General features: G+C 44.9%; 4 protein-coding genes across 6 annotated transcripts in view; 2 read left to right on the top strand and 2 right to left on the bottom strand.

Annotated features, from left to right (window-relative positions):
• The window catches only part of AMH (anti-Mullerian hormone), a 64,334-nt gene extending 35,592 nt beyond the window's left edge, over positions 1 to 28,742 (top strand). The window contains exons 3-5 of the mRNA XM_029610973.1: positions 10,961 to 11,081; positions 24,128 to 24,320; positions 27,658 to 28,742. Coding sequence (XP_029466833.1) covers positions 10,961 to 11,081; positions 24,128 to 24,320; positions 27,658 to 28,606 — 1,263 coding nt within the window. The 3' untranslated portion in view covers positions 28,607 to 28,742. The remainder of the gene's footprint in view (positions 1 to 10,960; positions 11,082 to 24,127; positions 24,321 to 27,657) is intronic.
• Positions 28,743 to 54,938: 26,196 nt separating this feature from the next.
• On the bottom strand, positions 54,939 to 179,751 carry LOC115096411 (junctional sarcoplasmic reticulum protein 1-like). Of its 3 annotated transcripts, XM_029610974.1 has the most exons (8): positions 179,520 to 179,749; positions 141,011 to 141,181; positions 121,652 to 121,753; positions 112,897 to 112,943; positions 96,831 to 96,978; positions 73,270 to 73,422; positions 64,554 to 64,648; positions 54,939 to 57,138 (listed from the first exon to the last, which is right to left on the bottom strand). In XM_029610974.1, exons 3-8 carry the CDS (start codon positions 121,731 to 121,733, stop codon positions 56,479 to 56,481), a joined length of 1,185 nt encoding a protein of 394 aa, XP_029466834.1. In that variant the 5' UTR covers positions 121,734 to 121,753; positions 141,011 to 141,181; positions 179,520 to 179,749; the 3' UTR covers positions 54,939 to 56,478. The 3 variants fall into 3 exon arrangements, with proteins under 3 accessions (XP_029466834.1, XP_029466836.1, XP_029466835.1); XM_029610976.1 differs by lacking the exon at positions 121,652 to 121,753 and having other exon boundaries at positions 179,520 to 179,751; XM_029610975.1 differs by lacking the exon at positions 141,011 to 141,181 and having other exon boundaries at positions 179,520 to 179,750.
• A 245-nt stretch (positions 179,752 to 179,996) lies between these two features.
• On the top strand, positions 179,997 to 211,091 carry OAZ1 (ornithine decarboxylase antizyme 1). Its single transcript, XM_029610977.1, is given in 6 exon segments — positions 179,997 to 180,176; positions 192,376 to 192,433; positions 192,435 to 192,521; positions 200,701 to 200,873; positions 204,264 to 204,349; positions 210,691 to 211,091. Coding segments are annotated over 6 exon segments (648 nt in total). The 5' UTR covers positions 179,997 to 180,063; the 3' UTR covers positions 210,822 to 211,091.
• Positions 211,092 to 239,925: 28,834 nt separating this feature from the next.
• LINGO3 (leucine rich repeat and Ig domain containing 3) overlaps positions 239,926 to 265,000 on the bottom strand; it is a 77,285-nt gene continuing 52,210 nt past the window's right edge. Inside the window, exon 3 of the mRNA XM_029610972.1 lies at positions 239,926 to 244,167. Coding sequence (XP_029466832.1) covers positions 242,313 to 244,163 — 1,851 coding nt within the window. The 5' untranslated portion in view covers positions 244,164 to 244,167 and the 3' untranslated portion in view covers positions 239,926 to 242,312. The remainder of the gene's footprint in view (positions 244,168 to 265,000) is intronic.

The following is a 265,000-nucleotide window of genomic DNA, read 5'->3' as shown; positions in this document are numbered from 1 at the left end:
TAGATACAGAGGCAAGCACCCTTTCCACACACACAAACAAATATACAGAGGCAAGCACCCTTTCACACACAAACACACACATACACACACACATATACAGAGGCAGGCACACTTTCACACACACACACACATATATATATATATATATGAGGCAAGCACCCTTTCTCACACACACACACACACACACATAGAGGCAGGCACCCTTTCACACACACACACACACACACACACACATATATATATATATAAGAGGCAAGCACTCTTTCTCACACACACACACATATACAGAGGCAGGCACCCTTTCACACACACAAACACACACATATATACAGAGGCAGGCACCCTTTCACACACAGACACACATACACATGCACACATAAACAAAAGCAGACACACTGTTACACACACACACACACACACAGTCACACACACATATAAACAAAAGCAGACACCCTTTCACACAAACACACACATATATATATAGAGGCAGGCAACCTTTCAGGCACACATAAACACGCACACATGTACAAAAGCAGACACCCTTTTACACACACACATGCACACATGTACAAAAGCAGATACCCTTTTACACACGCACACGTACAGAAGCAGACACCCTTTCACACACGCACACACATATATATACAGAAGCAAGCACCCTTTCACACACACATACATATATACAGAGGCAAGCACCCTTTCACACACACACACAAACACATACACATATCTACAAAGGCGAGCACCCTTTCACACACACACACATATATACAGATGCAGACACCCTTTCACACACACATACACATGCACACGTATCCAAAAGCAGATACCCTTTCACACACAGTTACACATGCACACAAATACATATATACAGAGGCAGGCACACTATAACACACGCACACATATATAAAAGTAGACACTCTTTTACACACATACAGAGGCAAGCACCCTTTCTCTCTCACACACCCACACACACACACACATTTATACAGAGGCAGGCACCCTTTCTCTCTCTCTCTCTCTCTCACACACACACACACACATATACAGAGGCAGGCACCCATTCACACACACACACACACACATACACATATGTACAGAGGCAGGCACCCTTCCTCACACACACACACACACACACACATATATACAGAGGCAGGCACCCTTTCTCACACACACACACACACACACAAGCACACATATAGAGAGGCAGGCACCCTTTCACACACACACACATATACAGAGGCAGGCACTCTTTCACACACACACACACACACACACACAGGCACCCTTTCTCACACACGCACACACACACATATACAGAGGCAGGCACACTTTCACACACACACACACACACACACACACACATATATATATACAGAGGAAGGCACCCTTTCACACACACACACACATATATATATATATATATGAGGCAAGCACCCTTTCTCACACACACAGACACTCACACACACACGTATATACAGAGGGAAGCACCCTTTCTCTCTCAAACACAAACACACACACTCACACTCACACACACATATATACAGAGGCAAGCACCCTTTCACACACACATACACACACACACATATATACACAGAGGAAAGCACCCTTTCACACACACACACACACACACATATATATACAGAGTCAAGCACTCTTTCTCACACACACATATATATAGAGAGGCAAGTACCCTTTCACACACACATACATATAGATACAGAGGCAAGCACCCTTTCACACACACACACACACACACACATATATACACAGAGGAAAGCACCCTTTCACACACACACACATATATATACAGAGTCAAGTACTCTTTCTCACACACACACATATATAGAGAGGCAAGCACCCTTTCACACACACATACATATAGATACAGAGGCAAGCACCCTTTCACACACACACACACACACACACACATATATACAGAGGCAAGCACCCTTACACACACACACATATATCTACAGAGGCAAGCAACTTTTTACACACACATATATATACAGAGGGAAGCACCCTTTCTCACACACACACACACACACACACATATATATACAGAGGCAAGCACTCTTTCACACACACACACACACACACACACACACACACACACTCTGAGGCAAGCACCCTTTCACAAACACAGATATATATAGAGAGGCAAACACCCTTTCACACACACATACATATAGATACAGAGGCACGCACCCTTTCACACACACATACATATACAGAGGCAAGCACCCTTTCACACACACACACACACACACATATATATATATACAGAGGCAAGCACCCTTACACACACACACACACACACACACATATATATATATATATATATATATATATATATATACACAGAGGCAAGCACCCTTTCACACACACACACACACTCACACACACACACACACACACACACACATATATACAGAGGCAAGCACCCTTACACACACACACACACACACATATATACATATACAGAGGCAAGCACCCTTTCACACACACACACATATATATACAGAGTCAAGCACCCTTTCTCACACACAGATATATATAGAGAGGCAATCACCCTTTCACACACACACACACACACACATATATACACAGAGGCAAGCACCCTTTCACACACGCACACATATACAAAAGCAGACACCCTTTCACACAAGCACACACATATATATACAGAGGCAAGCAAACTTTCACACACACACACACATATATATACAGAGGCAGGCACCCCTTCATACACACTCACACACACACACACACACACATACATATATATACAGAGGCAAGCACTCTTTCACACACACACACACACACACACACACACACACACACTGAGGCAAGCACCCTTTCACACAAACACACACACACACACACACACACATATACAGAATCAAGCACCCTTTCACAAACACACACACACACACACACACATATACAGAGGCAGGCACCCTTTCACACACACACACACACACACTGAAGCAAGCACCCTTTCACACACACACACATACACACACATATATATACAGAGGCAAGCAACCTTTCACACACACACACACATATTTATACAGAGGCAAGCACCCTTTCACACACACACACACACACACACACATATATATACAGAGGCAAGCACCCTTTCACACACACACACACACATATATACAGAGACAAGCACCCTTTCACACACACACACACACACACACACACATATATATATACAGAGGCAAGCACCCTTTCACACACACATACATAATCATCTACATATTTGATTACCTCACTTGTCGTATTCCTTTCCAGATCATTTATAAATATATTGAAAAGCACCGGTCCAAGTACAGATCCCTCAGGCACTCCACTGTTTACCCTTTTCTGTACCAGAATACTGACCTCCAACAGTCTAGACCAAACTTAATAGAGATTCTCTCCAGGACATAATACTGTAATTCAGGGGTGTCACTAGCTAGGGGCACATGAAGCCCAATGCCCTAAGTCTCTTCTTCAGTGCTCAGAGTCTCCGCTTCTTTGGCTGCTGGTACGTCTGTTCCCACCCATGGCCAAAGAAGAGTCCCAGTGGGGCCGCTGGACATCCACCCATGGCAGATGAAAAGGCCCAGAATGAGAGAACCTGTGTAAGAGAGTGAGTGAGATAGTAAACCTGTGTGTGTGTGTTTGTGTGTGTGAGAGAGAGAAAGCCTGTGTCTGGGAGGCGGGGGGGAGGGGGAAGAGCCAGTGTGTATATGAGAGCTTGTGTGTGTCTGAGAGACAGAATGTACGTGTGTGTTGGAGGGGGAGCCAGTGAGCATTAGAGAACCTGTGAATGAAGGAGAGCCTGCATATATTTATGTGTGACCATATGTGTTTGCAAGAAAGAGGAAGTGTGCATGAGAATGAACATGTGTGTATGTGTGTGAGAAAAAAATAAGAACATTTGTGTATATACAAGAAAGAAAGATAAGATAAAATGTATGCCCCCTCCCCTCCCCCACTAATCCAAGACAATCTCAGGGTGACTGAAAATCAAACATTTCCAGGTATGGATGGCAAAGGATTTTTTAATCCCTAATAATTTGAATTATTGGATGTAATTTGATGTATCTGCTGTTTTGAAATTTTTTGTTGGTGGTAAATGTAAAAAATTGTAATGACTTTTTAATTTTTGGATGTTATTCTGTCAATTGCTTTTAAATATTTATGCTTTTTGTTAGTATGTTTGAATTTTTTATATTCTTAATTTTATTATGTGATGTTTTATGAGGGATAGTGAAGTTTCTGTTTTCCCATTGTTGCACTCCATACAGAGTCTGGTTTCTTTCAGTTTCCATTTCAGTTTTTGTCTGCACATTTCCATTGATACTTTATGATCTCTTTATTCTGTATTTGGCGAGAGCGTATCTGTGTTCTCCGTGTGTGACCAAGGTGAAGTAAACTGTTAGCAGGTAGTTTCTGTGTAGGGATTTACTGCAGCCTGGCTGGTTCCATTTTTCTAATATAGCCCGGTGTTTTATTTCCAGTATTGCCTTGTTATACATAGGGTTGTTACTGTTTGACTCTGGCAGTTTAAGTTGAATTTTAAAAGCCGGGCACGTGCTAGAACACAGAGTGCATTTTAAAAGCTGCCCGTGTATGCATATATCTCCTGCTAAGCGCACAAAGGAAAGATTCTGAAAAAGAGGTGGGGGGCATGGGCATGGTCTGGGTGGGGAATGGCCATTCCTGGTTTTCATCTTGAAATGTGCGTGTAAATATTTACGCACAGAAACCTTTTTTTTTTAAATATCTTTAATTAATGGAACTTTGAGGATCTGTACGAATTGCAATTCATAATTCTCCTCTGTTGCTGCTGCTGCTGCTTATTTTCTCAGCCTCCTGCACAGTGACTTGTTTTTGCTGAGAGGACAGGGTCTCTTGCAAGACACTAGTTTGTGTACTACTCTCTCTTATCTTGATAAGTTTGTCTTTCTAGTGTGAGTAACCTGAAGAGGTGAGTGACTTAACAGAATCAGATTACCGTTGTGAACTGCTTGCTCAGGAGGAGAAGTGCATTTTGCTGGATATTGTAATGTCCATCGATATTTCATTTCCCTGCCTAAAATATCTTTGGTGGGATGTAGTCACTTCTCTCCCCTTATTCCCCCACAAAATAAGCCCTCGGTTAGAATCTGGCTACCATAAAGCAGAGTTGCTTACCTGTAACAGGTGTTCTCACAGGACAGCAGGATGTTAGTCCTCACATATGGGTGACATCATCAGGATAGAGCCCAATCACGGAAAACGTCTGTCAAAGTTTCCAGAACTTTGACTGGCCCCTACTGGGCATGCCCGGCATAGCACCAACCCTGCATCCAGCAGGGGTCTCCCTTCAGTCTCGTTTGTAGCAAAAGTACGAGCGAAAAATAAAATAATAAAACGTAAGCGAACCCAACTCCTTGGGGTGGTGGGCGGGTTTCGTGAGGACTAACATCCTGCTGTCCTGGGAGAACACCTGTTACAGGTAAGCAACTCTGCTTTCTCCCAGGACAAGCAGGATGGTAGTCCTCACATATGGGTGATTAGCAAGCTACAGGCTGAGTCATACATATGAGGCCAAGCAGCACACAACATGTGCAACATGCACAACAACTGGGGTGCTGTTGGCAAATATGAGGCAGCCTGAAATTCACAGCAGGTCGAGGTAGGGCGAGTTGGGTTCCTACACGGGGAACAAATTTCTTAGGACAGACTGGCCAAAGAAGGAATCCTGTCGTCCAGCCAGTAGTGAGCTGCGAAGGTGTGGAGAGAGCTCCATGTAGCCTTGCAGATGTCAACAATCGGTACTGAATGGCAGTGTGCTACTGATGTTGCCATTGCTCTGACTGAGTGGGTGGATAGGTCACAAGGGCCTGCAAGCAGATGTGATGGCTACTAGGAAAAGAACTTTCTATGTAAGGTATCTGAGTTCACAGGAGTGTAAGGGCTCAAAAGGAGTGTGCATGAGCCGTGCAAGGTACCACATTGAGGTCCCATGTAATAAGCCTCTCATGAAGAGACTCACCAGGGGTTGAGCCATTATCGGGGCATCCCCTGTTCCTTGATGGTAAGCAGAGATGGTACTAAGGTGCACTCGGATAGATGATATCTGGAGACCAGATTCTGAGAGGTGCCAGAGATAATCTAACAGACTTGATGTGGGCAAAGAAAAGGGATCCAAGCCCTTCTGTGTGCAGCACAAGGTAAATCTCTTCCATTTAGAGCGGTAGGATTTCCGCGTGGAAGGCTTCCTTGAAGCTACTAGGACTTGAGATACGTCACTTGAAAGGTTGAGTGGTTGTAGTATCATTCAACATCCAGGCCATCAAAGAGAGGGCCTGGATGTTCGGGTGGTGTAACTTGCCATGATTCTGTGTTATGAGGTTGGGCGAAGTGCCCAGGCGAATGGGGTCCTGGACAGAAAGGTCGAGAAGTATGGGAAACCAAATTTGGCGCGGCCAATACGGGCCTATGAAAATCATTAAGCCACGGTCCTGTTGTAGCTTCACGAGAGTCTTGCTTATTAGCGGAATTGGAGGATACGCATAAAGCAGGCCTTTGTTCCAGGGACGGGCGAAGGCATCCCTAGCTGGTGCTTGCCGGTCCCTGTGCAGAGAGCAGAAGCGTTCCACTTTGTGGTTCTGAATGGATGCAAAGAAGTCAATGGTCGGATGACCCCACCGGTGGAAGATTCTGCTCACAACCAAGGGATCCAGAGACCATTCGTGAGGCTGGAAACGTCGGCTGAGGCGGTCTGCCAGTGCATTCTGAGTGCCTGCTATATAAGTGGCTCACAGAAGAATGGATTGCGACAGAGCCCAGGCCCAAATCTGAGCCGCCTCCTGGCAGAGCAGATAAGAGCTCGTACCCCCCTGTTTGTTCAATTACCACATTGCAACTTGGTTGTCTGTTTGAATCAGGACAACTTTGTTGGAGAGGCAGTCCTGAAATGCAGAAAGGGTGTACCGTATTGCTCGAAGCTCCAGAAAGTTGATTTGATGGGTCGCTTCGGCTGTTGTCCAAGTCACTTGAGTTTGAAGGCCTTGTATGTGGGCTCCCCAACCTAGGTTGGAGGCGCCTGTAGTTAAGGTCACCTGAGGAGCCGGTTGCTGGAAAGGAAGACCCACTTGTAAGTTGGCTTTGTATATCCACCAGGCAAGGGACAGACAAAGCTGGCTGGTTATGTGTACCAGGGACAACAGCGATTGAGTAGCTTGTCGCCACTGGGATTTTAGAGTCTATTGGGTCACTCTCATGGCAAGGCGTGCCATAGGGATGACAAGGACTGTTGATGCCATGTGTCCGAGCAACCTGAGTAGCTGGCCAGCTGAGGCTCTTTTCCGATGGCTGATAAAGCTGGCAAGGTTGGACAGTGTAATCGCATGGTTGTTGGGTAAGAATGCTCTGGACAGTGTTGTGTGTAGGTCTGCTCCTATAAAGGAGAGAAGATGAGATGGTGTCAACTGGGATTTGGTGTAATTGATTAGAAGTCCCAATGAGTTTGGAAGCCTTATGGTGAGACCGAGAAAGTCAAGGGCTCCTTGTTTTGACTGGCTTTTCATGAGCCAGTCATCCACGCCTCTACTGTGTAACTGCGCAGCCATGACTGCCAGGCACTTCATAAAGACTCGAGTCGTCGAGGCTAGGCCGAAAGGTAGTACCTTGTATTGACAGTGACTGTGACCCACCACGAATCGCAGATATTTGTGATGAGGAGGGGAGATCGCAATATGGGCGTATGCGTCTTGAAGGTCCAGAGAGCAGAGCCAATCCTCTTTTGAAGAAGAGGAAGCAAGGTGCTCAGGAATACCATTTTGAACCGTTCCTTGCGAAGAAATGTATTCAAGGCACAGAGGTCCAGAATAGGCTGGAGGCTGCCGGTCTTTTTTGGAATAAGGAAATATCTGGTGTAGAACCCTTTACCCTGCTGATTTGGTAGAACCGGTTCCACGGCTCTGACCAACAGAAGGGTTGAGAGCTCTGACTCGAGTTTTCCTGTGTGGTCGTCCCAACTCCAGGATGGATTGGGTGGGAAGTCCAGGGGTATTTTTGAAAAATGTAGACAGTAACCGTGGGTTACGATAGACAATACCCACTGGTCTGTGGTGATTGGATGACAATTTGTTGCAAAGTGGCACAGGTGGCCCCCCACTGGAATATGGCTGCTGCTCTCTGGAAAAGAGTCAAAATCCAGATACAGGGCCAGTTTGTGGAGCTGGCTGTGGTCTAGATGTTCTCGCTTGGTGCGCATGTCCCCTCTGAGGTGCCCATGTCCCCTCTGAGGTGCCCGAGCCGGTCGCGCACGAGATGCAGGAGGGTAATATCTGCATGGCCTGTAGAATTGTTTCTTGGGTACTCTACGCATGACCCTGCAGGCTACGGAGGGAACAACTGGGAAGACAGTTGACAACTGCCGCAGGGTCTCATTTTGATCCTTTAACTGGGCCACTGCGTCCTGGATCTTATCCCTGAACAGGTTATCTCCAGTACAGGGAAGATCTGCCAGTTTGTCCTGCACTTCCGGGCGTAGGTCTGAGGCCTTAAGCCAGGCCCAGCGTCTAGCACTGATGCCCACTGCCGAGACTCTGGATGCTGTTTCAAAAGAATCGTAGGCAGCTCTGACTTCATGTTTCCCTGTTTCAATTCCTTTTTGTAGGATGGAGGACAAAGTTTCCTGTTGTTGTTGAGGTAATGTCTCCGCAAATTCCTGGACTTGTTTCCAGAGATTTCTGGTATAATGGGTCATGTATAATTAATATGTTGCAATTTGCGATATCAACACGGACCCTTGGAAAACTCTTTGTCCCAACGTATCCAATGTCTAGGAGGAGCAGAGGAATGTGGATTTATTTATTTTATTTATTTGTAGGGTTTTATATACCGTTATTCGGTAGAGCCATCATAACGGTTTACAAATCTGCAATTATCATCCAACATATGCAATTATCTTACAATCAAATGGAGTTAACATAGTAGTTGGGAACATGCGATCGTTTAGCCTTTTTCTGAGCTGAATCCACAACTACAGAATGGTGGGGCAGCTGACTTTTTTGAAAACCTGGGGCTTGGATAGGGGATGAGTCAAGGTCTCCAGTTTGAATCTGCCTGTTGCCACTGCTGCTGCCTCCCCTCCCCCCCCCTCCCCCAGATGTGTCGCTTCATGCAAATGTACAGTATGCACACCCAGTTACTCCAGACCTGGAAGGGAAGCTACCAATCATGGTTGAGTTGTTTAATTATCAACATCTTGGTGGGCAGGGGAGGGGAAAAGGAGGGTTTATGGGCCTGTTCCCCAGATCTTTAAAGTGGGCCCATCCGGGAAAACCCAGACCTCCAAGGTGTAAAGGGGAGGTACTCTTACGCGTGCCGTCTGCATCATGGCACAGCCCCCTCACCTCTCTGCCGTAATAGTCCTCATCTCACTCATTGACAGTAAGCAGCTACTCATGGAGAAAGGGGAGTCAAGGCTACCAATGTTACTTGACCTCTTAAATGCGTCTAATATAGTAGGTTATCATCAAAATTTGCATGGTCAATCTAATCTTTGGAGGCAACATACAAAAACTGGTTTAAATCCTTCCGGTCTGGCAAATCTCAGACAATTACATGGAACAAAGCATCCTCCAATTCCTGGCTCCTATAATTGGCTGTTCCCCAAAGCTCTCTGCTTTCTCCCATTCTCTTCAATGTCTACCTCCAACCTCTTGCTGCCATCATAAGAAGTTTTAGTTTCTAAGTATACATCTATGCTGATAATATACAGATCATCCTCCCCCTCTCAGGCACCTTGGACAATATGACAGTGCTCCTCAACTTCTGCCTCAAAACAATAACAATCTGGATGAATGACAATCAACTTTAGTTAAACAAAAATAAAACAGAGGTCTTTGTGGTTCAATCACTCTCCACGAGTAGACAATCCCTCCCTCCACTCAATATGAGGTCAAAACCTAGGAGTCATAGTTGACCCTGCCTGACCCTGGAGAGCCAAATAACAGCAGTAAGAAAGGAAAGCCTTTGGGTGCCTCTGTGTGGTGAAGCAATTGCGCCCCTTTCTATGAACAGCCAACTTCAAAACAGTTATGCAATCAGTAATACTTGCTCATCTGGACTATTGCAACATCATCTACTTTGGACTACCTCAAAATAGAATCATCAAATTGCAGATACTCCAAAACACTCAGCAGCCACAGAAAGTGGGAATGGTCCTCCCCATTCCTAAACTCACTATACTGGCTCCCAATCTTTCTGCATATCCAATTTAAAATCCTATCCATTACATTAAAGGGGACAAAGTGAGGGTTTACCATCCAACCCCAAAGCTTCAAAGTCAAAAGCAATTTCTCTCAACGTCTTCTCTCAAGAACCTCTGATTGAAAAAAACGTATCCAGGACCTGCAGTGGAGCTGCGCCTGTGGAACTCTCCCCGTCTCACTTTGCAGGCCACTAATGCCTCCATGGCATTTTGTCACCCACTCTCAAGGTCACGCACCTTCCAGATCTTCCCTATTGGCCAACCAAGCAGATAAACAGCCTTGGCCATCATCCCATGTGATATACCTCAAAGACATATATCGATTCCCCAACATACTTAGATTTTCAGTTATTAATATCTATGCATTCAACCTCTTTGTAATCTGCCTTTAACTGAATCTCTATTATCATCTGCTGCCAGCAGCTCTCCTAACCTTATTGTAATCTGTTTTTAAGTGGCTGTTCAGTCACAAAAGGCAAAATAGAAACTGAAAATTACATTAGTTTGTTATTTTAAAAGATCTTGCCTTTTAACCTGTTGGGATGAATGCCAGGGCCTTTTTTCCTCTCCCAAAACAGCCCCACATAATTAATTTTTGCCTGTTTTTGGTTTCAGGACATTGTGTTGAGGAGATAAAGTTGTTTGATAGTTTCCTGCCTGCCTCCTTTCCTGTCTCTCTGCCTGCAGGTGGTCTGCCTTTCTCCAGGCACTCGTTATCTGGTTATCAGTACAGAGGGGATGACTGATCAGCACTTTCACCAACAGCTTGGCTTTACAGTTTCTTTTCAGATCCGCCACTACCATGATGGTAAGAACCTTTAAAACCCATCATCTGCTTAGTCCAAACTCCACCTTCCCCCACCCCATCCAAGAACTGCACAGTCCACAGTGCAACCAAGCATGGGAGGAGAGCAGTGAAAAAATTCATAATAAAATTGAGAAAGGGAAAAAAAAAACTTGGAATTTTTGCCCTTTGTAAAATGTAAAAAGAAAAAAAAATTGCTTTTCACCCCAAATGCATGTCTTGATTTTTTTTTTTTTTTTTTTGCAAAATGCCACCAGAATTCAGCACTGATTTCCTTTGCTTTCCCCTCCCCCTAACCCAGCCCTGTAGTAACTGGAAATGGAGCCCACATTGGTGGGGGGTGGGGGAGAGAGATACTGGACCTGGTGCTTACCAACGGGGACAGGATCTCTGAGGTAGTGGAGGATCATCTGGGATTCCAGTGATCACCGGATGGGGTGCAGGGTCCTAGACTTTCTTTAAATGGGGCGAGTACCTTAAGGAGTCGTTAGATGGATGGGAAAATCTAGGGGAAGAGGAAGAGCAGTGGGCAAAACTAGAAGGAGATATTGTAAGGGCAGCTAATCATTTCAGGCTAGGAAAAGAGGCCGCTGTGGTTTTGTAAAGAAGCGATCGCAGAAAGAGGAAGACAGGCAGCAATATCTGGAAAATGGAAGAGAAGCTGGGAAATTAGTTAGGAATGCAAATGGAAGAAAAAAGATATGGTAAAATGGGGGTGAGGGCACAAGACTTTTTATTTTTATGTTTTAGTGACAGAAGGAAGTACAAAAGTGGTACTGTGAGACTCAGAGGGGACTGATGAGGAAAAAGCAAATCTGTTCAGTATTCCCTGCAGAAAGGCCTGGATCAGGAGCACATAAACAAACAGAAAAAAGATTGGATGTGAGGTAAAGCGTAAGTGAGTTTGGGAGCAGTGTGCTGCTCGTGAGGAGCTCACTAAACTTAAAGTAAAGCGATGGGGCCGGATGGGACACATCGGAGGGTACTAAGGAAACTTAGAGGTGTCCTGGCAGCTCCGCTGGTGACCTGGTTTACAATGCTTCTTTAGAGTCGGGAGCAGTTCTGGAGAACTGGATGCAGTTCCTAGTCATAAAAAGGGCAAAGAAAGAGGAGGCTGGGAACTACAGGCCGGTCAGTCTGACCTCTGTGGCAAGCAAACTAATGGAATCGCTGCTAGGACAGAGGAGAGGGCAGTTTTTAGAATCCCATGGATTGCAAGATCCGAGGCAGAGGTAGATCTTGTCAGACAAATCTGATCAGTTTCTTGGACTGGATGACCAGAGAGTTGGATCAAGGGAGAGCCCTTGGATTTCGGTAAGGCCTTTGACATGGTTACAAATAGGTGACTTATAAATAAACTGAACACTCTTGGCATGGGACCTAGAGTGACTGACTGGGTTAGAAACTGGCTGAGGAGGACGCTCCAAAGGGTAGTGGTAAATGGAGTTTTCTCTAAGAGAGGGGGGCGTTACTAGCAGTGAGCCACAGGGATCAGTCCATGGACCAGTTCTTTTCAACATTTTTGTGAGTGACATAGTGAAGGATTGTTGGGAAAGGTCTGTCTTTTTGCTGATGATACCAAAATCTGTAACACTGTGGACAGACAGGAAGGCGTGGAAAACATGAGGAGGGATCTAGCAAAGCTCAAGGCATGGTCTAGGGACTGGCAGTTAAGATTTAATGCTAAAAAATGCAGAGTAATGCATTTAGGATGCACAAACCTAAGGGAGAGGTAAATATTCCAATGCACAAAAGAAGAGCGGGTCTGGGTGTGATTGTATCGGATGATCTTAAGGTGATCTCTGGACAAGGTGACTACTAAAACTGTCAGTGGTCTTTGTTCTACAACATATGGGGATAGACTTAAATATCTAAACACGTATACCCTAGAGGATAGGGGAGATAGGATAGAGATATTTAAATATCTCAAAGATTTCCATGCACAGGAGGCTAGCCTTTTTCAGTGGAAATGTTGAGATTACTTACCTGATAATCTCCTTTTCCTTAGTGTAGACAGATGGACTCAGAACGAATGGGTATAGTATGCTCGTGCTAGCAGTTGGAGACGGATCTGACGTCAGCACGGGTGTATATATACCCCCACAGGAAGCGTAGCAACTTAGTAATCTTCCTTGCAAAAGCTGTTATGGACGTGTGTACTGACGCTCAGTGAAAAGTGAAACAGGATTCCCCTGACCGAGTGATAGGAGCTGGAGACCGCCAGCATTCCCAACCGGAAGGCGTTGACACCTGGTAGAGTGTACGCTCTTATGGAAACAGATGACATGGTGTACCTTGCATCGGTGAAACCCATGTACACAGGCAACTGGGCGGGATGCTGAGTCCATCTGTCTACACTAAGGAAAAGGAGATTATCAGGTAAGTAATCTCAACATTTCCTGGCGTGTAGCCAGATGGACTCGGAACGAATGGGATGTACAAAAGCTTTACTCCCAGCCTGGGTGGGAGGCTGCCTGAGGACCATGTAGGACCGTCCTCGCAAATGCTGAGTCCTCCCTGGCCTGAACATCCAGACGGTAGAACCTGGAGAAGGTATGGAGGGAGGACCACGTCGCCGCTTTACATATTTCCGCAGGCGACAGCATCCTAGATTCCGCCCAGGATGCTGCTTGTGCTCTGGTAGAATGAGCCTTGACTTGTAGAGGCGGAGACTTCCCGGCCTCCACGTAAGCTGCTCTGATAACTTCTTTAATCCAGCGGGCGATGGTGGGCCGAGAGGCCGCTTCCCCTTGTCGTTTCCCGCTGTGCAGGATGAACAAATGGTCTGTCTTTCGGACGTCTTCTGTCATTTCCAGATATCTAGGCAGCAGTCTGCCTATGTCGAGATGGCGTAGCAAACGCCCTTCCTCAGATTTCTTCAAACCTGCCGTGGTAGGCAAGGATATAGTCTGATTAAGGTGAAACTGTGAGACCACTTTAGGTAGAAAGGAGGGAACCGTGCGAAGATGGATAGCCTCTGGAGTGATTCTCAGAAAGGGATCACGGCAGGACAGTGCTTGTAGCTCTGAGACGCAGCATGCGGAACACACCGCCAATAAGAACACCATCTTCAAGGTTAGAGAACGGAGAGACAGGCCCCGAAGGTTGAGGTTCCACAAAGGCACTGGCCACTTCAGTGGCGGACGAATGTGCTTAACTCCTTTCAGGAAGCGAGACACATCTGGATGTGTGGCAATGGTCTTGCCATCCCTCCTGGGACCATAGCAAGACAGTGCAGCCACCTGAACTTTGATGGAGCTGAGGGAGAGACCCTTCTGAAGCCCATCCTGCAGGAAATCCAGAATAGGGATTGTGGTCGCATGTGGATTGGTGCCATGAGCGTCGCACCATGCTTCAAATACTCCCCAGATCCTTACGTAGGTGAGGGATGTGGAAAACTTGCGTGCTCGGAGGAGTGTATCTATCACGGGCTCCGAGTAACCTCTTTTCTTCAGTCTAGCCCTCTCAATGGCCAGACCGTAAGAGAGAATTGAGCTGGATCCTCGTGGAGGATGGGACCTTGACGTAGAAGGTCCCGGAGAGGAGGCAGGGGAAGGGGCTCCCCTGCCAGTAGTCTTCTTATGTCCGCATACCAGGGTCTTCTTGGCCAGTCTGGTGCCACTAGAAGAACTAGGCCCTGGTGTTTCTGAATCTTGTGGATAATGGCGCCCAGCAGAGGCCACGGAGGAAAGGTGTATAGCAGAGTCCCTGGAGGCCATGGCTGAACCAGGGCATCGATTCCGTGTGAGAACGGATCGCGCTTGCGGCTGAAGTATCTGGGTACTTGAGCATTGGACTTGTCCGCCAGTAAATCCATGTCCGGAATCCCCCAGTGATCCACAATCAGCCAGAAGGCTGTGGGTGACAGCTGCCACTCTCCCGGATTTAGGCGTTCTCTGCTGAGGAAGTCTGCCGTGGTGTTGTCCTTCCCGGCAATGTGGATGGCGGAGATGTCCTGAAGATTCGCCTCTGCCCAAGCCATCAGTGGGGCGATCTCCAGAGATACTTGTCGGCTTCTGGTTCTGCCCTGACGGTTGATGTATGCCACCGTGGTGGCGTTGTCGGACATTACTCTGACTGCTCTGTTCTTCAGTCTGTGAGCAAATCGAAGGCATGCCAATCGGACTGCCCGAGCCTCTAGACGGTTGATGTTCCACGCGGACTCTTCTCTGTTCCACCGCCCTTGTGCGGTAAGTCCTTCGCAGTGTGCTCCCCAGCCACTCAGGCTGGCATCCGTGGTGAGCAGAGTCCACGTGGGGGAGGACATCTTCGACCCTCTGCTCATGTGGTTGGACTGCAACCACCACCGTAACTGGGTCCTTACTCTGGCAGGCAGAGGTAGGTGCGTGGAATAGTTCCGTAGACAGGGGGGCTCCAGCGAGAGAGCAGGGAGTGTTGTAGAGGTCTCATATGGGCCCTTGTCCAAGGTACCACTTCCAGGGTGGATGCCATGAGACCGAGAACCTGCAGATAATCCCAAGCTATGGGCCGACTGGTTCCCATCAAGTACCGGATACACGTCTGGAGTTTTAACCTTCTCTTGGTAGTGAGACTGTGTCTGCCTGGGTGTCGAACTGTACTCCCAGGTATTCCAGTGACTGGGAAGGCTGTAGGCAACTTTTGCTGAGGTTGATTACCCAGCCCAAGCTTTCCAGAAGGGCGATCACTCTGTCGGTTGTCCGATGGCTCTCCTCTTGTGATTTCGCCCTGATCAGCCAATCGTCTAGGTAGGGATGGACCAGAATTCCTTCCCGCCTGAGTGCCGCTGCTACCACGACGACCACCTTGGTGAAGGTCCGCGGTGACGTGGCCAACCCGAAGGGCAGAGCCCGGAATTGGAAGTGGCATCCTAGAACCTTGAAGTGTAGGTAGCGCTGATGATCCGGATGGATCGGGATATGCAGGTAGGCTTCCGACAAGTCTAATGCCTTGAGGAATTCTCCTGGCTGTACTGCGGTCTTGACGGAGCGCAGAGTTTCCATGCGAAACCTCGGGACCCTTAAGTATCGATTGACTGACTTGAGGTCCAGTACGGGCCGAAAGGTGCCCCCTTTCTTGGGTACCATGAAATAAATGGAATAATGTCCAGAATTCACTTCCCAGGCAGGTACTGGGATGATGGCTTTCAAGGACAGGAGCCTCGCCAGGGTAGCTTCCAATGCTGCCTTCTTGTGTGTGGGACATGAAGATTCCACAAACTTGTCCGGAGGGAGATGATGAAAGTCCAGATAATACCCCTCTCGGATGATGGTGAGGACCCACTGGTCCGACGTAATCTCGACCCATCTGGGGTAGAAGAGGGTTAACCTGCCCCCTATGGCTCCGTCCCCCAAATGAATCGGCGGATTCTCATTGTGAGGCGCGGCCGGGACCTGAGCCCGGGCCTGCTCCCCTCTTGCGCTGCTTGGTCCGAAAGGACTGGTTCCTGGCCTGAGGACGTGGTGCCTGGTAGCGACTCCTGTAGGGAGTGAAGCGCTGGGAGCTTCTACCCCTGGAGGGCCTTGGAAAGGCGCGCTGGTTCCTTCTGAACCGATCTTCCGGCAGGCGAGGTACTGGAGAGGCACTCCATGTGCTGGCCAATTTATCCAGGTCGCTGCCAAACAGGAAAGAGCCCTTAAAGGGCAATCTGGTGAGGCGTGTCTTCGAAGGAGCATCGGCTGACCATTTCCAGATCCAGAGCTGCCTCCTGGCCGCTACGGAGGATGAGATCCCCTTGGCTGTTGTCCGGACTAGGTCTGATGCGGCATCCGTGAGAAACGAGAGAGCTGACTCCATGTCTGCTGCTGGAGCGTTGTTCCTGACCTGTGACAAACAGGACCGCGTCACCACTGTGCAGCAGGTTGCGATCCACAAAGATAGCGCTGCCACCTCAAAAGTCTGCTTCAGAATGGCGTCCAGTCACCGGTCATGAGGTTCCTTGAGGGCTGCCCCCCCCTCAACTGGAATAGTAGTGCACTTGACCACAGCGCTAATCAAGGCGTCCACCTAAGGGCACGCCAGCAGCTCCTGGATAGCAGGTGCCAGGGGGTACATGCCTGTCAGGGCCCGACCCCCTTTGAATGCGGCCGCTGGTGCAGCCCATTCCAAATCTATCAGTTGCTGTGCTGCTTGCAAAAAGGGAAAATGGCGGGCTGTGGGACGAAGACCTTCCAGCAGGGGGTTCTGCGCGGAGGGTACCGAAGCACTGGGACCTGTAATATCCAACTCCGCCAGGCACTGAGACACCAGGTCCGAGAGATCCTCTTTAGGGAAGAACCGCTTCATGGTTCTATATGGCTCAATCCCTGAGGGAAGTTCCCCTTCGTCCGGAAGTTCGGACTCATACCGGTGAGACCTCCTGGTCCGACTGATCCGGACTGTCCAGCGGCGGGAGGACCCGCTCACGATAGGGGCGTGAGGGCCCAGGAACAGGATCCACTGGAGCTGCAACCGCAGCAGCCGCCGCAGTCGCAGTCATGGCAGGAACAGCAGATACCGCAGGGCCTGGATGGGAAGCCGTTTGCATCTGTACAAAGGCATGAATCCCCTTAAAGAGATCCACCCAGGAAATGGAGGCGGTTTCTAATCGCCGGGGTACAAGATCCCCCGGGATTCCAGATTGGTCGAGACTGCCCGCTAAATCCGGGGTAGCCCCTGGGGAACTGTCAGCAAATCGTGGCTGAGACTGGTCCTGGCCCGAGGGTCCCATGGCCTCCTCACATTGGGCACATAGGGAATCTGGCTCTTCACTGTGCATGGCTCTAAGCTGGCATGCGGAGCAGAGGCCGAGGGCTTTAATGCCGGAGGCCGGAGGCATCCCCGCTGAAGACGCTGAGGTGTTCTGTTCCATTGCAAAGTATGCGCTCAATGCTATGCGGCAGCAATATGCGCTTAATACAACGGGCGCACAATAATAAGCGGCAGCAATATACGCTTAATACAATAGGCGCTCAATACAACAGGCGCCCAATAATAAGCGGCAGCAATATACGCTTTAATACAACAGGCGCTCAATAATAAGCGGCAGCAATATACGCTTTAATACAATAGGCGCACGATAATATGCGGCAGCAATATACGGTTAGGAGAACAGACGCTTAATAATATGCGGGCAGCAATATACGCTCAATAGTATACATAGAAACATAGAAACATAGAAATGACGGCAGAAGAAGACCAAACGGCCCATCCAGTCTGCCCAGCAAGCCACGCAGTTCATCCATTTATTTATTTTTTTCCCACCCTTTTTCTCCCTTCCACCCCTCCACCATGCAGAGAGCAGCGCCGTATCCGCATCCCAGTGAACATCCAGCTCAATCAGGAGTAGCAACCGCCGCAACAAGCAGGCCACACCCCTGCCCTATACTCATACCCACCCCTGCTTTGTTTGTTTGTTTCTTGTTTTGGGTTTTTTTTTGGAGATGGCAGCCCTCTGTGAAGGCGGAACACCAACTACTGGCCACTGGCATCCCGCTCCATGAATGCCTCTGTGGCTACTGCCGCTCCGTGCAGTGTTTTGCTGCCTGAAGGTGGAACCCCAACTATTGGCCACTGGCATCCCGCTCCGTGAATGCCTCTGTGGCTACTGCTGCTCTGTGCAGTGTTTTGCTGCCTGAAGGTGGAACACCAACTACTGGCCACTGGCATCCCGCTCCGTGAATGCCTCTGTGGCTACTGCCGCTCCGTGCAGTGTTTTGCTGCCTGAAGGTGGAACCCCAACTACTGGCCACTGGCATCCCGCTCCGTGAATGCCTCTGTGGCTACTGCCGCTCTGTGCAGTGTTTTGCTGCCTGAAGGTGGAACACCGACTACTGGCCACTGGCATCCCGCTCCGTGAATGCCTCTGTGGCTACTGCCGCTCCGTGCAGCTGCCTCCTCTTTATTTACACCCACTAGACTTGATGGATCCACAGTGTTTATCCCACGCCCCTTTGAAGTCCTTCACAGTTTTAGACTTCACCACTTCCTCCGGAAGGGCATTCTAGGCATCCACCACCCTTTCCGTGAAGAAATACTTCCTGACATTGGTTCTTAGTCTTCCTCCCTGGAGCTTCAGCTCGTGACCTCTGGTTCTGCTGATTTTTTTTCGACGGAAAAGGTTTGTCGTTGTCTTTGGATCATTAAAGTTTTTTAAGAATCTGAAAGTCTGAATCATATCGCCCCTGCTCCTCCTTTCCTCCAGGGTGTACATATTTAGATTCTTCAATCTCTCCTCGTATGTCATCCGATGAAGATCCTACACCTTCCTGGTCGCCCTTCTCTGTACCGCTTCCATCTTGTCTTTGTCTCTTTGTAGATACGGTCTCCAGAACTGAACACAGTACTCCAGGTGAGGCCTCACCAAGGACCTGTACAAGGGAATAATCACTTCCCTTTTCTTACTCGATATTCCTCTCTCTATGCAGCCCAGCATTCTTCTGGCTTTTGCTATCGCCATGTCGCATTGTTTCGCAGACTTCATATCATTAGACACTATCACCCCAAGGTCCCTCTCCTGCTCCGTGCACATCAACCTTTCCCCCCTCCCCTCCCCCCTCCCCCCCATCGAATACAGTTCATTCGGATTTCCACTCCCCATATGCATGACTTTGCACTTCTTGGCATTGAATCTCAGCTGCCATATCTTCGACCACTCTTCCAGTTTCCTTAGATCCCGTCTCATTCTCTCCACTCCTTCCAGTGTGTCCACTCTGTTGCAGATCTTAGTGTCATCTGCAAAAAGACAAACCTTACCTTCTATCCCGTCCGCAATGTTGCTCACAAAGATATTGAACAGGACCGGTCCCAACACCGATTCTTGCGGTACACCACTTAAAACCGCTCTCTCTTCAGAGAAAGTTCCATTTACCATCACACATTGTCTTCTGTCCGTCAACCAATTTGCAATCCAGGTCACCACCTCGGCACTCACTCCTAAGCTTCTCGTTTTATTCACCAGTCTCAGCAATAAGCAGTCAGCAATACACGCTCAATAGTATACAATATGCGCTCAGCAATAAGCGGTCAGCAATACACGCTCAATAGTATACAATATGCTCTCAGCAATAAGCGGTCAGGAATATACGCACAATGATGTATATAATATGCGCTTAGTCATAGACATGCGCCTATCACGGGCGCTCAATACCTGAACCAGGTCCACAAAATGGCACCCTCCACGGCGTGCCACGCCGCCGATCCTCAGTTCCTCGGAGATCAAAGTAAGAGATGTACGCCTTACCTGATCCTCGGCGCTTCCCGGCTGGAACCCGGGCGGTCTCCGGCTGCGGGGGGAGAGGGCAAGTACCTTCACCGCCGCGTTTGAGGAAATGCACCCGCTGCCTCGTCCACGCCGGGACCGAGGCGCCTCGTATGCCTCACCTGAACCTCGCCCGGGGGCTCCGTCCCTGCCGCGATTCGGCCACTGGACCGAGGACTTAAAACCTCCGGAGGACCATGGAAATCACCCCGGGAAACTCTACTGGGGGAGGGACCCCAAGGGTATCACCGCAGGAGTGCGGGGCTCAATGTTGCAGTAGAAATTTAGTAAGTAGAAAGTAGAAAGTAGATTGGAAACAGGCTCAGCGAGCGTGCAGGCTCTCCAAACTGCTTTGGAGACGGAAATTACTCAGTTGCTACGCTTCCTGTTGGGGTATATATACACCCGTGCTGACATCAGATCTGTCTCCAACTGCTAGCACGAGCATACTATACCCATTCGTTCTGAGTCCATCTGGCTATACGCCAGGAAAGGAGGTTTTAAAATGAGGGGTCATGGGATGAGGGTGAAAGGAGGTAGATTCAGGAGTAATCTTAGGAAATATTTCTCTACAGAGAGGGTGAAGGATGCATGGAACATCCTCCCAGTGGAGATGGTAGAACTCCACAGAAGCCACACTGTAGATAACTAAAGATGACTTTTTAGCATGGGCCACAATAGGAGGGAGCTGAGTTGGACATGCTTATCTTCTCTTTTCCAAGCTGAACATCCCTAACCTCTTCAGCCTTTCCTCATAGAGGAGCTGTTCCATTCCCTTTATCATTTTGGTAGCCCTTCTCTGTACCTTCTCCATCGCAATTATATCTTTTTTGCGATGCGGCGACCAGAATTGTACACAGTATTCAAGGTGTGGTCTCACCATGGAGCGATACAGAGGCATTATGACCCTTTCTGTTTTATTCACCATTCCCTTACTAATAATTCCTAGCATTCTGTTTGCTTTTTTGATTGCAGCACACTGAGCCGATGATTTCAATGTATTATCTACTATTTTCCAAGGTGGTAACTCCTAATATGGAACCTAACATCGTGTAACTACAACAAGGGTTATTTTTCCTTACATGCATCACCTTGCACTTGTCCAATTTAAATTTCATCTGCCATTTGAATGTCCAATCTTCCAGTCTCACAAGTTACACCTGCAATTTATCACAATCCACTTGTGATTTACCTACTCTGCAATTTAGTGTCATCTGCAAATTTGATCACGTAACTCGTTGTATCCCTTTCTAGATCATTTATAAATATATTAAAAAGCACCAATCCAAGTACAGATCCCTGAGGCACTCCACTGTTTACCATTTTCCACTGAGAAAAAGTCACCATTCAATCCTATTCTCTGTTTCCTGTCTTAACCAGTTTGTAATCCACAAAAGGATATTGCCTTTTATCCCATGATTTTTTAGTTTTCTTAGAAGCCTCTCATAAAGGACTTTATCAAACGCCTTCTGAAAATCCAAATACACTACATCTACTGGTTCACCCTTATCCATAAGTTTAGTAACCCTTTCAAAAAAATGTAGATTTGTGAGCAAGACTTCCTTTGGTAAATCTATGCTGGCTGTGTCCCATTAAACCATGTCTGTCTATATGTTCTGTGATTTTATTATTTATAATAATTTCCACAATTTTTCCCAGCACTGAAGTCAGGCTCATCGGTCTATAGTTTCCCAGATCATCTCTGGAGCCCTGTTTAAATATCGGGGTTACAGTGGCCATCTTCCAGTCTTTAGGTACAATGGATGATTTAAATGATAGGTTACAAATTATTACGAGTAGTTCTGAAATTTTATTTTTGAATTCTTTCAGAATCCTGGGATGTATAGGATCTGGTCCAGGTGATTTACTACTTTTCAGTTTATCAACCTGGCCTACTGCATCTTCCAGGTTCACCGTGATTTGGTTTAATTCATCTGAGTCATCATCCTTGAAAATCATCTCCAGAATGGGTCTCCCCAACATCCTCTTCAGTAAACACCGAAGCAAAGAATTCCTTTAGTCTTTCTGCAATGTCCTTATCTTTCCTCAATGCCCCTTTAATCCCTTGATCATCTAATGGTCCAACTGACTCTCTCTCAGGCTTTCTGCTTTGGATATATTTTAAAACGTTTTAATTATGAGATTTTGCCTCTACAGTAAACTTCTTTTCAAATTCTCTCTTAGCCTGTCTTATCAATGTTTTACATTTAACTTGCCAATGCTTATGCTTTTTTACATTTTCTTCAGATGGATCTGTCCAATTTTTGAAGGAAGATTTCTTGGTATAATAGCCTCTTTCACCTCACCTTTTAACCATACCAGCAATTGTTTGGCTCCCACCTTTCTTAATGTATGGAATACATCGGGACTACACTTCTAAGATGGAATTTTTAAACAATGTCCATGCCTGTTGTACACGCTTAACCTTTGCAGCTGCATCTTTCAGTTTTTTTCTAGTTTCTTCATTTTATCAAAGTTTCCCTTTTAAACGTTTAGTGCTAAAGCTATAGATGTACATATTGTCCCCCTTCCAGTTATTAGTTCAAATTTGATCAAGTTATGATCACTATTGCCAAGTGTTCCCCACCACCGTTACCTCTCTCACTATATCCTGTGATCCACTAAGAATTAAATCTAAAATAGCTCCCTCTCTCATCGGTTCCTGAACCAATTGCTCCATGAAGCAATCATTTATTCCATCCAGGAACTTTATATCTCTAGCAAGTCCTGATGTTACATTTACCCAGTCAATATTGGGATAATTGAAATCTCCCATTATTATTACACTGCCAAATTGGTTTGCTTCCCTGATTTCTCTCAGCATTTCATCGTCTGTCTTATCATTTTGGCCAGGAGGACAGTAGTATACTCCTATCTCTATATTTCTTACTTGAACACACATGGGATTTCTACCCATAAAGATTCTACTGAGCATTTAGTCTCTTGTATGATCTTTATCCTGTTGGACTCTATACCCTCCCGGACATAAAGTGCCACAGCCCCACCAAGTTGATCCTCCCTATCATTGCGATATATTTTGTATCCTGATATAGCACTGTCTCATTGGTTATCCTCCTTCCACCAGGTCTCTGAGATGCCAATTATATCTATCTCATCATTCACTGCTAAATACTCTAACTCTCTCATATTATTTCTTAAACTTTTGGCATTAATATACAAACATGTCAAAATGTGTTTTTTGTTTATATTAACATTCTGCTATTCAATTAACAGGGATAATCAAGTGATTCTTTATTTATAGGCACATGAACTAGTACGTTTGCTTTTACTGGAACCTCTCTGTTGAGATGCCCTAACTCTCCTGTTCTATTAATAGAGTTTGGAGCAATCTACCTCCGAACCATGCCTGCTGACTATCTGCTTTTCCCCGTGTTCTAGTTTAAAAGCTGCTCTATCTCCTCTTGAAAGGTTAGCACCAGCAATCTGGTTCCGCCCTGGTTAAGGTGGAACCTGTCCTTTGTCCTGTCCTACACCAACTGTCCCTCAAATTAGGCAAGCCATTGGGTCCCCTCGTGGTCCTGGCCCCCAGGAAAGTACGGTGGCAGCAAGTTGTCAGTGACCTCATGGCCTATGAAAAGCCTGGGCACTTCATTACCATGCCAAGCCCCACACCAGCCTAGAAGTGGCCTGATCCCATGGGCTTGATTCAAACATGGATGGTACTGATATGTGCATTGTGGTAAGGTAACATTCTAAGGTAGCCAAGTCATTATAATTGTACGTTTTGGTATATCAGATAATCCAACATCCAGGAAAAATGGGTCAGGGCCACTTTGATGCAAGTAACTGTTTAATGTATTCTCCTCCACAGGCAAGTTGCTGGAAGGTGCAGAGGTCCAGCAGCTGCTGTTTGGTAGGAATGAGAAGTGTTCTGGGTGGAAAATGCCAGTCCTATTTCTTTTTGTGAAGAGAAGTGAGAAGGAGTTGGGGGAGGTTCTGCCACTTTCCTCTCCCCCGCTGGAAAGAGATGCAGAGTCTGATACCGCCTTTGATCCCCAGCCTGGGTAAGTTTATTGGGGCCGATCCATGCTATTTTTCAATAATGCGACTAGTAGATGGCATGAATGTGTTTTGTAGTGAATGTGTACGGTAGTCCTTATATACCACATCTCTACCCTTCTCATAAATGTTTGGGATGGGGGGGGGGAGTTTTGAGAGTCCCACAGGGGCCATGGCTCCCCCCCCCAAAAAAAAACAACATTCTGACTCTTCCCCCTCCCATTCGCCAAATTGCCATGAGAGAAAGACATTCTGAAAAAACTGCATTTGTGGTAGGATGGCACTTGCTGCATTGCCCCTCTCCCACACGCCTGCCTGCTTGCCTTAGATCCCCTCCCTCACCATTAAATTAAACAGGAGGAGGAGGAGGAGGAGATGGTAGCGCCTCCCTGCCAGGCTCCAGCACACATCATTCAAACCAGGTTGCAAGGGCCTGGTGGGTGTGGGGGCGGAGGAGGAAATGCCCAAGGTGCTGCAAAGCTGCCATCTCCTCATCCTCCTGCTTAACTTAATCAGATTTGGGGGGCACAGAGGGAGGGAACTGCTGGTGATCAAGGAGGAGGGAGGGATGGCATGAACTGGGGTTGGGGGTAGGGAAGGGAGGGAGTGAGCAAACCGGGGATCACAGGGGGGGGGGGGGGGGAGGCAAGGGGAGAGGGACAGAGTGAACCGGGAAAGAGGAGGGAGGGATGGCATGAACTGGGGTTGGGGGTAGGGAAGGGAGGGAGTGAGCAAACCGGGGATCACAGGGGGGGGGGGATAGAGGGAGGGACATAGTGAACCGGGGGGAGGGGGGAGGCAAGGGGAGAGGGACAGAGTGAACCGGGAAAGAGGAGGGAGGGATGGAGTGAACTGGGGATTGAGACTAAGGAAGGGAGTGAACTAATCATGGGAAGGGAGAGAGCAAGTGAACTGGGAATGAGGGCAAAGGAGGGAGAGGGTAAACCTGATTGTGAAGGAGAAAGGAATGAAGTGGGGATTGCTGCAGGGGGGGGGGGGGGGGATGGGAGCAGGAATGAACCGGGGGGGACAGACGAAGTGAACCAGGATGAGTGAAGGAATGGGAGTAGTAAGAGGGACAGATCAAAGGGACTTTGGAAGGGGGGATAAGGGAAAGAGGGGATGGAGGTGTGATGGGGCTGTAGCTCCCTTCCCTCCCCCTCCTTCATCATCACCTCATCTCGTCCTCTCTCCCCTTTCTCTTCCTGACCCTATTCTCCCCTCCCTCCCATTCCCTTTCCTTATCCTCGCTGAATCCCCCGTCCTCTCCCTCTGTCTTCCTCCATTCCTTATTTGTTTACATCTCCTGCCTTCTTCATTTCCTCCTCTATGATCTCCTCTCTTTCTATTCTCAGATCTTTTACCCCCCTTCCTCCACAGACCCAGTGAATGTAAGAGTAACACCTGGGGGCAATTTGCATGTCCTCTGCCCCAATAAAAAAAATCATTATGCTGCCCCTGACCCTATTTCTAGGAATGTGACAAGGATGGCCCACGTTCCACGCAGCTGATAATCCTATTTCTTCATGACAGCATCACCCAATGATAGTAATTATCTGCTGATGTCACTGAAGAAAATATTGTTCTTTGAATCATATAGAATGATGTCATTCTCCCCTCTGAAGAAAGCTCTCTCATATTGTACTTTTCCAGCTTATCTTTCCAAATGATGCTCAAAGTGGTTTACAGCATGTCCCTGCTTACAAGCTAACTGGCTACTGATGGCAAAAGGAGATATTGTGACTTACCCAAGGTCACAGGGTGTGTCAGTAGGGCAGTGGGATTTGAACCATGGTTTTCAGCTCATTACTGTAAGCACTAGAGATGTGTATCGTGTGATCGATCGTCTTAACGATCGATTTCGGCTGGGGGGGGGGAGGGAATCGAATCGTCGCGATTTTGTTTTTGTAAATATCGTGTAAATCGGGGAGGGCGGGAAAACCGGCACACTAAAACATCCCTAAAACCCACCCCGACCCTTTAAAATAAATCCCCCACCCTCCCGAACTCCCCCCAAATGTCTTAAATTACCTGGGGTCCAGTGGGGGGGGGGGGGGGTCCTGTTGTGATCTTCCACTCTCGGGCTACGGGTGCGTTGATAGAAAATGGCGCCGGCCTTTCCCTGTCATATGCCATTTTGCAAAATGGCGCCGGCCGTATGGCAACACGATTCGAGTGCAGGAGGTCGTTCCCGGACCCCCGCTGGACTTTTGGCAAGTCTTGTGGGGGTCAGGAGGCCCCCCCAAGCTGGCCAAAAGTCCCTGGGGGTCCAGCAGGTGTCCGGGAGCGATCTCCTACGCTCGTGACATCGGGGGACAGGAAGCAAAATGGCGCCGGCGCTACCTTTGCCCTGTCATATGACCTTTGCCCTGTCATATGACAGGGCAAAGGTAGCGCCGGCGCAATTTCTATCAACACACCCGTGGCCCGAGAGTGGAAGATCACAATGGGACCCCCCCACTGGACCCCAGGTAATTTAAGACATTTTGGGGGGGTTCGGGAGGGTGGGGGATTTATTTTAAAGGGTCGGGGTGGGTTTTAGGGATGTTTTAGTGTGCCGGTTTTCCCGCCCTCCCCCTTCCCCCAATTTACGATTTTTGACGATAAATCGGGGAAATTCCTATTAAATATCACCTCTAACGATTTTTGACAATTTAAAATATATCGGACGATATTTTAAATCATCAAAAAACAATTCACATCCCTAGTAAGCACTGAGTTCAGTTGATTGCCTATGATTGTACCTTAATATGTTTAGGGCTTCAGTAAAGGTGATGAGGGTGTGGGCTAGTGAACTATGATTTATCTGAAGCCCTAGAACCAAAGTTTAAATTCCCACTCTCATGTACTCTGTGAGCTTGGGAAAATCATCTTAGCTCTCTGTCTCAGTTTACCTAACTCCATTTACTGTATTATAATTGTTCCACTCTTCTCCAGTCACCCTCAGAAGGCTTACATACCAGACCATCCAACACAGATATGGCTGCTTGTATGAAAACTGTCTTGGGATCCCATTTGAATGACACTGCATGAATCCAAATGCTATACCCACCATATCCTTAATGTCTCCCTATCTCACCCTTATTCTAACCAAAGTGGTGAATGCATGGAACAGCTTCCCACTAAAGCTGGCTGGGATCAGAATGGTATTGTAATTCAAGAAAGCAGGGGGCAAATGCAGAGGATCCTTAATAGTAGGGAAACAAAGGTAACGTCAGAGACCAAGCAGAGCCTGAATGTATTGCAGTATGAAGAATAGTGTATTTCAGCAGCTAAACATTGCAAGGCCTTCTATGTTTCTACAACTGAAATAAATAGGGTTTTTTTCTGTCCTGCCCACAGAATACAAGAAGACATCCAAACTGAGGGTGTGAGAATTACCAGTGCAGTTAATGAGTCCTCTCCCAAAAGCACTGCCGAGTTTCTTGAGAGCCTGTCCAGGTTTCTGAATCTGGTGCTGAGCAGTTGTGAGGACAAACCAAGCACTGCGCTGCCTCCCCTGGACCTCGACAGCGAGACCTTGGAGAAGCTCCCATCTCACCTGCTGAATATCTCAGAGAAGACGGCCCTGGAATGGCTGGTGGAGTCAGAGGAACCCTTAGTATTGTTGTTCCCTAGCGGGAGTAAGTCCGTGCTGAGGAGACAGCTTGTGCAGCAGAGGCTAAAAGGGAAGCTTCTAGAGAAAATGACAGACAAGCTCCAGGCTTTGATTGATGAGCTGAGGGAGATCCCTGCCTTTCAAGACAATGCCCAGCTGCTCATGGACCTTCTGGACTTCTGCTACGGTTCCTTCAACGTTGGTTTTGGCCCCAGTGTCATCATACCAAGCCTAAGAGAGTCACACCCACAAAAAAGGAATTCTGGCCATGGGAAACTACACACATTGCTTCTTCTAAAAGCCCTGCAGAGCCTAAAAGAACAGTGGCAAGAGAAAAGGAAAGTGTCCAGACAAAACCGGAGTGCAGATGGCCCAGTCCACTGCAAGCTACAAGAGCTCACCCTCAACTTCACGTCCATTAGCATCACCAAGAACTTGGTTGTGCTCCCTATAGCATACACCCTCAACAACTGCGAGGGGCCTTGCAGGTTCCCCCAGAGCACCAGGAGCCACAGCACCACCCATACCATCCTCCTCATCCATATGCAAGAGAGCGGGCTCATGATTGGTCGGAACCCCTGCTGCGTGCCAGTCCGATATTCTGAGCTACAGATGTTGGTATACACAGAAGATGGTGGTTTACGCATCCGCTTCTATCCTAATATGATTGCAACTGAGTGTGGCTGCAGGTAAAGGAGACAGGAGAAGAAGGGATGATAAAAATAAATAAATAATCATAGACACTCTGTTCTAAACAGTGTCCACCCCCCACCTTCATATATGTGCAAACCCATTCTATGCACACAGTATATAAAAGTAGTGCACACATGAATGGTGAATTCTGGGCAATGTATTAAACACCAAGAGGAAGCCCAAATTGAACTATAAAAGTAGAATGCTGAGCAGGCCCTAATCTTATCTCAAGTCCAAAGGAAAGCTACGTTTCCATACCAAGACTGCAGAATTAATAGGGTCCCAGCTTTCTACCTAGGAAGCATTAGAATGCTGGCTGAAACATTTCAGGATTACTTCTCTGGAAACTGTACATTGCTTAAAGCTATTTTTTTTTGTTATAGTTTTGACAGATATTGTGCCCCTCTTCTCTCCCCCAGCACCAAAGACAAGTTATATTACAGGCACGCAAACTGTTAAAGGACCCCCATCGGGCAGGATTTTGGGGCAAAAGAAGTGCTAGGGTGCCACCTGAAAGTCTACCAAACCACCTTTATTATCACTCCGAATCCTTAAGTTAGACATTTTGCAATGGCAAAATTAAAGACCATTATGGATTTTACAAAAGCCAGTGTATTTGTGTGTGGTAAGTGGCAGGCGTGGATGGGTGGAGATCTGGAGTTCTGATGAGAAATGGCCCCAGCAGGATGTTTTGCCGGCTTTCTCCCCTGTATCACTTCTGCTGATAGGCTATAAACAGAGCCACTGCTGGGAGAAGAGCAAGGAGTGGAAATAAATGTGATTCTTACAGGGGGGGCCTGGAGGCTACCTTAATATACAGCTGCCCTATTGATCCTTGAGGTCCTGTAGGCTGCTACTTGCCTCCTGTTTTCTGCCAGGTACACCAGGACCCCAGCTCACAGTGTAGCACAGAAAGCCTCTTCTGGTGCTGACTCCTTACCATTTCTGCAGAAGCTGGAGACACTCTACCTGTGACAATGTTGAAATTGAGTTTTACCTGACAATTTCCTTTCCTTGTGTCCTGTCAGACTACTCCAGACAAGTGGGTTATACTCTCCTACAGCACATGAAGGCAGAGGAAAAACTGATTTCCTAATGTCACCCTAGGGTCCCATGCTTACCTCAGCTTGCCTGTATTTCTCTAACATGCTCATAACGTCTCCCCACACCCCTGATAACCAGGGGGCTCTTCAGCAATCTTACCAAAGTTTTAGGACACCAGCCAACAAGGAGCCTGATAGGGATCCTAAACTGTAAGGTATAAACTAGAAACTGTATACTGAAAGCTTTAGCAAACAAATCTGAAGAAGAACGAGAGCAGCTGAAAAGAATCAACAGTCTGGGAAGGTGGCAGGAGTTAAGGAAAGGAAATTAGCAGGTAAGACTACATTTCATCTTCCTTATTCCACCAAACCAATCTAGAAAAGTGGGATGTACCAAAGCCATCTCCTCAGACTGGCTGGGCTACTGCTAGACCTGCTCTCAAGATGCCCAAGTCAAACGTGGCATCTTCTCTGGCTCAAACTTCCAGATGGTAATGTTTTGTGAATGAATGCACGGAAGCCCAAGTAGCTGTCCTGAGTTATCTCCAAAGGAGAAACTAGGTGTAGCTCTGCCCATGAAGAGGCTTGAGCCCTTGTAGAATGAACCCTCGGGGGTGTGGCAAACCTTTAAAAATAGATGTGGAGTCCTCCTTGACCTATTGAGTCTCCTTGACCTACTGAGAAGGGTTAGGAGAGCTGTCAGAGTTGGTGATTTGATCATTAGGAAGGTAGATAGCGGAGTGGCTGGTAGACGTGAGGATTGCTGCCTGGTGTGAAGGTGGCATAGCATATGCTCTGTTATTTGTAACTGCACCTCGGCCTTCATGTTATTTGGTTATGGTTTTTTAGTTAATCCCTTAGTTCTATGTAAACCAGTCTGATATGAAGCTTGTCATGAAGTTCGGTATAGAAAATGTTAAATAAATTAAAAAAAAATATGCATTATGTAGGTAAATCTTAGGCAGAGTTGGGGAGAAGCCGGTTGTTACAGTACATGTGAGAACCAATGCCATAGGAAGGTGTGAGAGGTAGGCTCTGGAATCTAAGCTTTTATATAGAAAATTGAAATCCAGAACCTCCAGGGTAGCATTCTCTGAAACGCTCCCTGTTCCACACTCAGGATCCCAGAGAAAAGTCTCAATGCATGGATGAGACAATGGTGCAGGGAAGAGAGTTTGTTTTGTTAGGAACTGGGGGAAGAGGAGCCTATTTTGAAAGGACAGGTTCCATCTTAACCAGGGTGGACCCAGGCTACTGTCACTAACATTTAAAAAGGAGACAGAGCAGCTTTTAAACTAGAACATGGGGGAAGCCGACAGTCGCTCAGCAGAGCATGGCTTGGAGGGGGTATCATCAAAGGATACTAACAAAACAGGGGAATCAGAACATTCTAATAGAGAGGATCCAAGAAAGGGAAACGTAGCCCAGATGCCTTTAAGAACAAATTGAGTTAAAAGATTCCAACTTATCCCTGTCAACTGCTAAGAAAGCTGTATATACAAATAACACTCCCTTGAAATGTTTATATGCAAATGCTAGAAGTGTAAAAAGTAATATGTGTGAGTTAGAATAGCACTGAATGAAGAGGTAGACATAATTGGCATTATAAAGACATTGTGGAAGGAGGATACCCAATGGGACAGTGCTATACCAGGGTACAAATTATATCACAATGATAGGGAGGATCAACTGGGTGGGTGGTGATGCTATGTATTAGGGATGGCATAGAATCAAACAGAATAAAGATCCTGCAGGAGAATAAGTGCACGGTGGAAGGGAGATACTAGAGGCTAAGTTTAGGTTATTAGGTAGGAAACTGAATTGCGGAACCTCAGGTTGCATTCTCAGAAGTGCTTCCCATTCCACGTGATGAGCATTAAAGTATCAATCAGTGGATGAGACAATGGGGCAGGTAAAAGGGTTTTAGATTCTAGGGAAGGAGAGCTTCACCTTAACCAGAGTGGAACCAGGCCGCTGGCACTAATCTTTAAAAAGGAGACAGAGCAGCTTTTAAACTAGATGATAGGGAAAGCTGACAGTTGCTCAGAAGCTTATGGTTTGAATTAAGAATATAAGAAGTTGCCAAACTAAGGGAGATCAAGTGCCCATCAAGCCCAATATCCTGTTTCCAACAGTGGCCAATCCAGGTTATAAGTACCTGGCAAGTACCCAAACATTAAACAGATTCCATGCTACTAAAGCCTGTAATAAGCAGTGGCTATTCCCTAAGTTAACTTGATTAGTAGCAGTTTATGGACGTCTCCTCCAGGAACTTATCCAAAACTTTTTTAAACCAAGCTACACTAAATACATCCTCTGGCAATGAATTCCAGAGCTTAATTGTGCGTTGAGAGAAAAAGAATTTTCTTCAGTTTGTTATACATTTACCCCTTCTAGACCTCTCATGATTTTAAACACCTCTATCATATCCCCCCTCAGCCGTCTCTTCTCCAAGCTGAAAAGTCCTAACCTCTTCAGCCTTTCCTCATAGGGGAGTTGTTCCATTCCCCTTTATCATTTTGGTAGCCCTTCTCTGTACCTTCTCCATCGCAATTATATCTTTTTTGAGATGCGGCGACCAGAATTGTACACAGTATTCAAGGTGCGGTCTCACCATGGAGCGATATAGAGGCATTATGACATTTTCCGTTTTATTCACCATTCCCTTTCTAATAATTCCCAACATTCTGTTTGCTTTTTTGACTGCTGCCTCACACTGAACCGACAATTTCAATGTATTGTCCACTATGAAGTGTACATCTCTTTCCTGGGTAGTAGCTCCTAATATGGAACCTAACATTGTGTAACTACAGCAAGGGTTATTTTTCCCTATATGCATCACCTTGCACTTGTCCACATTAAATTTCATCTTCCATTTAGATGCCCAATCTTCCAGTCTCGCAAGGTCCTCCTGCAATTTATTACAATCCGCTTGTGATTTAACTATTCTGCATAATTTTGTGTCATCTGCAAATTTGAATTCCTCACTCGTCGTATCATTTATAAATATATTAAAAGGACCTGTCCAAGTACAGATCCCTGAGGCACTCCACTGTTTACCTTTTTCCACTGAGAAAACTGACCTGCTCTGTTTTCTGTCTTAACCAATTTGCAATCCACAAAAGGACATCGCCTCCTATCCCATGACTTTTTAGTTTTCTTAGAAGCCTCTCATGAGGAACTTTGTCAAATGCTTTCTGAAAATCCAAATACATTACATCCACCTTTATCCACTTTATTAACCCCTTCAAAAAATGTAGCAGATTTGTAAGGCAATATTTCCCTTTGGTAAATCTATGCTGTGTTCCATTAAACCATGTCTTTCTATATGTTCTGTGATTTTGTTCTTTATAATAGTTTTCATGATTTTTGCTGGCACTAAAGTCAGGCTTACTGGTCTATGGTTTCCCAGATCACCCCCTAGAGCCCTTTTTAAATATCATGGTTACATTGGCCACCCTTCAGTCTTCAAGTACAGTGGACGATTTTAATGAAAGTTACAAATCACTAGTAATAGGTTTGAAATTTCATTTTTTAATTCCTTCAGAACCCTGGGTTATATACCATCCAGTCCAGGTGATTTGCTACTCTTCAGTTTGTCAATCTGGCCTACTTCATCTTCCAGGTTCACTGTGATTTGGTTCGGTTCATCTGAATCATCATCTTTGAAAACCTTTTCCAGAATGGGTATCTCCCCAGCATCCTCTTTAGTAAACATTAAAGCTAAGAATTCATTTTCAGGTCAATTTTAAAAGCTTTGCTTGCATAAAAATGACCATATATGTGCATATGTGGGCTGCGTGTGAGCAATGCAGATTTTAAAAAGCTGAAAAATATCCCTGTATGTACCTGTGTGCATGTGAGGAATAGGGGTGGAAAAAAGGCGGGGCATGGGCGTTCTGAGGTAGGGACAATGACTTAAATGCGTACATCCGTATTTTAAAACTCCAAACCACAGCGCGTTTATGCTAGATATCCATGTAACTACTACTGCTCTTGATGAGGAGCAAGTCTGTGGAGCTCAAGTTTTTGGGCTTATAGAATCAGGCAAGTGGTCTGGGTCAAATGGGCGGCATGCAGGATGATGCACCAGAGGGATCTGAAAAACCTCAATATTAACTGGACTAATTGGAAAGCTGGGAATGTGCCTCGTGAAAGCATGTTTTAAAATCCCTCTCAGATGCACATAATCAACAAAGTCCTATGGAAGGCACACACATGCTAGCTGTGCTCAAGTAACCTCTTAAACTTAGGAGCATACTTACATGCGATTGGTGTATTTTATAACATATGCATGCACAATTAAAAATTCCAGCTTATCTTCATCTAGCACACCAATACGCATGTTTATGGGCACATGCACACTCATTTTAAAATTACCTTCTTATCTCCTTACAGATGTCTGGAAATACTTGGTCTCTTTGCCCACAAAAGAGCAAATCCTTATATTTAAAATATTGTTTAAAGAAATCTTTTCTATCTCTAGTCAAGGCAAACAATATCACAAAAGTTGATCTGGTGGTTATTTCCATATAAGTGCATTGTTACTTTTCAGAAAAATAAGTTTGTGTTTGTAGGTCTTATGCACTTAGAAACTTTCCTTTTGGATAAGTCCTTGTGAAGCTACTGGATTCTAAAATAGGTTAGGGTGTTGACTTACATTTAACAGCTGCAGTATTAATGAGGACTTTGCTCAGATGATGTGGTTTATTCATGTATCAGAATTATGATACTTTGATTTTCTTGTTTCCTTTTTCTGATTTATATCATGTTCTTTGAAATATGATTCAAAATCAATAAAGAAATAATTGAAAAAAAAGGTTTTATCTTGAGTTTTTGCCTTTATGGCCAATTTCTTTTCAAATTCTCTCTTCGCCTGTCTTATCAATGTTTTACACTTAACTTGTTACTGCTTATGTGTTTTTCTATTTTCTTCAGATGGATCCTTCTTCCAATTTTTGAAGGATGTTCTTTTGGCTAGAATAGCCTCTTTCTCCTTATCTTTAACCATGCTGGTAATCATTTGGCCTTCTTTCCACCTTTCTTAATGCATGGAATACATCTGCACTGCACTTCTAAGATGGAATTTTTAAATAATGTCCATGCCTTTTGTACACTCTTAACCTTTGCAGCTGCACCTTTCAGTTTTTTGTAACTATTTTTCTAATTTTATCAAAGTTTCCATTTTGAAAGACATTAATCATTAGTTCAAATTTGATCATGTATGATCACTATTGCCAAGTGTCCTTACCACCATTACCTCTCGCACCAAATCCTGTGTTCCACTAAGAATTAAATCTAAAATAGCTCCCTCTCAAATTAGTTCCTGAATCAATTGTTCCATGAAGCAGTCGTTTATTCCATCCAGGAACTTTTATCACTCTAGCATGTCCTGATGTTACATTTACCCAGTCAATATAGGGGAAATGGAAGTCTCCCATTATAATTGCACTACCAAATTGGTTAGCTTCCCTCTTAGCATTTCATCATCTGTCTGACCATTTTGTCCAGGTGAATGGTAGTATACTCCTATCACTCTACTCTTACCCAACGCACATGGGATTTCTACCCATATAGATTCTACTGAGCATTTGGTCTCCTGTATGATCTTTATCCTGTTGGACTCTATACCCTCCCGGATATAAAGTGCCTCCCCCCCCCCCCATCCCCAACTAAGTTGATCCTCCCCTGTCTTTGTGATTTAATTTGTACCCTGGTCTAGCACTGTCTCATGGGTTATCCTCCTTCCACCAGATCTCTGAGATGCCAAATGTCAATCTCATCATTTACTGATATACACTCTAACTCTCCCATCTTACTTCTTAGACTTCTGGCATTGGCATCAGACATTTCAAAGTGTGTTTTTTGTTTGTATTAACAACCTTTTTATTTGGAATCTTTTATGTCAGGTGATTCTTTACTTATAGGCACATGGACTACGTTTGCCTTTATTGGAACCTCTCTGTTGGGATGCCCTAACTCTCCTGTTTTATTAGTATCCTTCGGAGCTATCTCTTTCCAAACCATGCACTGCCAAACAACTGTTGTATTTCTTCCTTGTTCTAATTTAAAAGCTGCTCTATCTCCTTTTAAAAGTTAGTGTCTTCAGCTTCGATCCACCCTTATTAAGGTGGAGCCCATCTTTTCGGAAAAGTCTCCCCTTTCCCCCAAAGGTTTCCCAGTTGCTTACAAAACTGAATCCCTCTTCCTTGCACCATCGTCTCATTGAGACTCTGGAGCTCTGCCTGCCTCTGGAGTCCTGCGCGTGGAACAGGGAGCATTTCAGAGAATGCTACCCTGGAGGTTCTGGATTTAAGCTTTCTACCTAAGAACCTAAATTTGGCTTCCAGAACCTCCATCTCAAATTTTCCTGTTGTTGGTGCCCACATGTACCACGACAGCCGGCTCCTCCCCAGCACTGTTTAATATTCCACCTAGGTGACATGCATCTTTGAAGGATACTAACAAAACAAGGATGTTAGGAGGTTGCTATAAATGCTAAAATAGACCAGGTGTATTTAAGTAAAGAGCCAAAAGATTCTAAATTACCCCTGTCAACTGATAAGCAGGTTGTTAATACAAACAAAATTCACATAATGTGGGCAAGTGCAAAGTGATGCATGTAGGGAAGAGCAACCCAAATTATAGCTACATGATGCAAGGTTCCACATTGGGACGTCATCATCTAGGAAAAGGATCTAGGCATCATTGTAGATAATATACTGAAATCCTCTGCTCAGTGAGTGCAGCGGCGGCCAAGAAAGCAAATAAAATGCTAGGAATTTTTATGAAAGGAATGGAGAATAAAACAGAATATCATAATGCCTCTGTATCACTCCATGATATGAGTATACCTTGAGTATTGTGTGAAGTTCTGGTCACCACATCTCAAAAAAGATACAGCGGAGTTACAAAAGGTACAGAGAATGGGGACCAAAATGATAAAAGGGATGAAACAATTTCCTTATAAGGAAAAGCGAAAAAGGTTAGGGATCTTCTGCCTGGAGAAGAGACAGCTGAGGGGAGATATGAGAGAGGTCTATAAAATAATGAGTGGAGTTGAACAGATAAACACAAATCAGTTATTTACTCTTTCAAAATGTACAAAGACTAGTGTACATTCAATGAAGTTACTAGGTGATTCATTTAAGACAAAAAGGTAAAATATATTTTTTACTCAACGCATAATTAAAGTCGGGAATTTGTTGTCTGAAGATATGGTGAAAGCTGTTAGCATAGTTGAATTTTAAAAAGGTTTGGACAAGTTCTTGGAAGAAAAATCCATAGTTCATTATTAAGGTGGACTTGGGGAAATCCACTGCTTATTCCTGGATAAGCAACATGGAATCTATCAACATTTTGGCATCCTGGGACCTGGCCACTGTTGGAAACAGGATACTGGGCTTGATGGACCTTTTAATCTGACCCAGTATGACAAATCTTAGGAGTAGATTTAAAAACGTGCGTGTGTGAGTCTATGTGTGCTTGCTACCCGGTGCGCACACATGGACGCCTGATTTTATAACATGTGCGCACTGGTGCGTATGTTATAAAAACAGGGGTCGGCGCGTGCAAGGGGGTGCACAATTGTGTAACTTGCACCCACTGACGCCTGCGGCCTTCCCCCGTTCCCTACCAGGCTGCTCCAATTTAGGAACGGCCTGGGAGGGAACTTCCCTACCCCCCTAATCTATCCTTCCTACCCCTTCCCCTAACCTTTCTGCCCTGTGCCTGCTGCTTGCAGGTGCAGGTTGCGTGTGCCGGCAGGCTGCCGGCACACGATCCTCTGGCACAGCAGCAAATGGCCGCTGTACCGGGGGCCTCGAGCCCCACCCCTAGAACTCCACACCCCTTTTCTTCGGCCCTGGGACTTGCGCGCGTGGCCGGGTCTTTAAAATCCGGGCCTTAGGTTTTTATGTTTATGGATAGAAATTCTATATGTGATGGGGAAGAATATAGTTGTGGGGTATATTTACACCCACTTAACCAGAATGACAGACAGACAGACAATGAAATGCTAATGGAAATTAGGGAAGTTAACATATTTGGCAGCACAGTAATAACGAGGGATTTCATTGACTTGGGTAGATGTCACATCAGGATATACTGGGGAGGTGAAGTTTCTAGATGAAATACATTGTTTCATGGACACTCCAGGAATCAATGTGAGAAGCTTTTCCACATCTAATTCTTCATGGAGCACAGGATTTGGTGCGACAGGTATGGTATGGTATTGGAGCCGCTTGACAACAATGATCACAATGTGATCAAATTTGACTTAATAACTAAGAGAAGACATTAAGAAAAATTATTGCTCTAGCTTTTAACTTTCAATAGAGAGACTTTGATAAAAGAGGAAAATATTTAGAAAAAACTAAAAGGTGTAGCTGCAAAGCATAATTGGCGGATTTTAAAAGTGCTACGCGTGCAAAAGCCAGGCTATACGCATGTGACAGCCTGGCACGCACCATGCGGATTTTAAAAACCGTGCGAGTTTGCGCATATCTTCTGGTATGCTCACAAATCAAAAAGTTCAAAAATGAAGCAGGGTGTGGGCAAGCCAAGTCTGTAACATGAAATCTGCACATAAATATTTACATGCACAAGCATGTGCTAAAATAAAAATAACTGGGCTAATCAGTAGGGTTTTAAGGATTAGGGCTAATAGGGAAAAAGGGAGACAATTTAACTAGGGGGTTCAGGAAGTCCTCTCCTTTACTGGGGCAAACTGGGAACGAACTGGGGAAATGAGAAATTACTACTTACTTGATAATTTCCTTTTTTTTAGGAAAGTCAGATGAATCCAGAACAAGTGGATTATGCACCTCTACCAGCAGATGGAGACAAAACAAACTGATGTCACAGTACATATACCCCTGCAGTGACATCAGCCTGCCAGTATTTTCTTTAAAAGCAACTGTGGACAGGCTAGCAAAAAGCTTGATTAAAAACAGATATCCATTTCAATACTCGGCCAACAAGCAACACTGAGCTCAGACAAGAATGTAATAACACTAGGCTAGGGCCTGGGGTAACACTTACCAGTAATCTCTGTAACACGCAGGCACACAGGAGGCTCATTATCAATCATTCTGCAGCCAAGGGAGGAAAATTGGATTCATATGACTGTCCTAAAGAAAAAGAAATTATCAAATAAGAAGTAATTTCTCATTTCTTAGCGTCCAGTCAGATGAATCCAGAACAAGAGGGATGTACCAAAGCTACTCCCGAATAGGGCGGGAGGCTGCCCATGGTTGTCAAAACCACATGTGCCAAAGCTGTGTCCTCCCGGGCCTGTATGTAGGACCACGTCACAGCTCAGCAAATGTCGACAGGAGACAACAATGTACTTCCCTCTACCTTGTTAACCTATTCTGTGTAAACCGATATGATGTGAAAACGAATTTCGGTATAGAAAAAAATACTAAATAAATAAATAAATAAACAATCTAACTTCTATCCATGACACTGCCTGAACCCTAGTGGAATGAGCCCTAACCTGACTAGGTAATGGCTGCCCAGAATCCACGTATGCAGCTGTGACTACCTCATTATTCCAGTGAGCTGTTGTAACCCACGAGGCTAGCTCTCCCTGTCTAGTACCGCCGTGAAGGACAAACAGATGATCCGACTTCCACAAAGGCTCACTAACCTCTAGATACCTGACAATATATTCAAAGGTTGCAGCAGATGATACTCCTCTACATCTCTCTCTCTGACCAGAGACAGCAGGGAGATGGACTGATTCAAGTGAAACTCAGTGACTATCTTTGGTAAAAAGGAAGGAACAGTATGCAGCTGTACAGCCCCTGGAGTCACCTGGAGTAATGGTTTCCAGCAAGACAGGGCTTGCAGTTTGGAAACCCTATATGCAGAACAAATTGCCACTAGGAACACCATTTTGAAGGTTAGCAACTGCAAGGACAGAGTACTTAGCAGTATAAATATAGGGCCTGCCAAAAAATCCAAAACCAAATTAAGACTCCATAGGAGCACTGGAAACCGTAGAGGAGGATGAATATTTATCACTCCTTTCAGAAAACGAGCCACATCAGGATGAGCAGACAAGGATCCACCATTTACCTGACCCCTGAAACAGGCGAGAGCCACTATTTGCATCTTTAAGGAATTTGAGAGCCAAGCCTTTAATTCAAGCCAACCTGCAAAAACTCCAAAATGAGCGGAATCTTGACCAAGGAAGAGTACCTTGATCTGCACACTAGGTCTCAAACACTCTCCAAATCTGGACATAGGCCAAGGAAGTGGAGAACTTTCTAGGTCTTAGCAAGGTGGAAATCACTGCTATGGAGTATCCACGTTTCAAACAACGAGCCCTTTCAAGGGCCAATCCGAAAGAAAAATCAAGTTGGATCTTCATGTTGGACAGGTCCCTGCTGCAACAGGTTCCTGTGCACGCTGGAAGTCGAAGAGGTGAATCCACCAAGAGCCTACGCATATCTGCATACCAGAGTCTCTTGGGCCACTCTGGAGCGATGAAAATCACCATCTCTATGTGGTGTTCGGTCCTTCAAATCAATCTGCTCAACATGGGCCATGGAGGAAAGGCATACAGCAATCTGTCTTCTGGCCACTCCTGCACTAGGGCACTGATCCCCAATGTCTTTGGATCTCTCCTGCGGCTGAAGAATCACGGAACTTCCACATTGCTTAAAGTTGCCAACAGGTCTAGGAACGGGAGACCCCAGCGATCCCGAATGAGCTGAAACGCCTTGTCTAACAATACCCACTCGTCTGGGTCCAGACTCTCCCTGCTGAGAAAGTCTGCTTTTACGTTGTCTTTGCTTGCAATATGCGAGGCTGAGCTCATCTGGAGATGTACTTCTGCCCATTCCATAAGCTAATCTCTTTCCTGCGACATTTGTTGGTTCTTGGTACCTCCCTGCTGTTTGATGTAAGCCACAGTTGTTGCATTGTCCAACATTATTTGGACCAATCGATCCTGAAGCCTGTCACCGAACTGCAAACATGCCAACCGGACCGCCCTGGCTTCCAGCCGATTGATGTTCCAAAGAGACTCTTCTGCACTCCAGCACCCTTGTGCTGTCAGCTCCTGACAGTGAGCTCCCCAACCAAGGAGACTCGCATCTGTCGTAAATACTAGCCAGTCCAGTGGGCTTAGGAAAACTCGCTTCTGAAAATGATCCACCTGCAGCTACCACTACAATTGGAAGAAGATCTCCATCGGCAGGTGGAGCCAAATCAAATAGTCCTGAGACTGCTGGTTCCACCAAGACAGCAGGGAGTGCTGAAGAGGATGAATATGCATATGCGCCCTCGCCCACGGTACCACTTCCAGTGTCGCCGCTATTAAGCCAAGTACCTGCAGGTAAGACCATATGGTTGGGCACAGAGTGTTCAACAACAGACGAAGTTGAGCTAGCAACTTCTGAATTCGAGCTTCAGGCAGGAACACCTTGCCCTGCTTTGTATCAAACTGAACCATGAGTTATTCCAGAGACTGGGTAGGCTAAAGACTGCTCTTGGCTAGGGTCAACACCCAGCCAAGCTCCTGCAACAGGGAAATCACCTTGTGAGTTACCAGGCAGCTCTCTTCCGGCGACTTGGCTTGAATCAGCCAGTCATCCAAATATGGGTGTACTAGGATTCCATCCTTTCTCAATTCTGCCGCAACTACTACCATTACCTTAGAAAAGGTTCTGGGAGTGGTGGCCAGACCAAAAGGCAGTGCCCAAAATTGAAAGTGGTGCCGCAGAACTGCAAACCGCAAAAAGCATCGATGTTCTAATTGGATGGAAATGTGAAGATATGCGTTAGACAGATTCTGGGAAGTCAGAAATTCTCCCGACTGCACGGCCATCACCAAGTGCAAGGTTTCCATGCAAAAATGTTTCACCCGCAGATGATGTTTGACACCTTTGAGGTCCAGGATAGGATGTGAGCACTGGGACCATAGCCCTCAGACTGAGGAGCCTTGCAAACTTACTCTCCACTGCTTGCTTCTTCTGCAGGGAGACTCCATGAACATGTCCTGAGGAACACTGCAAATCTCCATTGAATATCCTTCTCGTATCATTTCCAGGACCCACTGATCCGAGTGATTTTGACCCACCTCTGATAAAAAGAGAGAGAGGTGTCTCCCTATCTCCTGTTCCCAGGGTTGGGTCAGGAAACCTTCACTGAGAGGCTCGGGAGGTTCCACTATCTGAGCCTGCGCCCCTTCTGGATTTCCTAGGGCGAAAGGACTGAGCTCTATCAAAAGTCTGAGTCCTCTAAAAAGTCACTCCTCTATAGGGATGAACATGCCTTGATCCTCTAGTATGACCTCTCATATTAAAGGAGCACTGCGCCTGGTTTTATCTTCTGGCAATTGAGGAACCAGGGATTCGCCCCACTTACTGGCCAATTTCTCCAACTCACTCCCAAATAAGAGAGAGCCGTTAAAGGGCAATTTATTTATTTCATGATTTTTTATATACCGCGGCACGTTAATAACATCACTTCGGTTTACAATAAACAATAAATCAGCAACAAGCTTTACAGTCAATAAGAATTCAGGTGTACATAAAAAATATCAATTAAGAATAAATTAAGAACCAATTAAGAACAATTAACAAATAAACTAATGATAAACATATTCCATAGTTAAAGGCGAGTCTAATAACTGGGAGGAAAGAGCCCGATCAAGTAAAATTTAGCAGCGGGGAATAAATAAATTGGCGTGTGGCATTGGATCAGAGAAACATAAGCAATAACTGGCATTTCAGGAAAAGAGATGGTCATTGAGTGTAAGCTTGTTCGAACAGCCAGGTTTTGAGGTTCTGCTTGAATTTCTTATGGCAGGGTTCTAGACGCAGGTCTGTGGGCATTTTGTTCCAGAGGTTTGTTCCCGCAATCGTGAAGGAGCGGTCTCTTGTAGTAATGTGTCTGATGTGTTTAAGGGAAGAAGAAATGAGTTTGGCTTGGTGCATTTTTCTTATTGGTCTCTTTGATGTGCGGAAGATAAAATGATCGGAGAACCACTGCATATCTTGGTTATAAATCGACTTATGAATGAGGGAGAGAACTTTGAATAAAATCCTAGATGCTACAGGCAGCCAGTGAAGGAACATGAGCACTGGTGTAATGTGTTCATGGTGGTGAGTATTAGTAAGTAAGCGTGCTGCAGCATTTTGTAGCATCTGTAATGGTTGTATGGTGTTTTTAGGGAGACCTAGTAGTATGGCATTGCAGTAATCCAATTTTGACAATATTGTAGCTTGTAGCACTGTCCGGAAGTCATGTGGATGTAGAAGCGGTTTGATTCTTTTTAGCGTATGTAGCTTGAAGAATCCGTTTTTGATTGTAGCCGTGATGAATTTCTTTAATGAGAAATGATTGTCGATGATAACGCCAAGGTTGCGGACTTGCTGTAAGTTGAGAGAGTCCGAAGGTGAATGTAGATTAGGGTTAGAGGAGATGTTATTGTGTGATGTGATTATGAGGAGCTCTGTCTTGGTTGTGTTTATTGCTAGGAAGTTTTCAGTAAGTAGTTTTTTTTATTTCCATCAGAGCAGAATCCCAGATTTTTAGAGCATTAGATAGGGAATCGTTGATGGGGATGAGGATCTGAACATCATCTGCGTATATGAAATGTGGGAGATCCAGTTTCACCAGAAGTTGACAGAGGGGAGATAAGTATATGTTGAACAGTGTAGATGAAAGAGAGGATCCTTGTGGAACACCTTGTGCTAGTTTTCTGGGTTTCGAAACATGGCAGTCTATTTTAACACTGTATGTCCTGTCCATCAGAAAAAATTGGAGCCAGCATAGGGCAGTGCCTGTAATGCCAATTTGTGATAGGCGGGAAAGGAGGGTATTGTGGTCGACAGTGTCAAATGCAGAAGAAATATCAAGAAGAGCCAGTAAGTAAGAATGACCAGTATCGAGGGTTTTTAGTATTGACTCTGAGAGAGATACTAGGAGGGTTTCTGTACTATGGTTCTTACGGAAGCCATATTGTGATGGGAAGAGTAATAGATTTTCGTCTAGAAAGTCTGTGAGTTGCTTGTTGATGACTTTCTCCATGATTTTGGGCAAGAAAGGGAGATTTGATACTGGACGATAGTTGGCAGGTTCTGAGGGATCCAGGTCAGATTTTTTGAGTGTGGGCTTTATAATTGCATGCTTGAGTTGCGTTGGAAAAATACCAGACAATATAGATTTGTTGATAATGTTAGTAATGGGAGAGGCAATCCTTGTAGGAATGGAGAGTAGTGTTTTTGTTGGCATGATATCAATCGGGTGAATGGCTGGTTTGATTTTCTTGAGGATCACTTTAATTTCTGATGCTGTTGTTGTTTCGAAGTTTGAGAGTGTGGCTGAGGTGATTATGGTGTTAGTGGTCGTAAGAGAAACTGATGGAGAGGGATTAGTAAAGCGAGCCATGATATTAGCAACCTTGTCGTGGAAGTAGGTAGCTAGCTTCTCACATTTGTTGTCATCCTCGTTGTCTGGGTTGATGTTAATAGGTGGGGTAATTATGCTAGCGACATATTGGAAGAGGGCACGCGGGTTGAACTGGTATTGATGTTATTGATATTGATGCAATTTGGTGATGTTAGCCTTGGAAGTCGCATCGGCTACCAATTTCTCAAACATAACTGACACCTGGCTGCTACTATAGAAGCCACCCCTCTGGCTGAAGTATGGACCAAATCACAGCCCGTATCTTCCAGGAAGGCAGCAGCTGGTTCAACATCCACCCTGGAGCTTATCCCAGATTCATCACCTCCCAGTAGAGAAGCAAACAAGAGCGAGCCATCAACGAACAAGAAGCAATCTACAAGTTCATTGCGACTGCTTCAAATGCTTGCTTAAGGATAGACTCAATCTTTTTATCATGAGCACCTTTCAAGGCCACTCCTCCTTCCACAGAAATAATGGTCCACTTGGAGACTGCACACACAAGTGCATCTACCTTCAGAAAATGTAAACGCTCTTTTACCACTGGATCCCAAGGGTACAGGCCTTCCAAAACCGGACCCCTTTTGAAATTAGCCTCTAGGGTGCCCCACTCAAGATCAATCAATTCTTGAATGGCCTCCATCATGGGAAAAAACAAAAGGCTTTACGCAAGGAAACCCAAATGGGATTTCTCTTCAGCTCAGACCCAGAATCTGCCTGAAGAACCCCGTAGTATTTCCTAGGTCTAGGAGATCAGAGCTGGCAGTTCATCTTTATGAAAGAACCGTAGCATAGTTCTATATAGTTCTAATTCTGGAGGAATTTCACCATCCTCAAGAGAGTTAGGATCATCATCATCATCCGTGCCATCCGGAATTCTATCAGGAGGTCTGGCCGCTGCTCTAGGAGTACTCCGGCGCTTAACAGAAGGTCCAGGCAAGGTTCCTACCTGCTCTTCTGCTCTGGCATCATTGGACAGGGTTAAAGACTGCACCTGAAGAAAAGATTGCAACCCCTGGAAAAATTCTATCCATGAAAAAGTATAAGTATCCAAACCAGGAGGCACCTGAGCCATACCCACAGACCTACCTTCCCCCGCTGAGGAACCAGTTAGGGGAGTTCCAAATTCAGGCACTCCATCTGAATCATCTTTACCCAGACCTACAGCCAGCTGGGAAGAATCAGGTTTAGTGAAATCAGAGGAAGATAATTCTCCCTGAGCCTCCAAACAGCGCTGGCACAAATTAGCAGGCACTCCTGGCTGAGATGCCCTAATATGACAGCAGTGCAAAGAGAAAGGCGCTTAGGCTTCTTAGGAATAGGTGCCATTATGGTCAACAGTGTGCTGAGCAGTATCTGGAGGTGTGCGTCTAGCTGTTTTTTTTGTTTTTTTTTAATATATATATATGCGTCCAACTTAGGCATCCAACACTTAGATGACCCACACCTAGGCGCCTAACTAGGCATCCAAGACTTAGGAGTTCCAAAGAAAAGCGCCCAAAAAAAGCACACAGTATAACTTGTGTGCACAGGAAAGCATTGGCGCACAACCTGGACACACAGCTAGACACACAGGCCGAAACTACAATCCTGTAGAGAGCACCTTAGAAAGTGCTCAAAATGCCTTTGCGGCCTATCATGCAGCATGCAGTGTAAAAGCCTTGGAGCGGGACCTGGCCTAAGGAGGCTGCTCAACCCGCCAGGCTGCCCATATCCCTCGGCCTCCCACGGAGCGGGATGAACTTTGGAACGTGAGCTGAACACTGGGACTAGGGGAAGGAGGAAGCTCCATGCAACAAAAGTCTCCTAAATCTCTGAATATTACAGTTTTTTGTTTTTTTTAACTTACCGGATCTCAGCCTTACCTGGCTGAGTACAGAGACAGTACCTGGCAACGGGGGGAGAAGGCATGTACAGTCACTGCAACGTTCAGCTTCCTGCACCCGCTGCCTTTTAGCTGCTTAAACAGCTAAGTCCATGCTGGCTGACAACCAGCCAGACCAAGGCACTCATCTGAAGGATCATGGAAATCACCTCGGGAATTCTTAACTATGGGAGGGACCATTTGGTATCACCGCAGGAGAGCGGGTGAATTTATTTCATTAATTCTCATTTCTCAAAATGAAGCAATCCCCAGTAGGGAGCTACATGTCCATCATCTGCTGCAGATGGAGAAGACTGGCAGGCTGATGTCACTGCAGGGGTATGTGTACTATGATGTCAGTTTGCTCTTTCTCCATTTGCTGGTAGAGATGCATAACCCATTTGTTCAAGATTCATCTGACTGGACACTAAGAAACAGGTAATTGCTTCGGTGCGCATATCTATTAAAATCCCCCCCCCCCAATTATGTGATAGAGGCAGCATTTGCATACACGTCAATATAAATATAAAGTCGTGAGTTCATGTTTGTGCTTATAGCCGATTTTATAACAGGTGCAGATATATGGTTATAAAATCACCATGTCCATGTACGAGTCGGCAAACACGTGTACATGTGCGAGGGTCTTAAAATTCACCTTTAAGAGTTTAGTTCAGCTGTAGACATTGTTTAATAATACCATTTTGGAAGCTAAGGCCAGATGTATTTGTAACCCACCCCAAACATGAAGGGTGCAGATACCAAGTTCTTTTAAATAAATAAATATAAACAAAATGTATTCCATCCCTTAAAAAAGGCAGCAGGAAGGCCAATGATTACCAGCATAGTTAAAAGGTGAAGTGAAAGAAGTTATTTTGGCCAAAAGATCTTTCAAAAAATGGAAAGAGGATCCAACCGAAGAAAATAACAAAAAGCATAAGCACTGGCAAGTTAGATGCAAAACATTGATAAGGTGGCAAAAAGAGAATCTGAAAAGTGGCACTTAGGGACAATAAGATCACAGCAGAAAAACTAAATTAATTCTTTGCTTCAGAGTTTACTGAGGAGGATGTTGGAGAGGTAGCTGTGCCAGAAACAGGAGAGACTGAATATGCTTCCCCCCTTTCAGGAAATGCTAAAACTCTGGATGCACCACATGTGACAAACTTTGCAATTTACCTCTGTAGCCACCTGTACCTTGAGAGAATTGAGCACCAGCCTTCTTTACAAACCTTCCTGTAACGTGGTTAAGACCAGCCACTGATGTCTTCCATGGCAAAATAGCCCACTTTATGAAGAATCAAAAATTCTCCATACCCTCACATAAGCTAGTGAGCTGAGTAGATTGTGGGCCTATAAAAGTGTGGAAACCACCGTCAGGATAACTTTTCATTTCTAGAAGCTACTTTTTAGTGACCAGGCCGTAAAACAAAATTGTGCTGGATCCTCACATATTACCGTGTCCTGTACCAGAAAACCCTTGTTCTGAGGAAATATGAGAGGTTCTTCCTCCTTGATTCTCATGAGGTCCACATACTAAGGCTAATACAGTACCACCAGAATCACCAGATTCCAAATTGCAGCTATTTTCTTCAGCACTCACCCCCACCAGAGACTATGACGTAAAAACATATATTAGGCCGTGAGGCAGCCAAGACTGTATTAATGCATCCAGACACTCAGAACCTTCCTATATTCTGTGATTGAAAAATTTGGTCATTTTAGTATTTCACCTCATTGTCATCAGGTCCATAATGGGTCTTCTCCACCTGGACAGATTTAAGGCAAAGGCCTCTATCAAATTTCCCACTCCTGGCTCTAGTATGTGATGATTCAAGAAGTCCACTTGGACATTCTCCACCCCTTGCTATGTGGGCTGCTGTCAGCACCTCTAATTGCTGCTCTTCCCAGAGAATGAGATGACTCACTTCTTCAGCCACCTGACAATTCTTGGTTCCACCCTGGTGATTCACATATACCACCCCTATTGTGCTGTCTGAAAGAAGGCCTGTCTTTGCACAAGATGAACAAATTCCTGATAATATTTTCTTATAGCCTTTGTTGCCAAATGATTGATGGTCCAAAGTACTCCATGACTCTTGTGCCACCTGATCCCAACAGTAAGCTCCTCAACAAAAAAGACTGGCATTGGTCTCTCTCCAGCTTCTAAGTTCTTCATATCCAGTCACTAGCACAGACTGCCCCTTTTCTGTACTTACAGTGGGAGTCTTGTGGAATATATCTGGAACTGAGGCAATCACTAAGATAGAAGAGACTTCTGCAAGGACCACATATGCATCCTTGCTCAGGTCACCAAATCCAGTGCCACTGCCATGGAGCCCAACACCTGCAGGTAATCCCATAACCTGGGGCTTGGGTCAGCCATAAGGTCATGCACTTGCCCCTGGACCTTGAAAATACTTTCCACTGTCATACAGAATATGACCATTCATTGTGTTGAAGTGGGTCCCCAGATGCTCCAAAGTCTGAGTGGGTTTCAGCTTGCTCTTTGTGAACACCCCTCAGCCCAGTTGTATTACTCTGTTCATGGAGGACGAACTCTCCTACCACCTCTTTGCCTAGATTAGCCAATTGTCCAGGAAAGGATAAACTAGCAAGGCTGACCATTACTTCTGAGAAAGTTCTAGGAGCTGTGGCTAGCCCAAACAGCAGTGCTCTGAACTGGAAGTGACCTCCAGGAACCGTAAAGTGCAGGAATCTCTTATCATTCTTGCTGATGGAGATGTGCAGATAAGTTTCCCATAAATCCAGTGAAGTTAAAAACTCTCTGTCTCAACATCAGCATGACCGACCTTTGAATTTCCATCAGAATCTAAGCATTCTCAGCATGCGGTTGATTTGCTTCAAATCCAGAAAATCAGAAGTTACTTTCCCTCTTGGGAACCACAAACTAAATTGATTACCTCTTCTGTCCCTGTTCCAACTTCAGAACTAGAACCATTGCTCCCAGCCAATAAAGATGATCCAGATTCGCCTGAATAACCTCTCTTTAGAGGAGGAAAGAAAATAATGTGTCTGAAATAGGGTGGGAAAATTCCAAGTCGTAACGGTCTCTGACAATATCCAGGACCCAGTGGTTGAGTGCCTACCACAGCTCCTTCTTCTCTGCTTCGCTTGTCCCCATGAAAGAACTGCGACCTATAAAATGGCTGGTTGTGCTGTGACAATGAAGCTCTCCCAGGATGATATCACTTCAACTACTTGAAGTGAGTCCTAGCTGGAGAAGCATGGAAGGAACCTATAGCAGGCAACTTGGACTCTCCCAAGTCCTTGAACAACTTTTCCAAGTCCTTTCTAAAAAGGAGCTTGCCCCTAAATTGAAATTTAGCAAGACATGTCTTTGAGGCTGAGCATTCACCATTGTAGCCATTTTGCTTTGCAAAACTTGGACCAGATTATAAATAGCATTTGCCAAGAATGCTGTGCACACTAAACGATGCGTGACTTCCTCTAGGATTGTACCACTAGTTGATATAACCTGTGTTGGCACTGAATTGAATCCCAAAATTTGAAGTTGTAAGATGAAATTAAAATATTCTTTTTATTATCATATGAGTAAAATTACTATTGTATTTTAAATAGTTTGTGGTGACTAAATCTTTTCTTTTGAAAAAATCTTTTTATGTTGGAAGATAAGACCTCAGCACCGGCATAGAATCTGGTAATGAACAGAAACTAGTTAACCGGTCGGTACAATCACTGGTCTATTGTCTTCCTTTTGGTTTTTTCCCTTTTTTTTTATAAAACTAAAGTACTGAAACGTGCATTAAAACTGTTTGTTGAATGCACTACAACTTCAAAATATTAGACTTGAACTTCAAACCACGAAGATTCTGAGTTATCAAATTTGAAGTTAAACTGTAGCAGTTTTATACTGTGCCGCCCGACTGAGTGCTCGCAAAGTTCCTTTTAATTTTCTTATACTCCCACATAGAGAGTTACTATCCCGACATGAGTGTACTTATCTTAGCAAAGGAAAATTAGTTTCTTATCTGATAATTTTCGTTCCTGTAGTACCACGTATAAGTCCAAACACCTGGGTTGTGACTCCGCACCAGCAGATGGAGACAGAGCAAGACCCGTCGGGCTCCCCTACATATAGTAAGGCGCCACCCACAGCCCCTCAGTCTTACGTAATGTCAAAGCCAAATTGAACAACCAGACTATCTAACTAAACCGCCCTAAACAGGGCCGATTCAACAAACCCCCAGCTGGAACAGAACTCCCAGAACCAGAGGAAAACAATGACAACCAATTTGAACAATTGAATCCACCGAGCGGACTCTCCGTTACTTCAGAACAAACAGTACAGACAACATAGACTACTTGGGTGGGCTCCTGGACTGATCCGTGGTACTACAGGAACGAAAATTATCAGGTAAGAAACTAATTTTCCTTTCCCTGTACGAACCTGGATCAGTCCAGACACCTGGGATGTACCAGAGCCAAATTACCGAGGGTGGGAACCAGAGAGTCCCGCTCGGAGTACTCTCTCTCCAAAACCTCCCGATTCTGCGGCCTGCACATCCAGCCTATAATGTCTAGTAAAAGTGTGCAACGACTTCCAAGTCGCTGCCCTGCAAATTTCCTGAGGCGACACTTGAGAGGATTCCGCCCACGAGGCGGCGTGTGATCGCGTCGAGTGAGCCCGAAGACCCACGGGAACAGGTTTCCCTTTCAGATTATACACCGAAGCAATGGCCTCCTTGAGCCAATGCGCAATCGTGGTCCGGGAAGCTGCACCACCCCTCTTTGGGCCAGAACATAAAACAAAGAGGTGGTCTGAAACCCGGAAAGGGTTCGTAACCTCCAGGTAACGGAGGAGAACCCTGTGGAGATCGAGTTTCCGTATATCTTTCGCCCCAGTGTCCGATCGCTCCCCTTCCAGAAAAGCGGGAAGCTCAACCGACTGGTTCAAATGAAACGCCGACACCACCTTCGGTAGAAAGGAAGGAACCGTCCTTAAAGATACACCTGAATCCGAGATCCGTAAGAACAGCTCCCTACATGACAGAGCCTGCAACTCCGAAACTCGTCTCGCCGACGCGATTGCAAAGAGAAAGACCGCCTTCAGAGTAAGATCCTTTAGCGTCACCCGCTTTATCGGCTCAAACGGCGACGAGCACAAAGCGGAAAGTACCCAATTGAGATTCCAGGACGGACAAGGATGACGCAACGGAGGACGTAAATGCTTAACCCCCCAAAGAAAACGCGCTACATCCGGGTGAAGTGCCAGGTACACCCCTTACACCTTTCCCCTGAGACAACCGAGTGCCGCTACCTGGACCCGAAGGGTACTACAAGAGAGACCTTTCGAGAGACCCGCCTGAAGAAAAGCGAGGACATCGGATATGGACGCTGACATAGGATCCCCCTTACGATCCCTACACCAGTCCTCAAACAGTGCCCAGACCCGAACGTAGGCTAAGGACGTAGACTTGGATCAAACACGGCAATACTTATTGATCTGAAAGAGGGGACAACAACTTAGGTGATCAAATTTGCAGATGACACAAAATTATTCTGAACTGTTAAATCACACGCGTATTGTGAGAAATTGCAGGAGGACCTTACAAGACTGGGAAACTAGGCATCCCTGCCCCTTCTTGGAACAAACGCATCAATAGTTACTGATGTGCATTAACCTGATGCAGGCTGCAGGCTCCACACATCCTGGTGCTGACATTGCTCTCCTTCCCCCTCTTTATGAAATGAGGACTTGTGGACTCTTGGACCAAGGTGGGAAAGGCACCCCCCAGGAAATCAGGGCCCAGTTCCCACCGTCGGCAGGCGGACACAGACAAGAGACAGTCAGAATCAGAAAACAGTTTGAAGGGAGGTCCAGTGGAGCAAAGGTTGAGGTCTGGAGATGTTCTGAAGTGTGGTCAGGCAGGTAAAAGTCAGGCTTGGAGAAGGCAATGTAGTCAGGCAGGTGGAGGTCAGGCTACTGAAACAGCGAAGAAGCTGGGAAGTTACCAAGACAGATCCTGCCGGTCGGAGTTCACTTTAAATAGGACCTAGAAGGAATGACGTCGAGAAGGGGGGCTGGCAGCTGTCTTGTTGTGGGCCCTTTAAAAAAAAAAAGAGGTGCATGCGCGCGCGCACCTGGGAAGCTGGGCTTCGGAAGATGGATGTGGTGGCTTCTCCTGCCGCATCCCACAGCACGCCAGTGGCGGGCTAGGCCGCGAAGAGGAAGGCAGCGCCAAAGCTGTCTCCCCAGCCCTGCAGCAAGTCTGACAATCATCTCGGACAGGTCAGAGAGTAGGTGAGGTAGGCCGGTTGCGACCTCTGCGGCCAGCCGCCGAAACACTCTTCACCTATACTCACCACCCTCAAAGGGACTCCAGATCAGCCAGATCCAGGCTCTAAACCTGCTACAGCTACCACTACTTCAGTTATTCACTTTTTTTTTTTTTAACTTTATTCCAAAGCTGCACTTACAAGGCACTCAGCAGCCAGAGGAGGAAGGAGTAAAAAAGAGTAGCAGAAGAGAGAAGGGGAGAAATAAAGGCAAATCAAACGTATGGTCCAGTGGATACTGCCTCTAGCTTCTTCTCTTGCCTGGAATGTTGTGTCGGAGGTGGACCCTTAGGCTGAGGTGGGGTTGACGCAACACATAGGTAGGGACTTATGGGTCCCACCGTCGGCAGGTGGAGTGGGCAGAAGATAGAGGTCGCTGTAGCTTCACCTATTACAACCCTCATTCCCCGCGGGTTGAGCCTTTGGGTGCCGGGGCCCGCAGGACTTAGGTGGGCCTTGAGGTTGGTTTGAGAAGAAAGGTGGTTCAGCCCAGAAATAGCAGTCGATAGGTGGCGTAGTCCTACCCTGGACTGGGTTCGGTACAGGAACTCAGGCGCCAATGGAACAGAGAGTAACTGGAGGCGCTCAAGCAAAGAAAGATCGGAGCATGGTAAGTCCACATCCAGGGAATAGGCTAGAGGAGGCATCACTGACAGGCTTGGATCAGAGCCAGTGGCAAGCAATGAAGAATTCTGGACACAGAGAAGTCTATAGCGTAGTCAATCAAGGCAATGGTCAGGGCACGAAGAAGGCAGGCGTAGTCAATCAAGGCAATGCAGGGCACGAAGAAGGCAGGCGTAGTCAATCAAGGCAATGGTCAGAGCACGGAGAAGGCAGGCGTAGTCAATCAAGGCAATGGTCAGGGCACAGAGAAGGCAGGCGTAGTCAATCAAGGCAATGGTCAGGGCACGGAGAAGGCAGGCGTAGTCAAGCGTAGCAGAGGTCCAGGACTGAAGATACGCTAAAGAGTAGTCAGGCGTAGCAGAGGTCTGGGGCTGGAGATAGGCTGAAGTGTAGTCGGGCGTAGCAGAGTCGAAATCCAGAAAGTCAGTCCAACACATAGATAGGGCAGAAACGAAGAGGACAGGAACCGGGAACCACGGGAGTTGGGAACACGAAGTAGAGAGGATTCTCTATCAGCGAGGAGTACAAGGAGACCTGTTGCAAAGGCAACACTATGGAGCAAGGCCTGAGCTTATATACACGGAGGAGTCTGACGTCAACATCTGGAGCCGCAGCCAGATTCCTGCCGAGGGCCCTTTAAAAGGATTAGCGATGCGCGCGCGCCTAGGGAGGGGCACGTCGCTGATGGGTGGCGTCTCTCTGCGGGCCATGAGGAGAGGTCCGACGAGCAAGGGCTTCTTGGCTAGCAACACTGGGGACCATGGCAGAGCCGGAGGCACCGGAGGTGACCCGAGGTCGGAGCTGGCGGCCCATGGTTGCCAGTGAAGAGGAACCAGGAGCTGGAGTCTGTGAAAGAAGGTGAGAGGGCCGCGGGTCTGTTGCGGGCGGCACACGTAACATGGAAGCCCTAATGTGAGCCAGCTCTATTATGGGAAGTCCACACCCAGATCTGTTGCTTAGAAGTTTTCTTCACCAGGCCAAATCCAGACTCCAGAAGGTAAAGTTGGATTACTTACCTGTTAATTTTCTTTTCTTAAATCCTGTCAGACCAGGCCAGACACACGGGTTTTCCTCTACCAGCAGATAGAGAATGAAAGCTTTGCTGGAAGCAGCCTACTTAAGTAATTGTGCCATCTGCAACCTTTCAGAATTTCCTTCCCAAAGCAACTTCCCCCTGCGAGTAGCGGAAAGCCCGAATAGTATAACAAACTATGGTGAAACTTTAAACAGTTGAACACCTTGACCAGCTAGGGTCTCAAAATCATAATCTCTCCAACAAAACCAATATGCTCTGCAATCCTTTTGACACAAATACGCAGGCCACATGATCAAAAACAGGTGGGATACTGGATTGGTCTGGTAGGACTCAAGGGAAAAAAAATTAGTAGGTAAGTAACCTAAATGTTACCTTCCTTATTGTCCTTTCTAGACCTGTCCAAATGTATGGGATGTACCCAAGTCACCTCTAAACTGGGAGGGATCCTGAAAGTTCTGCTCTCAAGACACTTGCCCCAAAGGAAGCCATGTCTGAACCTACAAATCCAGACTATCACACCCAGAAACCAAAGGCAATGAATATCAAGACGTGGCTTACAAAATTCCTGAGACAAAAAAAACGGGCAATTCCTCTACGATACAGTATATGCTTTCTGGGAAAAATACTGGCTTTGTAAATGAGCCCCAACGTTTGTACCTGAGGCAACAGAGGGTGAAGTGATTTGCGCAAGGTCATAAGAAGAATCAGTGGGAGAAGCAGGCTTTCCTGGTTCTCAGCCTGCTGTCTCAACTGTTTTATATAATCTCAGCTCTTTCTGTGCCTTCATCCACCTGAGAAGTGAGAAGAGTTCTTCCTGCTGCCCTGATCTGAATTCCTGACCGCTAGTTACATTCTCCCTATAGTCTTGCCGTGTGTAGGGTCTTTAGGTCTGGCTTGTGCCTTGCCACTCAGTAATACCGGAGGCAGTTAGCTCATTTTTCTCTTTCATATCCACTACCTGCATGCACACAGCTCAGTAGTAAGCAGGAAGGTCCTTGTCGCAAGAGCAGCTGCAGGTGGCTCTTTTTTTTTTTTTTTTTTTTTTTTAATAACAGAGCAATGAAGCAGAGTTGTATTGAACTGTATGGCACTGGAGTGCCCCTGATTCTTTGCCTGAGCCCCATGCAACACCACAAGAAGCCCCCTTGCACTGAGCTGCACTGGCTTTCTGGATTTTGTTAACAGAATTGGTAGAAAAGACAAAAAATAACTATAATAAAGTATGGTGCTATATAAATTATCTTATCTCCAAATGTCACCCTTCACTGTATTAATATTTTATTATATTTCCTCTGCACCAAATCATTTATAAATAAATAAAAGTGTCAGGGTAGATGATTACATGCACCTACAGCGAGAATATCATATGCTAGTGATATAATGCCCCATTTATAACTAATATTTTTAACGTGTTTTTTTTTTAATATCACCCTTTTTTTGAAACTATATGATTTATAGCACCTGTTTTGGATCTATATGAAATTTGGGTGTTTTTTTCCTGCTTTTCTGCATTTTAATTTAATATTTTTTTATTTTTAGCCTGCTTTTTTAAAATGATGTTCATGGTGGCTTTCAGCATTATTAAAATTGAGGATCAATCTGAGTGGTATAGCTAGGGAAAAGGAAATAAAGTGACTTACCCAAGGTCACAAGGAGTGTCAGTGGGGGATGTGGGATTTGAACGCTGGTTTTTCTGGTTCTCAGCTCACTGATCCAATCACTAGGCCACTCCTCCTCCTACATGTATGTGAGCCAGAAACTCCAGAGAGTCCCTTTTTCCTTCTAAGCTCCATTGCTTCCTATCCCACATATAGGAGGCTATGCCACTTACTGCCTTTTCTTTATAACATTCTGCTGGTTATCCATTCAATTGTTATTAAAATGCAAACAAGGCAAGTTAAAACCTCCATTTTAATGTGGTACTGTGGCTGCAGCTGCAGTGGGAAGGGCATCTTCCAGTGTGCTAGGACATACTGGTTGAGCTCAGTAGATCTGTAAGGAAGGGGACAGACTAGCTCCTGTGCTGACTTAGTCTTGATCTTATCACTGAAGTCCTGCTCTCCACCTTATGTAAAACAGGCAAGCCAGGACTGGATCAGCCTGTCCTGAAAGAGAAAGCATGGAGCAGGCTGCTAACAGTTTGTGCCCACAGCATTGAGCTCCATTCTCTTGTCTAAACAGAATGTGCTGAGATGAGACTTTAAAAACGACATGGAGAAGAAGGACTAGGAGGCAGTATGGTTTACACATAGAGAAACATTAAAATATTGCACTTGTTATCACTTCTAGAAATACAATGGCTGTTTCACTGACTGCTGTAGTGCTATTAAAACCAAGGGAGGAAGACATTCGCTGAACTAGTGGTTTCCAAACTCTGCCCTTGGGAGCCTCAAGCAGGTTCAATTCTCATAATGAACTAACTTATTTCTTTAGGCAAAATGTGTACAAATGTATCTCCTGGATATTCATGTCCTCCGTGTTCATTGTGGCTATCCTGCATATCAGATTTGGCTGAGGATCAAGGCGAGTAAGCTTGGGATCCACTTTGCTGTCCACCTGCTCTTTAGTCGTGCCTTTTGCTCTCCCTGTGCTTGTGTTTGGCATAGAAGCCTTCCTTCTTGTCCTTGCGGGGGAAGAACTTGTCTTGTATGAATGGCTTGCCATCCTGCTCTCGCTGCCTGGCGTCCCTGTGCTCTTTCTGGGCCCTGTAGTCATGGCTGCTGTTCTCCCGGGCCTTGTGCAGTCTTCCATGCTCATATCGGAAATCACTCTCATGTTTGCCCGGGGGGGGTTTCGGATAAGAGGGTTTACCCTCTCCTCTGGCCTTGAAGAATGGCTGCCCTTTCACTTCTCTGGAGTAGTGCTTGGCCTTCTCTTCCCCGTGCATTTTTGGGGAATGCTTGTCCTCTTCTTTTAGAATTTTCTCCTTGGACGACTTCCAGATTTTACTGCTTTTCACTTCTTCATATTTGTCCTGGGAATGCAAGTCCCTCTTCGAAGCTCTTTCCAGCTCTGGTTTCTCTAGCTTGTGGATTTGCTTTAGCATGGCAGGAGTCTGTTTCTCCTCCTCCGTTCTCTTTACAGAGGATGTGAGCTCTTCCCCTGTCTCTTTCAAGACTGTGCTCGCCGCTGTAGTCTCTGGAATTTCTTCAGCTTCAGTGTCGGCTTCATCTGGTTCCTCTTCTGACGGCCTGAACCAGCTCTCAAAAAACCAAGGCTCTGGCTGTAATGGAAGGGAATAAGAGAGCCTGAGAATGGCCTAACCATGCAATAATTCATCTATTACAATCACACTCCTTCCCAGTGGTTTCTTGCAGCAGCTCAGGGCTACATTCTGTGGCCAGAGTTAGAAAATGTGGTGGCATATTTGTATATTATTCATATAAAGTCAAATTAGCATTAAGTCATTTTCCAAACTGTCTTATGTCTGAGTAATTTAATGGGTTCTTTTTTTAGTTTTAGGTGATGAGGGAAAAGGGATCTTAGTGATCAGTGCAGGGAAGAGAAAGGGATGGATGAAGAAAGGGAGAAGAGGATCTGGAAAGGAAAGTCAGAGAGGGCAGATAGGATTGGAAATGGGGACAGGATAGGGAGGATCCAGAACTGAGCAGAGGAGGAAGAAGGGATCAAGAATAAGGGGGAAGAAGAGAAACAGGACTCCCGCTCTCACTCTCCTGCCCCAAATGATGCTGATGACCTCTCTCTCACACTCAACTCTAGTACTATTCCCCTCTTAATTGCCTCCATCTCTTTTCCCAGTAATACCCCACTTGTTCCCTATCTTCTCTCCTCTTCCTACTCCCACTTGCCTGTTCTCTCCTCTCTTTTCCTGCCCATCTTCTCCCTCTCCCTGCTGATCTTCTGACCCTCCCAATTTTCACCATCTTCTTTCATCCTTCTCTACCCTGTCAGTTCCCTATCTCCCTAGGCTGATCAATAGGAGGAAGAGAACAGCAGTTGCCGCGGCCCCATTCTTCTCCTCTGCCTCCCACAACAAACTAGGAGTTTGATCAATGTGGAATATTGTAGTGCTGTGTGGTTCAACTCAGCTGGCACTGCTGCTCCCCTCTTCCTAGAGCCACTTGCCTCCTTCCTCTCTGCCAACCCTGGATCCACTGCTGCAATTCCACAAGGAATCTCAATTCCATGTAAGGGTCAAACTTTGCAGCCCTTGCCATGATATCATGAGAGACTGGGGGCCCTGATTACAATAATAACATGAACATTAATGGTAACTTTGTGCTGAGTATGTGAAGAACATGCAGGACCAGTCGGATGAGGCCCTCCCTTGGGTGATTTTAATTTTAATGTGCTTTTTTTCTTTTTGTCTGCCTACATCTCACAGGTATGCACTTGTCTTTGAAAAGCATTTCTTTGTATCACTCCCTCTCTGAGGCTGGGCCTCCCTACCTCTGATAGGGATAGCATCTTCCCTTTCCTCTCCCTGTTGCAAGCTGTCCTGCAGTGAACAAGCCCTGGACTAGTTCCTGTATAAAGCACTTAGGTATCCTGTCTTGACCATGCACTTCACTATTAGACTGCCCACAGCCACACTCCTGCATGATAAATAGAGGTAGTGCTCATCCTTTATGCTGCTGCCCCCCAGTGGAGAGAATGGGCATGAATCTGAATACAAGGCAGAAAGGAGCAGGCCCTGCCACAGACTGCAACACCAAAAAGCCAGAAAAAAAACTACAAACTGTTTTTTTTTGTTCTAATACAGCTCTGCTTCCCAAAGAGAAATAAGACCTTTCTACTGAACACCCTCCCAACCTAATAAATCTAGAGTAAATGGTGACTTGGCTGAACCCAAGCAAGGATCACGAAAATACATGTGAAGAATGAATACAACATGGATAACTGAAGAACAGAATTGTCATAGTCCCATGAAGCTGTCAAACTGTTACATGTGAAGCATGACTACAGCACGGACACCTGAAAATCAGATCTTCATCAGCACCCCACACAGGTGGAACACAGACGTAAAGCATGAATACAGCACAGACAGCTGGAGAGTGAATCTTCATTAGAACCCCATGCAGGAAGTATGCTGAATACACTCCTAACCCTCAAGGCCCGCAAACAGGTCAGGTTTTCAGGATATCCCTAATGAATATGCATGAAACAAGTCTACATGCACATTTGCATCGTATGCAAATTTATCTGATGTATATTCATTCATTAGGGACATCCTGAAAAACTGACCTGTTTGTACCCTTTGAAGGCTGGCAGTAAATACTTTTGGAATACAGCATAGGCAGCTGAAGAGCAGGCTTGGGAAGGAGCATTTTTTAAATGACAGGGAAAGGGAGGGAACAAAAAAGTCACACCTTTCATTCCAAAAACAAAAGAAAGCAGAGTTGCTTACCTGTAACAGGTGTTCTCACAGGATAGCAGGATGTTAGTCCTCACATATGGGTGACATCACAGGATGGAGCCCAATCATGGAATACTTAAAGTTTCTAGAACTTTGACTGGCACTACTGGGCATGACTAGCTATGCACTGACCCTGCAACCAGCAGGGGTCTCCCTTCAGTCTCGTCTTATAGTAAAAGTATGTGCGAAAAATAAAATAAGAAAACATAATGAACCCAACTCCGCGGGGTGATGGGCGGGTTTCATGAGGACTAACATCCTGCTGTCCTGTGAGAACACCTGTTACAGGTAAGCAACTCTGCTTTCCTATGGGTGAGTACCGAGCTAAGGATGCCTGAGCAAAAGCACCAAATGCACCCAAAGATGTGCAACAGGCACAACAACAGGGGTGGAAATTTGGTTGAAGGGCATCCTGAAACCATGAACGGTTCCGGTGGAAAGATGTTGGGAAGTTAAACTGAAAACAAGTGCGTAGAACAGACTGGCCAACAATGGAATCCTGTGTGCCAGCCTTATCCAAGCAATAATGGGCTGCGAAGGTATGGAGAGAACTCCAGGTAGCAGCCTTACAAATATCAGCAAGCAGCAAAGAACGGAGGTGCACTACTGATGTCGCCATGGCCCTGATAGAGTGTGCTTTCACACGGTCTTGTAGCGGAATGCTGTTTGCTAGTAGCAAAAAGAAATGCATTCCGCCAACCAAGAGGAGAGGGTCTGCTTTCCAACAGGTTTTCCCAATTTGTTGGTATCAAAAGAAACAAACAATTGAGTGGATTTCCTGTGGGCCAACGTGCAGTCCAGATAGAAAGCTAGAGCACGTTTGCAGTCCAAGGAATGCAAAGCCTGTTCTCCTGGCGTGGCCAGTGAGGGGCTATCAGAATCATGACACCCTTGTCCTTCCATGACTTCATGAGAGTCTTCGATAATAGTGGAAGTGGAGGGTATGCATAGAGGAGACCGCTGGCCCACGAGAGGAGAAAACATTTCTCGGTTGCGAATGGTGGCTGCGAGTCAGAGAGCAGAAGTTTGTTCTTTGCGATTGTGGACTAATGCAAATAAGTCTATGTGAGGATAGCCCCAACGTTGGAATATTGTGTCCACTACCGTGCGGTTGAGAGACCACTTGTGCGGAAGAAACGTGCGACTCAACTTGTCCGCCAACACATTGTCCACGCCCGGCAAGTAGGTGGCTGTGAGGCACATTGAGTGGGAAAGGACCCACGCCCATATCTGTGCAGCTTCCTGACACAGGAGGTAGGAGCCTGTTCCCCCTTGCTTGTTGATGTACCACATTGCCACCTGATTGTCGGTTTGAATCAGGAAGGCCTTGTTTGAAAGGCAATCCTGAAAAGTCCTGAGGGCATATCTAATTGCCTGAAGCTCCAGGAAATTTAACTGGTGTTTGGCTTCCTCTGGAGACCAGGTTCCCTGAGTCTGTAGGTCACCTATATGAGCACTCCACCCTAGGTTGGAGGCGTCTGTTGTCAAGGTAATTTGAGGTTCCATAGCCTGAAATGGAAGGCCTTGAAGTAAATTGGAGTGTTGCATCCACCAGGCCAGCGATAGTCGGAGCTGTGTGGTAGCTTGAACAATGCTGGACATTAGTTGACAAGCTTGAATCCACTGGTATTTTAAGGTCCATTGCATAACTCTCATTGCTAGGTAGGCCATCGGAGTGACATGCACCATGGAAGCCATGTGGCCCAACAGTATGAGGAAGTGACGAGCAGTTGAGGATACTTGAGTCTGTAAATGATGTGCCAGAGGGACTAGGGTGAAAGCCCGATCCTGAGGGAGGAAGGCTTTCGCCTGTATTGAGTTTAGGTCGGCCCCTGTAAAGGAAAGGGTTTGGGATGTAACTATCTTAGATTTGGGATAGTTGATTAGAAACCCTAGGGAGATCAGGGTATGGAGAGTGAGACGCAAGGATGCCACTGCGGCTAGTTGAGTCGGAGCCTTTATCAACCAATTGTCGAGATAAGGGTACACATGGACCCCCTGACTCCTGAGAAAGGCGGCGACTACTACGAGGCACTTGGTGAATACTCGTGGAGCAGACGCTAGGCCGAATGGTAGGACACGGTACTGAAAGTGATGAGGGCCAACCAAGAATCGCAGGAATTTGCGATGGGATGGAATAATCAAGATGTGTGTGTATGCATCCTGGAGATCTAGAGAGCACAGCCAATCTCCTTTTTGCAGAGGAGGAAGTAGCGAACCCAAGGTTACCATCTTGAACTCTCTTTGTAGATACTTGTTTAGGGCGTGAAGGTCCAGAATTGGACAAAAGCCACCTGACATTTTTGGGATTAGGAAATACCAGGAATAGAACCCCTGCCCCTGTTGGGAGGGGGCATGGGTTCTATTGCCCGTGACTGGAGGAGGGTTGAAACCTCCTGTTTCAGAAGGAGAGAGTGGTCAGACGATCCCCACATCAGTTGAGGTGGGGAGTCCGCCGGTACAGTCAGGAAATTGAGGTGGTAACCATGAGTGACTACTGCAAGTACCCACTGATCGGTGGTGACTGTGTGCCAAATGTTGGTGAAGTGGCACAATCGACCTCCGATCGGTACAGATGGTAGCGGAGGTTGGCTTATGCTCTCCAGGAAGGAGTCAAAACCCTGACACTGGTCCTGGCTGAGGAGCAGGTTGGGCCTTCTGAGGTCTGGATTGCCTGGACTGACCTTTTTGATAAGGCTTGAAAGGGTGACCTCGGGAAGCCGGAGGATAGTACCTTCTTGGTTTATAAGCCAGCCTCTTAGAATCTCATCTGAATATCCTCCTAGAGGTAGATGAGAAATCAGCAGGCACTGAGGAAAGTTGACGCAGCGTTTCATGGTGGTCCTTTAGCTGCGCCACAGTCTCCTGGATCTTGTCTCCAAAGAGATTATCACCAGTACAGGGCAGGTCAGCCAACTTGTCCTATACCTCTGATCTTAGGTTTGAAGATTTTAACCAGGCCCATCTTCTTGCACTAATCCCCGCTGCGGACATCTAGAGGCAGTGTCAAATATGTCGTATGCAGCACGGACCTCATGCTTGCCCGCATCTAGGCCTTTTTGAGTCAGAGCATTCAGGTCATTCTGGAACTAGTCAGGTAAAGATTCAGAGAAATCCTGGATCTTCTTAAAAAGGTTTCTGTTATACTGGATCATGTATAACTGGTAAGAAGCAATGTGAGATATAAATTTGAACCATGAAAAACCCGTCTGCCAAAAGCATCCAGGGATTTTTGCTCCTTCCCTGGAGGTATGGAAGAATGAGGTTTGGAACGCCGTGCCTTTTTCTGAGCTGATTCCACAACCACTGAGTGATGATCCAGTTGTGATCTCTGAAACCCAGGAGCTGACTGCACTAGATAGGTGGCATCTGTTTTACGGTTGACAGGCGGAATCGACCCTGGGTGTTCCCAGTTCCTCTTCAGAAGATCAATTAGGATTTCATGAATGGGACTAGACATGATTTCCTTAGGGGCAATCAAGAAACTGGAGCACTTCTAGCATCTTGTGCCTTGAATCCTCTTCAGTCTGAAGCTGAAAAGGAATTATTTCAGACATTTCTTTAATGAAGTTAATAAAAAAGAGATCCTCTGGAGGAGAATGCCTTCTCTCCTCAGGGAGAGAGGGTTGTGAAGGCAGACCATCTGTATCTTGGGAAGAATCATCAGTCCAAGGATCATATGGTTGATCACCAGCTCCCTGAGGATCTTCAGAGGGAAGAAATGGCATTATTCCCGAAGGGCCAGGCCTGGGCATCGACGGCATCGGGAGAGGTATTGACGGTATCGATGGAGGCACCAAAGGCATCAGTGGAGGCACCAAAGGCATCAGTGGATGAGACGGTGGCAGAATTCCAGACAGCGGTATGGGTATCTGTGTTTCTTCACCATCCGACGACAAAGGCGTCGAAGGAAGAGGGCATACCGGTGCCATTGGTTCCAGCGGTGGAAGGGCACTGATCAACCCATCCAGTTTACCCAGTCGGTGCAAGCACCATGGGAATCGGATCGGTGACCGGCTCGGGCACCGGTATCGATAGAGGCTGGAATCCCTGCAGAGCTTTTCCGATGGCCTCTTGGATCAACCGATCCAATTCCTCACGGAGGCCTGGGGCGAGCAACCCCGGCTCCAGAGTAGGAGGCAATAGAGGCATAGCCGGAGGGTCCACCGGTAAAAGTGGAGTCATGGCTCCCTGCACCGATGAAGTTGGGGAACGCCTCGGTGACCCGGTAACAGAGGAGGATAGGGTCTTCTCTGGACGGGTTTTCTTTGTCGGTGGCTCTGTCGACGGTGATGTCGAGGGATTGCCTGGATCAGCGGATTGAGCTTTTTGATGACTGTGTTGACGCTTTTCACGATGTTTCCCTTGATCCTTCTCCTGAGGTGATGAGGAAGATGTCGACACCTTCGGAGTAGTCTATGCCAGTCGGGCAGCACCAGTGTCCCGTTGCTGGCAAGAGGTCGATGGCACCGGCTCAGACGAAGTCGAAGCGGTCGATGGAGTCGGGAGTTTTGAATGAAAAAGAAACTCCATCTTTTCTAAGCGGGCTTTACGGCCCTTCAGCGTCATTTGGACACATTTGGTGCAAATTAGTGTATCACGGCCGGACCCCAGGCACAATACACAATACTCTATGCGGGTCTGTGACGGACATTGTCCGAGGACAATCGGGGGGAACGACGAAAACCCAACGCCAAGGATTCGACAAAAATTTAGCCACAGTGCGGTCAATGGCTGATAGGCCCCAAATGGAAAACTCAACGAGAAGCAACAGTAACAGAGGTAAAACCTTACCTTTCGACCGCGGAGCACCAATATCGATAGGAAGATCCCTATCAGGTAGAATGTTTTGAAAAATTTTTAAAGAAGTTCCGGGAGGAAAATTCCTGTCAGGAATTTCTAGAGAGCTCCTTAACCCGCGTGGCTACTGCTGCGTGGAAAAAGAGAGACTGAAGGGGGATCCCTGCTGGATGCAGGGTCAGTGCACTGCTGGGCATGCCCAATAGGTGCCAGTCAAAGCTCTAGAAACTTTGACAAAAGTGTTCCGTGATTGGGCTCCATCCTATGATGTCACCCATATGTGAGGACTACCATCCTGCTTGTCCTGTGAGAAAGAAATCTATCTCTTCAGGTACAATAAGAAAACAAACTGGTTTCAGATCTGTATTGGAGATTGCTGTTTCCTTCTCTTCACACCTAGCTGCTCCTTTCAACTCTGGAGTATTCCTAGGACAGTACATTCTGCTCTTGAGGCTCCTTACCAGTTCCTCAGTGATATCTTCTGCTGGACTGCTCTCTGGCTGAGTCCACACGATGGTGTCTACTTCCAGCACCTCATCCTCCATGTCTACAGCATCTAAAAAAGAGGAGACATTAGTCTCGAGTCCAGAAATATGCTTTCTCTCCTTCATGCCCTTGTCTATTTAAAAACTGCAAGTTTCTTTCATTCTATTCTAGTACTTGTCTTAGCACCATACATACACTCTGCCAAAGAACCTCACTCCTGCTCTGCAGTAACCCTGCTATTTCAGTACTGAGATCAACACACAAAGTTCTGCCAATGCACCTCACTCCTGCTCTGCAGCATAGCAATCTGGAGAATTATTATGATTATTTTTATTTATTTAAAGTACTTAAACTCTGCAAACTCCATAAATTATGTACAATGCAGATTACATTATCATTAGTGGCATATATTTAGTGCCCTTGTCCAAGGACTTTACTGAGTATAAGCAGTTCAAGAACTAGACTGAGAGCAGAGGAAAGGGTGAGTGACCAGGATTTGAGGTTGATATGGGGCAGCAGAGGTTATATATAAAGGTACCATAAGTGAGGAGAAAAGAGATGTAATCATTTTTTGAAAATGTGATGATTGGGGATCTGGAGGAAACTGGTCCCAGAGAAGGGATGGGTGGTTGAAAAGAAAGGGCAGGAGAGATGTGGAGTCTGAGAAACCTGAAGGATTTATTGGCCCACAGTACACATGAGAGCTGAGCTCTCGTATTGTGTTAATAAGGCAAACTGTCACATGACTGATGGCCAGAGAAATGACTGCGTCAGCATATGCAGTACTTCCTGTAATGGGCCCTGGGTTTTCTGGTGCAGGCTTAGGTTTGCAAAACTGAAATACCATTTAGCAAGCACACACCCACAATAGGGAAGTTTATAGAAGTCATAGAATTACAGAAAGACAGAGTTAGAAGGGAGCTCCAGTGTTATGATTCCTCCCGTAGTTGGAGCTACGGGAGGCCTCTCACCTTTCTCTGGAGGCCACTCCGAAGCCAGGGTCTTGCCTGATCTGGTTGCCCAGCTTTTGCTCCATGGCCTGGGAGGCCTTCGACGTCCTCGGGGCCTGCCTGAGGTCTGCTTCAGTCTTCGCCTGGACTTCCTGGTTTGGGCCACGCCCTTCTCCCTAGGGGTCGGCCTGCAGCTCTTCTCTCCAGTTATATGGCCAGCCAGGTATGGCCCATCTGAACTCCTCCTAGGGAGTGGCTTGTTCCTGTCCTATAAAAGCACGTCCTCTGCACTCAGTCCTTGTTTCGGCAATGGCGCTGGTCTACCTAGTCTGTGTCTCCCTTGGACTTCCTGATGTTCCTGCTTGCTCCTGATGTTCCAGTCCTGATGTTCCAGGATGTGGGACCCATGCCTCCGAGAGTTCCTGCTTCTGTTCAGAGTCCCTAGACTCTTGCTTCTGATTCCTAGTTCCAACTCTGAAGGACCTGAGGGTTTTCCACTACCTTGTGCTGTGTGACTTCCCGAGCCTCTCCCGCTCTTCACATGGTCCGCGACCAGCCTCTTGGCTGTGTAGGGCGTGAAGGAGACAGTGTGGTCTGCGACCGTCCATTGAGGCCGCCCGTTGGCAATGGAATGGTAGGGCACCTGAGGGTCCTGCTCATCCTTCTTGTTCCTGTCTTCGTCCTGACCTCCTCTGTGCTTTGCTCCAAGTTCCAAGGCCTTGCTTTCTCCGCTTCAGTCCTGTGCCAACCTGGCCTCCGTCCGGCCTGCCGCCTCTGCTGCTCCCTGCGGCAGGTCCGAAAGGGCTGGGAACGGTTGGAGGACTGTTCAGAGACCACCATAATAGTGTGGTCTCCCGGGGCATGAAGGTCGGCGGAGTGGCCGGGACCTGGACAGTCTTCACCACTGCAAGGGCACACCTCACTTCTCTTCCACCTAGAGAGCCTTGGTATGCCAAGCCTCGAGTGCTTGCTAGAGACTGACGCTAGCCATAACATCCAGAGGTCATCAAGTCTGTCTCCCTGACCCTAAGCAAGATCCAATGTAGCTGAACGATCCCAGATAGGTTTATGCATAACTTGCTCTTCAAAACTGCCACTAAAAGAGTTTCTATCCCCTCCTCCCCAAGGTAGTTTGGTCTAGTGTTTAACCCATTATGACCCAAATTCTTTAAGAAGCTATCTTTTAAGTAGGACACTGAGTCATAATGGGTTAACTACCTTTACTGTTAGAAAGTTCTTCCTTTTGTCTATCCTAAACCTCCCTTTAGGAAAAAAAGCAAGTTTGCTTACCGAAAACAGTGTTCTCCATAGACAGCAGGATGAATTAGTTGTGAACCGTGGGTGACATCATCTGATGGCACCAAATAGACCCTTTGCTCTTAGCTCATAGATATTTTGCTCTGTTGAGCATGTACAGGAGTTCCCATGCAGGCACTACACCTTGTGAGCCCCTCAGTTGATTTTAGAGCTAAATCTATCTAATCAACTCTCCAGGACGGCGGGTATTTAGCATGGTTAATTCATCCTGCTGTCTATAGAGAACACTACTTACCATAAGCAAGCTTGATTTCTCTGTTAACAAGCAGGGCTGAATTAGCCATGACTCCTGGAGAGTCACAAGCTCAGGGCTGCAGTGGAACATTTAGTGAATAAACAACCCGGACCCCACCATAGAGCATATCCTTTCAGGTGAGCAGGCTGTGTAAAACGTCTTGTCCAAATTTTCTGTTGCTTATTGAGAGATTGTTCAGACAGAAATGGGACATGAAGTGATGACCAAGTGGCAGCTTTGAAAATGTCTTCAACAGGCATGGCTTGCAGATGAGCCACTGATGCAGCCATGGCCCTCACTTGAAGAGCCTTAACTGAGTTTGTAATCTGGAGGCCAGCAAGTGCACAACAATGTGTGATACAGTCTTCTAGCCAATTGGACAATGTATGTTTGGCTACTGCTATGTCCAGTCAGTTATGGCCATAAGACACAAACAATTATGAGGCTTGATGATGTAGTTGTGTTCTCTTCCTGTAATAAGCCAAGGCTCTTTTACAGTCCAAAAAATGAAAGGCTTTTTCACCTTCATGTGCACATAGCCTTGGAAAAAATATGTGAAACATGATGGCTTGTGTCATAAGAAAAGCTGACATCATCTTTGGCAGAAACTTTGGATGGGTGCAGAGTACCACTCTATTGTGGAAAAACTGCATATAAGGAGAGTAATGTATAAATACCTGAAGCTCACTGACTCTTCTAGCTGACATGATCACAACAAGGAATAATGCTTTTCATGTGAGAAACTTCAGAGAAGCCAAATCCAATGGTTCAAAAGGTGGCTTAATAAGTTGTTCTAGAACCACATTAAGGTCCCACTGAACAGGTGGCTTGGTCACTGGCAGTTTAGTATATCATAAGCCTTTCATAAACTTCGAAACCAAAAGATGTGTGGAGATCAGTTTACCCCTGTTTTTTGCTTCTGACTGTAGCCACTTCCATCCAACATCCTTTAGCTGATGAAAAAGACTCCATGGACTTCCCCAGGCTGTAGTGTTCCACGTCGGAATTGTTTCTGCTATGTCTCCATAGTGTAACCCACCTTTTCCCGGATGGTAGTTTTGACTTCCAAATCGCTAGTTTGTCCCTCTGATTGGGCAGCCTGTGAGCAGATTTGCCAGGTAGGTGGTCCAGGTGACTTCTGGCCAGCCAGTCATGCAGGTGTTTCTTTCAAAATTCCTTAAGAAAATATCTAGGTCTTTTCCTATCTTAACTTTAAAACTGGAGTCAATGGTGTGTTGTGGTGGCTTGCATTGCCTGGGTTATCTGTGCCTTCACCCCCTGTTGCTGGTTAAAGTGTTCATGTAAGGCTTGAACCATTTTCTGGAGTTGCTGCTGCCCTTCAGTAAGGGCCTGAACTAATCACTCCATGTCAGTTAATAAACCTTAGCACCTCCAAGGCTTTTCCTGCTGCGGTTCCTTACTTTTTATTCAGGAGCTCATGATACACAGAATGACTATCCAGGAGGCGCTACCCCCTTGGCCTGCTGTACTTAATACTGCTGCAGCAGTTAGGTCCCAGAGAAAATAAATGTCCTCTCTTTTCTGCTGCTGGTTTGGGTCTCTGTCTGTACAACTGCTTAGAACAGGAACATCCCACTGTTAATATCATATGTAATACAGCATAAGGGGACCTTGGCTTGCCAAAGGACAGAATAGGGTGCACGCCAGCTATTCTTCTACAGAATTTTATTATTTACAGGTAAAATTAAATCATCAAAGCCTGCTTACCTCAGCAGTGCTGGAAACAAAATGCAGAAATCTTCAGATAAGTAACTTTTTAGCATAGCACCTGCTTCCTTCTCCTCGCATGTGGGCCCGCTGTCATCCTGTTAGGGTTTTGAGATGTTTGAGTGGATTCTTGGGTACTGCAGTGATGGCCACTCCCACGGGGAGGAGCTCCGTGAGGAACCACAGTCCTAGGCTAGACTCGAGACACACAAACACAGAGGCTTTGTCTTTTATTGTACAGCTTGAAGATACCACCAGAGGTGGCAGTAGTGAGGTGATTCAGTAGAGACAGACTAGGGGCCCTCGGCAGAGGAGACCCGTCCTACAATGGTAGTATAGGGAGTTCCAATGCAGGTTCCCAGTATTGAGTTATGGGTGAGACAGACTGACAATAGTTAGATTACTCACTAAGTTGTAGCTGTATAGGTGTAGATCCCAGCAGGCACAAGTAGTTGGATTACAGACACCAAGGCAGGGACTGCAGGCCCTCGAGGAGCGAGTACCTGATGTCCCGGATAGGCACCTGAAAGAGAGCATAGGGCCCCCAAGGAGTGGGTACCCAGGTTAGGTAGAAAGAGAGCTTCCAGCAGCAGCAGCAAGGAAGCGGCAGAGCAGCTTAGACCGGAGGCATTCCAATCCTTGCTAACCCAATCTATTAGCAAACGAAGGGCAGGCTAAATACCCGGATGGCATGACATCAGTCGAGGGGGACGCCCCCGAGGTTCCCGCCATGACGTGGATAAAGACATGGGTGGCGTGCGCACGCGCATCCTAGGAAGCCCTCAGGAGAAACATGGCAGATAGCCTTGCCATAGCTGTTCCGGGGACGCAGGGGAGAGCGGCTTGCAGACGCAGTGGTAGCCATCTTCCCAAGGCTAGTGGAGAAAGCATGAAGAAAGGTGAGGCACAGAGGTCGAGGCCGTCTGAGACCAACGGACGCAACAGTAGCCCCCTTCAAAGGGCCTCCTCCAGACCCTCTACCTGGTCTTGGTTTCCGAGGATGCGATTGGTGGAATTGACGAAGCATCTCTTTGTCCATGATATTAGCCATAGGTTCCCAAGAGTTTTCTTCAGGTCTGTATCCCTCTCATGACAGGAGGTATTCCCATACTCTGCCTCTCTTTCTTACGTCAAGAATGGCATCAACCTTGTACTCGATGTCTTCTTCTGCATCAATAGTAGGTTCAGGTGGTTTCAGTAGCAAGGCATGAACACAAGTAGCTGTATAGGTGTAGATCCCAGCAGGCAGAAGTAGTTGGATTACAGGCACCAAGGCAGGGACTGCAGGCCCTCGAGGAATGAGTATCTGATGTCCCGGATAGGCACCTGAAAGAGAGCATAGAGCCCCCAAGGAGTGGGTTACCAGGTTAGGTAGAGAGAGAGCTTCCAGCAGCAGCAAGGAAGCGGCAGAGCAGCTTAGACCGGAGGCATTCCAATCCTTGCTAACCCAATCTGTTAGCAAATGAAGGGCAGGCTAAATACCCGGATGGCATGACGTCAGTCGAGGGGGACGCCCCCGAGGTTCCCGCCATGACATGGATAAAGACGTGGGTGGCATGTGCATGCGCACCCTAGGAGGCCTTCAGGAGAAACATGGCGGATAGCCTTGCCATAGCCGTTCCAGGGAGAGCGGCTTGCAGAAGCAGCGGTAGCCATCATCCCAAGGCTAGTGGAGAAAGCATGAAGAAGGTGAGGCACAGAGGTCGAAGCCATCTGAGACTGACGGACACAACACATCCCTGGAGCCTGCCTCCTTATCCCTCTCCCCAGGAGAAGTGCCCTGCAACTAGGATTCCCTTGTGGGCTGTCTAAAGATGGACCAGACTAAATGCCTGGTCCTGGACATTTAAGGAGAGTCTAAAAGACATTCCCGCACTTCAAACAACTGCGGGTGGTGACACATACACGTATATATGGATAATGGACAACATAGTTGGATTTAACGGGATATAAGACATTTTTAATAAATAAAATATTTAGCCATTTGTGATTTTACCACAATATTTTATAACATGAATGTATCACATATGCACATATTATAAAATATGTGTATGTTCACTCCATAACATATGCACATATATAAGCCAAAATATGAAGACATACAATACATTGAAACCACATACTTCAATGTTCTGAATTCGCATGCTTTATCCACCTATTTTAAAAATATACATGTGGGAAAGTAAACTAGGACTTACATATGTCCTGATTTACATGCGCAAGTCGGCCAATTTTAAAACATATGCGTGTCTAGAAAATTAACAAATTTACCATTTATTCCACCAGTTCACCCAGAATTTCTCCAAATAAGGAAACCATCCTGGTTCTTCAGCTTGAACTCGCCCCAGTCCACCCAGACCTCCCCACAAGTCAGTACTATACAATAAATATATTTAATATCACTTATGTCAGATAATTAGTAGGTGCACAAATAAGCAAGTAGGTTGGAAAATGTATGGGCATGTCTTTTAAAATAGCAACTTATCAGGTGCGTTTTAAAAGCTGGACATGCTCTGAAATCAGGAAATGGGCGCACATCTAGCACTAGTGCGTGTGTCCCACCCTATTTTATAAAGCCGGCGATGCACATATATCTCTCACTGGAAGATAAAGGAGCATGGTGTAGACAGGGCATGGGGCATTCTGGAGTGCGGCCAAGAGATGTGCATACAAGTACCTATGTGCCTGGGCATGCGGCTTGGTCCAGTGCTGTGTAACTTTACTTCTGCGATGGAAGAAAAATACAGGCCTCTGTGAGGGGTTTGAAGGGCCTGGGGTAACTGGGGGGAATGCAGGGGTTAGGGAGGACCTAGGAAAGCGCTGGGCGAACTGCTGGATGAACTGGTTCATCTGGTCCTCAGCTGGCCACGTCTGTTTTAAAATACAGGCAGCTGCGCGCCTGGAAGTCAACTTATGCTGCTGAGCGTGCACAAGCTTAAAATTTAGTGCACCATTACGCATGCCTAGGCTATTTTATAATATGCATGCATGCTATAAAATGGTTATGTTACTGGGCGTGCACTGGCGCACTTGTGTATGTGCGCACACTCACCTGTTTGAAAGTTAACCATCCCTGCACGTGTTGGCCCTGCCCTGGACCAACTCCTTTTTCCATGAAAGTGAAAACGCATTCATATTTTCAGCATTTATAAAATATGGAGTATGCGAGTAGAGGCTACTTACAGGCTAATTTTTACACCATGTTATAAAATCCGGGGTCGGCGCACGCAATTGTGCACCTTGCGTGTGCCGAGCCTGCTCCGAGCCGATCTGCTGGCCTCGGAGGGAACTTTTTTTTTGTCCCCCCCCCCTGCCACCTTTCCCTCCCTTCCCCTATCTAACCCACCCCCCAGCCCTAACTAAATCCCCCTCCCCTACCTTATTTCGTTGAGTTACGCCTGCCTCTGGCAGCGTAACTTGTGGGTGTCACCGGCTCCCTGCCCCAGCACAGGCCGCTGTGCCGGAGCACTTGGCCCCGCCCCCGGACAGTGTCACGCCCCCGAACGCCGTGCTGCCCTCGAATCGCCCCCCCAAGCAAAGCCCCGGGACTTACGTGCGTCCCGGGGCTTTGCGCGTGCCGGCAGCCTATGCAGAATAGGCGCACCGGCGCGCAGGGCTTTTAAAATCTACCCCTAAGGGTATGGAAGGAACTGATAATTTTAGGAAAAGCTTCATCAGTAATGCCAATGCTGAGCGTGTCAATGGTGCCAACCCCGAGGCTCATGGTGTCCAGGCTTAATGTGTCAATAGCACTTGAGTATGATGCATCAACGGTGCCAAGGTCTGATGCATCCATGGCACCAGGGTTTGATGTGTTGATAGTGCGAGAGACTACATGTGTCAATGGCACCAGGGCTCAATACACTGGTAAATGGTGCATTGAGGGCACCAGCGTGGACGGTGTTGATGCTCGGTGCTTCTTTGACACTGGTTCACCAGTGGCTCAGAGGAATAGCACTTCCTAATAATAAAAGAATTTAGAAAACTTTCAAGAAACTAGGAATATCACTAAAAGAAAAATGAGAGAGAGGGTACACATCCATGCTGAAGCTTGGAAGAAAAAAGACTGAGGGGCTCACAAAGCAACACCTGCACCGTAACTCCCACACTGACTCAGAAGAGCAAAAACTATGAACTGAGAAAGAAGGTCTGTTTGGCACCATTGGATGATGTCACCCACATGTAATGTCCCTGCTTGTCAACGGAGAAAGACCCGACACGCCCCCCCCAGGAAAGCCCCGGGACTTATGCGCATCCCAGGGCTTGCACGCGCCGCCGAGTCTATGCAACATAGGCTCGGCGCGCACAGGGGCAGCTTTTTAGGGGTTACGTATCCTACGCGCATACCCCTTTGAAAATCTGCCCCTTAATACTTAATAATGGTATAGAAAAATTCTTAAATAAATAAATAGATAGTACTTCTCTCTTGGCAGTGAAAACACACCTCTCTAGGACTCTTACCCTGCAAGACCTGGAACCCCATGCTTAAAAGGGCCACAAACGATGCCACGATGAGGCATTTATTGAGCGTGACTCCTTCCCAGGGGATGTCTGCCTTCCCAGGCCCTGCGCCGCTGGGCTCAGTCTTCTTCCTGGCTGACACAGGCTTAGAATCTTAGGGTAAAATGGTAAAGAAAATTACATTACAGAGTAAAAATACATTACAAGATTACAAATGAAGAAAGTGGAGGCAAGGCAAAAACTTCTGAGGAACATGTGGGAGGAATCTCTAATGTACTTTTTTGGTCAGTGATGTGAATGGAGACATTTATACTTAACTGTTGATTCTATTTCCTTTATTTCTGCTACACCAGTCCAGAGTGATTGGGTTTAGTTCCTCATCCAGCTGATGGAGGCAGAGAACAATCTTTTTTTTTTTAATCTGCGACATCACTACTACATCCATTGAGTATAGACCTTTTGAACCAGTATTTTTTGGTCAAAGCATACTGAAAACTATGGAAAAAATCAGGGTTGGTGTAAGCATATTTGGCGCTCTAGATGACACATCTATTACAGGAATTACTATTGGCCCAGACACGTTTAAATTATCTGCAAATGCTGATGTTCTTCTATTTCTTTCGAATCCTGAACCCTCCCTCCCCAATCTTTTCACACTGATCTCATCTTATTCCTCCCTTTCTGGCTACAAAATTAACTGGCACAAAACGGAACGTCTTCCTGTAAACTATAGAGGATCCATGTTAGATACTTCTCATTTTCAGATACAAAAGGTTTCCAAAGGTCTCAAATATTTAGGTGTATTTTTTTATACCTGTCCAATGGATACCATAACACACAGTGAAACAACGATCTTGCAACAACTCAAAGAAGCGGCACTCAAATGGTCCCTGCTCCACCTCACCTGGTGGGGTAGACTGGAAACTATTAAAATGGTCCTAGCCCCTAAGATTACGTATATTCTTTCTATGATCCTCATTTTTTTTCAGCAGATTTTTATACTCATGTGGATAGACTTTTTTTTTTTGATTTATAACTTTATTGATTTTTGTTAAACAAACAAGAAATTTCAATGTTTCACATATTATCCAGGTTACACAGGAAAATAATACACTTTCTTTCACCTATGTGAATACATACAAGAAACAAATTTTAAATGTTACCTGGATTGTGTGCATTGAATTAGTATAATAAAAAGGAAATACCGGGAGATCAAGGGTGATTGTAGCAGTGCAATTAAGGAAAATATAATTTTAACAAGAAAATAGCCGATTTAACAGTGGGTACGCCAGCTAAATACACTTATTTCCAACTACTTTGGGATTTACTAGGTTTGCACAGAGATATCTAAATGTTTCCGTAATTGTTCAGGGTCTACAAATATAAACTTTGCATCACCACGAGAAATTAAACAACGACAAGGAAAACGCAGTACAAAACGTTCCCCTCTTTCTACCACTTCTTTCCTCATTTCCAAGAATTATTTTCGCTTAATCTGGGTTATCCTAGCTATGTCTGGAAATACACGTAATGGCTGGCCAAAGAATTTCACATTTTGGAATTTAAAGTACAATTTTAATACATTATCTCTTTCTATCCTAGAGGAGAATTGCACAATTAGCGTCGCTCTTAGTGAAATGTCCATTTCAAATGATTTTTCTAGAAAATTTGTAATATCCAAAGTTTCTTCCTCTGGTACCTCATGATTTTCTTCAGGTTTCAATTTCCCTTTCTCACGACTTCGTTGTTCTTGATAATATGTAGTTGCTATTACTGAAATATTTTCTGATGAAAATTTTAAAACATTGACAAAATAACTTCTTAGCAAGTCCAAAGGTGACTGTAGTTTCGTTTTCGGGAAATTTAAGAAACGCAGGTTTGCTCTCTTTGATATATTTTCTTGAGCTTCCAGCTTATTTTGAAACATTTTCTCCGATCTTATGAGATTCCCTTGTATTTTTTCTATCCCTTCTATTTTTTGTTCCAATGTTATACCACTCTTGTCTCGACCATTTTTATTTTTTCTTCTACTAGTATAGTTTTATTCATAGCTTCTTTCACAGTCAGCGTTAGCGTATTTATCGATTTCTGCATCACATTCAAGATGTTTTTTATTTCCTCCAATGAAGGGACTAAGGTAGAAGTGGTATTGAGGAAAGAAATGTTACTCACTGCAACTCCTACATCCGAAAGTCCTCCACCGCTAGACTTGAGTTCTCCACCTGGGCCTTGCTGTTGTTGGGCCTCTTTCCCACGCTCCCTGGAGCCTGGTTCCTCCAGGCTCACCGAGGGGAAGTCTCCATCTCCTCTCTGGGTAGCGTTCTCTAAGTCAGATGTTCTCTTAGGCGGGTCTGGAGTCGTTGGATGTCCCGGGCTTAGAGATATTTCAAAAGTCTGGGGGCTGTGCTGCTGCTCCAACGCAGCCCCAGCGACCATAACATCCGGGTCTGAAGATGGCGTTTGGGCGAAGGCAGCTTCAATCCTCATCTGTCTCGAATGATCAGGAGTAGAGGTATTTTCTCGAACCCGCGCCTTCCTCTTAGTGTGCGGCATTTTCTTTGCAAAAAACGCCAAAGATTACCGTCAATAGGAAAAAATTTCTTAGGATTTAGCCGGGAGGAAAAATGACGAGGTAGGAGCTGCGATCCGCACACCCTCACTGTTCGGCAGCCATCTTGATCTCGTGGATAGACTTTTAACAGAGTTTCTCTGGAATGGTAAAGTTCCTAAAATTGCGTTAAAAAAAATTGAAAGCTAGTAAACACGATGGGGGTGTTAACTTTCCTGACTTCTATGCATACCATCAAGCTTTTATTTTGCAGCAGGGTTGCCACTATTTTGTCTCTCATGTGGCTAAACCGGACCAACCAAGATGGCTATGCATAGAACGCAATCTACTCTCCCCATCCCCTTTAGAAGTTTTTCCAGGCCTATCACTAATGCCTGAACACACCTCTAGTCCGATTTTATGATCTCTTCACAAGGCTTTTTTAGAACTGGAAGCTTTACACCCACTACTCACCAGCTCATGGCGGTCCTCAAAGTTAGCTCCTGTGTGGCACAATTCCTTAATTCGCATTGGTAAACAACCCTTTAATTGGCCAATTTGGCAATACAAGGATATTTGGACCTTGTCCTCTGTTCTACATGATAAAACCTTACTTCCCTTCTCATTGCTGCAGGACTGGTTTGATTTACCTCAAACTCAATTTTATGCTTGGTTGCAACTTCGCAGCGTTATACACTCCTCTGTGGAGTGTGACCGCTTCCTTAATAAATCTCCTTACTTACTAGATATATATTTGGAATATGGTCCTAACGGACATGTAGCCTCCTCTCTCAGCGAATCCCTTGTAATCACTACACCGCATTTGGTCTTCTGATAGGGGAAATGCCTTCTGCAGAGGATTGGAATCATGTATGGAATGTCTCGATATGCATATCCCTACCTTCCAGTTTAACACAGACATCTTTCTTCATCTTACATAGGGTGGTATGGACCCCATGGAAGCTTCACAGAGCAGAACTCACTGAATCCCATGCTTGATGGTCTTGTTCAGCATCTAATGCCACTTTACATCACAGGCTATATTCGTGCTCTTACACTCATACCTTTTGGCTACAGGTATGGGCGACTATTTCAACATCCTAAATCTCAAATGGCCACTGTCCTACAGTATAATAATCCTTAAAGGAGCGTATGCACCTCTTCCACTCTCCAATCCTCATCATAAACTATTGGACTTCTTACTTACTATTGCACAACACAACATTCTATCTAACTGGAAGCACAGAGATATGCTCTCAGAGCACTTATGGTGGAACTCTGTAAATCTATATTGTAAATATGAGAAGCCATGGCGATAAAATTTAACAGATTAGCCACCTGGTCACAAGTGTGGAAGCCATTTGATACTGACTTAGCTTCTAAATAATTATTCGCAAAGTGTAAAGGATCTCTCTCAATATGGATTGATGTGTACCCTCTCCCTCCTTCTCACTCTTCTTTTTTTCTTACCTCCTTGCTTTCTCTTCTATATCTCTCTCTTGCTTTTCTAACTTTCCGCTTGGTCTAATTTTTCTCTCTCTCTTACACTTCTCTCTTTATCTCTAGCTCTTTGCTTTGGATATCTTTTACAATACCGTTTATATTAAAGCATTTATGTACTTGATATTGGTTCTATGTATAGTTGACACTTGCTACTACATGTCTGTATATTTTTCATTCGTTGGTATTATACGGTTGTTCTTCTTAATTGTATTATTCAAATAATCAATAAAAAGATTTAAACAAAAAAAAAAAAGAAAGAAATGCTAATAAGCACTCTGTCCATTCACCAGACAGATCCAGATGATTAATTCTGAGTCAGTAGCAGAATCTTCAGGGAACCAAAAAAAGCCAATGTATTAAGTAATAATAAGTCCCATAGAGAGATGCTGGCCAAGAAGCAGGGCCCTGCATTAGGAAAGATCCTCCAGAGTGAAGCGGCAGCCATTTCCCTCCATTCTGCCCCCTCTGCCATCTTGCGGGGTCTTTTCCCGGTGTTGCTGCCATATGTCGCAATCTGGTAGCCGTGCCAGCTAGCAGCCCTGCTGCCTGCATGATCTGCTGGCCTTCTTCCACTATAAGGACTCTCGACGTCACTCCATTTATCGTAAATTGCAGTCCAAATGGAAATAGCCACGTGTAGCTGTGACCACCTGCTCAAAGAACCTGGACTACTTCTTTAAAGTCTCTCCTTTTCTTTATTGTCAGCGGGAAGAGGTCTTGAAAAACTTCTATTTTGTGATCATGCCATTGGACATTTTTCACCATCACTTGTTCTTTGATTGTGAACTCATGAAAGCAAACTACTATATCTCAAGGGCGATTATTCTGAGCCTTAGCCAAAGCCCTGTGTGCACGTGTCAGTTTAATATTCACCAGTTCAGCCTCACTCTCCATGGGTTTTAATATGGAGATACATATGTTCATGATCACTTTTTGGCAATCCAAATAAGCTGAATTCCTCTAAATCTGAGGTTGCTCCTCCTGGAGCGATTCTCCATATCTTCGACCAATTCTCTCAATTTGTCATTTTCTTCTCGTAGCTCCTGTAGAGTTTGCTGAACCACCGCTGCAGTTTCCTGCTTTTCCTAATTCTGTTCCATTGCTTCTAAATGGGTCCCATCTCAGAGCAGTCATTTCTCAGTTCAGCTACTATTGAGTACATTTCTTGCTTCAGCAGCCCCATGTCAGCTCTTAACTCCCCAAACCAAAGTTTAAAATTTTCTCGGGTAGCAGATTGCTCTGGCTGTTGAGATCTTCCGACTTCCTCCTCCTCCCTCACTGTAGTATCTGCCGGGATGGAGGGAGGGAGCTCTCCTCGGGACTGCTGAGAATTTTCAGCGCGGCATTCCTAAAAGAAAAGTGCTCTAAATCGGGCACTTTCTTACGGACTGACATCCTGGAGTTTTCTGCCAGCTATAGGTAGGCTTTAAACCGGCTGCGCTGTTGCGAATCAGGAGGAATTCTTTCCTCCCTGATGTTTCTGAGGCCATTGGTCCCTCGGGTAACCTCTGATCTGATTTTGTGGCCCCTGCGGTCTGGGCGGCTGGTAAGTTTGGTAGGGTTGTGACCTGAACAAAGAATACTGTCGGTAGGGGCACCTTGTTTAATAGGGCTTCCTATATTACCCATAATAGCACCTTTAGGAGCCCTGTTGCTCTGGTGTAGAAGTGAGGGAGAGAACTGCCATAGTTTGATTCTTAATTTGGGAGACAATTTTCCTAAGTTTGTCTCCAAACAGGTTGTCTGCTTTGCATGGTAAGTCCGCCAGTTTACCATGGACTTCTTCCCTAATGGCACTGGCATGGAGCCAAGCTATTTTTCTAGCTGCTATCAAAGCTGTGGACGTGCAACAGATGTTTCAAAGGTCTCGTAAATGGTTCTTAATAAGTGCCGCTGACCTTCTTCCAGGTCTGCCAAGGGTTGTGGTGGAGGCGAGGTTTGATCACCTGCATCTCCTGAGATAGATGGCTTTAAGGCTTGCAAGCATTCATATAAATACTGCGTGATATCAAATTGATGCTGTTGAATCCTAGCATTCAACATCACCTCTTGGAAAACCTTTCTGCTGAACTTGTCAAGGATCTTATTGTCCTTTCTCGGAAGTGTACTGGAATGGAGACAAGATTTCTTGGCCTTATGCATGGCGGATTACACCACTACTGAAGTATGGGGGAGTTGCACTATTCCATATTGATTAGACTTGTGCATCCAGAACTTTATATCCATCTTCCAGGAATCTACCAACCAGTTTCGAACCTTCCTTTCCTTTCCAAAATAATGGAGAAAATCATAAACAAAAAACTCACAGAATTTCTAAATGAACATCAGCTACTACTTCCATCCCAGTATGGATTCCGCAAGAACCATAGTACCGAAACTCTGCTCCTGTCACTTTCAGATTTAGTATTAAAAACGCTAGACACAGGTCACTCTTACATCCTTGCCCTGCTTGACATATCAGCAGCATTCGACACTGTCAATCACTATACCCTGATCACCCGCCTATCTCAAATCGGAATCTCTGGCACTGCGCTCTGCTGGCTCCAGTCCTATCTTAATGAGAGAAAATACAGTGTTAAAATTGGCATCCACCAATCCAAACCCAGAAAACTACAACAAGGAGTACCTCAAGGATCCTCTCTCTCATCAACACTGTTTAATATTTACCTTATCCCTCTATGTCGACTCTTGATGAAACTTGGATTCCCGCACTTCATATATGCAGACGATGTGCAAATCCTCATCCCCATTAAGGACTCTCTACCCAATGCTCTGAAAATCTGGGACTCTGCACTTGAAGAAATAAAGAATCTACTCACCGAAAACTTTCTGGCAATCAATACTAGCAAAACAGAACTTATCATCTCTCCACAAAGCAACATCCCCCTCAATCCTACCAATTACTCACAAGCTGGCCCCCTCGCTTTACAGCAAGTCCGTAGTCTTGGTGTTATCATAGACAACTATTTCTCACTAAAAAAATTCATTGCAGCCACTGTAAAAAACGGATTCTTTAAACTCCACACTCTAAAAAGAATCAAATCTCTCCTACACCCGCACGATTTCCGAACTGTTTTACAAGCTACAATATTGTCAAAGCTGGACTACTGTAATTCCATTCTACTTGGATTGCCTAAAAACTCATTACAACCGTTACAAATGTTACAAAACACAGCCGCCTGAATACTCACTAATGCGCATCGCCATGACAACATTACACCGGTACTCCAATACCTCCACTGGCTACCAGTAGCATTGAGGATTACATACAAAGTCCTTACCCTCATACACAAATCAATCTACAACCAAGAAATGCAATGGTTCTCTGACCACTTTACATTCCACAAATCCAATAGACCTACAAGAACAATTCACCAAGCCAAACTCAAGACTCCCATGCTCAAACAAATTAAACATGTTTCCACAAGAGAACGATCATTTACCATAGCAGGAACAAACATCTGGAATAAAATGCCCACAGACCTGCGCCTGGAGCCTTGTCTCAAGAAATTCAAACAAAACTTAAAAACTTGGCTCTTCAGAGAAGCTTATACATAATGCCCTCATACTCCTCAAACAGCCTCCCTCTCCTACCATTCTATCACCATTCTATCCGCCAGCCTCTCTCCCCCCCCCCCCCTTCTCTCTCACTACTATCTGCCTTCCTCTGCCTGAATGTACCTAATTATACATAGATTGTATATTTTATTTGTACATAATACACCGAAGTTTATACCGTTGGTAATTATACATAGTTTCTCCCATAAGATTAGATGGGATTCAATTGTACCATATGTTGACTCATTGCCTTGTTTATTGATATATGCTTGTTCTTTCTGAATTGATTGTAAAGCCTGTTGCTAAATTACTGTTCATTGTAAACCGAGGTGATGTTTGAAACGTTCCGCGGTATATAAAAAAAACCTTTAAATAAATAAATAAATAAATCTGTTTACCCTGTGAACGGGGACTCCCAGGCCTTATCCATGACTGCATCTAATACGGGATGAGATGGCAGTGCCATTGGCTCCGCCGGGAAATCAAAGATTTTAAGAATTCCCAGTGTTTCTGACCTCGGATCAGGAAACTTCTTGGTTTCTATTTTCAAGGCTGATCTCACCTTCTCTATAAATTTGGACTAGGTCAAATCTTTTTGTGGTGATGACAGCTCCAGAGGACCCTCAGGGGGGGGGTCAGATGGAATATCAGTAGAGCTTCCTGGAGAAGTCAGTTGAGAAACAATATCAACATCTGGTTCTGGGGAAGGACTTGGTTCTCAGCCTGCTTTCTCATCCAGAGAGCTATTGGGTTCTTGCTCCAGGAATGAATGAGGATTCGGGGTGAGAGTCCTCCTCCGCTGGTAGACTTGGGTGGCTGAGGATGGCTCAGCTGAATGTCAAGTGAGGAGAAGAATGCTTTAAGTATGTGCGATATTTGGAACATGGCCTGTGAGGCCACCCCTCCCCACATGTCTGGGTACTTTTCCCTCTAGAGTGGAAACTGGCTCAGCATGTGACTGTGTCTTAGAGGCAGATCTCATGTTCCACACGAGGGATAGTCAGCAGCACCGCCTGTAGTATGAAGGAGTCTGGTCCTCTAAGGTGTTCAGCCAGTGGTAAGCTCCAGGGGGCTACTTTGTGTCTCTTAGCAATTGGTTCCTGCAACTGAGGAGATTGTCTCTTCCAATAAGACAGTGATGACAGATCAGAATAAATTCTGAGGGAAGATGCTGATGATCTCTCTAAAAGAAGATCCGACTTCCTCGTCATCCAAGTGGTGAACTCCCATGAGCTCCTTAGGTATAAACACTGAGGATCTGTGTAAGGTTTGGAGGAATGTGTTTCCCTCAAAAGTAATGGTGGAGACTTGTCTGTCCTTTTCCTCGTGCTATAAGTCATCTGTGTCGATAAGTGCAACGACTGGCTGGAGGGTTGAGTCAGCTTCAACAACTACTTCTGTCTTGACTCGAGCGTCGACTTCAAGTTATGCGTCAATTTCGACTCATGCATCGGCCTCGGCACGTGCGTCAGCCTTGGCATGTGTGTCAGCTTCTCTGCTTGATTCGGCGTTAATGTTTGCTTCGTTTCCTTCAATGCTTTCTTCGTGGGTCATTCAGATGGAGGCACAGCATGAGTCCTGTGTGACGCTGCTGACTCTCTTTTATGCTCAGTGTATGTTGAGGGCTGCGGGCTGCACTTAGATGGTGCTTCAGGCTGCATGTGTGGTGCTGCTTGGCCTCTTCCCCCCCCCCCCCCCCCCTTTTCACTGGCTCTGGCTTTCAGGGAATTATTACCAACTGGCCGTGCCTGATCAAGTTGTCAATGGGTCCCACTGACGTGACTCTTTTGCCGTGGGGGGCCAGGCAATGATTGGGCCGACTCCAAGCCTCTGGGAATGGGGTATAAGAACCCAATGATGCCTCACCTTGCCGGAGTCTCTCAATTTTGACTGCCCTCTGTCTCCTGGCTCTCGGGGACATCTGCCCACAGCCCCAGCAAGATTCCTGCTGGTGATCCAGGCCAAGGCAGAGGTGGCAGTAGTTATGTCCATCCGTTAAGGACATAATCTTACCACATTGGCAGTACTTGAACCCAGTGTTTTTGGTGCCATTTTAGCATTTAAATGTACTGTTTTGGTGGTCACTGTAAGTGACAAGAAGTGAAGAGAAGAAAGTCGACTTCGCTACTATCCAGCTGCACGTAAAGAAAAAACTGAAGAGAAGATGGATTTGCACGGGGAAACCACCATGCATGAGCACAGAGCAAAGCCATTATACATACCATTGTCGCAAAGAAATCTCTCCACTTTACCTTATGGTTATGTGTGAATCTTCTCTTTAAGGAATGACTCATTTTAGGAGATAAAAGTAGGAGAGGATATTTTAATCTGTTAGGGACTCAATTGTTAGAATGTAAGATATCCTACATTTACTTACCTTAGTCTATGTGCCTATTTGTAAACCGTTGCGATGGTATATAACTTAGCGACGGTATAGAAAAGTTTTTAAATAAATAAATAAAATAAATAATTTATCTCCAAATAGGTTTTCTGAGAAGCAAGAAGTTTCAGCGTTTTTCTTTTTTTTTTCTTTTGTAAATGAACTCTTTGAGCTCCGATTGTTTAATCTAAACCATTCTTTGATCAAGATTGCTAGAGATGATGTTTTGGAATTAATATAGATGAAAGTAGTGCTATGCTATGCACAGAGAGGTAGATTTTAAAAGGTTGCGCGCGGATTTATGCGCGTAACCCTTTAAAAATCTGGCCCAGAATTTCTTCCCTGATATAAGATTATTAACGAGGTCATATCCATGATATAGGAGTTGTTAACTGGAGATTTATGTTTTCTGTTTTGATCAAAATTCTGGTATCTTTCTCTTGTGGAGTCGATGTGTATTTAATTTGAATTATATATATATATATATATATATATATATATATTTATTTTTTTTTTTTTTTACTATTGTCGTTACAGAAACATGATGTTAAGTACAATTTAATGCATACATCCAAAAACAGCATGTGCATTGACACTACCAAGACCTGCTTTGGAAGATTTATTGAAATGATAAACTCCTTCTTAATCCTTGCATTAAAGAGCACTCTCTTGCAGGCAACCATTTATGTATTTTTTTTTTTTTTAAATCCAGGTAATTTGCACTCTCCTGTATTAATATTGTACCTAGAGATGGTTCTGCCCATCAGACACAGTGGGTAACCCAGAATTCTGGAGACCAACACCTTTTCTGTTACTAAAACCATGAACCAATAACCTTTCATTTACACTTGGGGGCCCATTTAAAATGAGTGACCTGGAAAATTATTTCCAAATAGAAGCTACCTTGGCAGGAAAAGATCTAAGGTGATGAGGAGGACTGTAGTCCATGCAGCAACCTCTAGAGGAAGCAAAGATGCAGGGAACAACATACAGTAGAAGTTTAGTATAAGTCACAGTACCTCTTTAATAAGCACAGCATTGTATCCGTGGCGCTGCTAGCCTTATTCAGGAAGCAGATTCATCCTCCGTGTTTTCTTTCTTATGGAGCATTGACTGCCATTGTGGAGGAGAATTTGTATTTCTGCAGCATTTTCAGAGGTCACTTTTCTGCGCTGCTGCTCAGCATTAATATGTCTGTACTGTGCATTTTGTGCTACGACACCTTGCCCTTGGTACCAATGAAGCTACTGTGCCATGCCTCCGGCACCAATATAGCTGCTGCAATGTTCTTCTGGCGCCTATAATCAATTATGCATTGGCCTGTGATACAGCACTGTGCTTCAGTGCCTTCACTGTGTCGTGCTTCAGACCTTGATTGAATCTGCACCGAGCTCTTCAATGCTAATTAAATGCGGCTCAAAGAGGCTCTGATATCATATGCCATACTTTGGTTTTGATGGTATCTTTGCACTATCACTTCCCCTTCTTACTGATAGCATCCAGGCGTTCGTGCTCCTTAGAACTGTACACTTCCTTCACTGATGGTACTTCGACGTCACATATCCTGCATGCATATTAAACTCCGTTGCCACTAACTTTTCGAACCATACAACTTATGGCACCTTTTTCTTTTTTTATATAGTTTATAATATGATCTTGGTTATCTGCAGATCAAGTTGGGTGCAAAATATGTTCTGTTTTGGTACGGTTTTTACAAAATAAAACTGCTTTACTTTATATAGATTAATTCTCTTTCTGAGATAATTTTTTTTTTTTTTTTTACTGAATCTGAACTAAATCGTTTACTAAGCTGAAATACTTAAATCAAATCTAAAAAAGTTTAAAAGTAAAGTATTTCACAGTAATGTAATGGAGAGAGACTGCAAAGCAGATAAAAACAAATTGCAGTTAGGGTTATCTTCTAATTTATATTCTGCCAATTTTAGGGAAGAATTATTCTGTGACAATAATGCTGTAATCACTTCTCTATGAAACACGTGAATTACAGGAAATATTTTTACTCTCATGATAAATTTCCCTTTTCTATCAAAGAATTAAAATTGCTCTCCCCAAATTCTACCTCCATCCCTGTAACAGAAAGATCTATTGCTTAAGGTTTGTTTGTTTTTTTTTGTTTTGTAAAAACTCTTAAGAGTTTTACATAGATACAATGCTAAATACTCCTGAAGAATCTATATTGCTGGAGATAAAGCATCTAAACTTCATCCTGCTTGCAAAGCACAGAATGTTCATTAAGGAATATGAAAACATTGTGTCTGACAGGAGTAATCCCATTTTGACATAAGGTTCAGCTAGCAGGTTGGGATTTTTGCTTACATGTGGCTGTGCAGTGCTTTGCTTGAGTATACAAAATGGCCACCCTTCAAAAATTATCAGATTAAATTGTTGATTTAAATGATTAAAAAACAGTCAGGCCTATGATTCTTAATAATTTTTCAATATTATTTGCTGGGCTATGTCTTTCGTCTTGCAACAGTTTTATTGTTGCATAATAATATTTTGCTTTCTATCTGCACGTACTTTTGATTGGATTCTATGTATGTTTTTATTGTAAATCACTTGGTTAAGCTGCTTTATAGACAGTTTATTATATTCAATAAATTATAATTTACAGATGACACAAAATTGTTCAGAGTAGTTAAATCACAAGCAGATTGTGATAAATTGCAGGAGGACCTTGTGAGACTGGAAAATTGGGCATCCAAATGGCAGATGAAATTTAATGTGGATAAGTGCAAGGTGATGCATATAGGGAAAAATAACCCATGCTATAGTTACACAATGTTAGGTTCCATATTAGGTGCTACAACCCAAGAAAGAGATCTAGGTGTCATAGTGGATAACACATTGAAATCGTCGGCACAGTGTGCTGCGGCAGTCAAAAAAGCAAACAGCATGTTAGGAATTATTAGAAAGGGAATGGTGAATAAAACGGAAAATGTCAATGCCTCTGTATCGCTCCATGGTGAGACCCCCACCTTGAATACTGTGTACAATTCTGGTTGCCGCATCTCAAAAAAGATATAGTTGCGATAGAGAAGGTACAGAGAAGGGCGACCAAAATGATAAGGGGAATGGAACAACTCCCCTATGAGGAAAGACTAAAGAGGTTAGGACTTTTCAGCTTGGAGAAGAGACGACTGAGGGGGGATATGATAGAGGTGTTTAAAATCATGAGAGGTCTAGAACGGGTAGATGTGAATCGGTTATTTACTCTTTCAGATAGTAGGAAGACTAGGGGGCACTCCATGAAGTTAGCATGGGGCACATTTAAAACTAATCGGAGAAAGTTCTTTTTTACTCAACGCACAATTAAACTCTGGAATTTGTTGCCAGAGGATGTGGTTAGTGCAGTTAGTATAGCTGTGTTTAAAAAAGGATTGGATAAGTTCTTGGAGGAGAAGTCCATTACCTGCTATTAAGTTCACTTAGAGAATAGCCACTGCCATTAGCAATGGTTACATGGAATAGACTTAGTTTTTGGGTACTTGCCAGGTTCTTATGGCCTGGATTGGCCACTGTTGGAGACAGGATGCTGGGCTTGATGGACCCTTGGTCTGACCCAGTATGGCATTTTCTTATGTTCTTATAATAATCTTAATTTTAGTACTTGTCCAAGGCCCTAGATGATTCTCTTTTTAATACATCCTTTGTGTTTTATTTGTCATGATTTCATACAGTGCAGACTGTGCTGTCTGTCACAATTGTTCTGTTGCTGTCGCAGGAAGCTCAACAGCAATAACGATCTGACATAAACAGAGCTTAAAACAGCCTTATAATCTCTGAGATGAAAGCTAACATCGTTTTTAAAGGATTAGAAACTTGATGGTTGAATGCCCTTAAGCCTTATCTTTTGACATTCAAGGGTCCTTTCTTTCTCTTTTTTTTACCAACAAGTAAATTGTCTCAAACAAGAACCTTCTAATGGGAATGGGACTATAACAAAATGCATAGCCCAAACATTTCTTCCTTTTTTTTTTTTTTTTTAATTAAATTCAAATCACATACCAGATTAGTAAACAGAGTTGCTTACCTGTAACAGGTGTTCTCCCGGGAGATAGGCGCTCAGGGACCGACTGCAACAATGCAAAAAAGCACCTACCAAATGCTGGAGGAACCAACTCGCAAGGGGGACCCCGAGCAGGAAAAAAACCGATGAACAACGGTGAATTTCTTCCATGAAGAGTAAAATAATGAAGAGCTCCACAAACCACGAGGCAACAGCACCGTGGAAAAAAAAGACTGAAGGGGGACCCTGCGTAGCTGCGGGGTTAATGGCATGCTGGGCATGCTCAGTGTGCCAGCAAAAGTATTCTGTGCCGGGCTCCATCTGATGATGTCACCCATCTGTGAGGACTAACATCCTGCGGTCCTGGGAGAATGATAAATACTGCTGCTCAATCAGTAACTGAAGGCAGAGAATATGGCTCAAAGCGGTCTGTGCTTAACAGATATACTAGTGATGTCACAGATTAAAAAAAAGAATGTTCTCTGCCTCCATCAGCTGGATAAGGAACTAAACCCAATTGATCTGGACTTGTGTAGTAGAAAGAAAGGGAAACTGCTATATTAACATCCTGGTAATGTTTTTGCTTTATCTCTATTTTTGGCCTAGATACTTTTTCATGCTATCTCTGGGCTTTAGCTCAGTAGGAACTGACCTCTAAAAGGGTCTATGGCACCAAATGCCTTCACTCACAACTGCTCCAGCTATTCCCTCCACCATGTTTAATTCCACTCCCGTCTAGCACAGACATTGCAGAGACCATCCCCAGCCAGGGCCATAGACTGCAGCTCCCTCAAGAATCTGGGCCATATATACCCTGGCCCCTAGAAGCCACTGATGCATGATGGCTGGGACATCCACTCTGTCCCCCACAACTAAGGGAGATATGAACTCTGCTTCTACAGAAGCCGGGCTCAGCTACAGGGCTGGCTTTCCCATTAAATAGACTTAGGCAGTTACCTAAAATGCAGCAATTTAGAGGGGAGGGGCAGCACAAGGGGCTTCACTATGCATGAAGACACATGGCTCTGCTCCATGACTCTATTGGTTAGTGCCCCTAACCTCAGATAGCAGAGAACAGCCCTCTAACTTCTTTCTCCAGCCCCTCCCCTCCCATGCAGCATTGAAAGAACAAGCTGGGTGGGATGAGTCTGGAGCAGAGAAGAGTCACCCTGCTCCCTAAGCCATACTCTCTCCTCCTGTTATCTTCCCTTCATTTAGTGCATGGATCAGAATGAAAGGAGCAAGGACGGAGAGGAGAAAGCCCTTCTCCTCCTATCATTCAGCGACAGGAAGGGTAGGGATGAGCCTGGAGCAGAGAAGAGTCACCCTGCTCCCTAAGCCATACTCTCTCCTCCTGTTATCTTCCCTTCATTTAGTGCATGGATCAGAATGAAAGGAGCAAGGACGGAGAGGAGAAAGCCCTTCTCCTCCTATCATTCAGCGACAGGAAGGGTAGGGATGAGACTGGAGTAGGCACAGCAGAGCAAATAGTAACCACTGATCCCAAATCTATTCCCTTCCCTCCTGTTGTTTTCCCCATCCTTTCTTTTCCTGCAGGGAACAAGAGGGGAAGGGAGTGAGGCTGGAGTAGACCAGAGTTCAGTTTGTATCTGTGTCTTTCTATTTATAATTTATGGTCACTTATTCTGTATTTGGTGAGGGTTTTTCTGTGCGTGTAACCCACATGAGGAATTCTGCTAATGTGCAGTTTCTATGCACGTCAGCTTGTTCTTTTTTCCCAATAAGAAGTGCATTGCTAATAATACATTTGGATTTTCAATCTGCCTTTCTAAATAATGCTCAAGGCGGCTTTTAGTATTTTCATAATTCAGGTATAAAAAGTCCCTTCTCAAAAGCGTTTACAATCTGAGTGGGTGCCGGAGGCAGCAGGAGGTAAAGTGACTTGCTCAAGGTCTCCAGGAGTGTCAATGTGGAAAATGGTTTCCCTGGAAGAATAGGAATACTGTTCTAGGGCTTGGTGTAATATTTGCACAGCTCCTTCTCGTAGGTAGGACTGCTGCTATTTGAGTTCTGGGAGTTAATGCTGTTTTGGTATGGGAAGTTTGCTATACAGGTTAAGTGACATTTTTGCAGGCTTTTATGTTAGTTCATAACCCTGCCTGGTAATGACGTTTGTGTCACTGTTACTGAGCTGAAAAAAGAATCTGAACATTTCTTGTATGTTAGGTAGTAAGAGGAAACATCCTGGTTCAGCCCAGCCAACCAAACAATCAATCATTTCACAGACTATCTTCGTCCAATGTGGTATGAATTTCTTTTCATTTATACATTTTATGTATTTCTTGATTTTTCTTTTGCATTCTATCCCTAAAATCACAGATGACAAATTCATCAAAGTGGCATGAGTTCTGGAACATATTTGTAACATGTATAATATATATAAACAAAGTTTAACTTTTAAAAGTATGGGGGCAATTTTGAAAACTATGAGGTGCATATTCACCCACTGTCCAGCTGAGCAAGTTATCTGGCTAACTTGGCCAGCATACTGAGTGGCATGGCTGCACCACTGAATATACCCAGCTATCTAATACATATATAGCCAGCTAACTTTACACCTGCTATTTCTAACTTATCTGGCTAACTTGGCCAGCATACTGAGTGGCATGGCTGCACCACTGAATATACCCAGCTATCTAATACATATATAGCCAGCTAACTTTACACCTGCTATTTCTAACTTATCGGGCTAATTTAGCTGGATAAGGTTGAATATCAGCACTAAGTTAGCTGGTTAAGTAGCTCCGCCCTGGAACATCTCATCCCACCCCTTCACTTAGCCGATTAACTATATAGCCAGATAAACAGTTATCCAGCTAAGTGGCAGCTGCTGAATACGGCCAAATATTGAAATAGTGCCACTTAATTGGACAAGTCTGAACTTATCCAGGTAAGTGGTAGAAGGTGGCATATGGGCCTGAAAGTTAATGGGGGGATAGGGTTTGTATTGCTGAAAGCTCATCTAGAATGCCTAATATTCTTGTTCCAGCTCTGTTAATGTATAAAATGGGGATCTCTCACATGCCACTGCCCAGGGGGGTGGCCCACAAACAGCCCAAGTTTTCAGTATATGCACAATGAATATGCATGAGATAGATCTGCATACACTGCCTCCATTGCATGCAAACCTCTCTCATGCATATTCATTATGGATTCTCTTGTTTGTGGCTCTTGAGGATATAGGAACTGCTGTAACACCTCTGATTGCTCAGTGGTACTGAAAGCATTTTTCTTCACTCCTCTCCTCTACCCCCTCCCGCCCACCAATATCTCTCTACTTACTCTGTCCCAGATATCTTCAACTAATAGGCCAATATGCATCATTTTCGGGTTTATGGCTATTTTCTCCTGTCTCCCTTCTCACACTGGTCAAGAGCAGACCAAGGGGCTCTTCAGACTCTTTGGCTGTTCATCAAAGGGGAACACTAAGCTGCCTAGCAGCAAGATATGTGGATACTTTGCATCAATTTACTTTAAGTGACATTTCAGATATCTTGCTTCTGCTCTATCTGCAGCTGGAGTTAGGAACTGGAAAGAGGCGCACATATTTGAAACTTTAACCTATGCGTTTATTTCTCCTCATCTCCCCTCCCTGACCTAACCACGTCTCCCGCAATGCCTACATTGTGAGAGGCTATATTTAGCAGCAGGGGACAAGTTTCAAACTCTTTCATCTAGGACCCAGAAAACAAATTGGAAGCCAATCCAGTTGGCTGTGTAGCTGTGAAGAAACTGAGATCGGTGTATATGAATGCCTTTTATTTGAAATTTCCCCGACTCTGGCCGAGTTTCACTCTTTAGTCGAGAGCTGCCTCAGGGGCAACTAAAAACAAATATATTACAATTAAAAGCACATACAGGGACATATAAAATTACCATAAATCAACAAAAAACATAAAGACGTGTCCAATCTGAAAGGAGTAAACCCTGTCATGTGTGACAAACATAATGGTGTACAAACAATAACATGATTATAGAGGAGAACAGCAAAGAGCTATCACAGAGTGCATATGTGAAGTGTCATACATTGACCCATATTTAAAATGTACTGTGCAAACCAGGGAAGAACACTAGTTGTTAGTATGGAACACATAACAATTAAAAATTATGTAATGAATTACTTTAAAAATAGCTTTTAAGGGAGTGCAATCCAACCATATAAAAAGATGAATCAAATAAGATAAAAAAGCTTACTAAATGTCAGCAGAGCTTATCACACGCCCATAGGTCAATCAGATTGCAAAATAAATAAAATATAAATCAATGTAAATCAATGGATCAAAAGGTGATTAGATACGAAATAAATTAAAAATAAAAAAATAATAAAAATAGAAAAGATAAAAATGGAAATAAAAATAAGCTACTGAATATCCAATGGAGTTGACATGATAACTACTTGTTACAAACAAGGCTTGCATGCTCAAAAGAAATGTCTAGTGCAGGTTAGGAGGTGAAAAAAAGAGCTTGCTTCAAAGCAAATATATGTACCTGGTATTGTACACTTCGGTGTGCTGCAGCATGTAATTATGCAGTGCGGCATAGGGTGAGACTGCCACCTAATTTAATTGATCCTTTAAACAAAAGAATATAGTAATATTTAAAATAGCATAATGCAATAGTGCTATCAAGGAGATACATAGTAGCTCCATGCCCACACTTGTCAGAGATCTACCTCGATATTAAATTAGGTAATTTGTATCCTGCACATATGTTTGGAATTACTATGTATCTCCTTGATAGCACTATTGCATTATGCTATTTTAAATATTACTATATTCTTTTGTTTAAAGGATCAATTAAATTAGGTGGCAGTCTCACCCTATGCCGCACTGCATAATTACATGCTGCAGCACACCGAAGTGTGCAATACCAGGTACATATATTTGCTTTGAAGCAAGCTCTTTTTTTCACCTCCTAACCTGCACTAGACATTTCTTTTGAGCATGCAAGCCTTGTTTGTAACAAGTAGTTATCATGTCAACTCCATTGGATATTCAGTAGCTTATTTTTATTTCCATTTTTATCTTTTCTATTTTTATTATTTTTTTATTTTTTATTATTAATTTATTTCGTATCTAATCACCTTTTGATCTATTGATTTACATTTATTTATATTTTATTTATTTTGCAATCTGATTGACCTATGGGCGTGTGATAAGCTCTGCTGACATTTAGTAAGCTTTTTTATCTTATTTGATTCATCTTTTTATATGGTTGGATTGCACTCCCTTAAAAGCTACTTATATGCAGACGATGTTCAGATACTGATTCCAATTACTGAATCTCTCCAAAAAACTCTGAACTTCTGGAACTCTTGCCAACAAGCCATCAACAACTTACTCACTAGCCTCAACTTGATCCTTAATCAAAACAAAACAGAATATCTCCTCATTTCCCAAAACGGAACCTACACACTTCCAAGTACCATCTTGTCAACTCAATTAACAATAACCCCACAAGTCAGAAATCTAGGAGTTATACTTGATAACCAAATGAATTACAGATCACTCATAAATAACATCGTAAAGGATGGATTCTTCAAATTACAAGTCTTAAAAAGACTGAGACCACTCCTACATTTCAAAGACTTCCGATTAGTTCTACAAGCAATCATTCTCACGAAAATAGATTACTGCAACTCACTTCTACTGGGTCTCCCTGCCAACGCCATAAAACCGCTACAGATGCTGCAGCGAGGATCTTAACCAAGTCCAACAAAAGAGACCACATCTCACCCATCTTAAAAAGCCTACACTGGCTTCCCTTCAAATTCAGAATACTATTCAAAGTGCTCTCAGTAACCCACAAGGCAATACACAACCTGGCACCACTCGAGCTCACATTCCCTCTCCAACTCCACACATCTTCCAGACCAGTGAGACAAGCCTACAAAAACAACCTTCAAATTCTACCGATGAAGTCAGCATTAAGTAAAAGAGCTTTCTCCACAGCTGGGCCTAAACTCTGGAACACTCTCCCATCAGAGCTCAGATCAGTGCAATGCTCCACTACATTTAAAAAAAGACTCAAGACTTGGTTATTCAACCAAGCCTTCCCATAACATCAACCTGCGAAATATCCCTGCCAATATCCCCTCAGTGGTAACACGCTAGAGAACTATATAGATCTTCTCTAGAAATCACATGATCTTTGGCAGTCTATTATCAAAACCCAACCTCTAGCCTATATTAGGCTCCGTACATGTTAATTATGTTATTACCCCCATATATCTTAATCCAAGTTAATTCGACCTGTTCATTGTAAGACATTTACTTGTCATTGTTGTTATTGTTTAAAATGTAAACCGAATTGATCAGTAATTCTGTTATTGGAAAGTCGGTATAGAAAAATGCTAAATAAAATAAATAAAGTAATTCATTACATAATTTTTAATTGTTATGTGTTCCATACTAACAACTAGTGTTCTTCCCTGGTTTGCACAGTACATTTTAAATATGGGTCAATGTATGACACTTCACATATGCACTCTGTGATAGCTCTTTGCTGTTCTCCTCTATAATCATGTTATTGTTTGTACACCATTATGTTTGTCACACATGACAGGGTTTACTCCTTTCAGATTGTACACGTCTATGTTTTTTGTTGATTTATGGTAATTTTATATGTCCCTGTATGTGCTTTTAATTGTAATATATTTGTTTTTAGTTGCCCCTGAGGCAGCTCTCGACTAAAGGGCGAAACTTGGCCAGAGTCGGGCAAATTTCAAATAAAGGGCATTCATATACACCAAACTCTTTCATCTAGCCAGCTTACTCCATAGTGAGCTGGCTAGATTGTTTTCAAAATTGTTCTCTGAAAGTCATCACAGGGATAATAAATGGCTCTGCTCCTGCTCTAGTAGGTGCTGGCAAACTCAAAAGGCTTTTAAGCCAGTATCGGGCCCATACAGTACGGAGCGCAGTTAGCCCAGGTTTAGACGTGCGTTTTCGACGCGCTACCTTTACCTCATACAGTAAGACGCGCGTTCAACCCCCCCCCCCCAAAACTAATAGCGCCTGCAACAGGCAAATGCATGCTGATGGCCCTATTAGGTATTCCCGGGCGATTCCGTAAGTAAAATGTGCAGCCAAGCCGCACATTTTACTTTCAGAAATTAGCGCTTACCCAAAGGTAGGCGTTAATTTCTGCCGGCACCAGGAAAGTGCACAGAAAAGCAGTAAAAACTGCTTTTCTGTGCACCCTCCGACTTAATATCATATCAATATTAAGTCGGAGGCCCCAAAATAAAAAAAAAATAAATTTAAATCAGCCAGCGGCCCGCGGTCGGAAGACGGACGCTCAATTATGCTGGCGTCTGTTTCCGAACCCGTAGCTGTCAGCGGGCTGGGGAACCGACGCCGGCAAAATTGAGCGTCGGCTGTCAAACCCGCTGACAGCCGCCGCTCCTGTCAAAAACGAGGCGCTAGGGACGCGCTAGTGTCCCTAGCGCCTCTTTTTACCGTGGGCCCTCATTTGCATGCGGGCCGATACTAAATCACACGCAGAGGAGACTGGCCTGTGCGCGCCGGGAGAGCGGGCGCTCGCTGGCTCTCCCGCACTTTTTTCTGTATCGGCCCGATATGTTTTCCTGGGACACATGAAATGTCCCTGTTATGTGCTCCTGATGGATCACTGCTCAGCAGGAGCTTCCCAGTATTCACTGCTAGCCCATGCGTGCAGCCTGACAGAACTATTCTACCAATGGTAGGTTAAGCAACCTGCCCAAGGTCACACAGTGAATGGTGGAAGTGGTACAGGGATCCAGTCATTAGCATATAGCTGTCCTTGAAAAGGGACTGGAAGACCACATGCACTGACCCAGCTCATCCAATAGAACAGCAAGTACCACTTGTTTACTGTTCTGGGTAATCACATTTTCCATAAGGCTCATGAGATAAGCATCCTACCTAAGGATTAACATTTCTCTCAAAATCAAATTGAAACTAAGAGCTTTAAGAATAAATCCGATAATCCAATGGAAAAAAGATGCATTTGACAATGCTCAGTGCCGGTAACTTTGTATTTTTTAAGTACAGTCTGAAAATTCAGACCAAAACAGCTTATAAATATCCAAGCATACATCCTGCATAGTGCTTTAAAAGTATCTGGGATCCTTTCTCATTCTAAAACACATATAAAGAAGTCAAGTGCATTTAAAACACATCCACAGGCTGGGCCTGTGCTCTACACTTTGGTGCAAGACATTTAGTTTTGAGTGCCTGACTTGTTGAGGCCGAAAGGTCATGTTGGGGGTCATGCTGAATTTAAGCTCCTCTCAGCCCCAGGCTTAAGTGCCTCACCTTCATCATGTGCTTTGGGTGCAATCAATTCCTTATGTCTAAATTCCTGCAGTCGGTTCTCTCCAAGGAAGCCATGAACGGTTAACTTCTCAACGAGCATTTATTGTGAGTACAAACCATGACAGTAAGTGAAACCCCCCCCTCAGTTACTAACATAGGGGCTGATGCAGGGTGGGCTAAAACTGTGCAAAGACATTCAGCACTTTTTTTTTTTTAACATATAGTTACTTTTTTTTTTTAACTTCCAATGTAGTAAGCAAATGATATGCCAATGCATCAGGATTTTTAAAAGTGCACTGAATGGAAAATGAGCACACAAACCCGAGTTTGTGAACATAAAATATGATTTATAAGCACAAAAAAGCTTACAGTGCAGAAAGCATTTTTTGCATATATAAAGCATGTTTATATGCAGAATACATGCTTACTGTGTGCAAAGCATGTTTTCTGTGTATGAATCCTAACTACAGGTCCCAGTTTTGGAATTTCAGCTTCTGCCCATAAACTGACACATGCACTGGAAACTTTACTCCATCTCTGAGCAGGAGTAACATCTCCAGCACTAAGAAAACCTGAGTTAAACCAGCACCTCTCTCTGCATTGGGATGAAATAGTTAATGCCTTCATTTACATGGGATTTCCATGTGAGAGTGCTAAGCAGGATGCATTTTTTACACACGCACTTTTGTGTGTGCAAAACTCCTTGCTATATCAGGAGCAACATTTGCATACAAAAAAAGGTGCATACAGCCCCATACTAGAATTGCCAGGGAAAGAGGGATGCGGAAACAGGGGGATCAGTGAGGAGGAGTTTGCTCTCTACAGAAGAGCTGTGCACTGTGCACTGAGGCTGGGCCTTGAAGCTGTCAGTAGTTTTGACTCCTTTTCCCTCGATCTCTATCTCTGGGTTACAGAAGGCAGCTGATTTAATATGGCAGCAGTGCTATCAAAGAAGAGAGGATGGGGTAAGGTGGTTCATATAATTTAGTCACCAGCTAGAGCAACCTCGGTTCCCTTTATCTCATGTTTTCAGTTCTCTCTTTTTTTGCTAGTAGGACCCTCAGTTTCCTTGCTGTCCTGAACTTCCTCCTTCCACCGCCTGTCCCCTAACACACAGTCCAGCTTCACTCCACGGTCCTTACTGGGAATTAGGAAGGTGCAGACCTGAGAAATGAGGCCACTGGATTGATTAAAAGAGAGAGCACCTTATCATGTACATACCAGCTTTCGCTACTGAGCTCCTTTTGGCTGCCTTCTCTGGTTTCACAATGGGTTCTTGGGCTGCCTTTGGTATCTCACTCACGCTTTCCACAAACTCATCCAGATCCTCAGTTATCTGAAGCTCATAAATCTTCTTCGGTTCTTTCTCCTAAAGTGGAAAAAATGAGGTATCAGAGGAACAATGCCCCCTGCAAGCTACAGTTTGCACTGGGCTCACAAAATCCTCTCTGAAACAAGCCAGCAGCACTCCCTGCTAGTCCAGTATTCAAACACATTCTGCCCAAGCATCGCTCTCTCTCTGCAGATCCCCCAGCCCGCTATTCCAGTACTGAGACCAACACAAGGAGCTCTGCCAATGCACCTCACTTTGGCCCTGCAGCAAAGTAATCATCACTAATGGCATCTACAGTATTAAGGGCCCTTATCCAAGGACTTTACTGAGTTCAAAAACCAGGCCAAGAGAAGAGGAAAGGGTGAGTGACCAGGAGCGGATCTGAGATCAATAGGCACAGTGGGGGTGATGTACCATTGTACCATACGTGAGGAGAAAAGAGGAGATTGAATCACTTTTTGAACATGTGACAACTGGCGGAGCTGATGACTTACAGGCAGGGCTGGTACTAGCTTTTTTGCTGCCCTGTGCGAACAATTAATATGGTACCCCGGCCCCATCCCGATTCATTCAGTCTCTGTCCTGAGCCCAACAAAAAAATCCCCAGCTCCCTCCAGCAATCTATATTTTTAATAACCTATACCTGTTGCCCCCTCCGCCAAGGAACCCATGGTCAGTGGAAGGGTACCTTACAGCCTTGTATCACACCCACCCCATCCCCGCACACCCTTTACAAACACACACAACTCAATTATGCATTTATAACAGATTTTACATGAAAAAGAACATTCAAAAGTAGTCTTCTGAGGCAAAATATCACTTACAATGTGCATATTATATTTACATGCACTGCTGTATATGAAACTCTGCAAAAAAGACACTTGGAACTCATATGGAATAAAATATAAACTCATATGGAAAAAAATATAAACCCCTCTCAAAAAAATGAGCAGCCTTGGTTCTCAAAGGAGCTCCGCGCACAAAAGCAAGGCTTGAGACGGAAAGAAAAGGAATGGAGGAAGAACCCCAACCCTTCACTCTTTAACCTTATACAAAGCCGCTCTCCACCAATACAGAACTGCAACTCTGCGAACAAAAAGAGATTTCTACGCCCACCGTATCCACGATATGATCTTTGATGCGAAGGCTCTTTTCTCGTATGTATCTGAACTCACCAAAACTGCTCCCCCTACAATCCCCGACGACCTAGCTCAATCGAAAGCCAATGAGCTGGCCGTATTCTTCCAGAATAAAATCTCCAATACCCTGGCTAAATTACCTATATGCCCTAATATGCCGTCCCCGGATCCCCTCCAACCCCCGAACCTAGTTGTAGGTTTGGAATCCTTCGATCCCACGTACGCATTAGAAGTGGAAAACCTGATAAAAAGAATGAAACCCTCCACTCACCCCCTAGACCAAATCCCATCCAAACTGCTGATCCTCATACCAGAATCTTTCTCTAGACATCTAGCAGATATTATCAACTGCTCCCATTCACAAGGAATCTTCCCGGATGCTCTCAAATTGGCCAGCCTGAAACCCATACTCAAAAAACCGAACCTGGACCCGGATGATCCCAACAACTACCGCCCTATATCAAACCTGCCGTTTGTAGCCAAGATTATGGAGAAAATTGTAAATAATCAACTTTCAAATTACCTGGAGGAACATAATATTCTACACCCATCACAATATGGATTCCGAAAAGAACAAACACAGAAACTCTCCTCATCTCGATCCTAGATCAGGTATACATTGGCATTGACAAAGGACAATCCTTATTCCTAGCACTTCTCGATATCTCGGCGGCTTTCAACACCGTAAATCATACTACCCTTATAAACCGATTATCAGACATAGGAATTGCAGGACCCGCCCTCAGATGGTTCAACTCTTTTCTTAATAACAGAGCCTACAAGGTTAAAATCAATAACAAAGAATCCCTTCGCACTAACTCCCCATTTGGAGTACCCCAGGGCTCTTTATTATCGCCCACCCTGTTCAACATTTACCTTCTCCCTCTCTGCCATTTACTCTCTAAATTAAAACTGAAGTTTTACATATATGCAGACGACGTTCAAATCTTAATCCCCATATCTAATTCACTGGATTCTGCTCTCAAACTGTGGGATTCCCACTTGCAAACAATCAACCTCCACCTCGCAAGCCTTAACCTGGTGCTTAACACTACCAAGACAGAACTCCTCCTCATTACCCCAGAAGGCAGTCCCTTTCATCAACAGCTGCACACTAACACACAAATCTCCCATGCAAGAGACCTTGGAGTCATAATAGATAGCCACCTGAGTCTAAAGAAATTTATAAACCACACTACAAAGGAATGCTTCTACAAGCTGCAAGTACTCAAAAAACTCAAGCCACTCCTTTTCCATAATGATTTCAGATCGGTCCTCCAAGCCATCCTGTTCTCCAAGGTCGATTACTGCAACTCCATCTTGCAAGGTCTTCCTGCTACTACAATAAAACCCCTCCAGCTGCTTCAAAACGCGGCGGCGAGAATCCTGACGAATACCAATCGGAGAGAGCACATCTCTCCTATACTAAAAGATCTTCATTGGTTCCCAGTAAACTTTAGGATTCTCTATAAATTACTTACAATTATTCACAAAAGCATACACCATCAGACCCCTCTTGACCTGCTACACCCTCTCAAACTTCACTCTACGACCAGACTCTTAAGGGAAGCTTACAAAGGATCCTTACACGTTCCTCCAATCAAAGTGGTGCACCAATCAAACATCAGAGACCGGGCATTCTCAACAATAGGTCCCTCCATCTGGAACACCATGCCACCGGACCTCAGAACTACGAAAACTCAAACAATTACTTCGGCAAAAAGAAAGAAAATGGCGCAAAGCCCCTTCACCAGCCTCACTCTCTGATTACAAACGATCACTCCATCTTTACAAAAGTACCACGTTGAAAATCAAGAGAGACTACTATGCCCGAAAGGTTCATCATCTCAGCTTTGACTCAAAAGCTCTATTCGCCTTCGTTTCCAGCCTCACTAAACCTATCACTCCAGATATACCACCCGAACAAGCCCAGACTAAAGCAGACGAATTGGCTCTTCATTTTAACAAAAAAATATCGGATCTCCTTAATCAGCTGATTCCAAACACTACGTCTCCAGATAACACATATCTTCCCCAAAATAAAGACATCCAGCTTAATGCCTTTGAACCCATCACAATCACAGAGATACAAAATGTATTAAAAAGAATGAAACCGTCATCACACCCATTTGATCAAATCCCTACCAAAATGCTTCTTCTTATCCCGGACACAATAGCAAAAACCCTAGCAGATATTATAAACTGCTCCTTATCACATGGCATCTACCCAGATGACCTAAAAACTGCCTCAATCAAGCCACTGCTAAAAAAACCAAATCTAAATGCATGTGATCCCAACAACTTCCGCCCTATTTCCAACCTACCATTTATAGCTAAAATCATGGAAAAACTGGTAAACACCCAACTATCCAACTACCTAGAGGACCACAGTATTCTGTCCCCAAACCAATATGGTTTTTGCAAAGCCGCAAGCACCGAAACGCTACTAATTTCACTCATGGACTATCTACTCTCTGGTATTGATAAAGGCCAAGCATATTTACTAATCCTCCTTGACTTCTCGGCGGCCTTTGACACCGTCAACCACGCCCTTCTTCTAAAACAGCTGGCAAACATTGGTTTAACAGGTGCCACACTAAACTGGTTCAAAACATTTCTAGAAAACAGAGGATACAGAGTCAAAATTCATAATAAAGAATCCCAATACCACCCTTCTAATAGAGGAGTGCCGCAAGGATCATCACTTTCACCCACCCTTTCAATGTCTACCTGCTACCACTCTGCCAACTACTTACAAAATTAAGCCTGAAACATTTCCTTTTTGCAGACGACGTACAGATCGTAATCCCTATAAAAGAATCAATCTCAAAAACAATGGAATACTGGGACAGTTGCCTATTAGAAATTAAACTTCTCCTCAACAGTCTAAACCTTGTACTCAATGCTTCGAAAACAGAATTCCTGCTCATATCACCGGAAAACAATAACACACTTCCTAAACCACCCACACTCCTTCAAACAACCCACGTAAGAGACTTAGGAGCCATCCTAGACAATTGTCTCAACCTCAAAACATTCATTAACCAAACCACCAAAGATTGCTTCTACAAATTACATATCCTGAAAAGAATAAAACCGCTGTTTCACACTCAGGACTTCAGAACAATCTTGCAAGCAATAATCTTTTCCAAACTAGATTATTGCAACTCATTACTATTAGGCCTCCCAGCTTCTTACACCAAACCTTTACAAATGGTTCAGAACTCTGCAGCCAGAGTCCTTACAAATTCCAGGAAAATTGACCACATTTCACCTATTCTCAAAAACCTCCATTGGCTTCCGATCCACTATAGAATCATGTACAAAACCATTAACATCATTTACAAAACTATCAACCAACACACGCAACTCGACCTACAAATACCACTTAAAAAATTCACCTCCGCCAGGCCTATCAGGGAACACTACAAAGAGTCACTCCAAATTCCAAAGGCCAAAACCTACCAACATAAATCCTTGAGTCTCAGAGCCTTCTCATCAGCAGGTCCAGCTCTCTGGAACTCGATCCCACCTGATTTGAGACAAGAGCCATGCTCTTTAACATTTAGGAAAGACTAAAAACTTGGCTTTTCAAAAAAGCATTTCCAAGCCTTGAATAAAACCTCCTCTCACTAGCACTAACTCGTATGCAATAATGGAATGTAAACACGAATCAACCAACCTCAAACCCTCTCTCACTAATTCCTGCTGAATATTTATCATACTATTACCATTCACAACTGTGTCATATTTATTCATTTGATTACCTATGTACCGTTTCATAGTCTTATTTTTTCACTTGCTATTCTAATGTATCAATAGGCTGAAATGTAAATATTGTGCTGTTCAATTTCTCCCCTTCCATCCCAAGTTTATTTTCCTTGTTTTTTGAACTTTCCCTCTCCCTTTTTCTGATTCACTGTATTTAAAGTTCAAGGTTCTTATTGAAAATATTGTTTTTTACGTTACGTTATGCTTTACACTCCTTGTTATTTGTAAACCGGGTTGATGTGATGCCTATCATGAAAGTCGGTATAACAAAAACAATAAATAAATAAATAAATAAAACTAAATGAAATACATAAAACAGGGGAGGGGGTAGGGAGCAGAGGGAAAAAGATATGCAAGAGAGGAGAAGCATGAAATAAAAGAGATAGTAAATTAACAAATGAGGCGAAAAGTAAACTGCATTATTACAAAATAACCAGGTAAAAAATTTAAAAGGGGGGAAAAAGGGTAAAAGAGTGACTGAAAAATTAATTAACAATTAAGGTGAACAGAAAATACTTTATTCAATATAACAAGACAAATAACTTAGTGGGGGATAAAGGGTAAAGGGTGTCTAAAAAGTAAGTTATGAATGAAATGGGGGAAGCCTAGAGAGGAAGCTCTGAAAGAAAGGAAAGAAGTGAAGGTTACGGAGGTGTGAAGAGGATAGAAGAATAAGAAAATGAAGGAATAAGAAAGGACAGAAACAAAGGGGAGGATAATGTTAATTGAGATAGAAGATACAAGGTAGAGAAGGCATAAAGTGGGAGGAAGGGTGCAGGGTGGAGTCAAAAAGGGGAAGATTACAGGTAAAAGACTGGGGTATCTAATATCAGGTGATGAGGGTGAATGGGGTGATACACTTTAACTATGATAAACTCTTAAAACCTAATCTGGATATGCCTGTTTAAAAAGCAAGGTCTTTAGCTTTTTCTTAAATTTCAATGTGCAAGGCTTGAGGCGGAGTTCAGGGGCTATGGTATTCCAGAGGGCAGGGCCTGCAACAGAAAGTGCTCGCTCCCTCATGGAAGTGAGGTGTGCGTTCTTAAGGGAGGGAACGTGAAGGATACCTTTGTGGGCAGTTCTGGTGGGGCGGTTGGAGGGGAGGAAGCGGAGCGGCTCTTCAAGCCAATGAGAGTTGTGATTGTAAAGGGTTTGTGGGTAATGGTGAGAGTTTTGAAAAGGATGCGAAAGGATATGGGGAGCCAATGAAGTTCTTTGAGGACAGGGGTTATGTGGTCGGATTTGCCGGTATTGTTAGAATTCTAGCCATTGCATTTTGCAACATTTGGAGCAGTTTGATGGTGGCGTATGGTAGGCCTAGGAGTAAAGAGTTGCAGTAATCCATTTTTGAGCAGATGGTCATTTGTATGATTGTACAGAAGTCGTGTGCATCTAGTAGGGGTTTGAGTTTTTAAGAACATGGAGCTTAAAGAAACATTTTATGATAGTATTGATATTTTTTTTAAGTTTAATTGCTGGTCAAGAAGGACACCAAGATCATGCACGAAGGGCGGGATAGAGATCATGTGGAGGGCTGGGTCGCTGGGAAGGGGTGGCATTGGGTTATGGTAATTAGAGAGGAAGAGTAGTTCAGTTTTAGTTGTGTTAAGGGCTAGGTGGAGGTTTGTGAGAAGGGAGTTTATGGAGGAGAGGCAGTTTTCCCAAAATTTTAGAGATTTGGGGAGGGATTCTTGTAGTGGTAGGAGGATTTGGACATCGTCTGCATATATGAAAAATTTGAGTCCAAGATCGGAGAGATGTTGGCAAAGGGGCAGAAGGTATATGTTAAAAAGGGTGGAGGATAGGGAGGAGCCCTGAGGGTCACTGTTGCGTTCGTGCCTATTCTCGCCCTCGCTCCACCCTCTCTACCTTTGTGGCGACTCCCTTCGGCTCTGACGGACAGATGTGGCCACGGTTTCTCTTCGCCATTTTCTTCCAGGAATCCCGGCTGGCATGATGCTGCGGATCCTCCATGTTCCTGATGACATCGGGGCACGCGTGCTCCAGACTTTGTACCAGCAAGGGCGCGAATCTCGGGGGCGTCCCCCCGTAGTGATGTCATCCGCTTCCAATATAAAAGGTCTATGATTGCTAACTCAATTTGAGTTAGCAAGGACAAGGGTAGGAACCCCTTCCTCGCAACTCTCAGGGAATCCTTTCTCCGCTGCTCTGCCTCTACAGACTCACCTAAGGGTACCCGCTCCTCAGGGGCCCCACGCTCTCTCTTCTTGATTTCAGGTTGTTGGACGGGATCCGGTACTTGCCCCTCGAGGGCCTACGTTCCCGAATACTCAGAAGACTCCTCTTGCCTGAAGGCGATCGCAGACGTGAACACAGCGAGTCCTATTACAGACAAGAACGGTACTCGCTCCACGAGGGCCCATGTTCCTAATCTCTAAGACTCCCTTCAGTCTAAGATGTTATCACAGGTACGGAGATCGAGAGTTACCATTGCAGATAGAAACCGGTACTCGCGCCACAAGGGCCTATGTTCCTAATATCTTTCTCAGACTCTCTTCTTCCTCAGAAGATATCGCATATCTATATCTTATGGATTACTATTACAGATTGGAACCGGCACTTGCTCCACGAGGGCCTATGTTCCTAAATCTCTCCTGGCCTCTCTTCTATTCCAGAAGCCATCCCATACACAGTTATTGTGAGTTCTATTTCAGACTGCCTACAGGAACCAGTATTCGCCTGCGGCTCCTGTTCCTGAATACTGAAGACTCTCTGCTGCTTAAAAAGACATTACAGATATCTACAAGTGTGAGTGTATCATCTACCACTAGTTATATGTCCAGCATACCCTGTCTACTCACTACCTATAGTCTCTCCTTACAGCTCAGCAACTCAGAGATCATGATTCCAGTATCTGAGGGACTTCAGCTCTGCCAGGCACATCAGCTCACTACTGCCACCTCTGGTGGTTCTACTTCCAGTCTAATAAAGAACTATCTGTGTTTGTCTCAATACTCCAGCCAAACCGGTGGTCCCTCTCAGGATCTCCACTTGAGGGCGCTGTCATCTTAATAGAGCGGTATCATCATCTGCCACTCTGTGGGAGCCAACTCACACCAGACTATATCAGATAGCCTACTCCCCGTGAGGATCATACAGGTTGCTGGCTCCTCTTTCTACAGGAATAAAGCATAACACTTTGCCAACTACTCCCTTCTGGGGGAGCAGAGCACTAACAATTTGCTAACCTCTCCTCCTACAGGAGCCAAGCCTATCAGATGGCTCACTCCGCCCTCCTGGCGAGGTGAGCGCTATCAAATTGCTCACTCCGCCTCCTGGAGGGGTGAGCACTAACAGACACCTTTGGTGAGATGGATATGTGAGGATTCAGAATTTCCAATTTTAACGGAGTAGTCTCTGTTGGCCAGGTAGGATTTAAACCAGAGATGGGCGATGCCTGAAATGCCTATTTCCGATAGACGAGAGAGGAGGATATTATTTAATTATTTATTTTTAATTTTTATATACCGGAATTCCTGTATACAATACAAATCAGTCCGGTTTACATGAAACGAAAAGATTGCCCTGGTCTGGGAGGTCAGACCGGGGTTTTTTTTACAAAGAACAATAAGCATTGAACATTGAACAATAACATATAATACATTGAACAATAACATATAATACAATCCTTGAACATTGAGCAATAACGATAAATACTTAAATATTTTCATAATTAAATTAAAAATTAAGCCAATTAGCATGTTAAACTTAAATTGAACGTAAAATTAAATTGAAATTTAATTTTGGATAAAATTGTATATTATTAACTGTAGTACAGAATATTCCCAAGTTCAGTCAGGATAAGGCGCTTAGTTAAATTCTGGAGTTTGGAACGCTTGCCTGAAGAGCCAGGTTTTTAACTTTTTTTTGAACTCTGGTAGACTGGGTTCGAGGCGTAGGTCTGGGGGGAGAGCGTTCCAATGGTGTGGTCCTGCAGTTGAGAGTGCTCTTTTTCTTAGTAATGATGTTGCTGGAGGGGCGAACAATGTGCCTCTGTAGGCGCTTCTGATGGGTCTGGAGGCTAGGTGTGGACGAAGTTGAGTTTGGAGTGATATAGGTGCGATGTTGTGTATTGATTTATGAATAATGGTGAGGGTTTTAAAAAGGATTCTCTGTTTGATGGGTAGCCAGTGGAGGTTGCTCAGAATGGGGGAAATGTGTTCTCTTTTATTGGTGTTAGTTAGGATTCTGGCAGCGGCGTTTTGTACCATCTGTAGAGGCTTAATACTGTTGGCAGTTTATAGTGTCAAATGCTGAAGAGATATCGAGGAGGGCAAGGAGATAGCATTGCCCGTGGTCTAGGCCTTTGTGGAGGGTGTTGGTGAGAGAAAGTAAGAGGGTTTCCGTATTGAAGTGCTTACGGAAACCGAATTGGGTTGGGTGGAGTATATTGTGATCGTCAAGGAAATCAGAGAGTTGGAAGTTGACCACCTTTTCCATAATTTTAGCTAGAAAGGGAAGGTTGGAAATAGGACGGTAGTTGGATGGGTCAGTGGGGTCGAGAGTGGGTTTTTTGAGGAGGGGTTTGAAAATGGCATGCTTTAGTGTGTCAGGGACTTTACCATGGAGAGTGAGCAATTAATTATGTCAGCTAGGGGTTTAGCGATAACGTTAGGAATCGATAGCCGGGCTTTTGTGGGGATAGTGTCAGAGGGGTGGGTAACAGGTTTGCTTTTCTTCAGTATAGATTCGATTTCCTTAGATGAGGTAAGGTCGAATGAATCTAGGATGGCATTAGTGTTTGTTGGGGTTGGGTTCGCAGGTGAGGGGGTGGTGGGGAAACGGAGCCGGATATTTGCTATTTTATTGTGAAGTGAGCCAGTTCTTCACATTTACTTTTGGCTTCTTCGTCGGTGATGGGGGGGGGGGGGGGGGGGGTGTGCTGATTTAGTGAGGTCTGCGACATATGAGATAGGGCTTGGGGGTCCTGTCTGCTTTCTTTCAGGAACCCTCAACTCTCCTAGGTACTCGCTCCTCGAGGGCCTAATCTGCTCAGGGTATCCTGCACCTCGGACTTTGGGTCCCTTCCTCTTCAACTACCAAAGGAAGTTATCAGCACTGCTACTCTGTATCACTATGCTCCAGATCTCCTCATTCCACTCTTCAGATTCACGGCTTATCCCGCACTGAGGAACACTACCGGACCTTTGCTACATCTGGGTGAGACCATCTTCTACAGAGACTGTCTGAGCTTACTGTGTTATCGCTGGACTACAGTACTGTTCGTTCCTTGGGCAAGATTCAACTCTTCAACAGCAGTATAATAAAGCTTTCTTTCCTCAGTGTCTGCTTACTAGAGTCTAGCCAATCATTGTGGTTCCCCACGGGGCCCCTCCCCATGGCAGGAGTCATCGCCACTTCGACCAAGAGTCCACAATATGCCACAAACCCAACAGAATCTTCGAAGCGCCGTAAGACCTGTTGGCTGAGGCCAATCCTGAATATTCTTAGTCTTTCGTGGATTCATCTGGAACCCTTGGCTTGAGACCACATAGCCCAGAAAAGGGCTATGTGGTCTCAAGCCAAAGTGAAATGAGCATTTCTCCAGTTTGGAATATAACTGGTTATCTCTTAAGCATTGTAGAACGTTGGCGACGTCCCAGTGATGGCTCTGGAGGTCTTGTGAAAATACCAGGATATCGTCCAGATAAACCACGACACAACTGTAGAGCATATCTCTGAAGATTTTGTTCATCATATTCTGAAATACTGCCTGGGCATTGCAGGGGGCAAACGGCATTACCAAATGTTCAAAATGGCCGTCGCGGGTGTTAAATGCAGTTTTCCATTCATCGCCCCAGCGTTTCCTGACCTTTGGTAAATATCTTGGCTCATTGGAGCCTGTCAAAAGTTCAGAGATTAATGGCAAAGGATAGTGATCCTTCTGGGTAATCTCATTTAAGCTGCGGTAATCTATGCCGACCTTTTTTCCCAAAAAAAAGAACCCGGCTCCAGCGGGAGACTTTGAAGGCCGAATGAAGCCTTTTGCCAAATTCTCTTGAATATATTCAGACCTGGCCTTTGCTCAGTCAGAGAAAGTGGGTAGACCCTTCCTCGTGGATGCTCAGTGTTAGGCAACAAGTTAATAGCACAATCCAATGAACGGTGAGGCGGCAAAGTGTCCGCGGCTTTCTTGGAGAACACGTCTTTGAAGGAAAGACTGCAGCGGAAGACCTGGAATAGATGTAGCAGTGGCTAGGCAAGGCATCGGGGACACCACCTCCAAGCACCGTCCATGGCAGGAGTTACCCCAGTGGGACAACTGTAGAGTGCTCCAATCGAATTGAGGTGTTTGTAGTTGTAACCATGTCAGTCCAAGGACCACAGAATGTCTAAAAGGCATTATCCCCTCTTTAGTGCACAATGATCAAGTGGGATTTATCCCTTCTCGAATGGCTAGTGATAATATTAGGAAAGTCGTTGACCTGATTGATTGGGTTCACCAGCATAAGACTCCGGCTGCACTCTTAGCTATAGATGCTGAAAAGGCTTTTGACTTTGTACATTGGCCTTTTTTGTTCCAAGTTCTAAACAAAATGAATTTTGGTGAACCCTTCCAAAAATGGATTAAAAAATTATATGAACTACCTCAAGCCAGAGTAAAAGTAAATGGCGGATATGGCCCACTATTGAACATTCAATGGGGTACCAGACAAGGTTACCCACTGTCACCTATGCTTTTTGCCCTCTTTTTAGAACCCTTTGCTGAGACAATCAGACAGAAGGAGAATATTTCTGGGGTCCAGCTCAATAATTTACATTTTAAGTTATCCCTATTTGCAGATGACATCCTTTTCACGCTCACAGACCCAGAGGTATCCCTTCAAGGAATTATGGCTGCCTTGGAACAATTTCATACGGTGTCAGGTTTTACAGTGAATTTGGAAAAGTCGGAGCTTTTGAACCTTAACCTGCCCAGTCAGGTGGTAACGAACATCACTAAAACATTCCCATTTCGTTGGGCTCGTACATCTATTAAATATTTAGGAGTGCAAATTGGAGCACATAATTCTCAACTGTATTCACTTAATTATAACCCATTATGGAAAAAAATAGATGCGGACTTGTTAAAATGGTATAGGGAATATCACTCCTGGTTGGGGAGACTGGCGATTATTAAAATGGTAATTTTACCCCAATTATTATATTTCTTTTCTACTTTTCTACTATTCCCATTTTCATTTCAACCGCTCTCTTGAAGAAATGGCAGACTAAAATTTATGGCTTCATCTGGAGAAAGCAGCCACCCAGGGTAGCCAGAATGACCTTGTTTTTAACCAAAACAGGCAGGGGGTTTAGGGGCGCGAAATATCATTTGGTACTATGTAGCCGCCCAATTACGGTATCTAGTGGATTTATACAATAGAGCCGACCCTAAACAATGGGTTCAATTGGAGCACGCCCAGGTGGGGAGCTATGCCTTTACAGGCTTTACCGTGGCAACCTAAATCTACATGGAGACCATTGTCCCATGTGCCACTTGCTCTGAGTACCACTCTTCGTATCTGGAAGACATGGAAGGCTAAATTGGTGGGGTCCTCTGATTACCATCAGCTATCTCATTTGTTTCATAACACTCTTTTTAAGGAGGGTTGGGAAAATTTCCATTTTCGGGCCTGGGAAAAAACAGGGATAGAATCTTTTGGACATCTTACCGGTACCAACATTCGGCCTTATGACACCTTGCCAATGCTGGATCCGCCTGGCCTCTCCTCGGTGATTGAATTTACACAGATCCGGCACTTCTTAATGTCTCTAACACAAGCCAATTAGGTGCACCCGACCAAAACCCTTTTTGAAACCTATTGCGAGCACTCAGGCCGAATAAGGGGTATTCTCTCCAAAACCTATAAGCTGCTGAATAATCACTCACCACATTCTGCGGCTCACATCCAGGCCTGGCACAGGGACTTGGCGGAGGATATTGACCAGGAAATCTGGGATATAGTGTTTTTTCAGCTATCTAAAATATCGGTTTCTGCCACAGTGCAAGAGCAATGTTATAAAGTTCTTTATCGATGGCACTTGACCCAGGAGAAGTTACATAGAATGATACCTGCAATTTCTAATGTTTGCTGGAGAGGGTGTGGCCAAGTGGCTAATTATATTCACGGAAAGGGTGGTGGATGCCTGGAATGCCCTTCCAGAGGAAGTGGTAAAGTCTAAAACTGTGAACGACTTCAAAGGGGCGTGGGATAAACACTGTGGATCCATCAAGTCTAGAGGGCGTGAATAAAGAGGAGGCAGCAAAACACTGCACGGAGCGGCAGTTGCCACAGAGGCATTCAAACACTGCATGGAGCGGCAGTAGCCACAGAGGCATTCACGGAGCGGGATGCCAGTGGCCAGTAGTTGGTGTTCCACCTTCACGGAGCGGAAGGATGGAGGGCTGCTATCTCCAAAAAAAAAAACAAAAAACAAAAAAATAAAAACAGGGGTGGGTAAGAGTATGGGGTAAGGGTGTGGCCTACTTGTTACAGCAGTTGCTACCCCTAATTGAGCTGGACGTTCACTTGGATGCAGATATGGCGCTGCTCTCTAAATTGGTGGTGGGGTGGAGGGGAATTAGGGCTGGAGGGTACTGGAAGCCAATAGTAACAGGTGGGAGAGAAAAAAAGGGGAAAAAAATGGATAAAGTGCGTAGCTTGCTGGGCAGACTAGATGGGCCATTTGGTCTTCTTCTGCCGTCATTTCTATGTTTCTATATATTCATGTATGGTGGCAATGTCCAAAAAGGATGCTATCCTGGACAAAGGTCCATGAGTGGCTAGTTGGTGTAATTCCAGGCATCGTGGATTTAAATCCTAAATGTACTTTACTTAATATCCCTCTGGAAGACCTCCTGCCCCACACCAATAAATTTTGTAACCAAGTCTTTATCGCAGCTAGAGCTGAATTGGCTAAAGCCTGGAAATCGCTAGATACTCCTTCAATGGCAGTAGAACTGCATAGATTGCATGAACACCACCATATGTCCCATCTCACTGCTTTGAAAAATGATTCTATGAAGTCCTTTAAAGCCATCTGGCACCCTATGATCACATGGCTACAAACCCAGGGATCACCCACCTTGGAGGTCGGTAGTTAGACAATGAAGGCACAATAAAGGCATAGTAAGTGCTGCATATCATAATGACTTACTATTACTCCATTATTCAAAGACAAAGAATACAGAGCCGGACAAAAGTAATTTTTAGCTTTTATTTTCATAATACTTTATTCATCTTTACTCTGGCATCTCCATTACATACCGTATTTTTCACTCCATAAGACGCACTTTTTTTCCCCCAAAGGTGGGGGGAAAATGTATGTGCGTCTTATGGAGCGAATATAAAAAAAAAACCAAACAAAAATCTAACAAACACCCCCCCCCCGACTCCCCCAAGACCTGCCGACTTAATTTCCTACAACCCCCCCCCCCAAGACCTGACAAATTAATTTCCTGCAACCCCCCACCCTCCTGACCCCCCCAAGACCTGCCAAACGTCCCTGGTGGTCCAGCGGGGGTCCGGGAATGATCTCCTGGGCGTGGGCCGTCGGCTGCCAGTAAACAAAATGGCGCCGACGGCCCTATGCCCTCACTATGTCACTGAGACTGACCGCTGCTATTGGTCGGTCTCAGTGACATAGTGAGGGCATAGGGCCGTCGGCGCCATTTTGTTTACTGGCAGCCGACGGCCCTATGCCCTCACTATGTCACTGAGACCGATCGCTGCTATTGGTCGGTCTCAGTGACATAGTGAGGGCATAGGGCCGTCGGCTGCCAGTAAACAAAATGGCGCCGACGGCCCTATGCCCTCACTATGTCACTGAGACCGACCAATAGCAGCGGTCGGTCTCAGTGACATAGTGAGGGCATAGGGCCGTCGGCGCCATTTTGTTTACTGGCAGCCGACGGCTCACGCCCAGGAGATCGTTCCCAGACCGCTCCTGGACCCCCGCTGGACCACCAGGGACGTTTGGCAGGTCTTGGGGGGGTCAGGAGGGTGGGGGGTTGCAGGAAATTAATTCGGCAGGTCTTGGGGGGGTCAGGGGGGTGGAGGTTGTTAATTTAAAGGGTTGGGATGGGGGGGGGGGGGTTTTGGGGGTTCCCACAGAAAGAAAAATTTTCTGATCTGGGGAGTGGACCGAAATGGCCCTCCCCAGACCCGAAAACAAAATGGGGAGAAAAAAAAAAACTATGCACTCCCCTAATTTGCTCCATAAGACGCCCAGACGCAGAGCCGGTTTAGCACAAATTTTTTTTTTTTAAATTTTCCCCCTCTGAATCCTAGGTGCGTCTTATGGTCAGGTGCGTCTTATGGAGCGAAAAATACGGTATGTTATGTAACTTAAACGTCCAACTGGAAAGGAAGGGAGGGGGGGTTGGGGAGTTATGTACTATATGGAAAATACAAGCTTATGATGGTTTCGAACCCATTTTTGACATAGCATTATACATTAGCAATGCAGCATTTTGTTTACTGAGGAGCACTGCTGTATTAGCTTTGTTTTTTTATTTATTTGTTCTTATCGCCTTGTCAGTACTCTGATGGTAGATACCTTATTTGGCATTGTTCTTTCTGTTTTATCTTATTTGAAATGTATGCTATGTTCAATAAAGTTTATGTATTACAAATAAAAAAAAATAAAATACAATAGTTAGGCCCATACATACAATGAACCTCACTCCAGACCTAGTGCACCCCCACTATTCAAGTACTGACATCCCACACCGGCTCTACTAATGCATCTTAATTCTGTCCTGCACCACCTTCTGTTATTCCAGAATTAAGACCCACATACAGTTCTGCAAATGCACCTTACTCCTGGTCCTCCAGCACCCCCTGCTAATCCAGTACTGAGACCCTCCCATAAAGTTCTGCGAATATACCTCAGTCCTGATCTGCAGTACATCATCACACACAGCTCCACTAGTGCCCCGAATTGCAATCTGAAGCATCCCTAATTTCAAACTGTTGCCTAATACCACAGTCTGGTGTAGAGATCCTTTTTATTCACAAGTTTCCATGAAGTTGCTTACCTCCAATCTTCCACTAAGCTTCTCTTTGCTTTTTGACATTTTAGCACCTATTAAAAGAAAGAGATGCATAAAAAAACACCCAAGAGATACACTTGAAGGCTTCTAGAAAATGTGAAATATTAACTTACTGAAATATAAACCGGTGGGTTAGAAGGGGTAGAAGATGGTGCTGCACACAACACGAAGGGGTTGATTTTAAGACCCGCGCGCACGCACATGGATGTGACGATTTTATAATATGCTCGCGTTGCAGCGCGCATGTTTTAAAATCCGATGGCCATGCACGCATGTGCAGACAGCCCACAACTCGTGCGTGCAGGGGGAGGATTTTAGCAAAATACGCCCGGCGATGCATTCGGGCCTCCCCCAGTTCCCTCCCAGTCCGTTTCATTTAAGGAGAGGACTGGGAGAGAACTTTCCTATCCCTAACCTTCCTACCTCTTCCCCTCTCCTCCCCAACCCAACCCTACCTATCTCTAACTTTTATTTTCATACTTCCTGCTCCCTGGGTGCAGAGTAATCTCCGCGCGCCGGCTGGCATGCGCTTCCCCAGGACGGCGGCTAAAGGCGCTATCCCGGCACAGCCCAGATCACACCCTGGCCCGCTCCTTTTACAGGGCCTGATCTTTGGTGCATAACGGGGGTTACACACATGGCCAGGCCCGTTCTAAAATGTGCACGGCGTGCACAGGACCCAGCCACACGCATAATCCCCCTTATTTATTTAAAAATGTTTTTATACCGCTTTTACAATGTTTAATCAAAACGGTGTACAAAAGTATCAATCTAAAAAAAATAAAAATTAGCAGAACATAAAAAAAGAATATCATAATATTACAAAAAGCATGCTTATATAAATAATAAAAAAATTAAGAGCATAACTATTAAAAATACAATGACAATTAATGTAATACTATGAAATTGTAATATGGTGCCAAGCGGCTGGGCTGAAAATGATAAGTTTGAATTGTTTTTATAGGTATAGTTTTTGCAGAATTGAGTTATTTAGTGGGTGTTATTTTAAATGTGATTTTAAAGAAATGTGTTAAGGATTTTTTGAAATGATTCGGGTTGGGTATGGATCTTAGTGACTCTGGTAATGCGTTCCAAAGGATCGGGCCAGCAACCGAGAACGCTCTTTTCCTAGTAATTTCTGGACGAGCCTGATGGGGTGATGGTACGTCTAGCAAATTTTTATTCATTGATCTTAGGTGTCTGGAAGGTTTATATATACGCAGAAGACAACATAAAGTGGTAGAATTAGAATTATGAATAAGAGAATGTATGATGATTAGGATTTTGAACTGTATTCTGTATTTGACCGGTAACCACTGTAGTGACTGGAGTGATGTGAGTTTTTATTGAAGAACCTGGTAGAATGCGCGCGGACGCATTTTGGATTACTTGAAGTGGTTGGAGTGCATTATCAGAAAGACCTATATATAGAGAATTACAGTAATCAAGCCCCGAGAAAATAAATGATTGAAGAATAGTCCGGAAATCATGAAAAAATAGTAAAGGATGAAGGCACTTAAGGAGTTGTAATTTGTAAAATGAATTTCTAGTAACCAAAGATATGTGTTGCTTTAGTGACAGATCCGAATTAATAGTTAAGCCTATTAATTCTTACGGCCCTTTTAAAACTGGGCCATAAGCACATTAAGATCCAAATAATAAGCAAAAAGTCACTAAAACCAATGTCCACAGCACTTCATCAACTTTGTAATGGCCTATTTAAACCATTTTCTGGGCCTCAGAATCTCAGCGAAAAGGAGCAACACCACCAAGGCAGGCACCTACAGATTCCTTACACAACTGGAACTGCACAATCAGGACTGGCTCGGCACACCCTTTATTACATGATGCTATCCAGACACCTGATTCTTTTTATCAAGTTTTATGTCATTGTCTTTTTTTCAATCTCAAATGCTATCACAAGCATCAGTAAATCATTACCCCAAACAACTCTCATTTTAAAGTGATAACAGATTGCCACTGTTTATTAGGATGTTGGCACCATTTGGAAGAGCGTAAGACTAACCCAATCAGCTTTACCCACAATGTGTGACTATTTGGGCAAACTGATTGCATTTCTAAAGTACTTCTTATAAAAAATTAAAAAATGAGACGCATTCTCAGTTCTTGGCCAATTATTTTCCATACCACTGTATAATCTGATGACATTATCTGTGAGCCCCTACTACAAACTAATGTGCTCAGCAGGGACAAAGCACTTACTGCAAGATCCATACACCAGGAACTATCGGGTTTCCTGAGTTAGCAAAATACTGGAATTAGTGCAAAAGAGCATTATTTGAAGGTTTTTTTTCCTCATCAATGCACTGCAGTCTGCACTACAAAGTATAGCTAGCAGAGCAGGCTAAAAAAAATTAAGAGGTACATTTTAAAAAAGAGCGCGTGCACGAACAAAAGTACGCTGGATTTTATAAGATACGCGCGTAGCCGCGCGTATCTTATAAAATCCAGGGTTGGCGCGCGCAAGGGGGTGCACATTTGTGCAACTGGCGCGCGCCGAGCCCTCCAAGGCCGCTCCAAAAATGGAGCGGCCTCGGAGGGAACTTTCCTTCTGCCTCCCCCCACCTAACCCACCCCCCCCCCACCTTTGTCGCAGAAGTTACGCCTGCTCGAAGCAGACATAACTTTGCGCGCGCCGGGCCAGCTGCCGCGCGCCATGTTCCGGTCCGGGGGCTGGTCTGGAGGCTGCGGTCATGCCCCCGGGCCAAAACCACGCCCATGGCACCGCCCCCGTATGACGCGCCGACCGCGTCACGTCCCCGACACGCCCACCCCAAGAAAGCCCCGGGACTTATGCGCGTCCCGGGGCTTTGCGCGCACCGGAAGCCTATGCAATATAGGCTCGGCGCACAGGGCCGTTTTAGAAGGATTACGCGCGTACCTTATTTTATTTATTTTTATTTATTTAGAGATTTTTTATATACCGCGGCACGTTACAAACATCACCTCGGTTTACAATGAACCATAATTCAGCAACAAGCTTTACAATCAATTGAGAATCAAACAAGCCTATATCTAATAAATTAAGTAACAAAAACAATAGCATAAGCATATAGTACAAAAGAGTCTAGCCTTTCAGGGGGATGTCATCTCTTGAGAGAAACTATATATAGTTAAGAACTTTCAAACAATTGCAGCAAGAGGAGTGATGGGTTGAAATCTACTTGGTATAGGGTAATAAATTGTATGGGGATACATTAATGTATACAATTGATTTTTTACCAGTAAGAAATAACCATTGAGATATCGTGTCTGATGGAGAGGGGACTGTGGGGACGGTAGTTCTGAGGATGAGGTGACCATGCGCGTAACCCTTTTAAAGCGTGACCCACTTCTCTAAAAATTATTTTGTCTAATGATATATTGTAACTGAACCTTTGACGGCACCTGTTAGATTGTACTATAGTACACTTTTACTTACATTAAATATGTGCCTACATGTAAACCGTTGCGATGGTATTTAACTTAGCATCGGTATAGAAAAGATTTCAAATAAATAAATAAAATAACCCTTTTAAAATGCGCGTAACCCTTTTAAAATCCGGCCCTAAGTGTTAGTTTTACCTGGTGATCAGGCCAGAAAGTTACTGGCCCCATTAGAAAAAGTGGTAGCCCTTATATATTGTTATACTATTAACAGGGATTTTCATTTAAACTTTTCTGGGATCATAAAATTTTTAACCTGAAAACAGCATGTGAAAAAAATTTATACTACATTTCTGAGTTAATTCTTTCCCTCTCTAGCCCATTCTTTCCTCTCTCCTGAGTCTACTCTTTCCTTCTCTTCTTCCATCTTGTGTTTTTTCCCTCCTTCCCTTTCTCCATCCTGTATATCAGTCCCTTTTCCATTATGTGTTTCTTCCCTTCACACTTTCCTCCATTCTCTTTTCCCATCTTCCCTTTCTTCTTCCTCCATTCTATTTCTACCCCCTTGCCATCTTGTCTCTCTTCTTCTTCTTCCATTTTATCTCCTCACTTTCTCTACTGAGATCCAAGCAACTTGCAGATGGGGGAGCATGGGCACAACATGGGCAGAAGCCGAGGCCCACAGGAGGGTAATGGAGGAGGGGAGGATAGGGCACTGACAAATTCTAGGAAATAAAGAGAAAGGGAAGACTGTGGGAGAGATAGGTTAGTGAGGAGGGGAGAGAAAAGGCTGAATGTCATTGGGGGCAAAGTGGGGGGGCCATGATGGGGACCTGCCCGTTACCTTTACAGGGCTAGATCCTGGTGTGCAGACCCCCTTTTTGCTCCTAGCCCATCAGCTTTGAGCACCTGCCTGCCCTGAGAGGATTCGGATAGGGGGGTGAAGATGATGGACCTCTCTCTGCATAGTGCTGGGGTGACCAGCTTGTACAATTACGGGTACATTTCAAAACGCCAGCACGCATAAAAACCGGAGAGATACACGCGTGGCCAGGGCGCAGGGGCACCATGGGGATTTTTAAAGGCCTGCGGCCACACCCATATCTCCTGGTATGCGTCGAAAAGCCGGCGCTGCTCCGGAGAGCAGGTAAGTATTAAAAAAAAAAAAATAGGGGTCAGGGAGAACAGGGGAAAAGGCAGGCAGGATAGGTAGGGGTTTCAGGAAGTTCCCTCCCAGTCCACTCCCTTATTGGAGCGGACTGGGAGGGAACTGGGGAAAGGCCCAGTCCATCGCTGTGCGCTTGTCCTAAATCTCCCCCCCCCCCCCCCCCGAGCGTGGGGAGTCGGCACTCGCGAGCATATGCGCACGGGTAGCCAATTTTATAACGTGCGTGTCGGCGCACGCATTTTATAAAATCGGTGCATCCATGTGCGCGTGCCGGGAACCGCTCACACATGGACGCCCACACGCGGGTAAGAAAATCCACCTGATAATGCCACAAAGTCATGGCTGGTGTCACAGCATAGAGCAGTACATTATGAGACATTTTTGGGTGTTCAGCCCAAGTAACCTTGATACTTTCAACGCAACTGCAACATTGCTCTCCACTTTGAAGGGCTGGGCCCTGGGGATCAGGGCACTGATCTGCATACATTTGGGCAAAAAACATTATGTAGCTCAGGACTGCTTCTACAGCCAAGTCTGAAAGCAGCATTATTTGAATTACCAAGAAGATTGGTTACCCCATATAAGTTTTCTAGCAGTAATTTGGTTATTGTTGACAGTTTTATTTGGTTTCAACTGTATTTAGTTTCTAATGTTGTGTTTGCTTCAGATGTATTTATGCTGTGACTATATTACTTCCTTATAACGAACGTTCTTCTTACAGATATGCACCTGAGTCTTTTATTCACAAAATTATTTTAAGTGCAAGCAAGACACAGAAGCAGTCATCCTACTGCACATGTTGTGTGTTCTCCCTTATCTTCCTCTATCTTGTGTCTTCCCTCCTTCTTAAGAGTTTACATCAGGCATGGACATTATTTAAAAATACCAGAAGCCCAGACCAGATGTATTCCACTCATTATAAAACGCTGAAGGAAGACCAAATGACTGCCGGCATGGTTAAAAGGTAAGGTGAAAGCGAAGTTGCTTACCTGTAACAGGTATTCTCCTAGGACAGCAGGATGTTAGTCCTCACATGTGGGGGTGACATCACCAGATGGAGCCCGGCACAGAAAACTTATGTCAAAGTTTCTAGAAACTTTGGCTGGCATACTGAGCATGCCCAGCATGCTACTATCCCTGTGTCCACTCGGGGTCTCTCTTCAGTCATGTATGCAGATATGAGAAATAAAATAAACCACCAACCAGGAGAACCCAACTCCGCAGGGTAGCAGGCAGGTTTTGTGAGGACTAACATCCCTCTGTCCTAGGAGAATACCTCTTACAGGTAAGCAACTTCGCTTTCACCTTACCTTTTAACCAGACTTGCCTCAGCTAAAGTGGGGCAACAAGGACAATGGACCTGGCGAAGCTTCAGGAGAATCTTTGTCACTAATGAAAGAGGCAGATAGGCATACAGGAGGCCTATCCCCCAGTGGATGGCAAAGACGTCCATGGGTGGCACGCCGTCTGACCTGGACAGAGAGCAGTACCGGGGAACTTTTGCTTTGCTGGGGGGAGGTGAACAGGTCCACGTCCAGGGTCCCCCAGAGACACAAGATCTGGTCCGCCACTTCCTCTGCCAGGGAGTTTTCCATGCCCACCACGTACACGGCCCGGAGAAACATCCCCTGCGCCAGTGCCCAGCTCCAGATTTGCACTGCCTCCTGGCAAAGGAGGAAGAATCTGGTACCCCCCCTGCTTGTTGACATACCACATGGCCAACTGGTTGTCTGTCTGAACGAGGATGACATTGTTGGCCAAGCGATCCCGGAAGGCCTCAATTCCAAGAGGTTTATCAGGAACTGAACTTCCTGCGTGGTCCAGAGGCCTTTGGTGTGGAGGACATCGACGTAGACCTCCCTTCCACGTGGGATGCATCCGTGGTAAGCACAAACTGAGGCAAGGGAGTTCCTGAGTTGGGGGGGGGGGGCACCTGAAGGCCTTGGGTGGCCTGTCGCGACTGGGAGCATAGTGTCCACTGGGCTCGGCGCATGTGCAGGTGGTCAAAGGGAGTGACATGTACGGTTGCGGCCATGTGTTCTAGAAGCTGCAACATACGCCATGCTGATACCAGCCAGCACTGTCTAATCTCCCCTGCCAGGGAAACCAGGGCACGCAGCTTGTCATGCGGCAAGAAGGCCTTTGCCTGCGTCGCAGCAAGCATGGCCCCGATGGAAGCCAGCCATGACAATGGATGGAGATTTGACTTCAGGTAGTTGATTAAAAACCCCAGGTGCTCCATACCTGAATGGTGCTGAGAAGCGCCCGCAGTCTTCGGCCTGTATTTCGCTCTTGACCAGCCAGTCGTCCAGATATGGAAACACCTGGACCCCTAGCTGGGGCAGGTAGGCAGTCCATTATGGCTAGGCATTTCGTGAAGACCCACGGTGCAGAAGTGAGGCTGAATGGAAGCACACGGTACTGAAAATGCTGGAGCTCAACAACAAAGTGAAGAAAAAACTCCTATGACTTGTGAGGATCGCGATGAGGGCATACACGTCCTTTAGGTCAAGGGAGTAAAACCAGTCCCCCCTTTGCAACAGGAGAATAATGGTGCCCAAGGATAATATCTTGAATTTTTCCCTTTTTAGGAATTTGTTCAAGGCTCACAAATCCAGAATTGGATGGAGGCCTCCTGTTTTCTTTGGAATCAGGACCTGGTGTTCGCATGTTATAAAATCGTCATATTCATGTGTGCGCTGGGAACCACGAGCACATGGACGGCCGCGTGCTGCTTTTAAAATTGACCCCAAGTGCAGTTCTGGTCACCGCATCTCAAAAAAGGAAAAGGTATAGAGAAGGGCAACCAAAATGATAAAAGGGATAGAACGGTTTCCCTGAGGAAAGGCTAAAGAGGTTAGGACTGTTCAGCGTGGAGAAGAGACGGCTGAGGAGAGATAGGATAGAAGTCTATAAAATCATGAGTGGAATAGAATGGATAAATGTGAATCGGTTATTTACTCTTTCAAAAAAAATAAAATACTCGGGGACATTCCATGAAGTTAGTAAGTGGAATTCATTACCGGAGAGTGTGGTAAAGGCATTTAGTGTAGTTGGGTTTAAAAAAGGTTTGGACAAATTCCTGGAAGAGAAGTCTATAAACTGTTATTAACCAGATCGACTTGGGAAAGCCACTGCTTAAGCAGCATGGAATCTACAGTATCAACCTTTTGAAATAAATAAATATTTGTGACTGGGATTGACCACTGTTGGAAATAGGAGACTGAGCTTGATGGACCCTCTATCTAACCCAGTATGGCAATTCTTATGTTTCATTATGTACCTCCTCTCTCTTTCTCCTTCCTCCATTGTGTACCTCTTCCTCCCAGCATTAAGTATCCCATCCCTCTCTCCTTCCGCCATTCTGTGGAATTGGGAAAATTATTACCCCAAAGCATCTAAAAACACCAAAGGTTTTGCTGTTTTTAGGTGCATTTTGCTAATGCAAGAGTGCCTATTATCGAAGATAAGTTTGTCCATCCATTCACATGTTGGAACTTGGAATCTGCTGAACTTATCTGGCTGAATTCAGCATGGGGAATATAATTAAAAATTGTCAAGTAACTGATTTTGGTTCAAATTGCTGTAAAATTATAATTGCTGGACACCTGGCAATTTTAGTCTTGATCTCTCATGCCAATTTTCATGTGTACAGAGGAAGGGAAATGCACCTGCTAGCATGCACTTTCCAACTTGTTCTAAATTACATATCAAACTCTGATACACTTTGCTTGCTTAAAAATCATTTGCAAGGTAACAAAAGTCATCTAATGGGCATCTGTTGTTTTGTTAGCTCCAATACCTGCCATGCCACAAAATAGGAAAGTGTACCAGGTACAGCAATAGGATGTCCAAGGAAGAGACATGATAGAATAAGAAGAGACAAACAGGCTAAAAGCAGGAGTTGGACATGAGTTGATGACAAAGAAAGCACTTTAAAAGCCAGGTGTACTATAACAAGTGTATGGGCATTAAGAGAAAAAGAACTCATCTCTTCTCAATCTCATCCATTAATAAACACTGCATCCTTTCATAAAGCTGATTGCTCTCCAACTTGGGAATTCTCTGAAAATGTACAGTACCCCGAGCATATAATCTGCTCCAAGGCTGCCAGGGAGTCTGTTCCTCCTGTTAACCCTCACGGGTCAGAGGTTTGTAGCTGTGTTGGAGTTTAGAACCTGCTACCTTTGCTTTCCTCCTCCTTTGATGGTTCCTGCACCAGCTCTTCTGGATCCTTCTTGACTTCCTCGCCTCTGCCACCTTCCATAGTCCTTTGCAGGATTCTCTCTAAACAGAGAAGAAAAATATTGCAAAGATCCTTTTCATATTGTTTAGCAAAAGGCTGTTTGCTTTTTTTAAATGACATTTATAGTGAATATTGTGCTCTTAAAAAGTACAAGATGACAAGGAACTAAAATTTGCCATGAACTTTTAATTCTGTTGACGTAAACGTTTTAAGATTAAGTCCTGGCAGGACCACTGGTGAATGCAGAGGAGTCCTGTGGTAGCTGGAACAGTCCTTCCCAAATGAAAGGACCAATGGCCTGTCCTGTCCCTTCTACAGAGTGCAGAGCAGCAGGATAATGCTGACCCATGAGTTAATCTTCAAAGGAGTCATGCACATAAAATTAGCATATAAGCACATAAGTAGCTTGTACTCATCTACATGCTATTTTATAAACATCAAGAGGCCCAGATTCAAAGGCATTTAGCTGAATAACTCAGAAGGTATCCAGCTAAATTAATATTTGGGCACTTATTTGGCTACATTTTAGCCAGATAACTTAGAGGCATTCTAGGGGCATTTCAGGGAGAAGTTACATGAGCCAGATACGTTATCTGGCTAACTCTGATATTCAGAATTAGGGGGATAACTTTATCCAGCTAAGTCTGGTCATGCCAAAGAACTGTCCGAAAGTTAGCAGGATAAAGTTAAGGGCAGTCTAAGAGCATTCTGGGGCAGGGCTAAGAGGTATGCATGCAAGTTATTTTATAAGAGATTTACATGAATATATTAGATAACTTATTTGTGAAATTTTACACCTGCTAATTATGTAGCACAACTGATATCAGACTTGTCTTTTGTCTGCTATTGTTGAGTGGAAAGTCTGGGTGAACTGGGTGAAATTCCAGGTGAAATACTTGGAGGGTCTCAATGAACTGGTGATTTCCCATATGTGCACTTATTTCGACTTTAAGAACATAAGAAAATGCCATACTGGGTCAGACCAAGGGTCCATCAAGCCCAGCATCCTGTTTCCAACAGTGGCCAAGCCAGGCCATAAGAACCTGGCAAGTACCCAAAAACTAAGTCTATTCCGTGTAACCATTGCTAATGGCAGTGGCTATTCTCTAAGTGAACTTAATAGCAGGTAATGGACTTCTCCTCCAAGAACTTATCCAATCCTTTTTTAAACACAGCTATACTAACTGCACTAACCACATTCTCTGGCAACAAATTCCAGAGTTTAATTGTGCGTTGAGTGAAAAAGAATTTTCTCTGATTAGTTTTAAATGTGCCCCATGCTAACTTCATGGAGTGCCCCCTAGTCCTATTATCTAAAAGAGTAAATAACAGATTCACATCTACCCGTTCTAGACCTCTCATGATTTTAAACACCTCTATCATATCCCCCCCTCAGCCGTATCTTCTCCAAGCTGAAAAGTCCTAACCTCTTCAGCCTTTCCTCATAGGGGAGCTGTTCCATCCCCTTTATCATTTTGGTCGCCCTTCTCTGTACCTTCTCCATTGCAATTATATCTTTTTTGAGATGCGGCGACCAGAATCGTACACAGTATTCAAGGTGCGGTCTCACCATGGAGTGATACAGAGGCATTATGACATTTTCCGTTTTATTCATCATTCCTTTTCTAATAATTCCCAACATTCTGTTTGCTTTTTTGACTGCCGCAGCACACTGAACTGACGATTTCAATGTGTTATCCACTATGACACCTAGATCTCTTTCTTGGGTTGTAGCACCTAATATGGAACCTAACATTGTGTAACTATAGCATGGGTTTTTTCCTATATGCATCACCTTGCACTTATCCACATTAAATTTCATCTGCCATTTTGATGCCCAATTTTCCAGTCTCACAAGTTCTTCCTGCAATTTATCACAATCTGCTTGTGATTTGACTACTCTAAACAATTTTGTGTCATCTGCAAATTTGATTATCTCACTCGTCGTATTTCTTTCCAGATCATTTATAAATATATTGAAAAGTAAGGGTCCCAATACAGATCCCTGAGGCACTCCACTGTCCACTCCCTTCCACTGAGAAAATTGTCCATTTAATCCTACTCTCTGTTTCCTGTCTTTTAGCCAGTTTGCAATCCACGAAAGGACATCGCCACCTATCCCATGACTTTTTACTTTTCCTAGAAGCCTCTCATGAGGAACTTTGTCAAACGCCTTCTGAAAATCCAAGTACACTACATCTACCGGTTCACCTTTATCCACATGTTTATTAACTCCTTCAAAAAAGTGAAGCAGATTTGTGAGGCAAGATTTGCCTTGAGTGAAGCCATGCTGACTTTGTTCCATTAAACCATGTCTTTCTATATGTTCTGTGATTTTGATGTTTAGAACACTTTCCACTATTTTTCCTGGCACTGAAGTCAGGCTAACCGGTCTGTAGTTTCCCGGATCACCCCTGGAGCCCTTTTTAAATATTGGGGTTACATTAGCCACCCTCCAGTCTTCAAGTACAATGGATGATTTTAATGATAGGTTACAAATTTTTACTAATAGGTCTGAAATTTCATTTTTTAGTTCCTTCAGAACTCTGGGTTGTATACCATCCGGTCAAGGTGATTTACTACTCTTCAGTTTGTCAATCAGGTCTACCACATCTTCTAGGTTCACCGTGATTTGGTTCAGTCCATCTGAATCATTACCCATGAAAACCTTCTCCATTATGGGTACCTCCCCAACATCCTCTTCAGTAAACACCGAAGCAAAGAAATCATTTAATCTTTCCGCGATGGCCTTATCTTCTCTAAGTGCCCCTTTAACCCCTCAATCATCTAATGGTCCAAATGACTCCCTCACAGGCTTTCTGCTTTGGATATATTTAAAAAAGGTTTTACTGTGAGTTTTTGCCTCTACAGCCAACTTCTTTTCCAGTTCTCTCTTAGCCTGTCTTATCAATCTCTTACATTTAACTTGCCAACGTTTATGCATTATCCTATTTTCTTCTGTTGGATCATTCTTTCAATTTTTGAATGAAGATCTTTTGGATAAAATAGCTTCTTTCACCTCCCCTTTTAACCATGCCGGTAATCATTTTGCCTTCTTTCTACCTTTCTTAATGTGTGGAATACATCTGGACTGTGCATCTAGGATGGTATTTTTTAACAATGACCATGCCTCTTGCACACTTTTTACTTTAGTAGCTGCTCCTTTCAGTTTTTTTTCTAACAATTTTTCTCATTTTATCAAAGTTTCCCCTTTGAAAGTTTAGCATGAGAGCCGTGGATTTGTTTACTGTCCCCCTTCCAGTCAATTCAAATTTGATCATATTATGATCACTATTCCACCACCATTACCTCTCTCACCAAATCCTGTGCTCCATTGAGAATTAGATCTAAAATTGCTCCCTCTCTCGTCGGTTCCTGAACCAATTGCTCCATAAAGCTATCATTTATTCCATCCAGGAACTTTATCTCTCTAGTGTGTCCCAATGATACATTTACCCAGTCAATATTGGTGTAATTGAAGTCTCCCATTATTACCGCACTACCAATTTGGTTAGCTTCCCTAATTTCTCTTAGCATTTCACTGACAGTCTCACCATCTTGACCAGGTGGACACTAGTCTACTCCTATCACTATAGTCTTCCCTGACACACAAGGGATTTCTACCCATAAAGATTCAATTGTGCATTTAGTCTCATTCAGGATGTTTATCCTGTTGGACTCTATGCCATCCCGGACATAAAGCGCCACACCTCCTCCCGGGTGCTCCTCTCTGTCATTGCGATATAATTTGTACCCCGGTATAGCACTGTCCCATTGGTTATCCTCCTTCCACCATGTCTCTGAGATGCCAATTAAGTCTATGTCATCATTCACTGCTATACATTCTAATTCTCCCATCTTACTTCTTAGACTTCTGGCATTAGCATACAAACATTTCAAAGTTTGTTTTTTGTTTGTATTTTCATTCTGTTTTTTAATTGATAGGGATAAGTTAGAATTTTTTAGCTCAGGTGAGTTTTTAGTTACAGGACTAAAAGCTCACCTGAGCTAAAAAATTCTAACTTATCCCTATCAATTAAAAAACAGAATGAAAATACAAACAAAAAACAAACTTTGAAATGTTTGTATGCTAATGCCAGAAGTCTAAGAAGTAAGATGGGAGAATTAGAATGTATAGCAGTGAATGTTTTACGAAAACAAGTTTGTTTTTTGTGTGTGTGTGTGTGTATAAAACCTATGCACATATATTTATAAAATAGAAAAAATACATGCTTTCAATGCATTGCTGATATTCACGCTTACTGAACATATGCATCTTTGTTGGAGGGTGGACATACACGTACTGTAGTAGATCTCCACGCACCCATATACATGCATACTTTTTAGATTAAAATACAGAGGGTAAATAGAAATTATTTTTGGTTTATCTGATATGTTTTAATAAGAGCCGAATACTCACTGTAAAAAGAACTCAATTCTTATACCTGAAACTTGCAATCATAGACACCTTCAGGCATGAACATATGCTTTGCAACTCAGAAGAACTAGGTAGAAACAAAATTGTGCCCTGACTGTAGTGTGCGGCATTTCCAATGTAAAAATGACAAGAAGTAATGTTCATCATTTTAATTAGAAAGAAAAGAAATTATACATTTTTTGTTTGCCCTAGAAGCAGTTACATTAGTGAGACTCTTATATACATTTGGTCTGTATGAGTTATAAATGACATCACACATTGCATGATTCAATCAGATACAACTGGAGTGTGATATCTTTTCTTCAATTTCCCAATATGGCTGATCTTGTTGGTGCTGAGGAACAGTAGAAAAACTTAAAGAAACAGACAATAATTTAGAAATGGAAAAGTCAATTTTCAGAAGACATTTATAGGTAAAGCAAGCTGGCTTACTGTAAATGGTGTTTTTCATAGAAAGCAGGATGAATTAGCTATTAGATATGGGTGATCCAGTGGCACCAAACAGACTTCTCTCTCTATTGAGCATGTGCAGGAATTCTCAGTCGATTTTAGAGCTAAATCTAGCTAGGCAGTCTCGACCCTGGATATTTAGTATGGCTAATTCATCCTGCTATCTACCGAAAACACTGTTTACAGTAAGCAAACTTGCTTTATCCATTGATAAGCATGGCCGAATTAGCCATGACATGTGGAGAGTCCCAAGCTTAGTTGCAGTGGAGGGTTTACTGAATAAACAATCTGGTCCCCACAATGGAGAGCAGACTACTAAGTGAACACACTACACAAAACTGCTTGTCCAAATTTAGTGACAGTCTTAGAGAGATTGTCTAGACAGTAATGGAACATAAAGGTGTGAACTGACAACTATGTTGCAGCTTTGCAAAAGTCTTCACAACTCACTGATGCAGCCATGGCTCTAACTTGATGAGCCTCGATGGAGTCTAATTTGAATGCCTGCTAACTTGGAGCAGTGTACAATGCAGTCTGCTAACTAGCTGGACAATGTATGTTTGGTTACTGCTATGCCCAAGCTGCTGGGATCATAACAGACAAATAGTTGAGAAACTTGACGATGAGGCTGTGTTCTTTTGTAGTAGGCCAACGCACTTTTACAGTCCATGGTATGAAGGGTTTCCTCACCTTCATGTGCATGTGGCCTTGGGAAGAATGTGGTTAGCAAGATGGCTTAATTAATATGGAAAGCTGACACAACTTTTGGTAGAAACTTTAGATGGGTGCAGTACACCACTCTATTGTGGAAAAATTGCATATAAGGAGGATAATGAACTTATATACATAGATACATAGAAATGACAGCAGAAAAAGACCAAACGGCCCATCTAGTCTGCCCAGCAAGCTCGCACACTTATTTTCCCATACCTAACTGTTTCACCAACCACCAAATTCAGGGCCCTTGTTGGTAATTGTTTGATTCGAATTTCCTGCCACCCCTGCCGTTGATGCAGAGAGTAATGTTGGAATTGCATCAAAGGTGAATCGTAACACTTAATGGTTAAGGGTAGTAACCGCCACATCAAGCAAGTTACCCCGATGCTTGTTTACCCAGACTGCACAGATCAATGCCTTGTTGGATGTTGTCTGAATGTAAATCCTCTTTTCCACATTTCCCCCTGCCGTTGAAGCAGAGAGCAACGCTGTATATGCATTCAAAGTGAAGTATCAGGCTTAATTGGTTTAGGGTAGTAACCACTGCAATAAGCACGCTACTCCCATGCTTGTTTACTCAGACTGTGTAGTTCAGTCCTTGTTGGTTGTTGTCTGAATGCAAATCCTCTTTTCCACATTTCTTCTTGCCGTTGAAGCAGAGAGCAATGTTGGAGTTGCATTAACCGTGTAAAGGCTTATTGAGTAAGGGTACTAATCACCAGGTAGTAGCCACCATTCCAGCAAGCCACCCCCCATGGATCTTCTCTTCATTCCCATCCTCTAGCCTTTATGGATCCACAGTGTTTATCCCATGCCCCTTTGAAAACCTTCACAATTTTAATCTTCTCCACTTCCTCTGGAAGGGCATTCCAGACATCCACCACCCTCTCCGTGAAGAAATACTTCCTGACATTGGTTCTGAGTCTTCCTCCCTGGAGTTTCAAATCGTGACCCCTAGTTCTACTGATTTTTTTCCAACGGAAAAATTAACTGACACTTCTGCTGAGGTTACTGCTACACAGAATATTACTTTCCATGTTAAAAAAATTGAGAGAAGCTGTCTCCAACAGTTCAAAGGCTTCATCAGTTGTGTCAGGACCACATTTAGATTCCATGGAACGGGAGATTTTAGAACTGGCAGTTTAGTATGCCACAAGCCTTTCATGAACTTGGATACTAGTGAAAGAATGCAGATAGGCTTACCCTCGGTTTGTACACAGTAAACTGCTACGGCACTGAGATGCATTCTTACTGATAAGGTGTCAAGGCCTGAATCAGAAAGAGAGAGCAGTTAAATCAGTAGCTCTTTTGGTTCTTAGGCAAATGAATCCAGGCAGCTGCACTGACACTATGTGGCAAACCTTTTCCACTTAAATCTATAAGCTCTTCTAGTTGACATTTTTTTCTGGCAGACATTATTATGACTTCAACTTCTCTGGGAAGGACAATTATTTTATCATTGAGAGTTCAATATCCAAGCCGACAGGTTGAGGGAAGGAAGGTTTGGATGAAACAGTTGGCCCTCTTCTTGAGTTAGTTAGTATGGATCTGACCCAAGAAGAATCGGAGGATGGATGGAGAGCTGAACTAGATTTGCAAACTGAACCTGTCTGGGCCATGCTGAAGCTATAAGGATTAGACAGGCCTGGTCCTTTAGTACTTTTTGTACAGTTCTGGGTATTAGCAGAATTGGTGGAAAAGTGAACATGAGATCTGCATTCCAGTTGAGCAGATTTGAAGTTGCTGGGAAGAATAGAGCAAAACTTTTCTATTTTTCTGTTTTGTTCTGATACAAATAGATCAATTGCTGGAAATCCCCAGAGACTGAACAGAGCATCAGCTGTTAGTGTTGATTACTAAAGGGACCTATTCATGTGGACAAAAGATCCTGCTGAGGCAATCTGCCAACATGTTGGAGATTCTGGGAAGGTAGGTCACTTGTAGTACAGCTTGATGTTTGCACACCCACTCCCATTTTTTTAAATTGCTTCTTGGCACAGAGTTCAAGATGCTGTGCCTCCTTGTTTGTTCAATAGAACATGGAAATTTGATTATCTATTTGAACGAGAATGTTCTTCCCTTCAAGGAGGCGAGTGAAAGCATACCTTATGGCTCTCAGCTTGAGGAAATTGATCTAAAATTGTTTCTCCTGGAAAGACCATGCCCCATGAGTTCAAAATGGGCTTCTGTATGCCCATCCCCCCCCCCCAACTATTTTTGAAGGCATCTGTTGCTAAGGTTACTTGATAAGGAACTAGTCACAGTGGTGCTCCTTTCTGTAGAATGAAGGGGTCTAGTCACTAATTCAATTCCTGTTTCACTGCTGATGAAATATCCACTTTGGTTATTAGCAGCTGAGTTAGCTGGACACACTGAAAATGGAGGTCCCACTCTAGGAGACATATATGCAGACGAGACAGCGATTCTAGGTTGATTGTTGCCACATGTGACCAACAACCACCAGCACCTTTTGGCAGTTAACCAATCTGTGTTCACAAGTCTGTGGGCCAATGCCAGAGAGTTTGTACTCAATCTGAAGGAAGGAAAGCCTATCCTGCAGAAAATCTACCCACGCCCAATTCAATTGATTTTCTGGGAGGAAATCAGAGTTGATTTCTTGAAATTCATGAGGAAGCCAAGCGACTATAGGATACGTACTGAGTTCTCAGGGAATTTAGAATGCCTTCTTGGGAATTCGGTATCACAAGTTCACTCATTCAGATAAGGGAAGACCTGGATGCCCTGGTGGCATAGATGCACTTGCAACTACAGTGTTGCGTCCGTCGCTGCTCGACGCCCTCACTCCGCCCTCTTTACCTCTGTGGCGACTCCCTCCAGGTCTGATGGATGGCTGGCTACCGCGGCGTCTCCATGCCGTCTCCCTCCGGCGTCCCCGGACTGGCTCAACGTTGCAGATCCGCCATGTTGCCTGATGACCTAGGGCGCGCGCATTCTGATTGAAGTACTAGCAAGGGCGCAAACCTCAGGGGCGTCCCCCCTGAGATGACGTCATCCGCCTCCAATATTTAAAGGTCTCTAATTCACTATCTGAGTTAGCAAGGAGAGGATTCGGTTACGGATTCGGCTACGTTTCCTCCAAGCTATTCTGCCTCCTCGGACTTACCAGAGGTACCCGCTCCTCGGGGGCCTCGCTCTTTTCTTTACTTTCAGATTACAGATAGGAACCGGTACTCGCTCCTCGAGGGCCCATGTTCCTGGACACTCTGAAGATTCTCTACTGCCTGGAAGCTATCGCTGCTACAAACAATTGTGAGTTACCATCGCTCTCTCAGAGCTTTCCCTGGAACCAGGTACTCGCTCCTCGAGGGCCTAAACCTTTCCAGCTCCTGAGCTTCCTTGAGACCTTATGTGAGTTTTGTCATCTAGTTCTGTTCATGAACCTTGTCCACTCTACCTACTCACTTTCTACAGTTTCTCAACAGCTCAGCCATCCTGGATCGCGGTTCCAGTGCCTAAGGGACGACAGCCCTGCTGGGCATATCAGCTCACTACTGCCACCTCTGATGGTTTCCAAAACCTGTTTAATAAAAGAACTAATGTGTGTCTGTCTCCATACTCAAGCCTAGCCAGTGGTCCCTCTCGGGATATCCTCCCGGGGGCGTGGGCATCTGCCACCGGCCCAGGGATTCACCACTACTATCTCAGATTCATAACAGATTGCTAACTCCCAGCATAGCGGAATATAACAGAATCTGAGACACTACAAGATAGCTGACTCCTCCTTCTTCGGAGCCATTCCTTCAGATTGCTCCTCCCATCTAACGCCCAGCTTTCTTAACATATATAACAGATTGCTAACTCCCTAGCAGATTTACTACATACAGCTAGGCATTAGATGAAGACCCTCAGTGCAACTGAGAATCCATACTGATAGTGAGAAGAATCTACCATAAACCACAATATTGCCAGTGGGAGAAGGCATAAGCATTTTTTAGATTCAGAGAATACATCCACTCCCCCTTCTGGATGAAGGGGAGGATTTTATCAACGGAATTCATTCTGAATTTCTTATGGTGTATATGCTTATTTATTTATTTATTTAAAGAGTCTTCTATACCGATATTAGTAAAAAAAAAAACATCATATCGGTTTACATTGAACTAAAAGAGCGGAAAATTACAAAACACCGGGGAAAGGGGAGGGGATACAAATTAAACCGATAGGAAAGAATAGAAGGCGGAGGGGCAAAACAACAGGCAAATTTGAAACCTTGAAAACAAGTGCAATGGCAATTCAATAAAGGTTATAACATTGTGCAGCACAGGGGAAATTGCTTGCTGTGGTTTCTTAAATCCAGGACTGATCTCAGTCCTCAGATTTCTTGGGGATGAAGAAACAGCAGGAGTAGAACCCTTGGCCATGGAGATGGGGAGGAACCGGTTCTATCATCCACTGCTTGAGAAGCAAATCCATCTCCTGGCAGAGCTGCATTGAGTGAGATGGATCTGGATTGAATGCTTAGCAGTGAAGAAGTATAGGGAGTTGGGAGAACACAAGTGGTATCCACAGTCTTGATAACCCAGGAATCTTTGGTGATCTTGCACTACTCTTTTATGTAATGATGCATTCTCCCCCCTACCGGAGAGGACAGTTGCTGGTCAAAAACTTAGCCAAGGCTTTTGGCTGGACCTGTTGTGCTGCTTTTGGTTGATGACATTCATACTGTTGAACGCAAGTCAGAAGTTGTTGTTCCTGTTGCAGAAGTAGGAACATTATCCAGTATCACTGGAGTTGCCAGAAAGGGTATCTTTGGAAATATGATCTTTTAAAAGTGCAGAAGGGAGGAGAACATGTGATATGGTGATCCCGATAGACACATGTCCTGGGGCTCCAAGAGCCAATCCCCCATAATTGGCTAAAATAAGCATCATTCTTGGAAAGTCATAGCTGTACTTTTACCAGTGAGCAAAACACAGTATGGGGCACAGTATGGAGCAAATCTCCAGGGAATATGCAAATCTTCAGGGACACGCATAAGTCCCAGGGCTTTCCTGGGGGGCGTGTCGGGGGCACTCCGGGGGCGTGGCTGCGGCCTCTGGCCAGCCCCCGGACCGGAACATGGTGCGTCGGCAGCTTGGGCAGGCGTAACTTGTAAAATAAAGGTGGGGGGAATTAGTTAGGGCTAGGGGGTGGGTTAGATAGGGGAAGGGAGGGGAAGGCGGGGGGGGGGGGCAGGAAGGAAAGTTCCCTCTGAGGCCGCGCCACAATCCCCTGAGGTAGGCCAGCGCACAATCCCCTGGCCCAGCGGCCATGGAGAGGCCTCTGGCCATGCCCCTGCCCCGCCCCTGGACCACTTATTTTTTCAAGCCCCGAGACTTACACACATCCTGGGGCTTTACGCGTGCCGCCAGGCCTTTTGAAAATAGGCCCAGCGCGCGTAGGGCTTTGAAAATCTGCCCCTATGTCAGTAAACATAAGGGGCTTAACTCGCCCTATAAGAGAAAATCCTTCTTTCAAGAGGCGAAAAGGGGACGGGCGAACGTTATATTTTCCCAAGAGACACACTTGCTTAAGTGAACAGAATGTTTGCTTTGGGACAAGCTCTACTCTCTGAAACACTTAGCATCCGCCACAATCAAAAAGAAATATTGTGGAGTGGGAATTCTTATAGTGCAAACACTGGTGGTTGATGTGAAGAATAGCAAACGTGATCCTGAGGGCAGATATATAGCGCTTAAACGTATGGTTGGGACAACCTTGATTACCCTTCTGAACATATATGGTCCCAATTCTGAGCAGGGGGTATTTATTCAGACTATATCATCTTTATTAGAAACTTGGGCAGAGAGACAGGTAATAGTCGGTGGCGATTTTACTTAACCAGGTACCCCTTTTTGGATAACTCAGGGAATGGGGGTGGGGGGTATAACGGGGATCGACAGGCTCTCAAACACTTACTTTCCGATAGAGGGTTGGAAGACATCTGGCGGTTACAAAACCATACCCAGAGCAACTATATGTTCTATTCTCATGCCCATAATATATACTCATGTATTGATATGTTTCTTATTGATAAAGATCTTGTGGCACTTACTGTAGATACGGATATTGATCTCATTACCTGGTCTGACCATTCCCCAATTTGGTTAGGAATCAAGCTTCCCTCTAAGTCGGCTGGGAAAACCTACTGGAGATTGAACGATAGCCTCTTAAATGACAAACCCTTTATAGAATCCATCTCTGGGGATATCAAAGAATACCTGACACTCAACTGCACAGAGGGCATTTCTCCTAGTACCATATGGGACTGCCTTAATGTAGTGGTTCAAGGTAAGATGATTTCTCAAGCCAGTTTTCTCAGTAAAAAGAGAAACTCCAGGCGGCTGCAGTTACTATCGCTTAGTCATAAAAGGTCCCTTGACCCCCAGAAACTAGAGGAACTCAAATCAGCAAAAAAGGAATTACATGCTTTAGACTTGGCAAAATTAGCCTTTCAGATGGACTTATTGAAGCAACAACATTTTGAGTTTGGGAACAAGGCCGGGCGTAACTTGGCTCATAAACTAAAGGAAAAGGCTGCCCAATCCCATATCACTAAAATACAGGATACTTCAGAGGCCTTACTATATATAGCAGAAGAAATTAGCATTAGATTTACTAGTTTTTACACTGAGCTTTATGCGGCCGAACGGTTGGTGGGCTTCTCAAACACAGATGATTACTTACAGGGGGGGTAGAACTCCCGATACTCCCGGCAGACATGCAAGATCTTCTCAATGCCGAGATTATGTACGCAGAGTTATATCAGATATACAAGGGTTAAAGGTGGGTAAATCTCCTGGACTCGATGGCTTCACCGTTAAATTCTATAAAGTGTTCCATGCAGAGGTAATCCCTACTTTGTTGAGTATGTTTAACTCACTGAGGGAGGAAGGCTCGATATCAGCAGACTCAAACTTGGCAGGTATAATGATTTTGGCCAATGGAGGGCAGGATCGAACTCAGTGTGGCTCATACCGCCCCATATGACTGATTAATGTGGACCTCAACTCCTGGCCAAAATTTTAGCCACAAGGCTAGCGTTAGTAGCCCCGATTCTGATTCATGAGGACCTGTCCGGGTTCGTTCCAGGCCACCTAGCCTCCGATAATGTGAGGAGGGTCCTGGAGATAATCTGGCAAGCAAAAAGGGCGGAGGTACTGATGGTGCTGTTAGGGGTCAATGCTGAAAAGGCCTTTGACAGGGTGAACTGGCACTACCTGTTTAAGGTTCTTGATAAATTCCAGTTAGGTGCTCATTTTGTTAAATGGATTCAGTGTCTATATGAAAACCCACGGGGGAGCCTGAAGGTTAATGGGGAATATGTAGCCCCATTGCCAGTAAAGAGGGTTACCAGGCAAGGGTGCCCCCTATCACCGCTTCTATTTGCTCTCTCCGTGGAACCATTTGCTGCTAGGGTCAGGACAAATCCGGGGGTTAGGGGACTAATAAGGGATCTTATGACTACAAGATTTCTATGTTTGCTGACGACCTCTTGTTCACAATTACTGAACCCGAAGACTCTTTACCTACTTTACTGCAGGCCCTGAGAAACTTTGGAGGAGTCTCAGGCTTTAAGGTTAATGAAGATAAATCAGAGCTCCTCAATATCTCCGTACAGTCACTCTGCTTTGATAACATTGCTCACAATCTTCCATTTCGGGTTGCGAGGGAATGGGTAAAATACCTTGTAGTTAAGATCGGGCTGGAGCATGGGAACCTCTACAGAGTGAACTATGACCCACTGTTTCGAGCTATCCATCGTGATTTGAATCGCTGGGATAGGGGATTATTTTCCTGGTTTGGGAGAATAGCCATAGTGAAGATGAATGTCTTACCTCGCCTCAGCTATCTTTTCCAAACACTCCCGATACCGGTGCCAGATATTACATTGATACAATGGCAACGCAAGCTGCTTCGTTTTATTTGGAAGCAGAGACCTCCTAGAGTAGGCCGTGCCATCCTTTTTCAAGGGAAACTACAAGGGGGACTTCAGGTGCCAAATTTAATCTGGTATTTTGGAGCATCCCAGCTGAGTGCATTCCTTCAATGCCAATCAGGGAATTTCCTTGAACTTAAACCATGAGTAAGGATTGCTTCTCCTGCAAGCCATCAGCTGCCTCTCCATGTTAGGGCTTGGCAGAAGGGTCGCAGCGAATCCAAAGATCTCTCTCCCTTCATGCAGCTATTATTTCAAACTTGGAAAAAGTGGAAGTTAAGATTGGTAGGAGATAAGCGAGTGTACTATTTAATATCCTTTCTATATGATAAATCATTTCCTCCGGGTACTGAATCCAGTATAGTTACCAGATGGGGAACTATAGGCCTCTACAAATGGGAACAGTTGTGGGACGGGCAGAAACTTATATCCTTCCCTGATTTATAGCATCTATACAGCTTGCCAGCTAAGGACTACTATGCAAGTCTTTGTTTGAAACCCTGTGCTCCCAATCTTCCAGGGTGGCAAAACCCATTACAAGGATACTTACGATTATTAAGGGGTCATATAGGAGTAAAGCACCGTTTCAGCGAGCTTGGGAACGAGATTTTGGGGGGGGGGCCCTGGAAGAAGAAGAATGGATCAGATCTTCACCACTGTCAGTAAAAGCTCAATATCCACCACAATAAAAGAAAATGGGTACAAGATACTGTATCGTTGGTATCTTACACCAGAAAAATCTGTAAAATATATGGTAGAACAGAAGGTTCTCGCAGGAAAGGGTGCGGACAAACTGGGACTTTCCTGCACATGTGGTGGGAGTGTCCGAAGGTGTCCAAGCTGTGGGAGGCTGTCCGAGATTTTATTTATAAGGCGGCAGGAGTACCTGCAGATCCCAAAGTATGTTTATAACATCTCTCATTTGAGGCAGGCTCTAAGTATATGTCAAGTTGGCTACAACATGTTTTTTCTGCTGCCACATGCAAAATTGCTTTATGGTGGCGCAAGGTTGAAGCACCATCTTTAAACCATTTTCTGTCCCGGTTTGAAATTGCATTTTACATGGGGAAGTTAACAGCTCTTAAATGTGACCGCTTACACAGTTTTGAAAAAGTGTGGCAGCCTTACCTAACCTGGAAGAGGGGACTACCAGACATCGTGGGCTAGAGGTCCGTGACATGCACTACCCCACTGCTCACCAACTCCCTCTGAGTTTGGCTGTCTGGGACTTTGCTTTTGGGGAAGTGGGGTCTCTGTACATTCAATTTGGGATATAAATCTCTGATGCGTTTTGGCAACACACAGCTCTTATACTTATCATTGTGTTCAACTTTCGTAGCAGAGTTTGCAGCTTAATGGGGGGGGGGAAGAGAGGGTGGGTTGGGGGGGGAGAAATAGGGGGAAATTATTTGTCTGAATACTGAATGTAGACTAAAAGAAAAAATGGACACAACATCCTCTTATTGAATTCATGCTATTTTATTGCATTCAATTTCAGCAACATACGTTGACATTGTTGTAATGTACATTCTGATATCACTTTTTTGTTTTACATGTTGTACGACAGGTTTACATGAAATATATGCATTACGTTAATATTATTTGCTTATTATGGCATGTTTTATCAATAAACTTTAAATTGCAAAAAAAAAAAGAAGTGGTGGAGATAAAACCAGTATCAGAATATGAGAGAACATAGGATAGGTAAATCTGGAGATGCAGCAGAACAGGATTTCCATCATAAGCTCAGATTTTCAAAGGCCCGCAGGTGTAAAAACCGGGGTTTTTCGTGCGTGGCTGGGGCTTGCACGCACTGTGTGCATTTTAAAACAGGCCCGGCCACGCACGTAAACCCCGGTACGCGCACAAGTGCCGGGCTTCTCCAAAAGGATAGTTTGGGACAGCGTCATTCTACATTGTCCCAGGGAAGCGCACACCAGCCGGCGCACGCAGATTACTTCTGCTCCAGAGGAGAAGTAATAAAATTAAAAATTTGAGGAACGTTAGGATAGGTTTAGGGGGTAGGGAGGAAAGGGGAAGAGGAAGTTTAGGTAGGGGGGTAGAGAAGTTCCCTCCCAGTCCATTCCTTGATTGGAGCAGACTGGGGGAGGCCTGATTGTGTCACCGCGCGTAGTTTTTGAAAATTCTCTCCCCTGCGTGCGCCGCCCGCACAAGGATTTTAAAAATCAGATTTTATAACAGGTGCAGGTGCTCCTTTTAAAATCAACTCCATAGTCTCTGTTTCCATGTTTTTGAGGTCTTGCTTCACAAAACATTTGCCATTTAAACAGCAATAAAATAATGAAAGGCTGGCAACCGTCTGAGTTTCCGGCAGAAACAAACTCCCATAATACTTTGCACTGCTTAGAAATGGAGGAGGTATAGGAAGAGAGAGCACTGGAGATACTAATTTTAATGAAGTAATTAGAAAGGTTGAATTCACAGAAATGGATTAGCTGTCTGCTGAGAATGAAAATAGCTTGGCAAGTGTTGTCAACCAAACTCTCTCATCACGAGATGTTAGTCTAATGCCAGTCCAGCTTTTCCAACTTTCACCCAATTGTCAATCCTGCAACATGCTTTGGGATGGATGTCATAAGACGTAGCACTAGATCATATTCAGGTGAATTTTAAAAGGTCTACGCGTGCCGATGCTGGGAGATATGTGCACAAGACTGGCCGGTGCAAGCCACGCGGCTTTTAAAAAGCGCCCGAGTATGTGCACATCTCCCGGTACACTACAAGAAATGTTTGACAAAAAGGGGGCAGGGCGTGTGCGGAGTCTGGACACGGCATGGACCTGGGTGTGCACACAAGCACACACCGGGGTCCTCTACTGCATAAATTTACTTCTAATAGGGTAAAAGGGAGGAAGGTTAATTAGAGAGGTGAGGAAGTCGGGAGCCTTTACCTGTGCAAACTGGGAATAGACTGGGGAAACTGGTAATTGCGTCAGCGCATGTATCTAATAAAATCCCTGTGTAAATCACGTAACCCCTGTCTGTTTAATGAATAAAGGACTATGGCAGAAAAACGCGAAAACACCATGTTATACGATCACTGAATTCACCTACAACCCTGTCATTGAGCCCTTGATAAAGAACTGGCTGCTCGAAACATGTTGAGGAAGCAAGGCTTCATAGATGTTGGAAAAAGACAGCGTTTTACACTAAAGCTAAGTTGAATTTTTGCACAGCATATATTGAAAAATATTGAAAAATAGATAAGTATCAGACCTACAATTAAAAATAAGGCCGAGATACAAAGTTATCACCGTTTGATGAAGCCTATTATGATGGTCTTTAACACAGTAAGCGTCTGTAACTAAGGAGCTCAACAGGCACTTTTGGCTGCTTCTAATAAAAACCCCCACTTACTCGGTAGAGCCAACATTTGCATTCACACTGCATGTTCATACAAAATTGTGTGCACATGTATGAGCTTACAGATGATTGTATATCATACGCACGTATTTTAGAAAACAGCCATGTCCACTTGCGAAAGCCACCATTCGCATGTAAATGAACGCCTGTGTGGCTGTTTAAAAGTTATCGTCCCCAATTTTAGGGTGCACAAAGCTGGGCTAAGAACACGACAGACTTTCAAAGTGAGCCAATTACCAACAATACACTGAGGGACAACAAAAGCGCCAATGAAATGAAGGCAAGCATTATCTTAGGAGATGATAAATTGGGAGAATATCCAGGGAAAAAAAAACAGATTCACAACTGGAATATCACAATCCAAAAACTGATTAATTTAAAATATTTGGGCCTTTTTATATTGCCAGATCATCTCCATGTTTATCAGAACGTTTACATACAGAGTTACTGATATGAGGTGTCCATTCTAAGATACCCCACCAGACCGTATGCTTCTCTTTCAAAACAAACAATGAACATGCAATCAAATCCAACAGGTATTTCAAGAAAACTAAAGATATTTCTAAAGCAGCATCATTATTTCTCTTTTCAGACAGGCACATTTTCTGAAGATTTTAGCTGGTAACTAAGCAATTACTGGATAAAAACCTGGAAATTGTCCCACCCCACCACAGGTAAACAGCGTTGGTACCTTTACCTGCATTACAAGTTCCCCACAGAGTTTGATTACTGTCCCTTATGTTACTAGATCCTACAAATGCATGGTTTATGTGATCAAGCCCATGTTTAACACATTTTCTGTTCAGTTTTACAGATCTTGTGGGGGACTTCGCATAGGCCCTTCCCCTGTGCTAACAGGCAATACGGATGCCTCCTCTCCATGTTATCAGGCTCTGTGTATGTCTCCTTGTGTGCTTTTTCTGCAGGGCATCTGCATCCTCACATGGGACATCAGGCCCCATGTCAGCCTCCTTGCTTTAGAATCAGACCTCGTGCTGGTCTTAACTGAGTGGCATCACGCATTATAGTATACTTGCCTCGGCTTTGACATAATCCTTTGGGTGTATCTCTTCCTTACATTAATAAACACAACATGCCATGCTAGATCTGGCTCATGGTTCCTCTGCCGTAAAATAGACTTACTTATAGCATTTGTTAAAAGCACTATTACCCAGAGAAGCAAAAATCATCTCCAAGTACTGCACATATATAGAAGGCAATTTTCAAAAGATTTTACCTGGCTAAGTAATCAGTCATTTGGGTAAAATCAGGGACTACTGGCACTGTTCCATCAGAGGTACTTTCACTTGGGCTGCAAAGGGCGGGGCTGGCAACAGTGCCAGCCCAGAATTTTCAAAAGGACATGCTATGGGGAGTTTCTGTTTGAAAATCTGCTTGCAGGTCCTGCATGCGTTCTAATAATTGTCTAAACCCACAGGAAGAGGAATGTCCTAGTGCTTGGAGCAATGGGCTAGGAGCCAGGGGTCAAACCCACTTCCTCCCACTGACGCTCCCTGTCATCTTGGGCAAGTCACTTTATCTCCCATTGCCTCAGGAACCTACTTAGATTGTAAGCTCTTTGGGGAAGGAACTTATTGTGCTTGAATACTTATTGTCGTTGTACAGCGCTGCATATGTCTAATAATGCTATAAAATAATAAATATTATTAGATTACTTATTGAAGTGAGGTACAATTTCTTTCTCTCTAGTAAATATACAGATGATAGGCACATAAAAATCACATACCGGTATACCTGTTTTTATTATAGATTTTTAGTCCCTATTCTAAACTGTGAAGATTTATACCTTTAGAATTATGTAGAAGACACTCATTCACTTACTCCAGGAAAAAAAAAAAAAGCAAATTAGCAGTCCAAATTAAACTGACATTTTTGGCTGGCCTGTGTGTTGTATGTGAAGAGAGAACAGATTTAACAATGTTCAGTTTTGATTTTCCTGGCTATCCTTTTTGTGATTCCAACTAAAGGGGGAATTAGATAGATCAGGACAGTTTTGTCCACATGCAATTTTTTTTTTTTTTTAAAATAAATTCTTGCCAATTAGCCAAGAAAGACAGGGGCAGATACAGAGGGCACCAGTGAACTGGATTCATCTGAAAGTTTTACAGAAACAGGTTACATGCTTTTTAAGGGCAGAAAATCTGAAATCTAGCAGCAGTGCTGACTCACATCAAAGATTTTCCAAAAATAACTCCGGCATTCTGGAGGCAGAACAACAAGTACCCAAGCACCAAACAGGCCCATCACCGCCCTCCTAGCAAACGGAGCATTCAAACCAAGTCTGGCGTTTGCCTCAAGAAGTATTTTCTACATTGGTTATAAGACTTTAAAACATGAATACAACTTGTACCTGGCGGTGGGACTGGCTGCGTCTCCCTCTCTCTCTCTTTCTCTCTGAGTCTTAAACATACAGCAGCAGGTGCTAGGTCCTGCCAGAGAAAAATACCAGCCAATCACAAGAGACCAAGAGCACCGTGACTCTGAATGATCCGCTCTGTGGGGTAGAAGAACTTGGCTCCCTCTGCAATAAAATACAAAAGGGAATTAAAGATCAGAGCCTGTCCGCATGGGCCTGGCAGCCCCCTTTCATTACGCCAATACATGCTTGGGGTCTTTCGTCTTCCAAAAAACAAAACATGCGCAATGTTTCAAGCCCCCAAAAGTTGCCAATTTCTAGCAGCTTTGTTCACGGTTACCAGGAATAACTAAATAGCCAAATGTACTTATTTATTACATCTTTTATTCCGTGCAATTCAAATACTGTAAATTCAACAGATTACAAATCAAAAATCAGAAACACAACACAATCACAAATACAAATTTAAAACAATAAAACAATAGAAAACATTTATATATTGCACTTCCCAACATTCATTCTCAGCTTTCAGTCTTCCTCCCCACCATATGCTTTCCTAAACAACAAAGCTTTCAATAACTCTAAATTTTAGATAGTTTTGCTCTTGTCATAAGGCCTTAAGGGTAGCCTATTCTATATAGTAAGAGTTACAAGAGGACTGGAGGAGTAGCCTAGTGGTTAGAGCAGGGGGCTATGAACTAGGAGACCTGGGTTTGAGTCCTGCAATCGCTCCTTGTGACCTTGGGCAAGTCACTTTACCCTCCATTACCTCAGGTACAAATTTAGACTGTAAGCCCCCTACAGTACCTGAAAGTAATCCACTTTGAAGTGCAAAAAGCAGAATATAAATCTAAATAAATAAAAATTTGCTCTAGTTCCTGCCTAAGGAGCATATGTAATAATCCCTGAGAAGTATCTCGTAATGAGAGAGCAGTCAGATATTTAACAAGTTTACTTGCCAACCCATGTGATTCCAAGTTAATCGATTTATAGAATTGTACCCTATATAACACTGGAATCCAGTGTAATCTCTGCAAAATGGCCCATTAGAAACCCCTTATGGTAAATTAAATATCACACTAACAGCAGCAATTTGAATCAACTATAATACCTTTAACATTCCTACATAAATAGCGTTACAGTAGTCCAGATAGCTAAAAATTAATGCTTGAACAAAGCATTTCTCAATGGCCTTTAAATTTTTAATTTAAAAATGTGTATCTGGGCTACTTTTTTAATGTCAATTAAAAAAGTATCAATGCAGAATCCAACTTCGCTCCTTGTGACCTTGGGCAAGCCACTTTACCCTCCATTGCCTCAGGTACAAACTTAGATTGTAAGCTATGAGGGGACCGGGAAATACCTACAGCTCCTGAATGTAATCCGCTTTCATGTACACGTTAAAGTGCCGCAAAGCAGAATATAAAAATAAATTATGAGTCTCAGCCTTCACTGCCAACATATAATTATCAAAATTTATAGTTGACATGGGTTGTATGTAATATCTCCCTATCCATAACATAGTTGTTTTGTTAAAATGTAATAAACAGTCCCTTTCCCATCAACCAATTCTGAATTACTTTCATACATTGCTGGAATAGTGCCAGTGGTATCTCACCTGGATTCATGCTGGGCATGAAACATTGTACATCATCCACATAACATTTATAGATCACCCCCATTGGACTCAAATATACATTAAATCATACTGGGGATAAAACAAAGATATACCAACCATTGCAAAAATCCCTCTGCCTCCTATTGGTTAAACAAAGAAGTAGCCCACTCCAATACAGTTCCTACCATTCCAAACTCCTGCAACCATTTTAAGAATTTGTCATGAGGAACTGTATCAAAGGCCGGAGCAATATCTAACTGCACTAGTACCCCTGACTTCTTAGACTCAATGGTACAGTAAATGTCAGCCAAAAGGGAAACTAACAGAGCCTCAGTCCAATAATGTTTTCAAAACCCAAACTGCTGTTTATCATATACACACCACCTTTAGTTGCCACAAACTCATCCAAGATCTTACTCAATGTACAGAAATTGGAAATGGGCCCTGTAATTAGCCAGAACTTTGGGGGCTATTGAAGCATTTTCCTGAATTGACCCGAGGCTATTCCCCCCACCTCACCTTTAATACCCAAAGCTATCACTGAACCACTAGGACGGGCAACTTGCAAAAGTTATTTTGAGGAACATTTTGGAAAACGTGGTGGGCAAAAGGACAAGGTGCAAAAATCAATTGGAATGAACTGACCTAGCTACATTTATTTCATTTGCAGGACACAGTGGAAAAATGGCTCTTTTAAAAATCAAAATGAAGGACTACGAGCCTGAAGGGCTTTTCCCATGTTGCTTCTATGGGAAAAGTGCTTATTATGCCTGGCTCAGTGTTCTCCAGATGCAAGACAGTTGTCTCTCCTAAAACCTATGCATAGGATTTTAGTTTAAATGGTCCCTGTTAAAGGTCTTAGTGGAAATGTTTTATTCTGTGGTTTTATTTGGCCACTCACATTGCTGTTTGTATGTTGTTTTATGGTGTCTCATTGGGTTTATTTATTGTGTAATATGATTATTTCTTTTTATTAATTTTACATTTTTTTTTAGATCATTGGCAATCTCATGTTATAATTATATTGAAATGTGTTTATATTATGAATTTTTATGTTTATACCAGTATTCTCTAGTGATATGAGTTTATGGTGAATATCTTGTTCCCCACTTTCACCCAATGGATGAGTGGGCTGCACATTTATTAAATAAATACATAATCTAGGACTTTAGGCAAAGCAAACAAAGGCCTGGCTTTATCAAAATGCGATAAGTATCGCATGCAATAGCAAAAGGGGAGTGGTTTATCGCAATTTGCACTATTTACCTATGCAAAGAGCTAAGTTAGTGCACACTGCGATAACCTTTTCAGACTTTGCAATAAGTACCAGACCTGATGTATTTCCTGCATTCAACAACTGAGAGAGAGAGAGAGAGAGCGAGCGTCTAGCCAATAATCTGTAATCTGTAAATCTGTAAATCTGTAAAACACCTGTATTTATTATAAGAACTTGTATTTACTATTTATATTTATTATTTAGCTATTAACATTGTTCTATTACCACTTGGTACTATTTCTCTCCTTCACCTCTAACTCTAAGTTCCTACTAAGTTAGCCATGTTATTTATACCCAATTGTTGGATGTAATTGTATATTTGTTTAATTGTTCAATCTGTTTGATGTAATTTTCTGTTCCTTGTTCCGTGTAAACCGAAGTGGTATGCACAAGTGCATGAACTCCGGTATATAAAAGCCTTTAAATAAATAAATAAATAAATAGCCATAGTACCCTCTCCCTAGATAGGTATTTGTATCGCTATGGTAGGCCCACCTTGTAACTTGAGGTGAGGGTTAGGTATTGGTGTAGGGGGTTAGGGGCCACTTTGACATTCAATGTGAGACGTATGAACAGTGGTCTCTTGTGAAGATCTGAGGACCGACAGAGAGAGGAAACTCACTCCAAGATGAGATTTGGGCAATGTTCTCTCCACCTAGCTTGATGTTACCCAGGTAGAGAGTCCCTCACCCTTGGGACTGCCCATTTTTTAGCAGTTAAATCTAAATGATACTAAGTAGCTCCCACCTAACTTTAGCCACTGTGGGATCTCGCCACCTAATTCTAATTAGGCGACTAGATCTCTGATTATCAACCCCTTTGCTAATTGGGTAAGATTACATGTTCTGTGAAAACGCTTTACCACTAGTAGGTGCGCTCTTTAATTGGGTATGATACACCAACACATTGTTTTGATGCCAGACCTCCTTTGTAAGATTTTGTTTTCTAGGTCTCCCCCATGTTTATTTGCTATCTGTATTAAGAGGCCAATTGGTGTTTCCTTTTGAGTAGCAGACCTTACTTAATCTCATGCTTTTCCCTTGATTTTGTACATCTAAACATCTTACTACTGTAGGGAATGGCATGAGCGTGAGCCCTTTTTGCTGTGGCAGTTGGCGCAACCTTGCAAAGCAGGGCCTCAAGGTCTGTGATGACAGCTGGTAAACATGCCTTGGAAAGGGCCAGGCTAAAGCAGAATCCAGGACAGTCCGGGAGTCGAGGCAGGCAGCTGACAAGGCATGGTCAAGATCCAAAATTAGAGTCAGATCCAGGTGACAAGCAAGGAGTAAGTCGAGATCCAAAGCTGAGGTCAGGGCCCGGGAGACTAACTGGAAGAGGCAGGACACAGAGGAACAGGGAGGTCAAGACCAAGAGACAAAGCACGGAAAGACTCCAGGATACGGGTAAGACAGATAAGACAAACAGGGCCAGACAGAAAGACAAGCAGAACCAGGCAAGATTGATGGCAAGGCTGGACAAAGGCAAGGCTGAAGGTGAGGCTGGACGAAGGTAAGGCTAGATGAGGTTGAAGGCAAGGCTGGACAAGGCAAGGTACCTGTTTGCTGAGGCGTCAGTCAGTAGCACAGTTGGGGTTCACATACCCAGCTATGTGACATCATCTGATGGCACCTACTCCAAGGAATCCCGCCATGGGGCCTACTAAAGAGGGTGTGCACCACATGCCAGTGCCTAGGGTTAAAGCCCCTGAAGAAGATGGTTGAGGCGGCGTCTGTTCGGGCATCGGTGACGTTGGGTGAGTAAAGCCGCTCCCGGGGTTGTCCCACAAGCAGCGAGCCTAACAACTACTTAACAGTGCTGTGCTTATCCTATGCTGCCTTGAAAGCCAATACTGTTTTTGCTTCCACTGGGCAGCCTTTTCATACATGCACCGACTCCTTCTATGGGGAAATATTTCCTTAGAGTACTCCTGACTCTGCTGCCTTTTAGGCCCCTTGCTCTAGATTATCTTTTCAAGTTAAAAATGCTTTCCTCTTATGTATTATTTATGTCTCTGAGATATCTGAATGTTTTATAAACCTGATGATTTTCCAAGGTTTTGGTTTGTTTTTTTTAAACTCTGCTGCACCTGCATTAAAAAATAACAAAAAACAAACGTAGTAAATTTAAGCTTTCCTCAACTGAATCCTCTCTGCAAATTTCACTCCTGTAGCAAGTAGAAAGTAATAGTGCAGCAGATCTTCACTGTTTGAGCCTGGAATAGCTACTGAAATGGCTGAAGAACTCAGGCTTGACAAAACAGTTGTCTATAAAAGGATGGTTACTAAAGGGGTAAAACCCACACGCTTGCACGTAGGACTGGCTCCACATTACAATGAGCAAAATCAATCTCTAGTTCACATGCCACCTACCACCCCAGGTTTAAGAACTGCTGGCTTTTATCCAGTCTTTTGTTTCATATTAAGAGAAAATGTCCATATCCCAGCAAATGCTGTGTCCTCCTCTCATCATCTTTTAAAAACTGGCCTATTGTATTGTACACATTGTCAGCATTAGTAGAGGATTTATATTCAGGAGAAAGCAAAGAGGGAATTGATGATAACATCCAAGAGAAAAACACCCTGTTAGAAACACAGAATATAATATAAAATAAAGACTGCCGGGGGATAGCCTGGGGGCTCAGTAGCAGTGCTGCTTGTGGAAAGCATGCAGACGTTTAGCTGCATTGGAGGGCAATTTTCAGAAAGCCAATATATGCCATAAATCACTACGGATCTGTGTAAATGGTTTTAAATGTTGTCCTCTGGAGGGCCAAGATGTAATAAAAGAGGTTTCCGATTTTTTGTCTAAGGGAAAAAGGTTTACTACATTAGCCTCGTGATTTTGTTCAAACATATAATACTGTGGGGCCAGGGATAGGTGTTTCAGGCGCTGAGCAGCAGTAGAAATATGCAGCATATTGGAGGCTGAACTCATTCTGCCGCAGATTTGGGGGCTCTGCAGTTCACTTTTAAGTGTCATTTTTCACGTTAAATCTTTCTGTCCTTCATATTCACCATCCTAAAGAGCAGCAGTGCTTGTCAGCTCCGTCAGCTGTGCCAGTTAGAGCAAATGTGCCTGTTTTTTCTCTCCGGAAGATTTTGCCTGCATGATTCTTGCATTAATTAACTGAAGACAGGACTGCAATTTATTATATTTAGGACTCCCAAAGAAAGAGCAAAATTTGTCTGCGGTGTTAGCGTAGGTTGCAACTTTTAGCAGAATCTCTCTCCATTGCTAGATGATCTTCAGAATCCCATTTAATGAGTTTAAGGTTCTTCAGGGAATCCATCCAGCCTGCCTGACCTTTCCTTACGCTGCCGGAGGTTGCAGCTCTGAACACAGTGAAGATTCTCTAGTTCCCAAAGCCAGATGAGAGTACATACAATGCCACGTTTATGGAACAAAACACCTCAGGGTGTACGTTGGTTGAGGGACCTTAAGATTTTCAGGAGGCCCTTAAAAATGGCTTTTATCTCTGCTGGTAGTTAAAGTTGTGCTCCTTTGGTTTTGTAATTAGAATTCTGGGGCCTTAGTTTCAGCTTTTACTGTAAACTTCATTTGTTTGTGTTTTACTGGTTTCAGTCAATGTTTTTATGGTTTATCTGAGGTTTAGCTAAAAAGGTTTGGATAAGTTCTTGGAGGAGAAGTCCATTAACAGCTATTAATTAAGTTTACTTAGGGAATAGTCACTGCTATTACTAGCAACAGTAACATGGGATAGACTTAGTTTTTGGGTACTTGCCAGGTTCTTATGGCCTGGATTGGCCTCTGTTGGAAACAGGATGCGGGGCTTGCTCGGACCCAGCAAGGCATGTTCTTATCTAGATAAATTACATATATGTTTGATTATTCTATTGTTATTTTATTGTATTGCATGACTATTAGTGTAATTTACAGGACAGATTGAAAAACTAAATAAATAAAATCCTATACATTTAATACAACAAATTTTCTTACTTTGATATCTGGATATTTGCATAAGGCCAAATTTTAAAACCCTGGCTCCCGTAAATCCCGGGCTTTACGTGCGTGGCCTTACGAGCACTGGGCCAATTTTCAAACAGGACTGGCCACATGCGTAAACCCCGGGATGCGTGTAAGTGCCGGAGCCTTAAAAGGGGGGCGGTCCGGGTGGGACAGAGCTAGAGGCGCCTGGTACAGCGGCCATTTGCAGGAGCAAAAGGTGAGTTAAAAAAATGGAGGGGGGCTAGGATAGGGGGAGGGTAGGGGGTTGGGAAGTTCCCTCCCAGTCCGCTCCTTAATTGGAGCGGACTGGAAGGTGTGCGTGCCAGGTAGCGTGCGCACATATTCGCGCGCGCATATTTTTTGAAAACCTACCCCATAATGTAAGACAAAAAAGGTGCACCTATTGAACAGATGAAAGAGAATGAAGACTATCCCCCGCCCTCTAATTTCTAATCATTTTAGTTTACCAAATTAATTTGACACCCTCAAATATCTTACAGGTTCACTCATCTCTAAGCAGCAGGTTCTGATTTGATTCCTGGCTCAGGTTGGAGGATATAGAAGTTTGTAAAGTTTTGCTAGATTAAAATATTTTATTGTATATAAAAAGTTTTTTCAGACGTTTGGGCTGGATTTTCAGAGGATTTACGTGCATGGGGGGGGGGGGGGGGTTTATACGCACCGGGCCTATTTTATAAAGCCCCAGGACGCGTCTAAGTCCCGGGGCTTTACTAAAGGGGTGGGGAGGGGGCGGGGCCATTACCACTGTGTTGGAGGATCGCGTGCCGGCAGGCGCAAAAGGTTTGACAAAGGTCAGGGGAGGGGTAGAGTAGGGCTATGGGGGGGAAAGGTTAGGGGGAAGGGGTGGGAAGGTTAGGTTAGGGGGAACAGGGGAAGGCAGCGTGACTCGGCGCACGCAAGGTGCACAATTGTGCACCCCCTTGCTGCGCACCGACCCCTGATTTTATAACTTGCGCGCGTCTGCAAGTTATAAAATCGGGCGTTCTTGTGCGCGCGCCGGGTAGCACACGCACATGTACGCCCGTGCGCTGCTTTGAAAATCTACCCCTTTATGATTATATTACTGGATAGTATTTTAAACATTTGACATATTGCTTTTACAGATATTTTGCAGGCAATTTTTTAAATATTGTATGGGGGTTTTTTTCCTACTCTTTGGAGCTTAGATCAGAGCAATTTTTAAAAGCCCGTTTACACATGTAAAGCTTTTTGAAAATTCAACCCCATGAAGTGAATTTTCAAAGGAGTTATGCGCATAAAAGTAACAATTTTCAAGACATTTTATGTGTGTAAATCCTTTTGAAAATGACTTCCTTTGGATTTCCAGACATCATGGTCCCAGGTTTTCAGGGAGTTTGTAAGGAAGCTCTTAAAGAATGTTAATTATAACAATTTAAGAGTAAAATGTGCCCTTTATTATGGATACCACCACCTGCACATGGACTTTTTAAGGGGAAAGCCAACTGGCTCCATGTCACATGGAGAAGCTGAGAGTCCTGGTTTTACCTCACTGCATCTAGGAACTTGTAATTCCTACTTTCCTAAGAAAAAATTGAAACTACAAGTGCCAGCATACAGTGGACTTATTAATACCAGGACAGGCTCAGTCTGACCAGACAATACAGAGCCAGTTGGCAACAGAAACCTTTGAAACATCATCCAGTACACACAGCTGAACCTTTGCTTTTAAAGACATTCATTTCTGGATGTATTATACAAACAAATCATCCCCCAGTTTGAGTGAGAGTCTCCATCTGCCTCAAACTCCACCAGAGGATATTCTTATAGCATGTAAGACAATAAAATACTAAAACACTGTCCCATCCCCCATCTGTTCTCAGCCACCTCCCTCCCCAAAGCTTTTTCGTGGAAACCTAGAAACCCAGTATTTTGTGCCCAGCTATAACTGGATTTGTCATTGCATTAAAACATTTGCCTCCAGCAGCTTGCCAAATAAGCAAAGTCGAGCAGGAACCAGTTTAATCTAGCTAGGTTTCATTAATTAAGACAGAGGTGTATGAAGGGTGGAGGGGGTGAGTGGGGCCAGAGGGAACCAAGGACATTCAAACTAACATGGAGAGATCTTATAATGTTACTCCAGAAATTCTGGCTCCATCCTGCACCACGCACTGGGATTCTGGCAGAAGAACAAATACTGTGGACAGATTTTTGCTTAGGAATAGTTTTCTTGGAAATACAAAAAACCCCCTTAATTCTAAGGAATTTCTTTATCTGTGCCTGACCACTGCTTTTATTACTCCTCTACATCTGGCTCTCCTACGGAGGCTAGCAAGCACAATCTTTCTTTGTACCCCTTTGTGTACAGGTTTCATCAGGGAACCATCATACACAGCTGTCATCTTCTTTCATTTTCAGCTCTCATCAAGAAGCCATCATGCACAATTTCTCCAATTACTCCATCACATCCACTTTTCATCTTTATTAAAGGAACGCGTGGTTATGTAATTGGTTTCTCCATCTGCCTTTGACAGGTGACATCATAAGTGTGGACTAAAGGGCAGCAGACTGGTAGACCCATAACATAAGCAGGGTGACCTGAGTCCTCCATAAGCAGGGTGACCTGAGTCCTCCAGAACCCAATGTGGGAGGAGCACTGTCTGTAGCCAAGTCCTGACCCTTCCAACCTACCCCACTGCAGAAGAAACATAACCCAAGCTCAGGCCTATGCAACTGATCATACCCCCACGATGGCCAGCGAGAAGAGATAGCAGAGTTGCTTACCTGTAACAGGTGTTCTCCCAGGACAGCAGGATGTAGTCCTCACATGTGGGTGACATCACTGGACGGAGCCCAATCACGGAAAACTTTGTCAGTTTCTAGAAACTTTGACTGGCACACTGAGCCTGCCATGATCCCTGTGTCCACAGGGGTCTCCCTTCAGTCTCGTTTGTAGCAAAAGATGCGAGCGAAAAAATAAAACGTTTTGGACCCAACTCTACGGGGTGGCGGGTAGGTTTCGTGAGGACTACATCCTGCTGTCCTGGGAGAACACCTGTTACAGGTAAGCAACTGCTTTCTCACAGGACAAGCAGGATGACAGTTCTCACATGTGGGTGATTAGCAAGCTACAGGCTGACTCATATTACAACAGGCCAATAGCAGACAACTCGTGCAGCAGGCACAATAATTGGGATGCTATTGGCAATGATGAGGCAGCCTGAAATTACAGCAGGTGGTTGGGGATTTTACTGGACCAAAGTTTTGCAAGATAGATTGGCCAAAGGCAGAGTCTTGACGGACTTCCTTATCTAAGCAGTAGAGGGCTGCGAATGTGTGAGAGAGCTCCATGTCGCAGCCTAGCAGATGTCGGCAATTGGTACTGAACGATAGTGTGCTACCGATGTTGCCATGGCCCTTACAAAATGTGCCTGCACTCACTCACCCCTGGAGAGGAAGGCCTGCTTCCTCGTAGCAGAATTCGATACAGTCTGCTCTCCAGTTGGAGAGAGTTTGCTTGCCCACTGGAACTCGCAGCTTGTCTTTGTCAAAGAAGGAAAAAGGTGGGTGGATTTCCTATGGAGTGCAGTGCCTTCTAGATAGAATGCAAGTGCACGCTTACAGCCTAAGGTGAGCAAACCCCTCTCGCCCTGGTGAGAGTGAGGCCTTGGGAAAGAGTGGGCAGACTATAGACTGAGTAAGGGGAGAGGCTGTGTCCACCTCAGGAAGAAATTTAGGGTGAGTATGGAGGACCTCAGACACGGAAGAACCTAGTGTCGGGTGAATATGTAACAAGGGCTTGTAGCTCACTGACCCTTTTAGCAGAGGTGATGACTACAAGGAAAAGAATTTTCCATGTTAGAATTTTAATGTTATAGGAATGCAAAGGCTCGAACGGGGAATGCATGAGCCTTGTAAGCACTACATTTAGGCCCCATTCCCTAACCAGTGATCGTAGAGGCGGCTTAAGTTGTAGAAAACACATAAGCCAACTCATAAGGGGTTGAGCCGTTAACAGGGCATCCCCTATTTCCTGGTGGTACACTGAGATGGACCTGAGGTGTACCCATGCGGAGGGTGTCTGGGGACCAGAATCTGAAAGGTATCCTAGATAGCCTAATAGAGATGGAATGGGGCAGGAAAAAGGGGCCAATACCTTTTTGTGCACGCCATTTGGTAAATCTTGCCGATTTCGAATGGTAAGATTTACGTGTGGAAGGTTTTCGTGAAGCTACCAGTACCAGAGAATATCAGTGAGTCTGTGTTATGAGGTTGACCTGTGGGCAGGCGAATTGGTTCCTGGCGTGATAGGTTGAGAAGTATGGGGAAGCACACTTGTCAAGGCCAGTACGGGGTTATGAGAATCATTGAAAACCTATCCTGTTGTAGGTTCACAAGTTTTGGCTAAGAGCGGTATCAGAAGAGACGCATTTAGGAGGCCTTTGTTGCATGGGCGAGCAAAGGTGTCCATGGCTAACACATTGTGAAGCCTGTGCAGGGAGCAGAATCTGTCCACTCTGTGGTTTGATTCAGACGCAAGAGGTCGATAGTTGGTTGATCTCAGCACTAGAAGATATTACTCACTACACATGGATTCAGAGACCACTTGTGGGGATGGAGACGATTGAAATGGTCTGTTAGTATATTCAGTATGCCTGTTAGATAAGTGGCCCAGAGATGCATGGAGTGTGCAAGGGCTCAGGCCCAGAACTCTGCGACTTCCTGGCAAAGCAGATAGGACCCTGAGTGTCCCTGTTTGAGTACCACATTGCTACTATGTTGTCTGTCTGTATCCACAAAGTTTTGTGTGAGAGACAGTGTTTGAAAGCATAAAGGGCATAACACATGGCTCGAAGCTCCAGGAAGTTGATCTGAGACTTTTCATGGAGCGGAGTCTACGGATTTGGGGTTTGGAGGGTGTTGATACGAGCTCTCCAACCCAAGTTTGATGCGACCGTGGCCAAGATCATTTGAGGATTTGGTTACTGGATCGGTGATACGGATCAGGGATGAAAGCGATTGAACGGCTTAGAGCCACTGAAATGTTAAAATCCACTGAGTTTTTCTCATGGCTAGTCTGGCCATAGGAGTGACGTGGATCGTGGAAACCATGTGGCCCAGCAATGGAAGAATTGATGGGCTGAGGCTACGTTGCATGCATGCAGAGATGAGGACAATTTGATAGGATGTCTGCGCGGTTGTTGGACAGGAAAGCCGTTGCAACTGTAGTGCCCAGATCTGCTCCATATGGGATTTATGGTAATTGATCAGAATTCCCAGCCAAATGTAGTAGATTTATAGTAAGTCTTAGAGAATTTAGAGCTCCTTGTTTGGATTGACTCCTTATTAGGCAGTCGTCCAGGTAAGGAAACGCGTGAATGCTGTTGGTCTTTGTAGATGAGCGGCAGTCACTGCTAGGCATTTGATGAAATACACAAGTTGTCGAAGCTAGTTCGAATGGCAGAACTTGGTATGGAAAATGTTGTTGACTCACTATGAAGCGTATAGAAAGTCCAGAGAATAGAGGCAACCCCGAGACACCATTTTGAACTTTTCTTTCTGAAGACATTTGTTGAGATTTCTGAGGTCCAGGATGGGCGGAGGTCACCTGTTTTCTTTGAAAGTAGGAAATAGCGGGATTAAAATCCAGGGAAAGGTATCCCAAGCCCTGGTCCTCAGTAGGATGGACCGTTCTGTTCTCTGGCAAGGTTGAAAAATCCAGGAGCCTGCCTGACTGGTGGAGCTGGTGTGATCTGGATATCAGTTGGTCTCACTCGGGAGCGTGAGCAGTAAAATGTCCTTCTAGCGTCCCTCTTTGCTGTGCAAGAAACGTAGAGAACTGTCGCAAGGTCTCGCGGTGGTCTTGCAATTGAGCCACTGTCTGCTGGACCTTGTGCACGAAGAGATTATCTGCGGTGCATGGCAGATCAGCTAGTTTATTTTGGACTTCGGGCCGTAAATCAGGGGCCGTAAGCCAGGTTCACCATCTAGCACTGAGTCCTGTTGCTGGCAATAGGAGGACGTTTCGAAGCAATCACATGTTGCTCGAATTTCATGAGGATGGCAGAGAGGGTCCCTTGCTGTTGTGTCAAATATAGCTGGTAAATAGCAATATGTGACACCAATATGGCACGGTGCTAGAGAATGACCGGGCCGAGCACCTTGGGAATCATCGTCACCGGCACAGTGACCATCCGTCACCAACGCTATTCTGGAAGAAATTACGACCTAGACCCTCCCGAAAACTTCTGGTCCTTTTTAGTGACCAGGTCGAAAGGGATGGTTTCAGACACGTCCTTTACTTAAGTCTCGATGGGATTGGTGCCAAAGCAGGATTAGATTGCCCATGCGTGGAGGCTCAGAAGGATGAGTCGGCGTTCATAACTTAGGCTGTCGTTGGTAGGTGCCACAACGATACGAATATTGATGGCTCTGGTGTTAGTAGATTCCAGAAGGCATCAAGGACAGCCTGACAGACTAGGACATCCAGCTCCTCCCTGAAAGCTGGCATAGGTAGCTCAGCTACAGAGGGAGACAGGCTAGGCGTTACTGGCACTTCTACATGAATCTGTGGTGGCTCAGTACTCGGCACCATTGTCGGTGGGGAACATCTTGGTGCCTCGGGTACAGAGGAGCATGGAGACTCTTGTACCCAGGCCCACTTCACAACTGACTCAATGGACATTGATGCCGGTGCGGTATCAATGCTGGCATCGATCGCGGAACCACGTCAGTGCCGGCGACGATGTTTCCCTCGGTGCTCGGCCCGGTCATTCTCCAGCACCGAGGAAACTGCCCACCGATGTCCAGAATGGTGTCGGTAATGGATGGTTACCATGGCAGAGACGATGTTTCCCTCTGTGTTCGGCCCGGTCATTCTCCAGCACTGAGGAAGCTGTCACCAATGTCCAGAATAGCGTTGGTGACGGACGGTCACCATGCCGGTGACGATGATTTCCACGGTGCTCGGCCCGGTCATTCTCCAGCACCGTGCCTCTACTGCTCCTGGCATTGTTTCTCGCCCAAGGATTGCTCGTGGATCTGGTTGAGAACCTGAAGTATGGAGCATTTTCTTTAGTCGAGGGCATCGACGGAGGCCTCGACAGGGGCCTAGACGGGGGCATCGAAGGAATCGATAGGGCATTGACGGCGGCATCGACAGCGACTGCAACGAGAACCGTGGACGTCGCATTCACTCTAGTCCCGATGAACCCGGTGGAAGATTGCCGCAAGGACACTAGCGGGCATCGTGGGGCGGACCGAGGGTGATAGACATAGGGAGAAAAGAGGGCCGCAATTTGGTTGGTAACCCGGGGAAACCAATAGTGAGGTGACAGGAACCGACCGGAGAAAAGGGCATAGTACTCACCAAGCGTCGATGAAATGTACGCGAAGGGAGACCCCTGTAGGGAAAATATTTGTGAAGTAACACTTCAAGTGTTTCCGTGAGGAAAAGTTGTGAGAAAAATCTCATAGAGTTCCTAAACTAGAGGCAAACTGCATCGCGGAAAAAGAGACTGAAGGGAGATCCCTGTGGACAGAGGGATCATGGCATGCTGGGCATGCTCAGTATGCTAGTCAAAGTTTCTAGAAACTTTGACAGAAAAGTTTTCCGTGATAGGGCTCAGTCCAGTGATGTCACCCATATGTGAGGACTACCATCCTGCTTGTCCTGGGAGAAGCTTAATACCACATCAGTTTTCTCTGCCGCATGTGGCTAGTCCTGCGGTATAAGCCTTAAGATCTTCAGGTATCTGTGTAGCTCATATCATGAGATTGACATCTTTTGTTGCACACGCCCAATGTCCTCTTATGCATCACTCCTTCTACTGGCCAAGGTGGGGAAGGATTTGTAGAGGAGGCCCAAGTTGGGGCAGATAGAAAATCTCTCTCATATAGGATTTACATATGGGGTTACTCTGAAGGAGGCAGACAATGAAAAATCTGTCCTTGTACAGCAGCCTCTATATTTGATCTGCAAGTATCTGCAGAAGTTCTGTATGCTTTTAAGTTCTCCAAACTTTTTGGTGAAAAAAGGGGACCTGAACTAAATAGTTTGGCAATTGGAATATTCATTTAGAGGTGAATTTTAAAAATCCAGCAAGCACCAAAACTGGAGATATGTATGTCCGGCCGGCACGCAATGAGAAGATTTTAAAAGCTACCCGTGTACGCATGTATCTCCTAGTAGATGCACAAGTGAGAAAGCCCAAAAAGGGGGGCGGAGCATGGATGTGGTCTGGGCGGCGCAAGGGGACTTTAACATGAAATGTGCCCATAAGTATTCACGCGCACAAGCGCATGCCAGACTTCCCTGCCGCGTAACTGTACTACTGCTATGGATGGCATGTAAGTAATAAATAAAAATATCTAGGCTAGTCAGCGGGGTTTTAAGGGTCATGCCAACAGAGGGAAATGGAGGCTAATATCCTAGGGTGATTTGGAAGTCCTATCCCTTAACTGGACGAACTGGGAATGAACTGGGAAAACTCCCTATGGCGTCAAAGTGCGTCCCTTATAAAATTCCCCCACTTATGTAGCAGAGGTGGTATTTGCGCGTGTTCATACAAAATTGTGTGCACATGTATGTGCATGCAGCCTATTTTATACCATGCGTGCATATGTTATAAAATGGCCGTGTCCTCTGGCGCGAGCCAGCATATAAGTATACATGTGCGCCTGCTCTCCAGTATCAAAGTTACCGTCTTATGCTGCTGCAGGATGGTCTGTTTGAATGGAATTAGATGCATGGACAGAATGTCTTTCTTCCATTATACTCTTACTTCAAATAATTGATGCTTTTCCATTAAAAAAAAAAAAAAGAAATATTGTCAACTTTTGTGTAAAAGTTTTGTTTTTCATATTTCTATAGGATGATGAACATTGATATAAATTTTACGGAAGGGTTGGAAATGATTCACCCACATTGGAATTATTAAGGATACAAATTTTGATTAAAAAAATTATTAATTTTACAATAGTGATAATTAACACAGCATGATTTACTGTAATTAGAATAAAAATAGATCAATGGCAGAACTATTATAACTTCAGATTACTGAAAGCGTTTACATGCTGAAATAGCTGAACTAAAAAGTTAAACAAGTGGGCCCTGGATAATTATTCATAAAATAATTCTTAAGTTGCTGTGCAATTTTAGTTATTTTTCTGGTTATAAACAAACCACTGTTTTAAAAGGACTCGAATGCATTCTGCTGGATGACCAATACTTCTTTGAAAAGACCTCATGGGTGAGACCAAAAAACGTTTACACGCTAAGGTTTGCCGATAAGATCTCTATGAAAGTGGCATATGCGTAGATCCAGGGTCAGGCTAGAGTCAGTGGCAGGCGGCAAGAGAGAGTGGTCAATGTCCAGGCAAGGATCAGTGGCAGGCAGCAAGTAAGAATGGCCAATGTCCAAGCAAAGGTCAGATCCAGAAGTGAGTCCGAGGGCAGGCTTGGGAGACGAGGAAAACGACAGATGCAGCAGGGCAGACAGGAAGACAAAGGGCTGGATAAGACAAGGCTAGACAAACTGGAGAGGCAAGGCAATGCTGGGCTGGAGAGATGAGACAAGAATCAGGATCAGGAACCAGGAAGCAGCAGCTCACATTATTCACCAGGATACAGGAGATCCATTGCTGAGGTGCTGGAGCATGGTTTGAGGAGCCCTTAAACAAGGGGCACTACAGAGGATGAGTTGTGGGCACACGCTCACTTTAGGACATCCAGGGCAGGAGCAGGCTGGCGATGAGTGCAGAGGAGACAGCGGTGTCCATGCCGCGGAATGACACAGATGGTGTCCTCAGCCATGCTGGCTAGTCTCACAGTGAGTACCGCGGTTCTCGGGGCCTTCCTGTGCGCTGTGTACTGAAGTCAGTAAAGACGGCTTGGCCCCTAGTGGGATCGGGTGGGCTGATGGATAGTTGTACTAGGTACAAGAACCACATTTGTCTGGATCATACTGGTGCAAAAAGTATCAGGCAGGCCCGAGGGTGGTTCAAGGTAATCTGCTGCTTGAGGCAAGAAAAAAAAAAAAGATACCCCCAAGATTAGTGCAGGTCAAATTGGGGGGGAGAGGGGGGGTATCTCCCCCTTGGAATCTAGCCCTTTTGTTGATTTTAAATGCTGGGGAAGATTGGAGGCAGAGTCAGGGTTCCCAGAAGAGTAGAAGATAGCGTGTTAGTAATATTTCTACAAAGTTTGTAAACTGTCACATTGCAGAGAACTCTACCACCTGCCTCCCACCCTTCCTCAATATTTGAACCTTAGGGAAGTGGAAAATAGGGGAATGGTTTGTTTGTGTGTGTGAAGCACTCTTTCCAGGCTGTTGCAAGGATATTAGGCACCTAGGCCAATCTTACAGCCTTGCGCCCACCCTACCCTCACTCACAATAAAAAATTATGCATTTATTATAACAGATTTTGCATGAAAAAAATGCAATCTTCTGAGGTAAAAATATCACTTACAACAGGTATATTATATTTACATTCACTACTGTGGTGCCAATAAGAAAACCTTGCAATAAAGCAAGACACTTGAACCCATATCGTATTAGGGCTATTGTAAAGTGCGTTCGGTGTGAGCTTGGCCCTCAGAAACCAATGAGTAAACTGAATTACAAATTACAATATAGTAAACCCCCCATACCAAAACAGCAAAGACTGCCAGCACTCAAACAGTAACAACTCTACCTATGAAAATAGCACTGTAAATATTAGACCAGGGCCTAAAACACCAATACGGCTCCTATTAGGGACATATAACAAGCCAGGCTGCTATAGCCTCCTACACAGTGACTACATGCTAGTAGAATATCTCACCAGGTCACACATGGAGAACATAGATAGTCCCTAACCAAATTCACAATAAAGGAACCATAAAGCATAAATAGAAATGTGCAGACAAAAAATGAATAACTGTAGACACCATATGCAGTACAACAACGGAAAAACAGAATCACCACCATTCCTTGTAAAACAAATACAATCAAGAAATATAAAACATAAATCATATAAAAGCATACTAACAATGAATATTTCAAAACAACTGACATCAAATAATGAAAACTAATAAGGATATAACATAAGAACTTGCCATACTGGGTCAGACAAAGGGTCTATCAAGCCCAGCTTCCTGTTTCCAACAGTGGCCAATCCAGGCTACAATTATCTGGCAAGTACCCAAACACCAAGAAGTTCCCATGTTACTGTTGCCAGTAATAGCAGTGGCTATTTTCTAAGTCAACTTGATTAATAGCAGGTTATGGACTTTTCCTCCAAGAACTTATCCAAACCTTTTTTAAAACACAGCTATACTAACTGCACTAAACACATCCCCTGGCAACAAATTCCAGAGTTTAATTGTGCGTTGAGTGAAAAAGAATTTTCTCTGATTAGTTTTAAATGTGCTACTTGCTAACTTCATGGAGTGCCCCCCAGTCCTTCTATTATCCGAAAGAGTAAATAACCAATTCACATCTACCCGTTCTAGACCTCTCATGATTTTAAACACCTCTATCTTATCCCCCCCCTCAGCTGTCTCTTCTCCAAGCTGAACAACCCTAACCTCTTTTGTCTTTCCATATAGACGACCTTTATCATTTTGGTTGCCCTTCTGTATACCTTCTCCATCGCAACTATATCTTTTTTGAGATGCGGCGACCAGAATTGTACACAGTATTCAAGGTGCGGTCTCATCATGGAGCGACAGAGAGGCATTAGAACATTTTCCGTTTTATTCACCATTCCCTTTCTAATAATTCCCAACATTCTGTTTGCTTTTTTGACCACCACAGCACACTGAACAGACGATTTCAATGTGTTATCTACTATGACGCCTAGATCTCTTTCTTGGGTTGTAGCACCTAATATGGAACCTAACATTGTGTAACTACAGCATGGGTTATTTTTCCCTATATGCATCACCTTGCACTTATCCACATTAAATTCATCTGCTATTTGGATGCCCAATTTTCCAGTCTCACAAGGTCCTCCTGCAATTTATCACAATCTGCTTGTGATTTAACTACTCTGAATAATTTTGTATCATGTGCATATTTGATTACCTCACTCGTCGTATTCCTTTCCAGATCATTTATAAATATATTGAAAAGCACGGGCCCTAGTACTGATCCTTGAGGCACTCCATTGTTTACCCTTTTCCACTGAGAAAATTGTTCATTTAATCCTACTCTCTATTTCCTGTCCTTTAACCACTTTATAATCCACGAAAAGACATCACCACCTATCCCATGACACTTTACTTTTTTTTAGAAGTCTCTCATGAGGAACTTTGTCAAATGCCTTCTGAAAATCCAAGTATACTACATCTAGCGGTTCACCTTTATCTACGTTTATTAACCCCTTCAAAAAAGTGAAGCAGATTTGAGAGGCAAGACTTGCCTTGGGTAAAGCCATGCTGACTTTGTTCCATTAAACCATGCCTTTCTATATGTTCTATGATTTTGATCTTTAGAACACGTTCCACTATTTTTCCTGGCACTGAAGTCAGGCTAACCGGTCTGTAGTTTCCTGGATCGCCCCTGGAGCCCTTTTTAAATAGTGCAGTTACATTAGCCACCCTCTAGTCTTCAGGTACAATGTATGATTTTAATGATAAGTTACAAATTTTTACTAATAGGTCTGAAATTTCATTTTTTAGTTCCTTCAGAACTCTGGGGTGTATACCATCCAGTCCAGGTGATTTACTACTCTTCAGTTTATCAATCAGGTCTACCACATCTTCTAGGTTCACCGTGATTTCATTCAGTCCATCTGAATCATTACACATGAAAACCTTCTCCAGTACGGGTACCTCCCCAACATCCTCTTCAGTAAACACCGAAGCAAAGAAATCATCTTTCCGTGATGGCCTTATCTTCTCTAAGTGCCCCTTTAACCCCTCAATCATCTAACGGTCCAACTGACTCCCTCACAGGCTTTCTGCTTCAGATATATTTTTAAAAGTTTTTACCGTGAGTTTTTGCCTCTACAGCCAACTTCTTTTCAAATTCTCTCTTAGCCTGTCTTATCAATGTCTTACATTTAACTTGCCAACATTTATGCATTATCCTATTTTTTTCTGTTGGATCCTTCTTCCAATTTTTGAATGAAGATCTTTTGGCTAAAATAGCGTCTTTTACCTCCCCTTTTAACCATGCTGGTAATCATTTTGACTTCTTTCTACCTTTCTTAATGTGTGGAATACATCTGGACTGTGCTTCTAGGATGGTATTTTTTAACAATGACCACGCCTCTTGCACACTTTTTACTTTTGTAGCTACTCCTTTCAGTTTTTTTCTAACATTTTTTCTCATTTTCCCTTTTGACAGTTTAGCACGAGAGCCGTGGATTTGCATACTGTTCCTCTTCCAGTCATTAAATCAAATTTGATCATATTATGATCACTATTGCCAAGCGGCCCCACCACCGTTACCTCTCTCACCAAATCCTGTGCTCCACTGAGAATTAGATCTAAAATTGTTCCCTCTCTCATCGGTTCCTGAACCAATTGCTCCATAAAGCTATCATTTATTCCATCCAGGAACATTATCTCTCTAGCGTGTCTATGTCATCATTCACTGCTATACATTCTAATTCTCCCATCTTACTTCTTAGACTTCTGGCATTAAGCATACAAACATTTCCAAGTTGTTTTTTGTTTGTATTTCATTATGCTTTTTAATTGATAGGGATAACTTAGAATCTTTTAGCTCAGGTGAGTTTTTAGTTTCAGGCACTTGGACTACTTTTCTTATTATTGGAACCTCACTGTCGGGATACCCTAATTCTAATGCATCATTAATGTCTATAAGGCAACTAGTAAGCAGAACTGAGTGTCTGTATTTAAAAAGAAAATAAAAAGTAGCCAGAAGCTGAGCGACTGTCGGCTTTCCCCTTTGTTCTAGTTTAAAAGCTGCTCTATCTCCTTTTTAAAGATTAGCGCCAGCAGTCTGGTTCGACCCTGGTTAAGGTGGAGCCCATCCCTTCGGAAGAGACTCTCCCTTCCCCAAAAGGTTCCCCAGTTCCTAACAAAACTGAATCCCTCTTCCTTGCACCATCGTCTCATCCACGCATTGAGACTCCGGAGCTCTGCCTGCCTCTGGTGACCTGCGCATGGAACAGGGAGCATTTCAGAGAATGCTCCCCTGGAGGTTCTGGATTTAAGCTTTCTACCTAAGAGCCTAAATTTGGCTTCCAGAACCTCCCTCCCACATTTTCCTATGTCGCTGGTGCCCACATGTACCACGACAGCCGGCTCCTCCCCAGCACTGTCTAAAATCCTATCTAGGTGACGTGTGAGGTCCGCCACCTTTGCATTAAACCAGGCACTCCAGTAAAGTGATGCTTATTTCCCAAATATAAGAACATAAGAAAATGCATTCTGGGTCAGACCAAGGGTCCATCAAGCCCAGCATCCTGTTTCCAACAGTGGCCAATCCAGGCCATAAGAACCTGGCAAGTACCCAAAAACTAAGTCTATTCCATGTAACCAATGCTAATGGCAGTGGCTATTCTCTAAGTGAACTTAATAGCAGGTAATGGACTTCTCCTCCAAGAACTTATCCAATCCTTTTTTAAACACAGCTATATTAACTGCACTAACCACATCCTCTGGCAACAAATTCCAGAGTTTAATTGTGCGTTGAGTAAAAAAGAACTTTCTCCGATTAGTTTTAAATGTGCCCCATATCAACTTTATGGAGTGCCCCCTAGTCTTTCTACTATCCGAAAGAGTAAATAACCGATTCACATCTACCCGTTCTAGACCTCTCATGATTTTAAACACCTCTATCATATCCCCCCTCAGTCGTCTCTTCTCCAAGCTGAAAAGTCCTAACCTCTTTAGTCTTTCCTCATAGGGGAGTTGTTCCATTCCCCTTATCATTTTGGTAGCCCTTCTCTGTACCTTCTCCATCGCAATTATATCTTTTTTGAGATGCGGTGACCAGAATGTCGACATAAATATATTTGTTAGGTCATGGCTTTATCTGCATGCTGGCATGTACCTGTTATTTTAATGTAATTTGATTGTAATCTGCTTTGTGGCCATTTCTGGAAAAAGGTAAAATATCAAGTGTTTGGAAATAAATAAAATAAACTTTTGTCAGTGCTACAAACAGTTTTTAAGTGCCTTATATTCCTGTGAAGTTTTGCAGTTGTGGTAGCTCTTTAGAAGAATTTCACAAAGAATGCTATGGGTAAAATGAGGGTTGTTGGTTTTTTTTTTATTGTGTTTACATATATGACGAAGCTTTCTAGGCTTTATCCCTTTTTTCCTGTGTAAGTAAACATTTATTTTATTTATTTATTTAGCTTTTTTTTTTATATACCGAGGTATAGCAGAAGTTGCCTTCACTCCGGTTTACATTTACAACAACCTGTTACATTTAAAGTATTTAACAAAGAAAACAGAAACTGGTTCTAAACAATAAATTAATATCAATCAAAATATACAATATAGTTAGGTATATATCTGTGCTCTAAGCATGTAAGGGGACAGCTGATACAGAGAAAAAAAATCAAGAAGGTTTCTGTATTTGAAACATGTATTTGAAACAGATTTGTTCAGCTTTGATTTGCCTACTGACATTTGGGAAAGGAAATATAGTCATCTCGGTATTCACCTCCTACAGTACTTCTGTTCATAAGATTTGACATTTGTTATCCTTCTGGGCCAGTTTTCAGTTTCATCATGTACTGGAGTTTCTCCTTTGACAAGCAAGGCTGAATTAGCCATGGCATGTGAGAGAGGTCATCTGGTGCTGAATGGACCTTTCTGTCTTAGTTCATAAAGCTTTTGCACTACTGAGCATGTGCAGGAATTGTCTCATGAGCCCCTTGGTCTTTTTTTTCATCCAAGCATCTTGTGAACTGCTGTGATTGTATTTTGCAGAATGATGGTATACAAATAAAAATAAATAAATGCCCTATTTCTGTTTTTTCTTTAGCAGTGTCTTTGGGTGTCATCAGTTTTCTAACTTTTTTCTATTATTGTGTTGCCTTGCTGCCTTGGCAGCTCCCCAAACAGCACTTTTCAAAACAATGTCTCCATGGAAAATGTCTAGCACTAAGAAGCCCACCATCTGTGGCTTCAAGATTTATATGTGTGGTAAGAAATCCATTGCTGATGGCCACGACATTTGTAACTGGTGCCTAGAACCTGACCAATCTAACTAGTGTCCCTCCAGTCAAATGCAAAAGAAAATTAGAGTCTTACCTTCTGCTAATTTTCGTTCCTGTAGTACCGAGGATCAGTCCAGACTCCTGGGTTTTGCCCCCCCTCTAGCAGATGGAGACAGAAGTTTATAAACAAAAACTCCGCCTATAACTAGGCTGGTGCCACCTACAGTCTGGCAGTATTACTAAATGTCAAAGTAGCAGGACCAAACTACACAGAATCCTGATAATACTGAAAATTTCGTAACTCCAACAAGAAACACAGTCCACCCAACCGGGTACCGAACTCGAGGTAACGAACAAAAAACAATTCTGGATTTCGAAAACACAGAGACAGACCACACATTCTCTCCCGGCAGAAAAATTCCCAACAATGGGTGGGACTCTGGACTGATCCTCGGTACTACAGGAACGAAAATTAGCAGAAGGTAAGACCCTAATTTTCTTTTCCCTGTACGGTCCAGGATCAGTCCAGACTCCTGGGATGTACCAGAGCTTAGAGCCGGAGAGACCTGCTCTAAGCACCCCTTCTCCGAACCCCGACGACCCTGGAGCTTTCACATCCAAACGATAGTGCCGGGCAAAAGTGTGGACCGACTTCCAGGTGGCCGCCCTACAGATCTCCTCTGTAGAAATATGGTGACATTCCGCCCAGGAAACCGACTGAGCCCAAGTAGAATGAGCCTTAAGCCCCACGGGCAACGACCTCCCCTGTAGCAGGTATGCCGAACGAATGGTTTCCTTCAACCATCGAGCAATTGTAGTCTTGGAGGCCGCCTTTCCTCGTCGAGAACCACCATAGAGCACGAACAGGTGGTCGGACTCCCGGAAACCATTGGTGACTTCCAAATAATGCAACAGTACGCACCTCACATCCAACTTACGAAGATCCTTAGCCATAGGATCCGAAGACAGCACCTGCCCAAAAGACGGCAACTCTACCGTCTGATTCACATGAAACGAGGATACCACCTTAGGTAAAAACGACGGTACCGTTCGCAACGAAACTCCCGAATCCGAAATCCTCAAAAAAGGCTCCCGACACGACAGAGCCTGAAGCTCAGAAATCCGTCGCGCCGAGACAATGGCCACCAAGAATACCACCTTTAGAGTTAAATCCTTAAGCGTGACTCTGCGAAGAGGCTCAAAGGGTGCCGTACACAACGCCTTAAGGACCACATTCAAATTCCACGAGGGGCACGGCTGCCGAAACGGAAGACGCAGATGCTTCGCCCCCCGAAGAAAACGCACTACATCCGGATGTGCCCCCACTGAAACGCCATGCACCCTACCGCGGAAAGCACCTAACGCCGCTACCTGTACCCTCAAAGAACTACAGGAAAGCCCCTTGGCGAGCCCCTCCTGAAGAAACAGCAGTTTATCCGGGATAGCCGCTCGGGTAGGCACTACACGCGCTCCAAACACCAAGACTCAAAAAGTCTCCACACACGCACATAAGACATGGATGTAGACTTCTTCCGGGAACGCAAAAGAGTAGAAACCACCGACTCAGCGTACCCCTTGGATCTCAACCGCTGCCTCTCAAAAGCCATGCCGCTAGACAAAAGCGATGAACCAGGTCGAAACAGACGGGCCCCTGGTGCAACAGGTCTGGCAGAAATGGAAACCGAATCGGGCCTCCGACCGCTAGATTCAACAGATCCGCAAACCACGGTCTCCTTGGCCACTCCGGGGCTACCAAGACCACGTGCCCCGGGTGCTTCTCTATCCGACGCAGCACTCTTCCTATGAGGGGCCACGGAGGAAACACGTAGAGCAAAACATTCAGCGGCCACGGCACCACCAGCGCGTCCACGCCTTCTGCGGACGTCTCCCTTCGGCGAGCAAAGAACCTGGGAGCTTTCGCATTCCGGAAGGTAGCCATCAGGTCTACTGCTGGCGTGCCCCACCGATCGCAGATGAGCTGGAACGCTCCGTCCGCGAGCTCCCACTCTCCGGGATCCAACCAATGGCGACTGAGAAAATCCGCCTGGACGTTCTCCACCCCGGCTATGTGGGAAGCCGCAATACTGGACAGGTGGGCCTCTGCCCATTGCATCAACGACCGAGCCTCGGCCGCCACCGGCTGACTCCTGGTTCCCCCCTGTCGATTGATGTATGCTACCGTGGTCGCATTGTCCGACAGAATCCTGACCACCCGACCGCGAAGAAGGGGAAGGAACCGCAGGAGAGCCAGCCGTACCGCTTGAGTCTCCAACCGATTGATGGACCACGACGCCTCCCGAGCCGACCATGTTCCCTGAACCGCCTGCCCGAGACAGACCGCTCCCCAACCGAGCAGACTGGCGTCCGTGGTAACCACCGTCCACGATAGAGTCTCCCACGAAACCCCACGCGCCAAGTTGTCCCGGCAAAGCCACCACGGCAAGCTGTCTCTGGCGTCGAGTCAATGGCAAGCTGAGGAAAAATTCCTCCGAGACGGGGCTCCAGCGGGAGAGTAGCGCTGACTGCAATGGCCGCATATGAGCACACGCCCATGGTACTAACTCCAGCGTGGAGTTCATAGAGCCCAAGACCTGTAAATAGTCCCATACCACCGGTACTGGTTTGCGTAACAACTGGACAACCTGAGCTTGCAACTTTGTTATCCGCTCCTGTGTGAGAGCCACCATGCCTTGACACGTGTCGAACAACGCTCCCAAATATTCCAGGGATTGAGACGGCACCAGATGGCTCTTGGCTGCATTGACTACCCAACCCAGCGAGCATAACCGTTGTAGAACTCGCTGGACCGCCAGATGACAAAGCTCCCTCGACTTGGCCCAAATCAGCCAATCGTCCAGGTATGGATGCACCAACAGCCCCTCTTCGCGAAGTCTCGCCGCCACCACCACCATAATTTTGGTGAACGTGCGCGGAGCCGTCGCCAATCCAAACGGCAACGCTTGAAACTGATAATGCTGCCCCAGCACCGCAAACCGGAGAAACCGCTGGTGCTCTTGACGGATACCAATGTGGAGATACGCCTCCGTAAGATCCAGAGAGGCCAAAAACTCCCCCTTTCTTACGGACGCGATGACGGACCGTAAGGTTTGCATCCGAAAACGCGGTACCCGTAGACACTTGTTGACACTCTTCAGATCGAGAATGGGACGAAACGTTCCCTCCTTCTTGGGTACCACGAAGTAAATGGAATACCGGCCCTGTCGAAGCTCGTCGGGAGGGACCGGCACCACGGCCCCGAGCTCGCGTAACCGAGCCAAGGTGACTCTGACCGCCTGACGCTTTTCCGAAAAACCGCAAGGGGACACCAGGAAGCACTGAGGTGGGCGGCAAGAAAAATCTAACGTGTAGCCGTGTTTTATCACTTCGAGCACCCACCGATCTGACGTGATCTTGGTCCATTCCGCGTAAAATTGGCTTAATCGGCCGCCAATTTTGGGAACAGGGGAATGGACCGGCCTCACATCATTGCGGTGGCTTACCGCCCTGTGCCAACTGACCGGCACCTGGACGGCCGAAACGGCGGCCACGAAAGGACTGAGAATACGACTGCTGCCGGGAAGCCCCGTGACGGAACGACGAGTTCGACCCTCGAGTCGCCCGAGGCCTATGACCACCACGAAAACGGGGACGAGAGGCCGGTGCCCCCCGGTACCGCTGTCTGTCCTCCGGGAGACAGTGGACCTTATTCTCCCCCAAAGACTCAATTAAATCTTCCAATTCCTTGCCAAACAGCAGCTTCCCCTTGAAAGGAAGGGAGCCCAATCTAGCCTTAGAGGTGCCATCCGCCGCCCAATGGCGGAGCCAAAGAAGTCGCCTCGCCGCCACTGCGGAAACCATAGTCCGCGCCGAAGTGCGCAGAAGATCATAAAAAGCGTCGGCACTGTAGGCTATAACTGCCTCTAACCGACTGGCCTGTCTTGCTTCCTCCGGTGACAGAGACTCATTTGCCAGGAGTTGCTGAGCTCAGCGAAGACCTGCTCTCAACGAAAAATTACTACAAACCGCTGCACGGATACCCAACGCAGACACCTCAAAAATGCGCTTCAACTGGACTTCCAACTTCCTGTCCTGAATATCCTTAAGCGCAGTACCTCCCGTAACCGGGATGGTGGTCTTTTTGGTTACCGCTGCGACCGCGGAATCAATCCGTGGCAGTCGCAATAGCTCCAGTACGTCCTCGGGCAGAGGATACAGTTTATCCATGGCCTTTGCCACCTTGAGACCCAAATCCGGAGTATCCCACTCCTTATAAAGCAGATCCGATGCTGAAAAATGGAGCGGGAATGCCGAAGACGGGCCCCGGAGCCCCAGGACAATTGGATCCGTCTGGCCAAGACGAGATTCAACCTGAGGAAGCGGGATCCCCAGCTCCCCCAATATTTCCGGAATGAGGGGTCCTTATTCCTCTTTATGGAAAAGCCGGACAACCATAGGGTCATCCCCCTCCGTTCCATGAGGGCCAGAACTTTTAGTGTCCGTCTCCCCATCCCCTTCAACCCCCCTCGGGGGCTGGGATGGGAACTCCGGATCCTCCGGCTCCCCGAGCTCCTCCAAATCCGACGAGGAGTCCTGGGGAACCCCGGTCCCCCGGGGGCGAACCCGAGCCGGCCCCCCCTCCCCCGGTCCGGATTTTCGCACCTTCTCCGCCGGAGCCCCAGACTCCGCGGCAGGGGTCCCCTGTGACCTTTTCCTAGCCAACCGTCTGGCCTTAAAGGCCTTGTGCATTAGTAAAACAAACTGTGAATTAAAGGAAGAGTCCGAAGACTCTTCCTCCTCACCCCCTTCCCCGGGGGAATCCGCATCCGAAACGATAGCCCCTGTCGGCCTGTCCCCCCCCCCCCCGCAGGACCCCGCTGGGGGGACAAACACGGAGGATCAATCAACCCCGCTGTGTCGCGCTGGCCCGCGCTGATCTCAGCTGCCCGCACTGAGAAAATGGCTGCCGTTCCCGCCGAAAAAGCTGTCAAAATGGCGGCCGTCCCCGGCTGCCCCGAGGACGACCGCTCCGAAAATGAAGAGACCGCAGAGCAGGGCTCAACGCGCGACTGCCTGCCCCTCCGGGCCCCCGGAGCTACTGATGACCCCCCCTCTCCGCCGCCCACGCACCCAGAGCACAGGCTGTCTCGTGACAGCCGTGCCGCCGCGGACCCACAGGCCCTGCATGCTGCCTGCCTGGGCATCAGGAACGCCGCGGAGACGGAAGAGAGCCCGAAGAAAACAGAGAAGAAACAAAAGTAAGTTTCCCCGGATCGCTGATCCCCAGCCCCGAGGAAGGAAACAAACAGCCAACACTCACACACCGACAGGAAAAAAACCAAACACACAGACTAACTTTTTTTTTTTTTTTTTTTAACTTTACCTCGGATCCGGAGCCGGCTGGGGGGAGTGAGCCGGGACCCCCGGTATCACCCCCAGCCCTGTAGTTGCCGGTACGTGGGGCTCCCCCACTCCTGGGCTGCCTCAACCAGAGGGAAGATCCCCTCAGGACCCTACCGTCCTCTGGGAGGCGGGGACTGGGACCAGCAGGCAAGCCTCTGCGGTCCTCCCCTCCTGACCTACCTGTCAGTGACAAAATATTTATTTTATCTAACTCAAAAATGTTTCTCTTCTCTCCTTTTTTTTTTTTTTTACACAACCTAAACTAGGCCCTAACAGACTGTAGGTTTTGCACCCTCTCCACCTGCTAGGAGACAGAAGAATACTGCCAGACTGTAGGTAGCACCAGCCTAGTTATAGGCGGAGTTTTTGTTTATAAACTTCTGTCTCCATCTGCTAGAGGGGGGGCAAAACCCAGGAGTCTGGACTGATCCTGGTACGTACAGGGAACAATTCTTTTTAATTCAGATGGGCCCAAGGAGGAAGCCTGTTCTCTGTGGGCCTTACCCTTCTTCACCAGTCCCAGCGAAAAGTTCACTGACAACGGTGGGGCATATGAGCCCATCCTTAGGTGTTCCATCTTTGCTGCCCGATGATGCTGGGCCCGCAGAGACATTCTGCCGCAGTCCCTACACGACGCTTGGTCGTGATCTGGGCCCAAACAAATGTAGCAATAATTATGTCCATCAGTGATGGACATAATTTTGCCACATTGGCAGTATTTGAACCCGGATGGCTTCGGAGCCAGCTGGGATGCAAAAAAGTGAGAAAAAACAAGAAAAAATTAGTCAAAAAAAATTCCTGTCAGGAAAAAAATAGCTAGAGGAAAAAACCCCATGTGCGATCGGCTCACGGAAAAAAAAGAAACTGAGGAGGTGAGGGAAACGCGCAGGAACGCTACCGCGCAGCTGTACAGAGTCAAAGCTCTGTGATTAGCTGAGAAAATCCACCTACTTGGGGTCACGACGCTTCCCAGACAGCATGGCTAATTCAGCCCTGCTATAGACAGGAAAAATACATCATGAAATAACAACATTCAATTCTAAACATGTATCTTCTTCATCTTTCTTGTAATGCTTATTCATCTGTTCCTTCTTGTGTTCCTTCAACTCCGATCCATTGAGAGATATTACATAAACTACTCCTAATTCAAAGGGCCTCACATTGCGGAATATTAGTATAAAGTGAGGTAATCTCCGCCACCACAAAATACCAGATGGAATCCACTATAGACAAGAGTTGTAAGGAATTGATAAAATCTGTTGAATCTCTCACATATGATTTAGTAAGCAACAAACGTGGTAAAATGCAATCTACAAACTTTGCCAATGGCTCTAAAATAGATCCAATGCCCGATAATATCAGGCGTTCAGAATTATTACACATTGATTTATGAATTTTGTGAATAGTATAGAAGTATGGACAGATGGCTATATTTCATACAGAAAGTCCTATTCTTTTGAGGTAATGACTTTATCCTGAACTGCATGTTCTAAAACCCCTTTGATTTCTTTCTGCAACTCAGTCGTGGTGTCATGATCTAGTTCTTGATAAAACAATGTATTATTCAATTGAGAAAAACTCTGTGTCATAATTACTCTTATCCAGCGCCACTAACTCCTCCACCTTTATAGGCGGGTTTTACTATCAAAGAAGAATCATCTTTCAATTGATTAATTATATTTCTGTTGCGAATACCTAAAAAAGGCAGGCTGTTTACCACATTGTCAACAGATTCATCAGATGCTGGTAAATTAAAAACTACTTTCTTTCCCGGCCAGGAATTCCGTGAGGACAAAAACTCATCATCTGTTGAATCATCTGATGATGAAAAACCTCTTTTTTTTATGATGCACCCTACTTCTATTTTTCTGCATACACAGGTAAACATAATCCTTATTGTAATCCCTTTCACCCTGATGAAATGTCCTCGTCCTAGGTTTTTCATCATGGACCTTGCTTTGGGAGGGTCATATGATCTAGCCATCATACTTCTCTATAAGGATGTAAATAATCAACAACAAATAGTAGGGGGGTATCTGATCAACTTGAAGTCAACTGAACAACCATCACAGCAAACATAAAATTGCTTCAGATGTCAGAGCTACTAAAAAGTGCTTTCTGGGCTTTGAGTCAACTGGGGTATTATTTTTGTAGGCCATATCACCTAAAAATGCTTTTGAAAGTCCTGGGTTGCTCAGAAAATTGCTTTAGGAGCTCTGAATTAGTTTAGAAATTTTAGAATTAACAAATCAACCTATAAAAAATACTCTGGAGACCTAACCCTGACTTATCCTGCAAGTTAATGTCCTATTGCATCTTTCTAGATAACATCAGAAGCGGATTTGGAAAATTGCAGTTTTCCCAGCATGTACATTAGTTTTCTGGGTCATCCGGAAAGAAATTTCATGGGTGATCCAAAACTCTAAAAGCCACAAGAGACTGCTGTTTTCTATTCTTCCTTTGTTGACATTCAGGCACCATCACTTCTTCTTTGCAGTGATTAGCACCTTGAACTAACAATCAGTCTCTGTAGGAAGTAGGTTTTCACTTGCATAATGAGATTAGCTTTTAGAATCCACATTGTCTTGCACTTGTAGAGTGAGCTGTTCCTGAAAACACAAACTCATTCCTTACAACTGACAAAACAAACAAGTTAAGACAGCAAAGAATAAAGACATAATGGGACCATCATTTGCAACAACTACTGGAAGAGTAGCCTAAAGGCTGGGGGGAGGGCTGCAAATCAGAGAAACCAGAGTGCCACTGCCCCTCTTTTTGACCTCAGGCAAGTCACTTTACCCTTCACTGCCTCAGGTACAAACGCAGGGCCTCATTTACTAAGCATTTTCCCCGTAGACACAGAATAAGAGAAAAGCCTTAGTAAAATGGGCCCTTGTATTGTAAGATATAAAACCTGAATGTAATCCACTTTGACATGCCAAAAGTCAGAATATAAATAAATACTTAGTTTAGATAAGTTCCTTAGCTAGTATCATATATTTGGACTGGGAGGGTAGCATTACTGCTAGTGTACAAGAACAGCATCCTGTCTCTGACAATGACTAATCCAGATCACCAGGAAGAAAGCACCCAACAACTCATGAGGAAGAAATCTGTTCCCTGGTCAGTCCCAGCAGTGAGGGGGCATTCCCTAAGCCAACCTGGCTACTAGTTGCTAATGTATTTGCCCTCCAGAAAACTGCCCATAGCTTTCTTAAAACTAGCACAATGTCTTCACTCACCCCCCAGAATTGTCCCAGAAGCAGGAGCCTTGAATCCAAACTTTCTGTGGCTTGCATGTTTGAGCAAAACCATTTGATCATCGAGGACAGACCCAAGCAGTAACTATCTTAACACTCCAACTGTATAGCAGTTTAGGCCACTCCCGTAAGACACACCTGAATTTCTTAGCTACAGAAGGCTTCTTAGAGAATAGCCACTGCCATTAGCAATGGTTACATGGAATAGACTTAGTTTTTGGGTACTTGCCAGGTTCTTATGGCCTGGATTGGCCACTGTTGGAAACAGGATGCTGGGCTTGATGGACCCTTGGTCTGACCCAGTATGGCATTTTCTTATGTTCTTACATGTTGGGGTGTAGGCATCGGAATTGGGTGGACTGCAGGTTCATGGCCTGCCCACAATCTGGCCCTTCCCGCAGAATCACTGCTGGAGATCCAGAGACATAGCAGGCAAGCAGCGGCTGCTTTGAACTGCATGGGACTCCTACAGTCTGAGACAAGTTGCAGAGGATGACAACACAGCCATGAGAACTGCCTCTCTTCCTCCTGCCAATCATCAATTTGGGAAGGGGGAAGAAAGGGAGCAGTGGGGGGTGGAGGGCAGGGTTGGAGTGGGAGAGGCTATGAAGGGCCAGAGCTTGGTTGGTTCCCCTCACCAAGAGTAGGAGGGGGAGGAAAGATTTAAGCACCCAGTAAAACCCAGCACAGCTTAAACAGATATACACATCTGAAACATTTCTTGGACCTAAATAATAACAGACAAGAAAATCCAAGAGCACCACGCACTACAGCCCATTTGTCATAGTTTTTTTTTTTTTGGGGGGGGGGGGGGGTTTGAGACTGCTTAATCCAAAGCAGTCTCTACCGAAATATAGGGATGAGCTGCTTGTTTCCTTCAGTGCACACTAAAACAAAATGACATAAAACATTTTTTGTTTGTACACTATTAATAAATTACAGGACCATGAATCTTCATTCACTACCCGGGATTTTCCCCTATTTTATACCCCCCTCCTATCTCTCTCCGGCCATGACAGCATTTCGGCCAGGCCTAAACCACAACTCTCTCTGGAGCCTGGCTAGCATGGATGCTAGGTCTGGCTACTAGGGATCACCTAACATTTCCTCCCCCCAGGGCAGTCAATACAGCTTCTGCAGTATCCCCACTCAGCCTAGGGAACAGAAGCTTAGCCCATGTATCAAACCTGTCTTCTCTGCAGAGCAGTGCATATTTTCTGCTTCTCTGTACATTTTTTCGGACTGCTTAGAAATTAGCGCCTACCCATCTTCTGCGTGATAACTGTGCAGATCGGCGCACTTTTTTTTTTTTTTTTTTACAGTATCTGGGGTGACAGACTAATAGCCTCATCAACATGCATTTGCATGTGATGAATGCTATTAGTTTCGGGGGGTGGGTTGGATGTATGTTATGGACGCATTAAACCCCTTATTGTATAAGAGGCCATGGACGGGTGCCCAAAATGTGTGTCCAACCTGGGTTAAACAGTGCACTCAGCTGAGCGCACTTTACTGTATCAGCCTGATAGCAAAAAAAATGGTAAAAATATTCTAAAGAACAAATTTATTGAACATATAGATAGACATGGTTTAATGAGACAGAGCCAAGGTAAGAATTACCCAGAGGAACTCTTGTCTCACCAATCTGCTAGAATTTTTGAAGGGATTAATAAACATGTGGATAACAGTGAACCGGTGGATAATGGATATAGTGTATCTAAATTATCAGAAGGCATTTGACAAAGACCCCCATGACAGACTCCTGAGAAAATTTTAAAAATAATGGGATAGGAAGCAATGTCCTATTATGGATTGAGAACTGGTTAAAAGATATGAAATTAAGAATATGACTAAAATGGCCAGTTTTCTCAGAGGATAATAAATAGTGGCGTGGCCCAGGGATCTGTACTGAGACCGGTGCTTTTTAACATATTTTATAAATTATTTGAAAAATGGAATAATGAGTGAGGTATTCAAATTTGCAGAAGACACAAAATTATTTTCAAGTTAAGTCACAAACAGATTGTGAGAAACTACAGGAGGACCTTGTGATACTGAGAGGGTGGACATTCCAATAGCAGATGAAATTTCATGTGGTTAAAAGCAAAGTGATATATATAGGAAAAAATAATCCAAATTGTAGTTACATGATGTTAGATTCCATATTAGGAGTCACCATCCAGGAATAGGCCTAAGCATCATTGTGAACATTACTTTGAAATCCTGGGCTCAGCATGTAGCACACAGAATGTTAGAAATTATTAGAAAGGGAATGGGGAATATCAGAATATTTCTGTATTGCTCCATGGTGCAACCACCTCTAGAGTACTGTGTGCAATTCTGGTTACCACATTTTAAAAAAAGATATAGTGGAACTACAAAAGGTACAGAGAAGAGCAACCAAAATGATAAAGGGAATGGTTCTCCTATGAAGAAAGGGCTAAAGAGATAAGGGCTCTTGGAAAACTGACAGACTAAAGAGTAGCAAATGAGCTGGATCAGATGGTATACATCCCAAAGTACTAAAAGAAGTAATAAATGAAATTGCAGATCTGCTACTGGAAATTTGTAACTAATAGCAACATCATCTATGGTACCTGAAGACTGGAGGGTTGCCAATGTAACGCCAATTTTTAAAAAGGGATTAAAGAGTGATTCAGGAAACTACAGACCAGCAAGTCTGACATCTGTCCTAGGAAAAAATCACAAGCAGACTGTGATACATTATTCTGGAGGACCTTGCAAGACTGGAAGATTGGGCATCCAAATGGCAGATGAAATTTAATGTGGACAAGTGCAAGGTGTTGCACATAGGGAAAATTAACTCTTGTTGTAGTTACACAGTAAGGGGCGGACTTTAAAAGGCCTGCGCGCGTAAATCCTTCCGGATTTACGCGCGCAGATTTTGCATAGGCCGCCGGCGCGTAAGTCCCGGGGCTTTCAAAAAGGGGCAGGAGGGGCGTGTTCGGGGGCATTTCGGGGGCGGACCTGGGGGGGTGTGGCGCCGGCCTGGGGGCGTGGTCGAGGCCTTCAGACCAGCCCCCGGGACCGGAACACGAGCGGGGCTGCCGGCCGGCACGCCCAAAGGTAGGGGGGGTTAGATGGGGCCGGGTGGGTGGGTTAGGGAGGGAACAGGCAGGCGCGCTGGGCTCGGCGCGCGCAGGTTGCACAAATGTGCACCCCCTTGCGCGCGCCGACCCCGGATTTTATAAAATACGTGCGGCTACACGCGTATCTTATAAAATCCAGCAAACAAAAGTACGCGATCGTGCAAATATTTAAAATCTACCCCTTAGGTTCCATATTAGGAGCTACCACCCAGGAAAAAGATCTAGGCATCATAGTGGATAATACTTTAAAATCGTCAGTACAGTGTGCTGCAGCACACTGTACCGACGATTATTGGAGCTCAATAATTCACTTTATTTCATATATTTATTTGGCATTGCTTATTTTTATATTTATTGCTACGTTAAATAGTTATACTTCTTATATATAAAATATTATATTTCTTTATTTATTTCCAGTTAAACTATTATCACTTTATTTAGTATTATGTTAAATTGTCAACCAGTTATACTGTTCCATATGTTCTACGGTTCCATGTAAAGCTCCGCTCTCTGTTGAGCAGTTCTTCGTTTTATGTAAACCGGAGTGATTTGTAGTCCCTACAAGAACTTCGGTATATAAAATTAAAAAATAAATAAATAAATAAATAAAAAAGCAAACAAAATGTTGGGAATTATCAGGAAGGGAATGGTTAATAGAACGGAAAATGTCATAATGCCTCTGTATCGCTCCATGGTGAGACCGCACCTTGAATACTGTGTACAATTCTGGTCGCCGCATCTCAAAAAAGATATAATTGCGATGGAGAAGGTACAGAGAAGGGCAACCAAAATGATAAAGGGGATGGAACAGCTCCCCTATGAGGAAAGACTAAAGAGGTTAGGACTTTTCAGCTTGGAGAAGAGACAGCTGAGGGGGGATATGATAGAGGTCTTTAAGATCATGAGAGGTCTTGAACGAGTAGATGTGAATCGGTTATTTACACTTTTGAATAATAGAAGGACTAGGGGGCACTCCATGAATTTAGCAAGTAGCACATTTAAGACTAATCGGAGAAAATTCTTTTTCACTCAACACACAATAAAGCTCTGGAATTTGTTGCCAGAGGATGTGGTTAGTGCAGTTAGTGTAGCTGGGTTCAAAAAAGGTTTGGATAAGTTCTTGGAGGAGAAGTCCATTAATGGCTATTAATCAATTTTACTTAGGGAATAGCCACTGCTATTAATTGCATCAGTAGGATAGGATCTTCTTAGTGTTTGGGTAATTGCCAGGTTCTTGTGGCCTGGTTTGGCCTCTGTTGGAAACAGGATGCTGGGTTTGATGGACCCTTGGTCTGACCCAGCATGGCAATTTCTTATGTTCTTATAAAGAAGAAAATTGTTGAACATATAGATAGGCATAGTTTAATGGGACAAAGCCAACATAAATTTAGCCATGGGGAGTCTTACCTCATAAATTTACATTTTTTTGAGGGCGTAAATAAACATGTGGATAAAGTGTATCTGGATTTCCAGAAAGCATTTGACAAAGCTCCTCATGAGCTTTTTAATTTCCTAGGAAATTAAAAAGTCATGGGACAGGGAACAGTGTCCTACTGTGGACTGCAAATTGTTTAAAATATTTTTTTTATAGCTTTTATATACCGACTTTCTTGATACAAATCAAATCAACTCTGTTTACAGAGAACAAAGATCTTAACAATAACGGTAACAATTAACAAGAGGTAATAAATAGAGGAAGAGAGGAAAGTTACAATAAAACAAGGGAGTACAACTGGGAGTTGGAAAAGAAAGTGGGGGTATAAAACAGTAGGTACTAATACCTAAATACTTGTGGGGATGCTTGTATAGTCTATCTCTGTACTATGGCATATTATGAGAATTAAGTGCTTGTTTAGGGGTTGAAGATGAAGTGTTGGGTGGTAAAGCTGAATTTAAGCACAGGAAAAGGCTTGACTGAACAGCCATGTCTTGAGTTTCTTTTTGAAAGTTAGGAGATAGGTTTCCAGCCGAAGGTCTGGAGGAATGGCATTCCAGATGGAGGGGGCTGCCGTTGAGAATGCCCGATTTCTGATGGCAGATCGGCGCACTGTTTTGGGGGACTAAATGGTAAATTTTCCCAATGGAAAAAGGTGAATAGTAGAGTGCCCCAGGGATCTGTTCTGGGACCACTGCTTTTTAATATATTTATAAACGACCTGGAAATGGGAACAAGTGAGGTGATCAAGTTTGCCCATAACAAACAAGCAAAGTTGTTAGATCACTGTGGTAAAGGCAGTTAATGTAGCTAGGTTTAAATACAATTTGGACAAGTTCCTGGAGAAAAAAGTCCATAAACCATTATTAAGGAGGGAAATCCATGGTTTATCCTTGGGCATAAACAGCATAGAATCTATCCACTATCTGAGCTCCTGCCAGGTATTTGTGACCTTGTTTGGCCACTTTTGGAAACAGGATACTGGACTTAATGGACCTGGGTCTGACCCAGTACGGCAGTTCTTATGTTCTTAATTTCCATTTGTAGGCTGCTTTCCTATAAATTATACTCAAAGTGGAACTGCATTAAAATATGTAGCAGATTACACAGAATCAATTATAACATACATATATCACACAAAATTTATAACAATCACATATAGTATTCATAAACTACTAATTTAACACTTGACTTGAATGCCCATCATCTGCATATGTGTAGTAGCACTTTAGAAATGATATAAAATACTAGTAGTATTTCTCCTTTTAGAACAGAGGTTTAGAGAATCTCTACAGTGAATATGCACGAGAAAGGTTTACATGTCCTGCCTGCATTATGGGCCGGATTTTAAATGCCCTGTGCGCCGGCGCGCGCACAGCTCCGGGACACGGTTTTGTAAAAGGGGCGGGGAGGGGGCGTGTCCAGGGCAGGACAGGGGTCAGGGGGCGGCTTGGGGCGGGGGTGTGGTCGAGGCCTCCGGACCAGCCCCCGGGTCGGGCGATGGCGCACCAGCAGGCGTAAATCTGGCAACAAAGGTGGGGGGGGGGTTAGGTAGGGGAAGGTGGGGGGAGGGAACAGGCAACGCGCGCAGGTTGCACAAATGTGCACCCCCTTGCACGCGCCGACCCCGGATTTTATAAGATACGCGTGGCTACGCGCGTATCTTATAAAATCCTGCATACTTTTGTTCGTGCCTGGTGCGCGAACAAAAGTACACCCTCGCGCAAATTTATAAAACGTACCCCTATATGCAAAGCTTTCTCGTGCATATTCATTGTGGATATCCTGAAAACCTGCCCTGTCTGTGGCACTGGAGGACTAGAGTCCACCCCCACCGTTTTAGAACCATATAATACTTGGGCTATCCTGCATGGAGTTGCAATTCTCGCTTCCATCTGCCCCCAAATATTCCTACCTGAAACAGAAAACCTACTGCCAGCTCCCAAACAACCTCTAGTACCCTGAAAATAATTAAGATTGTGCCTCGCCTACTGAAATGAACTCAGTCCATGAGACTAATTCACAAGGGTCCAGTGCCAGAGCTAACTTATGCACATAACTACGTCCAACACGTCTCCGGTTACTGTAACCGCGCCGCCGTCACTAACTCTCGCCCCTCCAGACTCAGCAACAGCAGCACCCAACGGCTCCCCATTCTCTCCATTCCTACCCCGCCGCGCACACGCACATTCTTTCCGTCCCCCGACCGTGACGTAAGCGCGTCGGTCGGCGCGCGGGATAATAAAAGTCACTGGGGGAAAAAAAACAGCGGCGCCGGAAGGTAGCAGCACTTAATAAGTTATAAAGTCCCCCAGTCCTGATAGCGTTACCTTTGTTTTTTAACGCTTGAAGGAATATAGGTCAAGGAGGCGAGGAAGAAGATTACTTCGAGAATGTGCTCGTCTGCGCAGGCGCTGTAGGCAAACGCTGGTTTTACCCCTGGCGCGGCCGCGCGAGACAGCGACGCGCGCGCGCACACGACACAAAGAGTTGCAGAGGCGCGCTTTCCGCCCCTCCCCCATCGGTCATCCTCAAATCGCGCGAGTGCACGCGGCCTCCCGGCGGCCGTCTACCTCCTCTCCTCTCCCCTCCCCTTCCCCGCCACCAACCGGGCGCGCGCGTTTTCCACACCCAATGACAGAGATTTGACGTTGACGTCGGAGCGCCGCGAGCTCGAGACAGTTGGTTGGCGTGCGTGCGCGCGCTCTCCCCTATCGTCGCCCCACCCCCCTACGTCCAGGATAAAGTTTATAAAAAAAAAAAAGGGGGCGTGGTCTGCGAGCCGTATATAAAGGGTTGCGGCTGCGTTTATTGTTCGCCATTTTGACTCCCGTTGAGACAGAGAGGTTTCTGGTTTTATACCAGAGAGGCCGGATGGTGAAATCCTCTCTCCAACGGATACTGAATAGCCATTGCTTTGCCAGAGAGAAGGAAGGAAATAAAAGAATCATGCCTGTCATGAGTATTAACAGTAATAGTAGCGAAAGGTATGATGGGATTTTTTTTTTTTTAAAGTAATTGGGTGCTTTCACTTCCCTCTTCATTTGCGTTCTGCTGTAGATTTTGGGGAGGCCTTTTGATTTATCTTGTATTTTTTGTCTTCGCTTTTTGTGAGTTAGAGAAGAAGGTAAACCTGGCAGGAGGGCGGGCTGGTCCCCGTTTCAGTGCACCCCGCCCTCACCTTGGCGGTCTAGAGGCGCTTGTCACGGTGGGGGAGGGGGAGGGATGCTAATATCGGGCCTAGTAAAGCAGGCTGCGCCCGTCATCACGGGGGGGGGGAGGAAGCGAGCAGATATTTGTAAGTAAACACTGAAAGGCAGCCTTCCCCCTCCCCCCGTCCCTCTTTGACAGTTCCTGTCTTTCATTAAAGGGGAAGAAGGAAGTAGAGCGGCTTGTAACGTTTTTGTTTGCGGGAGGTTATGTTCGGTGGGGAGGGATGTGTTGAGGGGTTTTATATCTTTTTTTTTTTTTCGCTTGTTTGACTTGAGCGACGTAAGACTGAAGCCAAAAGTCTTTATTCTGCATGGCAGAAACTTCTAGAAAGCCGACCTGGAGAAGGAAGTGTGTGTGGGTGGGGGGGGGGGATGATTTTTCGGTTCCAGATGGACGCGTGTGCTGGGTTTTTCCTTAACATGTTTGTTGTTTAGGCTGCTGGAGCCGACGTTGAAAGGAATCATTCAGACTGGTGCAGGGGGAGGGGAGACAAGTCCTGGACCGGCGAATTTCTCGGGTTTAAACCAGAGGGATTGGAAGTTATATACTTATGGAAGCTCGCGTCTCTTTAATCTTATGGGTTTCCTAATCTATACAACTCTATAATATTTTTTTTTTTTGTCTGGTTTCCAATTCTGAAAAACGTTGCTTTACCAAGCTGCATACGGAGTCTATTGAACCTAATCGGTCTTGCTGCTGCTGCTGCCCCTAGCGGCCGTAGCTGTGAAAGCCGCGCCCGTGCCCCCTCCCCCCCCAGAATGCTGAAACTGCTGTATCTTTAGGTACAACAGGAGAGCGAGTTTCCTTAATCTGAGGGCATGTCAGCTTCTTGTGCTTTCCAAAAGCAGTCTGCATAGGTTTTAGCTTGCTATCTTGCCTCGTACACACTGGGGGAAAAAAAAATCTAGGGTTTTGGATATTCTGTGCTCTTGCATTAAGCAATCTATGGTGCATCTGATCAATAACTGAATGCAAGCAAACATATTCCCGAAGGTAACCCCTGGAAGACATTCTTGCAGAGGAACTACTTGTAGTAAAAGTTTCAGATCTGTTCATGAGTTATGCTTGTATAACTTCCATAGCGTGGGGTGCAGTTGAAGGTAGTTCTAATGTATGTTAATCTGGTTGTCAAATGAGTTTTCTAACTGCAGGCAATTGTGACTCAATGGTATTGAAGGAAGTAGCTGCAAATGGTGCTGTGGACTATGGAAACCTTGCATTTGAAAGAAACCTAAAACACTTACTGTGCAAAATGGTGGCTTTATTTTGTGCATGTTTCATGCTTCTCAGCAAATGGCTGCTGTATGATTGTGAAATTTCCCTGAGGTCTTCAGTTGCTGCATCTGCTGAGATGACGCAACTAAACAGTAAGCCTGTGGGGTGAAAGATGGTGCATTGGGAGGGGCTAACGTACACAGTAGCCCTCTATAAGCAGAAGACTGTATGCAGTCCATGGCGCTGTGCCAGTTCCTTAGCTGGGTCTACAGGTGGTAAATGTGGCTTGTATAAAACTAATGAAAGGGGTTACTGTATTCTGGGGGTGGTGAGAACTCTATTAGTAAACTGCTTTGGTGCTATAAAGGGGAGTCCTTGAGTGATTTTGTAAAGGGAAGTATTTACCAAAAAACAAACAACCTTTCAGTAACCCTTAAGACTTGCTAATTTTTCTTCACTTTTTTTGAGAATGGCATTGCTCATGCATATTAGGGTTTTAGATTTCCATGTGTTAAGGAACTAACCTTTACTACTTCCTGGATGTCAACAAGGTTGTACTGTGACCTCTAATGAAAGCTATGTGTTGCAATAAAATCACCTTAAAATCATTTTAAGGGCTACATTTAGATTAATGCCAGGAAAAAGCTGTGAATAGGACAAACACACTAGGTCCCTCCCAATGTATGGTCCTGTCAGGACTGAGTTTCAAATAAAGATTGCTGTGTATACGTTCTAAAGGCAGATCACATTCTGTTTAGCTCACTAGCGTCATTGCTAAACTTATGCATCATAAGACTATCTTGCAGCACACTTTCCTTTTTAATGCATTTGACTAGAAATCCAGGAAACCATAAAGTATCACAAATCTCTGGGCAGGAGAAATAAGACAAGTATGAGAAACTAGATTGAAGTAGATGGGGCTTTTAGCATACCTAGTAGTCGTTCTTTTGAGTGTTTAGCAGTACTGTGCCTGGCTTAGAGCCAGAAGCGTATATATTCAAACTGGATCCCCAGTTGGAGGCATACTGTGACACTATAAAATGCACAACTATGCCTTTACATACTGTAGGAGTGAACATGGAACCTTTTGTATGGGGATGAGAGGATCCATATTTCTGAAGAAATGAGAAACGCCTCAACTAATCAGAACTTTTGGTTCTTATCTATCATATTCCATAGGCCAGCCTGATTTTCTTTAAACTCCTACCCAGAGCTAGGTTTGGGGTTGGATTAGTACAAGTAGAGTATCTGAAGGTGGTCAAGCTTGGAAGCAGTTCAACAGGTAGCTCAGATAAAACAACTTAGGTGGATTAAAGCAAAGACTTAAATATTTACATAGTGGATACAGTTTGTGCACAAGTTGTCTCTGCACAGAGGTGTTCTCGGGACCTGGCTAAACTTCAGCCAGTGAGTACAGATATTAAAGTTCTGTCCAGCTAAACTTGGGGCTGAAACAAAAGCTGTGTTATATTGGAATCAGTACTGGAAATTGTGCATGGCTTCTTAATGTACAAATTCCCAATGCAGTAGGTTAATAGTATGCTAATACATTGAGTTAAAATGTACATAAAGTTTAGTATGCCTCATTTTTAGGCACTGAAAACATGGCTTGTGCACATCTTCTGCATACAAGTAGCTTATGTAAACTGTCCAATGTAGAAAGCATTTACAAATACTACACCATAAGCAAAACTCGCATGTATATTATGCATGGAAAACATACTTTTCCTAGATTTGTAGCAGATGAACTCAGGACCAATGGGTATAGTGTGCTTCTGTTAGCAGTTGGAGATGGATCAGATTTCAATCTGATGTCAGCCCTAGTACATGTACCCCTACGAGATGCCATGCTCTTCAGTATTTTCCGTCTCCATAGCAGTTTGGGACTGTCTTAACGCTGTGCAAGCACATATAGTATTCTAACCAAAGAAATCCAAAACAAAGAAGAAAACTTACCTCTACAGACGAGCCCCGCTCTCCTGTGGTGATACTTACGGGTCCTTCCCCCAGTCAAGATTCCTGAGGTGATTTCCACAATCCCTCAGATAGGCCTCAGTCCAGCAGCTGGTTCCTGGCATGGACTTAGCCCCGGGCAGCAGGTGCAAACTAGAGCGCAGTGGTGAAGGTATTTCTCTCTCCCCCCACAGCCAGAGACCGGGGAAACGCTGAGACAAGGTAAGGTAGAAAACGTCTTAAGTCTCCAAGGCTCAAATAGCTGCACAGATCGCCAGCCAGCGGGGGTGCTGCTGGGTTGATCAGCCCTACCAGGGCTAGACTCCGGTTCAATAAGAGGACCCTCCGAGGTCGCCATATTGCCCATTTGATCGCCACCCTGTCCGCTGATTCGTGCCGTGCGCATAAGTTCTGTGACACGTGCAAGGGTGCTGGGTGCATAATTAAATACCCCGTGCGCAGAGCGGCATGTGCATCTCTCTACACACGCATCCGACCTACACGCACAACTTCTGCACACCCGGAGCGTGTACCTCAGCCTCCTGGCGTATGCTTGAATGCACAAACAGGAGTTTCTTTGGGTGCACACAAACCATGGCATCACTGGACAAGAAGCTTGTGGCATGCTGGGCAGAGGCCCTGGGCCTTATCAGAGCTGCACAGCACGAAGAGGCCACGGCCTTGTGTGTACAGTGCGAGCAAGCCCTGGGTGATCCAGCCCAAGGTCCTCCCCAGTCGATACGGGGATCTGGTTCCACAAATAGTACACCGAGCCTCCTTCAAACAGGGCTTCCCAGGGACGCAGTGCCTCTCAATTTAGACCCAGCATCTTTCTCCCGGGAACTACAGACCGGTTAGCCTGACTTCAGTGACAGTGTTCTAAACATCAAAATCATAGAACATATAGAAAGATATGGTTTAATGGAACAGTCAGCATGGCTTTACCCAGGGCAAGTCTTGCCTCACAAATCTGCTTCACTTTTTTGAAGGAGTTAATAAACATGTGGATAAAGGTGAACCGGTAGATGTAGTATACTTGGATTTTCAGAAGGTGTTTGACAAAGTTCCTCATGAGAGGCTTCTAGGAAAAGTAAAAAGTCATGGGATAGGTGGCGATGTCCTTTCATGGATTGCAAACTGGCTAAAAGACAGGAAACAGAAAGTAGGATTAAATGGGCAATTTTCTCAGTGGAAGGGAGTGGGCAGTGGAGTGCCTCAGGGATCTGTATTGGGACCCTTACTTTTCAATATATTTATAAATGATTTGGAAAGAAATAAGACGAGTGAGGTAATCAAATTTGTAGATGACACAATTGTTCAGAGTAGTTAAATCAAAGCAGATTATGATAAATTGCAGGAAGACCTTGTGAGACTGGAAAATTGGGCATCCAAATGGCAGATGAAATTTAATGTGGATAAGTGCAAGGTGATGCATATAGGGAAAAATAACCCATGCTATAATTACACAATGTTGGGTTCCATATTAGGTGCTGCAACCCAAGAAAGAGATCTAGGTGTCATAGTGGATAACACATTGAAATCGTCGGTTCAGTGTGCTGCGGCAGTCAAAAAAGCAAACAGAATGTTGGAAATTATTAGAAAGGGAATGGTGAATAAAACAGAAAATGTCATAATGCCTCTGTATCGCTCCATGGTGAGACCGCACCTTGAATACTATACAATTCTGATCGCCGCATCTCAAAAAAGATAATTGTGATGGAGAAGGTACAGAGAAGGGCTACCAAAATAAGGGGAATGGAACAACTTCTACGAGGAAAGAAGAGGTTAGGACTTTTCAGCTTGGAGAAGAGACTGAGGGGGGATATGATAGAGGTGTTTAAAATCATGAGAGGTCTAGAACGGGTAGATGTGAATCTGTTTACTCTTTTGGATAGTAGACTATGGGGCACGTTTAAAACTAATTGGAGAAAGTTCTTTTTTACTCAACGCACAATTAAACTCTGGAATTTGTTACCAGAGGATGTGGTCAGTGCAGTTAGTATAGCGGTGTTTAAAAAAGGATTGGATAAGTTCTTGGAGGAGAAATCCATTATCTGTTAAGTTCACTTAGAGAATAGCCACTGACAGCAATGGTAACATGGAATAGACTTAGTTTTTGGGTACTTGCCAGGTTCTTATGGCCTGGATTGGCCACTGTTGGAAACAGGATGATGGGCTTGATGGACCCTTGGTCCGACCCAGTATGGCATTTTCTTATTTTCTTATGTAAAATTCTTCAAAGGCCTACTACATACCTTAGTCCACATGCAACTGGTGCCTATGATGCCACAACCTTCCCCAGAGGACCCTAAAGTCCCGGGACCCTCTAAACCCAGAGAAGTGCCTTGCCTGCCCAAAAGCCCCAGCTTTGGGGACACTGATACCTCGGTTGAAGGTTAAGATTCCCTGGAGGAAGGAGAAATCCCTCCAGGAACAGAACCCTACCAAACCCTACCCTACCAAACCCTACCAAATCACTGGCTCCCCATTAAATACAGGATACAGTTCAAAAGCAGCATGATGATTCATAAGGCCCTACATAACATATCCCCACTCAACTTAACCTTCAAGCTACAAATTCATACTTCGGATAAGCCGACTAGAAGAGCATACCAAAACAGATTGATTACCCAGCCTGCAAAATCCTCCCTGAGAAAACGCGCTCTATCAACTGCGGGCCCATCTCTCTGGAATTCTCTACCACCAGACCTCCGCCTTGAGCCGTGCCATATTACCTTTAAGGCAAAACTCAAGACTTGGCTCTTCCTGCAAGCATTCCCTGAGAGCTAAGAACTAGAAGATTTAACAACCCTGTCCTTTGGTTTTAATGTACGGTTTTTCTGCCTTATTTAATCAAGACTATCTATTGCCTATTTATTTACTTAAAGTGAGCTTAGTTTTGTTTTTTCCTATTTATTTAGATCAACTGTTCTTACTTGTTCCAAGATTTGTTCCATGTAAACTGCCCCCCGGCAGTAGTTCTTCTGTTAATTGTGAACCGGAGTGATATGTATTGTATACAGGAACTCCCGGTATATAAAAACTATAAATAAATAAATAAATCATGAGGTGGTTCTTCGCCAAAGACTAGCTTAGAGTTCGCTATCCCAGGCACAAGTGCTACAGGGGAACCGAAGACGAGCCCACTCAGGACTGTCAGACCTCCCGTTATTTACCTTTGCTGCAAGCTGTCCAACAGCTGATTGACCTGGAATGTGACTCTCCAGAGGCCATGTTCAAAGGGGGGGCGGACCCTGGGAGCCACGTACTCCATGGACCCCACGGCAAAAGATCTCCTGGCATTCCCCAAAGTGGTTGCCATGGTCTGCACTGTCACTAAGCACACTACCATTCCAGTCGAGGGAGGAGTGGCACTCAAAGATGCCCAGGGACAGACATCTGGAATCCATCCTCAGTCATTAGACGTATCAGCTATGTTGCTACAGATAGTGGCCTGCTGCACTGTGGTGATGCGCCTGTTTATCAAAGATCAGGAATGCCACCACACCCGTCGAAGCACTAGAACCAGGATTATCATTCCTCACGGGTGCAACCTCCACCCTGGTACACACGGCAGCCAGAGGCATCTAGTCTATGGTGGCAGCCAGAAGGCAACTCTGGCTCCGAAGCTGGTCAGCCAATGCAACTTCCAAGATGAGACTCACGAGAATGCCCTTTAAGGGAACCCTCCTGTTTGGAAGCAAACTGGAAAAGTTAGCCGACAAATAGAGCGAATCCCCAGTACCACGGCTACCAGAGGACAAGAACAAGGGAAGACAGCAGCCTCCCCCCGACCACCTAAGGGCAGGGGATCACAGTGCTTCAAACAATACAAAAATACATATCAAGCATCTCGCCCCACAGGCAGGGGCCAATCCTTTTGAAACAAACACAGCAGAAGGGGAACTGGCTCTGGCCCAGGCCCTAGCTGCACCCCACAATGAAAATCAGCTGGCCCATCCACAGGAAGAAGCCATAGGGGGGCAGGCTTGCCCTAATCTACCAAAGATGGGTTGAGAACTTTGGACAAGTGGGTCCGAACCATCATTCTCCCTGCCACCTCCTCTCCAAAAGGAGGGCAGTAGAAACCACACTGACCAAATTGATCGCCTTGAAGGCCATAACACCAGTGCCCATGCAACAAAATACTGGGCATTATGCCATCTATTTTTCTTTCCCAAGAAAGAGGGTATGTTCCAACTCATCCTGGGTCTCAAGTCCATCAACCATCACCTGAAGGTCCCTCGCTTCTGCATGGAAACCCTACTCTGTCATAAGTGATACAGCAGGGAGAATTCCTCACATCCCTGGATCTGTCAGAAGCCTATCTGCATATCCCAGTCTACCCCGAGCATCAGCATTTTCTATACTTCGCGATCCTGGACCACCGCCAGTTCCAGGCACTACCCTTTGGGCTAGCCACAGCTCCCTGAACATTCACCAAAATCATGGTTGTACTGGCGGCAACACTGAGGAAAGGAATCCTCGTACACCCATATCTGGACGATTGGCTGATCGGAGCAAGATCCCCAGAAGAAAGCCAGCAGGCAACCAACAGTCAAAACTCTACTGGAGAACCTCAGGTGGGTGGTCAGCACAAACAAGAGTTGTCTTCAGCCCTCCCAATCTCTGAAATACCTGGGAGTCTGGTTTGACACCAGACAAGACATGGGTTATTCTGACTCTACAAGGAGAACAAAGCTGCTGAACTAGTTGCAAAACCTGTTAGTCTTCGCCCCAGGGTGTGGGACTAACTCAAAGTCCTCTGCCTCCAGTCATCCACACTGGAAGTGGTCCATGGGCAAGAGCACACATGTGGCCCCTACAGTGTTCCCTGCTGTCATGATGGAATCCGGTGTCCCAGAACTCCAACTACAGATCCCAGAGGAAGTTCAAACCCAGCTACAGTGGTGGCTACAAGAAGACACCCCCCCCCCCCTGAGCAAGGGAGTAAGGCTATCCCCACCGACCTGGATCCTGCTAACCACAGATGCAAGTCTACAAGGGTGGGGAGCCCACTGCCAAGAATTGACCACCCAGGGGCAATGGGACAAGTCAGAATGGAACATCAACCAACTGGAAGCATGGGCAGTCAGGCTAGCCTGCCTACAGTTCAGTCAAGGCTCCGGGGCAAATCGGTCAGTCATGTCGGATAACACCACAACAGTGGCCTACATCAACCGACAGGGAGGAACCAGAAGCCAACAGGTGACCCTGGAAATAGAACTTCTAATGGGAGTAGGCGACATCAAACCTACAAGAGATCTCAGCCACCCACATCATGGGGAAAAGATATCACTGCGGACTACCTCAGCAGAGAAAGTCTAGACCCAGGGGAATGGAGGCTGTTGGCCACAGCCTTCCAGTTGATAGTAAACTGCTGGGGAACACCAGCCATGGACCTCCTGGCAATCTGGTCCAACACCCAAGTTCCCAACTTCTTCAGTTGCAGACTGGAACCACAATCCCAAGGGATCGATGCCCTTGTCCAGGTCAGGCTACAGGAAATCCTGCTATACGCCTTCCCTCTGTGGCTGCTACTGGGCAGGATCATCCGCAAGATACAGCACCACAGGGGACCAGTACTTCTAGTGGCTCCAGACTGGCCAAGAAGACCATGGTACACAGACATGTGAAGACTACTGACAGGGAGCAGTCTACCTCCACACAGGGATCTGCTCCAACAAGGCCCAATCCTCCACAAAGACCCAACTCTATTCTCTTAGTCTGGCCATTGAGGACATGCCTGAAGAAGAGCAGATAATCGGGGGCAGTGATTGCCACTCTGCTCCGAGCAAGCAAGTTTTCCACATCTCTAACCTACATACAAATATGGAGAATATTTGAAGCCTGGTATGAAGACCACAACATCCTCCCGCAGACAGTCAAAATCCCCACGATTCTGGAATTCCTGCAGAACTACTTACAGAAGGGGTTGTATCTCAACTCCATCAGTTACAGGTGGCTGCACTGGCATGCTACAGAGCCAAGGTGGAGGGCGGCAGCCTAGCCTCTCACCCAGATGTCTCCCACTTCCTGAAAGGGGTCAAGCAGATCCGACCTAAAGTGGCTGGTACCCTTATGGAATCCCAATCTAGTCTTAGACTTCCTAGCAGGAGCCTCCTTCAGACCCACCCATGGCCTGTCCCTCCAACTACTAACTTTGAAGACTGCATTTCTGGTGGCACTGTTCAGCCCGTCACATCTGAGCTCCAAGCACTGTCCTTTTGAACCTTTCCTCAGGTTCACACCAGGATCCATACAGCTACATACAGTCCCCCTCCTTCCTACCAAAAGTCGTTTTTCACTACCATCACTAGACTAACATAAGGACTCAGAGGAATTTCACTGCCTTTGCCATCTTAATGTCAGCAGATTCCTAATCAGATACCTGGAAAAGTTGGAATCTGTATGAAGGATGGACCACCTCTTCGTCCTTCACAGCAGGAAGAAACAAGGGGAAGCAGCCTCATGGGCAACCCTAGCCCGCTGGATCAAGTTATCAAGGCAGCCTACTTGGAGGCAGGCAAGCCTCCACCTCTACAAGTCAAAGCCCATTCCACTAGAGCCCAAGCAGTGTCTTGGGCAGAAACCAAGATGCTGTCACCCGCCGAGATCTGTCAGGCAGCCACGTGGTCCTCCATTCACACCTTCTCTAGGTTCTATCGCCTAGATGTTCAGGCTCAGGAGGACACAGCATTTGCAAGGACAGTACTAAGTGGGCCACGGGCAGCCTCCCAACCAGTTCAGGAGTAGCTTTTGTACATCCTGAGTCATCTGCTACACGCTAGGAAATGGAGAAATTACTTGCCTGAATTTCATTTTCCTTAGTGTAGATAGATGGACTCGGCATCCTGCCCACGGCTGCCAACAATCGCAGAAACCTCGGGGGACAATCCCCAAGAACAAGACAAACACGAGGTACGCCAAGCTTTCCTCTAATTAGGGCACCCATACCAACCGGGTGTCGGTTTTTTTTTTCAGTTGAGTGCACTGGTGGTCTCCAGCCTTAACCACATCAACCAGTTAAAGTTAACAAAGTTGTTCAGTCACACATAGCCACAATTGCTTTTCGAAGAGAATACTGAAAAGCATGGTGTCTCGCAGGGGTATATGTACTAGGGCTGACGTCAGATGGAAATCTGATCCATCTCCAACTATCAGGAGCACACTATACCCATTGGTCCTGAGTCCATCTGTCTACACTAAGGAAAACAAAATATCAGGTAATTAATGTCAAACTAGTCTATGAATAAGATTAGTTCCTGGCAAGGTAGCTCCCTGGTAACTTTACTTCCCCTCAGACTAAAACTTAGGCAGCATACAACCTTTTTTTTTTGGGGGGGGGGGGGTCATTTACATGGAATTTCCATATAAGGGCAATAACTCCAATACTTGTGCATAGATCTTGTATGGAAGGACTAGGGGGCATTCCATAAAGTAGCACATTTAAGACTAATCGGAGAGAATTCTTTTTCACTCAGTGCACAATTGAGCTGTGGAACTTGTTGCCAGAGGATGTGGTTAGTGTAGCTGGGTTCAAAAAAAATTTGGATAAGTTCTTGGAGAAGTCCATTGACTGCTATTAATCAAGTTGACTTAGGGAATGGCCTCTGCTATTACTGGCATCAGTCGCATGGGTTCTTCTTGGTGTTTGGCTACTTGCCAGGTACTTGTGGCCTGGTTTAATGTTTGGAAACAGGATGCTGGGCTTGATGGACCCTTGGTCTGACCCAGCATGACAATTGTTCTGTTAACTCCTTGCTGCATCAGCAGTAAAACTTGTGCTAACAAATGTGTGAACTGAGGGTTCAACTACTCTGCTCAATATACTTTATTGCTTTTGGCGTGTGTGTCTAAGACTTTTTTTTTGTTATGCACATAACTTTCTGTATGTATTCAGTGGCAGATGTAGGCACAAGTCTGGAGTATCCTGATAAGGTTACCTGGATACCTTACCTGCTCATGGGATCTAAATGATCAATTTCTCAGGTCTGATGGTGACAGGACACTAATGCATGTGCATGGGGTAGTTTAATGGACTGTTTCAAATTTGGCATAAGCTTTTGACTGGCTATTCGTAGACTTGTATGAAGTGGTAATAAGTCTTAACATAGGACCAGTACTTGTTTGTGTGAACTAGGGGCTGCCCTGTGGAGTGTCTGCATGCTGTGAGAAAATGCAGCAAAGTGTAGGCATAGCAGTCAAATGTGCAGAGTTTTATGATTGCATGAAGGTGCTTTCTTGGTGCTGTTCATGCTGATACTCTGCTTCTGTCTTAAGTAACAGCTGATATGTAGCATATGGTAGATAAGACCTATCTTGTCTGAAAGTTCCTCTTGCTCTTCTGTTCTTGTTAAGGCTTCCTAGATTTGGTTCTATTTTTCATAGTTTGTGGGCACCTAGTTGAGCTGTTGTACCTGAAATAAGTGACATCACACTGGAATTATAATACCTCTAAATTCAGGTTATCAAAGGTGTGTGGTGTCAACACTTCACTTTAAACATAGTAAAGAACAAACTCAGTGAAATCTTACTTAAATTCTCTTCAGTCAAGATCCTGTTTTTTGAACATGTCAGACCAAAGGTCCAAGAACCCACATCCTGTAGTTTAACACAATTCAGTGGCTTAGAACGTTTTCATAATGCAGTGCTGCTTAGCCCCTTATTGCTACTTACATTATGACAAGTTAACATGAGCAGAACCTAGAATAATGTACTGTGAATACGTTATCTGTTTAGTCACTTGTGTGTATTGACCTAATGTTACAACTGTGTATTGAACTTCCTTTTTTTTTTTTTAAGTTCCAGGGTTTCTTTCAACTGCTGTAGTAACCTGGGTCCGGGGCCTCGGTGGTGCTCCTGATGTCCCTCACCCACCCCTGAAGATCCCAGGTGGGCGAGGGAATAATCAGAGGGATCACAATCTTTCAGCTAATTTATTTTATTCAGTAAGTGCACATCAGTTTGCTTTTTATGTACATCTAAGCTATAACTGAATGTTTGATTTGCATATCAATTTAAATAACTACTTCTGTTATGTACCAAGAAATATGCACCATTTTTAAAACTGCTGAAAAAACCAAGCAATTATGCATAACCTTCTACACTACACAAGATCTGCCAGTACTCCTTCTTTGGAAGGTATATTGGATATCTATTTTGTAAACATCCTGAAACATGTAAAATCTTTATAGAATATTTTACTGTAATGGATTATACTATAAACTTGTGACTCTACAACTTTTGTAGATGTACTCTTAATCAGAATCTCTGAATTTCACAATGGGTATCTATTTCTAAAAGCTTATATTCCACTGATCCACCAGTCTCAGATTGCAGTACAATGTACATTTTGAACAATGGTTCATTAAAAGCAAACAACCACAATTAGATTAATTTGTATACAGTATACCTGTCAACCTCCCCAGCCCAAAGCTAAAATACTAAGTATAAGCTATGGGAGAATGAGATTTCCTAGCATGAGACAGATGGACTCAAGACCAGTGGGTTTATGCTCATCTGCCAGTAGATGGAGACAGAGCAAGCTGACATTACAGTATTCATAACCCTGCACTGACCCCAGCCTGCCAGTATTCTCCATCTCCAGTAGATGGACATGCATCTCCTTATGGGGATTGCTTTGAGCTTTTTGAAAGACATTAGAAATTCTAAATTCAGGAAGAGTCCTGTTCTCCTGCAGTAACACCTAAAGGTCCCTCCCCCAATTGAGAATTCCTGAGGTGTAGCTGGGTTTCCCAGCATGGACTTAGCTGCTAGTTCATCTGGCTGAAAGACAGCAGGTGTTGGAGGCAGTGTGGCAGTGACAGCATATGCTTTCCTCCCACCCCTGCAGTTGAAGATCATATCTGTACTCAGCTGGTAAGTGTCTAGCTCAAGTAAGATTTAAACTTTTTTTTACCTGAATCAGACAGCAGTTTCAGGACTTCTTCCAGTCTCCATTCTCGATGCGCCGTGCCTACGTTCATTCTGCTTACGTTGGGGTTGGGAACTGGGCAGCCTGGCAGGTTAGGCTGCACATTTAGGCTTTTTCTTGCACACCTTATGGTAGTCCACAGATTTTTGTGTGCTCTTGTACATGTTCTGCCCTCTATAGGACACTGGTATGTGCTGTCAGCTCTGTGCACACATTATGTGCTCTGTTTTAGGGCATGCTATTTATGCACTTAACTTGGCGCACATGTTGTATGTGCACTTTGCTGCATTTTTTGGGTGCATTTCATTTTTGAGTGCAAACTGTTCTGGTGCAGTTGCTGCAGTAAGCAAGAAACCCAAGCATATTCCTGTTTGTGTTGTCATTATGGCTTCTCAGCCTGACCTGGCTTCTAACCTATGTCAGCACTGCTCAGACACTCAAGGAGAGTTGTCTTCCTCTGATTTTGCTAAGCCTGGCTCATCCTATTCTGGGTTGGTCACTGCCTTGAGACTGGGGGGTGGATGCCAGATCTTGGTTCTCCCTTGACTGGCTCCTCTGCTGGTGAGGGCAGTTCTGTGGGACCAGCACAAATTCCTTCTGGGCTTGGTCTGGACCCATCTGCTTTTTCTTGGGTGGAATTTTTTCAAGTCTTACAAGCCTTAAGGCACAGTCCTCTGGTCAGACTCTCAGCCGGTGACTCCTAGTCCTATGCTTAAGTGCCAGGGCTTGCCCCAGTGTCCTGTGGGTGTTGCTGACAGGAATCCAGATGGCACTGATGAGGGTAATCCGGATTCCCTGGATGATAGGGAAATTCCTCCAGGGCTGGGACCATATCAAACTATGGTGCAGTTCTTTCATAGAGATGAACTGCCGGCTCTGATCTCCCAGACCTTGAAACAGCTAGGTTTGCTGGTTTGGATGCTGTCAGAGCAGCAGCAGATCCAGTTTGTATTTCCATATGTAAATCCCCTTGTTTTTTCCTGGTGATAGATGCCATCCAGGAATTGATCTGGAATGGGATGCCCCAGAGGCAAATTGTAAAGGGGGTTGGACATTGGAAGGCCTGTACCTCCTGGCTCCACTGTGAGAGCATTTGTTTTCCCAAAGTGGATGCTCTGGTATGTGCCGTGTCCTAAGCAGATGACTATTCCTGTAGAGGGAGGCATGGCCTTGAAGGATGTACATGTTAGGATTGAGGCCATTAAGCTTTTGTGGTATTGGCAATTAATTTACAGATTGCCTTCTGTTGTGCCCTTGTGGTGAGATCTTGTCTTCTCTCTTAGAAGGTTGAGTCTGGAGGGACTTCCAGAGCAGTTATGGACCCTGCTGCCACCTTTGCAGGCACAGGCTGTGATTTGGTCCAGACCTCTGCCAGAGGAGTAGCTATGCTGAGGTGCCAACTCTGGTTGCAAAATTGTCCAGATGACACAGCTTCCCAAGCAAATCTTACCAAGATGCACTTTAAAGGCTTGCTCTTGTTTGGGAGCAAGTTGGAGAAACTGGCCAGTGAATGGGGAGAGTCTCCAGTGCCTCGGTTGCCAGAGGATAAACAGTTACAGCCCCCCTTTGGTATGAGGGATTGTTTCTGGGGTTCCAGGCATTTTTGTCCCTACAGAGGGATGACCTTTCAGCAGACTCAGCCTTTCGGTAGGTCTCTGTGCTTGTATCCCCAGCAGCCCAAGATCAGGCTTGGGTGATGGATCTTCCTGACCTTCCCAATGAAGGTTTGCTGACCCACCTTCTGGAACAGGAAACAAGGATGTCTTATTGGAGGTGGGTCAAGATCATGTTAGACCAATGGATTCTGGAGGTAATATGTGAAGGGTGTGCACTAGAATCTCACAGTATTTCTCAGGATGTTTATGGCATCCCCTTGCCATTCCCCACAAAAGAAGCAGGCAGTGGAGTTCATGCAGAGGGCATGCCTGTGCTGGGTTCAGGACTCTGCTACAGGCTGCCCGTCTGGAGGCGGGCATCGCTTATGTTGCAGATGCACTTTATGACCTGGTGTGCATTTCAGCTCTAAGTATGGTATCAGTGGTGGGGGCGCATCAACTCCTTGGCTGTGCAATTGGGCAGCAGATTTGTCCTAAAGTCCCAGCTTTGTAATCTCTCCCCTTTAAGGACAAGCTCCTTTTAGAGGACAACCTCTAAGTTGGTTAAGCTGCTTGGGGAATCCAAAGGCAATAAATTGCCGGAAGATAGGAGATCTGCAAAGGTTTTTTTTCCTCAGACTAGTTTTCGAGATTCTTGCTGGTATAGAGCCGCCAGATATACTATGCCTTCTGGTCCTAAACTACAGGATGCCAGCAGTCCTTTCACGGTGGTCACCGCTCTGGTAGGGACTCTGGAAACAGTAAACCTATTCTGTCATTGAAGCTGTCGGAGGCAGATTATCCAACTTTTACACAAATGGGCAAGGATTACCTTGGACCGCTGGGTCCTGGAAGTGATCAGACAGCTACACCCTAGAGTTTTCATGACCAGTTCGGGAAGGTTTTGTGGAGTCCCACATCAAGCACGAGGGGGTGTGGGTGGGTAACCCTGCAGCATCTTCTCAAGCGCAGGGCTATTGTCCTAGTTCCGGAGGCACAGCAGGGACGAGGCCGGTACTGTTTACTTTGTGGTCCCCAAAAAGGAGGGCACATTTTGTCCCATACTCTATCTGCAGAAGGTAAACCATTCTTAGGATTTCTCGTTTTCTAATGGAGACCCTGAGGATGGTATTGGCAGCAGTACAGAAAGTTTCTAGTGTTGCTGGACCTCACGGAGGTGTACCTGCACATCCAATCCGGTTCAGCCACCAAAGTTTTCTCCGTTTCAAGGTCTTGGGGCAGCACTTCCAATTTCAAGCCCTCCCATTTGGACTCCACAGCTCCTCTTAACTTTCACCAAGATGGTGGTGGTTGCGGCCTTCCTTCGCAAGGAAGGAATTTTAGTCCACCCTTTATTTGGACGACTGGTTGATCCGCACAGTCTCAGGATGACTGCGAGAGAAGTTCACATGGTGGTGATCACCTTACAATCCCTCAGGTGGGTCATCAATGTGCAGAAGAGTCACTTGGAACCCACCCAAGACCTGATTTACTTGGGAGCTCAGTTTGATACCTTGCGCAGCAAAATATTTCTGGCAACTGACAGTGACAAAGTTACAAGGCCAAATCAATGCCCTTCTCTGGAGAGAGAATCAGGCTGGCATTGCCTGGGTTCCATGGCATTCACCTTGGACTTGGTTCCATGGGTGTTTGCTCACTTATGACAGTTACAGCGTGCGCTTTTGTCACTATGGAGTCTGTCGGAGCAGTTTCACCTACCAATGCCGCTGCTTCCAGCATCCAAAGTCAGTCTGTCATGGTGGCTTTCGGGCAACAATCTGGAACAGGGGGGGGTGGACTTGGACCCTCCGAATTGGCTGATAATCTCCACTGATGCCAGTCTATCTGGTTGGGGAGCAGTATGTGCAGACTAGTCTGCCCCAGGCCTCTGGTCTATCAATTGTCTTGAGACACAAGCTGTTCGACTTGCCCTGCAAGCATTCCTACACTGGATCCAGGGCAGAAGGTTAAGAGTGTTTTCCGACAATGTGATGACAGGCTTACATCAACAGGCAAGGCGGGATGAAGTCCTGCAGTAGTACTCGAGGCATGACTCCTGTTTGCCCGGGCAGAGCATCTCAGAGGATGGCTGCTTCTCATGTTGCAGGAGTAGAGAACGTTCAGGCATACTTCCTCAGCAGGCAACAACTTGACCCAGGAGAGTGGGAGCTGTCCCTCAAAGCATGGAACATCATTTGTGCAAGGTGGGGTGTACCACAGTTAGATCTGATGGTAACACAGGCGAATTCAGACAGAATGCTTCTTCAGCTGTCGACAGGAGGGGCTCGGTAGGGCTTGGCCCACAGGAATTCTGCTGTATGCCTTTCCTCCATGGCCCCTCATCGGTCGGATTCTCCGTTGGATAGAACTCAATCCAGGCAGGGTGGTTCTCGTAGCACCAGAGTGGCCGCATCGCCTATGATTCGCAGATCAGGTTCGCATGGCTCTAGAGTGTCCCTTGCAGCTTGCTCATCTGCTTCAGCAGGAACCCATATTTTCAGATCTGGAGAATCACTACTTTCTCACGGCTTGGCTTTTGAGAGGCGATGTTTACGCTTGAAGGGTTATTCCGAACAGGACACTTCCACGCTCCTGCAGGCGAGATGCCCAGCCACCTCTATTGCCTATATTTAGAATCTGGAAACTGAGACATGGTGCCACCAGCGTTCCTGCAATCTGTTAGCAGTGGATGTCCCACAGGTCCTGGAATTTCTGCAGCAGGGACTTGCTAAGGGGTTAGCGTTCAATTCCCTTTGTGTTCAAGTGGCGGCTCTAGGTGTTTTGATTGGAAAGCTTAACAGCTGTTTGCTTGCAGTGCACCCGGATATTGCTCTGTTTCTCAAGGGGGTTAAGCATTTATGGCCTCTTGTCCGTTCTGTGTGTCCAGATTGGTGTTTGAACGTAGTACTTCAGGTACTATCTGTTCTCTCTCTCCCCCCCCCCCCCTTGAGCCTCTCCGGAGCTTCACTGAAGGATCTGACGTTGAAAACTGTCTTTTTGGTGGCCATTTGCTCGGCTTGTCTGATTTCAGTTACAGGCGTTGTCGTGTTGTGACCCTTTTCTTCGGATCTACGACGATAGGGTGTCATTACACACAGTTCAGTCCTTCATTCCGAAGGTTGTATCGGCCTTTCACATCAATCAGAATGTAGAGCTTCCAGGGTTCCCTCAGTGGTCGTGGGAGTCCGCTCAGGGCAGAGACCTTCATCTTTTGGACATACGGTACCTGGAAGTTACCAATGACTTTTTGACATTCCCATCATTTGTTCATTCTCTTTGGTGGTCCCAAAAAGGGGACAAAGCATCTTAAGGCATCCACCTCTCGTTGGATTAGAGGCCATTTGTCATACATAGCCAGAGGGCATCAGGTGCCTTTGGGTCTCAGCTCATTCTGCTAAGGCTCAGGTTACCTCCTGAGCAGAGTCAGTTACTGTCACCTCAGGAGATCTGTAGGGCAGCAGTGTGGTCATCTATTTTCACTTTTTTTATGAAACATTACCAATTGGACGCTAAGGCTTCTGATGAACCATCCTTCAGGGAGAGCTTTGTATGGGTCTTTTGGGTTGCCACCCAGGGTAGGGTGGCTTGGGTACATCCCACTTTTCTGGACTGATCTGGGTATGTTCAGGAAATGGAAACTGGTTCTTACCTGCTAATTTTCATTCCTGTAATACCACAGATCAATCCAGAGGCCCAGCCCTTTCTTCAGACACCAAAAGACTGGTGGTGGTCTTCCTTTGCAGACATTCATGGAGCAGTTTAACAGTTCGGTCTGGTTTTTGCCAGTGAGGAAATGGTAGTCTTGAAATTTTGGTTGCTACCCTTGGTTATTTAATTCTGTTAGCATGGTCTTGGGTACAGATCAATACTGAGGGACTGCAGGGGGCACTCTTATGTAGCAGTGCCCAAAGTTCTGATTGTTCTGACTCCACCTGCTGGTAGGGATACACAGTCCACTTTTCTGGACTGTGTGGTACTACAGGAACAAACATTAGCAGGTAAGAACAAATTCATTTTTTCTAGTGGTTATTTCTTCAGCACTCCAGGCTTTATCCTGCAAGGAGCCCTTTAAGGATTATAGATATGGGAATCTCCCTGAGGACAGTCCTTCCTTTCTCCCAAAGGTAGTGTTCTCCTTTGATTTGAATCAGTTGGTGGAACTCCCCATAGTTTCCAAACTTGGACCACTCTGATCCCCAATCAAGAGATTTACATTACTTGGACATCACAAATAGCTTCCGCCTGTCAAACCCTGAGGTGCCACCTACATACTGTAGGTGGCACCTCAGGGTATAGGGCAGTCAGTCAAAACTTCTGTCTCCATCTGCTGGAGGGGAGGCAAAACCCAAGAGTCTGGACTGATCTGTGGTACTACAGGAATGAAAATTAGCAGTGAAGGACCAATTTTCCTTTCCTGGTGGCTATATGTTCTGTGCATTGACTTCTGAGTTGCAGGTATTGCCTTGCCAGGAACTGTTCCTTCAGGTGCCTCTGGGGGTGTTATAGCTGCACACTGTTCCATTCTTCTTACCTAAGGTAGACTCAGTCCATCTCCTTGCCATCCCTGGATAAGATCAGGGATGCAGAAGTTTTGCCTTTTGAGTTCCTTGTATGTTAAGCCTCTTGTTGTGCAGTATCTGGAGGTCTGAGTCTTTTGTTCACCATGGCAGGAGTAAGCATGGTACTCTGGCTTCATGGGCTACCATAGCTTGTTGGATTAAGGAGGTGGTCATGGTGTGTATGTGGATGCTGAAAAGCTGTTGTCTGCTTTGGTTAGGGCTCATGCCACTAATGCTAAGCCAGTGTCATGGATGGAGGTTTAGTCTCTCCCATCAAGCTGCAACTTGGTCCTCCTTATACTTTTTTTCCAGGTTTTATCTGGATGTGCAAGCCTGGGAGGATGCAGCCTTTGCACTTGCATTGACTGGACTGTGGGCAGCCTCCCACCCTGTTGGGAAGTAGCTTTGGTACATCCCCCTGGTCCTGAGATGGTCTACACACTAGTCTGACCAGTTTCTTTTGAAGAGAATACTGGCAGGCTGGGGTCACTGCATGGCTATAGATAGTGGCAAGTCAGCTTGCTCAGTCTCCATCTGCTAGCCGAGGAGCATAAACCCACTGGCCCTGAGTCCCACCTGTCTACACTAAGGAAGACTAAATAAGGTAAGCAGTTTCTCCATTTAAGAAGCTTTCTAAAAGCAGATCTGCTACAGTACACGACTCACCAGGAAGACTATTCCATAAAGGATACACTTCCTAGACCTCTTGTGCAAAAGAGTCCTTTTTCAGCTTTGCTCATCTCTGGTATGTTCAATATGCAGGATCCTATGTAGTATGGCAATCTTCTTAGAATCTAGCTTACTGCTAACTCTCAAGTATCCAGTATCTTGATGCTTGTGCAAGAACTGGCTGACAGGCATGGCTCTGCAAAAAGTTCTAAAATGAGCTTTCTCCTGCTTCTTTTTTATTATAGATGTCTTTGGCATCATTCTAGGGAGGGCAATTGAGCTGGCACAGCTTGACATTCCTATATTTGTTGCAAAACAGTTAATATGAACCAGCTTATGAGTTTAACAGGTGATTTTTGGATTTTAATAGGATAATCGGCTGAATGTAACAGAGGAGCTAACATCAAATAACAGGACAAGAATTCTCAATATCCAGTCCAGGCTTACTGACACCAAACATGTGAGTTGGAGAGCAGTGCTGAACAAGAACAACCTATACATTGAAATTCCAAATGGAGCTCTCCCTGAAGGAAGCAAAGATAGGTAAGTTCACATGTGTAGAGACAGTCTGCCTTCCAGATCTGCTCTAAGATGAAAGGGAATTGTGCCCTGTCTTTTGACTGAGATTGAGAGCCTGTGCGGTAGGGGCTGAATATCTGCCACGCTGAGGTTCTTACTAGTTATGTAAGCCTAACAGTAACAGGTGCACGATCCAGCTGTAGCACACTAAATAGCTGGATAATATATTTAAGTACTTCATGCAACTTTATTGAGGGGGTAAACGGGGTGTGAACTGGGAGTTAGCATGCAAAAGGTCTTCCTCTCCCCCCCCTGAAAACTAAATTGACTGGATTGCCTTGCAGGCATACCAAAGCATTTGGTTCATGAGTAGCTTGATACCTAGGCTTGCTTTGGTTCATTACATTTTGGTCCAATTATAAAATCTGAAACTAACTGCTTTCCCAGATGACTATACAGACTAAAGTAGGATTTATAGAAAAACAAAATACTGAGCAAGCTACAGATAGCTGCAACTACTGGTTGGAGTACTTGATCCTTCACTCAGTTGTGTGCATGAGATTACAAGCACTTTGAGACAAGGCAAAACTAAGTATCTTTATAAAGGGTTATCTTATAAATCTGTAAAACTATTCTTTCCCTGTACATACCAGATCAGTCTAGGTTCCTGGGTTTTGCCTTCCTTCCAGCAAATTAGACAAACTTTCACAGCCACTGGCACCTGCAGTCCTTCAGTATTTGTCTCCATTAGATGGAGGTGCAAAATGTACAGTTCTGAACCTTAGTCTGTTCTCCTTTGGCACCAGTCCTGGTGGGGCCATCCCTCCTGGTCATTTACATGTGCAGGGGTTGGTGACCCCAACTTGCTTTTTGGGCCATTTTGGACGTGAAAGCTGGTGGTCCAGTTCCTCACATTGGAGCTCAGAAAAGCCCAGACCATTCTTCAGATAAGTGTACTTACTTCTGTTATCTTCTCTGCTTGGTAAAGTTACAAAAGTCATAAGGGAAAAGCAGCAGCCCCTCTGCTCTGCCTGGCGGTGCAGGGGTGGGGGGGCCAGATTGAGGCTTTTTTCTCCAGCTCTCATGTTGGTCTGTTTTTAGCCCAACCAGGCATGCTGCATGGTCAGCGCAGTGCTCAACACTGCAGGATGCACGTTGTGCTGTGTGGGGAGTTTTCTGCCCACCTCTCCTGGGTAGGCTGCTGTTCCTGGTACCTCCCTGGAGGGGAGGGCACATCAGGAGGGGCTAGGACAGCATCTTCAGTGTGACGCTGGCCTGTGTGGCTGGAAGCCATGCAGCAGGAGACTGAGGAGAGACCTTGGTTTACATCAACTGTCAGTGGCACCAAGAGTTGAGCAGTGGCTCAGGAAGTGGAAATGCTGATGGCTTGGTCAGAACAGCAGCTGGCCTTGATAGTGGCATCTCACTTTGTGGGGTCTGACAACATACAAGCAGATTTTTATCTCAGATGTCAGCAGTTAGATCCCAGAGAATGGGAATTGTCCGAGGAAGTGGTGATTCTCATTATCCACAGGTAGGGTGTTCTGCATATGGAGCTAATGGTAACTCAGCAAAATGCAAAAGTTCCTTGATTCTTCAGTCTTAGAAAGCAAGGGGAAGAGTGAGTCAGTGCCCTGGTTCTGGTGGGCAAGGTACTGAGGAGAATAGAGATCCATCTGGGCCAAGTGATTCTGGTGGCTCCAGAGGCCTTGGTTCACAGCAAATCTAGCAGTGTTAGCTCCAGCTGGGGCATCTCCCAAACGTACTTCAAGGGCCCATATTTTCAGATCAGGTGGCTTGCTTTTCTCTAGTGGCTTGGCTTTTGAGAGGTGGCATTTAAGAAGGGATATCCTGAGGACATTACTACTTTATTACAGGCTCAACTTCCATTTCCTTGGCAATTATCAGGGTGTAGAGGGTTTTCAAGCTTGGTACTCTGATCAAAGATCCTCAACAGGCAACAGTGGCACAGATCTTAACCTTTCTACGGAGGATTAACTAAAGGCTTAGTTTCCTGAGGGTATGGGTCTTAGCCCTGTGGGGTTTGAGGTAAGATTCACAGGAAGCCCCTGGCAGTACATTGGATGTCTATTTTCTCAGGGGGGGTGTCAAGCATTTACAGCCACATATTCACCCAGTGTGTGTCTTGGAATCTTAATTTGATTCTCAAGGGTATGTGTGCAGTGCCATTTGAGCCTCTTAAAAGGTCTAGCATAAAGGATTTCTCTGAAGGTAGTGTTCTTAGTGGCAATTTCTTCGGCCAGAAGAATATCTGAGCTGCAATCCTTGTCATGCAGGGAGCCTCTCATGCATCTCAGATTTCAGGGTATCTGAAAGGCTTTTTGTTTTGCTGAAGGTGGTTCCGGTGTTCCACTTAAGTCAGTGGAGCTCCCAGCTTTTCCAGACCTGGAGGTTGGCATGCCTCATGCTGCAGACTTAAGGCGTCTGGATGTCAGAAGGGCTTTGAGTGACCTAGAGGTCACTTATAATTTCAGATTATCAGATCACCTTTGTGCTATGGAGTGGTGCAAAAGAAGGCATCTAAATCCACAATTGCATGCTGGTTGAAGGAAGCTATTGTTTCTGCCTACATATGTTAGTTGTCCCCTCCCAGAGGGGTTAAGGGCTCATTCTACCCAATTCTAGGAAGCCTCCTGGGCAGAATGTCTGTCTGTATTGCCGCAAGAAATTTGCAGGGCTGCTACTTGGAAGTTTCTGCAAACCTTTGCCAGGCATTACCAGTTGGACATCCAGGTCTCCTGACATCGACAATTTCAGTGCAAGTGTTCTTCAAGCAGGACTCTGTCCTACCCCCGTTTTAGGGAAGCTCTGGTACATCCCAGGAGTCTGGACTGATCTGGGAACAGAAAATTGGTTCTTACCTACTAATGTTTCATTCCTGTAGTACCACAGATCAGTCCAGAGCCCTGCCCGGTGGGGGAAACGAGTTTTGTGGAGTCTACTTTATCTGTCATCTTTCTTTGAAGAATAGTACAGGTTTCTGATTGCTACTTAGTTTCATTACTGTCTATTGTAAGTCCTTCCTCTTTCCCCTGCTCATTGGAGGGATATTTGTTCCTTACACTTTTGTTGCAGGGTTCCTATCTTAGCTTGGGTACATAGTAATACTGAAGGACTGCAGGTGCTACTTCTGGTTGTGCCAGTGGCTGTGAAAATTCATCTCCATCTGCTGGAAGGGAGGCAAAACCCTGGAGTCTGGACTGATCTGTTACTACAGGAATGAAAATTAGCAGGTAAGAACAAACTTTCTTTACCTTCTCTCAAATACTGTACTTGTGTCTAGGCATAGTGATGGGAAGGACTAGTCTGGTAGGTTGGATAGTCATATGGACAGAATTTTGGAAGGGGTGAGGGCTCCTTCAGATGGTCTTACACTATTGTTATGTCACTAAGTTTTGCAGTTCTGCTAGAATTTGCTGAGGAACAGCTGCAAGTTGATCATGTGTTTGTTTGCTTCCACAAGAACAGAGATGACAGAGGTAAGTGATTCGTGCCACACTGGACAAGGGCTTAAGTGTAACTTACTGGTCCTTATAGCTTTACTTAAAAAAAAAAAACTACAAAAACTTCCCCTGGATTCAACAATTGGCCCAATGGTTTAGGAAATTGCTCCTCCAAAAACAAATCCAACCATGCTTCTGCTGCAGTAAGTAGGCTGAATTAGCCTTTACACATGGGTGATCGGTGGCACTAAACAGACTGGTCTTTGTGCTCTGAGCATGTGTAGGAATTCCTTCATCAGTCTCAAGTAATTTTTGACAGCTACAAATGATACCTCAATCCAGGACATGACCAGAATTGCTGTGCCTGTCAGGTGGTCCCTGCATGCAGAGGAGGGGTCCAAGGCACTTTTATCAAACTGCACAAGCATCTCTGTAGGTCCTCATCTGCCTCACCATTTAAGAAGTTGGAGCAGGAGCCTCTCAATTCTCTTGCCTCTTTTGCAGGCTGAAGCCACAGGGTCCAATTCCACAAGCCAGCCTGTCTCAAGACAGTGGTATCTAATCACTGGAGCCTACATCAAAGCATAGACATTCTAAGTACAGGGCCCAATCTCCATTGATGTGGTTAATGGCATCAGCAACTCAGTGCACTAAAGGGCTTGAGGCATAGAACATTGCACATGACGGTCAATGCAGCCTCCGTACATAATCCCATGATCCACAATACCAGTGCAACCAACTCAATCAACCTGTGTGGGGATTTGTCAATGTGAATCTGTAAAGACCTGTTGAAGCATATCAAAGCATCTGAAGTGCCCAAACACTCTACTGCATTCTGTCAAATGCATTCACCTCAGACTTCAACTTATCAAGCTCTACCATACCATCCTAGATCTCAGAAGAAGGGGTCAAGTTACCCCCTACTGCTGCTAATCGGGGCACTTGCCCCCACCTCTTTATTTAGTAGCAGAAGGACTCTGCCTGAAAACTGCAGAACCATCTTCATGCAGGAGCCTATCCTGGTGTCAGAAGATGTCCTCTGGCCTAGTATAGGTGGGACATCAGAGGCTTGACTAAATTGCAGACTCTAATTTCTTCCCCCCTCTGACCAAGGAGACAGAAGGAACATTCCAGCCTTTCTTTTCTATCACTACAGAAATACCTGCAAGAGAACTCCTCAACTCTTGTTCGGGGGTTCTTTGTCCATTGCAGCAGTTTAGAGGTCTCAGACCAGGCTGCTCCTCCAAGTCATTCAGAAACCCTTTCTAGTTCACGGCCTGTGGCCTATGAAGACTTCCAGTGTAGCCTCAACCTTGCCACCAGAGGATCTGAACCCATCTGTAGAAAAGATGGGTACTATACTGGGCATCCATGCTTCTGCTTAAAGTACTGGACACCTCAGCTGAACAAGCAGCCCTTCCAGTTCCCACATTCTCATTCATAAACATGGAATTTGAGATCCAAATATCTAGCTGAAATGGGAGCTTCCACAGCATCCCAGCAACCACCAGGCTTTGTCAGCTGCTTCACCAGTCTGTGGTAGTTGAATCTGCAGTGAAGGAAAAAGCAAAGACCTGCATGGTCTCATTCTCCTCTTGGTCAGGATGCAGCAGCCTGTGGAACTGAAGACTCTGCATCACTGGTAGCTAGTGGCAAGGAGGGCAGATTTCAACATCCCTCACATCCAGGCCATGGTAGCTCCCAGAAGAAATCCTAGGGCTGGGATCTAGTTCCCATCATTCCTCAGTCTGGCCAGTCTGAGGGAGTTGTACAAACCATAGTCCGTAGCATGTCCCAGGAATATTTCTCTCTAAGGTGATTGGGGTGGAGTCTTCATCTCATTTATATCCTGGGTTAGTTTTCTGGAGGGAGGGGTAAAGTGTCTATGGGGTTCCCTCAAGTCACATACCTGATCCACTGGAGCATTTGTCACCACCAGAAGACTTCATACTCCAATGCTTGAAGGTGTTGGGGGTTCAGCATCTGCAAGGATGCTCCATGATCTTCAGTTTTCTCTGCATCCTAGAAATGCCATCCAAGTCCACTGTAATCCCACTGCACTTAATCTGCAGGTTTTAGTTTGAGAATCTGGCATCCTGTCCACCACTAGTTAGAAAACTGGACCTTAGTATAGAGCTCAGTAAACAGTTTGGGGTAGTCCAGTTACCACATCGGTCAGTAGTAGTGAACTCAGCACTGAAACAGGCAGACAAGGATTTTCTCTAACACCCCACAGAGGCAACTGGTTAACTTTGCACAGAAGGTTTCAGTGCCTGCATTACAGTCCAATTCTACATGGCACAATGTATGAAAGCTGCAATCCTTGTCAATAGACAAAATAGGCAAGTGGCAGGCTCTTCAGGACATGAGACATGCAAATGTCTTCTGATATCCAAATCATGTGATACTGCAGCCAGATTTCAGCAGTGGCCACTGGAGCATGCTGAATGGGGTGGCTGAGAGCCAGCATGAACATTCATGACAAGTTATTGGGCAGCAGTACATATGGTCCTCATGACCTGCCTCAATGCTGATGTTCTCCAGAAGGGCTTCAGGTCTGTGGGATCAGTTGCTACAGCTCTTGTCACCATTGAAGCCACAGTGGAAATGAGGGGTTCTCAAGTGGCTTCTACCTAAATCGGGTGATTCTAGCAATGGATGCATCCACTGAGAGGGATACACACTGATCTGAAATACGTTCTGTTGGCAACCAGGTTCCTTGTGTATGGAATAGACCAATCTTCTGGAGCTACAAGCTCAGTGTATCAGATTTGCTTTTTCACTTTTCTTCAGGGAAACATCTCTTCAAACCCAGCAAAGTAGCAATGTTCTATCAGCAAGCAAGGAGGCACAGGTTCATAGACCCTGTCCTCTAACTTGAGTGGGTTTTGTAGCCATAAAGCCTTTTGACACAACCTACCTTCCTGGGATCTCCAACACATTGGCAGATTGCCTCAGAATTTTACATCCTTACAAATCTCTAGATCAGAGGTCACCCATCAAGCAGCTTCTTTGCAACAAAGGACAAAAGGAAAATAAATTCTGCTCCATTCTTTGAAGCAAATCTAGGCCTACTCCAGGCACTTCTCATCAAATGGGATGTAGATACTTTTCTACCACTTCTGTTGGTGGCTAGGATAGTGTAGAAGGCACTCAAGGATCAGGCTTGTTTGATCTTAATGCTGTGGTTTCGTGTAGCCTAGACTAGCATGGTTCTCATACCTCATCAGGTTGTCAGCCTGTCAATTTCTCTAGGATCTGATCAAACTCAGGAGTATTCTGTCTTCTGAACATTTTCTCTTAACCTGACAGGGATGTTGAGTGCTCATTTAATCTTAATCCAGAGGTGGCCAACTCAGTCTGAGCCACAAGCAGGCCTGACTTTCAGGATATCCACAATGAATGTGCATGAGATTTGTATGCACTCTCTTCATTGAATGCAAATCTCATGCATATTCATTGTGGATATCCTGAAAAATCAGGCCTGTTTGTGGCTCTCAAACTGGCATTGGCCACCTCAATATAAACATCTTGGATAAGGAATTATATTTTAATCTGCCAGGAAGCCTTCAATGAGACATTTAAAACAATTTAATCTTAAGCAAGTTTTAGACCTGTTGGCTTGTGAACCAAGAGTTGCTTCAGTACTTCCACTTCTCAGATCTTAGTGTACATCAGTGCATCCATCTGCCACTGCAGCTTACCATGTTGATTTGGGTAGCAAACCATCCTTTGTCAAAGTTCATGAAAGGTTTATGGTACATAAGACTTCTGATTGCCAAGCCTTCTGATTGCCAAGCCACCAGTATCATGGTACAATGAATGAAACCACCATGCCACCTGTTAGTCTGTTTCCTTAACTTTCCTTTCCTGGAAATAGCTTCTAGTCATATCTCAGCTAGAGTTGGTGAGCCTTGGCACTGGGTCATAATTAACCATACAGTGGTATATCCACGCTTGCCTCAATTTTCTGCCAAGTCATTATGGTCTTCATCTGAATAAAGCCATTGCACTTCATGCACTGTATTGCAGAAGGGCCTTCATTATACAGTTTCTCAACACTGTTTTACAATCCTAACAGACCTAGAATTGTACTTGGGATAGACCATTAGACATGCTGGGCTCCAGATGACTGCAGTGCCTATGTGAAGATATCTGCAGAGCTGTGACTTGGTCATCACTTCACACATTCACATCCCACTACTGTTTGGATGATCTTTCAAGAAATCACCAAAAATGTTTGGGCAAATACTTTGGTGCAGCTCATTCACCTAGTAGTACACTTACCACAGGGAAGAGGAAGGGGAACATCCTGGACTGCTTTCAGTAAGTGCTTCACCGCAACCCTCAGCTTGGGGACTCCCCACATGTAATAGCTAATTCAGCCCTGATGTCAATGAAGAAAGCAGACTTGCTCACTGTAAATGGAGGTTCTTGGTAGGCAGACAAGTGAGCCATGCTCAGTACTCTCCTTCCTTCCTGGAGTCAACCAAGCTAAACTTCATATTCAGCTGAGGCTCACAGGGCAGTAACCATGTGGAGACTTGCACATGCTCTGAGCTAGGAGGGAAGGGTGCATTCAATGCTGACAGATGTCACACATGTCATGGCTAACTCGTTCTAATAGAGAAACCCATTTTACAGTGAGCAAACTTGCTTTCCATTAAAGGCAATCAAGTTGCCCATATACAGTGATCCAAATCCTTTTTTGTTCTTATGGGCCGACAGTTCATGGTATAAATGCCACAAGCAGTATACTGAAGACACATTCTTTCCATATCACTAATCTCATGGCAACCCTGGTATCTTCATCTGCATGATGCAAGCATAGGGTCAAGACCCCGCAACTCCAGTCTGGGCTTCCTCCCTGTTGCCAGAAGATGTGGTTGGGTTTGTAACAGTAACACAATTGCCACCAAAGTAAACAAACTAGTGGGTAGGTCAATGGTTCTTAGGGTATTCTGGGCCTAGAAAAAAAATGCAAAAGTAAGGGTATTCTAGATGGAGTAAATGAATTGGGTTTCAGAAGACAAAGTTAAAAGTTCAATGGTATTTTAACCTTGGGTAAGTCATTCAAGACTTCAGTGCTTCTCCCCAACTTATCTGTAATGTTTTTGTTCATATTCCAGTTTTCGCCTTATCTACAAATTGTAGATCAAAACAAATGTGATACTTTCACAAAAGTGGAACTAAAAAGAGTGAGGTGGCTGCTTAGATTAATCTGAGATCCCACCTCCCCCATTTCCATAGACAAGTCTGATATCGTACAGTATACCCTTAGTGCTAGAGGCTTTGATTACAGCAGTCGTCATTCTAGAACACACTAGTTCTCAGCATCCTTATTTGTAATCCACTTTCACAGGGCCTGGTGCATATTTTAACTAAACTGTAATTTCTGCTGCAAGACATTGAAGTCACTTGAGTTGGATGTAAAAACTACTAATCTTGGTTACCGGTCCTGTAATCTGGCTAGCTGTTGGCCCTTGAATTATTTACAGCACAACATATCAGTATGAACTTTGACAACTACCATGTAGTGAAGCAGTTTCTTTAATTTCTAACTCTAAAAACTGGAAAATTGCCAAGATGGAAAACTAATCCTGTATCTTTTTTGGCCAGCATTCAGTTTTGAATGAGCAGGAAGCTCAAACCAGTCCTGTGGACACCTAACCCCCAGCCAGTCAAATTTGCAGGATCTCTAATGAATATGCATGAGTAACTTACATAGGAGGTAGTGCATGCAAATCTCATGCATATTCATTGGGGATCTAGGGAGCCCCATGCACCCCTGGAGTAGAGAACAATGCTGCCCTTTGGACTGAAACCTCTGCAGGTTTGATTTCAATCTTCTCTACCTAAACCCCCTCTCCACTTGGACCATAAACAAAACTTTCACAGTACCCCTATGAATGTGCATGTATACTGTCTCAATATGCACATTCCGAGGGTAACCTGAAAACAGGTTTGACACCCCTGCTATAGAATATAATGGACTCTATAATTCCCTTGCCCCAACACAGCATTAACTTGTCTCACTTATTTTGATACAGGTTTTAAAATCAAACCTAGGAATCTACAAGACAACTAATTGTATAAAACTAACTTGCATAGTGCTAGAATGTTGTCAGTCTTTTCAATTCTTCTGATTGTGTGCCAAGAAACTCCCTCTTAACACTTAAACCCCCTTGCAGAGCCTATGAGCTCCTGCACCTTATAAGATGCTTAATAACCAGCCAGAAACTGCCCCCAGGCCTGGAGAATCTGAAATGGGTTTCTCTAGCATTCCAAACTAAATTAGTTGAGCCTAGCCCACTGAATCTTTTGAAGTGCATCTCACCCTTTTTTCTGACGCTAACTCTGGCTGTGTTCTCTTCCAGCTGCATTGCTGCGCACCTTCAGCTTCTTGGGCTTTGAGATTGTGAGACCTGGGCATCCCCTTGTCCCCAAGAGACCAGATGCTTGCTTCATGGCCTACACTTTTGAGAGAGACTCTTCAGAAGAAGATTAGATTACGATGTTTGCATCTTTTTAGAGCTTTCTTGTTGTCTGTAAAGATGAAATTGAGAGAATTGTCAACATCTATTACATTTATTTGTATGGCGAGTATAAATTGTTGACTAGATATGGGGTTGAGTGGGAAGTGGGATGTTAAATTTCGTACCTGTCATCTTTTCTGGCTTTGTCTGCATGTTGTGATTGTGCAAATAAATGCTGACTCAGTCTAGTGTTGTGATACTGAAGTATTTGCTTTAATGCTAAATAAAAAATCTATATTTTACTTTTTTATTTTGCTGTTCAAGATATTTATGATTACATCTGAACAGGCTAAAGTCTTCAGAAGCCTATCTTCAAAAGCATTTAGTGATACTAGTAATCCAAATAGATCAGGCCTAATCCAGGTTTGCAAAGTTTAAGCATATTCTAGAGGCTTTACTAATGGAATGAACTGCAACACAAGGACAGCTTCTTCTGGTGGGGGGGGGGGGGGGGGGGAGGGTGGTCTCCCCCCATTAACCCATAGTGCAACTTGTAAATAGCTCCCCACTTAAAACACAACTAGATCAAAGACTACATTACCTGTTAGTTTCCTTCTATAATACCAGTCCAAATCCTAAGGGTTAGACCTCATACAGCAGCATGGCAGTAGAGTTCTAGCATACACTTAAAACTAATTCAGCCAGTTTACTGCTGTCACATGTAAGAATATAAATTTAATGAAAGGAAAATAAACAGCAAATAAGAGTTCACCCAGTTTCACTTTAAGTGGAGGCTTCTGGATTGGTGTAGCAGAAGGAAAGGAAATCAGTAAGTAAGACAATTACCTTCTGCTCCACCAGTCCTGAGCCTGTGCAAAATACCAAAGCCAATCTAAGGGTGGGTGGATGACAAGCCTGCTCTTTAAACCGAACAACAAAAAATAGTTTCCCCTGTATGTACCCAGATCAATCCAGACTGGGGGTTATGCCTCCTTCCAGCAGATGGAGACAAACTTGAAGAGCTCCCTCTCTTAACCTGGCATGCCACCTGCATCTCTTCAGTATTTCTGTCTCCAGCAGATGGGAGGTGGCAAACCCTGTGGTTTTGCCCTTTTATTGGTGTTAAGGCAATCTCTTCAAAGAAAAGAAAAAAACTAAGGATCAAGCAGGACAAAACATCTCTTAGGGCACAGGCAGTTCCTAGCAGGACTATTCCCCCCCCTGGTCGGTTTAAGAAGCTGGGGGCTCTTATGAGGTAAGGCACCTGTGGGGGAATACCAGTAGTCTGGTCCCTCCCTCCCCCCCCTAGTATCCCCAGCCTGTTTAAAAAAATACAGAAGCAGCCAGTCAGCCCTTTTCTAAGTTTTGTACTGTACAGCTGCTGTAGCTGTCTTTAATTCCAGGCTCTAGGTAGCTTATTGGCATTTTTTCTCAGCCAGCTGTTTTTCTTTGCTGCAGCTCCTCTTTGGCACCTCTCCAGCTTTCCCCAGTGCTGCATCCTACTTGTGTGGCCTGTGGAGAGTTGGCTTTGTGCCTCTCATGCAGGCCTCTGCTCCCACTGCCTCTCCAAAGGAGAAGGCAGATCAGAGACAGGAGTTTCCCTCTAGGGTCCACACGGTGTAAAAGATCTGTTGCTCATGAGCCTCCGGCTATTCTGTTTCAGCTCAGTGTGGGAATGGAAGCCATTTTGAATACTTTAGCAGTGCAGGCCAGCACTGTTGGGGGGGGGGGGGATCTCCCACCTGACTTATCACCTGTCCCTGGCGGTTCAGAATCCTTAACCAGACCAGGACTTTTCTGATGGCCAAGCCTGATCCTCTGGTGGGGGAAAGGGGGCAAAGCAAATACTTTTTCTCTAGATGTTGTGCTTTTAATGCACAAAGCCTTTCTGGTCACCCAGGCTCAACAAATGAATTTCACTTTTGGGACACTGAGGGACCTCCCCAAAAGCTTCTTAAGTGCCAGGCCTCCCAGACCATGTTGTGAAGCTGTGGGGCTCTTCCCTCCCTGATGTGGCTGGCACTAGGACTCCAGACCCACTCCCAGTTCCTGCTCCTCTTTTGGGGGCAGAACCAGAGGATGTCCTGCGGAAACACCTTGAATGCAACGACCCGAAGGTAGTTTTCCTATTCCACAGGGAGGAATTGGACTCTAATCCCTTGGGTCCTATCGGAACTCTGAGTAGAGCTCCCATGGGAGGTACACCCCCCCTCCCCCCCCCCCCCCCCCCCAGTATTCCGTCGACCTGGTTCTGGCAGGGTTGTGGGGTCCAGTGACAACCTGTCCTTTTCATCCTATGGTCCAGGAGTTGGTAACTTGAGTGGGGTGTGCCTGAGGCTGGGCTGCAAGTGGGTCAGGCTATGGATACATTTTATCCTTTGCCCAAATAGGCCGTGGAGATGTCAAGTTTCCTAAAGTGGATGCTTCAGTGTCAATGGTGACTAAAAAGACTACTATTCCCGTAGCTGGAGCAGTGGCCCTTAAGGACCTCCAAGATAGAAAACTCAAAGTTCTCCTCAAGCGGACATTTTGAAGTTTAAGCACTGGATATCCAAGCGGCTGTATGCAGTAGCTTCATGCTTTTGAGCTAGCTACCACTTGCCAAAGACCTTCCTCCTGAGGATTCCGCAGAAGCAGAGCACTTGGGAGGCAGCTGTTGCATTCGGAGCTGATGCCCTATATGATCTGAGAACTTCTTCCGGGACTTTGGTATCCGCAAGGCAGCTCCTATGGCTCTGCAACTGGGTGGCAGATGACTTGTTCAAGGCTCAGTTAAGTGCTTTGCCATTCCAGGGGAAGTTTCTCTTTGAAGACTTGGAGCAGATGATTAGGTCCCTGGGGGAGAATAAATTGCACAAACTCCCAGAGGATAGGCCTAAGCCTTCCAGAGGCTTCCTGCTGGCTCGATCTCTCAGGGGCAATGGAGATTTTGGCAGAGCAGGGAGCAGTCTTCGGGCAGGCCGCAGGCATGCACCTCTTCCTTTAGAGGTGGTTGGTCCTCCCTTGACAGAGTTGCTATCACATCGCTTGGACCTATGTCCTCAATGAAATGCATCCAGCCCATCCCTTGGTTCCTCGTGTAGGGGGAGGCTGTCCCAATTTTACAAGGAATGGGCCAGAATAACCTCCAATCGGTGAGTTTTAAACATTAAAATACAGCAATGCTTTGGAATTTGCTCGGCCTCTCCGCCTCTTCATGGTCTCCCCTTGTGGTTTTTGCACCAAGGCGCAGATCATTCGCCAGACTCTCAACTGGCTGATTTTCCTTGGGGCTATAGTTCCTGTCCCACAAGACGAGTGGGGGAAAAAGCGATATTCCATCTATTCTATGGTTCCCAGGAAAGAGGGGTCCTTCTGGCCGATCCTCTACCTCAGGAAGGTGAACAGAGTGCTCAGTCCATTTCTGAATGAAGACTGCGCTCTGTCCATGCGATGGTCAACAGCAGCGAATTTCTGGCTTCCCTAGATCTAACGGAAGCATACTTGTACTTAACTATCTGCAAAGATCACCAGCAGTATCTTTGCTTCAAGACCCTCGGGATGCACTACCAGTTCTGTGCCCTGCCTTTTGGTCTGGCTACGGCACCTCGCATGTTTACCAAAGTAATGGTAGTCGTATCGGCAGCCCTCCGGAGGGAAGGAGTTCTGGTTCACCCGTACTTGGACAACTGGTCCGAGTCATGAGTCTTCTCGGATGGGTTGTCAATCAGGCCAAGAGCCACCTTCCTTCCCAGACGATGGACCTTTTGGGAGCTCTGTTTAACACCCGTGTGGGGATGGTGTTCCACTGGAGCGGATTGCCAAATTGTTGGTCTATCTCTTGTCGCTTCCTCTCCCAAAGGCCTGGAACTATTTGCAGGTTCTCGGGTTCATGGCATCCACCTTGGAGTTGGTTCCCTGGGTTTTTGCGCATATGAGACCATTGCAACGAGCTTTACTGTTCGATTGGGATCCAAAGTCTGAAGTCATTTTCCTGAGAAGAGCAAAGCATTTGAACCCGCCAGTATGTTCTGTTTGACCTTCTTAAGAATCTAAACTTGGTGCTCAAGGTGTTGTGAGCCTCCTTTTGAGCCCCTCAAGAAGGCTACCTTGAAGGATTTAACCCTCAAGACTGTTTGTTTGTGGTGGCTATATGTTCAGCTAGGAGGATCTCTGAGTGTCAAACCCTCTCCTGTCGGGAACCTTTTTCTATGAACTTTGGATTGCGGGGTATCGCTAAGGACTGTTCCATCCTTTCTACTGAAGATGGTACCTGCTTTTATTTATTTAAAAGCTTTTTTAGACCAGTATTCGTGGGTACATCATATTGGTTTACATGAACATTGTACAAAGAACAGGGAGCGATAACTTGGGAGGGGGTAACATAACAGTTTACAGGTAACTTGATTTAGGGGTGAACGGATGGTAGAAGCTATAAGTTATTGGGGTATACAGAGGGAGGGGAAGGAAGGTATGTTAAGCTACATTATGTGGGTAAGCATGTGGGAAAGGGAAAAAAACATAATTGCAAATACATTATTCAAGAAAATGCAGGGGATTATTTGAGTGTAATCATTATTGGAGCAGGGGGAGTTGGGAAAGGGAGGGTATATACATAACATTATTGTAGCATATATATAACATTAACATTATTGGAGGGGGAAGGGAGCATATATAGAGCATAGATTGAACATGTAGATTTGAGGGAGAGGGAAAGATGGCTAAGGTGTAAAATGGAAGGAAATTATTCCGGGAACGCTTGTTTGAAGAGCCATGTCTCTAGCATTTTTTTTTTTAAATTTTTTAGTGGATGGCTCAAGACGAAGGTCTGGGGGCATGGTGTTCCAGAGGGTAGGTCCTGCAATCGACAAGGCTCGCTCTTTCGTAGAGTTAAGACGGACTGATTTGGGAGAGGGAATGTGTAATGTTCCTAGGTATGCTGTCCTGGTTGGGTGAAAAGGAGTGGAGAAGTGAAGACTACTGTCAAGCCATTGTATGTTACAGGTGTGTAAGGTTTTATGTAGAATGGATAGGATCTTGTAAGAGATTTGGAAGGATATAGGCAGCCAGTGGAGTTCCTTGACTTGGGGTGATGTGTTCTGATTTATGGGTGTTGGTATTCTGGTGGCGGCATCTTGGAGCATTTGGAGTGGTTTGAGGCGGGGATGCCTAGAAGCAGGGAGTGATAAATACTATAGTAATATAAATCCTGTAAAATGTATGAGTGGGAGAATAAAAACTCAGTGACCTCATACGTAGTGCTCGAAGGCTACAAGCTTGAACAAGCTTTCAGTGGCACCTGAAGCTGTACCATCAATATGTACTTATCTTGCTTGTATCACTATTTCCTGTTGCTTGTGGATCCTACAACTTTAGTATAGAAGCAGGGAGTTGCAGTATTTGATTTGAGACAATTGTGGCTTGAAGCACTGTGTGGATGTCGTGAAGGAGGGGTTTCAGTTTTTTAAGAACATGTAGCTTGAAAAATCAGTCTTTTAAGGTGGAGTTGATAAATTTGTTTTAGGTTCATCTGGTTGATGGTTACGCCGAGGTTGCGTGCATTGTGCTTGAAGGGGGTCAAGTGGGGGAGGGGATTGATGATTTTATTTATTTATTTATTTATTGAGTGTGCTGTTGTGTGTGTGGAGAAGAGGAGCTCAGTTTTTGCTGTGTTAAGGGCAAGGTGTGAGTTGGTGAGGAGGTGGTTAATTTCATTGAGGCAGTTTTCCCAGGTCTTGAGAGACTTGGAGAGGGATTCTTGGATGGGGATAAGGATTTGCACATCATTTGCATAGATGTAGTGGGGGAGGCCAAGGTCTGATAAGAGTTGGCAGAGTGGCAAGAGGTATATGTTCAAAAGGGTGGAAGAAAGGGAAGATCCTTGGGGAACGCATTGGTTAAGATGGGTGGGAGTGGATTCTGATTTACCAGTCTTCACTGTGTATTTTATTTAAAATCTTTTCTGTACAGTCATTAAGTAAATACCATCACAACGATTCACAAACAGGCACATAAGAATATTAAAATTGAACTGGGTAATATGTTATGTTATACAAAGTGCCAATAAGGTTCCGGTTACATAGATTATCAAGATAAAAACTATTTTAGTGTCATAGCTATTGTCCTTTCCTTACATGTAATGGTATTAAATTTTACATGTCTGTCTTCAAGGTAGGACTTGAACCAATGTAGGGCTGTTCCTAACATGCCAATTTCTGAGAGGCAGCTGATAAGGATGTTATGGTTAATGGTATTGAAAGCGGAAGAGATGTCAAGTAAGGCGAGGATGTAGGAGTGACCATGGTCAAGTCCTTTGAGAATGGTGTGTCTGAGGGAGAGCAAGAGGGTTTCTGTACTGAAAAACTTCCGGAAACAGAATTGTGAGGAAGATAAGATGTTATGGTTTTCTAGGTGTTCCGTGAGTTGGGTGTTAACGACTTTTTCCATGACTTTGGCAATGAAAGGGAGATTGGATATGGGCTGATAGTTTGTCAGTGGGGTCAAGATTAGGGTTTGTTTGTTTTTTTAGGTTTTTGGTTTTATTACTGCTTGCTTTAAGGATTGAGGGACTTTTCATTATGAAAGGGAGCAGTTATCTCGGCCAAGGGTTTGGTGATTGTACTTGGGATGGATAGGAGGGACTTGGTGGGAATGGTGTCGGATGGGTGTGAGGAGGGCTTTAGTTTCTTTAGAATGGATTCAATTTGTAATGCAGATGTTGAATCAAGAGCATCTAGGATGGTGATCTGATTGCTTGGAGTAGAGAGCAGGAGGGGGGTGGGTGTGGGGGGAAATGTGTAAGTATTTTTGCGATTATTATTATTTTTTTTTATCATTTATTTATTTAGGGATTTTTATATACCACAGTACGTAAAAAGATACATCACCGTGGTTTACAATAAACGATAATTAGCAACAGGCTTTACAGATAACAGGTATGAAAGATAACAGGCAGTACAGACAGTAAACCATAAATTAATATAATGTTTTACATACAAGAATGATTTCAGATGTAACTAAAAATCATTTACGAACCAACACAAAACCTTAGAATATAAAAGTCAATAATAGAGCTGATAGTAACCACAGGAACTAAGTTGAACAAAGGAATATTCTATTTTAAAACTAATTGAAAGATCATAATCGGGGATAGTGCGGGAGAACAGGGAGAGGATTAATATTGGGGGAAAAAATATAGGGTCGTAGGGACAAGGAGCATGGAGTTAAAGGGGGTAGAATATTAAATGGCATTTCGGTTTAATCGGATATCATAGTGTGAAGGCTTGTTCAAACAACCACGTTTTGAGTCCTTGCTTGAATTTTTTATGGCAGTGTTCCTGTCGCAGGTAAGTGGGCATCTTGTTCCATAAGTTAATTCCAGCTATGGAGAAAGCGCGGTCTCTTGTGGTAACGTGTTTGATATGTTTCATTGGCGCAGATGCAAGTTTAGCTTGATGGATATTTCTTATTGGTCTCTTAGAGGTACGAAAAACGAAATGCTCCGAGAACCATTGCATCTCTTGATTATGGACCGACTTATGAATAAGGGAGAGTACTTTAAAGATAATCCTAGATGCTACAGGAAGCCAATGCAGGAACATGAGAGCAGGTGTAATGTGATCATGGTAGCGGGTATTAGTGATTAATCGTGCTGCAGCGTTCTGTAGCATCTGTAAAGGTTGAATAGAGTTTTTAAGGAGACCTAAAAGTAAAGCGTTACAATAGTCAAGTTTCGGCAGTATGGTAGCTTGCAACACAGTCCGGAAGTCTTGTGGATGTAGGAGAGGTTTAATTCTTTTTAGAGTGTGAAGTTTGAAAAAACCATTTTTGATAGTGGCCGAGATGAATTTCTTTAATGAAAAATGGTTGTCAATTATGACGCCGATACTGCGGACATGCTGTAGTTGGGGAAGGACTGAAGTTGTAAGATGGGAGGAGTTAGAGGAGATGTTGTTGTGTGGCGTGATGACAATGAGTTCAGTTTTGGACGTATTTATTGCTAGGAAGTTTTCTGTGAGAAGCTTTTTTATTTCAGCCAGGGCTGATTCCCAAGTTTTTAGTGCATTAGAGAGGGAATCGTTGATAGGAATGAGAATCTGAACGTCATCAGCATATATGAAATGACGGAGATTCAGTTTTGCTAGGAGTCGACAAAGCGGTGATAGGTAAATGTTGAACAGAGTTGATGAAAGCGAAGAACCTTGTGGTACACCTTGTAGGAGATTTCTGGGTTTAGATATTTGGGATCCTAACTTGACACTGTATGTCCTGTCTTTCAGGAAAGATTGGATCCAGTATAACGCAGTGCCAGTGATGCCAATTTGAGAGAGGAGGGTCAGGAGGATATTATGATTGACCGTGTCAAATGCCGAGGAAATATCAAGTAGGGCAAGAATGTATGAATGACCAGAATCCAGTGTTTTTAGAATAGTCTGAAAGGGATACTAGCGTGGAAGAACCAGGCAAGTTCATCACATTTGATTTTGGAGTCCTCTTCAGCGGTGGGGGGAGGTGATGTTCTGGTGAAGGCAACTACATATGTGACTAGGGCTTTGGGATTGTATTGGTAGTTATGGATTTTAGCTGCATAGTGGTTGTGTTTTTTAGTTTTGAGAATTGTGGTTCTATAAGTGTGAAGTGCAGATTTGTATGAAGACAATTGGGAGGGGTCTTTGCGCCATTGTCTTTTAGTCTTAAGGTCGTGTTTAAGTTATTTTTAATTCAGGGGTATACCAGGGTTTTTTGGCATGTTGTGAGTGATTTATCTTTTTTGATGAAAGGGGGCAGAGTTAATAGCAATATTGCTTGTGAGGGTGTTCCAGCTCGAGCGTGCTATGTCGGGGTTTGATAAGTCTAAGTGGTGGAGGGAGTTAGTGATTGCAGTGATTAATTCGTCTTTGTTGCAGGGTTTTCTAAAGTTGACGGATAAGTTCTTGGAGGAGAAGTCCATTACCTGCTATTAATTAAGTTGACTTAAAAAATAGCCACTGCTATATTACTAGCAACAATAACATGAAATAGACTTAGCTTTTGGGTACTTGCCAGATTCTTATGGCCTGGATTGGCCACTGTTGGAAACAGGATGCTGGGCTTAAGGGACCCTTGGTCTGACCCAGTATGGCATGTTCTTATTGTGTTTAGGGAGGGGAGAGGGATTGCTTGATGGAAAGGAGTGCTTTTGAGAGTGTGGTCTGAACATGGGACTGGTGTGCAGGATGGTGGGTTGGGGGAGTGTAAGTGGGCATTAATAAAGATCAGGTCTAGCATCCTGCTTTGTGTGTGGGGGAGGTGATAAGTTGTTCCTAACCTAATGCGGTAAGGGAGTTGAGTATGGATTCACAGGAAGAGGAGAGGGTGGGTGGCGTTGAAATGGAGATTAGTTGCCCAGAATGATAGCTGGGATGTCTATGTTCAAGTTGTCTGTTAAATATTCTATAAGTGGTGAGGGATTGTGTTCTAATAGGGGGGGAGGGGGACATATATTAAGTAGATTTGCAGGTCATGAGACTTAAATAGGCCAATTTTGAGTCTGGGTGGGGTGTCGGTGTTTAGGAGTCTTAATTTAAGGTCTATTTTGGCGGCGAGTAGGAGCCCTCTGCCTCTTTTTTTTGGGTCTTGGGATGGAGAAGAGGTCGTATGAATGGGTAGGGAGTTGGTTTAGGAAGACTGTCTGAGTGTTTAAATCAGGTTTCAGTGACGGCACAGATGACCGGTTTGCAGTCTAGGAGGAGGTCATTGAGTATGGGGGCATTTTTACCTAGGGATTGGGTGTTTGAATAAAATAATGGAGAGGACAGTAAGGTCAAGGAGTTGTGTAAGTGGGGAAATCATGATTGGTATGAGAGATTTGCGGGGTGCAGTGGGAATAGTGATGTAGTGTGTTGCATGTCGGTGGGTGAGGTGTTTGAGGATGGAGATGGGGTAGGCTGACATAGTGGTCGGGTGGTGGGATGCTCTGGGGATGGAGGGGGTGAGCATGAGTGGGGAAGGGTTTAAGGAGGCATGAGGGAATGGAAGGAAGATACTCTAGGGTTGGGGGGAATAGGGCTGCAGTGAATAGTTTTTCTGGAGAGGGGGATTAAGGGTGTTGGGTGAGATAGAAGGGTGGGGGGAGGGGATAGGAGTTATAGCTGGAGGATGGGTGCTGATGTCGGAGTGGGGGTGGAAATAGAGTCTAGAGGTAAGAGTAAAATAAGGAGTGGTTATGGCTGGGGAGTTGTGTGCTGGAAGAGGGTAAGTGTGTGTGTGTGTAGTCCAAAAGGGGAAGGTGGCAACTTGAGGGCAACACAAAGGGGCAGGCCCCTTAGGTGTGCGGTGCCAAAGGCTCACCGGCGCTGTTCTTATAAGTCCGGTCCCACGAGGTCTGAGGTCTTAGGTGGGCAGAGAGACAGTGCAGACCGGCGAGGGGCAGGTCTGGCTGTGGGCCTGGGTGGTTCGTCGGCGGGTTCCTCACGAGGTTGGAGCTGTGCCACTGGATCCAATGTAGGTCAGGTAAAGTGGATGCAAGAGGACCAGGTAGGGCCTGGTGAGTGCGGCAGCTCTGTGGGCGATGGGGTTCGCTGGATCATAGGACAGTCGTAGATGCGGCCAAGTTGGGATTGGATTGCGGCCTCGTGGTAGGGGCAGCGAAACGGGGGCCTCTTCGTGATCGGGTGGGGCAATAAGAGCAGCGGATCATGTGAATCAGTTGGTGGAACTTCTGGCTTTTCTGAATCTAGAGTGAGATACCCCTTGTGCTAGAGAATAAGAACATAAGAAAATGCCATACTGGGTCAGACCAAGGGTCCATCAAGCCCAGCATCCTGTTTCCAACAGTGGCCAATCCAGGCCATAAGAACCTGGCAAGTACCCAAAAACTAAGTCCATTGCTAATGGCAGTGGCTATTCTCTAAGTGAACTTAATAGCAGGTAATGGACTTCTCCTCCAAGAACTTATCCAATCTTTTTTTAAACACAGCTATACTAACTGCACGAACCACATTCTCTGGCAACAAATTCCAGAGTTTAATTGTGCGTTGAGTAAAAAAGAACTTTCTCCGATTAGTTTTAAATGTGCCCCATGCTAACTTCATGGAGTGCCCCCTAGTCTTTCTACTATCCGAAAGAGTAAATAACTGATTCACATCTACCCGTTCTAGACCTCTCATGATTTTAAACACCTCTATCATATCCCCCCTCAGTCGTCTCTTCTCCAAGCTGAAAAGTCCTAACCTCTTTAGTCTTTCCTCATAGGGGAGTTGTTCCATTCCCCTTATCATTTTGGTTGCCCTTCTCTGTACCTTCTCCATCGCAATTATATCTTTTTTGAGATGCGGCGACCAGAATTGTACACAGTATTCAAGGTGCGGTCTCGCCATGGAGCGATACAGAGGCATTATGACATTTTCCGTTTTATTCATCATTCCTTTTCTAATAATTCCCAACATTCTGTTTGCTTTTTTGACTGCCGCAGCACACTGAACAGACGATTTCAATGTGTTATCCACTATGACACCTAGATCTCTTTCTTGGGTTGTAGCACCTAATATGGAACCCAACATCGTGTAATTATAGCATGGGTTATTTTTCCCTATATGCATCACCTTGCACTTATCCACATTAAATTTCATCTGCCATTTGGATGCCCAATTTTCCAGTCTCACAAGGTCTTCCTGCAATTTATCACAATCTGCTTGTGATTTAACTACTCTGAACAATTTTGTGTCATCTGCAAATTTGATTATCTCACTCGTCGTATTTCTTTCCAGATCATTTATAAATATATTGAACAGTAAGGGTCCCAATACAGATCCCTGAGGCACTCCACTGTCCACTCCCTTCCACTGAGAAAATTGCCCATTTAATCCTACTCTCTGTTTCCTGTCTTTTAGCCAGTTTGCAATCCACGAAAGGACATCGCCACCTATCCCATGACTTTTTACTTTTCCTAGAAGCCTCTCATGAGGAACTTTGTCAAACGCCTTCTGAAAATCCAAGTATACTATATCTACCGGTTCACCTTTATCCACATGTTTATTAACTCCTTCAATTGCGGTGCCTAGATCTCAAGAGAATTCTCATGTATTACCTTGAGGTCACTAATGCTTTTTGGGTTTCAGATCATCTTTTTTGTTCTCTGGAGTGGTCTTAAAGGACACAAGGCATCCAAAGCTACCATTGCCCAGTGGTTGAAAGAAGCTCTTTCTTCCACATACATTTGCCACAGATGACAGGTTCCAGACGGTCTGAAAGCTCATTCGCTCCGGTCACAGGCTGCTTCCTGGGCAGAGAGTCAGTTTCGCCGCAAGATAGCTGCAGGACGCCGACTTGGAAGTCTCTGCATACTTTTGCCAGACATTATTGTTTGGATGTCCAGGCATTGGATGTTGAAAGTTTTGGGAGCAGTGTCATTCGAGCGGGACTCTGCAGACTCAAAAAAAGAGGGCTACTTTTAGCTGCAAAAAAAGGGCTAGGCCTAACCCTACATCTCTCAATTGCTACAACTAAGCTGGAATTTGCCTTCTTTAAATCAAAGTTTCTTCAAATCGGTTTAATTTACGCTCCTCCAGGAATACTAGAATCCGACCCTTCTCCTGTTATCGAACTCATCGTGAAACACTTCAATGCGGACAAACCAGCCATCCTGATGGGAGACTTTAATCTGCACGTGGACACCCCACCATTCTCTTCGAACTGCGAAACTCTACTTGCCGCACTCAGCCATATGGGATTCAGACAAATTGTTAACAGTCCGACCCACAAAGCGGGCCACACTTTAGACCTCATCTTTATAAATGAGGGCATCTTGCTACCTGCCAACCCAATATGCTCTCCAGTCCCTTGGTTGGACCACCAGATCATCTCCATGGTCCTAGAGATTAAGGAACACCCTCCCCAGGCTTTCCCTAAAACCTCTGTAACATTTAGGAAACCCTGTTCCATAGAATTCCTTAGCACGCAGCTCTCCAATGAACTAGTTCAACTCGACCTTTCTGACGGAAAGACTGCAACCTCATCCTGGATCAACATCACCAGCAAAGTAGCTGAACGAACCTGCCCAACGATCACTAAAACACTACATCCTGATAGGGACAACAGGAAACCATGGTTCACACCTGAACTGAAGTCTCTTAAGCAGGATCTTAGAAGTAAAGAACATAGTTGGTGCAAAAACCCCTCCACCACAACCTTAGCTGCCTACAAATCCTGCCTAAATGCCTACAGGAATGTCATCAACCGAACAAAGAATTCTTCTTAAAAAAGATCCATCACTTCAACTTTGATTCCAAAGCTCTGTTCTACTACGTATCAGCCCTCACCAAACCGTCCATACCTCTCATTCCAGACGACCAAGCCACCAGTAAAGCCAAGGAATTGGCCGACTAATTTGAGAAAAAAATTGCCATCCTTATCACGCCCCTCACGGCACCCATTCCTCCGCCCCCACCTACACCCTCCACCTGTCATCAACGAAACACATCACTAGTTTCCTTTGAGTCTACATCTTCACTAGAAATAGAAAACATTCTCAAGAAACTTAAACCCTCTTCACACCCGTCAGACCACATACCGTCCAACCTGCTCTTCACCATTCCGAATATCATTGCTAAGCCTATAGCAGACGTCATAAACTGCTCCCTTGCTCAAGGGCTTGTTCCTGACCAACTCAAGCTTGCAATGCTTAAAACTCTATTAAAAAAAACCCCCAACCTATCACCATCAGACCCAACCAACTTCCGCCCCATAGCGAATCTGCCGATGATTGCCAAACTCATGGAAAAATTGTAAACAAACATCTAAATACCTGGAAGAAAATGATATTCTCGCCCCAACACAATTTGGCTTCCGCAAGGCACTAAACACGGAATCACTACTATCTTCTCTCTCGGACACCATCCTCCTAAACTTGGAAAAAGGACAACCATGTCTACTTGTGCTTCTTGATCTATCCGCAGCCTTCGACACCGTGAACCACACTATCTTATTACAGCGACTTGCAGACATTGGCATTAAGGGAACTGCACTCAATTGGTTCAAATCCTTCCTTGAAAACAGGTTTTACAAGGTGAGGATCAACAATAAAGAATCACATCCAGTCAGATCCAACCTGGGAGTCCCCCAGGGATCATCTCTCTCGCCCACTCTATTCAACATCTACCTCCTCCCGCTCTGCCATTTACTCGCTAACCTAAAGTTAACTCACTACCTCTATGTGGACGGCATTCAGATCCTCATCCCTATCACAGAGTCTCTTCACAAAACTTGGTCCCATTGGAATAGCTGTCTTCAATCAATCAACCAACTTCTTACCAGCTTCAACCTCGTCCTCAATACCAACAAGACAGAGATCCTTCTAATAGCTCAGGACAACAACAACGCTCTTCTCAACTCCCCAAGTTCTTCCCATCTATCCAAAACATCAATTAATCACTCACCACATGTGAGAGACCTGGGTGTTCTGCTCGACAACCAGCTTAACCTGAAAAAATTCGTAAATAATGCCACCAAAGAATGCTTTTTCAAATTACAGGTACTAAGAAAACTAAAACCACTTCTACACCTCCGAGACTTCTGCTTGGTGCTCCAATCCATCATCTTGTCTAAAGTTGATTACTGCAACTCCCTTCTTCTAGGTCTACCTGCTAACACCACTAAACCTTTACAGATGGTCCAGAATGCGACTGCCAGGATTCTCACCAACGCTAATAAAAGAGAACACATCACCCCCATCCTGCAGAACCTTCACTGGTTACCAATCAAATTCAGGATTCTCTTTAAAGCCCTCATGATGATCCACAAGGCCTTGCATAACATCTCCCCCCTCAATCTAACATTCCAACTATGGCCACATATCTCGAACAGACCCATCAGAAGAGCATACAAAGACACTTTTGTATACCCCACCTGCTAAAACCTCATTAAGGAAACATGCACTTTCAGGTTAAGCTGGACCTTTAGGTATCACCACTCTCCTGTGGTGATACCTAAAGGTCCCTCCCCCAGTTGAGAATTCCTGAGGCAATTTCCGTGGTACCTCAGAGGTGTGCCTTGGTCTGGTAGCTGGTTTCCCGGTGTGGACTTAGTAGCTACTTCAGCTGAAAGGCTGCAGGAGGCTGAGCACAGTGGTGACGGTAGATGCCCTCTCCCTCGCAGCCAGAGGCCGCCTCTGTACACAGCCAGTAAGCACTGAGCTCAGGTAAGTTTAAAAAAAAAAAAAAATGATTTCAGGACTTCCTCTGGTCTCTGTTCTCTGCGTGCCGTGCCGCGCCGCCATTTGTTCCCACTCGGGTTGGGGACCTGGGCAGCATGGCGGGATAAGCAGCCCTCTGTGGACTGGGCCCCACACTTAGGTTTTTTTCTTGCATGCCGCATGGTAGGCCGTGGCGGCCGTCTTCATGTGCTCTTGTGCGTGTTCTGCTGCTCTCTATAGGACGTCGGTGTGCATAGTGTGTTGGCTCTGCACACGTGCACTGTTTTTGGGCATGTTTTTTACACACCAAAACTTTTTTACGCGCTTAACTTGGGAGTACAGGTTGTGCATGCGCCTTGCCCCGCTTTCTTCTAGGCGCTTATTGGGTGCATTTCGTTTCAGAGTGTGAGCTATTCCAATGTACGTTTACCACAGTGATGGCGCTGGTAAGCAAGAAGCCTAAGCATCTTCCTAGTTGTGTTGCCTACTCTATTAGGGCTTCTCAGCCTGACCTGGTTTCTAAATGGCTGAAAACAGCACTTCGTGTACACGTCCCTCATAGAAACCTGAGATCAGCCAACAAAGCACTTCTAACTGTTCCTTCAATTACTCCAATATTGACTGGGTAAATGTATCATCGGGACACGCTAGAGAGATAACGTTCCTGGATGGAATAAATGATAGCTTTATGGAGCAATTGGTTCAGGAACTGACGAGAGAGGGAGCAATTTTAGATCTAATTCTCAGTGGAGCACAAGACTTGGTGAGAGAGGTAACGGTGGTGGGGCCGCTTGGCAATAGTGATCATAATATGATCAAATTTTGATTTAATGACTGGAAGAGGAACAGTGTGCAAATCCAAGGCTCTCTTGCTAAACTTTCAAAAGGGAAACTTTGATAAAATGAGAAAAATTGTTAGAAAAAAACTGAAAGGAGTAGCTACAAAAGTAAAAAAATGTCCAAGAGGCGTGGTCATTGTTAAAAAAAAAAATAAAATTCTAGAAGCACAGTCTAGATGTATTCCACACATTAAGAAAGGTAGAAAGAAAGCAAAACGATTACCGGTATGGTTAAAAGGGGAGGTGAAAGAAGCTGTTTTAGCCAAAAGATCTTCATTCAAAAGTTGGAAGAAGGAACCAACAGAAGAAAATAGGATAAAGCATAACCGTTGGCAAGTTAAATGTAAGACATTGATAAGACAGGCTAAGAGAGAATTTGAAAAGAAGTTTGGCTGTAGAGGCAAAAACTCACAGTAAAAACTTTTTAAAATATATCCGAAGCAGAAAGCCTGTGAGGGAGTCAGTTGGACCGTTAGATGATCGAGGGGTTAAAGGGGCACTTAGAGAAGATAAGGCCATCGTGGAAAGATTAAATGATTTCTTTGCTTCGGTGTTTACTGAAGAGGATGTTGGGGAGGTACCCGTAATGGAGAAGGTTTTCATGGGTAATGATTCAGGCATCATAGTGGATAATACTTTAAAATCGTTGGTTCAGTGTGCTGCAGCAGTCAAGAAAACAAACAGAATGCTGGGAATTATTAGAAAGGGAATGGTGAATAAAACGGAAAATGTCATAATGCCTCTGTATCGTTCCATGGTGAGACCGCACCTTGAATACTGTGTACAATTCTGGTCGCCGCATCTCAAAAAAGATATAATTGCGATGGAGAAGGTACAGAGAAGGGCTACCAAAATGATAAGGAGAATGGAACAACTCCCCTATGAGGAAAGACTAAAGAGGTTAGGACTTTTCAGCTTGGAGAAGAGACGGCTGAGGGGGGATATGATAGAGATGTTTAAAATTATGAGAGGTCTAGAATGGGTAGATGTGAATCGGTTATTTACTCTTTCGGATAATAGAACACATTTAAAACTAATCGGAGAAAGTTCTTTTTTACTCAACGCACAATTAAACTCTGGAATTTGTTGCCAGAGGGTGTGGTTAGTGCAGTTAGTATAGCTGTGTTTAAAAAAGGATTGGATAAGTTCTTGGAGGAGAAGTCCACTACCTGCTATTAAGTTCACTTAAAGAATAGCCACTGCCATTAGCAATGGTAACATGGAATAGACTTAGTTTTTGGGTACTTGCCAGGTTCTTATGGCCTGGATTGGCCACTGTTGGAAACAGGATGCTGGGCTTGATGGACCCTTGGTCTGACCCAGTATGGCATTTTCTTATGTTCCGTCAGAGCAGCAAGACTAACCCAAGTGAGAGAAAGGGCACTATCATTAGCGGGACCTATATTATGGAACACCATACTGCTAGAGATCAGATTACAGAGACATCAAAACTTTTAGAAAAAGTTTAAAAACCTGGCTCTTTAAACAAGTTTATCACAAAGAGAATGGAGAATAGAATCCAGAAAAGTGTAGGGAGCGGACAGTACAACATCAACACACACCACTTAAACCAATATGTATGTATTTTTATTTTTATTTCACCGCTAAAGGATAAGATACAATTATAAAACTTTGCTTGTAATTAAAAATGATGCAGGTAGAAAAGGACAAGATTTATCACACTCACCAAATATTATTTATTATAATGTTATGTAACCGAACCATCATGGCACCTGTTTAGATGATAGAATTCGATACAATTGTCAACATTAATTTATGTGCCTTACTGTAAACCGTTGTGATGGTATTTAACTTAATGATGGTATAGAAAAGATTTTAAATAAATAGCTTGTGTCAGCACTGCTCAGATGCTCAGGGAAAGTTGTCTTCCTCGGATTTTGCTAAGCCTGGCTCATCCCATTCTGATGATGGGTTGGTCATGGCCTTGACTGGGGGGATGCCAGATCCTGGTTCTCTCTTGACTGGCTCTTCCGCTGGTGAGGGCAGTACTGTGGGACCAGCTCCAATTCCTTTTGGGCTTTTTCTTGGGTGGAATTTTTTTCAAGGGTTCAGGCCTTTCTTCTGCCGCAATCCTCCACTTCCCCTATTTCTGTCTGGTTGGACTCTCAATCGGTTCCTCCCTCTTCCAGTCCTATGCTTAAGTGCCGGGGCTTGCCTCGGCTCCCTACGGGTGTTCCCAACAGGAGTCCAGATGGCAGTGATGATGAGGTTGATCTTCATTCCCTGGAAGATGTGGAAATTCCTTCAGGGTTTGAACTGTATTGAACCATGTTGCGGTTCTTTCATAGAGATGAACTGCTGGCCCTAATTTCCCAGCCCTTGAAACAGCTGGGTGTCCCTGGTTCGGATGCTATGTCACAATCGAAGAAGAATCCCATTTTGGTTTCTGTACGTAAAGTCTCTTGGTTTTTCCTGTTGATGGATGCCATCCAGTAATTGATTGATCTGTAATGGGATGCCCCAGAGGCAAATATTAAAAGGGGTCAGACATTGGAAGGCCTGTAACCCCTGGATCCAGCTGTGAAAGAGTGTTTGTGTTTTCCCAAAGTGGATGCTCTAATATGTGCTGTGTCTAAGTGGATGACTATCCCCTTAGAGGGAGGAGTGGCCTTGAAGGATGTACATGATCGAAGGATTGAGGATATTCTGAAGCAAGCCTTTGAGGCAGTGGCGATGAATTTACAGATTGCCTCCTGTTGTGCCCTAGTGGCAAGATCTTGTCTTCTTCACTTTCAGGAGGTTGATGAGTCTGGAAAGAATTCCAGAGTGGTGCTGGAGCCTGCTGCTGCCATTTTAAGCAGATGCAGGATGTGATTTGATCAACACTTCGGCCAGAAGAGTGGTTTTGGGATAGCGGCCAGGTGTCAACTCTGGTTGTGAAATTGGTCAGCTGACACAGCTTCCAAAGCCAATCTTACCAAGATGGCCTTTAAAGGCTCGCTCTTGTTTGGGAGCAAGTTGGAGAAACTGGCTATGAAATGGGGAGAGTCTCCGATGCCTTGGTTGCCGGAGGATAAACAGCTACAGCACCCCTTTGGTATGAGGGGTCGTTTCCAGCGTTCCAGGCATTTTTGTCCCTACAGAGGAATTACCTTTCAGCAGACTCTGCCTTTCAGTAGGTCTCAGTCCTTTCATCCCCAGCAGCCCAAGAGAGGAGCGGGCTTGAGTGATGGGCTTTCCCGAGCTTCCCAATGAAGGTTTGCCGACCCACCTTCCGGAACACAAAATAGGGGGACGTCTTTCTCTCTTTTATTGGAGGTGGGTTGAGATCATGTCGGACCAGTGGGTCCTGGAGGTGATATGAGAAGGGTAAGCACTAGAATTTTGCAGTATTCCTTGGGATGTGTTCATGGTGACCCCTTGCCAGTCCCCGCAGAAGCAGGCAGTGGAGTTCACTCTTCAAAGGCTCCTCAGACTGAGGGCTGTGGTTCCGGTGCCCACATCTCAAGAAAGTATGGGGTGATATTTCATTTATTTTGTTGTGCTGAAGAAGGAGGGCTTCTTTCATTCCATCTTGGATCTCAAGAGGGTCAACCATCACTTGAAGTTAACTCATTTTCGAATGGAAACCTTACATTCTATAACAATGGTGGTGAGGTCGGGGGAATTTCTGAGCTCCTTTGATCTGTCAGAGGCTTACATTCATATTCCCATCCAATGGAACGCCAACACTTTTGACGCTTTGTGGTGTTGGGGCACCTTTATCAGTTTCATCAGTTTTATCAGCATAGTTCTCTGCTTCAACGGCAGAGGGAATGAAGAAAAGTGGATCTATATACAGGCAACAACCAACAAGGACTGAATTACATAGTCTGGGTAAACAAATAAGCAAGGGTGTAGCTTGCTTATTGTGGTGGTTACTACCCCTAACTAATTAAGCTAGATATTTCACTTAGATGCAGCTCCAACACTGCTCTCTGCATTAATGGTGGAAGGGAAATAGAACCAAAAGGTTACTAAGAGCCAAGAGTAACAGATAAGTATGAGAAAAAAAAAGTGTGAAGCTTGCTGGGCAGCCTGGATGGGCCATTTGGTCATCTTCTGCTGTCATTTCTATGTTTCTATAAGTTTCGGGCACTGCGTTTTGGTCTCGCCACCGCTACTAGATGATTTTCCAAGATTATGGTGGTGGTAGCGGCAGCCTTGCGAAAAGAAGGCATCCCAGTGCATCCATATTTAACTACTCTGGATGACTAGCTGATTCGAGCCAAGTCTCAGGAAGAGAACCACCTGGTGACATACAAGGTGTTCTCCTTATTGCAGGAGCTCAGTTGGGTGGAGAACCAGATCAAGAGCAATCGTAAACCATCCCAATCATTAAGAACATAAGAACATGCCATACTGGGTCAGAACAAGGGTCCATCAAGCCCAGCATCCTGTTTCCAACAGTGGCCAATCCAGGCTACAAGTACCTGGCAAGTACCCAAACACAAAGTATATCCCATGCTACTATGCCAGTAACAGCAGTGGCTATTCCTTAAGTCAACTTGATTAATAGCAGTTAATGGACTTCTCCAAGAACTTATCCAAACTTTTTTAAACCCAGCTACACTAACTACACTAATCACATCCTCTGGTAACAAATTCCAGAGCTTAATTGTGCGTTGAGTGAAAAAGAATTTTCTCTGATTAGTTTTAAATGTGCTACTTGCTAACTTCTATTATCTGAAAGAGTAAATAACCGAGGCAGTGCCGGCGGCCTGCCCATGCGGCACAACATGCTACCGGCTTGGCCTCAGCACCCGTGTCGCTCTCCACCTCTTAAAGGGCCCACGGTGGGAAACTTCGTCGTGGCCCTGGGAGATGATGTCACCTCCTTCCGGGTATTTAAACCCGGCCCCGACTTCAGTTCTTTGCCTCAGCAACAGGTCCTGCTCAGCTTTGAGTGCATTGTTGCTTGTTCCTGATCCTGCGTTCCAGTTGTCTCTCTGATCCTGCGTTCCAGCCTCATCTTCCTGATCCTGTGTTCTTGTCCCGGCTCTGTTCCTGCCCTCGGACTGACTTCCCAGTTTCGAATCCTGTCATGGGAATACCTCCTGTCATGGGAGGGATACAGACCAGAAGAAAACTCTTGGGAACCTTTGGCTAATATCATGGACAAAGAAATGCTTCGTCAATTTCATCGATCGCATCCTCATAAACCTAGACCTGGAGGGGGGTACTGTTGCGTCTGTCGGTCTGACGGCTTCGACCTCTGTACCTCACCTTTCTTCCTTCTCTCTCCTCAAGCCTTGGGAAGATGGCTGCTGCCGCGTTTTCATGCCGCTCTCTCCGGCGTCCCCGGATCTGCAACTGCAATGGTGTTCGCCATGGATTTCCTGAGGGCCTTCTAGGGTGTGTGCACGCACGCCACCCATGTCTATATTCACGTCATGGCGGAAACCTCGGGGGCATCCCCTCCGAGTGATGTCATCACGTCTGGATATTTAGCCTGCCCTGTTTTGCTAACAAACCGAGTTAGCAAGGATTGGACTGCTCCGGTCTAAGCTGCTCTGCCGCTTCCAGATGCTGCAGGAAGCTCTCTCTGCCCTTTGGAGAAATCTCTCTAACCTGGCTACCCGCTCCTTGGGGGCCCTTCTTCTTATTTCAGGTACCTATCCTGGGACACTGAGTACTTGCTCTTCGAGGGCCTGCTCTCCCTAATCTGGTGCCTGCCATTGAGCAACTTCTGCCTGACTGGATCTCTTCACAGCTTCAGTGAGTACTAATCCTCTCAGTCTGTCTTTAGCTTCAGCGCTCCGCTCTACATCTGGGACCTGTTCCCGCTACGCCGTGCTGCCTACCATCTACTTGACTCTGAGACTGGTCTCCTCTGCTGAGGACCCCTGGACTGCTTCACTAGATTACCTCCACTGCTGCCCACTCCCTGGGCAGTGCCATCAAGCTGTATAATAAATTCTACTTCTCTGTGTTGTCGTGTCTCGAGTCTAGCCTAGTACTGCGGTTCCTCACGGGGCTCCACCCCGTGAGAGTGGCCATTGCTGTAGTACCCAAGAATCCACTCCAACACCTCAAAACCATAACAAGAACCTGTTGTATTCTGGTGTGCCATTGGCAATATTACTTCATGCCACTAGATGGCAGTCATGCTAATGGTTATTAAGAATATGCATTAGTTTGGAATAAAATAGGAAACGTCAATATTTCCTATTTCATTTCATGTTTTCAAAACAAAATGACAAAAACCAAGGAGATTTAGATGGTTTTTCTTTTGCTCTGTTTTGAAAAACAAAAAGGAAAAATCTCTTGTGCTGACTTGAGGCTTTGCAGCGTCCTTGCCCAGCAGTAATACAGTGCTTCCACTCGTGTCAAGGGTTGCCTTACAGATCTGATAGTAAGCGGTGTTGTCAGAATGTAGAGAATGGCCACAGGCCAAGAACAGACGGTCTAGAGGGCTGTAGTTGCTGCTGTTTGGGACCAGGCAGATTGGCACAGACTGGCTGCCTCCTCTGTACTGGCCTATCTCGAGGATCTGTCTAATCCCTGTTATCTCATCCTTAGCTATGGCCATTCTCTAGACCAGCGCTTCTCAACCGGTGTGTCGCGTGCACGCGGTCTCTCCCACTGCTCTTCCTTCCCTGCTGCTGTTGCCGCCGGGCTAACAGCATGTTCAAGCCCAATAGGAACGGCAGTGGTGTTAGAGGAAGCTGTGGCTCCTGCGGCTGGACTTTTCTTCTTCCCGCACCTGCCCCGGAACAGAAAATGATACGCAGTGCAGTGAGCGGGAAGGAGAAAGAAAGAGCTGTGCCGCGTGGAAAAGTGGTGGCGGCAGCAGCAGCAGTATTGGCACCCGAGCAGTAGCGTGGCCCGGAGCAATCGAAGCAGCCAGCAATCGGCAAAGGAGACAGCAGTATCCCGCAGCTGACTGGATTCTTCTTGGCCTGCAGGAGCTGGAAGAGGCTGCTGCAGCTAACATTTGTGCCTGGGGGGGGGGAGTGAGTGAGAGAGAGAAGACAGCCAGCCAGCCTATGTGTGATTGAAAGCATGCATTTGATTGAGAGCATGTGTGTAATTGAGAGGAACTGGTCAGAGAGGTGATGTGTGACAATAAAAGTGACTGGTCAGGGAGATTTATTTATTTATTTATTTAAATACTTTTTGATATACCGATACTCAAAACTAGTGTCTTATCGTACCGGTTTACATTGAAAAAGGGGTAACCGATTAACTAGGAAGATAAAGTTACAATGAACAGGGGATTTACAGGGTGGGAGAGTAGAGAGCAAAAGCATACGATTAACATAATAAATTGTAACATAACACAGTTTAACATAGGAACGAATGTAGCAAGCTTAGACAATAGTTTAATCTTTAGGTCTATAAAATTGCAGGTACGAAAGAAGGAGGAGGAAGGGGCGGATCTGTGAAAAAGGAGTGCATAGATGTGCTGTTTGTAGGGTGTCCATTAAGAGAAGGCTTGTGTGAACAGCCATGTTTTAAGTTTCTTTTTGAATGAAATCGGGCATTGTTCTTGTCGAAGTTCCGGGGGAAGAAGATTCCAATGATACAGACCGGCAGTGGACAATGTTCGTTTCTGTATGGAAGTGTGACTAGTGGATTTGTTAGGGGGGGCTTGGAGCGTTCCTATGTAAGCAGATCTGATCGGTCTTGTGGAAACGTGAAGTTCGAGAGGTATTTTGAGTTGTAGAGTAGATCGGTGATATATGTTTTTGTGGATGATGGATAAGGTCTTGAGCATTATTCTGTGGGTGACAGGTAGCCAATGTAGGTTTTTTAGGATTGGTGTGATGTGGTCCTTGCGCCGAGAGTTAGTAAGGATCCTTGCTGCGGCATTTCGGAGCATCTGTAGTGGTTTTATTTATTTATTTATTTGAGTTTTTTCTATACCAGCATTCGCGTTGGGTAACGCATCATGCTGGTTTACAATTAACAAGGAGTGACAAAAGGAAAATAAGAACATTAACAAGTGCTAAAAGAAAAAATAGCAGTTACAATAAAACAGGGACATAATACAACTTGGAGCAGTGAAGAGGCGATAGTAATTTAACAGTGAAAATAAATAGAAAAAGACCTACCAATTTAAAAGAAATTGAAATAATTAAGGAATTGGCAAAGTTGTTGATTACTCTGTTGGGTGGTCAGAGTTAGTTAAGGTGAATTAAGGTTCAGTTGGTGTCTGGAAAGGCTTTCAAAAATAACCAGGTTTTAAGTCTTTTTCTAAATGTTGGAAGGCAGGGTTCCTTGAGGCGGCTGGAAGGCCAAGGAGGAGCGCGTTACAGTAGTCTATCTTTGAGAACAGTATGGCTTGTAGTACTGACCTGTAGTCTTGAAAGTGAAGGAGAGGTTTTATTTGTTTCAGGACGTGAAGCTTGTGGAAGCATTCCTTGGTGGTGATGTTAATGAATTTTTTGAGGTTCATTCTGGTGTCAAGCATGGCTCCTAGATCTCTCACGTGGTTTACAAATGGTGAGAGATGGAGAGTGAGGGGGTTGTTGTCCTTAGGGGAGATGAATAGAAGTTCTGTTTTTGAGGTGTTAAGAACTAGATTGAGACTTGAGAGTAGACTATTGATGGAGCTGAGGCAGTTATTCCAGAAGTGTAGGGAGCTAGAGGTGGGATCCGTGACAGGGATTAATATCTGTACATCGTCAGCATATACAAAGTGAGTTAGGTTTAGGCTCTCTAGATGCTGGCATAAAGGTAACAGATAAATATTAAACAGTGTAGGGGATAGCGAGGATCCTTGGGGGACGCCATGGTTGGAGTGGATGGGTTGGGATTCTTTGTCATTTATTCTCACCTTGTATTTTCTATTATTGAGGAAGGATTCGAACCATTTGAGCGCCAAGCCTGTGATGCCGATTTCCATTAGGCGGTTGATGAGTATTGCATGGTTTACCGTGTCGAATGCTGCTGAGATGTCAAGAAGGGCCAGAATGTAGGATTGGCCTTTGTCCAGGCCCATTAGGATGTTATCAGTTAAAGATAGTAGGAGCGTTTCCGTGTTTAAATGTTTACGGAAACCGTATTGTGACGGAAAGAGAATGTTGTAGGTATCTAAGTAGTCTGTGAGTTGGTTATTGATTAGTTTTTCCATTAGTTTGGCGATAAATGGAAGATTTGCTATGGGGCCAAAGTTTGCAGGGTTGGTTGGATCCAGATTAGGTTTCTTTAGTAAAGGTTTTAGAGAGGCGGTTTTGAGAGAGTCTGGAACGTATCCTTGTGTCAGGGAACAATTTATGTCTGCCAGTGGTTTGGTTATGGTGTTTGGGATTGTAAGCAGGAGTTTGGTTGGTATTTGATCAGATGGATGCGACGATGGCTTCATTTTCTTGATTAGAGATTCAATTTCCAAGGAAGATGTGGGTTCAAATGATTCTAGAAGCGGTTTGTGTGTGGAAGGGGATGGTTTGTAGATGGGTGGAGGTTGGGTGTTTGAGTTATTCAGTGGTGCCAGAAGGTTGTGAATTTTCTTCTCGAAGAATAGAGCCAATTCAGTGGATTTGTTTTGGGCTTCTTCTTCTGGGATGGTTGGTGGTAGAGGTGTGAATCGTGTGATCGATCGTCTTAACGATCGATTTTGGCTGGGGGGGAGGGAAATCTTATTGTCGTGTTGGTTTTTTTTTTAAAAATCATAAATCGGGGGAGGGCGGGAAAACTGGCATACCAAAAAAACCCTAAAACCCACCCCGAACCTTTAAAAGAAATCCCCCACCCTCCCGAACCCCCCCAAAATGTTTTAAATTACCTGGGGTCCAGTGGGGGGATCCCGACGCGATCTCCCTCTCTCTCTAGCCACGACTGCGTTAAGAAATGGTGCCGGTGGCCCTTTGCCCATATCATGTGACAGGGCAAAGGTAGCGCCGGCGCCATTTTGTTTCCTGGCTCCCGACGTCACGCCTGCTGGAGATTGCCCCCGGACCCCCGCTGGACCCCCAGGGACTTTTGGCCAGCTTGGGGGGGGGGGGCCTCCTGACCCCCACAAGACTTGCCAAAAGTCCAGCGGGGGTCCGGGAGCGACCTCCTGCACGTGGGCCGTATTGCCAATCTTCAAAATGGCACCGGCGCTACCTTTGCCCTCACTATGTCACACGGGCGACGGTCGCCCATATGACGCAGTCGTGGCTAGAGAGAGAGGGAGATCGCATCGGGACCCCCCCACTGGACCCCAGGTAATTTAAAACATTTTAGGGGGGTGAGGGAGGGTGAGGGATTTCTTTTAAAGGTTTGGGGTGGGTTTTAGGGTTTTTTTGGTGTGCCGGTTTTCTCGCGCCCTATTTAACGATACAATACAAATGCCCCTGACGATAAATCCGGGGCATTTGTATTGTATCTTCCCCAAAAATGATGGACCCTACGGCGCACTGTGAGACAAAACGCCCCTGCTAGCCACTGGCCTGGTACATGGTGTTCACACTGCTGGTGATCTTCGCCCAGCAAGTTGAAAGATGCTAGAACAAGGAGAACCCACCCAACCAAGTGGGGCCAGAATCAAGACCCACCAAGCTGTGACAGGACTGGACAGGCAGAACACTCAGGCAGGGAGGGTGTACAGCAAGCCGAACAGAGCCATGGCACCCAGTTCCATCACCCAAGTTGGAGTCTCCAAAGCAGCAGTTCTAACGTAGAAGACTGCGTCATGGAGCAACTGGTCCTGGAACCGTCAAGAGGGAGAAGCGACATTAGACCTCGTTCTCACGAACACAGGGATGCAAGGGTGGTGGAGCAGCTTGGCGACACTGCTAATAACACAATCAAATCTGACGATACAGGTGCCAGCTTTGTGGGTGCTTGAGCACCCCCAAGATTGAGTAAACTCCTTAACTGTCTCCAGGGAGGGGCAATTTGTGTTGGCTTCAGCACTCCCAGTTGGTTTGAAAAGTTGGCTCCTATGGCTGACATTATTTCCAGAAGGAAAATGAAAAGTACTTCAGTAGCCTTTCACTTTAAAAAGGACTAAAGAAATTGGAAGGGGAATAGAAGGACTGGTTGTGAGGACAACCATTCTATTTGCTTTCTTGACCACCGCAAGCTTAGCTGAGGGTTTCAATGTTATTGCTCACAAGGACTCCGAGCTCCTTTTCCTGGGTGGTGACTCCCAATACAGAAGCCAGCATCATGTACCTGCAGTTGGAATTATTTTTCCCTGGGTGCATCACTTTGTCCTTGTCCACATTGCATTGCACCTGCCATTTCGATGCTCGGTGCCCTAGGGTGGCAAGGTCCTTCTGCTGTTGTGTTTTAACACTAATTCCACCATATCTTAGCTCCTAGCACAGATCGCATGTGTCCCATTAACACAGATGGGGCACCCTGTGGATGTGACCCAGGCTCCAGGTTCAGAAACCCTACTCTGGGTCCTACAGTCACGCTAAAAGACGTCCGGCAGAGTGCACGTAGCTGCAACCAACAGGGGGGGGATCTCCTCCTGTTTTTGATTGCTAACTTTTTCAGTAGCTGCTTTTGCCACTTGCAGATACCAGAAAACACCGAGTGACTTTCTCCCTTACCCTATACCCCACCCATGTTCAGGCCCTCCTACCTGGCAACCTTTTGGCTAAGATGCTGTTTCACTGGTAGAGGAGAAGGAACAGGGGTCTCTGGCTCCTGCAAGGGCTTCTTTGTAACCGTGTCCGATGCCGAAGAGGGCCCGATTGTCCTGGAGCCTCTTCCAGCTGCTTTAGGTCCCTTCTGCGTCAGCCACCAATGGATGTTTCAATTTCTTTCCCCCCTCTGAAAGGAGGCAGCAGGCTGATATCAGGAGGAAAGGGAGGCTTTGTGGCTGGTGCGTGAGCTGTTGCAACATGAAGAGCACTCAGAGCTGAAATCTTAAAGGTGCAACTCACTGCCGCCCTGCCACTCTTCCTTCTTTAGGAGGAGCTTGCCTTATTTGGGCAAATAAAAGAGCAGGTGTTACTGCAATCCCCAGATTTCTCATACTGCTACGTATTATTTCAGGGCACTATTTAATAATCATTTTGTATTTCTATTTTGCTTTTCCAGAATAAGCTCCACAATAAGATTACCACAATTCAAGTACAATAAAAGAGTGGGTACTTGAGGCAATGGGAGATAAAGCGACTTGCCCCAGGCCTCAAGGACAGGCAGTAGGATTTGAACCTTAGTTTCACTAGTTCCCATGCCTCCTCTCTCTCTTCCAGGACAAAACATACCTCACCCAGTCTTGGTTTTGCCCCATTACGTATCTGGAGCTGTAGAACTACAACTGTCTGCATGAAACGGAGCAACATGGGACCGCATCAAGTGATCCTCTCTTGACATGGTTTTGCCCCATTGCATGCAGGGAGTTGTAGCTCTGATTTCTCTAAGAAAAGTAAGAACTACTTTGCCGTGCATACAATAGGGCAAAACTAGGACTGGATTAGCTTGTCTAGGTTAAACTGAGTGAGATGGCAACCGTAATAAAAAGTCCATTTATAACCAGAACTTTGTGCTGCCTCTGATCAGCTCTCTATGGCTTCCAGGCCATACATGCTCGGTTTACTGGCCAAAAAATATCACTCTTCAGCTGGCTCATTCCAATACATGAGGAGATTCAAAATGATTCTTCCAGGAGCTCCCATCTGCTTGTCTGAGGATGGTGGCTCCCGGGTTTTGTGTTTTGTTGGCTTGTACAACCTTTGGGACACGTCTGTATTTTACTAGGCTGAAAATTCTTGGGAAGCAGTGGGATGGGAACTTGGTTATGTAACCCTTCCTTTCATCCTGCGCAGCGCTTGCACCCAGGGCTTCTCATCTCAGCCCAGATCGACCGAACAGGCTGATCCAGGCTTGGTGTTGCTCCATCGCATGCATGGAGTTGTCCCATTGATTTGCCTTAGAGAATCAAAACGTCAACTCCATGCGTGCAAAGGGCAAAGCCAGGTGTGGATCAGCCTCTTCGTTCGACCTGGGGTGAGTTGGCAACCCTACTTATTACACAGGTGGTTCTCAACACTGAGCCAGGGGCTCGAGATACCTTCAACCAATATGCACGAGGTATCTTTGCATGGATTTGCCCCAAGATCCAGGTTACGGCATTTTGGCGGTCCTGAAAACCAAATCCCAAGAGGAGCAAAGCTCCAAACCACAATACAGAACAAGAAAAAAAGGTCCGACAGTTTTTGTTTCTGAACCACAGAAAAAGAGGGAAAAGAAAGTGCAAGGCCATTATTTTTTTTAATTATACTGCATATCACATGCTTTTTATACACAAAAAGGCAACCTGCCATGTTAAACCATCAATGCATATAACAGTGAATTGTTATCTTTTCTTTTAACTGAGGAAAAGGAAGCCACAGCGCCATGGAATGAGAAACCTGCTGCCATCTTGTGGCGGGGTCTCGCTTGCTGTCCCACACCCCAGCTCGTGCAGCTCTTTCTAACTTCTGCTGGTTTTTGATTTAGTTTCGCTCCTTTACTCCCTCGGCCTGCAGAATGAAAACATTTTAACCTGGAAGACACGGGCAGCGGCCAGTGATCCTCATCAGAGTTGGAGAATTCCCTTCCTCCTCCAGCTTTGCCCCTTGCCTTTGTGATCAGGTGTGTGAAGGAGGCAGCCTGTGGGTCTGGGAGCAGGTCAAGCTGTCCAGGGCCTACCTCAGCATTTCGCTCTGGGCTCATCAGAGAGCTGTAGGGCCTGGCCTTGGCTTTCAGTACGTGGTGCAAAGTATCGTGCATCGATCTCTATGCCCCTAAGGAGCAGGCTGAGCCAATCTTGGTTTTACCCACATTTAGGGGGGCCTTCGTTGCCTGGGAATTTCAATGTTAGATCAAAAAAGACATCAGCAGAAAATTACTTTTCCATTGATTTTTCTCCTGTGTTTTATAATCAAACTTTTTTTTTTGCTAATATCGTTTGCTATAACATTGAAATTCACAAGTAAAATAAAATAAAAACTGAAGATGAAGGTCCCTACCCAGGGACAGGATTAGAAGTGTGTAAGTTCTTGCATTCTATTATTAGCTTAATAGGGGGGGGGGGGGGGTATTAGATACTTATGGATATCAATTTGGAGGGTACATGCTCAGAACTGAATCCTGTACTCCAAATGCAGGCTGCTGAGGACCTTACATGGCCGGAATCAGCATCTTTCTTTCTTGTTTCCACCTGCCCAGCTTTGGCTGCTTTGCACTCTCATTCTCTATTTACGTTTGAGCAAACCTTTTCCTCTTGCTTAGAAACATGCAGGCTCTGGAGAAGGGACAATGATATTATTCTTGTTATCTAACTATAGCTGGGTATTCCAGTGCCCAGGAACATAGAGGGCATGCAGGGCTGACCCTTAGGTGAGTACAAGACCCAGGATGAAGCTTCCACAGTTGGGTCCCGATATGAGGAGCTGAGTGGCTATAGTGCTGGAGGCAGGTCTACTGTGGCAGCGTAGGGCCCAGGGTGGGCCCCCTGCTGCCTCTCCCCCCAAAGACAGCCCTGAATGCACTCTGAGAAACCAAGTGGCAAAGGGGAGATGTGAAGCTCGCTGCTAACTCATGGTTTGGAAGTTTATCCATTGGTACAGTGCTGGCCTATAATAGCAGACATATTTATGTACCCAACCTTTGCCAGGTATCCAGAGCCTGCTATGCAGAGAGGTGGAGGGCTTGTGTTTAGACAGAAGCTCAGAGGGAATGAGAATCTATTGTAAATTCTGCCTGGCGAGTTGCTTTCTTTTCTCTGCTTATTTATAGACAGGGAATAGGCCATTTTGTAAGAAGTTACATTCTTTCTGGTTTGTTTCATTCTCCTCTGTGATTTCAAGTTTCTTCCTCACTTTTATCTCAGCTCACTACCTTCCATGCCTCCGTTTTGTTATGCCTCTTAAAAACAGCACTACAAGTACATTATAAGTAAGGTTTCTGTCCATTGTAAGAAGAGAAAATGCATCAGATTTAATATACAGTATCTGGCTTGAGAAATGAGTATAACAGACTGTCCATTATAAATGAAACACACAAGTGGAATGAGCTGTATAATCAAACATCCAGGATCTATCAGTGGCATGCACTGTTGTTACAAAAAACATTTTAAAAATCATCTGATCCACATTAAAAAAATAAGATTCTTTGAGTACCAGAAATGAGAAAATGAACTTGGTGCTTTCAAAGGAAAATCTAAGGGTCCAGCTTTTGATCTGGATTTCAGTGCTCTTGAGTTAAGCAAATCGTTCCTGGGTGTTAAAACCAAAACCAAAACTAAATATGGTTTCAAGGAGTTCCTCTCAAGCATCTTCAGAAAGTCATCATGGGAACCCATGATGATGGAAGCCATTCAAGGAAGGGGGCCATGGAGGCCCATGCCACAATTCAGCTTGAGGGAATAGTTCAGCCCTATGGAATGGTGGCCAACACACTTCGTCATGTATCTGAAAGCCCTTGTGGTTTACCTTAATCAAGGCAGAGTTTCAGTGACAGCTAAATCATTCAGTGAGCATTACTGACTTGAGCCTACTTGACAAAACTGCTGTCTGGATATGATTCAAGGAAGCTCCCATGAGTATCTTTGGTCTAGCCTTACCCACTGGTGTCAGAGAAGGAATTCCCTTTCCAGTTCTTTCTCAGATCATCTTCATGTTAAACTTCCTTGCACCCCCTTGCCCAGCAGCTGAGGTTGGCCCATCAACTTTGCGAAAAGAATATTCCACAGAGAAGTTGTTCTTGTGCTGGCCCCTTCCTCTGCTCCAGACAAATAGCAGAAGAAAGCAGAAAAGCACGACTCCCAGGAAGGTGATGCAACCCATTGCGGTTGACACCAAGATAGTCTTAAGGTCAAAGGTAAACTTTAAAAAGACTTGAGTATCGTTGTGTGATGTCTCATTGAACTCACTAAGATACAAAGTCCGATTTGCATAAGTGGACCTATCTGCTGACTGCCCCTTCACAGTCAAAGTGGCAAAATAAGTATCGTTGCCACCAGCATTGCTAGCAATACAAATATAGGTGCCACTGTCTTGGACTTGAGCATATCGGATTTCTAAGGTGCCCCCTGAGAGAACAGTTGCCCTCCCAACACTCTTGCTTGTGATCATTCTATGCTGTGGAGAAACCCAGACAATTACTGGAGTGGGTTCTCCATCTGCTCGGCAGCTGAAAGAGACTGACTGTCCCTCATGTGCTTTTAAATGTTGAAGTTTTCGGTCCCTTATTTTGGGCTTTTGGCAGATAAAGTACTCAAAAAGAACTGAGTCAGGGAAATCTCTCAGAGCATTGCCCTGGATTTCGGTAGGTGAAGCACATGTAGGTGGCTGGCCATCAAAGTTAAGAGTCTTCCTACGTTGCAAGATCCACAGAAGCCGGCAGTCACAGGCCAGTGGATTTTGGTCTATGCGAAGTGTCTCCAGTGTGTTGACAGAATGGAAAGTGCTTTCCTCCAGTGTGGACAGAAAGTTGTTGGAAACATTTAACAGACGGATCTGCCTCAGGCCAAAGAAGGCTTGAGGTTCTACCATCGTTAACATGGCACCAACAATGTGGAGCTCACGAAGTCGGACAAGGTCCCTGAAAGAGCCCCTCTGCACAGTAATGATAGGGTTGTAAGACAGATTTAAGTATCTGAGATACACCAAGTTCCTTAAAGCTGCTATAGGAACTGTTGTGATGTTGGTGTAAGTTATGAAGAGCGAGGTAAGGTTCAAGCCTTGAAAGCTTGTTGGTGAGATGTCTTCAAGAAACAACCAATTATCAATTTCTAGCTCTTTGAGGTTATATAGCTTTTTAAAGTTCTGATCTTCCACAGAAGTTATGCCAAGATAACGAAGCCTAAGGACCTCCAGGTTATGAAGATAAGAAAGGGATTCTGCTGAAATTGTGGTCAAATTGCATCTTTCTATTGTCAGCTGCTCAAGGCCCAGCAGGCCAGAGAAGGCCTTCTGAGAGATATATACCAAATCATTATCTCCCACTTCCAGGCTCTTCAAGTTTTTTAAGTCCTGGAACATGTAGTCCAACAGAATCACAATTTTGTTTTCACTAATATCTAAGAGAGTCAAGTTAGACAGTTTGGAGAAGACGCCAGTGGGGATGAGTTTCAGCTGATTATCTCTCAGGTACAAGGTCTGCAGATTGAACAAGTTGTTAAATGCCCCTGCCTCTATACTTGAAATGATGTTCTCACTAAGGTCAACTTCTTCCAACAAAGGGTAGGGGGACAAATCTCCGGGATTCAGGCAACGGATTCTGTTTTTACTGAGGTCGAGAATTTTTGTCTCAGTGGGAATCCCCTCTGGGATGGAGGTCAGCCGCTTGCGATGGCACACCACGGATTTGATCTGAGGAGCGCACTCACACCGAGCTGGGCAAGCCACTGCTGATTTCATGCTCAGCTGGAGTAAATGGAGACCCAGGATTAGAAGCCAGCATGATGTCATTGTGCAGCACATGGTCTCACGGGTGCACGACCATTCTCCCATGCACCTTCAAATTAAAAAGAAAGAAATAAAGATCATTAATTCCATCTACTCTAAAATAACTAACATAGGTCAATGCATAGAGTATAAATGTTTTGCCGGAGGACCTTCTATGCTTTAAAATAAAAAATTTAAAATGATTGATATTCTAATTAGAAAGCAGGTCACTGTTTTGCTATTTTTTGAATCTAAAAAAAAGCTATTTAATTAGTTTATTTACAGGTCTTCCCACAAATCCAGGCAGCTAACCTATCTAAGCAATACATAGACATTTTAGCAAAGGCATTACTTATTCCTAAGATAGAATTTGCACAAGAGTAGCGAACTTAAACATAAGTCTTTAATTTCTTTTGGAAAAACTTATAATTAGACATATCATAAAGTTCAAGTGGTAGGGCATTCCACCGACATAGACCCATTATTGAGAAAGCCTATTTTCTTGTTGCCTGCAACAAAGTCACCTTCAGTGAGAGTGAAACTAAAAGATGCTGACCCTCAAAACCTAAGCTTGTTTGAAAACATATTTATACAGGACATTTCTTTACTGTGGGCTAATTTCATATGTAAAAAGCCTAAAGGGGACCTCTGCTAAAAGGAATGGTCCAACTCGTTGGGAGGGAAACAGAGTTAGCATTAATATGGCTTGTGGCTCCCCCATGTGGGAGATTGAGATGGTGAGCTCTTAGCTTATATAAACCCTTACCACCATCTTAAACTGTGGATGTTTTGAATTAAGAACATAAGAAATTGCCATGCGGGGTCCATCAAGCCCAGCATCCTGTTTCCAACAGAGGCCAAATCAGGTCACAAGAACCTGGCAAGTATTTATTTATTTATTTTTAACTTTTATATACCAATGTTCCTGTATAGCATACATATCGCACCGGTTTACATAGAAACTGAACTGTCGCCTGGGGGCGAATACAAGGAACATGTAATACAATAAAATAGTAAAATATTAAAATAAGAAACATGAAGCTATACATGATTTCACTTCAAATACACTTTGGGTGTGAACAATAATTGCTGGGAAACTGAAGTAACTGATAAATACCGGGTGAAAAGCGTTCACAATCTAGAGGGCAAGTCTAGCTTACAGGTTCATTAAGAAAAGGACTACGAGACTTCTAACTACGTGTTAAGAAACATCTAGCTTACGGGTTAATATGATATCTAGCTCACAGGTTAGTTGAAATGCTTAGGGAATATCTAGCTTACAGGTTAAGAAAAAGGGCTAAGGGTCAATAAGGGGTAGGTCTGCATGGAGGGAACTGGACATGCTAACCAGTAGTTGGACAAGATGAAATTGGAACCAAAGGGGTGAGGAGAACACTGGAGGGGACCATTGGAGGAACAGGGAGGCCTCAGTCAGTGTACCCAAACATTAAGAAGATCCCATGCTACTGATGCCAGTAATAGCAGACTGACCCTCCCAGGGGCAGCAAAGTCCTTTTAAGCTCTCTTTTTGTTTATTTGCTTAGAGAGAAACCTTGGGACTCAGAGACTAAGACTTGAGTTAAGTGAAGAATATAGGATGCCTTCAGCTATTTCTGCCATGGTATTTGGAAACCTTCCTGCCTCTTGATTTGATTTCCCTATTTTTTTAAAGACATTTCCTTTTGTTTTGCATGAGTACCCCCAGATTCTTCAACATCTTGAGGAAGAGTGTCTCTCATAGAGAGGACTGTAGGACTATTTGTATCCTCATGGAGGAATAGATTCCCATCTGTTCTCAGGAAGAAGGAGTAAACGAAGGGAGCAATGGCACTAACAGGTGCTTCCATGATCATTTCAAGGAGATCTTCAAGGGTGAAGAGGAGCATGAAGGTACCATCCAGGTATGAAACAGGGGAAAGGAAGAGAATAAGGAGTAACTAGAGGAAAGGTGGGCCAAAGGAGACTTGACACTGACATAACTAAATTGGGCGAAATTCCTGTCTACCAGCTATTGGGAGGAACCTTAGGAAACAACCTCAATGTTTGGAATGGAGATGGAACAAAATTACTAATGAAACTGGCCTTATCATCTGACTAAGTTAAGTGGAAGTATGAGGTCACAAATTTATTAAAGATCTAAATTGTAAAAATAACCGTAAATACCCTGTTTCCCCGAAAATAAGACATCCCCCAAAAATAAGACCTAGTAGAGGTTTTGCTGAATTGCTAAATATAAGACCTCCCCCGAAAGTAAGACCTAGCAAAGTTTTTATTTGGGAGCATGCCCGTCGCACAGAACACCAGAGCATGCAGCTGTGATTTTTTTACCCTGCAGGATTCAGTTAGTTGTCATCACAAACCAGCATAACCAGACAACTATTCAGAATATGATAAATGTTCATTTTTTTTGTTCAACAATATATGTGAATTCTTCTTCATGGAAAAATAAGACATCCCCTGAAAATAAGGCCTAGTGCATCTTTGGTAGCAAAAATTAATATAAGACACTGTCTTATTTTCGGGGAAACACGGTATGAAGAGATGTAAAGAACTTTCCCATCAACTTCTATTGTTACTCAGTAAAGTTAATTTGGAAACCACTTCAGCTTCCAGCATGATTATTAGTGCTGTTTACCATTGACGTTAATGCTTAAGTAAGACTTACACAATGCACAGGGCCTACAAGAGTAATCTTCCCTCCATCAAGGAATTCTGCACACTCAGAGTAAATTGACATCAGGAAAGGACTTTAGGGGTAGATATTCAAAAGCCATTTAGACAGATAAGTGATAAGCTATCTGGCTAATGCAGCATATTCAGCCACTTATCCAGTTAAATTATAGTAATTATCCGTCTATAATTTAGTCAGATAAAAAAGGGGTGTTTAGGGGTGTTCCGAGGAGGGATTGAGTTGTCCAGCTTACCTAGGCTAGGTTAGTTGGATATCTTTAGATAGTCGGATAACTTGTTCTTTAAATGAGCTATTAAATAATAAATATGACCTTCTTTAGCATCTAAGACTATGGCGTCATTTACTAAGCTGCAATATTTTATCGCAGAAGGTGCCAAATATTGCAATGGGATGTTCCCACAATATTTTTCCCCCCCCCTCCCCGACAAAATATCACAGTGGTCTTGCTGTGTAATTTTTTTTTTATCGCAGGAGAAACTCACAACAAAAAAATTGCATGGAGAAATGGGGCCTACATGTGCAATGGTAGCCCACTATAGTCAGGGCTGCCTCCAGATTAAAGGGCCCAAAACCAGAAATGCACCCCCCAAAAGACACAAATGTCCCCTGAGGTTATGGTAGACCCCTGCCCACACCCTACAAAAATGGGGTAGAGGCAAAAGCCAGTCAGCAACGTTTTGAAAAATGGTGTCAACTAGGCCTGGTCTTAGGGGTCACTCTGGGCCCCCACTGTACCACTAATGATTTATTTTAAGGAACCGGTAGGTCTTGGAGGGGCCCTAGACTACCAGGGAATTATTTTGAGGCAAGGGGGGGGGGACCTACTTTAGACCATCAGGGACTTTTTGTTTTTGGAAGGGGGGGGGTCTCTGTTGAGGTTTTGGAGGAAACTGTACTACAGTAGTGGGGGGGGGGATCTTTGGTTGGAGCAGGGTTTTTTTATGCTAAGGGGAGGGGTTTGGATGAGGGTGGAGCATTGCCACACTATTTCTAAAACTTCTTAAAACTCAACAGGTTGGGTAAGGGTCCACAAAGACTCCTGGGAGACATTTGTGTATTTTTGGGGTGTGTGTGTGTGTGTGTGGGGGGGGGGGTATTATTTGGTGGCCTGTCTCTTTAACAGGCCTGAGGACATTGGGATGTGCGTTAGCAACCTGATGTCCCTGGAAACCAATTATTTCCCTGAAATGTGATAAAATAACATGGCTGAATTTTTTTCTAATTCAGCTGCATTATTTTATTTGTATTGAATTGCTTATGTATGAGGCATTTTATACATGCAAACGCATACAGAGCAACTAATTTCCATTGGGTGATTAAACAGCATTTAATATGCAGTAAATGCTGTTTCCGCTAGCGCACTAGATGGGTAAACTGTGTGTTGTTTGTGCTTCCTGGAAATTACGGAGAGTGGGTAAGTTCAGATCCTGCTCCCCACAGCGATGGTTTGGGGAATGGGGTGTTGCAGCAGGAGGTAGGGGTGGGTGGAAAGGACCTGTGGGCAGCAATATTTCATTACTGAGAGAACCAGGGAAGAGGCTGGAGGAGGGAGGGGTAGGGAACCCCAGAATAGTTTGAGAAATTTACAAGGGGATTGGGCTTATTTTAAACTTAGTGTCAAGGTTGTAAATTGGGCCGTAGGCCCTTTACCTTTACTTTTTTATTGATGTCAGTGCTACTTACCTGGTTATCTTTTGAAGATATCAAGATAAGTAGTAAGTTATCCAGCCACACGAGGCCGCAGAGGCAAAAACTCATAATAAAAACTTTAAAAAATATATCCACAGCAGGAAGCTTGCAAGGGAGTCAGTTGGATCATTAGATGACAGAGGGATTAAAGGAGCTCTTAGGGAAGATAAAGCCATTGGGGAAAGACTAAATTAATTCTTTGCTTAGTGGTTTATTGAGGAGGAGGAAGGGGAGATACGTGCTCTGGAGATTATTTTCAAGAGTGATGATTCAGATGATCTGACCCAAATCACAGTGAACCCGTAAGATGTAGTAGGCCAGATTGACAAACTGAAGAGTAGCAAATCACCTGGACCGGATGGTATACACCCCAGGGTTCTGAAGGATCTAAAAAATGAAATTTCAGACCTATTACAAGTAATCAGTAACCTATCATTAAAATCATCGATTATACCTGAAGACTGGAGGGTGGTCAGTGTAACCCTCATATAAAAAAGGGGGTTCCAGAGGTGATCTGGGCAACTATAGACTCATGAGCCTGACTTCAGTGCTGGCAAAAACCTTGGAAATTATTATAAAGAATAAAATCACAGAAAGAGATGTTTCTTCAGATGAAAGTTCAGATTTTCCCCGATGTTGCAAAAAAACCCAAAAAACAAAAAAAATGCAGGAAAGAAGGAAACAATTTTTGCTTATGAGGCCCTTGATATTACATCAGGTATCGAGAAGCTAATTACATATTTTATACTCCAACCCAATTGCTGAAATTTAGAACAGATGGAGTGAGTCCTAGTGCAGATAGAGTTAGTCCAGATGCATCTTCCCCTCAGTAAACGGAGATGTTCTATAAATATAAAGTTGCAAGTCCAACTACATTTTCTTAATAGAAAAATATATTACGAAGGAGCTCTCATGAGTAATTGGATCTCTCTCCATATGGAGGACTGTATATTAAAGCCAAATATGTAAGTAAGAATTTGTGTTGAATACACTTGTTAGATATTGCTTTGGTTTAAATTATGGATAATGGTTGTTATAATTCCTGTTCAGTCAAGATTATTTGATTGTTACATGTAATAATTTCAATAAATAAGAAAGTAGACAAAAAAGAAAGCCTAAAGGATCTCTACTAAGAGGACTGGTCCAACTCACTGGAGAGGGAACAGAGTTATTATCGTTAGTATGGGTTGTGGCAGATTGAAATGGTAAGGTCTTATCTTATGTAAACCCCTACCACCGTCTTAAGCTCTCTTGTGGTTTATTTACCAAGGGAAGGACTCTTGCCATGCTATTTGGAAACCTTTATTTTGTGGGAAGGAAGTTTTTTCCCACCCTTTCTGCCTCTTATTTTGGTTTCCCTATTTTCTTAAAGACACCTCCTTTTGTTTTGCCCGAGTACCCCAGGCCCAGGGACTCAGATTCTTCAACATCTTGGAAAAGGGCATCTCTCACGGAGGGCGAGCCAGAGGGCATCTCTCACGGAGGGCGTCTCTCACGGAGGGCGAGCCGGAGGGCGTCTCTCACGGAGGGCGAGCCGGACGATTGCTCTCCTCACGGAGGAACTGATTCCCATCCATTTCCTCGGAGAAGGGCGGAAGAAGAAAACCAGTGCCAGCACTCAGGCGTGTCCACCATCACAGGAGATTTCAAGGGAGGAGCATGAAGGTGCCATCCAGGTACAAAATATGAAAAAAGAGGAGAATAAGGAGTAACACATGGACACATGGAACTTGAAATTAACACAACTAAATTGGGCTAAATTCATGGGAGGAAACCTAAAAAACGACCTTAATGTTTGGACTGGAGACAGAACAAAATTACTAATGAAATTGGCTTTATCATCTGAATAAATGTAATAAAGGTCTAAGTTGTAAGAAGGACTCTGTAAACATGAAGAATTGTAAAGAACTTTACATGAACTGCCATTCTTACTCGGCAAAGTTAAATTGGAAACCACTCCTGCCTCCAGTATGATTGTGAGTGCTGGTTATTATTGACCTAGAAGGGTAATCCTCCCCCCATCAGGGAATTCTAGACCCTCAGAAAACTGACACCAGGAAAGGACTTTAACATAAGAACATGAGAAAATGCCATACTGGGTCAGACCAAGGGTCCATCAAGCCCAGCATCCTGTTTCCAACAGAGGCCAAACCTGGCAATTACGCAAACACTAAGAAGATCCTATCCTACTGATGCAATTAATAGCAGTGGCTATTCCCTAAGTAAAATTGATTAATAGCCATTAATGGACTTCTCCTCCAAGAACTTATCCAAACCTTTTTTGAACCCAGCTACACTAACTGCACTTACCACATCCTCTGGCAACAAATTCCAGAGCTTTATTGTGCGTTGAGTGAAAAAGAATTTTCTCCGATTAGTCTTAAATGTGCTACTTTCTAACTTCATGGAGTGCCCCCTAGTCCTTCTATTATTCGAAAGTGAAAATAACCGAGTCACATCTACTCGTTCAAAACCTCTCATGATCTTAAAGACCTCTATCATATCCCCCCTCAGCCATCTCTTCTCCAAGCTGAACAGCCCTAACCACTTCAGCCTTTCCTCATAGGGGAGCTGTTCCATCCCCTTTATCATTTTGGTTGCCCTTCTCTGTACCTTCTCCATCGCAACTATTACTTTTTTGAGATGCGGCGACCAGAATTGTACACAGTATTCAAGGTGCGGTCTCACCATGGAGCGATATAGAGGCATTATGACATTTTCCGTTTTATTAACCACTCCCTTCCTAATAATTCCTAACATTCGGGTCTATCCAGTACCGAGTGGTAGGAAGAGCTGCGTTAGTGCCTACGGCACCCGTGGTTACCGCACGCACAGTGCAGCTCACCTACCGCTCGATCCTGAACACTAATTTTATGTAAATGTAAACCGCGTCCGTAATGCCTTAGACCCGTGCAACCCATTTTACTGGATAGAGCGCCTATACAGTATCCTGGGTGCGCGGGCCTAAGGCTTCACGGCCACGCTGGTATCTGTCATTTCAAATGTCATTTCAAATGTCATTTGAAATGACAGATACCAGGAAGTCGGGACTGCCAGCCCCCCCTCCCCTCCTCCCGAAGCAGGGCGCGAAAAGCAGCCTTGCTCCGGGAGGAGTGGAGAAGAGATGACAGCGGCGAAGCAAAAAAAAAAGTGAAAAAAACCAAAAGGGGACCCAACCCGACCGACCGACCGACCCGACTTACTTTTGCAGCCGTCCGGCATCGTTGCTCCCCCGCCTCCTCCAGGAAGATGGCTGCCAGCACGGGGGAAAGCGGCCCCTGTGCATTCAATTGGCTGCCGTGACGCCAAACGTCGTGACGTCACGTCTTGAGCAGCCAATTGAATGCACAGGGGCTGCTTTCCCCCGTGCTGGCAGCCATCTTCCTGGAGGAGGCGGAGGAGGTAGATCGTGTTCCTGCTGATGGCTTCAGAAAAGTAAGTTGTCCAAAAGCGACTTACTTTTGGGATCTTGACAGATCCCAAAAGTAAGTCGCTTTTGGAAAAAAAACAAAATTGTCGCTTTTGAAAAAAAAAACCAAAATTGCTTTTGGTTTTTTTTAGCTTCGCCGTTGCTTCGCCGCTGTCAGTGTCTCCCTCTCCTCCCGGAGCAAGGCTGCTTTTCGCGCCCTGTTCCGAGAGGAGGGGGGACACTGACAGCGGCGAAGCAAAAAAAAAGAGAAAAGTCGCTTTTGAAAAAAAAAAAAACCAAAATTGCTTTTGGTTTTTTTTTTGCTTTGCTTTGCCGTTGCAGTCTCCGTGGCAGCCCCAGTCCGGACATCGGAGGGGGGCTGCAACATTTTTTTCGCTTTTTTTTTTTTTTTTGGCTTCGGGAGCAGGGGAGAGGACTGGGGCTGCCACGGAGACCGGCACCCATGATCGCGGCTGGGGCAGGTGAGCGGGGGCTGGGGGAAAGCTTGCCATCTACCCTTACCCCTGCCTCTACCGCCTGGGTCAGGGTAGGTGGTAAGTTTGCAGGTTAAACGCGCGACAAAACGGCGCGGAAAGATAGCGATAGTCGGGGAGCGGGTTACGGGATGCTAGGGAATAGCTAATTCGCTCGTTTGCATGCAATATCGAGCTAATTCGCTCGTTTGCATGCAATATACATGCCGCGGGCGGAAGGGGTTGCCCGGGGAATTTAGGACGCGGTAGGAGTAGGTTAAAGGGGATTCGGGATCGCAGGAAGGGCTAACGCGGCCGAAAACGGAGTAAAAAGCGGCTTAGGAGCAGGGTAAACGCGGCCGCACTTTACAGGATAGGCCTGATTCTGTTTGCTTTTTTGACTGCGTTTGAGGTGTGGTTCCTGGGTCCCTAATGGGGACTTCTAGCTCAGGGGTTATACATAAAACAAAGAAAATGGTGAAAACCATTGATATTTTTGCAAACGGGCAACGGAGCTTGTTGACCAACTCAATCTGCCTTCTCCCTACCTCCTCCGTGCATGCTTATTTAGTGTGGCTATCCTAAAAACCCCACTGACTAGGTGGTACTGCAGGACAAGGTTACAACCCGCTGAGCTGGTGTAGAGTACATGTGCATTTGCACACACCGTGTGTGAGGAATGGATGGGAGTGGTGAAGATGAAGCGCGCGCATTTGAAACTCAAATGTATGCGCACTGTTTTACTCTTCTCTCCCCCTCCCTACCGCACTCCCAATCTACACGTGCCCTGGAGTTTGCCTCTCTTTAACCCGGTGAAAATGTAATGCTGTGGTAAGCAATATTTTAGTTTTAGCTGGATTGAGGGAGGACAGTTTTCAGACAGGCCAGTTTAACCCGGCCAATGGCTCTGGCAATAGCCTTCCGCATAAATAATAATACCAGAATAACAATACTTATTTTTATCCTACTAGACACACGCAGGGCTGCATGGGGGTATTAAATATTCAAGGATGATAACCCCTGCCCCAAAGAACTTACAGTCTACGAGTGTATCTGAGACCGCACTAATGCAAACTCATCCCAGGAAGGAATACGGAAGAGATGCTGCTTCCTTCTCCTTTCAGGCGCAGGAAATGGATGGATTCCAGCTAAGGGGGGCAGTTTTTAATACCCCACGTTGTTTGCAATACCCACTCCGGGCACTTTATCCCACACACACTACAGCTAATTTTGGAAGGGAAATTACTCGCCTTGTTTAGCTTTGGAAATCATCTAATATGAACAAAGCAGGCTAAATATGCCAGAGACAACGCTGCATCCACTACCTGTGCCTGTGGCTGAGAGCCGGCAAAATAGTGCATGGACATTTTACAACGGAAGTGTTCCTGTCCTGCCTTCCTCCCCTCTCCCAGCGGCAGCACAAGGTTTTTACTCCACTGTATAAACGTTGGCCTGTACTTTTAGCCCGGCAGGACAGAGCGTAGCAGGGTTGCGGGGCCCCGGTGGAATGAACTGCAGCAGAGCTCTGGAAAGCTGAAACTATTGTGTTGGGGATGGGGCTCCCATGGAGTTTACCGTTCTCCTTTCCACCTAGGGAAAGCCTTGTAGCCCAGACAGAGGAGGGAAATTTTAAGCCAGCCAAGTAAATAACAATTTCCCTGGGTAAAACGGCTAAGCCAAACCCTGCTCTCCTCTGCCTGCCTCCTTTTGGCCTGGCCTCTGATCCTTACCCTCCTACCCCCAAAGATGTCAGGGCTCCCTCTGGGCTTTGACGATGCTGTTTCCAGCAGAAAGTGCACGCTGGGGACTCAGCCCGCTTATCCCATGCTCAGCAGCACCGCAGAGCTCCAGCCGGCTCCAGGCTTCCAGACGGGAGGAGAGGGCGGGTGAGCAAGTGGCCGCAGCCTGACTCGGTCCCTGGCACTCGCTACCTTCTAGTACCAGCATCACCAATGCCTGAGGGAGTCCTGAGGTTTGGCTACGTATCGCAGGCAGGGAGGACATTACTGGAAGTGGAGAGGGGGTGGAGTGGGTGGCAAGGACGGGTACAGGATCAGAAGGGAGCCATCTGCCACCTATCACATTCAAAACTGTTTGCACTTCCTGTACGTGCAACTGTCCGCGTTTTAAATGTGTGTGCACAGCAGACAAGTCCCATGCATAAGTTACCTGCACGAGCACAAATGAAAAAGGGGACAGATGGACAAATGCTCAGTATGAGGGTGTTCCAGATTGTGCAAGACTTCCTGGAAGGACCACCTTAAATACAGAGTTTCCCACTGCAATCTATTTTCAAACTATTGGGAAATCTCTTTGACGTCTTCTTCAAGTTATTTTAAACTGGCTCCAGAGGCCCAGTCCTCACCGAAACAAATCTTCTCCCTTGCCTGTGTCTTCCTTCTCAGGCACTGGATGTCACCACATGTTCATCTCAGCCAAGATAAAAGTGCACGGAGCAGGCAAGGAAAGCTGAGAAGAACACAGCAAACCTTGTCAAATTCCCCCTCCCTGCGTCCTAGGGAAGGCGGACGTGCCCTCCTGTGAAGAAGACTGTTATATTTAATATTATTCATAAATTCAGACTTTTCTAATCAATATTTCTACTATTTCTATGAGTAGTAACTTCCGTGTCTCTCCCCCCCCCCCCCCCCCCCCAATTATTTAAAGGTCAACATTTCTGAATGAATCCAACAGCGCTGGAGAAACTGGCAGAAACTGATTAATAACAGCCTTTTACAGGTCAAGACTCTCTATTGTAGAGATGGACTCATTTCTAATAGGCCCTTACAGGCCAAGACTCTCTATTGTAGAGATGGACTCATTTCTAATAGTCCCTTACAGGCCAGGACTCTCTATTGTAGAGATGGACTCATTTCTAATAGTCCCTTACAGGCCAAGACTCTCTATTGTAGAGATGGAATCATTTCTAATAGTCCCTTACAGGCCAAGACTCTCTATTGTAGAGATGGACTCATTTCTAATAGTCCCTTACAGGCCAGGACTCTCTATTGTAGAGATGGACTCATTTCTAATAGTCCCTTACAGGCCAGGACTCTCTATTGTAGAGATGGACTCATTTCTAATAGTCCCTTACAGGCCAAGACTCTCTATTGTAGAGATGGACTCATTTCTAATAGTCCCTTACAGGCCAAGACTCTCTATTGTAGAGATGGACTCATTTCTAATAGGCCCTTACAGGCCAAGACTCTCTATTGTAGAGATGGAATCATTTCTAATAGTCCCTTACAGGCCAGGACTCTCTATTGTAGAGATGGACTCATTTCTAATGGGCCCTTACAGGCCAAGACTCTCTATTGTAGAGATGGAATCATTTCTAATAGTCCCTTACAGGCCAGGACTCTCTATTGTAGAGATGGACTCATTTCTAATAGTCCCTTACAGGCCAAGACTCTCTATTGTAGAGATGGACTCATTTCTAATAGTCCCTTACAGGCCAGGACTCTCTATTGTACAGATGGACTCATTTCTAATAGTCCCTTACAGGCCAAGACTCTCTATTGTAGAGATGGAATCATTTCTAATAGTCCCTTACAGGCCAGGACTCTCTATTGTAGAGATGGACTCATTTCTAATAGTCCCTTACAGGCCAAGACTCTCTATTGTAGAGATGGACTCATTTCTAATAGGCCCTTACAGGCCAAGACTCTCTATTGTAGAGATGGAATCATTTCTAATAGTCCCTTACAGGCCAGGACTCTCTATTGTAGAGATGGACTCATTTCTAATGGGCCCTTACAGGCCAAGACTCTCTATTGTAGAGATGGACTCATTTCTAATAGTCCCTTACAGGCCAAGACTCTCTATTGTACAGATGGACTCATTTCTAAGAGTCCCTTACAGGCCAAGACTCTCTATTGTAGAGATGGAATCATTTCTAATAGTCCCTTACAGGCCAGGACTCTCTATTGTAGAGATGGACTCATTTCTAATAGGCCCTTACAGGCCAAGACTCTCTATTGTAGAGATGGACTCATTTCTAATAGTCCATTACAGGCCAAGACTCTCTATTGTAGAGATGGAATCATTTCTAATAGTCCCTTACAGGCCAGGACTCTCTATTGTAGAGATGGACTCATTTCTATTAGTCCCTTACAGGCCATGACTCTCTATTGTAGAGATGGACTCATTTCTAATAGTCCCTTACAGGCCAGGACTCTCTATTGTAGAGATGGACTCATTTCTAATAGTCCCTTACAGGCTAAGACTCTCTATTGTAGAGATGGAATAATTTCTTTATTTATTTGCTTGCTTTTATATACCGACGTTTGTCAGGAACATACATAAGAGACAGTTAAAAGATACTTCCCCCCTCTCTCTCTCTCACACACACACATATACTTTCACATACACTCTCATACACACACACACATATACTTTCACATACACGCTCAAACACACATACACTCTCTCACACACACACTCACTCATTTATGTTCTCAAACACACTGCCCCTCTCTCTCTCACGCATTCACTCTCTCTCCTCTCTCATGCATGCACACATTGTGCACTCCCTCTCTCTCTCTCTTTACATCCTCTCAGGCTTTCATTCAGGGCCTCCCTTTCAGCCCCGCCGGTGTCTTCTTGGGCTGCCATGGGATGACTCTACCAAGTCTCTTCTTGGGCCGCCTCGGGTTGGGATCCATGGCACCCGGGCCTCCTCTTTTTGCCACCCAATAGCGCTAGATACGCAGAGCACCAAGGAAAAGACTTTGGTCATAGGCCCCATGTACCCAGAGCTAATGATGCCCCTGGTTCAAATCCTATTCAAGTCTGCATTCTGCCTGTCGATTCTTGTGGCCATAGTACATCAACATGCTGAGCCTGCATTTACCCGCAGATCTGACCTCTTTCAGAGTGTCTAGCTATAGCTTTGCTGAAAAACCTCTCCCCCAGCAACCCAAACAAGATCATATGGTCCCAGTTCTGCCCGAACGACATGAATGGAGTTACTATTATGATTTCCCTGAGTAAAGTGGGACTACATTTACATGCATGCAGTAGGGTAAAACCACGAGCTATTAGTCTGTTCAGGTTCTCCAGGGTGAGGTGGCCACCTTATTTATATATAGGGCGCCCAACTGGCTCCAGATTTTCAGGACAGGCTGATCCAGTCCTTGTTTTGTTCCACTGCATGCAGGGACTTGTAGTTCTGACTTCCCTATTGCAGTTCCTTAGAAGAGCAAGACTACAAGTCCCTGCATGCAACAGGGTAAAACCAGGACTGGATCAACCTGTCCTGAAAATCTGGAGCCAGTTGGCAACCGTATCTATATAACCCAATAGAGACTGGCCTAATTTAGATAATGACAACATTGTGATCAATCATTTCTTCTTCCAGACAGGCTACAGCACACCACTCGTCACCTTGTACTGCCTGAAATAGTTTCCATTAATCACCATTTATTAAAACTTGCAGTATGTACTGTACAGCTAGACTTTGAGAGAAAAACTAATGGAATCCTCAATCTCTATTCTCTTTACCTTGTACACATTCTCTCATGTGGAACTGTGCCAAAGGCCTTGGTAAAGTCCAAATAAATCATATCTGCCTCATTTCCCCTAAGGTTATAATTGTCTTGTTTTAAAAAAAGAATCTGATAAGGTTGAATTAACCTACTACTCCTGAACTCATCTAGATCTGGTGCCTTATTAACTTTTATATAATTCAGTCTCCCCACCCCATCTTAAGGTAAAGATACACTGGTAACATTTCAATAAGATGCTTCTTTTGAAAATTGACTAAAGATACACGAGAGAGCAAGGTGCCTGCATACTTTGCACCAGTTTGTATAGCTGGGGTTCTGCAGGAGAAACAATGCACGTGCAGCTGAAAATTCAATTCTATGCACATACTTTTCTCCAAAACATGTTTCCGGGAATGCCTGCTTTTACAGAGGCTAAATACTATGTTTGACTGCTCTGCCTGGGACAACTTTTCTACCCAGAGATCTAATACCTTACTCCCTGGTTAGGTGCCTTGATCTCTTTAAACGCTATCCTCATATTCTAATGAACAGGTGTCAGAATGTTTGTTTGTTTTATATTCTGCTTTTCTGGCAATTCAAAGCGGATTACATGCAGGTACTCTAGAGACTGCCATAGCCAAGGTGAAGTAATATAAAAATACATCAAAAACCCCTGAGCTCTCCTGTGAATGGCAAATGTTCTGCAAGAACCAGCATCCAGCACTCAACAAGTTGGGAAAAGGGCTGTACTGTTTAGCCTGCCCAGAAAACAGCACTATATAGCCAGCAGAGGAGGAAGCCAAAGGAATGCTGGGGAACCAATTAAGGTAGAAAAGGTGCAATTTGGCTGGCTCTGTCTGTGTGTGAGGGGCAAGGTCGGCCAGGAGTTGGAGCCAGGAAGAAAGGAGTGCATCTGGCAGCCTTGCAATCAGTTCTTCTCCTGAAGAGCTAATTATCAAGCGGGAGAGACAGAGGTCTGCGGTCTGAGGAAACAGAGAGACAGACAGCTGTTCTTGTTTCAAAGCCGAGCTACACATAAAATCCCAGCAAGGGACAGAGTTGCCAGGAGCTGAGAGACCGAGATACTTCCTTTCCAGAGATATCCAGGCCCAGGAGCTCATGGATGGATCATCCTCCTAAGAGACTGAGTTAAGTAAGCTAAATTTTGTACAGAGATTATTTTAGCAGAGGAGTGAGAAGGTTTATTTTCTTGCCTTTTGTCCCCATATTCAGTATCTCATTTTAATTACTTCAGTTTTTCAGCCAAAGTCAAGCATAAGCCCTTTCTGGTAAACAACAATTGGTGGACCATGGTCTTTCTATAAGAGACTTGAAACTAGTCCAGCTTTCCGTTTAGTATCAAATAAACCATTTGGGAAAGTTCCCCAGTAGAGAGAGACCTTTCACACACTGCACTGCTCTTCTATTTGGCTTGACATCTGGCCAGCTCCACCATCAAGAGGGACTTTTTCATTTTCTTTTTTTTTTTTCCCACACAATTTTGTGTTTGGGACAGGATGTACTCTTTACAAACTGGTGACATTGGGGTGGATCTGTTTCCCCACACACACTTTTTGAGGACTCAGGGGAAAAGACAATTTTTGAAAGCTGTGTACTTCACTGCCTTTCTGTCCCACCTTTATCTATTAGCGCTCCCTATTTTTTTTTTTTTTTTAATATCCATATGAGTTTGTTGGTTGCCCTGGCTAATAGGCTATACCCAGTTATATTTTTGCATTACTTGATATAAAATTATTAAAACTGCAAGTTTATATTATGCTTTACTACTGTACTTTTCCCATTTAATGTACTGGTTGGATTTACTGTCTACTTACACAATACTAGTAAAAAGGTTAATTACTGTTTAACTCTGGTGTGATGATTTTATCTGGTCTGTGGTGCCACAAGTGAGAGGTTGTTTAGGAAGGACACAGAATTGTATCGAGGTGTCCAGGACCCGGTCTCATCCCCCACTAAGACTATAAACTTGAAGATAAATCATATTAGTAAATATAATTTTTCATGCTGTGCTCCCCACCCCAAGCACAGGGGTAATTCATAGTCTGCACCAAGGAGGGGCCACAGAGTGGAGGCACCGCTGGGATTCAAACATTTTCTCTTTCTTTGCTTGTACCACATCCAGACCGGATAAGTAATACCCACCCACCTTTTGTGAACTACCATTACCATGGCCTTTCAAATTCTAGAAACCTGATGCAAGAGGGAGGAGGCTGATAGAAGTAGGGCCTTTTTAGTGCAGAATATCCCTTTGGGCACAGCATTACAGGAAATCACCAACATTATAGAAACAGCAACAGGTTGGCAGAGTATAAAAGTGATAGGCCGAACCTGTGACTCTGCACAGGAGAAATTAATGGCCTTTCGTGTGTGCCATCACATTAACTCAGTCCATACCCTTCCCCATGGTCATTTTCCAAGGCGTGGTCCCAAAATGGCCACAGGGCTAAAGTCTGCAGAAACCCAGAAGATTTACGGTTGGCAGTACAGAGATTAACCCGTTCCTCGTCTCCTCGGGGAAACTCAAGAGGGGTCCGGTAATGGAGTATCTGAGGCTCTGTGATGCTATCAGCTCCAGCATACATTCAGGGGCTTCTCACCTACCCAAAGGACTGGTTGGGCTCAAGCTTATTGTGACTGTGAAGATGAAGGGTCAATCTGTGAAAGCACTGTTGGACAGTGGGTCACAAATTATTATTGAATTATTGAAGCTCATCTGAGATACTTACCTATACATCCATAGAGTGCTTGACCATGTAGGGACTGAGTGAGTCAAGCTACCCCTTTTGAAGGTATGTAGTAGTGGATATAGGTTTCCCAGAAAATGTGATGGGGGTCCAAGAAACCGTTAAGGTCTTGGCACTGGTGTGTCCCAAGGCTAAAGGGTGAGATAATACTCCCTTCATCATTGGAACCAACACCAGTTTGTTCCAGCAGATGGCTAAGAGATGTCAAGAGCTGGCAGGGCCCGACTATGCCAATGTGTTAACCATCCACCCACTGTGCCTAGCAGCCTACTACCAGGGAACACCGTCAAACCCGTTAATGATTGAAGAGTATTTGGGTCCAGTTTGGAGTGCTTTCTCCCAGCCAGTTGTTACCTCCTGGGGCTACGCTGTCTGTTATCTGACACCTGGAGCTCCTCCCAGAGGCAAAGATGCAAATTGTAATGGTGGATGCCTCCCCAAATTCTTGGCTGCCTGGAAGACTGCTAATTCAACAAGGAGTTATACCCACCCAAAGTCTGAAGGATGACCAGCTGCAGGTCTGGGTGTGAAATGAATCAAAAAAATATATCACCTTGGACAAGGGATCTGAGATAGCCTGAGCTTACACTGTGGACACCATGGAAGTAGGAGGTTCCCCGCAGAGGGGCCCCACCCCACTATTTGACTCCTTGCTCTTTAACTTCTAGAACTCCCCGATCTCCCCCGAGTGGAAAGAATGATTAATTCAGCAACTGTCTAAGCATGGCAATGTGTTTTCCACCCATGAGTGGGTTGTGGGGTTGGCCAAAATATTAGAGCTCCCTATATTCTTGCACGACACCTGTCCTTTCCATGAAAGGTCAAGGCGACCAGCCCCAGACGACATTGAGGACGTCCAAAATCATCTATAGGATGGAATAATACAGGAATCAAGAAGCCCCTATGTCTCTCCCATAGTGCTAGCTAGGAAGAAGTATGGGGAAGTTCAGGTGTGCATAGACTATTGGACATTGAACAAGAGAACTATTCCAGACCAGAACATCCTGCCAAGGATAGATGATATATATTAGATTGTCTGACAGGAAGCAAATGTTTCTCTAAGTTAGATCTAAGAAGTGGGTATTACCAGATCCCCATGAAAGAAAGTGATAAGGAAATTGCCGCCTTCATCTGTCTCCTGAGTTTCTACCAGTTTGAGCAAATGCCTCAAGGAGTTTCAGGAGCCTCAAGTATGTTCCAGTGACTTATGGAAAAAACAGTGGGAGACATGAATCTCCTGGAAGTACTGGTAGACCTAGATGACCTCATTGTCTTTGGAAAGACCTTAGAAGAGCATGAGACTAGGCTGATGAACACCCTGGATCGACTGGAAGCTCAGGGGCTCAAGTGTCAGTTCTGCCAGCCTCAGGTGAAATATGCGCGGCACTTTGTGTCAGAGAAGGGCATCGCTACTGACCCTGATAAGACTGCAGCAGTGGCTACGTGGTCGAGGCCTACCAATTTGAAGGCCCTGAGATCAGGGGCAGCTCAAGGCAATCTGCTGCCTGTGGCGAGGGTTGAGATGGTGCCCCCTCTGCAGGGGGGTGAAGGGAAAGGGTTAGGAGGGGACAGAGCTTGGTTGGAATGGCCTCCCCCTACCCAACCAAAAAGATGTTCCACTATCCCTGCTCTAATGACCTAGGCCTACCCTGTGTGGCTTCCTACAAGGGGGAGAGATACCATTAATGGCTTTCCTTCAGGACAAGACCATCAAAGTCTGTGGGGCCGATGCAATAAGGCGCACGTACAGAGCACCAGTTTTCCTAACGCGCATGCAGACGTGTCTCCTGGCGCCCGAGGCAATATGTAAGTGAGGGGCTGCGTGAAAAAAAGGGGAGAATGGTGCGGTCCCCATGGGAGTATGAGAGGTACCAGATGGGCCCATGGATAGTTAAGAAGTCTTCTTCCAAAGTTATGGCTGTGCTGCTGAGTGCTAGACAACAACAACAATACAACAACAAGCTACAAATGTATTTTAGAAAGGCCTGCACGAAGGTCGGGGGGGGGGGGGGGTAGTCAACACTCGGTTGCTGTCACTGATTCCAATTAATTTCCAGTGGTTTTGATAAGCGATCAGGATGCACACAAACATTCGTATAATTGAATGGCATAAATAATGCACAAGAAGTGAACATTTTATTTCAGAGGAAAGGAATTTCTGGAGCAAGCGATCATAGTATGAGGCAGAGGAGCAGGGAGGAAGTAGGCTCAGGGGCATTTCTTCACATGGGGAATGCACGGAACAGCTTCCTTGTGTCAGCGGTGGGGTCAGGAACGATATCAGGATTCAAGAATGAGATAAACACAAGGGAAAGGGAGGGGAAAGCCGGAACTGAAGCAGATTGTGATAAATTGCAGGAAGACCTTGTGAGACTGGAAAATTGGGCATCCAAATGGCAGATGAAATTTAATGTGGATAAGTGCAAGGTGATGCATATAGGGAAAAATAACCCATGCTATAGTTACACAATGTTAGGTTCCATATTAGGTGCTACAACCCAAGAAAGAGATCTAGGTGTCATAGTGGATAACACATTGAAATCGTCGGTGCAGTGTGCTGCGGCAGTCAAAAAAGCAAACAGAATGTTGGGAATTATTAGAAAAGGAATGATGAATAAAACGGAAAATGTCATAATGCCTCTGTATCGCTCCATGGTGAGACCGCACCTTGAATACCGTGTACAATTCTGGTCGCCGCATCTCAAAAAAGATATAATTGCGATGGAGAAGGTACAGAGAAGGGCTACCAAAATGATAAGGGGAATGGAACAACTCCGCTATGAGGAAAGACTAAAGAGGTTAGGACTTTTCAGCTTGGAGAAGAGACGACTGAGGGGGGATATGATAGAGGTGTTTAAAATCATGAGAGGTCTAGAATGGGTAGATGTGAATCGGTTATTTACTCTTTCGGATAGTAGAAAGACTAGGGGGCACTCCATGAAGTTAGCATGGGGCACATTTAAAACTAATCGTGGAAAGTTCTTTTTTACTCAACGCACAATTAAACTCTGGAATTTGTTGCCAGAGGATGTGGTTAGTGCAGTTAGTATAGCTGTGTTTAAAAAAGGATTGGATAAGTTCTTGGAGGAGAAGTCCATTACCTGCTATTAAGTTCACTTAGAGAATAGCCACTGCCATTAGCAATGGTTACATGGAATAGACTTAGTGTTTGGGTACTTGCCAGGTTCTTATGGCCTGGATTGGCCACTGTTGGAAACAGGATGCTGGGCTTGATGGACCCTTGGTCTGACCCAGTATGGCATGTTCTTATGTTCTTATGTTCTTAGGATCTGCAGCCCTAATAGTAGGAAGGGAAGGAAAACGGGCAGAGGCTTGGATGGGACCGACCCGTTTTGCTTGTGGGTCGGATTCCTGTGTTTCACTGAAAGCTTCACTTTAGCGTCATAGGTCAGCAGAAAAGGGAAGAGTCAGGCCTGCAGGGAGCGAGCAAAGGCTTTTCTCTCTCGGACAGTCCTGCTTAAAGATTTTGCTCCAGTGTTTGGTCAGTTTCCAAGCAAACAAGACTAACATCTTGCATTTCTCTGGAGCTTCTTGTAGGCATCCAGATCCTATCAATAATGAATCAAGCCTCATTTTGCTTAAACACTGCTGCCCAGGCCTGGTTCCTGCCCTGCCCTGGTCGCTTGCTAAGTAAGTAGAGTTGCCAGGGATTGTGTTACCGTGCCTTGCAGACAGGACTGGAAATTACCTGGGGGCATGCAAGGGCCAGGCCCTCTGCCTTCTCTCTGGGCTCTGGCTGCCCTGTTTGAAGGGGGGATCCCTGGGGAAGCCTGGTCCAGCATCAGGACCAGCAGTGGAGGATCAAGCCTTGGCTGAGGCGCCGACGTGTGAGGCAGTCCTGCGTAGTGAGAAGAGCGCGTGAAGCCCGGAAGGTGCTCTTTGTGACGCTGGTTTCACCAGGAAGACACCTTGCACTGATACCTGCTCGCTGGCGGCTCCTGCCAGAACATAACACGCGTGGCTCCTGCTTGGTTATTCCATTTGTCTAAGCAGTTATTCACTGAGAAAAATCTTGCAGTGAGTTTAGTCTTTGGGAAATGAGCCAGGCAGACAGAACTGGAGACAGAGATCCTTCATTTGTCCGCAGGACAGGCAGGGCCCGGGGATGAACGGCACAGGATGAGCCACCCTTAGAGAGGAGAAGGTAATGCCAACCCCGCGTCTGCGCAGCGCTTGGCGCGTCGGCTGAGGGATGCCCACGAGGGGCTCAACCACGCCAAACTGTGAGCACCCGGCGTGAGACCAACTCCTTTCCCAGAGCTTCCTGACAGTAATGACGTTTGGTCATTTCCGACCTTAGCTGGATTTGAATTAGTGACCTGGAGGTAAAAGGGTTTGTAAGTCAGTGACAGTCCCTGGAGACGCGGA

This window comes from Rhinatrema bivittatum, chromosome 8 (assembly GCF_901001135.1).
Source record: "Rhinatrema bivittatum chromosome 8, aRhiBiv1.1, whole genome shotgun sequence".
Lineage (NCBI taxonomy): Eukaryota > Metazoa > Chordata > Amphibia > Gymnophiona > Rhinatrematidae > Rhinatrema > Rhinatrema bivittatum.
Note: the sequence above shows the minus strand (reverse complement) of the source record. Positions and strands in the feature narration are given on the sequence as shown.

What these genes read in the sequence shown, in the direction of transcription:
- LOC115096411 (XM_029610975.1), bottom strand. Translation starts at nt 121,733, where the DNA reads ATGGAAGGTGGCAGAGGCGAGGAAGTCAAGAAGGATCCAGAAGAGCTG. An exon ending in AGCTTAGTGGAAGATTGGAG is followed by an intron (nt 96,979 to 112,896) that starts GTAAGCAACTTC and finishes TTTCCACTTTAG; the next exon opens with GAGAAAGAACCGAAGAAGAT. An exon ending in AAGATATCACTGAGGAACTG is followed by an intron (nt 57,139 to 64,553) that starts GTAAGGAGCCTC and finishes CTTCCATTACAG; the next exon opens with CCAGAGCCTTGGTTTTTTGA.